This window comes from Toxotes jaculatrix, chromosome 2 (genome assembly GCF_017976425.1).
Source record: "Toxotes jaculatrix isolate fToxJac2 chromosome 2, fToxJac2.pri, whole genome shotgun sequence".
NCBI classification, from domain to species: Eukaryota; Metazoa; Chordata; class Actinopteri; family Toxotidae; genus Toxotes; species Toxotes jaculatrix.
In genome coordinates, this window is record NC_054395.1 from 6,428,443 (window position 1) to 6,673,993 (window position 245,551).

General features: G+C 42.8%; 14 protein-coding genes and 1 non-coding gene across 20 annotated transcripts; 5 read left to right on the forward strand and 10 right to left on the reverse strand.

Moving 5' to 3' along the window:
* Positions 1-4,671: 4,671 nt before the first annotated feature.
* wu:fa11c10 (protein FAM110A) lies at positions 4,672-17,185 on the reverse strand. The gene is made up of 3 exons (XM_041059860.1): positions 17,037-17,185; positions 7,614-8,029; positions 4,672-7,220 (listed from the first exon to the last, which is right to left on the reverse strand). Exon 3 carries the CDS (start codon positions 7,208-7,210, stop codon positions 5,792-5,794), a length of 1,419 nt encoding a protein of 472 aa, XP_040915794.1. The 5' UTR covers positions 7,211-7,220; positions 7,614-8,029; positions 17,037-17,185; the 3' UTR covers positions 4,672-5,791.
* A 30,888-nt stretch (positions 17,186-48,073) lies between these two features.
* On the forward strand, positions 48,074-52,978 carry LOC121200540. Its single transcript, XM_041065915.1, has 5 exons — positions 48,074-48,248; positions 50,401-50,494; positions 51,544-51,708; positions 51,997-52,128; positions 52,545-52,978. The coding sequence occupies exons 2-5, from the start codon at positions 50,401-50,403 to the stop codon at positions 52,676-52,678; spliced, it is 525 nt and encodes a 174-aa protein (XP_040921849.1). The 5' UTR covers positions 48,074-48,248; the 3' UTR covers positions 52,679-52,978.
* Positions 52,979-54,036: 1,058 nt separating this feature from the next.
* bcl2l1 (BCL2 like 1) lies at positions 54,037-85,076 on the reverse strand. 2 transcript variants are annotated; one of them, XM_041048367.1, is made up of 3 exons: positions 84,949-85,076; positions 80,610-81,371; positions 54,037-58,019 (listed from the first exon to the last, which is right to left on the reverse strand). In XM_041048367.1, exons 2-3 carry the CDS (start codon positions 81,162-81,164, stop codon positions 57,876-57,878), a joined length of 699 nt encoding a protein of 232 aa, XP_040904301.1. In that variant the 5' UTR covers positions 81,165-81,371; positions 84,949-85,076; the 3' UTR covers positions 54,037-57,875. The 2 variants fall into 2 exon arrangements, with proteins under 2 accessions (XP_040904301.1, XP_040904293.1); XM_041048359.1 differs by lacking the exon at positions 84,949-85,076 and adding an exon at positions 83,642-83,789.
* Positions 85,077-86,605: 1,529 nt separating this feature from the next.
* arfgef2 (ADP-ribosylation factor guanine nucleotide-exchange factor 2 (brefeldin A-inhibited)) lies at positions 86,606-110,302 on the reverse strand. The gene is made up of 39 exons (XM_041053685.1): positions 109,816-110,302; positions 107,760-107,790; positions 107,154-107,277; positions 106,200-106,346; positions 105,042-105,221; positions 103,806-104,118; positions 103,486-103,638; positions 103,225-103,352; positions 101,900-102,033; positions 101,026-101,260; positions 100,754-100,853; positions 99,858-99,997; positions 99,628-99,736; positions 99,348-99,537; positions 99,116-99,227; positions 98,809-99,014; positions 98,530-98,614; positions 97,462-97,633; positions 97,127-97,278; positions 96,901-97,029; positions 96,558-96,716; positions 96,292-96,439; positions 95,998-96,094; positions 95,845-95,885; positions 95,579-95,748; positions 94,682-94,833; positions 94,293-94,465; positions 93,888-94,048; positions 93,649-93,779; positions 92,931-93,060; positions 92,590-92,725; positions 91,366-91,504; positions 91,096-91,153; positions 90,816-90,924; positions 90,513-90,652; positions 90,045-90,222; positions 89,636-89,774; positions 88,632-88,749; positions 86,606-87,720 (listed from the first exon to the last, which is right to left on the reverse strand). The coding sequence occupies exons 1-39, from the start codon at positions 109,988-109,990 to the stop codon at positions 87,556-87,558; spliced, it is 5,559 nt and encodes a 1,852-aa protein (XP_040909619.1). The 5' UTR covers positions 109,991-110,302; the 3' UTR covers positions 86,606-87,555.
* Positions 110,303-110,557: 255 nt separating this feature from the next.
* Positions 110,558-130,642, reverse strand: pard6b (par-6 partitioning defective 6 homolog beta (C. elegans)). The gene is made up of 3 exons (XM_041059882.1): positions 130,282-130,642; positions 128,528-128,750; positions 110,558-114,728 (listed from the first exon to the last, which is right to left on the reverse strand). The coding sequence occupies exons 1-3, from the start codon at positions 130,342-130,344 to the stop codon at positions 113,812-113,814; spliced, it is 1,203 nt and encodes a 400-aa protein (XP_040915816.1). The 5' UTR covers positions 130,345-130,642; the 3' UTR covers positions 110,558-113,811.
* A 3,626-nt stretch (positions 130,643-134,268) lies between these two features.
* trnal-caa lies at positions 134,269-134,341 on the forward strand. Its single transcript has one exon. It is a non-coding gene; the product is annotated as a tRNA-Leu (tRNA).
* Positions 134,342-141,020: 6,679 nt separating this feature from the next.
* On the reverse strand, positions 141,021-150,964 carry adnpb (activity-dependent neuroprotector homeobox b). Its single transcript, XM_041051816.1, has 4 exons — positions 150,539-150,964; positions 146,473-146,589; positions 145,297-145,389; positions 141,021-145,095 (listed from the first exon to the last, which is right to left on the reverse strand). The coding sequence occupies exons 2-4, from the start codon at positions 146,578-146,580 to the stop codon at positions 142,072-142,074; spliced, it is 3,225 nt and encodes a 1,074-aa protein (XP_040907750.1). The 5' UTR covers positions 146,581-146,589; positions 150,539-150,964; the 3' UTR covers positions 141,021-142,071.
* A 1,568-nt stretch (positions 150,965-152,532) lies between these two features.
* Positions 152,533-155,718, reverse strand: dpm1 (dolichyl-phosphate mannosyltransferase subunit 1, catalytic). Its single transcript, XM_041051853.1, has 9 exons — positions 155,566-155,718; positions 155,092-155,191; positions 154,815-154,848; positions 154,654-154,730; positions 154,118-154,143; positions 153,818-153,913; positions 153,628-153,696; positions 153,390-153,504; positions 152,533-153,038 (listed from the first exon to the last, which is right to left on the reverse strand). The coding sequence occupies exons 1-9, from the start codon at positions 155,694-155,696 to the stop codon at positions 152,934-152,936; spliced, it is 753 nt and encodes a 250-aa protein (XP_040907787.1). The 5' UTR covers positions 155,697-155,718; the 3' UTR covers positions 152,533-152,933.
* A 1,170-nt stretch (positions 155,719-156,888) lies between these two features.
* LOC121190798 (collagen alpha-1(XX) chain) lies at positions 156,889-185,144 on the reverse strand. Its single transcript, XM_041051805.1, has 42 exons — positions 185,036-185,144; positions 181,748-181,867; positions 179,912-180,016; positions 177,020-177,163; positions 175,112-175,288; positions 174,004-174,201; positions 173,182-173,349; positions 172,185-172,304; positions 171,932-172,096; positions 171,476-171,634; positions 171,161-171,333; positions 170,738-170,867; positions 168,991-169,136; positions 168,716-168,845; positions 168,472-168,611; positions 167,876-168,002; positions 167,616-167,755; positions 167,389-167,521; positions 166,873-167,018; positions 166,580-166,709; positions 165,564-165,680; positions 165,334-165,480; positions 164,981-165,037; positions 164,404-164,442; positions 164,128-164,266; positions 163,751-163,893; positions 163,114-163,223; positions 162,531-162,689; positions 162,297-162,374; positions 161,816-161,902; positions 161,663-161,716; positions 161,079-161,174; positions 160,899-160,952; positions 160,733-160,786; positions 160,573-160,626; positions 159,304-159,375; positions 159,175-159,210; positions 158,927-158,993; positions 158,615-158,803; positions 158,384-158,461; positions 158,018-158,179; positions 156,889-157,765 (listed from the first exon to the last, which is right to left on the reverse strand). The coding sequence occupies exons 2-42, from the start codon at positions 181,851-181,853 to the stop codon at positions 157,737-157,739; spliced, it is 4,758 nt and encodes a 1,585-aa protein (XP_040907739.1). The 5' UTR covers positions 181,854-181,867; positions 185,036-185,144; the 3' UTR covers positions 156,889-157,736.
* A 744-nt stretch (positions 185,145-185,888) lies between these two features.
* Positions 185,889-193,259, reverse strand: slc35c2 (solute carrier family 35 member C2). 3 transcript variants are annotated; one of them, XM_041051828.1, is made up of 10 exons: positions 193,155-193,259; positions 191,915-192,121; positions 191,554-191,704; positions 190,969-191,032; positions 190,799-190,871; positions 189,084-189,252; positions 188,804-188,887; positions 188,140-188,315; positions 187,664-187,790; positions 185,889-187,444 (listed from the first exon to the last, which is right to left on the reverse strand). In XM_041051828.1, exons 2-10 carry the CDS (start codon positions 192,023-192,025, stop codon positions 187,302-187,304), a joined length of 1,098 nt encoding a protein of 365 aa, XP_040907762.1. In that variant the 5' UTR covers positions 192,026-192,121; positions 193,155-193,259; the 3' UTR covers positions 185,889-187,301. The 3 variants fall into 3 exon arrangements, with proteins under 3 accessions (XP_040907762.1, XP_040907776.1, XP_040907770.1); XM_041051842.1 differs by having other exon boundaries at positions 191,915-192,124; positions 193,155-193,253; XM_041051836.1 differs by lacking the exon at positions 193,155-193,259 and adding an exon at positions 192,482-193,030.
* A 39-nt stretch (positions 193,260-193,298) lies between these two features.
* taf13 (TATA-box binding protein associated factor 13) lies at positions 193,299-194,144 on the forward strand. Of its 2 annotated transcripts, none has more exons than XM_041051896.1 (2): positions 193,299-193,390; positions 193,544-194,144. In XM_041051896.1, exon 2 carries the CDS (start codon positions 193,545-193,547, stop codon positions 193,917-193,919), a length of 375 nt encoding a protein of 124 aa, XP_040907830.1. In that variant the 5' UTR covers positions 193,299-193,390; position 193,544; the 3' UTR covers positions 193,920-194,144. The 2 variants fall into 2 exon arrangements, with proteins under 2 accessions (XP_040907830.1, XP_040907824.1); XM_041051890.1 differs by having other exon boundaries at positions 193,307-193,390; positions 193,541-194,144.
* Positions 194,145-195,069: 925 nt separating this feature from the next.
* tnnc2 (troponin C type 2 (fast)) lies at positions 195,070-198,019 on the reverse strand. Its single transcript, XM_041051877.1, has 6 exons — positions 197,911-198,019; positions 196,997-197,048; positions 196,655-196,798; positions 196,335-196,449; positions 196,062-196,198; positions 195,070-195,708 (listed from the first exon to the last, which is right to left on the reverse strand). The coding sequence occupies exons 1-6, from the start codon at positions 197,911-197,913 to the stop codon at positions 195,677-195,679; spliced, it is 483 nt and encodes a 160-aa protein (XP_040907811.1). The 5' UTR covers positions 197,914-198,019; the 3' UTR covers positions 195,070-195,676.
* A 1,648-nt stretch (positions 198,020-199,667) lies between these two features.
* LOC121190845 (troponin C, skeletal muscle) lies at positions 199,668-208,675 on the reverse strand. The gene is made up of 6 exons (XM_041051866.1): positions 208,544-208,675; positions 206,508-206,562; positions 206,035-206,178; positions 204,599-204,713; positions 201,426-201,562; positions 199,668-200,124 (listed from the first exon to the last, which is right to left on the reverse strand). The coding sequence occupies exons 1-6, from the start codon at positions 208,544-208,546 to the stop codon at positions 200,093-200,095; spliced, it is 486 nt and encodes a 161-aa protein (XP_040907800.1). The 5' UTR covers positions 208,547-208,675; the 3' UTR covers positions 199,668-200,092.
* A 10,657-nt stretch (positions 208,676-219,332) lies between these two features.
* Positions 219,333-220,499, forward strand: LOC121201004 (olfactory receptor 14I1). The gene has a single exon (XM_041066589.1). The coding sequence runs from the start codon at positions 219,333-219,335 to the stop codon at positions 220,497-220,499; it is 1,167 nt and encodes a 388-aa protein (XP_040922523.1).
* A 7,044-nt stretch (positions 220,500-227,543) lies between these two features.
* si:rp71-17i16.5 (phosphatidylinositol 4,5-bisphosphate 3-kinase catalytic subunit gamma isoform) lies at positions 227,544-240,592 on the forward strand. Of its 2 annotated transcripts, XM_041059946.1 has the most exons (13): positions 227,544-227,614; positions 227,702-227,963; positions 228,715-229,862; positions 230,173-230,842; positions 231,440-231,505; positions 232,030-232,255; positions 233,994-234,088; positions 235,853-235,996; positions 236,149-236,239; positions 236,607-236,737; positions 237,151-237,262; positions 237,539-237,696; positions 238,655-240,592. In XM_041059946.1, the coding sequence occupies exons 2-13, from the start codon at positions 227,784-227,786 to the stop codon at positions 238,910-238,912; spliced, it is 3,279 nt and encodes a 1,092-aa protein (XP_040915880.1). In that variant the 5' UTR covers positions 227,544-227,614; positions 227,702-227,783; the 3' UTR covers positions 238,913-240,592. The 2 variants fall into 2 exon arrangements, with proteins under 2 accessions (XP_040915880.1, XP_040915888.1); XM_041059954.1 differs by lacking the exons at positions 237,151-237,262; positions 237,539-237,696.
* The last annotated feature ends 4,959 nt before the right edge of the window (positions 240,593-245,551 follow it).

The following is a 245,551-nucleotide window of genomic DNA, read 5'->3' on the forward strand; positions in this document are numbered from 1 at the left end:
TTTTCCTGAAACTCTACAACAGAGGTCATGAGTGCAGGGTTAGCATGACACAGTACAACTGGCCACAGTTATGAGAATAAAACACAGGTTGAAAAATACTGGTATTTTCCTTTAGCACTAGCTTTGTTACTTATATCTTACTGCCACTCCTCCTAATCCAGTGAGCGAGACCATGAAACAGAAAACATCCGAAGAATTCATTTTCTTTGGTAAAGTTCCACTCGTCCGTTTGTGGTGCTGCGTGTCTCTTAGGCTTTAACGCACCACTTTATAAGCAAGATAAATTATTGACAATGTCTCTTTGCACTTATCCTCCTTAAAGAGTTATAATGTGGTGCTTGTGAGGATGTGTGTGTTTGTGTGTGTGTGTGTGTGTGTTCAAGTTCAAATGCAGCTCTGCACCTCAGCAGCTCTGTGCTGTCCTGTGTTTGTTTTAATGTGTGCGTGTTAAGAAATGTTCCTCTTTGCTGTGGTTTGTGAGCACGTCAGTGTTGCAGAACATCCACAGTCATTAAAAACTCAAGCGTACACTCATCTTAACGCAACACTCTTAATCACGGTGCCCTCTCATCCTTTCCTGCTTATCACTCCACATCTTCCTGTCTTGTGGGGAAACACAGGACTGATCATCTGTCTGCTGATGGACTGTCCATGCACCAAACATGAGGAATCGCATCTTACACAATGTTTGCTACCCAGTTTTCCTCAGCCTGGATTCACACGTTTCTGCTGTGACTGGCTTCAGTGCAAAAAAACACACAGTAAATTATTTATTCAGAGTAATGAGGAGCAGCAAGTTGGTCTAAATGAAACTGAACTGGTTCCACTGGATCTTCAACAGTTTTTTGACTTCATGGCACTTCTCCAACATATTGTCTCTTTTTTTGTGCTGGATGGTCTGAACCACAGCAGAAACGTAAGCGTCAGCGAAAGCTTGGTTTAGGAGGAATGGAAAAAATCATTTCAGTGTCATTTTTACTGAGATTCATATGCTCTGGTCCTGAAAAAGACAAAATACTGTTTCCCTGCAGGCAAGTTGATAAAGTCCACACACTTGGATCAACACGTCACCAACACAGCCCAGAAATCTCAAAACACCAAAGCGTCGTCTTTACAGGAAATCCAACCTGTCATTAAGTTAGTTTTGATTGCTGTAGATGAGTGTTGACATTCTTTGCATTTTTCACACTATGTAACTACGTTCACTGTCACCAGCTAAATTTAAACGCCTAGAACAAGACTGAGGCTGTTTGCTGTCTGAGGGCAACTGGACGGAAGACGAAAGCTGCGCCAGGTCCAAATGTATAGATGAGAGTAAACAAAACAGAGTTTGCTGTGTGTTTAGGCAGCATGCAGTGACCAGAGCTGAAATGATTTAGATGAACAGATAGAGACAAAGAGAGGAAGATAGAAAGATGGATGTGTAGAGATAAGGCGAGCAACTCATCGCTCTGCAACAACATGTTAAGCTAACACAGACGGCCCCAGTTTTGTTTTCCCACGGGATCTACAGTAGGTCCCAGTGAAAGACACACACACACAAACACACACACACACACACACACACACACACACACACACACACACACACACACACACACACACTCACAAATTCAGTCAAAAACACAGAGATCCCATCTGCCTCGGCGCCTTAATCAGCTTATCACTCGCTGCACTGAGGCCATTCAGAACGACCATATCAAGCTCTGACATACATTAGTAGTACAACTGGGATCAAGCAATATACAGATTCTAACCCAGCATCCCCGTCACACACACACACACACACACACACAAATTCAGACTTAAGCCTCATGCAAAGAAATCACACTGACACACACGTTTTCAAATCCCAAAAAGATTGGAAACATCCTCTGCACGTAAGCACCATAAAAATCATTAAACATGCGCACACACACTGGAAAAACAACATGAGCAAGACACGCAACAGAGCCTGCACAGGCAAACTGTGCGTGTCAGTATGTGTGTGCGTGTTTGTATTCTGACAGGATGCCAAGGCCCAGCTGATCTCTCAGTAAATATGGACATATGGTCAGCCTCTGCAGGGAGAGACAGAGAGAGAGACAGAGTGTGTCAGGATGGTTCTTGGCGTGTTTTCCTCATCTGTCCACAGGGAGACCGCAGCAGGCAGAGACATCTTATCCTCTCAGGACATGTGTTCCTCTCCCAAAGCTGAAGCGTTTAGCCTTTTTGACTCCTCTCATCACCCCAGGGAGCGGGTCAGAGGTGTCCACTCTTAGTTATGTAACCATGAGACTATTACAGGATGAAAACAAGCGAACTGTTGTGCCAGACCGACTAGTTAGTTATGTAAGTTTGACAGAGCAGGTTTGAGGATCGGATGCGATATGCGTGCATGTGATGAGTTGGTCAAAACAAAAACGGCAGCAGCTTGGAACAAAACCTGTCAGCTACAGTCAGTCTGTGATCTCTGTCTTTCTTTTTATATCTGCGTCAAAAGCCCATGATGTTTGCTCCACTGTCCTTTTACTCACTGAGGTTTATTTTTCAGTGTCTCAGCACTGTAGAGAATCCAGCCTTAACATTTTCATGTGGTGTCCAGCAGCCAGGTTATATTTGCTCGTGTAATAAAAGCCGGCACATTTACCCATCCATGTGCATAAAATCACTGCCACTCTTGCAGCATCTATCTCATTTCCCCCAGTATCTCTTTCTGTGTTTCTATATCCATATTTCTGCCTCCCTCCACCTCCAACTTCCTCTCTCGTCCTCTTCCATTTCGGAGCCTTTAAACTTCTGTCAGTCTCTCAGATCTCTGAGTCTCCCTCTCCCCTCGGTGCTGCTGGCTGTTAATCAGAGCTGCCCGGGACATCAGGCGGCTGCTGTCATGATGCCCAGCCTCAGGCTCCAGGCAGCAATATTTATCATTTTCAACAGCGTGCTCCGCTCCACCACACTTCTCCAATCCTCCGGCCACCCACATCCTCAAAACCAGTAAATTGTGAGGGCAGTAAATCAAGGCCACATTCTGGAGGAGATCATGTCATGATGTAAAGGGATTGTGATTTCTGACAAGTGGTGACTGGATGACTCGGAGGGAAACCGCCAGATCAGAAGGGAGCCAGTCTGAGCAGGGAAAACGAGCACAGGAGGGAAATGAATCTGATCCAAGACCGTTCAGACACCTCAGGTGGCTTAGTACCCTTAATTTCATATGATTAGACACATAAAAGAAGTTGCGAAATGTAGGATCCAGTATTTTTGGATGTCTCCGCCTGTGCTGCTTTGATCTACATCATTTTTTTTAATCAACTAAACAGCTGGAGCATCTCTTCGAAGAAACAGCCTGTATGTTCGGGAAATAGCGGCTTTGAAAAGTTAAGATTCACAAAGAGTTCCACAACGATGAGCACAGATGTCCTCTCTTCTCTGCTGTCCTACTTTGCCTATACTTACAGTGCTATGAATGGACACATTAGTGTGAACAGCTTTGCTGGCCAAAGTACCCGTTTCACACCCATTCATTTTACACTCCGTGCCCTCCAACAGTGTTTTAGTGAGCGGAGCAGTTGCTCTCTTAAAGAGGGTCCAGAGCTCTGAAACAGGGTGTGGTGTGGAGGAGAAGGTGGAGGGTGGGGTCATCACACATCACTGTGGCACACAATAATACAACTTGTGCAATTTCATGGGAGAGGCTTAATGAAAGACTACGAGTCCAATAACCAGAGTGAGAGATTGCGTGCGTGCCCACGTTTTGCCGTCTGAATAATGCAGCAGTCGAACACGATCAAAGTAAACAAAAACCATCCGGGGGAGCTCAGTGAAAGTGCCGTGCGTCAATTATTGATGCCGAAATGAGATTTGACGGGCCTAAAACACCTGCCTGTGCTGAACTGGACCCGCACGAGATTTCAGATTATCAGGCGAGGACTTGGCAGCAGCACCCAGCGCACTCCCAGAACACTGAAGAAAGCTGAGGAGGAGTGGCTGTTGGCAGCCATATGTCTGAACCAGCAGGATCCATCGTGGTATTTACAGTCACCTTCAAAGACCAGAAACATAAGAAAAACAGCGGACAGGAACATACTGGAACATTTTTTTTATTAACTGTTTAGAATACACCATAGTAAAGCATTTTGGATCTTCTCTTGTAGACTCTTTGGGCATCCAGTGCCAGATTCAACAGCACGCTTTGTTTTCGCTGTCGTGTTCTCCAGCCCTCTGATCGCTCTTCATCCACCTGTGATAGGCCGAGCTGCTGCTCACACTGAACATCCTGAAAGGTTAAAGGAGCTTGATGCAGAGGGTGGAGAGCTCGCACAGGGCACAGACACACCTCGTCTCTTGCTTCCCACTGCGGCAAACAGGAAGTCAAATAAATACACAACAGTCTCACTTTCTGTAGTGCCCCCCCCCCCACACCACCACAGAGCAGCGGGGCACATGTTACACGTAGCGTTGCCCTGTTTACAACATTCACTCTTGTGACTGGTGCCTGTATCTGCATGTGTTTAAATGTGATCCTACATGTACTGTAGGTGTAGTAGATGCGATCAGATTGCACTCATGAGCAAAAAAAAAAAAAAAAGACTGAATTCTGTACACGGTCATCCAATATTAAAAATACATTAAATTACATTTTCCAAATAAATATTGGTCCATTTTCATTAGTATGCCAAGTACATCTTCCTGAGACACTTTCAGAAAACCAGACACCATAGATTCTTTTTTTTTTTTTGATCCATGAGTATACTCTCTCCAGTCTTCCTTTGATTTTCTCTCCATCTCTCTGGAGGCAAAATAACTGTTCATGCTACACTTACTTCAACCATCCACTTATGAGATCATCTCTTATCATATGACTTGCTCTCTCATCCGTGCCAAGACATACATAGTAAACAGATTTCTCCCGCTGCACCAGTGCAGCGTAATCTAAGACGTGAAATCGTGTTTCTGTTGCAGACGCACACCTTGACAACGTTACAGTCAGATATACAGACACCACCAGACAACTGCAGTTTCCGCCGTATTTTACTGTAACTGACCTGAAGGTCCATCTGTGCCGTGAAGTGATTTACCTGTGTGAGAGTAATACGTGTGCTTCGTTGAGATGACATACTCTAAAGTAAATGCATACAAACGCTCCACTCACATGCTGACAAAATAATTTGTGTAATAACAGTCAAACAGCCCAAAGGTTTTTTTTGTTGTTGTTTTTTTGTTTTTTTTGAAAATACAAATGTGTTTATGGAAGCTTTTTTTTGTGTGTTTCACAGTATCAACGTGATTCTCTTCCTGCTGGCTTGCTCAGCAGTCACCACACTGTAGCTCTCTAGCAGTGTGTAGCCAATTTGGCTTTGTGCTGCCAAGCTCTCTGGTACACACGTACACACGTACACACGTACACACACACACACACACACACACACACACACACTCACTTTAAGTACCTTTACATGAGGAACCACAATAGCAAACATCAGCTGGCTTCATCCTCACCATCATCATTTGTAGTCTGTTATTGCTTTCATATACCAATATTGTTATAAGATCAAGTGAAGGGAAAGAGGAAACGTGTCGTCCATCGTCCATCGTCTTGCAGGGAGTCAGCCCCGACTTGGAGCCCAGATAAAAAAATTTTCCTCTTCACAGGAAACAGAAAAAACAACTACTGGATTATCCATAAATGTGATGTAAGGCAGCAGAAGATGAACAGATGGGCTTCCCTTCTTCAGACGAGTGTATACATACAAAAAGTACTGCTTTCCTGTTTTTTTTTTCTCTCAAGTCCTTTCAAGTTCCCATTAGTCTATACGTTAGAGACAGCGCTGTTAGCATCTCGCGCCTGCCGGATTCCGTACAGCCACTTGATGACTCGAGCGTTCCTCTCGATGACGGAGATGCCGTACGGGACCCGTTCGTTGGCTCTAGATGGCCCGTCCTCGTCGTCCTCATCCTCCCTCGCCCTCTCAGCCTCGTCTCCGCACTCCGAGCTAGGCGTGCTCACGCTGCGGAGCTTGGAGATGGACACAATGTCCGAGTTGGCCCTCGTGAAGCGCTCCACTCCGCCCATCCCCTCCACCTCCTCCGGGTCCAGCCCGCAGTAGTTGAAGAATCGCTCCAGGTCGGCAGTTGCGCGGGAGTAGCGGTCGCTCAGGTCTGATTTGGAGCGGTGCAAGGATGGGTGCTTACGGGAAGACCCCTTGGAGCTGGCGTTTGATATCCGGGTGAAAGCAGGGGAGGCTGGTGGGATCATGCCCGCTCGAACCAGCATGGGACTGGGTGGTAGGTAGGCTGGAGGGGAGGGCAGGGTTTGTGAGGGAGTGCTGAGCTGAGAATGGGCTTGGGGTTGGCTGTGAGTAGGTGGAGGTGGTGGTGGAACCTGGGGGTGTGCAACTTGGCCCTGGGGAGTCTGTCTGGGCCTGAGCTGGGGCTGCAGCTGGGCCCTCTGGGGCTTCCTTATCTCAGCCTGAGGCCGAACATCCACCCTACGCACTGTCACTGAGTTTGGGGAGCTGTAGGGCGCTGGAACCCCAATGCGCGGAGCTCGTGCTGGGATAGGGGGCGGACGTCGGGTGAGTTCTGCTGCAGGGGTCCGGAGGTTGTTGTTGAGTGGAGAGGAAGTGCAGGAAGAGGTGGATGAAGAATTGGTCGTGCCATGAGTCAAAGGTGTCAAAGGTTTGAGGTTGTTGAGAACTCGGTTGCTCCTCTCCTGTTCTGCTGACAGGCTACTGCTGATGCTCTTAGCTCCTGATGAAGGAGACGATGAGGAGGGGGAGGTGGAGGAAGACGACTGGGAACAGGGCAATGGTCCATCACATACATCATTGATCAGATTATTCAGAATATCCAAGTTGAGAGCAGGCCCTCTTCTCCCTCCTGGTCCCTCTCTCCCTCCTCCATTCTCCACTTCAGCTGGGCAGCGGGGAACTTTGCGGGCCGGGGGATTGCTGATCTGGCACTGCAGCATCATCCCTGGAGGAACGAGGGGCTTGCGGATGATTGGTGGCTTGATGGGGGCCTGGCGGGTGAGGGCCACCTGCTGGCTCTTAACATACTTGGCCTTGTCAGCCTCCAGGCGCTCGACGGCGCTCAGTTTACGGGCCCCGGGCTCCGCCTGACGACGGAAGTAGTCTGGACCCTTGTTAAGTATCCTGAAGGGCATGGCAGAGGTGAAGGGAACTCCGGCCAGACGGCCGTCTGACGGCCGCAGGGTCTCCACCGGCATTCTGGAGGAGCTGACGGAGACAAAGAAGGATTTTAGAACAGTTTTTGAAACAGAATTATCAAAGAAGAAAGGACAAAGAGTGAATGATCAAGAGCTGAGAAAGAATAAGAAAACAATTTACCTCTCTGTATTTACTGAGTTAAATATAAAGAACAATGTTTTATAGCTCTAATTTAACAACAACAATGTTGTGAACATGAGGCGCAGGATAAACTGAACTGACAGAGGGAGAGGTGGGTGAGAGTGGGGCTTTAATGGTCAACCAACATCCTTTTAGGGCTCCCACATGTCCTCTCTAAGCTTAAGAAAATAGCTCTTTTGTACTCTCTCTTTTCTTCCCACTCTCCTCCCCCTCCTCCCAGCCTTGCACCCTGGCTCCCAGAGCCCCCTTTAACTTCCTTACCGGTCGCTGCGCTGCTGCTCTCACTTCTCTCTCTTTCTTCCTCCTTTCTTCTCCGTCGCCCCTCTTGCTCTTTTATCCTTCCTTTTTCCCAGTCCGGGCTCAGTGAAAGGCTACTTGTGGGACAGGGTCAGTCGGGGTCAAATTCCACATCAGGCCCGGACGGACCACCTCTATCAGCGCAGCAGTGGCCCAGAAGGGGGTTAGGCTGCGGATCGGGGTCACCAGTCAGCCACAGTGCAGCTGTATCCAAAAAGCAGGTCTGGTGGATCAGCCAGCAAAGATACCGGCAACACGACAGCCTTTATGATCCCCTTAACGATCTCCGTCCAACTCGTCTGTTCGGCCCCCGTCCGCCCGTCCAGCTGTGATCATACACAAAAAGCCGGCCGGTAATTCAGCTGGAGAGCCCCACAGTCCTGGAGGGGGTTAAAAACAGTTGGAAGTCCAAGTCAAATAAAGGTACAACTCGGTGTTTTCTGTCCGTGTCTCATTAACAAAAACATCCACACACACTGATACATACACACACACACTCACACACACACACACTTCTCCGGCTGACAGACAGGGAATCTCTTCAACACTGAAGTGGAGCAGACGGGACAGGCTTTAATACCACGTCTGGCTCCTCCCAGCCGGCCAATCACACGTCAGGCCAGGAGCCTCAGTGGGGCACAGGGGGCGGGGTGGTGGGCGGTAGGCTTGCTCGCATTGGTCCACCTCGAACGGGATTCTGACCAATTGGACCCCTCCCCCCTCCGAGCACAACAAAACACCGAGGCAGGATTTTCATTCAAATGAAAATTCTTTGAAAGGCAGAAAGGGGGGGGGAGAAAGGGAGAGGAGGACAACGGGCAAAACAGCTGCAATTTTTTACATTGACTTGCATCAAGCTCGGTGGGGTGCTATGAAAACACAGTGAAAAACACTGAAAGCCGGCACAACTGTTCCTCTTTGTGTCCATCACAGTGGAGACAAAGTGTGGACAATAGAGCATCATCTCATTCCCAGTCTAATGCTGCTCTAATGCCTCTAACTGGTGTTTGTAGTCTAATGGACTCGCGCAGTGACTGCACTGTTTAAAACTGGCTGAATAAATGCAACACTACTGAAGAGACAAAGAAACGTGAACAAAGACAGAGAAAGTTTTATCCCATTTCTACAACTTAGCCAATTACTCTCAGTGTAAGGAGCTCAAAGCTCTGCTGACGCACACAATGTTCATCTGCTTTCCCTCTGTCTCCAAGCTCTGATTTCCCAGAAAAACAATTCTCTCCATCCCCCCACCGCCACCATCACCACCCTCCCTACGCTCTTCACCACTGCTCATCCCTTCCCCTCCTTATCGTTTACAACATTACACTCCAGGGTTACATCACACCCAGTCTGTGGGCCCGTTTCTCTCCCTCCTCCACCTCCAACATATCTATCCACACATTTTTAATTAGTCTTTTTATAGCAGTCTTCCCGTCCTGTCTCCCTCAACATGTGACCCTGTTTTCCCCACATCTCCTCGTCTTCCTCTCACTCTCATCCCTGAACAGAAGACCAGCAGCAGGCTGAGAGGAAAAGCAACCATGACATCTTACACTTGGACACACACACACACACACACACACGCTTTCAGGTACTTCAAGAGCTTGGAAACTCAGAGTGAGCACACACAGTAGTCACACACTTTACTTTCATCTTAACCATGTGACAGCCCAGAGTTTAAAATAGTGCAGCTTAAATTAAAACACATTTGCATCACAGAAAATAATGATTCACAAACCTCGTGCAACCAGAAGCCTTCAGGCAAATCCCAAGAGAATACATTTAGGCGATAAAGCAAAAAAAAAATTTCTATTATGGAAACAGTAAATGCACAAAAAAGAGGATGCTCTGAGTGAGAAGAAACTTTCACATCTTATAGACAAAGAAAGGAGGGATTGTTTGGTTAGGTCAAGTTAGAGGAAGACAGAAACTCACAGGAGATGATGATGATGATGATGATGACATTATCACAGTTGCAGCTTGAGCTATTCAAAAGGGCTTAATGATGTGATGATGATTAGGAGACACACACACACGCCTGTCTTCAAAACCCTTAAGCTTTAATTAGTTAAACGAGTACTCCGCTGATTTACCACTGCACTTCTATAACACTGTCGGACTCATGATGGACAGAAAAAAGATCAAAATCACTGCACAGAACCAGAGATAACGTCTCTTTTTATTTCATGGATTCTTGTCACAAGCCGGCACCTAAATTACCCACAATGCAACTTGACTGCTGACAGCTTGGTCAGAGATTCAGGGGGTGTTATGCCACTTGTCTCACGAGGAGCAGTCTACAGAGGTCTGCAGTCTGAACAGAACTGGTGGAGTTCCTCTTTAACACACAAAATGAATGTGTGCGGTGTATCAACAAGCCCAGCACATGACACAACACAACACTGGCTGCTTAAAAAAAAACACGTTTGAACCACAGTGCAGTAAACACAGAAAAGACCACAGTAAAAACTGGAGACAAACAGTGACACTTAAAACAGGCCAGCCCAGAGAATATGAATACAGGCAAAACATATGCATGAAAATAAGCCACTACTATTTAATTACATTGTTTTACTTCTTAAACAATATACATCAATTTTTGTTTACAATTTTTTATGATGAAGTACATTCACATCATCGTTCTCCATCCAAAATATTCAATTTCTTTTCTTGAAAATCTCCTCCAGCTTTGAAAGCAGTCTTCTAACAACACACACACGGACAACACCAGCTTCAGTGCAATACCTACATGTAAATATAGAAATGGTTGTATATGAATCCATTCATAAAAACTCATCCTAAAAGAAAGACTTTACCAGAAATGGCAAAGAAAAACGTCTGGTCACAGAAACCTCAGCTGCCTCAGGTTTAGTATGCTGTGGCCTTGTCATTACCCTCGCACAGGCCTCTCCTGAAAAAACATCCTTTTAGTCCACATTTAGACCCTTTTCATGTCCACAAAAAGACCAACGTCTTGAACGGGCCTGTGGCTGGACACAAATACTTTTGACAGAGGTCCCAGTTCAATGTGTAATGGCCTAAAGAGCGTACACATACTAACCCTAACCCTTTCTGCCTTTTCAGCAACATATCATGATGTAACTTAAAAGCTCCATCCCTGCTGGTGCACAACAGGTCTGCCACACACACTTTACTACAGCTGGACCAATCACATAAACACAAAGGGGGGGATCATGGGTTATCTCATGAGTTTAACATTATAAAACACATGGTGTCAACAACCACACAAAAGCTGCGTACATGCAGACACACACACATTGATCCCTGTCACACCCATGCAATCCCATGATCCTCTCATTCAGTGTCTTTGTTACCATATTGGTCCCAACAGTGTGATGGATGGAGGACTGGAGAGAGTTTGAACTACTAACAGTTACTACTGTCGATGCACTAAAGCCTTAAAAAGATCAAATGAAAGCTGCTGAATGAATTCACACCGCATAGAGATCAGGTTTGGAAGTATGTAAATGAAAACCCACTTACTGTTCTTCTTTAAAGCTGCGCACTGAGAAGATCCATCTACATGAAAATACTGACGGCCTGGATAGACCCCAGTCCTAAACACAGCTGCTATTGTCATTTATTTCCTCACTGTACAGGCTCAGACAGCTAAAAAACGTCTGCTGTGAACTAAAGTGTGTGTGTGTGAACAGTGCTGTTATACCTCAAGCTGCTACAGAACAAAGTGAAAAGTGATCAAGCATGGGTCCACGAGCCTGTGTGTGTGTGTGTGTGTGTGTGAGTGAGTTAACAATAACTTCCCAAGGAAACAAAAACCTCCCTCAGCCCGTTTGTCTCGTTTTTCCAACTTTCCATCTTTTACTTTCCATTCATGTTCTGTTCTGCAGTTACACAAACAGCTGATGTCTCCAAAAGCGACGACGAGTGCACCACAGGCACCGACCACAGCAACAGACCGAGGAATGATATTTCTATTCCATGATGGAAACTCGCTCGGTTCAATTATCACAAAACTATGCTAACCGCGGTGTCTTTATGAATCTAAGTGCTTTTACATTCGGCTTTCCAACCACCATATTAGTGGGTAACGATATGGCTTATGATGTCTGCTGTGTGTGTGTGTGTGTGTGTGTGTGTGTGTATGTGTATGGTTGTGTTTCATAGTGACGGAGCGGGCGAGTATATGAGCAAGAGACAGAAAGAACAGAGGGAAAAACTAAAGTGTGAATGTTTTTAACCAGATTTCTATGACCGGAAATGTTGGGCTGGGTGGCAGGGAACACTCCAGCTGAAAGGAGGAGATGACTAGCACTTTACCACAACTGACTGACTATGGTCATCTACCAGCCAGCCTGCATAACACTAATTATAGGGAGAGCCCATGACTGGGAGCAATTTGACTTGCCAATATTTTCTAGCACTTAGTAACTGAGTGACTGAATAAATAGCAAACATCAGCACGTGAGGAAGTGGATTTCAGGAGGAGAGGAAAGAGGAAGGAGAAACACAGGCTGCATCTGATCGTTTTCATACTTTTCTTCCTAGAAAATGTCCTGAGACTGGACAAGAAACAGGAAGATGCAGCACTCTGAGGGTCCAAACACTGTGCGACAGGAACAAGGTGCGTCTATGTGTGCGAGTTGTGTGACGCCAGCTGGCTTGTCATATCTCAGTGGCCTTGGTCTCAGCGGACATTGACCCCAGACTGTCTAGAAAACAAGAGAAACCTCCACCTAAATGGAGGTCACCAGAAATCCCCTCCTGTTCAATACGAAACTCAGGATTAAAAAAACATTTGAACCAAATAAGTGAAAGACACATAGATAAGATGGTTTCACTGAACTCTATCGTCTCAGAAGTCAGAATGTGCTTAACAACAATTTTCCTAATGCTGGAGGGGACTCGGCATCCTGCTCTGAGCAATGTGCAGCTAGATGTCAGAAAATAATATTCACTTCCTTAAATCTTTGAGGAGAATTTCTGTGTCATAAAAACTCATTGGAAGAGTCACCTTCACCCCAAGCAGGGAGAGAAAAGAGAGTGGGAGTGAGTCAGTCGTGATTTCTCAGGTTTATCACCCAGTGTAGGGACGAGCAGGAAGCGATGACGCATCTCACAACAGGAAATGTGTGAGAAAGACACAAAAACAAACAAACATGCTTCGCTGGAATGTTTGCTCCCGACCGCGCGTGTGTGTGTGTGTGTGTGTGTGTGTGTGTGTGTGTGTGTGTGTGTGTGTGTGTGTGTGTGTGTGTGTGTGACCAGCAGGTTGACCCTGTTTTACGGTGACCCTAGGCATCTATTTCTGGGCACTCAGACCTGAAATCGGTACACAATGCCCTGACAGCCACTGTAGAGGAATCACAGAGTGAGGTAAGCTGTAGCACTGACTGTGCAGTCTAACCACTGCTTAACAAAGATGCAACGCCGGACAAAGAAACACAATAAGAACACAACAGTCTTTTGTGAAGGACAGTCACAGTAAATGTTCTTTTATGTTAAGAGTTTATATTTTTATCTGCTCTACCTTTAATACACAAAAATAACAAGAAACAACAGAAAAGATGCACCACTTCTTTCTACAGAGGTCAGAGGTCAGGGTGAAATACAGAACAGACATAACCATGGCAGGGATTCAGTGCCTTGGACTGTTTGGCTGATGTGGGGGTCACTCAAGTTAATCATCTTTAAGTCATGAGATGTTAAGTGCCCAGATGCGGCAATGTAGTCATGTCGTCATGGCACTATTGCTGGAGTGAGGACCAGTGGGACAGTGGATATTAAAGAGACAAGCACTGAAGGTGCTCTCCCTAACATTTCCATTGTTTGACCAACTCTGGTGGCTGCTGCTTGAATACTTTATGCTGAATTGACTCAGCTAAGCATCTTCCTATTGTCTTCTGGCCGAATAATAGTCTAACCTCATGGCAAAAAGGCTTATACCCAGGTTTTGGCCTATCAGGTTATGTGCATGCAACACAAACCCAAGCCCATCACCCCACTGGGACACGCTGGCTTCAATTTTTAAGTCAATAAAAAAGCTTAAAAGAAGGGTTCAAAAGGTTATCAGCCACTCCCCCTCAGGGCTGATTTAGGGACAGCTAATGAAGACAGAGAGACGAGCACCAGGGCACCAACCTTCGCAGGATTCAACCCTTAATGCTTTGGCTTCACCACACAGTGCTGTGCAGCTATCAGCCCTGGCCACGCTGCTCATTTCCTACAGAAAACAGCTCTTGGCCGGCTGGAGAACTCCACTGACATGCATGACTGAAGTGTCTGGACGAGAGGGTTATGCAACCATTATATGCACTGGAGTCTAGTCCACTGCAAAAACAACCATTGAGCCGTAATCAGACAGTTATTACAGCATCCAGCTCCATCTCTGTATTCCACCCCCCACCCGCTCTCTCCATCCATTGCTTCTTCTCTTAAACCCCCTCCTCCATCTCAGCCCATCACTGTCTGTGTCTGTGGCCCCAGGAAACACACACATCCATGCACAATTACACCCGAGGGTGGGACGGGGAGGGGTCCAGTGCAATCCTGTCTCGTGCATATGTGTAGCTGTGCATCCGTGAATGTCGGCATCCTCATTTTCTCTGTGTGTGTTTGTGTCATGAGGAGAGTTTTGACTGAGGAGGTAATCAGTGGAGAGCAGGTGGCCCAGTCCTCCCTCAGGAAAACTAAGCCCAGCTGTGAAGGCAAACATATTGGAACATCTGCCATGTGCCTATGTCAGCCAAATAATAAAAAAAATAATAATAATAAAATAGGATTGTATGCATATGCAACACAAGCAAGAACAACAAAATAAAAAAAGTGTCATCGATTCATCTCTATCTACAGTTTGAAAGGTTGTAAGGGAGACAGCAACCATTCAAAAACAAGTCAGCGACAGACAGTCAGAGACGTTCCCACTCACTCTAGTGATATGTTCATCCTTTACTGTGTTCTTTTTGCAAAAAACAAGCAGAAAACAATTACGTTTTTAAGTTTTTTGGAAGGTTTCTCACCCAAACTAAATGAATCTCCACTCATGTTAAAAATCAGACTTCAAGGTTACTCTTTGTCGGCCTTCAGTTCGCACTTACATCAGCCATAATAGAAAAAAGAACATTTTAGAAGTTGCAGGATGGATGAGCTGATACCTACAGTCTTCAGGTGATTTGCTAAACGTGTTGTATATTTGTTGCCTTGCTTGTTTCACTGTCGTCAGAGATCATCCACGCAAATTTGTTTCTCGACCTTTGTTTCTCGATCTTTCAAGCGTAGTTATAACTTGTAAGCCGGTCACGTGGTCATGTGTTACCCGTGTCAGTACTCGTAACGTGAGATGAGAACTGTGACACACCAAACTATCACTAAGATTAAATGTCCTTGTCTGAGATTGACTAATAATTAATGTTGATGCATAATGAATAATGCTGGGTTAGTATTTCTTGTTTCATAGGCTATTTGGGATTTTTGTGGTAATGTATATAAAAAAAAAAAAAAAATACATTTTAAAAAGCAGCCTTCGCATATTGATTTCGATGTTGATTACCATAGCAACGGTACAAGCCCAGGCATTTGGGTCAGCCCTAACTTTTACAAAATTCAACCTTTTGCTTTATATCCTGAAGGACAGCAGGCCAGCTTTAGGTTTCAGGAGAGGAGTAAGATTCTGCTAAGCCTGTTTTAATTCAGCTATAATATTTATGAGATGTTGGGTGACTATTTTTTCTCCACTGGATAATTAGCATGCAGGATTACAACCACTCAGATTTACAATGCCCGTAGAGATTCTGGCACTGCTGAGCCTCCAGAGAGTGAAATAACTGATCCAGCAAATAACTTCTGCTGATTATAGAAACTGTTATGATACTCCCCAAACTGATCTGCAGATCTGGATTTTGGAAAATCAGTATGTTTAAATGTGTTTGGATCAATGGTTGGAGGCAACTCTCGCTCAGCTGGAGCTAATCTGTTAGGTAACACACACACGCACACACACACACCTGGGGACATATGAGCTCATGCAGACACAAGCGCGCTTATGAACACTAATACAGTTACATGCCAACAGCACACTAAAAGAAACACAACTGCATGAAGCACACAAGTTAACAGTCACATGCACACGTACGCACAGCTCTGTGCTGCGAGAGTGGAGCCTGAAGGCAAACAATAATGTGCGGCGACAGAAGATACCCCCACCTTCAACGTGGTGATGAACACATTCCAGAGACACGCAGGCATGGACGCAATCACATACTGCTGTCCACACACGCACGCACGCACGCACGCACACACACACACACACACACACAGAGAGAGAGAGAGAGAGAGAGAGAGAGAGAGAGAGAGAGAGAGAGAGAGAGAGAGAGAGAGAGAGAGAGAGAGAGAGAGAGAGAGAGAGAGAGAGAGAGAGAGAGAGCTGGGAGGGAGAGTGGTCACTGTGGAGTCGCCTCAATGGCTAGGCCTCAGTGTTGGCTTGGATTCAGGGACTGTTTTACTGACACACTGACACACACACACTGACACACACTGTTGGTTGCACTCACAAGTACAAACACAGTCATACACAGGACTCATTCTTCAAATGTTAACCCTTTATAGTCCCTGATTACCTCTCCACTGACGGAGGTGCTGAGTCTGTTAAAGTGGCCATGAAAAGGTGACTTTCTGTTTGTTTTAGCCAACTGACTGATGTGATAATCCCTCAGCATGTCTTTCTCTCCCAAACACAACACCGCCTTTAAAATGCAAGTAAAACCATGCAAGGTTCATCAAACTGTGTTAGCTCTTTGACCCTTATCAAACGCAGTCGGTGAGATAATCCAAAGACACGATAACGCTCTGAAACGCTGGAAATAAAACATCAGCATCAAACTTGTCAGAGGTACAGTACATGCGCCCTGCCAGCCTGCCACACAGCCTCTCACCCTGTTACAGCTCAGAGGGCTGAGAGAATGAAAATAGTCCTGGAGCAGAGCTGCCAAATGTTATAATCAAGACCAGTATTTTTAGATTTGGCATGCCATCTCAAGGACAAGGAAGCACAGGCAGGGACACAGAAAGAGACAATAGCTTCCTCTATTATAATGGAGGTTTTCAGTTGCTCTGCATTGGTGTCCACAAATGTCACAGCAAACACTCAATGCTTGTGGTCTTGCTGTCATCCTATGTGTCAGATATTAGATGCAACAAAGGACTGGAAGTCTTAACATGTCAATAAATGTCATAAAGTCATCATTAAAGACATACGGAGAAAATAATGAAGTCAAAACATCACTCTCAAAAGTTTGCTGTCGATACTCTCAAACATCTTCCCGCCTTTTAAATACGCAGACACAACCTCATGTCTACACACAGCAGACACACTGATCTGTTCACACAGGACAGACGGTAAAGTTTACTTACATGATGTTTACACGGAGTCAGATCCCGTAACTGGATCTCTGGAATACAGGAGCTGCACTGAAAGAAGCAGGTAGGAGCTCTGAGTGTGTACGGCTGCTTTCAGCTGGCACAAGCACCAGAGTGCCGGTATGTGCGTGGTGTGTTCCTGTGTGTGAGCGAGCCAAGTAAACACTAACCTGAGCGTCTCTCTGCTGCTTAGGCTAATACGCTCTCCTCCTTCTCCTCCCACTGCTGAGCAGGACTCCACCCCCTCTGTCTACAAGCAGGAAGAGAGTTGGGAGAGCAGGAAGCAAGAGCTTTTTCTTTTAATCACATGATCTTCCTGGACTCTCTCATTAGCCTGTCTTTCTTTTGAAGTGCTATTTCCACTACCTATAGCAGTGGTACCAGTAATGCAGGAAATGGAAAATGGAAACTATGATTTATTTATTTTTTTTAATTTCTAATTTTTCAAACCTGCTGATGTAGTGGAACATGAAAAGTGGGTAAAGCATCACCAGTGATCATCATGACGAAAACTATCGATGTAGACACATATCAGAGTTTAACTATCAGTTAAACTGTGTGAACAGTACTGTGAAGATTTTTTTTTCCTGTTGATTCGATCAGTGTTTGAAATTCATTCTTCTCCATGATTTTACAGCCAGGACAGATTTTGCTTTGCATGGCAACTGCAGTGTGTTTTTCTCTTTATACTCCTTATGCACGCTTTCTGTCACATGAGGACTTTTCCTGGGAAAGACTGAGTAGTTTAACACTAATTCCTAAAGTGGATAAATGCTGATAAATGCTGATAAATGCTGATAACTGACTGAGTTTAGGTGGGTTTACCTTCTACTACAAGTTCATTTCTCTTCCTGCACACCATGGCAGAGCCGTCCTTCCTCCTTACAGTCCAAACATACACAGTGGTGCTTATTTAAAGGAGTCAGCAGGGTGGAGTGCACCACACCAGCTTGTGGGACACACACACACACACACACACACACACACAATAAAACACATGTATACAAACCGACACACACAGAATCAAGCACCCACACCCACAGTCTGAAGACAAACACACACACATGAAGTGGTCAGCCGCTCTCCTGAGACAGCAGCAGGGAGCGGGCGTCCACTCAGGCTCCTCACTGTAGAGGAAATGCAAGTGGCTGCTCTGTGTCCAAAACACACAGCGGGAGCTAATGGGTTAGGACAATAAATATTTCAGCTGGGTCAACAAACTCCAACACCTTCTCTACCTCCATTAATATCATCAACCTCCCCCCTCATAAACATATTTATCACCTCTGCTTTTTGTTCCTCCTCTAATATCTCTTCTTCACCTTTTGAGCCATTCCTCTCTTCACCTCTCTTCCTCCTTCTCACATCTTGTCACAGTGACACGGTCTCTGTGCCAGGGGGAAGTATTTTCAACATAATACCCTGTGAGCATCCCTGCCACCCCTCCGGCAGTGGTAACGCACCTCCATGAGAACACACCCCTTCGCTGGGAGACACAGAGGAGACAGGTGGATTAAGAGTATTAGTGTGAGTGAGTGCTGCCTTCTCATTTGGCCAAATACTCTGTGATCCATGATGCACACTCACATGCTCATTCAGCCACACAATGATGACTCTATATTGACGCTCTGCCGGATGTTTACTAAACACACACCATTAGCTCTATTCACAATTCTCATTTTTAAACCATCAGCTGGAGATGTCTTTTTATAGTGGCCTCAGACAGAAGGTGAGGCGTGTAAAGTTACTGCAGCTCTCACACCAAAATCATAAGCTCTGTCACACCCACACACACACATTCCACAAACACACGCACACACCAAGCTAACATCTCACATTACTGCTCACATTACACACCGGCATGCCCAAGCAGGCCCCGTCCCCGTCACCCTGCATCCTGCGGTGGAGCAGATATCAAACTGAACCAAACTGGAATCAATCGGCTGAGAAAATCTGAGTGAGAGGAGTGGGAACAGTCTTGAGACTGGCATATAAAATGAACAAAACACCTCAGAAAGTACCTTTGTGATGACACAGGTGACAGGCAGCAGTTGCGTGCCTGTGGTCTAAAAACCTACCTGCTCAAATTTGCAATTCATGGTTTGAATTTGGCCGTGTGAATGGCATTATTTCATGAATGATAAGACGCGGCAGTTGAAATTCAAATTTCTAGAGGGACTTGTTATCGGGCCGGGCTGCTCTCACACTGACTGTGTGTTGACTTTCAGGTACTGAGTCGTGCTGCAAACAACCAGAGCAAATATTTTGGCCTTGTTTAAACATTAAGAGTTCTTCAGGGCAACACGTGACGTGTTTCAAAGCCCCTGTCCCACTTTAAAAAGAAATACCGGTAAATATAAGAAACAATCAAACCAAATGGCCCCACAGCACAGAAATCTCTGTGTTCATTGCAAATAAGGTGTGTTAATATTTTAAAGAGAGCAGTGACATTTGTTTCCCAGCTGGCCCTCTGAATGAACTCGATACCCTCTTCAAACCATTCAGGGACATCTTATCTTGAACTACCTCAGCAGAGGCTCTTGGCACAGTGAGGTACTCTACATTTATGTCTTCACAAACACAAAGCAACAGGATCATGGATCTTGTATTAGGGTTAGATAATATGATGATACAAACAATGAAACAACAGCACTTGAACAGCAGGTAGAGATTTCAACCGCACCCCCAAAAAACATTCGGCAATTCCCATAATCAGGGCTGCAGTTATTTTCATTATCAATTAATCAGCTATATTCCCAATTAATCACTTTAGTTTATGTGATGTGGAGCATCTTCCACCATTTCCCAGAGCCCAAGGAAAAAAAATTCAAATTGCTCATTTTGTCTGACCAACAAGTCTAAAACCCAAAGATATTGGATTCAGTGTCATATAAGAAAGAAAAGCAGCTAATATTCATATTTGACAACCTGGAATGAGAGGATATGGGCCATAACACTGAAGACAACCTCAAGGTCATTTTTTTCAAACTTCAGAAAGCCGCCTCCAAAGCCACAGAAGACAACTACAATTAACACTGTTTTTACCAGATAAGTACTACTGCTTGTGAAGGGTAAACTGAACTTCATGTGTATATATCATTAAAAATCTTTCTCTAAAAATGTCTTTCTTTCAAACATTCAACAGCAATGTGTAACAACTTAATCATTCTGTTTGTTATTTATTTATATTAAGAACGAATCAGTTGAATCTACAGATAACATGCTTTGACCTTTTCCCCAGAGGGGACTATGATACCCTCACGTGTAACTCTGCAGACAGTCTGCAGCTACATAAAGATAGTATTGTAACAGTGATCCCAACAACAGGGATCTATAACACACAGACATGTTAAAAACTGTTTGTTTGAGCCCTCTGGTTAATAGGTCAGTGGGTCTACTGTGGAGGGGGCAGGGTGAATAATGGTTAACATGAAGCATGCTACTAAACAGCAGGGACGGGTACTTCAAGCAGAACTATTATTCGATATTTCCTGGGAACTATTTGACCATTCTTAAAAAAGATCCCCCTCCACACTGCTGTAATGTCTTATTTTTTAAGGCAAGAATTAGTCACATAAACTATTCAATTTTTTATCATTTAATGACTATTCCAAAATCATGATCCATACCTGCTAAATAGCAACCTCTAAACAGCCGGAGGCGACTAACAACAGGCAAAGGGCAGAGTCTCACTCACGTGTAGTGAGGCAGCATGGCCTTCTGGGAATTAAAAAAAAAAAGGGAAGGAACGATGAAACAACGGTTGGCATCCAGGCTGCTGTCATTTGTCTTGGAGGGATGGGGCAGATGGTTGACAAAGGAGATCCTCCAAAAATACATGAGTAAACACACCCACTTGCAAATGCTCTTCCCAGCTCACACAGTGTGGGTGTGTAGGGATTCATGAAGACAAACTGATGAGCACACACTTTGTGACGTATCAAAGACACACACACACACACACACACACAAACTCATCAGACCAGATACTGTATTTGCTTGGTCACCGTTGATTGAGCTTTAACTGTCTGGTTCCCAGCCTCCGATCCAGTTATGATCAATGACTCAATCTGTGTGTGGGCTGTTGTCATATAAATAGCAGACAGGCAGACATAGACAACAAAACAGTCTACAGTCAGCATTTCAAAATCACATGATGCATTTACAGACATGTTCTCTTCGCGTGGGGGGTCAGGTCGGCTGTCAGCTGCATCAAAAACAAAATGAGAAGGGGTGTTTTGCAGGACACTGATGCATCTATGTTACCTCTCACTGAGAGCACGGCTGCCAGTTCGCCTCTGGCTCATGGCTTCACTCGTTCGCACAAGATGAACCATTTGCATGTGAGGAATCTGCATGTGAGTCTTCAGCTGCTGACCCCCGGAGTCCAGCAGCAGAAACAGAGACACAGACTCCCAGGACAAGGAGTCACACTGACCTCATTCCTCAGGGGGAGATTCGTCCAAACTGGGAGCACCCAAGGGCCAATGACTGAGGGGAACTCCAGCCACATGATTACTACTGACTAGGATATTGGGGCCAGAGAGGGCTTAACAGGACTGTGAAACTAGCAAGAAGGCAAAGGCCTCTCAAGTGAGGCATCGCTCTACAAGTTTGCAATGCTGACCACACTGAAACTATCAATGAAAGCTGGTATTTAATCATGCTACTATAGTTTAGACTATGTTGGTGATCCATTCCTATGCTTTAATACAAGTCCCAGAGTTTCACTCAGTCACTATGGGCAAGAAATGTGCTTTACTCAGCTGCTCTGTCAGAAACACAGCGGGAGAAGACAAGACGCTCAGGTATCTTCACAATCAGCTTCACTCATGCAAAATGACTGACTGCTTGGAACCATGTTGTATAATGCCAGACTGTATCTGTGGCCCAGTGTGTGTGTGTGTGTGTGTGTGTGTGTGTTGTATACTCAGGCCAAGTGGAGCAGATTACTTTGCCTGGTCTGAAAAAGGATGGCAGCATACTATGACCTCATCATCACATGGCAGTGCAGATAAATTGCACACAAAGTTGCATCAGCATCAAGATAAGGACCAAACACAGGTAGCACCACAGAAATGGTGATAGCCAAACAGAGACAGAGGGAGACAGGGAGAGACACAGAGGCAGACAAGCATTTAAGTCACGCAGCGTCTGAGTCAGTCCCTGTAACAAGGTGACTAACACTTATTTGTGCAACAAGGGAAGAGTGTTTTTCCTGTCGCAACACTTCAGACAAACTCTCCCCACGCTGAACCTGGTAAAACTGAAGTGGAACAGACCTACCTCGCTTCTCTTCTCTTCAGAAAAACATGCATTTAGATGTGTAAAACCTAAAAGTGCTAAGTCTGCACTCTGCATAGAAGAACAACAGTCAGAACAAAACCCCGTCCTGTTCTGCAACAATGATGCTGGCTAGAATATTATAGGCCACAGCCAGTGGAGCATAATCTACCCCAGGCCACACTATTATTTGCTGACTATTCATTGTGATGGATGGTATGTAGGTTTGGTAGGAAAAATATATTTTCCTGCTAATCACAGGCTTGCTGTCGTATAGACATTCTGGATGAGCAGAGAGAAAACAGAGAACATCACCAGCATTAGCTACAGTGGTTAGTTAGTCTATTATACATGCCATCACAGCAGGCTGATGTAACAGTAAAGTCGACATTAAATGTTCCAGTCTGTCTGTCTGCCTGTCTGTCTGTCTGTCTGTCTGTCTGTCTGTCTGTCTGTCTGTCTGTCTGTCTGTCTGTCTGTCTGTCTGTCTGTGTGGCAGCTATGTTGAGCTCAAACTGTAATATTACCACCATGGACGTCTACCATCTACCATAGGCCTCAATTAGAGAGGATTCCCTCATTTTTTTCCCCAGGCCAGCTAAATTCACAATGCATCACCACCACTAAGACCAAAATACTGAAAAGTAAACAACAGGATGGACAGAGGAAGAAAAAAAAAAAGTCACTCTGAGAGAGCAAACCTCATGAACCAAACCTCAGACATGGTGACTTTCTGGAGAATAGTTTCACAACCTACAGTACACTGCATACACAACAGTGCAAGCACACATCTCATTATTCTAACTATGTGTTTGTGTTTGCCACAAAATTATTTAAATCTGACTTTCTCCTTTCTGAACATAGACATGTAAAAATATTACCTCATTAGAGTCTTTGGTAGTTGCTAAGAAGTGAACTGTTACATATACTGCACAAGATAAAGTCCACAGCACGCGCTCGGTGTAGGGTTGCAGCAAACAGTTGTTTTCATTTTTGATTGAACTGTCCATTTTCTTAATTAATCAATTAGGACTTTTCATCTATGGAATGCTCACACTGGAAAAGCTGGAACAATCATAACTTTGGCATTTTTGATTGAAAAATGATTCAAATGATTGATGATAATGGATTTTTTTTTTTTTCAGCTTTAGCTCTGTGTGCTCTGAATGAACTGAAAACAGGGTGAACACATCTCAAGAGGTGGAGGCAACTTGAAAAAAAACTGTCAGGAAAAAGGAAAGGATATTGAGTGCTGATTCTGAGAAAGCATCCTTTCTGACATGCACGGTTTCCATAACTGGTGGTTTTACTCAATCAAAAAGAAATTTTAATAAATTCAAAATGAAGAGATTACACTTTATAAGTTTCCATTTCATTAAAATTCTTCTTTCACTTTATGATTTATCGGCAGTATTTCAGCATGACTTTAAAATTATTTTGCCCACCAGCTCTACAAACCTGCTGATCAAGCCAATTTGAGCGCCTGAACAAAAGGCTCTCTTGCAAGTGGAATATAATCAGCCAACATCTTCCAAGTGCATTACATAAGCTAGAGTTCATCTCCTGCTTTGATAGCACTGATGTAAAAGTACGCCCCCTGGACAGGACACGGTTGTGGTAAGCCTCTGTCCTGTGATGGGTACGAACTTAAAACCCCAATAAGCTTCTTTCCAGACACCACAACCCTATACATTTCCTCCCATTTGATGTTTCCCCTTGTCTAAATGATGGAAACAAAGTCACTGCAGATTCTTGAAAAGACAGATGTGAATAGCAGTAGGCAGTTCTGCACCACTGCTAAACGCACCCCATCATGAACTGTTATTAACATCTAAAGAATTGTATGTTTTTTCCATTTAAACATTAGAAACAGAGTCAGAGTACCAGCCACCATCAGCCGACTGTTGTTCTTGTTTTTCCAGAGATTGAATACTCACTCGCAGAGGGGCCCATAAAAGAGGACTCCACGCTGTGTGAACTGACTTTTCTAGACTGCAGGATGCACATTCCTGGCCTGCAAATGATTAAGAATGGAAATTACAAGCTGGTGTGTTCGTTGCTGTTGCCCAAGGTGAACAGTTTTTGCAAGTCAGTTACACTCTTTGGTGAATACGAGCCAGTTATTAAACCACCATACTTTGGCTAGTCTGCTTTTCCCACGTGCCACAGTTTATTATAAAGTAGGTATGTACCAATACAATTCTGATATCAGATATTGATCCGATAATGACACACTTTATCTACGTGTCATAGACCTGTAAATTTTACATTTTACAATTCAAGTACAAAAAATGAGTATTTACAGTCTAAAAAGTTAAGTTAAAAATACAAAAACAATAACAGTATCAATTAATCTCTAATTTTAAGGGGCTAGTGGTTGAACAGAATGTCTTTGAACCAAGTAGGCATGGTGAAACAAAACAAAGACGGAAATTCAGTTGGGAGGCTGACCTTTGACCTCCCAGCAAAAAGGAGAAGAGGACATAAACAATTTCCTACAGCATCCAGTAATTTTGCACACCAGAAATATCACCCTGTGTAGCCATCTGCTCAAAAATCACGATTTTTAAGCTGACTCCAGACTAAACCTGCTGATTCAAAGAGAAGGCAACCACGCCAATACAGGAAAGGACATCTGACTCAACAGCAGCACGTTTAAGGCCTTAACTTCCTGCTCTGATGGAGAAAAAGGAACTGCTCTCCTCCCACCAGCGAAATCCTGGATGTAAATACATCAACAGCCAAGCAGTCGGAAACCTTGCGTGAAAATTAAACAAGACTAGACTCATATCCTCTAGTACTCAAGTGGACTTCCTCTTTTTATGCAACAGGCATCATCTTACCTCACAATTTTCTACACTGTTCTGGGAATCAAGAGACTCCAGCTAAAACAGGCCTGATTTCCCAACATCTCCTTCACAGTAAGATCATCTCTGCAGATAACAAATGAACTGAGGTGGTCTCAGGCAGATTACAGACCCAATACGGGCTAAAAGGGACATGAACAACGATAACACAGATGATGTCCTCAGCTGCTGAATGGAAAGAATACTACCTTTAAAAGCCAAGTTAACACAGTGTCAAAGGAAACGTGAATACATTTTATAAGAAATATTTATGGATTCGTTATAACCAGTTGCAATGGACCGTGAAGTAAAGTTCATTCAGTTAAAGTAACGGCCGCTGTGCAAACAGGTTCTTCACACACAGGTACGCCACATTTACGATTCCACATGATTATTTTCATTAAAAAAAAAAAAGAAAGGAAAAAGACACAAGACCTTCTCACCCGTGTCCACGGCTCTTTCCTACAGTCCAGCGAAGACGGTGTATTCAGGTTTAGTATAAGGTGTGTGGAAGTAGGTATCTCCAGCAGACGTTAGAGTTTGGCTAACTCACGCTAACAACACGCAGATGTCTCTACTTTCACAGAAACTTTCAATGTTGGCGCGGATGATACCATACGCCAACCCCAACAACAGTGTTACAAATAGGTCAGTGTAATGTGCACATTTGAAACATACTACAGCCTTTATAAAGTGACTAGATGAATGTGTTTCCGTAACCGTCGATTCAATGATTTTGAAAATGCTGAATTCCTTTTCCGTTATAGTTTATGTTTGAGAGACATTCCGGGCACCCCTAAAATGATCCCCCATTTTGGTACGGCCAGGGTTCCCCTCATTGGTCAGCCTGGGCCATTTACAGTTTTGGAGGACGCTGCGTGCCCGGTACCTTGGCAACCAGTTCTCGCGAGAATAAAAGAATGGAAACGTGATACAAACTGACAATACCTAACAGCGGACGTTGAACAGACTTTTGTTTAGTGAGACGATCCCTCAGGATTATAACTGCTTACTGTGATAGGCTGTGTGGAGCTGGACCAACACAATTTCTGGAGAAAAAAAAAAGTTTCAAAAAAATGTTGTATCCGAGTCCCACAAGGAAGATAAACTTTATTTAATGGACACAATAAAAAAATCACTGCTTTTTTTTTAATTATTTCTTTTTTTTTTTTTTATTTATATTTGTTTAATTTACTTCTATGTTATATATTGCTAAATGACTAAGGCACTGTGGTGAAGGAAATGTTTTTATTTATCGTTATAATTTTATTCTGCTGTATGTATATTTCTTGTTAAGATGGGATTGTTTGAATCACTTTATTATGAAATGCTCAGTACAACTACAAAACTGCTTTTGTGTGCTGAACATGAAAATAAAGATCTAATTTTAAAAAAAGTTGGAGCTGAGTATTATGGGGAATGACACTATACGTGTGTGTATTTACAGACATTCTGAATGAAGTGAACTGTGTGTAAAGTCTGTTAGGTCTGTTAATCCTATCAGACCCATCCAATCTTCTATGTTACTCCTACAATCTTACACAATTTGTGCCATAATATTCTTATACGTGAAGGGATAATATGCTTAACTTAATAAACCAATAAGGGATCAAACTGACTTATCACAGGATTACTGTAGGCCTTCTAATGAGGAGAAACAGATTAGGATATGCAGCCCACAATAAAACAAACCAAAACCAATAAACCAGAGCTGAATGGTGAGCAGGAAAAGTTGGTAAGGTAATAGCTGCCCTGCATCCGCCTCCTTCATGTTCTCCCTCTCTAAGAGAAGGGGCCAGTGGAGGGGCTTGGGCTCAGCTAATGACAAAACAAGTTGGGGGATGATCTAATGTTTTGGCAACAACCTGCTTTAATTAACTAATTCAGGATGACCTCAGCTCTAAGGAGAGCAGCGTGTTCTTCCCCCCTCTTTCTCCACGTGCATGCAGAGGAGGATGCAACACTTAACGCACTTACTGTTCCCACGAGGATCATCATTGTCCTCTGTTCCTCAGAAACCCAAGTGTTATTTTTCTACACGTTCAGCTCTGAGTTAAAGAGGAGAGGCTAAATGTCTGGATAAGTGTCGATAAGAGTGAGATTGATTTAATGAGCATACTTACCACACATCAAAGAGCTGCTAAGAGCTGTACGTGAGGCGATCCTAGCACAATCATTTTAGAACTGTGAGCGTTTGGCGGTGAATGTTTCTATGGTTTTTATGGATTTAACAGAAATGTGATCATGTAAAAAATAGGATTTTGTTCAGTTTATGTGAAGTGAAAGAAAACTTGCAACCTGTGGCCTATAACCCTGTCCACATCTAAGCATTTATCTTCAGAAAACAAGAACATATAGGGCAGGAAAAACAATGTGGGAGGATAAAAAGAAAGACTATCACACTTGATAGGCAGTATCAGAGGTACAGTATCACCTTTCCTTTCCTGGAGCCCAGTGTACTTGTTAGAATGGAAAGAACATTACACCAAGCTCTGGTAAAAAAAAAAAATGTGGCAATCAAAGTGTGCTCTGGCCTGTCAGCAAATCCAGCCACCAAACATCACTTATTACGATCAAACTGCAAGTTTTAGAGTTGGTTTACATTGCTTGCTGCAGCCCACCACTCTGTGTTTGGTAAAGAGTCAGGGGTCAGGAGGTTGGTAAAAAAAAAAAAAAAAAGACACAGTTTAATGTTCAAAGCACATGCCCTCTCACCACCTTCACTTTCCTGAATGCACAAACACACAGCCCACTTCCCAAACTGCTTGTTCCCCTCCAGTCCTTCAGTGTCAGGCTGTGCTCAGACAGACAACAGAGATGTGTGAAATAAACTCTGCCCCCTCATTCATCTCAATGAGACCACTGCACAGGCACAGTGGGGGTGCCAATGCAGCAGGCTCTACACAACATTCTCTGCCAAAGAAACCTGGTTTGAACCTGGGTCAGTGCAAAGCAGGGTCACTGAAAACCACTGTGCGGTGGTTTGATGTCTGAAAGGCCTTCAGACTCATGGGTCTGTAACTGAAACCAGCCTTCTAAGTTTACTTTCATTCAGCTTTGACTTTGATGAATGTGCACAGTTGACCAATAGAAACACAGATGTTCTATGTTTGAAAATGTAGTAGTTATCATTTTAGTGTGTGTGATCACCTTTTTTAGTACAATATTAGTGTTCCACACAGTTATTGAACACAGCACTGTGTTCAATAACCATTTGTGACCCACACTGAAACAGTGATTTCACATCTTTTTTTAAGGCTGGGATGTAGGGCTGTTTGAAAGTCTAATGTGACGCTACCTTTAATCCAGGTGTCAGCTCCCCACCCAGCCCTCCAACCTTCACCTCCCAGCCCTCCAACCTTCACCTCCCAGCCCTCCAACCTTCACCTCCCAGCCCTGTGATCAGGGCCTGAGGTGGTTGACCTGTTCCCTGCTGTTACCCTGCACACATATAGACAACACCCACGTAAATTACTCACAAATTACTTCTATAAGCTCTAATGACATAAAAACATTACTGCTGTCTCTTTTCTGTATTGAGTTGGCTATGTTATTATTACATATTTTGTACTCTCAACACTGAGATCTTGAGTTATTGTCAGAGGTCTGGAAACACAAAACCTGTATTTAATCCAAATCAGCCATAAAGAGTGAAAGAATGAAAAAACTAGGAAAGCTGGCAAAGCAGACTTGTGTTTAATATGAATGAATATTGTCTGTGGTGAAAAAAAAACTAAAATAAAAATCATCAACTTTCTGAAGCGGCAACAGAACAAGGAGCGTTGAGAGAAAGTTTGAAATCAGACATGGCAAAGGCTTTTTTTTTGACTCTGTACTTGTCACAAAACAAAAGCTGCAGTGTCTGGCTGTGTGATTGTGCCTTTATTTAGCAAGTCTGGAGCAGGGATGTGCACTTCCTTCTAACTTGGGCAGGGTTGGCAGGTCCTCATTTTTCCGGTTACATAACTGTCGCATCTCTTTTATCTGCTACCTGAACCCCGGGCATCAAAACACACACCTTTATGAAGTATTCATAAACCAAACCTGCTCCGAGCATTTTGTTTATTTGCTTATCAATTAATGTTCAGCTTCGTTGCCATAAAGCTCGTAGTTACAGTCATAAACAGAGCTATTTCCCTTCCCCTCTTCCATTCTTCACTAAAAAAGCAGGCTGACTCATAGCTCCACCACTGCGAGATGATTGTCCTTTCAATGACTTCCAGTTAAGGAGAAGAAGGATCAGAGGGGCTCAGACGCTGAACCTTGGTTGAACCACTGGACTTCAGAGAGGAGGAAATCATTCAGGGGGCCCTGGAAGACACAACGTCATCAGTTGCTGTGGCTGTTTTTGGTCACACAGGGCATGACATACAGTAAAACTGGTGGTAGAGCATATGAGAAATTCCTTACGGTATATGATACATCATTCATGCAGGAGAGGTGGTGAGTTATACTTTTTAGACTGGTCTTCCTGTTTCCTCCGAAGCCGACTCTACTTCCTCAGCAATGATGTTTTTCTTCCAGTGGGATTCTGCATTACCTGAGTTCTTGGAAACCTGAGGGCAGTGGAAACAAACTGCGAGTACAATACTGACATATCGTCACTTTATGAAGCTGTTACAGTGAATCTCTCAGCTAACAATTGCCTATTCCCACATTCAGAAACACAAGACATTTGGAGTTTTATTGTCCCTACCCCGGGGCAGGGGCAATAATGAGTTAGAGTCTCTTTATGAAGTCTGGGGAAATCTTCTGCATCATGATACAATAGACCAGAGTCGTGAGGCCATACCAAATATATTGTTCAGATGCTTTAGATTACATTGTATGCATTCAACACTGTGTATAATTTAGTGGTATCTAATGAGGAGGTAGCAGATCGCAACCAAATGAACACCCCTACCCTCACCCTTCACTTTCCAAGCATGTAGGAGAACGTACAGTGGCCTTCAGGTAATGTAAAAATGTGAAAGGCCTTCTCTACAGACAGTGTTTGGTTTGTCCACTCTGGGCTATTGTAGGAACATAATGGTGCAACATGGGCTCTGTAGAAGAGGACCTGCTCCTTATGTATGAAGGGCTCATTCTAAACTGACGACAAACACAAAAATTCTTGGTTTCAGGTGATTGGACACAAGACAACATAATGGAAACATAATCATGAATATTATATTCCATTCTGCTAAAATCCCCCTAAATTCTACACACTGGTCCTTTAACTACGCTGTTTTTGTGGCCCTGTAAATGAAGAACCAGGATGTAGTGGTCTCCTTGCTTTTAGCACAGAGGACACACATTTTTGTGGCTTCTTGGATAAAACACAGATACAGCACTGAGGAGAGGAAGGGAGAAAAACACCATGTAGCACAATTTTAGTAGAAAACATGATTGCTTTAAAATGTAGCCAACTTACTGATGATCATATTAACTCAAATAACATCTATCCATCATCAGCTTTAGTTTAGGGTTGGGTTTTTTTTCTAATGAACCTAGATCCAAGAGCAACTGTGCTGTACTGAGGCACTGATTTAAGCTGAATGCAAACTTGAGTGCAAAAAAAAGAGAAGCCAGTCAAGTAAAGATGCCTTTCACTCTGAGAGTTCTTCTTTACAACATACAAGGTTCCCTGGAAATTCATTTGAATAGTCCACCTGAAATTCCTTACAGCCAATCAACACATGCAACAAGCAGCGGCAGCACTGCTGTGTTATCAGTCATATGAGTCAACAACAAGTTGTTTCATATGACTGATGACCCCCCCCCCCCCCCCCCCCCCCCCCCCCCAACTGTGTGGGCAAATGTTTGTTCCTTGTAATCATGTAATCATAAACGTCATCTACAGACAGGTACTTCCTGTGGAGTTAAAATCAGATCTTATAAGTAAGACAGAATTTCTGTGAAAAAGCAAATAATTCCCACTTCTTCTTGTCACCTTTTCTTTGCCCTCAAGTTCTTTTTTTGTATAATGTAATTTCATGCCTTCCACCATGGGATTTCCCTATCCTCCACACTATCCTCACACACTCATACGTGTACACACATGTACACATCCTCAATCACACACACCCTCACCCACGTTTGTTCTCTACCCTGTGTTGCCCATAGGAATCCCCACTCTCAGCTCTGCCATAAGTTTTTATAGTGCATCGTAAATGTACTTCCTTACCTCTTTGTTTTAGTATCGTCAGACATTGTCTTTTCTGTGGTAAAATAATATTTTGTCAATTCTTTCCATATCTGTAAACCAGGAGCTTCCACCCGCCCCCCGTGTTTTTTGGAATGAGCTTCTTATAAACAAGAGGTGTGGTGGTTTGCACTGTTGCCTCACAGCAAAGAAGGTGCTGGGTTCAAAACCTGCTGGTTGGGGCCTTTCTCCGTGGAGTTTGCATGTTCCTCCTGTGTCTGCATGGGTGACCTCTGGGTACTCTAGCTTCCTCCCACAGTCCAAAGACATGTAGGTTAACTGCTGACTCTAAATTGCCCATAGGGATAAATGTGAGTGTAATTGCTCTATGCTGCCCGGCCTGTCCAGGGTGTACTCTGCCTCTCGCTCAGTGTCAGCTGGGATTGGCCTCAGCCCCAACACCACCCTCACAGGGTGGATGAAAGGACTGGAAAAAAATAATCTACTATACTGTAGGATACCTTATTTTTTCAGCACTCTGAACGATACACAGTTCAGGTGAGAAGTCAGTTTTTGTTTTGCAAGTCCCTAATATCCATTCTTGGATATCGTGAATTCTTTTGTATAAAGAAATGCATAAAGAGCCACCACTCACACACCGATTAAGATCAAGTATTTTTTCCAATTTGAGCTGCTTTCTTTAAAATTGAGGTCTTTATTCCACTTATCATAAAAACGTTTGTAGAGAATAATGTTTGGAATGTTTGGATTTCTACATAGGGAGACTGGTGAATTAAAACAAGCACAGAGTTCAATGTCCAGTTAGTTTCTTTCCTGGCTAAATATCATTTCCTCCTCACCTTGACCATATATGTTGATTTGTGTTGTTTTTATCAGCTCTCTCCATCAGGCATAAGACCATAGAGCTATTTATACAGCTGGTTTCCTGCTATTCAGAGGCTGTGGGGCTTCTGTTGAAATAAGGCCTGGCCTGGATACAGGTAGTCCATCACTGCTGACAGCTCCACTCTCTCAAGTCTTCCGTTTCATTCATCCAACCAGTTGTCTCACTCCTCATCAACACTTCGCACTTTCCTTCACAAAACTATTTATGGAACTTCTTAGGAAGCAGGAGTTCAAAAATAACACAGCATTCAGTTTGTTGACTCCTTATTGGAATTCATGTAATCGCTCTCTCAACTTTTCTGTGAAGGATTTTTTCCTGGATACTGTTCTGTTGTTGTTGTTCGTCTGACACATGATAAATCAAACACAGACGAGAGCGATCGTCAAGATTTATTTCTATTGTTTTGGGAATGTTACTTAACTTTGAGCTAAATATTGATATAACACTTGATATAATAGGGAGGCATTAATATGAAATAAATATTTACACTCAAACAGATTCTCAGTTCCTGTTTTTACTGAGCCCCTTGTTTTTCTTTTACACTGTGATTATTGATGGATTTAGTGTGGATGGATGGAGTGTGTGTGTGTGTGTGTGCACGTGGGTGGGGGTGTGGGGACTATCGGGAGGGGGTTTGTGCTACGATGTATTTGCATGAAAAGTGCTACACAAATTGATTGATTGATTGACTGATCGACTCAAAACAACCGACATGCAAACACGGTCGGGTAAAAAACAAACCAAACCAGTGAACCTAACTAGTGGAATAAATGACGATACCATGTTGCACAACTGACAGAAAAAGGGGGGACAGACAGTGAGAGAAACATGACTGAGTGAGGTCTAGAGCAGCAGGCTGAGTCTGGTTTGCCTTGGCACCCTGCTTGAAACGTGAGTTGCGGACAGAGCAATTGCCCAGGCAGCAGACGAGACTTCCAGCGGAACCAACCACAGCGTTCTTCTTGGTTTTATAATGGTAGTGTACAGCTGTGTTACCTCCACTCACTGGAATGTGAGAAAAACGGAAAAACTGACACATGCATATAAAAAGGCAGTTGCTAAATAACGGCATTCAGCTCCTCCATGAGCTCATAATAAAGTCAACAAATTTCTACTCACATGTGGCAACATCCACTAAAACTTGGACACGCTCACGTGGTTCCTGTTGTTTACTGGGTATAAAACATTTTATTTGAAGCTCAGATCATTACAACTCAATATTCTGTTTGTTAAAGGCAAATTATGGACACAAACCGAACACATGTCTGTCCCTTTCCTTCAACCTTTGTTTTGCAGACAAGCTCTTATTAGGGTCAATTCACCCAAATCACCAAAAAACAGATTCTCTCTTTCTAAGCTGTGTGTGTGTTTGTGTGTGTGTCATCATGGCAAAATGGGGTCTTGGAGACACCCACTGTAACAGGAACTACCACAGAGCGGCTTAGAGTCCTTTGGCAGGTGTTTGTGTCTGTGGCTTTTGTCACGACACAGCTGTGCAAGATGCAGTCACGAAACTGTCCAGGTGTGCAGCTGAGGTGAAAATGAAGGACGAGTATGAACATGGGTGTGGTCTGACCCATGAGTACTGAGGACTCATGTAATAATGAAGTAACGACTACCAGGTACTCATGGGTCAGAACATCAGTGTGTTGATGGGAGCTGCAGTTGGTGTGATCCCATCACACGATGGTCTCTAGTTCTGGTTTCATTAGCCTCCATCCCAGCACCATGGCGACGAAGGCAATATTGTTTGTGCTGCTCCAAACACTGCAAAGAAAATCACATTTGAAAAATAAAAATGTGCTTCTGAAGGGTGTCATTTCAGCTGGACAGTCAGAGGACACTGACTGTCCAGGTGCCAAATTCTAGATGAAAGAAAAAAACCCACCACTCCACCACTGAGCCACCCTACTTCTAAATTATTATTTAAATTATTTATTATTAAGTGTTAGGTCTCAATCCAGGAAACTAAACATGATTATAGCATTAGTGTATTAATAATGCATCAATTTATACAGCATTGTGAATTCTGTTGTTATGCCACAATAACAAAGCACATTAACCAATATGGGTATTTGTTATTTGCTACATTGATATACATGCAGCAGATTTTTCTATTCCATTCACCTCCTTTGCATCAGGATTGTGGAAGAAGTGAAGGATATTTTAAAACCTTTGCAATGCAGGCTAACTGTAAGAAAGACATATTATTTTCTAATTTGGGTGAACCAAACATTTAAACTTACTAAGAAAGGGTTAAAGTTTTTGTTCCAGAAACCAAACAGGCAAAAACAGACCAAACCATATGGCCCAAAGAGAGAAGTTCAACTGACTATGCAGATTAGTCAATTAGTTTTCATGTATGGACCTATATGTTCAATATGGTGTGTTTGTGTGCCTGTGGGTGTGTGTGTTCGCAGGGTAACAGGCACGTGTGGGGGTGGGGGTGGGGGGTAAAGGTCAAGGTAGACAATTTCAGGTCAGGTGATCACAGAGTTGAGACAGATGGTCATTTACCACTGTTTGGCAGCAGCTTCCCTTGGGGACATCACAGACACCCTTGGGCTGCCAGTCACAAGTCAATGGGCAAGAAGACAAGAGAAAAAGAGCAAAATGGTGAAGATGAGGAAGCGATGGGAGCAGAGACACTTAGTAGCAGATAAGAGAAATAGGGAGGTTTTCGTTTTTTTTCTTTTCCTCTTCGTTAAATGATTGATTTGAGTGGACAGGGATACTGGTAGGTCCAGAAACCTACCAGTATCCCAGTACTGGACACCTGTAATGACCCTGTATATCAGTAGTAGTAACAGCATTTTATTTTGTCACATTTAGGAGGGAAGTAATTTGACATTTTGGGAAGTAAATTTATTTGCTTTCCTGTTGAGAGTTGATGAGAAGACTGGTACCACTCTCATATCAGTGGTTGTAAGTATGAAACTACAGCCCAGAGATCATTAGCTTAGCTTAGCATACACACTGGAAGCAGGGGGAAAACAGCTTGGCTCAATTCAAAGATGCACCTTTTAGCAACATTTTCAGACACAAAGTTGATTTGCTGTCGGCCAAATGGATGGATGAGTTTGTAAAGTTGTCACATTTTCCCCTTGGAGTTAATAAACAGTTTGGCACATAACCCCCATAGAACCACATCTTAGTCTTTTTATACTTTGGTTTTTGTAGAAGAATTAAACAAATTAAACAACACAAAGTGCTGATCCAAATTGGTGCAAGTCTGTGTCTTTTTTTGTTTTTGTACCTTTGGACAGAGGCAGACTTGCTGTTTGCCCTCGCGTCCAGTCTTTACACCACGCTAATTAGTCATTGGCTGTTATTTCATATTTAACAGGCTGATATGAGAGTGGTGTCAATCATCTCATCAAATTCTCAGCAAGAAAGTGAAAAAGCATATTTCCCAAAATCAATTCCTTTTTGTAAAATAACAGTAAAGACAAATGTTTTTCTTTCCACTAATTTCAATTTTTCACTCCGATATCAAAACACACACTATAACTTCAGGTGTGAAGTGACTAATTAATCTGTAACTAATTTGCCAAACTGAAAGCTTAAGTCAAAGAAGAAATGATGACAACAATACTAATCTGTGGCAAAGGTCGTAGAAAACTCATAAATAAGATCAATTTTCTTTCTTTCTTTTCCGTGCTTCCCTCCCTCTGCCACCTCCACTTCCCTCCTTTGCAGACAACCAGCTGCTGCTCCACACCTCCATCTGAGCGAGGGATGATCCCCAGAGAGGAAAAGAGGGGATGGAGGTAGACGAGAGGAGAAGGAAGAAGAGCCGGCAGGATGGAGGGAGGGAGCGGATGGGTGCGACTAGACGCTCCGGGTCACAGGTCAGGGCTGCATGTGCTGGGATCCTTTGTGTTGAATCCCCCTCCGTCACCACTACCACTGTTGTTATAACACACGCTCATCGCCAGGGGTGAACTCTGGGGTCTCTCACACACACACACACACACATGCACGTCTAGTGGTCTCTGGAGGTCTCTGTCACACATACACACTCCTCTAACTGCCTTTGGGGGTCCCAGTCCAACAGACCCCCACCCACACACTCATTATGGGCTTTAACCACGGACGTGTGATATAGGGTTTGGGTTTAACGGCAGAGTCAGGGTCAGAGCCCAGGGGAAAGAAAACCTCCCCGACCCCAACCTCCACCCTCAACACACACACACATATACACATCGGCCCATGGGATGATATAAGTCATAATTACTTCATTCTGTCATCTTCTCCCCCTCCAACTGCCATCCACCTGAAATATTCCCCCATCTCTCCACTCTCCTTTATCCTTTTAAAAGCTTTTGTTTAAATTTTAGAAAAGTTCTGCCTCCAACACATTTTAAGCACATACACAGCTCCTCTTTGTTTCTATGAAGTTGCCACGCAGGCAGCTGATATTAGCAAAAAGCAATAATGTAAAACGGTTTAAACACTTAACAGAAAAATAAAAACACAATACTGCTCTTGGATTATGTGAAGAAATGGCCTCAAAAACGTGTCCTTTTGGTGGAACAGAACAAAACAGCTGTTTGTTACAAGTGAAACAGGATTTAGTAGTTTGATAAAAGAGTAGTAGTGTGAGCGCACCCTTTATGAAGTTTATGATAACACTGAGAAGAGGGCAGGGCAGGCGTTCAGTGTCATACACAGAGGAGCATTGACAGTAGGACAAAAAGCTGTTGATGGACACATTGCAAGGATGATTTGGGACAGTAAAGGACAGCTGTTCCACCCACTTCACACCATTCATGCTTCACTCAACCAGTCCAACTGTATCCAACAGTTTGGGAAATAAGTTCACTGGCTTTCTTGTGGGGCACTAAATGAGATGAATGGCACTACTCATGTCTGCATGCTAGACATGAAGCTAAGGCCAGAAACCAATTAGCTTAGCTTAGCATATATTGTGGACTGGATACAGGGGAAACAGCCAGCTTGGCTCTGTCCAAATGTGCATACCAGGACCTCTAAAGCTCATTAACATGTTGTGTTTTGTTTGTTTAATCTGAACAAAAACAACTTGAGATTCTGATGGGCCACATTCACGTCCCGCAGTGTTCAAACTGTAACTATGAGCAGGTCACGTGGGAGATTCAGGAATTTCGGACAGCTGACATCGGCCACTTGGCAAAAAGAACTACAGACATGTCAACAAAGCAGTGACACCATGGCTGCAAAGTCTCAATCGCTGGCAAGTGCATTTCAATAAAATCCAACAATAACACTAATCACTTTGGTGAAACTAAAAGGAGCTGCACACTGTTTTGGTACTTAGTTTAACTTGAGAACAAACCACATTTATTAGGCCTCAGAAACTTAACCTACAAGGCTTTAAGTGGAGTCACCATCTTAGGATAATACAAGAACAAGACAGGATAACAAAAGATTCTCCAGCTCTTCCTATTCTGCCAATATGGTGTCAACTCAAACATTGTGTGTTGGACTATTTCTTGGCCGGACGCAGTCACTTCCTGGACTCTTTGGTTAACTCGCAGTGTCAAAGTGACAAAATGACTCCAGAGGTCAATGTTACCAACCGCAAAATACAACAGACAGGCTTGAGGGTGATATTGATCTTGTCTCTTGCAGGGAAGTGATTAAGCATATTCTCCAAAATTGTTGAACTATTGCTTTAATCTTTTGTTTTTTCAGTTTTTTCTAGGATATCCTGTCTCCTTATGTATCACAGCTGACCCCCTCTCATCCCTACATCAGCACACTCATCACCCACTACTCACCCCCCACCCCATCACTTTCCTGTTTCCTCCATATTACCCCCCTCCAGCCCCCACCCCCAAAGATCCTCACCCTTGATAATCTGGGACACATGATGCAGAGTGTGTGGCACCAGCCAGACTTGCAGCAGCCTGGAACCCCCACAGACTCATAGCTGTACGCACACAGAGGCACTTCAACAAAACATGAATTATGGATGCAGTGATAATGAATAATGAAAGGGAGATGATATACATATCTGGCACTGGAAGCTGCACAACTATGAATAAGAGGCAAGAGTTGAATCATCCCAGAGAGGTGGTCGTTAGATTTGACACAGTGTCCTTGATGTCAGTGTGTTTGCCAACAAATGTATTTACCACACGCAGAAAAAAAGAAAAAATGATAAGAATTTGAGTTTCAATAAGATTATTTTTACTATGTCTCACATGCTTGAGGCCCTGAGTCAAAGAGTGATCATGAATCAAGAGCTGTTGTGGTGACTATGCTATCATTCTCTAATCAAACTGATCCATTTAATCCTCAGCATCAGTTTAAAAAGTCGCCCGAGCTGATGCTTTGCACAGAGGAAGGAAGAGCAGTCTATAGTCTGATCTCTTGCCTTGTCATTATGAACACAATGTAAACAGAGCAAACAGGCCACCAAAACACTGCAAGAAACACGAGAAAGTGCTACGGATGCAAAGTGAACAAAATACTAGCAAAACAGTCAAAGCTTCACATCATGAGAGGCCAATTATCAGAGGTCAAAAATGTAAAGAGACACACAGGGACAGTTAACCTGTTAACAGTGAGACAACAGGACAGAATCATTTCCATAATAAGGAATTCCAAAATGTTCAATAATAAATGTGTATATATATATGGAATTTTCACCAGTGATGCAACTATTTCATGTTGTCATAAGGTCACTTTTCATCACCGTGATATTGCCTCCAGTCACCAGTAATACACACAGATCAGTGCCGGCTGCACCAAATAATAGATTAGTAATTTCATGTCCACATCATCCAGTAGTATTTTAGTATTAAGTGTCTCATCATGGGAGGTTTGATGTGAAGAACACCAACATGTTGGAGGAGGCGAACTGTTCTCACAGAGCTCACACACCCTCAGGCAGCTCCACCCCTCAGCCCTTCGGCTGTCTCCAGGTCACCTGTTTGGAAACCAGGATATGAAGGCATTCCTTTAGAGAATTCCTGGTTCTTTTCCCAGAGCGGGTTTTGAGAGAGTCTGTGTGTATTTGTGTGTGTGTGTGTGTGTGTGTGTGTGTGTGTGTGTGTGTGTGTGTGTGTGTGTGTGTGTGTGTGTGTGTGTGTACATGCTGAATGCCAACACGTGTCTGGCCGTGTTGACAACTGCAGATTAGGAGTTTTATTTAACTCAGTGTTGCTGCATGTGCTGCCATCTTAATGTGATTTGACACTGCAGTGTAAACATGCAAAACATCAAATGTGAAGTCTTTGCATATAGAGTTGTTGTACCGTGTAAATGTGTTTATATAATATTTTAAACTATGTCAACAAAAATCCAGTTAAGTAGGATTTGATCCAGGGACACACAGTGACACATGCCCTGAGGTCCTGCCCTGCAGCAGAGTTTACTCTCAGCTGACACGGCTGTACAGTAACGGTACATGTCCTCTCTCTCTGCTCTGGGCTGTGATAGTGAATCGATCAGCCTTATTGTTCCTGCTGTAACGTGGTGCCTGATACATACCATCACACACCCGTGCTTTACTCTAACTTTCACCTGAAGTAGCTCAAAGTTCTGGTAAACATGTTTCCTTGCTGTAACACTTCAGACAAAATATTTTGTCTATATTTATTCAAACTCTTAAAAGAAAAATACTATGAACTATGGGTCTTAAGTATTTAAAATGTCTTCATCACTGACAGAACAGATGACGGGTACAACCTCAAAAACTATTGTTAATCTAACTGATGAAAATGCAACTTGATATCTGAGTTTGAAGATAACAGAGGCCTGTATCACAAAGCAAGGTCAGCTTAGTCTGGTTCTCTTTGGATTTCATGAATTCACTAAGACCAAGAGAAGTTAACCTGGATAACCAGTATCAAAAAGCTGGTTATCAGTTAAATGAGCAGTCTATGGTGTTCATTTTGTCCATTAATAAAAATGCAAAGAAATTTGGGATTGCCAGGCATTCGACAAAAACTGCAAACCAACATTACTATAATTCCATGAAATGACAAAAAGCTGCAATGGTAAATGTAAAGAAGCATGAGTTTTGTATTGGCTGTCTTTTGGTTTGCAATTTATAGTCTGTTTTTGTTTGTTTGTTTGTTTGTTTGTTTTTTGCAGTCGTCTCAATTTTTCTTGGTGCTCTTAAGTTTTTCTTCGCTCTTATGGGAAAAGTTCAAGTGCCTGATTCCATTGGGTCAATAAGCTGTCAATCATATCCTGCAAGGATCGCTGGGAAGTGACCACACAATAAGCCCCAAAACTTGAACGTAATTTCCACTAGCAGTATTCATCACTTATTTATGAAACCAGACTTTTGACAACAGATAACCTTCAAGCAAATGATGTTAAAACGTTGTTGGTGATCTAAGTTGTTGCCATTAATTGTGAGCTAACGCTAACTACACCTTGTTTGCTTATTAGGTACACAGAGAAAAAACAGGACCCTAACCTTTTGGCTATATAAATCCATAAAAATGAACAGTTAACTGCGGGACACAGGGTTGGAACACAAAAATGTGTCATTAATACCAAACTATAAAGTGTTACTGTTCACACAGATTGTTGTGTTGGTTCCTTCTGAGACACCTCTACCATGTAACTTTAATCAGTTCAGTCTTTGGCTGATCACATTGTGTTGCCATGACGCTCCTCCTCTACCTCTTCAGCCTGGACTGTTCAAAGAAACATCTGTAGCCTGGGTCCAGTCATGAGCTGCTGTGAAACAGCTAATGACAAACCAACATTCCTCTGTTTGTCTGTTGTCTCTAAAAGAAAAATCATTAGCACCAATTATATAGACCAGGAGCTGATTCATTCCTGTCACGTTTGTCTGAGGCCCTGGGCGATTTAGGCCCCACCACAAAAGAGACCAATGGCAGAGCAAAGCAGTTTTGTAGATTAATTGATATTAAGTTAATTAGGGACATAGCTGGGAACCCCATTGGGTTGGGACCCCTGTATTGTGTCCACAGGCGATCCATCATGAGAACTAAACCCTTGCTGACACACAGAGGAAGGCTCACAGCTTTAAGGACATAGACAGGACCGACCCTTCGCTGCCACGGTAACAAACCAACACAAGAAGCTAAAAACAACACCGCAAGAATTCTAACAGAGCAAAGACAAGCCGGGAAAACTACTAGTTTGAATGTGACAGTTTCATAGTTATTACCTTTTTCACCAATGTTCAAGTTCTTTAATAAACTGCTTCCCTTTAATGTGAGTTTTAAAAATCAAGCCAGAAAATTTGATAGAAGTTAAAAACCCGACAGACACGGGATGAATCAAAAGTAAAACTATAATAAATGAGTGGAGAAATAAATGAATACAGGCAATGCAGCACGTGAAGGGTTTACCGAATGGTTCAATGAGTCTGAACGTACTGGTGTGATGCACACCACCATCATCAAAACATCAAATGAGGGACTATGTTTAGAAGAATGGCGTTCATCCCTGCAGAAGCTCAGTGGCTTGTAGAATCAGTGCCAAGGAGCATTAGAGCTTTTCTGCAACTAAGAAACTTTATATGTTGAACATCAAAGTTTACTCCATGACTTTTACTTTAAATATGTTTGGTTTTGGTCGTGTTCACTGGCGTTAGAAGAAACAATCAGAGATTTGTAGTTAGGGTTAAGACTGCCGACATCATCTGTCTGCACAGCTAGCAGGCTGCCCAGCTACATCCGTGTAAAACAGAGGAGAGATGGCCACAAAAATCCCAACATGAGCGGATGACGTCGACTCTTAAACTCTAAGGCTCTGGGGCAAAACAAAACAAAACACACTCCCGACACATTCACACAGTTATGAAAACGTATGTGCTTTCTCATGGTCTTCTTATTGCCCTTATTTTAAAGCTCTTCACTTTACAACATCATTTATCACTAATGCACTTACGGTGAAAGAACACAGCAGACGGAAGAGGAGAAATCTGATTACTGAACAGAGCCATTTAAAAACATTTTACAGTAACCTGGTTATTCACTGCAGTCTCAAATGTCCTCCCTTAACCTGATGTCTCCCAATAATCTGATTGTCTTGTGTGCATATAAACGCAGAAATGATCAACCCTGCCGTTGTCCCTCTTCATCCCAAGGACATAACATTTAACCCTTCTTTCCTGAATGAGAGGAAACTCTAAAACTGCAAGGGTGAGACATCTCACTGGGTGGAAACACGACAGTGCCAAGCCTACAAAAACAGACAATGTTATCACACCTAAACAGACTTCTGCTTTAAAAACTCACTATCAGAAGAGGAACTGAGAGGAGGAGTGACAGGGAGAGAGAAAGTGTGAAGGAGAAAACAAGGAGGAGAAGCCTCAGCCCTGATCAGGCCTTTTTCCAGGTGGATGCACTGGAAAAACAAACAGTGGAAGTCTGTCAGCGTGTGAATGGATGTAATGGAAGATGACCTGATCATAATGTGTGTCACAGCATGTCACTGATCAAACTGCTGATTAACTTGATTTCTAATCTGCAGTTCAAATCTGGAAAGTTGCACAGGATGCAAATGTTTTTCCAAAATAAAGGATTGCATCTCTGCTTTTTGTGGACGGTTCTGCTGGTTTCATCAAAGCGTAATCTCAGTGCAGTGAGCACTGAGAAGCTGTGCAGCTGACTGTGAAGTGGCATGGATGAACAATACCTCCAGGTACTCTGAGGGCTGGTGGGAAATGGGCTGGGAATGAGTCTCTGCCCCCACGTGAAACACCTCATGCATCTTGGGGTCTTGTTCACGAGGCAGGGTGAAATGAAGCGTGAGAGTGTTAGCAGTAATGTGGATACTGTACCGGACTGTCAGGGCTGAAGAGGGGGCTGAGGCTGAAAGCAAAACTCACCAGGCAATGTATGTTCAAATGTTCAAACCCTCACCTATGGACAAGAGTGAGATCAGAAATACAAGCAGCCAAAGCGAATCTCCTTGCAGGATGGCTGGGCTCACTCTTACTGTGTGTTCAGACAGAACAAAAGAATATTTTCAAAGTTAATAGAAAGACACGATTAGGCTCAAACTCTCCCTGGGGCATCGCACATTGATGCAAAGACAGAGTTTTATGAATCTACTTTATAAATGTAGAGAGATGAGAGGAAAAAGGAGAGAGAGTGAAGGGAAAGTGTGTCCATACAGTGGTAATGCTAGATCACTGTACAGTTGGTACAGTGGGTGTCTGGGGTGATTAAGCACAAATGGTCCACTGTGGACGACTGAATGACAAAAGGCAAACCTTTGCTTCGCTTTCTGTCTGAAAACACAAAGATAGAGATATCTGAAGGAAGCACAGAGAACTGCGGCTCCTTTGTGAATAAGGGGGTCAGATAAGGTGATGTGGACGTCTCATTTGGATGCCTCCTGGATGCCTTCGTGTGGAGGTATTCTGGGCATGTCCAACACGCTGGATGGATTACATTATCCTATCTAGCATGGGAGGACGTGGCTAGGGAGAGGTGTGCATGGGCTACTTTGCTTAGCCTACTACCACTGCAACCCCAACCAGCAGAAAACGGATGGATGTGAGATTTATGGAATTATGCATGCTGACGTGTTGAGTACGCACTGCAGTAAATGATCAAATAATGTAATGTAGGCTGTATGTTTGGCTGCTGTCGGGGATTATGCATGCAGAGCGAACACTCGATCACGGCCACTTCCCTGTCCCTTTCATCCTTAGTCATGCTTCGGTGTTCTCTTTGAGGGGATGCCAATAAGGGGGCGAGGGCAGAGGGCCCACCAATACAACACAAAGCAGCAGAGCAGAATATGGCAGAAGTGATTGGGAAGAGGAATAATGAGGAAGAGAGAAGAAGAAGAGGAGGAGGAGCAACATCATTAGCATGGGAGTGATGGCAGTATGACCCAGTTACGCACAATGCCTCAAGGGTGGAAGTGGAGGGGACAGACAATCGTGCAAACTCACGTGCCCACACACACACACACACACACACACACACACACACACAAACACACACACACACACACACACACACACACACACACACACACACACACACACACACATAAAAATCATATTCTGCCAAGGTCAAAACAAGTTCTACAGGAAGGACAAGGCCAAATACAACAAGCCTGGACATGCTGAGGTTAAGCAGTGACAGATAGAGCCAGGCACGAGTCTGAGGCTTTCACACACACACACACACACACACACACACACACACACACACACACGCACACACACAGAGCACGAGGCCGAGCAGCAACAGAAAGATGTGAGGCCACACACCATCACACTGGGTTTTTGTGTGACCTACATTCACCATGTTAGAGGAATTAAGGGTTTCTTGCAGACGTGTTCTCGTGACTGACGAGCAGTCACCCAGTCCTCGGTCCTTCTGTCTCCCTCTGCTCTGCGGTTCCCCTCAGCCGAATAAGCTGTAACACTGTTAAATGTGCTGTGTATGAAGAGATGACAAAAAAACCTGAGAGAGAAAAAAAAAACGCAAGGCACAGTGGAATCACAAGAAGGAAGTCAACCTCAGAATCACTTTCCTGCAGGGTAAAACTGAATTGAATTCATTAAACGATGTGACGAAGCCACAAACGGAGATGATACAGGATGACAGAGCACTCTGGGTGACACCCCTCTCTCAGCTGCCATCAATACCAGGAACCATCAGTGTCACTGTCAGTGAGCGGTGGGGCTGAATCTGACTTTTGTCAGGATGTCAGACAGGAAACATGTTCAAGCAGGGTACTGAGAGATCTGCTGTTAGGACCATTTTAAAAGGAGGGTGTGTGTGCGTGTGTGTGTTTCGTTTGGTTAACGTGCCAGATTGACTCTAAACTGACGGTCCAAGCTGATTACACCCCCCTTCAATCCCCATTTCTGCACTAAACAAAGGGGGAGAGGAGAGATGACGGATGGCAAGTGTTTCCTCAAGAGAGATGGAGAAACATCTCCAATTCTAATGGGACAGGAGACGGTGGGCAGGAGGTCAAAGTGGGGTGAAACCCTACGGGGGATAAAGCACAAAGTCTGTGTGTGGAAGGGGGAAGGGGGCAGAGGGAGAGAGGGGGGAGAGGGGGTTGATTTGGGGTTATTTGCACCGTCACGGTTCTCACCTAATTTCCATAAATGAATCAAGGACGCGTGTCCTACTGTGTTTGTGTTGTACTGGCAGCTGCTGTCTTGTCTTGACAGATGCAATGTCTTCGCTACATGTCGGCGAGGGAGTAGCTTCATCAAATTTATTTCTGTCTGGAGTGATAAACGCTCTTCATCTAGCCTGTCAATTATTTAATCATCTGTGAGGTTGCTGTGGATGATATTTTTGGAAAAACCTGCTGCATGATAATCATGTTTGCGTTTCTTTGCTTCAGATGCTTTTCCAGAAATGAAAACTGAAACCCAGCTGGTTGGGGCTGCATGTGGGTTGATGATACTGAAAGACAACAGCTCTCACAAGAAGTTGGAGAGCTCACCGACGCATCTGAGTTAACCACTAAAATCTATGTAGAAAAACAGGACATGCAATCTGCTCTGAGTGCACAGCATTTCTGAGTCTCAGCAAAGTTCAGGAATCTGCAGAAACAGGTGACGAGTCAACTGTCCAATAAAAACAGATTTACTTTAATGTTAAGTGAATCAATTTAGCTCTTAATCATCGTGCAAACGGTTATTCATACCAGATATACTGTAAGACTAAAAGACCCAGATTGTGTTTCGGTCAGTAACTATTATTCAAAATGAAGTTACTGTTCTGTTTCTGATTTGACTGTAGTTAAGCACTGTTTACACTAAATACCCCTAACTGCTGGTAATGACTCTGCGTGCCTGGGGCCAGTGTTAGAGCCTAAAAAAAAAAAAACAAACAGACATGAAATATGATCTGGACCAGTTCCAGCAAAATAAACATTTGGCCTTCATCAGTTTTAACTGACAAACATTTTACGGTCTTGTTTTTGAAAAGCTTTCACTTTCAAACGTGTTGCATCCAAGGAAACTGCATCCAGTCTGCTGCTGCTGCTCAAAACTTTGCTGCCATCTTGTGGGCATGTGTGGTACTAACAAAAGTTTTGAGATTTCTGTCTCTGAAACATCTGACCCCAGCCCAAACAACAGAAGTGAATAGAAACAGTGTCACTAAAACTGTACATTTAAAAAAAATTAACAATTTCTCTGCAGACACAATGTCACTGTAACTTTAAGTCGCAAAACCACACTTTAAAAATAGTCTTTTAAATTAAAAGTCCTGCACTGAGAGTTTTTCTTAAAGAACCTTTAAGTAATATGTTTACATTCCCAACATATCAGATGACCGTGTGATATAAAGGAGAATTATCGCCTGATTCTGCAGTTCCCCTCAGCTCTATACAGTGTTTTAGAATCATTCATTCTTTTTTTCTCTCTGAGACTCAGAGGCATTGATTTCATTTCATTGTCATCTTGGACGACGTAGTTTGTCGTGCTTTTTAACTGTATAGCATTGCACTGATAGGCGTTTCTAATATGTCTATATCTTCTATGTCTCTATCATCCAGTGTATATTATTTATTAAGCCAGTGAGTTATGTTCACCACTAGCACAACCTGAACATAACCTTCATTCATGCAGGATGTACTGCAGGACTGCTGTATGTGTTTTAGTCAGGTGTACCTGTACCTGCCTCTGAAATGTAGAGAAGCTGAAATGTAAAGTAGCATCAAACAGAGGTGAACTCAGTTGTTTTACCCCACTGTAGTATAAGAAACGCTGCAGTACAACTGTGATAGAAGCTCTATGTGCTTAGATGAAGCATAAAGACTTACAGACGGGATAATAATTTATGAGCACTCTCTTCTTCCTGCCAAATCACATTGCCATTCTAAATGTACTTTGGCCTGTGTTTGTGGAGGGGAAGCAGGTGAATATGCAGACTGTGAGCCCAGGTAGGGTTAGGGAACTATAGCACGTATTCTTAGTGTTATATAACACAGCGTTAGTGTTGAACAATGATACAAAGTGTGGCAAAGCACCTGACTGACTGCCTCACACCACACCACAGCTGTGGTCTGCTCCATTCTCCTCTCCCTAACTGCAACTGTTTGACACAGGAAAGGCCTATTAATAACTATTAAACTCACAAAAACAATATATTAAAAGCATCAGATGACATTTGTTGAGGTTTGTTTGAGTTGTACTACAGTTACCAAATTACGTTTAAACGTCCTAAAAAATTTCAAGCTAAAATAGTTTTATTAACAGGTGTTTTTTCCTCACTATATAATGAATTTACAGCCTAAATGGTATTTTGAGTTAGGGTTGCTTTGGACGGCTCAAACAGTCGGGCAGTGTGGGGTTACTATGAACACGTCTGTCCTTATCTGACCCCTGGGACTCTCCTCCCCTTCTCCTCCCGTCTCCGCTGCGCTGCTGGTGACCGTTGGCTGCCTTATGTGCCACATACCCGCCCACAGTCGGCCAGCCGCTGGGCTTGCTGCCAGACAGCTATGGGATAATAGTGGCCTGTTGCCAACCTGCACCGGTGGAGGTGTTAGTTAGGCTAAAATGTGGCAACTTATCTCTTGTTGTGACTGTCTCTCTTTACTCTTTTCAATCCACAAACCACTCTTTCACTTTCTCATACACATGTGCACACTGTCCCCACTTCCTGCCTACTGTAAAATATAGTCCCATCTGTGTCCTAATGTAACCTCACTTAAAGCGACCCCATCGTCCTGGCTGGATGAGAGCTGTGAGGAGAGTGAGACGGACTTTTGAGAAGGAAATAAAAGAGAAAGTATCTTTGTGTTGTCTTTTGTGATCTGCAAGCTAATCTCACCCCACTCTCTCTCCTTCTGCCTCGGCCAGTCCTATCACATGCTTTGCTAGATTGTTTACTTACACTGGTTTGGTCTCTTTCCTTTCTAAGCTCCCTCCCTTTTCCCTCTCTCTCCCTCTCTCTCTCTTCCTCCCATCCAGCCTTCCTCACCCGCCCACCAGTTGATTCCTGCTTAGTGCTATGTGGCGATAAGAGCAGAGACGAAACGGGACAGAAGGCCTAAACAGCCCTTTCCTCTCAAGATTTGGTCTTTTGTTGTTTCATCTTCTGATTCTGCAGTTTCACTCCGTAACAACTACGGTGAGTATCAGTCTTTGCCGAATCAAATAAACAGACTATAATAGGGTTTGGCAAGCAGTGCATGAGGGGATGAAAGGGGGAGAGACCTCCCCCCCCGACCCCTCACACAGCTGAGGAGAGTGGCGGACGTGCAGAGAAGATAGTAAACCATGACTCCGATCGAGCTGAGACGTTTCTAAAAGTGTATAAATGTGCAGCAGTTGTGTTGGTGTGAGAAGCTAAAAAATGCTCTGCAGACAGAGTGAAGTATGTCAGACTTCATGGTGCTGTATTTATTCTAGAATAAAAGATTAAAAAGATTTCTCTATATAATTCCATGGACTTCTTGTCTCTGCAGAATTAAAACACTTGTCTAAAAAGTAAACATGAAGGCTGAACCATATTTGTTATTACAGGCAGACATTTCTCCCCTCACTACATTTGCTTATTTAAGAATAAGGACCAAAGACTGTATGGAACAAAGGAAGATACTCGATTTCCTTCAAATATGTGTTAGTGAACAGGTCAAATCGTTCTCCCTCTGTCCCCTCTGCGAAGGTCAGCTTGGACTCTTAAATTGACTAAATGCCAATTTCCGCCATTTTCATTCGCTGTGTGCCTGTGTGTGTCTATGGGGAGTGTGTGTGTGTGTGCGTAACAAGCCACAGAAAGACAGGTGAAAGGACAAAAGCAATGTGAGAGGAACTAAATCTTTAAACTTAATTTAAACATTATTCCTCGTTACTGAGGAGCTTAAATCACAGACTGTGAACCTGAACAATTCTCCAAATTCACAGCAAGGTCAACACACCGTTGTACACCATGATCTGATCTGTTGTGTGTCAAATTCGTCTGGTGCTGACGCCAAGGACGCAGTTCTGCAGTTTGTTTTTAATTTGAACGTAACGTTAGCGTCAGCAGAGAGAATCTGTCTGCATCCCTGCAAACATCACCTGATCAATAACACTGTGATTCAGAGCATCTTGTTATTCTTTTACATTCTTTCCTCTTACATTTTTTTGGAAGAACTTTTATTTTGGTTTATTTTCTCAGATCAAATCTCAACTATCAAAGGTCATTAAATTAAATTCTCTTTCAGTGGCTGCCCTTTCCTGTTTATGTTACACTGTGTTTAACAGTACAGGATCATGAGGTGGCCAGACTGGCAAAGTAGGGATTTGGCTTTGATTCAGGCCACCTTTATAAAGCACAGACATAATGGGTCCTGGATATTTACAACTGTTACGTGTAAGTGTGCATGTTTGTGTGTGTACAATAATACAGAAATAGTGTAAGAATCATTTTTCTTTGGTTGGTTGTAGTTAGGACTGCTTTTAAATGCTCGTATGTGTCATAAATATAACTTCTTATACACTGAGCTGTTTCTGTCCTGCTTAACAATACAATTTACAGTTATTTAAAGTTATAGTTGCTCTACATGTAAACAAAACTATTATATAAAAAATGATACGTCAAAGACATATTGAAAAAAATGACAGTACTATAAAAGTCAGTACTTCCACCGTCATTTGCACTATTCAGTCATTCTTCTTTAAAACAGAGAAGTTGTACATATTACTAAACAATGTCTAAAGCAGGCTTTCAGGACCTGCTGTTGAACTTTATTTTAGTTTCACCTCACGATATTACTTTTTACTTCTTATTTCTGACAGCATGTGAAGGCAACACCAGTAACACCCACACTGCACTAACTGCAGCTGATGAATTAGATAGCTAAGTCTAATAATAATAATAATAATAACAATAATAATGAATTAAAAAATTTGTAGCTTAACTCATATCAATATGATTTCACCAGAAGTTTTACTTGTCTCCAGATTTTTGTTTCTGAGCTTACTGAAGACTTCCAAACCTAATTCAGCCACCCACATACAGAAGTAGGTCACCTCTTTGTATCGCTCCTAAATAGGCTCTTCAAGCAGCTGACTCTATGCAGAACAGTTTACTTCCTCCTCTCTGTCTCACATAATCTAAAGACGTAAATTTGCTGTACCTGTACCTGTAACAGTAAACTAACATGATGACTGACCATTAGTCACAGCAGCTGTGAGGAAGGATACGCGGGTACATGCAGCATGATAAATGAAGGAGAGCCTGTTGATTAAATCAGAAATAAACGTGTATATCTGTGTGATTGTTTACCTGTTTTCAGATGCTCCACCTGACCGCAGGGCGCGTGGGAAGCCTCCTTGGTAGGCGCGCGACAGCCACCTTCACCACCAGCAGCGCGAGGATGGCGAGCCACGGTCAGGGTCTGATTTGTGTCCGCCATTTAACTTTCTGACCTGCGAGTAGAACAGTCTGAGCTCCTCATGAAGAGCAGTCATAGTTTTGTGGATGAACTGTGGCAGAAGGAGGGTCAGGATGTTTCCTTGTTACCTGTCTGATGTCCAGGTGCAGGTCTACAGGTGTTTCTGAGGGGCAGTTAGGAACTTCCGCTATTATTATTATTATCACATTTATACAATCTTTGATAGTTACAGCTGCCCAAACTGGTCCCTCCATAGTTTTTAGATATAAAAATAGATCATAGATAGTAGGAACTCTAAAGTCAAGTTCTGTCCGGTCACAAGCTGGTGTAACACCGGCAGAGGCGGAAGGGGTACTCTGATTTTCTTTTTTTTTTATCCAGTCGCAACAGCACTACTACTGTGTGGAATTAAGAGTTTTTCATTACAGATATTAAAAAAATAATTTCAGAATAATTATATAATTGGATATAATTATTATGTGTTATTATTATTGATTATTGGGCAACAGCACTTGATGCATTAACTTACACATCACTTGAATGTTGCACATAGTAAAGCTGAAGCTAATCTGGATACTTTACACTAAATAGACTTATAATAAAGCTGCATCTTATTCAGCCTATAACAATGCATCATCATTTATTTGCTGATCATTTTTGCAGTAATACTATGAATCTGCAAAGTAACAAGTAAATAGTCACTCACTAAAGTAAATTTAGTAAAAAATGAACATTGCTCAGAGGTACTCTCATTGTACTCTGAAATGACAGCTGTCAAAATAAGTGACCCTACCCAAAGACTATGGAAGTACCACTGCTGGTAATGGCTGCTATCAGAGCAAGAGGCCTCTGTCTGTCCCACCAGCAGAGGGCGCTGTCGCACCATCATGACTTGACATCCACATTTACTGATGATCTTTGTGGCTTTTGTGTTACAGTACAGTACAGTTTTCTACACCTGGGCTTTAAAAACCTCTCCCTCTCTTGACTGTACATTATTGCAGCATTTGAAATAAGTGACTCTTCTTACCCCTGTCTCTCCAGATGTGGCAGAGACTGTGGACATGTCTCAGCCTCTGTACTGGGACCGTGTGGACATCCCTCTGCCCGACAAACCCTACAAAACTGCACTCACCGCTACTGACAAGAGCCTGAAACAGAAGGAGAAAGGACCCTGGAATCAGCTGTCCAAAGAGGAGAAGATTGCCCGTAGGTCCTTTACACAGAGGCTTAATATAAGTTTAAATACTCATCTGAAATTATTACAGTACAATAAACATCCACACAGCAGCACAGTTACTATAACAGCACAGGGAAATCACATTTATTCAAATTCTGCTCTTAAGTACAGTTCTGAGGTCCATGTTCTGTACTTGGGTATTTGAATTTTGCAACTGCTTTATATTTGCATATTGTCTTTCTGATCCTGTGCACTTACCTGATGTCTCCTCCTGACCTCTGTCTCAGCTTGACTTCCTCTCTCACACCCCCCTGCAGTGTATCGGCTGACGTTCTGCCAGACCTTCCCTGAGATGACGCAGCCGTCAGACGAGTGGAAGACTGTCCTGGGAGGCGTCTTCATCTTTCTGGGCTTCACTGGCCTGGTGGTGTGGTGGCAGAAAGTCTATGGTAAATCTGTGCTTTTCCACTCTGACTGGACAAACAGTGACTCTTCTTAATTCTGTGACTATAACAGGAAATCTTTTTTCTTTTTTTTTTGCCTCTGCTTCACGCGCTCGGTGCTGCTGGGTTTAACATTTTCACTTGTCATCGCAGAAAAAGCACAGCTGGGACTAATAACATCAATCAGGGCTCTGCTCCTTTTAAGTATCCCAGTAAGCCATGACAATACCAGCTAGCATTCACAGTACCAGAGCCCTGGAACTGACTCATCTGAAGGGACTGCAGGCTTTATTAGTGTTATGAGTCGCAGCTCTTAAGAGGAGCATCATGTCCATGTCCAGACATCTTTATATCTTCATATTAAATGCACGACAGAGTTCACTGATGTGCTGTGTACCTCTCTATACATTCGTTCTCTCCAGTCTACCCTCCGCGCCCCAGGACCTTCGATGACGATTGGCAGGCCAAACAGGTGAAGAGGATGTTGGACATGAGGATCAATCCCGTCCAGGGCTTCTCCTCCAAGTGGGACTATGAGAAGGGCCAGTGGAAGTAAAGAGGCGGCTGGACTGTGGCTGAGGTGGCACCGAGTTTGGACCTGTCACTCCAGAGCACGGCTTTGTTCCACTCTGTGAAGCTGCTGTTGAAGTCAAGCTGACTTTGAATGTTGTGTTATGAATGTTAAAAACCACTAGAAAGATGAAGCTAATCCACTGTTAGCATCTCTGGGGTAATTTTACTCTGTGACTCCTTTGCTCTCAGTCAGTTACCTCGTCTACAACCACTGCAGCCTCCTGTTATGGTGGTGACTGTGTCCGTCCAGGTGTAAACATATAATAATAAAGTTTTGCTTGTGTCTCCGTCCCAGTCTTTTATTACGCGGTGAAGGCTCCGCTCAGCTGCTCAGCTGCTTCCTTCTTGTGTGGCAGAAGCGTCTTCGCCAAGGATTGCACAAAAAGTCATTAAGGCACAGAAATCTGACCACACAACAGGGTCCTGACAAATCATCACATTTCACCGGAGGCAGAATGTAACTAAGTACATTTACTCAAGTACTGGACCTGAGCCGGAGTGGGTCATTTTCCATACATCTCTATCTCCATCACTGTATTTTACCTGCTGTTTGGAGAGGCATCAAAAAACAACAACAACAACAAAAAACATCCACAGAAACAAACACACAAAACAACAAAATCATGACATTAGGTCATGTTGTTATATTACTTATACTATTACTAACATTGCTGTTACATCATTCATCAGTTTTAAAGTAAGAGTAAAAAGGTGGTCATAGATCAGGTGTGTGACAGAACATTGATCCAATCACAATGAATGATCTACCTGTTTCTGTAGCGTGAGCAGAGGCAGAGCTGATCAGTGTCAAATGTAAGCAAAAAACATCCATGTGTGACTAAACTGTTTCAGATAAACTTAAAAAATGTATATGAAGCAGTGAAAGACAGTCAGCTTAAAGCCTGATACATATCACAATGATGGGTATGGAAATAAAAATGGTTAAATTATTGTAAATAACATTTCAAGGTAAAAGATGTGATGTAGCAACATGAAGTGATGTGTAATATCAGGGTAACACAGAACGTGTTTCCTCCTCACATTCTGTTTGTTTGTCTTAATGTCCTGCTTTTTAAATGATGCCAGGCTCCATGAGCGAACTCTCACAGCTCTCACAGCCTCTTTGATGGATTCCCATGAACTTTGTACAGACACTGGTGGTCTGAATCCTAATGACTCTGACTTTTAGTCCAAAGCCACCATGAGGTTCACATTTGTGGTTTTGAGTTAAATGTCTTAACCAACTATTGTTTCTGTTTCTCCTCAGGATGAATTGTAATAGTCTTGCTGATCCTCTGATCCTGTTCAAGACTTGGGAAAAGACAGGACAGACTCAGTACATCTTCCAACATGGGCTTTATTAGGTTCAATGTCATTTAAAGTTTTACAATGCCATTCTAAGACATACAAACAGACTATTGGTTGCGATCTTCGAATCTATAACTCTTATGACCAACAAAAATGCACCATAGACCAAACTTTTTGAAAATATCCTCTTGCTTTGTTTGCATGTTCCTGTCTAGTAGCAGTCCAATAATCCCAAAAACTAAAAACACAACAAATGACAACGCACATCAATGCAAAGATGGAGTTTAAGGCCATTTGAAGGGGCACGGTTATGCTTTTTACACCAAATATAAATAATGTTTAAAAGCCATCAGTTCTGTTTTTCTTAAATATGTTACTAAGCTAACAGACTATTCTAATAAGTTATAATAACTAGCATATATATATATGTGTATACATATATATACATACATATATATATATAGAGTCGTGCCAATGCTGTCACACTTCCTTCATTTGTGCCTCCTTCAGCAACATTTTGTCAGACATAACTTCACACGCATGCATTCACACACACACACAAACACACACTCACACTCACATGATGTGGAGGAAGGGAATGTGTGTGAGTGAGGGCCTGGACAGCAGAGAAAAGCCTATGAGCAGCTTCTTGGTGGGGCACACACTAGAAAAATATATATATATATATATACTGTACTGGAATGTATGAGAGCTGCCAGTTGCCGGTGCGTGAAACACCAGGCGACAAACACTCCTCCAACTCCAGCTTTAAATTAAAGATGGAATGATGTTTAGAAACAAAGACGAGGTCTCCTTGTCCCAGTCTCTTGTGGACTACGTCTGACTGGCAGGTGTGTGTGTGTGTGTGTGCCGAGGTGTGTTTGTGTGAAGCAGCAGGTGGGCCAGCTGTGACTGACACACGTGACTAGGCGCAGTGACAGCTGGGGGACCGCAGAGGAAGGAGGTGGAGATGGATGGAGAGGGAAAGAGGAGGAGAGAAGGATGGAGATTTGACAGACTTGAGGTGTCTGGGGAGGACGAGGCGGAGAAGCGGAGGGGTTGGACTGTGAAAGCAGTGCGTGGATAAGTTGGAGTGAGCGTGTGTGAGATGAGACGTGAAGGTTTGGGTATCTGGTTTTACGCTCGTACAGCCACTGACAGTTGTTACTGATTTGCTTAAGGTGGTAAACAGACACGTTACGACACACTTCTTATCAAATTTAACTCGAATGACTTCTGATGCAGAACTGTATTGTCTCCTCAAAGGCAGCGGCTGCTGCTGGTTGCTACATAAATCTTCAAATCACTGTGAAGTTTACCTCTGGTGCTGAGAAGAAACAGAAGTGTGATGGTGTGATCTGACTGATGGTTAAAAGATACGGACTGATTACCGGATCAGAAAACGGTGGGGGGAAAAAAAAAACCCAAGCAAAGATAGTCTTGTTTGAACGTCGCAGCACATGATTAGGATTTTATTGCAAAATTATCAGTGAAAATGACTCTGATGCTTTATTTTAACCCCCCCACCCTGTGGAGCAGTGCATGTAAACAACTGTGGCTGCAGCTAATGGTTATTTGTGTGATCAATCAATTAATCATTTAGTCTGAAAAACGTGTCAAAACCCAGAGATATTCAGTTTATTATTACATAGAGAAAGAAACTAAAAGAGCAGCTGTGAATCTTCACATCTGAGAAGCTTTGACCAGTGGATTTATTCCCATTTATGCTTGATAATTAAGTTATTCTCCTCTATAATGTAGCTGTAATCAAACAGGATACTTTAAGAGTTTATTTACACATTTTCCAACGATTAGAAATTAGAACTGTGAAGCTTCTATAACTGGAGCATGAATAGATAATGAATGACTAACATTGCAATGCACAATATCACAGTTGCTGACTCATAACATGGCCAGCCCAGAGTAGTGGCTGCTTACAGCAGATGTGTCATACAGGAGATTTAAATATAGATACTGACAGAAAGAAAGGTTTGAGCTAATGTAGAGATAGTGTTGTCAGTTTATACCCTTGGAAATTCCCCACTCTATGTATACCTACATCAAAATGACCAAAAACCTAACACAATCTAGATTATAATCAACAATTTATTATCCAAAAAAGTCCAAAACATTGACTCAGTATCATCCTAAAAAAAACCCTGAAATGGTTGGATTAGAGTTATATTTTAAATAAACATGGAGAATTTATTATTTATTATACTAATTATTGAAGTTTGTATTTCTTTATAAATACTTCTTCTCGCCTATGACAACTGAGCACATCTGGCCTGCTGCTGAAGGCCATGAGCTGCAGCTGAAAGCTAGTACGTGGACCTTGAGTAAAGAATTTACTTTCTGAGGTCCACTAAGAACACAGTCAGAATTTGCTCCTGTGTTACTGAAGCTGTGCTACACACTCAGTCATTCGTTAAATGTTTATGCACCAGTTATGGAGGCTTCACAGGAACCAGAATTTCCAACAAACACATTAATAAACACTTTTAAAATGTCCTTATATCAGCTTACAATTACATTATAGTGTGTGAACCATTTATGAATTGTTTTCATATTGTCTGTACAAGCTAAGTGGAGGAGTGGGGGTTAAAGTAAAGTTGTAACCAAACCATGACAGCTTTACATCCACATGTCCAACCAAGTCTCTCATGCTGCTGACAGATCTTTCAGAGTGGTCTGAGTGTGGCCGTGACCGGTGCCGCTCTATCTATTGTGCGTGTTGCTACAGTATTTGCTGCATCCGCTAGCTACTGTGTGGTGAACATGGAGGGTCAGAGCCACGACGCGCTGCTTGTACGAGCTGCAGTTACACTGACTGTGAGAACTTGCCACACGCACACACACACAGAGGTCTGGCAGTCAGAGGGCTGACTAAACACAAACAGGATCAAATCAAGGCCAAGTATGACCATGAAGCACAGAGCAGCGGGAGCAGTGGGGGTTTTAATGGTTGAGAAGTCCAAAAGAAAACGCACCAACAAACACAAACAAGCAGAGGATTTAGTTTCCTGTTAGGTTTTTAGTTTAAGACTCCCATGTTCTGTTAACTAAAATCTGTTCGACTCCTGTTCATTTACCTTTCATACGAAACCTGTAAGCACTGAGGACGGAGCAGGACAAAACAATCAGTGTGTGGAGTCATGGATCGTGATGTTACACTGTATGTGTCGGTGATCAGGATGGCAGGCAGGAAATGAGAAACTACAGAAGCTGTTCAGGGGCAGGTGCTCCATCCACCCCTGCTTTCACTCTCCATATGGCACATACAAAGCTACTGACGAGCTGTGTGTGGAGAAGGGCAACAAAACGAGCTTCAGGACACGACAGGTAGAGCAGCCCAGGCCGCGCAACACACCAACTCTTTATATCAGACAGGTTTGGGTCAACTGTCAAGCAGTTTTAGCCTATTTCAAGGATGAAAAATGAAAAAAAAAAAAAAAAAAAATTTGTTAAAACTAACACGTACATACATACAAAAAGAAAAACGATACAGGAACAAGTGGAGAAAAAGGAACAGAAAGAACACGTGGCTGAGTGAATGAAATGATAATATGCCTGTCTCTGTTTAACCACGCTTTTCTCATCAGGGTGGAATAAGGTGAAAACATGAATACTAGTAACTCTTCTTCTTGGTCTTTTTCCTCAAGTCCAACAACATGTGAGGGTTTTCAGTCCACTGTGGGATGTGGGACGGAGAAAAAAAAAAAAAAAAAAAGGTAAACATCACCAGCAGTTCTGACGGGACAAAACAGGACCTTCGTTTTAACTTCTGTGGTGAGTACGCTGAGGGTAGTGAAGGAGGCAGGTGGAGAGGGTCACGGGAGAAGAGCGCTTGGAGCTTTGTCGTCTGTCTCCTCTCACAGGCGCTTTTGGGCAATCAGCGAGCCCACCACCACCCCGGTCACCAGGGTCATCCCCGCCAGCAGCCACTTTTTGAAACTCTCCTGAGACCGCCTGCTCTCTGCCGCTGCGTCCTGCCCGAAGATTTCAGCAAAGCGCTCCTGAAAGACAAGACGAAACAAAGAGAGGATGAGAGTAAGAAAAGAGTTAACACCAGGGTATTTGCTGCTGACTATGTGAGATGTATTCAAATATGAAAAAAACCCACACACGAACACTTCCCAGAAATCCCCACTGCAAAATGAGAAGCACAACAACAACAGAAAAAGCCACAGGTAGGTTTAGAGAGTCAGGTACATTCCCTTCTGTAAAGGTCTCTAGGCCTCAAACAAGAACATGGCTGCTGAGACACCCACAGCTGGGTATCTGTATGACCGTCAAAGCCCACATATTCATGTGTGGAAATTTCCATCTACCACAGCAATCACACAGGTAAAGCCATCACAGCCAGCAAAAAACCCCAAAAGTCACCTGCATCCATGCTGTGCACACTAACAACAAGATCTCATCGATTAAAAGGAAAAATCCACATCATTAAACCCAGAGTTAGGACGTGGTCACGGCAGCTCTCGCTTTAAAAAATTTTCCGCCAAACCTCCCCTCCCTCTCCAGGCATCCCATCCGTTCTGCAGCAGATCCCTGCTGAACCGTTGTTGTTGCTGACATTCTTTTCCACCGTTGTCCTCACATTGCCAAGCCTACATTGCCGCCCACTGAAATCATTTCCCGGAAATGAGCGGCAGAGCAGTTTCAGGCCACGGGGTGGCGCCATACAGGCTCAAATCTCAAACACAAACACAACAGCAGATCAGCTGAGGTGCATGACCCGCTGAGTCACTGACGTTCATGCAGACCATACTTTAAAAGTGTCAGTGCTTCACCTCAGTAAAAAGAAATTGTGAGGCTGATGCTTCTTCTTTAGAGCAAATCATGAGAATTTAATCTGAATAAAAAGGCAAATCACTAATACATGACTGAATCAAGGGTGAGATTCTTAGTCTCAGTTAGTCCTCCTCTGAGTCAGAGGGGGGTTCAATAGGTGGGACAAAAAGGTCTTGAGAGGATGGGGGGGTGGGGGGTGGGGGGGGGCTGTTACTGGAAACTCTTCTGACCAAAGCTACAGGAACAGGAAAGTGAAAGAATGATGAAGGAATCAGTGAAACTGGTGGAGTGGGCAGGGACTGGACCATGAACTCTGAATAACTAGACCTGAGACTCTTTTACCCTGAGTTAACCACATTACTGCCACATGATTTGTTGATTAATCGATTGACCAGAAAAATGAATCACTATTTTGATAAGTAATCATTTCAATCATTTATGACAGAAACTGAATGTGAACAAAGAAAGTGAATGCCAACCCTGGGCTGTGGGAAACTGTAATAGGTATTCATCTGGTAACAACACCTTCCGTCACAATACTAACAGTGAGACCAATTGATTAAGTGTTAAGATCATTTTTTGTAGCTCCAAAGCAAAAAACAGTCACTGAAATGCTGGTAAAAACTATACACGCTACACTTAGACTGATAAATGAGCTGGGCTGATATTAGCTTCTCGTATAGCTGTATAGTTTGTACAGATGTAACTGTATAGGTGTAAATGTCGGCCGATGAATAACAAATAAATTATTTTTCTACAATAAAAACGTGTATCTTAATTAAAATAAGTAAAAATAAATCAAAGGGATCTGCATCAAGTGTGTTTATGTTAAAAAAAGCCAACTGTTCAACACTCCATTCTCCATCGGGCTGTGCTGCACACTATACATTCATATCACTCTCACTTTTGAGAGTTTGAAAAGCCTCTTACTCATACTGAAAGATTTCTACAGTAGTGTACAATAAATGTTTGGGACACTCAGAGACTCAGGGAGTTTGGGACCACATGGACGCATGAGTGAAACAATATGAAGAAAGAAAGCATGAGTGACAGTCCCAAATCAGAGGTGGTTTCCAGAGAGACACGGGCTTGAGGGGAAGTAGAGGAGCGAGAAGGCACAGGGGCACAATTCCTGCTTTACGTCATTCTGATTATTGTTTGACAGGAAACATGCTAATAATGACTCTACATAGTTACAGGATGACTTGCACCGTGGTCAGAAAATAAGTAAAGTACTGACCCCTGTTCACATTTTGTGAAAAGGGTTGAAGCCTAATGCTAAAATGGTTTCAGTTCATTTTCCCTCATTGATCTACTCAATACTCCACAATAAAGTCAAGCTTTGTTTCTTCAGAATTTTAGAAATGTTGGCAAATTTATTAAAAAGGAAAAACTTAAATATTACACTGACATGCTGTGAGTATTCAGACCTTTTACTCAGTACTCAGTTGAAGCACCTCTGATCAGCTTCGAGTCTTCTTGGGTAAACGGTTCAGTCTTGGTTTAATGAGAGCAGAGAATCTTGTTTCTCATGGTCTGGGAGTCCTTTAGGTGCTTTGTTTTGCAAAGTCCAAACAGGCTTTCATGCGTCTTTCACTGAGGAGAGGCTTCTGTCCGGCCACTCTGACTCTCAAAAAGCCCAGATCAGTGGACAGCTGCATTGACGGTTGTCCTTCTGCAAGTTTCTCTCATCTCTACACCGGATGTCTGGAGCTCAGGCAGAGTGACCATCAGGTTTTGGTCACCGCTCTTACGATGGCCCTTCTAGCGAGATTGCTTGGTTTGGCTGGGTCGCCACCTCGAGGAAGAGTCCTGGTTGTTTCAAACTTCTTCCACTTAAAAACTGTGGAGGCCACTGTGCTCTTAGGAATCTTCAGTGCAGCAGAAAGTGTTTTGAAACCTTCCCCAGATCTGTGCCTCAACACAATCCAGTCTCAGAGCTCTGGCTTGGTCCTGCTGTGACACCTACTGTAGACAAGTGTGTATCTTTCCAAATCTTCGTCCAATCAATTGAATTTACCGCAGGTGGACTCCAATCAAAGTGTAGAAACATCTCAAAGAGGGTCTAGAGAAATGGGAGGTGCCCGAGCTACATTTCAGTTGGCAGAGCAAAGAGTCCATGAATACTTATGTCACTTATGGGACAATTCAGTTTTTCCTTTTTAATAAATATGCAAACATGTTTAAAATACTTAATACTTGCTTTGCCATTATGGGGTGCTCAGTGTTAGACTGATGAGGGGAAAAAACGAATTTTAGCACAAGGCTGCAACATAACACACTGTGAACTGAGCTAAGGGGTCTGAGTAATGCACTGTTAATAGTATATGTATGAGAAGGGTGTCTGTGCATTCGTTTTACACTTTGTCATGTCTGTATCCATATAATGCTGAGTAGGGCTTCTGAAGAAACAAACCCTGACTTTGAAGCTAATATTTCAAACAATATGCAAGGTGTGAATAATGTGGTGAAAACAGGGGAGGAGATGGTGTGGTGATGACCTCTCCTAAGAAGGGCGTGCCACGATTCACCAGAAAAGGTGACTCAAAGCTTGTGTCATCACAAGAATGACATGCGATAGCAGTGTTAAACGCTAAGTTTGAACTTTAACACCCAAACTTAGGTTTAACAGTAACAGCTGCTGCTTTGATTTCCCGAGCCCTTCATCACAACCGTGGCTTACAGAGATTATCTGGTGATATTCACGCTTTTCTTACTGTAAACAAATTCCACGTAGAGACCAAAACCAACAACACATTGAACCAAGTATTGATTGTATGTCAAAGCCTGATATATCTTATTTATCGCTGTAAAAGCCCACTAAAAACACATCAGTGAGCCACGGTGTTGCATCTGCTGACATGTTCCTCTGTTATGATGAACCGTCTGTTTACTGCCTTGGTTTGTGTCAATATCCAAAAGGTGATAAATAGGTTTTCATTTGACAGCAACATCAATTAAAAGAGACAATATTCGCTTACTGCAAAACTTTTGTTGAGACCACTGCAGAGAGAGAAGGAAGTCACTGCTATTTGGATCTGAAGGGCAGTTTTCTGTGTGCTCTGAGAGCCGAGCTGGTCACACAGTAGCACCTTTCATTCATGGTTTCATACTAAGTAAACATGTACACTTCTACTGTACTACTAAGCTTTCGCAAATGTGTGTAGAGTCAGTGGTCAATGAGTAGCATCTAAGGAATTTATAAATCTGTAACACAAGCAGGAAGCTTGCCAGGAAGCGGCTCTGGCTGCCTCTCATTCAAGGTCTAGGTCAAGGTCTTGTCATTGTGAGGAATCAAAGACACTGTGTGTGTGTGTGTGTGTGTGTGTGTGTGTGTGTGTGTGTGTGTGTGTGTGTGTGTGTGTGTGTGTGTGTGTGTGTGTCTGAGTTGAAAACTGTACTGGAGGAAAGTTGCTTTTAAGCCTGACGATCACTTAGCTGCAATGAAGTAAATTACCCCCAAGAGATTGAGAAATGGTACTCAAGTAAATAATGACGTAGTGTAATTACACCGTAGTGGACACCATGTAGTATGAGTCAGTGTTTGACTGCAGGCCTATCCCTTCCTGTGAAATATTCAACAATGTGTGCACACAGGACAAAAGTGCAACACATTGTGATGATGACAGACGCCTGGAAAACTGACATGTCGAGACACAGACGCAGTCAATAGGCAGGAAATGAATCAGTGCATGGCGTGTATTGATTATGTGGTAGTGTGGAACGATGTAACGGAATGCTGCGACAAATGTGGTCGAAACCTCAGCAGTACCTGTTGAGGTTTCTGTGTATATTCATGTATATTCATATTCTCACACAGTGGGACACAGTGGGTACAGCAGACTGCCAGAGATTTTCCAGTGCTCTTGGCTCTCTTTTAGTTACAGTTAATATTCTACTTATTTTTAGGACACATGCATTGTTGGTTGTATTTTTATCACCAGACTAATCCATTTAACTTCTAACTGAGACTGTTCCAGATCCATTATGTTCCAAGCAAACTGGAAAACTTAAAAATGATCTTACACAATGCAAAACCTTCACAATGGCTTAGGATATTAGTTAGTTACATATTCTAATTGACCTGTCGTGTATGAACATAGTTCTTTTCAAATGTCTTTAGTCTTTTTCTGTTAGCTTTCCTCAATTTTATTTTCCTCAAAATAAAATACCACTTTGTACCTTGCATGTTTGTACAATGTCAAAATGACATTTAACGAGCAGCATGAGAAACTCCTTGTTTATTTTCTGGTTATATCTGGCTTTGGGCGGCACACATGAGTTACCTGTGTCTGCCTTGTTCATCACAGAGGTGAGCTCCGTGGGCTTACAGCCATGGAAAACATGCAAAGTCACACGGTATAGATGATCTTCAGCTTCCATCTGTGTTTCCTGAGCCAGGCTGTTACTCTTCAAGTGTTGGTGGCAGGTGTGGTCGTCAAGTGATTCAAATGAGATGTCGTGCGCAAGCAGGGACACAGGCAAGCTTGCACAAAAAGACACACACCACGTCTCTCCAATTCTGCTCCGCTCGCTCTTCAGGCTGAACTCTCTCATCTCTTTGCAGCTCGGTAAATGGAAGTTAAACCTGCAGTAAGGTGCCTTTACTGTCTCTGTGTGACATTTCTGTAGCACCTGTAAAAACTCCCAGAAACTTGCCCAAACCTGCCTCTATCACACGATCACACAGTAACACAATGAACCAAAGATTGGACACTGCAGTCCAGCCGTTCCTCGGGGGTACAGGTATCATCAGTGGTACCAGGATGCAGTGGTCTCATGTCTAGCCATTATTTAAATTTAAATTTAAATATCAATCATCTGTCACTTTAGCGCCTGCAGCTATATACTGCTGTTCCTGCTCTACACCTTTGCATTTGATCATTCAACATGATAGAAAAGAACCACTTTCCTGTCCGTTATTTCATTACCTTTCTGCCTATGAACTTATGTTATATTATGTTGTACATAATGTACCATCAACTGAATGCTTGAGGGGCCCCTGCTTTATTTCTTCACCAGCATTACCAGTCAGCTCACTATGCACATGTCAAGGCAGCATTGTTGGTTTGATACGCTCAATCTCCCCTAGTCCCACCTGGCAGGTAAACCCTGTCTTTATCTGCTCTCCCTTTCCCTTTCACACGGTCACGCCTTTATTTCTTTATCTCTGCTCCGTTCCCAGAGGAAATCAGGTGCTAGGCAGCGGCCTGCAGAGTGCTTTCAGGCCTCGTCTCTGTTTCTTTTCTGCTTTTCCACATCTCTAACTTTCTCTTTCTTTGTTAGCCAGGGGAAAAAAAAAGGATGAGAGAGGGATTAGCTCATGAAAGCAAAAGGTTGGATATAAGAGGGAGAGAGGGAGAGAAATAGTAAAGGGGCACAGGGAAGGAGATTCTGCAGTTGGTTGCCACGGCTACCAGAGAGCAGCTGATTAGCGTGTGTGATGTGTGTGAGTGTGTTTGGGCCTGTAGGTCCATCTCTGTGGCTGATAAATGGCCCAATACTACATGTGGAGAAAGGAGCGTTTTAAGGATCATTAGCAGTAGCTTCCCATTCATCAGCTCTGACTTGGCGGTTGCTCCAGTGTTACACCATAACAAGCTGCAACACTCAAATCCCCTGATGTTGAAACCCCCTGAACACGACACGCACACACACACACACGACACACACCAGACATCGATTATCACCCAACATCCTCTTCCTTCCTTTTAGGCAAAAAGGGGCTGGAGACAGATTGAAATTCAATAACTTGGGGACACTTTGAAAAAGTGCATTGTGTTAATATTAGCAATAATACGTGCCATCATTATGTCAGGCCGAGCGTGAGAGGACACAGAAAAGTTCGTTTATCTCCTTAACTGTTTCAGAAAATAATAAAATAAAATAAAAATAAATGAATAAACTGACCTTATTAAACAACAATTTTGATAATTGATGACCACTATTCTTATGTCTTGCTGATTTTTATGTCATTGTACATACTTTGGGATTTTGGATTGCTATCTGGACGTCAGAAACAATTGTAAAACTAGAGCCAGAGCCATAAATTGGCCAAGCAGATGTACAGGCCGGTATCATCTTATCACAGTGTAACGTATCAGCATATATGTCAGCAGATAGAAAACAGGAAACTGCACAACAGATATGTCAAACATTTGAGGTCTACTGAGAACTAGTTCCAAATTATTTTAAGCATGTACCAATTCTATCGAAATGTTATCAGTGCCTGAGTGTTTTTCTGACATTTGTGCACTGCAACACAATAATGTCAAACTCGTGCATCTACGCTGCTGGAAACTTGCAACAAGGAGGAGGAGTCATGGTGGAGAAGAAGAAATGGTCCAAAGTGTGGCGAAGATAACTACAGCTCTCGTTGTAATGCAGTGTTTCCCATATCGAGACTCTACCTGACCAGCCTGCTCAGGTAGGTTAAGACCCATCCAGGTGGATAAAAGGTGTTTCAGCTCAGGTGAGGGACTAGAGGTTTCTCTGCCTTCTGCCAATAGCCTGCAGGTGAGGCGTGAGCTGTTTGTGGATCATTGGAAAATTGGAGCATCTAGCAATAATCTGCAATGCATTTAGGGGACATCTGTAAATTGTAGCCACAGAAAATAACCCTGGTTACTCTCTCTCTCTAAATAGCACGAGTCTCTGCATTCACATCGGTCATATGCCACACTAACCCACCACCACATGTAAATTCTCAGCTTGTGGGAAACACTATAATGTCTGTAAAATTTCAAGTAAAGGTGGAAACACCAGCAATACACTGCAATATCTTTCACCGCAGCATGGTCTTAAACTGCAGACATGACATTGCACTTGACACTTTACTCACAGGTGCCACGGGTTCCCAACTAATCAGCACGTCCGTTACACAGGAGAAACATCCCACCATCTGTTATTATACCATTAGTGCAATACAGGCGGGCTTAGCAGATTTTTTTCTTTGACTAAGAAAACCTAAATGAAAACAAATGCTGTACAATTCTCACTCTCTCTCTCATTTCATGCATTTTAGATGATGACAGACAGTTGACAGACTGTTGCTACAGCTAGCTCTCAGGCTACAGCCTGTGTTCAGACTCAGAGATGTCCTGGCCCATGAGCAGTCACAGGGATAATTACATTTTGAAGCACAATATTTGTAAAGATCCAGGCCAGGTTTTGCAGGCTGCTCCCTAAACAAGGAACCTTGGACTGACATAGATGTGAGCTCACTACTAAACTGAATGAATGGGAACCCTCCTAAACACTGATAGCTGAGCAACGGAGGCCTCTAATTAAAAGGGCAGGAGCACATTGGATGAGGGTTCCTGCTGTTTCTGTGTAATACATATTAAACATGGGTTTGAAATATGTGCTTTCTAAGATCTTCACAGTGTAAACGAGCATTAAACCCTCCACAACTTTGTTTTCTTCTTTCCCCCTCTTTCTTATACCTCAAGCGTATTGTTCATTTTATTGTGATAGCTGTGTTGTGTGTTGTTATGATGCAATAAAAATATAATTATAAAAACAGAAATCCGGTCCTGGGGGCTTGAGTGAAGATGCCTCTGTGGCATTATATGCACCGCAAGATGAACTGTTTAATCAAAAAACAATCAGCCAGCGCAAATTATTCATTCTTTCATTTATGTGATTCTTTAATGTGATTAAGTCTGTTGTGAATTTTGAAGCTCAGCTGCATATGCGAGTGCAACACTATACAGCACATGAACAGGTTTCTTTTAAAAGATGAGAGTCTGTGACATCTGATCTACACAGATAGCTCTTTCTAGAAATCTGCAGAGCATGTGACTTTCAGGCCACAAATGGTGGCCGGAAAACGGGCAGAAAGATGAAGCGATGGTGACTGTGACGACACACTGCTGACTGATGGTGCCTTTCACATGCAGTCAGATTCCAGAAAATTCAGTATGACTAACTCACAAAGTGTCTAATCTGAGAGGAAGACTCTTACCCCCTGGACACACATGCACTTCCACACGTAAGGGCCGCTCTGATTGTGTGCGTATGTGTGCAACGCTCCCTCTCAATACCAATGACTTGACAGAAACTGGATCTAAATCTAGATCAACCAGCTTTGAACCAGTCCCTTCAGTCAGGAGGAGGTCATGTTTGTAGGAGGTCATGTTTTGTGTAGAGCTGGGCATCATGGGAATAAATTCATCAATATTGGCTGTATTTGATTAATGATGAGACACTGAGATGTAGGTAGGGTTTGGTGTTTTGAGCTTTTTAAAGACATCTGATTCTTTTTTTTTTTTTTTTGAACCTGGCTGTTAAACTTGTACTGTCAGGTTTTTTTAAAGAACCCCCATCTCTGGTATATGTGGGTTTCAATTCAGAACATGTTCTCAATGCCAAACCTAAACCGCTGACGCAACTCCAAACTACCATGAGAATGTTTTGAATTCCCTATGCATGTGTTATGAAGGATATATCTAAGTATCTGTGTGTGTGTGTGTGTGTGTGAGAGAGAGAGAGAGAGAGTGAATGAGTGGGCAGATTGTTCAGTCACAGTGAAGGACACATCTGAACAGTATGTCAATGAACAGAGGAAAGAATGTAAGCACAGGGAGAGGTTTTATCATCTGTTTCACTTTTAGAATGACTCTACAGCAAACAATCCAACCAGAAACTACTTCACTGTTTTGTAGACAATACATCTATTTCCACAAGAGAGCTGCCTAGAACTGAAGACAGTATTAAAGGACATTGGTTCTAAATAATCCTTCATCTTTGTTCAACCGCCTGTGAGTGGTGGTTACACTGACTCACAAAAATTCAAGAAGGGAAACCATAAATGAAATGGACCAGAAACCCAAAAGTGAGACGGGCAAAGGATGTAAACACACGGGGTGAGGCAGGAAGCCAGTGACCCAAACCCTGACGGTCCCAGAGAGTCACAAGGAGAAGGAGCTGGCTCATTTAAACATGTCATCTGTCCTGCCTGTAGCTGAGCAACACTTCCTGTAAGTTGCAACACTTGGGATGTGTACAGGCCAACATGGCACGGCCTTGTGCACACGCACACACACACACAAACGCACTGCGGTGTCCCTGAGCCAGGAGAACAGCGTGGAACACAACACTTGGTGTATTTTCGTTAATTGAGTAAACTCACTGTTGAATCCATGTGACTGATGAAACACTGTTTACAGAACAACATGCGGAGGTGACACCATGTTCTGGCTGATGAAACATGATGATGTCACAACAGCAGAGTGCGTTTAAAGGTCCACTGAACAGCGAGTGAATGTGACGTGCGTGACTATCTCTGACCTCTGCCTTACACTGTAACAAACAGTCCCTGAGCAGATCACTGGATTGCAGGCAGTGACTCAGCAGGAGAAGAAACAAGCAAATTAACTTAAAGCCTGAGATAAACCACCTGAGGAAATACAGACCGTCACAACATAAATCACATGCTGAATGACATCCTGAGTTTGAGAGGATAAATCCAATCAAACACACGCCCTAACAATCACATTAACGACCTTTGCGGATGATAAATATTGTTATAACATCTATCTATTTACATAAGTGTTCAGACTCCTTGCCCTGGCAGTTCAAATTGAGCTCAGTTGGATCCTATTTGCTTTGATTATTCATAAGATATTTTTAGATCTTGATGTGAGACCATCTGTGGCACAAGCCTGTTGAAAAACACACACACACACCGGTGTGTACAAGTTCCCACAGTTGTGCTTGTGCTAGTGCTTGTCAAAATAAAAACCATAAGCAAAATTTCTACAATCGAAAATTGTGTAATGGTACAGTTTATATCCGGTCATCTGATCTGATCGTTTGCAGGAGCAGAGAACCTGCTGGAAGGAAACATCCAGGTCAGTCAGGTCTTTATGGTGGAGAGGTGACGGAGGACACTCATCAGTAAAAGGTGTATGACGGTGCACTTGGGTTTACAAAAGGAAAAAAAGTTCACCTTTGAGCATAGTAATAACATAAAGCACACAGCCATGATAATGCTGGAGTGACTTCAGGATAAGTCTCTGAATGTCCTCGAATGGCCCGGGCAAAGCCCCGACGTGAACCCTTGGACTAGAACGTCCTCTGTGCAGAGACGTGAGGATGGCAATTCACAGACGGACTGACTGAGCCTGAAAGGAGAAACTATCCAGATCAAGCCCACTGACACAAAAAGACTGGAGAGACTTGATCAAGAAGGCCATCAAGCCTTTAGAGCTGCTTCCACAAGTGCTTCTACAAGGTAATGAATAAAAGCTCTGAATACTTATACTCACATATCTCTGAGAGACTTCAGTTCTTGACTTTTGATAAACTTTAAAACTCTAAAATCTCTGGGTATTCAGACCAAAAACAGAATAGACACTGGCTCGACACAGTGGTCTCTGTGAAACGACACAGTGCTAAATTTGGTTCAGTATCACAACAAAAAAGTACTGATCTCAGTTAAAATGTAAAATAACCTCACAATCTTCATCCTTATCAACACTGCCATCACCATCATGTGATTATAATTCCTGTATTCATTATTACCACCGGCAGTTTTATTATTCTAGTGGCTCAGTGTCTGCATGTCAGTTTCGATCTTTACAGCATCAAATCTGTGTCCAGTCAGAAAAAAACCAACAACAATGCGAGTGCCTGTTCCTCCTTCCTTACTGTATCAGTGTCCTCGTCATCTCCACAAATTCCATCTCTTCCTGCTCCTCCTCAAGGCCTTCCGCTGCTTTTTCATGCTTATCAAAATTGCCAAGGCATGTTCAGGGGCAAGGAAGTCAGGCCGACTGCCAAAGAGCCTGTATGACCAGGATGGGAAGGACATTGCTGTAGCACAGTCTGATCTTACAGCTCAGGGTTTTAGCTGATGCCCTTTTAGCAGCAGCATGCAGGAAAACTCACAGTTCACATATTCTGCTTGAGAAAGTGACAAGAGCAGATGCTGGATAATAGTGAGAGGGGCAGGATCCCGGCAAAATCCAAGGAAAATGGGGGATCAGGTCCAATCCAAAAAGACAGACTGCTCAAGCTAAGAGTCAAACAGTGGAAATGCACACAGTGTGAGAGGAAAATATGAAAAATACATATCACACTTGCTGATCCCTGAATAAGAGAGCATCCTTTTGAATCGTGATGCTTAAAATGTGCATGTTTCATATAGCTGGAGTAATTCTTCCATTGCTCATGTAGCTGTTTTACATTTAAGTCTGAATAAATGAGTTTCTTTTTTTTTTTCTTGAACTGGATGCGGTTCCTCTCCAGTTGTTTTTCTGATGCGCTGCTAGGAGTGAGAAAACGTGGCATTTTAAATGACAAGTTGACAGGTAGCAGCTCTACGTACATCAGAATCACACACACACACACACACACACACACACACACACACACACACACACACACACACACACACACACACACACACACACACACACACACACACACTTTTCTAAACATTACCTGGAGGACCTGTTTGTGAGCACACAAATGTCCAACTCAGCTGAACTGGACATCCTGGACACCCTGCCAGTTCCCTAATACAAAGTCTGATAATGTCCAACGGAGTTAGTGAGTGAATATGTGATGTGTAATGAAGGTCACTTGCCAGTAAAATTCACAGCAAGCGAGTGGGCGAGCGGATGACGTTTAACCAGGCTCGCTCTAACCAGGTGGCACCCCTCACCTCACCTCTCACACAGAAATTCTCTGGCTGTGTGCTACATTTGTGAAAGGGGAACTACAGACGACGCCTGGACCTGTTTCTCCAGATATCGTCCAGAGTTCATTTGCGAAAACGGTTCTTGAAAGAAAGTGGTGTGTACTAACACTTGTTAACTTTCTAAATTCTTCTTCTTTATGACCCTCATGGGAAACTGGACCTCTGCCAGAAAGCAGAACTTTCAAATAAATGCTCCAATTAGTTCCAGGAACCAGGACGAGCAGCTTCACAGGAAGCAGTAACCTGCATGGTAGGCTGTCATCCATCAGCCATTAAGCTGTTTCACACTCTTGTTACATTCTTGGCTTGATCAGAGCCATCCAAAGCATGAGATGAATGAAGGCGCTGAGGGGAGGGTGCAGGAGGATGACAGAATTAGTTTGAAGTATGATGGATCATTTCCAAAAGTAGAAAGGAAACTAGAAAAATGAGGAAAATAAATGATTAAACCTCCCCTCAGTGGTGACACTTGATGGTGTTTGTGCCAGCATCACTGTGTCTGTAAAGTACTCTTTCTTCTCTTTTTGGACCTTGGAGCAGGCTCTATGTGAGTGTGTATCTATGTGTGTGTGTGTGTGTGTGTGTGTGTGTGTGTGTGTGTGTGTGTGTGTGTGTGTGTGTGTGTGTGTATGTACGTGCTGAGCCGGCGGTGAGGCCATGAATTAAAGAGGAGATTAATGAGTCAGGACATGGAGGCTCAGACTCCAATCTGTTCTCTGCCCCACTCTGGGGGGTGTTTCTCTCCACAAAACCCCATTCTGTCAGCAAACGCACACGCGTACACACATATGTATACACCGCTGAGACACAGCAGGAAGGCCAAGGACTCAGGACTGTGTGTGTACGTCTGACAGAGGGAGCACATGCTTAGGAAAGTGTGAAGACAGAGAAGGAGAGCAGAGCAAGGTAGCTGAGGCGAAGAAGACTGGGATTCTCTCAGACTGGAGGTCTTCAGCAGTACAACCCTCCACCCTGTAGGCCATCACCCCGCCCAGACACCTCACCACGACCCTGAGAACCTGCCATCTGTCCGAAAGAGACAGAAACAGACAGACTGGGACAGAACGAAAGACACAAAGACAGGCAGGGAGTAGGACAGAATAAGAAAGAAATATGAGACGAAACTAGAACAAAAGAACAAGAGCAAAACAGGCTGCAGAGGGAAAATAAAAAAAAAAAAAGCTGACGAAAATGACTGGAAACTGAAAAGGGGGAAACCCATGAGGAGAACAGCATACAGAAAGAGGAGCAAGTGGCAGTGGAGAGGCTCTCAGAAGAATTTCCTTGAAACTACACTTCCCATTGCTTACTTTACATTCCCACAAAGTTTAATGGCATGAAAGAAACTAATTCCCCAGAATCACTTCTGCAGCAGATGCATATCTAAAGGCCGTGCACCAGTCGCTTTTTGTTCCCTCTTTCTATTATCCGCTCTCTCTTACTGCAGAGCCTCTGAAGGTATCTTTCGTCTTTATTGCTTTACCCCCTTGGCCATTCAAACACGCCCATGATGAATATTACGATGATGGCCTTGATGCTCTTTATCATCATTTAGTCCTTGTGCTATATGAGATTGGGTGCTGCATTACCATGAAATACTCATCAAGCCTCTCTATCCATCCCTCAGCTCTCCCACTCTAATACATGCCATGAGACCCACTAATCCCATGATATGCCTCATAATCTGATCACAGATATGAGCATAGAGAGAGAAACAGAAAGCAGAGAGCAGGGAAGAGACAGATATAGAAAGAAGGATGGAGAGGAACGCAACATAATCAGAGAGGAGAGGAATGCAGACAGATGCTTAGGCTCTGCACTCGGCTGCATGAAGACAGAAGGCGGAAGAAATAAAAAAAAAGAATCTGTCACAGGAGGAAGCATGGGGATGTGGGCTGGAGTAGAGAGGTAAAAAAAATGAGGGGACAAGCAGACAGAAGGAGAGGGGAGAACGGAGAGGGAGTTGGAAGGAGGGGGGGGGGGGGGGGTAGACTTGCTCGTGACCTGATTTCACCGCTAAGCCTCGGAGAAGTGGAGCAGCACGTAGGCATCCAAACGTAGCGTCTTCACTCTGCTCTTCAAACATACAGCTGTGCTGTTCATGCAACATGTGAGCTGCACATATAGAAATGTATACCACACCATACATGCAGTGTAACCTACTGGCCCGCATACTGCATCCTCAACGAGCTGAGTCACCAACCTCTTCCTCCTCTCTGCCTGCCTTCCCTCCAGCTGCATCTGCCTCTCCACCCCTGTCTTCTTCATTCTCGGCTTCCACGTATTGCCAGACACTTCTTGTTTGTGGGGGGGCACATAATGGTGCACTACACTGAAAGTCTGATGCGTACCAGTCTGTCAAAGCCGCTCTAATAGCTCCACACTCTGTAGTCTGCCGGCAGTATAGACACACACACTTATCTACTACACAGCTGGATATCTGTGCCGTATGCATAAATAGCATCTGGATGTGGAACCTACGGATGTGAGAAGACACAAATAAAGACATTCAGATGCAGTCCTGTACCCATGTCTCACTGCTGTGTGTAAAGCTCCAGGGCTACAGGTCTCATCTTTCACATGACCAACTGATGTACTGACAGAGCCTGTAAACACACACATACACACACACACACACAAACAAACACAGAGGGGAGTTGTTGTCTACAGGGCTGCTCGTCCAGTTATTATTTATACTGAACTGATTAGGGGAGTAGTGATCAATTTACAGTCTCAGACTGGTCTCAGGCACTTTCTCTTTCCCTAATTACTTCTGCCTGCTTCATGAGCTAAAATAAATATGCATCCACATGTATACGCACAAGAACTACAATAATAAATTGCCTGCAAATTTCCAGCGCTCTGTCACATAACTCACTCAAACCTCTCCACGTAAGCAATTTGTTGGTGTTGTCATGCCCTTTGAACCAGGCATGTAGCCGCCGCCTGACACCACACCAGAAGGGTTTGACCGAGTCCTTCTTAAAGGCAAACAAGAGCCTCTGTACAAACAGAGTAGGACACGTGCGCTCACACTCACGTAAACACCATCAGTACACACCTAAAAACACACACACACATCCCTGATGTTTTTGTCACAGAGTTGGAGGCAACTGAATCATACAATCTGCTTGCTGCCATTTTCAAGCTGTGACTCTGACATACACCATTGAATACAAACACACACACACACAGACACACATACATATGCATATGTCTGATGTCACAGATCTTGAAAAAGTAATGCGTGAGCTTAAACATGCATACGAAAACAACAGAGACGCATCCATGGTTGAGCAGCTACATTCATGTGAAAACACGCAGAGATCAATCTGCATAGAGCCGCCCACCACACAGAGGCGTTTATTGACAGTGCTCGAACAAAAGTGCCCGCCATTGATCCAATGCAAAAAGGGTCTGTGGGAGCATTGTCTGTGTGCGGGGGATTTTATGTGCGTCACAAGTTAAAGAATGAGACAAAGACAAAGTTGCTTTTAGATCAGAGCGTCCTTTTCAGCGACGGTTTTACCTGCAAAGCGACGACACACCTGTAGGCACAACTAAAACGCCAGTGAAGCAAATTCCTTTGTGTGTCTATGTGGCCACAGGTCCTTTGTTTGAGGTAGTCACATGACCAGTCTGACTTGCCGCCGTCCCCTCTGCAGCGCGACACCATACAATAAAACGCTCAAATGTATGTAGACAACAACACCCTGCGCCATTTGTGCCATTACAAACACAAACACACAATCAGTTTAAGGAAACTTTGCTTGATGAGCAAAAACACTGTCCTTAAAACAAAACCCAGAAGGCTGCGAAAAAAACACATCTCTTCCCTAATTAGCCACACGTGAGCCATCAGCGATAAAGCGGAGAGGAGGAGGATGGGATGGTGAGAGATGAGAAGGGAGGAAAAGAGAGATGAAGGCAAAGATGAAGGGATGGCGGCAGCTGCACGGGTGGGTGTGCGGGGTGTTGGGGGCGGTGGGGGCGCAGCGAGCAGGGATCAAGTCGGAGGGAATCGATAGCCCCTGACGACTGTGTTACAGCCAAAATGTGAGAGTGTGTGTGTTTCTGATAAACAAACTGACAAACATGGGAAAATCCACTGGAACATGGGTACACGGGGTTAATGGTGAGATTGATGAGGCATGTAGCATGTCTGACCAGTAATATGTTTATCTAATATAATCTGAAGAGTAGTGTAGAATAGAGATAGAAGGACTGAGAGATGGAGGGAAAGCAGAAGGAGGGAAGGCAAGGTGAGAAATAAAGGAGCTCAAAAATGATAAATGGAGGAGGAGCAGGAGGAGGAGGAGGAGGAGGAGGAGGGGAGGCACAGATAGAAAAATACGGGACAAAAAAATCGATTGGCGGCAGGGGGAGGCATGAACGTAGAGGAGACAGAAGGACAAGGGAGAGAAACAGAGGGAGAGACGTATAGAAGATGAAGGGTGTGTGTGTGTGTGTGTGTGTGTGTGTGTGTGTGTGTGTGTGTGTGTGTGTGTGTGTGTGAGCAAAAGAGATGGAGGCGGGCTGGATAGGTCCCAAGGGTGAGATTTCCTGCTCTTCTTCGATAGGGCAGTCTGACAGACGACTCTGTGGATCTAACTGCCTATCCTATGTGCATGTTAATTACAGAGAGAGAGAGAGAGAGAGAGAGAGAGGGAGAGATAGAGACGGTGAGAGAGTGAAAGAGTAAATAAGTCTGCCAAGGAGAACGGCACAAAGGAAGCTCAGGTGTTTCCCTTGTCAAAACAAGTCAATGGACTTACCCTCCACAGGCCTTTAATTACAGCCTCAGTGTCTAACCCACTTTACAATGCAGCCAGCCTGCATGTGTTCACAGTCACACATATACATAAAAACACTGCTAATGTTACAATGGTCTATATTTTCTTTTGTTAGTCTTAACTACTCGCATGGAAAAGGTCAAAACAAACAATATGTTGGGTCAATTTCTCTGACTTTCCCACACTGTCTGTGGCTCTCAGCCCAAAGCCCTTTGGTTCCTATGGAAGCTGTTAATCTTTTGGTCATGAGCCTATAGTTTTATTTGTTTGTTTGTTTGTTTGTAATTTCCAGAAACAGCTGGACACTGTAGTTACTAGTAAACACCACTTATTCTGAGAAAAAGAGGGACTTTGCACTTTGATCCAGCAGCAGGACGGTGTGTGCAGCACTGAATGAATAAAAACTATTGTGTGTGTGTGTTCATGGTAAAGAAGAAACATGCCAGCCAGTGCAACAGTGAGACAGTGTTTTCACAATCGTTGGGCAACAATGGAGCTCACAGACAGATAAGATATATAAGATATATATACTGTTAGTAGGATCGGTTCATTAGTGTTGGTCTCTACGTAGGATTTCCTGACAATAAAAAAAAAATATAGAATATCACCAGATATATCATTTAAGTAATCATTTAGTGCTGAACGTGGCATAACAACCTGCAATGCACACAGCCAGAGGTGATAAAAAAATAAGCCAAGGAAACCAGGCAATATAGACAGACTTTCACTGCTCACAGACATTTTCCTTGTAGTTAACTTTTGCTTGACCTTACAGAGACCATCGACACCACAAAGCAGAACCACTGGACTAATGGTCTCTTTTTTCCCTCGTTTCTGCACTGGAGCGCCCCCCACCCACCACCCCACCCCCCGCCCCGCATCCAGCTCCAGCCAAGCTTCCCCAGACCGTGGCAGTGTGGTTCTTCTAAATGAGTTTAGCCTTTATTAGTCTGTCAGAGGGAAAAAAACATTGTTTCCCCCAGTAGCAGGTCGACATATTATTCATCTATAATTGGTAATAACCCCGTACCCCCACCCTGAGGCGGCTCAATCTCCACTGAGTAATCACTGCCATCGCCTGCTCTGCTGGAAACAGCATTATTAGGTCGATGGCACTGTCTCTACCTCTGCTGTCTGCCAAGGAGCTTTATTATCTGACAATATATGGCTTTACGCCGGCATTTCTTTTAAAAACCACAGGCTGTGGAAGGAGAATCTAGCCGAGCATATTTATCTCACATCCCAAGCTACTATCAAATATCTCAGCATCCTAGACTTTGGAGGCTCCAAAATAAGCTCCAGCGGGATCATTTAGGCTGAGGCTTTATCAGTTTTTATGACAGCAAGATTTGTTCTGCTGCGCAAAACACCTTTCACTTTTCAATATTCAACTGTCACCTCAACTATTTCACCAGCTCAAAAGGCTGTCTCTCTGAGTGTGTTTATGTGTACGAGTACTTACATGGACACAGCACTCTGTGAGTGTTTAAAGACAACAACAGCTTTTCACTAGCATGACCTTCTCTTACTGGTGTTTACATAGACTTATTTAATGGCCATGTTTTCTTAATTGGCATTTTGTAAGGAATATTCTGACATATGAGATTCAACCTCATATGTGGACTGTGAAAAGGTGTGAAGGTGTGTGGTAAATGTTTCTATGTTTCTGTTTCTTGTTTTCTTGGTAATGTATTGAAAACCAAAATGAAGATGCAGCTGAAAGTCTGAAATAATGAGGCTTACAATTAACTACTATTTTGAGTATTGACCACTCAAGGTGATGGTGAGCAGATGAATGGATCAATCATTTTGTCAGAAGTTGGGTGAAGTCAGAAAACAGTGAAAATATCCATTAAAATATCACAGAGCTAAATGTGACATATTAAATCATACGTGCTAAAGAAAAACATGCAGAGTGTTTGCATTTTTGGTTGAATAATAACTGAAACACTTAATTTGATTGCCAAAAAGGTTGCCACGTAATGTTTTATCAGTCCACTAAATGCCTCAGCTTTATACAGAACGGTGCTTTCATCTGCAGGAATATTAGAAAATTTTCTGATTCCCTAATAATAGGATCTTAGGTTGTGAAAGTAATGCTGTTTTGTCAGATTGCAGACCTTTGACGACTACCGTAAATTCCCAACTTCTTGGAAACACCCTTATGTTGCCCTTAATTACACGAACACTGATCAATTTACGTCAACATTAGCTTCAAATTGAATCACAAACAAACTGTCCTGCCCTCTCTACTTTCTCCGTCACAACCTTTCCAAACAGTATATATTTTAAAAAAAGTAAAGACATAATGAGATTCTGTCTCAGAATGTCTTTCTCGCTGAGAGATACAGGGGGAAAGTGACCTTGCTGCTGCTATGAGCAGAGTAGTATTTCATCAGCTAACACTAAGGGCACACCTGCCTCACAGCTATACCCAGGTTCCAACATCTGCCAACGGCTCTGTGCTTCATCCCTGCGAGGAGGCGTCAGGAGAGGGAGGGAAGGAAGAAAGAAAGAGGGAAATAAAAGACAGAAAGAAAGAAAAACAACAAAGTCTCTTGTGGGTTTACTGAGAGACTATGGTAAGTTTCAGAGAAAGTCTAGGTTGGCTTTGAAAAGGCAAACCACAAAAAAGAGAAGCTAAAGATACTGTGACAAAAAGGGGAATGCAACTGAGAGAAATGATATGGCTCTTGGTAAATCACCAGATGAAATGCATATTGTACAGTCAACTCTGAAGCTTGCTGGAACTACCCCTGTGTGGCAGCTTATGAATAACCAACACAGGATACATAACAAGCCAGTTCTCCCCCCAGCACCAGGTGACTGAACCAACAATAGAATAAAACTTAGTTATACCAAGCTCGGTGGTTAAGGAAGTTACATCATGTGCTCAAGAACATGCTGATCATTGGAAGGAGAAGTGAAACCACACCAAAGAATACTGGTCCACACCGATCCATTCAATATTTCTGATGAAGTCATTCACTCCTCTGAGTCTAAGTCTCACTGGCGTGCAAGCCACAAACCATAAGCCGCTACATCATCGGCAGCATCGACTCGTGTTTTCAGCCCAACTCGTTGCCAAGCAAACGCACTTATGTGAGTGTGTAAATGTGTTTGTGTGTTTGTGGGGGAGTGTGTGTGGTTGCCTCGATTATTTTAACTATATGAGATCAGCCGCATGACAGATGTGTTGCTTACGCCGTGGTGATCAAAGTGACGATAAAAATATTTATTAGTAGTCAGGATGAGAAATTAGATTAACCTTTTAGATAAGCCTCATCGTGGATCTAGTTTCACCCTGAACAGTTTTTAAAATTGTATTTACTGTTTCTATACCAGCAGCTGTTATGGTATCAGGACAAAACAATAAAGTAATAATAATCAAATTAAATAATTACTATTATTATCAATTAACTCTGTATTTTTAGCCATCCAGAGGATCTCCTGGGAACCTCTGCATGTGTTGTTTGTTTGAACCTGTTCGCAACACTTGATAATTAGCACAAAACCCAACTCACAGCCGGTCTGGAATCTCAGTAGTTCTGCAGGTTGTTTGGTCAAAAACCAAAGTATTGGATAAATTTATTTTTTTGACCTTATGGTGGCACTAGAGTAAAATTCAGGTGACTACCAAAGCCAGTAAGATTCAACCCCCAGGGGACCAAATTTCATGACACTCCATCCAGTAGTTGTTGAGATATTTCAGTCTGGACCGACAGACTGACAGCACAACATGCCTATCCTCAGAGTCACGCTGCTAGCATGGATAAAAACATCGGCACCAGGAATGGGAGAATGTATTTATGAGTGTATTTATGAGACCAGACCTCCGGGAGCTGGTAAGAAGGATGCCACAACATCCCTTTCTACAAAGGAACAACTAACATCAGTATGTTATCCTGTCACCTTCTTCCATAATGTTATCCTCCCTAGGCCGCTCCGCTCTGTGTTATCTCCAGGTTTCAGTCCAACACTGAAATAAATAAATATATTTGAAGTCTGCAGTACAAACAACAGCAAAGCCACGGTCTGCCCAACTCAGCCAATGGTATGTCAGCTTTCATAGGATCAACCTTCGACCTGGCGTTATACAGCGCTGGAGCGCATATAAACAGCCCCTCCCCTCGCTCTCGCTCCCCTTCATACCATCAAATGGTCGGCACAAAGGAAAAGAGCTGACCTTATCTGTCCTGGATGAGTTCTTGAGCGCACATACAAGCGCACACACACGCATTGTCAGTACGAGGACGGCCCACATTCGAGCTGACCCCAGAAAAAAAAAAAAAAAAAAAAAGGAAAAGAAACAGAGCTTTCATCTGCGTGCAGCTGTCTTGGTGAAGAACATAACAGAAGTGCAGACAGAGCAGAGGAGGAAAAAATGGACAGATAGTGGAGTGAAAAAACAGCAAAGCACGGAGCCAATCAACTGACCGGAGTAAAACAAAGGGCTATCTGTAAAAGCCCTGGACTTCATCCCACCCTGTGATGAGAGGACTTCGATCCCAAGGCAGGCTGCAGAGAGCTACAAAGCCCTGATGTAGCCTGTTAAGCTCCCACTTCGATTCAGCTCATTGAGTTCCATGCTGCTGATCAATTAGAGAACAGCTGAACCAGCTGCTGACCACACAAACAAACATTATGTTTTCACTGTTTTTAAGCACAGATGGCCCTTTTTCTGCTCTATTATATCTAATCTTAAGTTTCTTTTCCCTTGCTAGTTGCAGAGCCAACCCCACCCTGTGCTTTGTCACAACCTCGTGGAGGCTGATACAGTTTACACGTAGGACTAATGGGCTTATCTGCACCCATCTGCATAGGCTAAGTCACAACATGTATGATGAAATAAAAACTATGCTCTGGACTTTCTTTCCCTTGTGAAATATAACTCCCACACAGTGATAGTGAGAGTGTCACTGGAGGTCAGGCCATGCAGATAATCAAGCCTCTCTGCTTGACACATGGCACATGGCTGACCAAGAGGCACATGATGCATACAAGACATCAACAAACGTGAGCAAATCTGGCCTTCAAAGTAACAGTGATAATCTAAAATGGCTCATACAAACAAAAACTCTATCATATTGACAAAAGTCATTAGCATCCATACACATTTCAGGAACTATTTAAAAAAAATGAGGACAGGATTTATCCTTATTTCCCACCTGACTGCTGTTTCCATGCAGGTGACCTCAGTTTACCTTACTTTACCTACATAACTGAACCATGTAACATTGAAGGGTCCTGCTGTGAAAGGGGCTATCTGTGTGTGTATGTGTGTGTGTGTGTAGGTGGCTGAGACTCACCCATCCTCCTTGACTCTGGATCCAGGGCTGAATGTGGTTGTCCAGGTAGACTGTCATCCACTCTACGATTCTGCCCACCAGTGGACTCATCTCCTTCTCCACACACTCGACACACAGCGCCCCGCCGAACGCGAAAAGCCCTATGATGCGACCCCAGTTGACGCCGTCCCGGAACACTTCATCCATCACGTTCTCAAAGCTTTGGTAAGCCGTGGCCGGTGTGATATGAAGCTGGTTGTGCAGATCGCTGAAGGCGCGGGCGTATCGCAGTTCAAACTCGTTGGCCGAGTCCCGGAGGGCCTCTTTCACCGCGTCCAGGCTCGTCGTTGACGGCAACTGTTGCTGTCGGACTGGAGAGGCTGGGGGGGTCCCAGGACTCGTGCCGTTAAATGTTCCGTTGGCGTGTGTCGCTATCCGCTGTTCCTCACCCAACCCTGCCTCCCCCCCATCAGTCCTGTTTGGAGTCTCATTGAGACTCATGTAGTTGAGAGGATAGTTTTTCTGGGTGAGTTTATACGTTATGTAGAAAACCACCAGTTCTCTGTTTTCAGACATTTTGTGTTTAAATTAGCTTCTTCTCTTTGCTCCGGTCCGTCTCTGCTCCTCTCTTGGTTGAGCCTTGCTGCGTTAGAGTGAACACACACTGTGCCACGATGTCTCCCTGTGTTTCTTCTGTTCAGACCACCATGGTCAGCTGATATCCAGAGGACACTTGGGGGTTGAAAACCAAACCTACACAAGGCTGACAAATCAGCTCAGGCCCTGTAGAGAGACAACAATAAAAGGTCAAAGTCTAGATAGCCTATGAGCATGCTGTGATTCTATGTGTGTGTGAGGAAGGGGGAGTGTGCAGGGATGGCCGTAGACTTTCAAATTAAATTTGGACAGGTAGGGTCAAAGTGTATCTCTCTAATTGGGCTGCTACATATGGAGCAGATGGCAATGATATTAATGAGGCAATAGTAAAGCGAATATGTCTGTGGGTGTGTGTGTGTGTGTGTGTGTGTGTGTGTGTGTGTGTGTGTGGGTGTGTGGGTGTGTGGGTGTGTGATAGGGAGAGAGGAGGAGAAACAATCAGAGAGACAAAGGGAGGGGTGGTGTGAGGAAGGTGAGGTTTAGGTGAGGAGAGATCAGAGGGACAGTCTGGCTTGAGGGTCCACGCAGACAGTCACCAGCTCCTAATCAGTGACCTCTGACCTCCAGTTTGAGTTTGTTTATCTCAGCTCCAGGCCGTCTGTGTTACTGTCACACACACACACACACAGACCTGCATACTGTCACACTTTGACATGCCCTTGAGACTACATATAAAACTGACTTTTCTCTGACACTTGCAGCATCCAACAAGTTGTTCTCGTTTTGTGTTGGAGGTTGGTCTGAATGCATTCATTCACATGAATCTTATGGCCTCACATCACTGCTTCCATTCAGGGTTTAATACCTAGATTATATCATTAATAATGTACACATAATAACTGTAAAATGACCATTGTTCAAGGAAAGAGATATTAATTGGTTAATTAGTAGTTATATGAAATTTGTGTCCATCAGCACCTGCTGACACCGTCTAAAATATTGTTAGTGTTGAACCCAATGATACGGCGATTAATAAATAGTGCGCTCATGTTACCTTTGATTAAGAATCACTATAAGGGAAACAGCAGAAATGATTAATCAATTAAAAATAAATCAGTGATTCTGATAATTAATGGTTTAAGTCACTTCTGAGAAAAAAATCCCAAGCATTACTCATCCTTTGTAAACATTTGCTGCCCACCTTTGTCTGATGAGATAATAAACTGAACATGTAATATGTTTGAATTGTTGGTTAGGCTAAACAGGACATATGATGACATCATTGTGGGCATTAGGAAACTATTATAGGATTTTTTCACTGTCTTCTGACCAATTACAGACCAAGTGATTAATCTACTGGTCAGAAAATAATTCCAATTATCCAAAAATTCCAATTATCATAAGTTGCCGCCCTAGAAACAACCATTTTTATCTAATGAAAACACGTTTTCACAACTCTGGCACCAGCTTGACATCATTATTAAGATGTATAGTCAAACTTTACTTCATCAAAGATTTATGAATCCTGCCGCCAGTAAATTGAGTTTAAGTGGGCCCACATCCCTGAAACAAAAACGATATGAAAGGGCATCTGTCTGACAAAGCCTGGTCCTCTGCTGCCTGTCTCTGTCCCTTACTGCTGTATGCAGATACACAGAAAGATGTAGGAGGAACACGACCTGCTGATGATCCCACACCGCCTGCTGGTTATCGTGTGGAAACCTGACCTTTCCTATAACAATATTGACATTTAAGCTGATAAGTGCTTGGAGCTAATAATTAGTGTGTGAGGCAGATTGAAAGAAGCTCCATGCAAATAGCTCTGGTGACATTACATAATACATAGCTGCTCTCCGTAACAGCACAATGGAAGCGTGATTCGGTCCCTGCTGGCTCCTGGCCAAACAAGCAAACTGCTTTAGTTTTTATTAACCCCCCCAAAAAAACTTCCAACGTCTTACAAACCTACGTTCAGTAGATTATTTTAGCTATAATCTCAAGTAAAAGAAACAGAGACGGCCTCTCAGAGCACATAAAGACCCACATGGCAGCAGCAGTGTTCAAAACATGGTCCCAAGCCCCCAACACGTGGCTCGGGCTTTAATAGCCCAGCACGGATGTAAACACCACATACAGCTCCTACAGCGATGCCAGCGAGTCGCAACGAAGCGTAGCACCTGAACGCAACGTTGGTGGTGACAATCGCTGAAAAATGAACTCAAACAGAACAAACTGGAGGCTGAGTTCATGTTTATTATGCTGCAATCTGGACTGTAAACTCACAGATAAACCAGCCAAGGTTACAGCGATACTGTACCATCTCTGACTGTACTGCCTCTGTGTGCTGGCTGTGTCAGCATCGTGTGCGTGTCGATGTAAATCTCCGCATTAAAGCATCACCTCACATTTCCACTTCAATCGTTTTTAGAATACTATTTAAGACATGTGCGTCTTACCAGCTGCAGTGAATAAAATCACATGGAGTACACCCCGGTCCGTTCACCGTTCACCCTCTGTCAAGACGTTCCCAGTCCGTCAGTCAGTCAGTCTGTCGCTCTGTCTGTACAAACGCTGTCACAACCCAAGAATGTAAGATATCCACTTTGTGTGGAGGATTGTGTATTTTTTGCTCATACCCTCCGATGTACCCCACCACCACGGCCCCGCCCCCTCTATCTCTCAGCACGCCCTCCTCTATTACGTAACAGGGTGCCTTCAGTGATACTGGAATATCTGGTTCACGATCATGTCGAGAATATTCGTCTGCACATGGTTTTAAAAATCCAGGACTATATATGTACATGAGAAAACTCACATCATCAAAACATCTGGTAATATAGGGCCGAGACAGAATTATGGCGTTTTCTGTTTCTATAACCTGGAGGCAAACGGTGATAAGAACAGTTATAGAAACCGATGTAAATGATGCCATCTAATTTTTAGATTCACGTGCATGTAACTGGTGCGGGACGTCCGTCTGTACTGTCACTCTTTTGTTCACATTTAATCTGCCACCGAGATTATTCGGATTAGTGCATAAAAATCTAAACGACACGTCTGACACTTCGGGTACTTCTCGTTTCCAGTCTGTCTCTGCGGACAAGCTGTGAACTCTGGGTGTCTTGCCGTTTTATTCAACAAACACTTTTGATATTTCCAATCTAAAGCACCTTTCTCAAATGGAATTTACATGCGGATGAACGGGTTTAGTAGGAGCCCCTGAAGGCAGCACAAGCCTTCCCATTCTCCTGTCATAAACACTGGGCAAAGACCTTTAATCATACCGCATAAAAATTCCACTTTGCGACACCACCCTCGGTTCCAGCTTTAAACAGACTCCACCACATTAGGAATCAGAATCACAAAACTCATTTATAAGCACGCATTACAGACACACACAGCTCCGTCTATATTAACATTACTGTAGGTGTCTGCTGAAGATGGCTGTCACTCACATAACCTACAGAGTCTTGGCTCGGTCGTACATTCGTAGGCTGCAAACCCGGAAAGGTGTATTTACTGTGGCGAAAACCATTTGGTGCAGTGTACGAGTACACTTTGCATCAAGCAGAATGACATTGAACGGGAAATAGCGAGCAAACGAAACAAATCTACGCATTCTTCCAAATCTGTCGACCTCCTTCCTCTAGCTGAATTCTGAGAGGAAAATCCACCATCTGTACCATTACTTCTCGCACAGTTTCACCAATGATATGAACACAAACATCTCAAATACGTTCGCAGACTGACCAGAAGCTCTTACTTGTATGGTGGTCTCCATAAAATCATGTCTGGTGACTCAGAATCCAGAGCCCGGCAGGAATAACCCTACCCGTCATTGCTAGCCTGCCTGGTTAGCTACTGGCTACGACAGATCTGCGCACAGTACCGCCCCCTAATGGCAATTGCAGTGTGCTGTTCAGTCCAGCCAGAGATGGCAGCTTCATGCAGGATGAAAACTACAACAAATGCGTTACGGAAGAAAAAAAAACCCTCTAACCGGAGAATGGTGTTTGCGAGTCACTCCCTGACTTGACCCGAGAACTAGTCGGCTAGCAAGAAGGAGTTATCGTTAGCGCTAACTGGCTAAAAGTGAGCTAGTTAATGTTGCTGGAGCCTCGCGTCTGACCCTGCATTAATTATTAAAGTTGGTAGTTGAGTGCAGCACATTCCTCATTGTTTGTGTACATACTCACTGGTTTATGGATTAACCACATGGCATTTCCTTAACAGGGGTACATGTAGCAGCTGTCAGGCATCATTCCACTTTACTTACCCAAACAAAGGATGTGAGAGGTCTCCATGGTAACCTTTGTTACCCCCAAATCTAGCGCGCTTCACGCCGACTACCAGTTTGAGCACAGTGCCTCCCTCTGGACAGTTTTATATAGAAACACTGGAAACCCATGAGTCAGTCCATCCAGACGTCCAACTCTCACAACTAAATGACTTTGAAACATATTTGAAACACAAATACGAGTCCGTGAGGTTAGAGAGACCACAGCATCACGCATCGGCAGGACTAAAACTGGCTTCAGTGCCCTTGAGCAACTCCCATTTTGACTTCAGGAAAAAGTTCAGGTGTTTCCATTAAGGACTGCCCCATTTTGCTGAGTTGCCCTCGGAAAGCTATGCCAGGCAGCATGCACATCACCACAGCCCTGGAACGTGGGAAACCTTGATTGCAGCAACGGTTAATGTTATTTGTGTCTCCTGTGTTTGACGTGTCAAAATGTTCAACTGTTTTAAAAGTGAATCAAGTCACTGCAGTGGATCAGAATTCAGGTTTATTGATTACTTCACCAAATGCTTGGAAGATTACATCACAATATTATGTATAGAACCGTATAGCACTTTCATTTCTATGTATCTTACATTGAAAACTTTACAGTCTGCATTTTTTCATTTACTGTATATATATATATTTATATGTTCCCTAGCTTTAGGGAAGAAAAGTAGACATCCATAGTTGCGAGGGAAGGAATGCTTCTCAAAAAATATTTAAATGCACTTTAAATAATTACATACATCCTTCTTTAAAAAAAGGCATGGAATAAACTACAAAGGATCCAGGACGCAGAGATTCCAGTATCTCTGAAGATGTGAGTTTTGGTTTTGCTCCGTTCCTAAATCCCTCTGTGGCTGAACTGTTGAATCTGACACAACACTGATGGGCATTCCAACCATCCAGAGCAAGCAGGTCCACTGGATGGTGTTAATACATGAGCAAACTGTCTGCAACAGATGTGCAAGAGCGTGTGGGAAACAGACAACCACTGTGTCACCTTATAGGGCCAAAGTGATGGATTAGTGGAAGGCTTTATGAGCCAGCTGTAATTCTAAAGCCAGGAGGAGTTGACTCCATGTTAAGTCCTTTAGTGTAAGGCTTAGTGGGTCAACACAAGGAGGAATGCATGGCAGAAGGAAGTAGCCAGTCTTTCAACCAACCTTTCATTGTAAACCAGCAAGTATCCTGAAAAACTAATCATAAAACAAATGAAAGAAAATGCACAAAATAAATAAGTAAAATCTCACTGACAGGCAAGAACGATAAAGACGACAGGACGGTTGTGTCACAGAGAGCCACGCAGAGCTGATAGTGTTGATAGTGTTGTAAGAGATGCAGATTGTTGTCAAATGCAGCTGAGAGTTTCAGTCTCTAACAACGGCAATAGCCTGCTACCGAATAACACACACAACTGAGAGAGAACATAAACATTAAAGTGACAAACAATGCTTTGGGATGGGTATTGATATATGAGGGTTCAGATATCAGAACTTATTTTGATTAGATCACCAAAGTCACAATAAGGGCAACACTGATGGTGTCATCATTTTCTGACAGGCACAGGTGGCCAAAAGAGATTTTCGCAAAGGGCAAATGTAAGGTTCATCGAATTCAATGGGGTAGTTCATTTGCTTTCAGCAGCTAGATATACTTTTTTGTTAAGTATTTAAAAAAAAAATCAGGTACAGGATCTGCAACAATATCAATAAATTATCTGTTTACAGTTCTTTTGTAGTCATTAAAGTTTGAGATGAGTCAGGGGGATGATGAATGACAACAGTCAGCAGAAGGGTGCTGGTCACAGTGCTGTTCATCCCCGAGAGAAAGGAGAAAGGAAGGACAGGGTAAAGACCTTTCTACAAGCTGAGCGCAGTAGAAAAGCTGAACACTTTAATGCAGAGTCCTGAACTGAGACAGAATAGCTACAGTTTTCGTCAGCTTCCCCCTAACAACGTAGCCCCTCTGTAATCTGTTCCAGTCCAAGAGAGAGGGGGGGGGGGGTCTCTTATGTGTTACATCCACCTATGATCTGCTCGTCCGCCATCATCTCCATTTCTCCACCCATTCCTGCACCCGCCCAATCTAGGATGCGGGAGTCCGCGCCGGCGCACCCTCGGGAGCAGCGATGTGGAAGACGGAACCAATGCGCAGGAAGAAACGCCTGAGGACGGCCCGCAGTTCGGGGATCAGGTCAAACTGCATCATTTCACACAGATGGGGGTAATAGCAGGAAGCATGAGGCTTGAACTGTACAAGAAGGAGAGAGTGAGAAAGTGTAAATCAGCAGCAAAGTGACGTGTGTATGTGCTTTAACCTCTGCCAACTATTTGCCAAAAGATGTAACCAGTAAATCTGTACACAACGGAAAAAAGGAAGGGCGGCTGCTCTGGGATGTGTGGGCGCTGCTGAGAGGACACAGAGTTCACAGAGGGGAGTTAAATTAATGTGTCCACAGGCCATTTTTGTCTTCACCGACGTATGGTTTTGCTGTATTTTGCTGCTTTTAAGGGCAATTTCACCGAATTACGAAATTACATTCAAAATAAACACAATTTGTAGCACTAAGATTTGTTTTAACAACTTTCCCAAAATTCACAGCAGGCCTTGCACAACAGAATGCTGCTGGCCAGTCCACTTTAACAATGTCCTCATAATTTTTGTTGATGCAGTGGTTTGTGTGGCGATGGCATTTTATTCCAAAGCTGCCCGCACAGCGCCAACATTTCCCACTGCTTCGAGGCTGCGTGCTGGCTTGTTTTCTAGCTGAAAACTGCTAGAGCTTTGGCCTAAAATACCCTGGAAAGAAACCCAGAGTCATGGGCTGCCATGAATCATTCATGAATCACGCACTCTCTGTGTGAGTGCATGATTCATCGGTGACAGCTCACATAATCACAAAAATACAAAATAAAAACAGGAAATATAAAGGGTCGACCTGATTATCACATACAATCCCATCTCATTTTTATCACCTGTCCATGGTATCTTTTATTTCTGATCCTGGTTCAGCTTTAATCACCATGGACACAGTTATGATCCAGAGCTCCATAATGTTTGAAAATGTTTGAATCCCGTGTGTCCTGCTTTGATTAAACTCTTGTCTTTCACTTCTGACTAATGTGTAGCTGGAAATTTACTGTGTGTGTGTGTGTTCCTGCCTTGTCATCGGGCAGCCGTAGCGTCCTGGTAAGCAGCAGCATGAGCAGGCTGTTCCAAGCCTCTCTGTGGCTTTCTGAGGTCAGACTGATGAAGTAGGCCAGAGCTTCACTGCACACCCTGAGACAGATGACAACGCACAAATAGAGCATTACAACCAACACAATACTGACACATCTCCAACACATGCAGGATGAATAGGCAGGAGATGCTGCTTCATTACTATTATTAGTATTATTATTGTTACAGATGAGCGGGCCAAGGCTACACATTGTGAACTAAGGCACCAACACCTTAATGATTAACCCCACACATGCGTATTCTTGATGTAATACATGAGTCAGTGGCTCCAGTGCAGCTGCTCAGCCACAAACACAACAAGGTGATTTGTACCAAGCTCGAGCATGCCAGTATATTCCACAAAATACACACACACACATACAGTGCACAGCTCATAAATATATAATGAGGTATGAGCCATGTGTCAAAACACGGCTCACTCAACACGGAACAAACAGCAGCACTGAACTTTCTGCAAATGACACAGTCGGTGCTTATTTATCTAAGGTTTAATTTTTAACCAAGCAATAACATGCTGGCAATATTCTGAGGTAGAGGAGAGAAGCCACTGTGATAACATCACCATCAGCCACGTCTTTAACACTGCATTTCCTGTTTGTTACATTTGTAAACATTTGCAAACATTTACATTTGTACAGGATAAGCCTGTTTAAGTCTATATTTTTCTTACCATCAACAAATGCCATAAAAACTCCAAAACCAACAATGAATAGTAATAGTAATCATAATAAATATGATATATACTAAGTGTTGTGTAGCCAAAGCCTCATATATCTTATTCCTTTGTTTTCCAAAAACTACTGGAGACACATCAGTGATCCTTTATTACGACACACAAATGTGTATGAATCTGTGACTGCATCTCCACTCAATGCACCATCTCCTCCTGTTTGAGTGATGATTGATAAAAAACTGCTGTACTCACAGCAGCAGGCGAGTCTGGATGTCAGGCCACGAGTCCTGCAGCTTCGGGTCAGAGTACATCCTGAACAAGATCCGCAGGCTGCAGGCAAGACTGCTGGTTTCCTGCTTCAACAAGTTGGGCTTGGATTTCCCTTTAAACCCTGATGGTAAAGAGAGAGACAACTGTTAAACAAAACAACAAAACTGGGTTGTGCATGGCCTGATGGTTGAGCCACATACTGTCTTCAACAATATGGTTTCCAGTTGTTCGACTGGATACAGTTACACTGAAAACAGATTTTAAATGACCTTGTAAACAGTTGCAATTTTAGACCAAGGAGCACATGTCTTATTAAAGACCACTGAAGCCTTTGAGGACAGACAATGTGTTATAAGATATTTGAAGACTTGTTTTTAACCTCTCTATTTACCTGCCCTCCAGAGTGCCGTCCTTTGTTCGTTGTTGGAGTTGAAGTCCTTGGCGAAGGTGTGTGACTCCAGCAGACAGTCCAGCAGCTTGAAGAGGTGTGCAGAGGTCATGTGTCTGTACATACCCTGATCTGAACCCGCCTCGCCTCCCTCAGCCTCCGACTCTTCCAGAGCATCTCGCTGAAGGGAGGAAAGTTTAAGACAACTTTAGCTGGGTATAACTGACCATGTCACATTAACAGGGGTGTTCTTTCAGGATTATTTCAGTGTCCCTCAACCCGATCTGACATTTCATCACAGCACGACTGCCTCCACATACAATCCAGATTATGGGGCAAAGAGCAATTTGGTAGTTTTCAAAGCCCCTTTCTTTTTTCCACCACCTCAACAGCAACACATTTGCCTCAAGTATACACAGAAGAAAAGATGATCACAAATAAATCAAGGACGATTAAGCTGCTGTGATCTACCTGTGCAGCGGCCATGTTGTCAGCATCCTCCTTCTTGCTAGTGGCTGGGAAGAAGACAATGTTGTCTATGGTCTGGATTAGTTCAAGCTGTACCACACATTTAATCAGCAGCCCAGCAAACAGCTTCTGGTCTGAAACTCCTGTTAGCACAGAAAAATTCACACGAGGTGTGGAGACGTGAGCACTTGTCCAATTTTACAGTGACGTCGGTAAATGTTATACAACAGAGTTTAATCCTGGACTCTGAATTTACAGTGGAGACACATTTGAATGTGCGTATGCCTGTGCATGCTGCGTACTCACTGGCATTGGACTTGCCCTTCCAGGTGTCGTCGCTGGACATCTGGCTGTGTCCTCTCTCAGAAAGAGCTCTGTCGTAGCTACTCTGGGACTGACTGTCAAAATCAGCGTCCTGAAGACATACAGTAACAATAACTTCATCAGCATTCACAGCGTTGTATGGCTGATAAGGTGGAGAGACTGATAGGAAATATAGCATTCAAGCGCCATCTGAAACATCTGCAGAGCTGCTGCTTTACATAAATGTTGTTTAGTCTATGAGTGAATGTGTTTGTTTTCTTACAAAATGCTTTCCATCAGCAGTTTCCTCATCCTGTCCAGCCGGTCGCCAAGTCAACAGACTGATGTGAAAAGCAAACAGAATGGCAGATTGGGAATCAGGTGCTGTAGCTTACATCCTGTCACAGCGTTAAAGCACAGTAACTTACATTTTGTCGTAAAACAGATAAAAGTTCCTACGATGGCTCAACTGACTGAATTTCATGCGATCATGGACATTTTATTGCAGCTTTAATTGAAAGTGAATCGACCTGGTCTCTGGTTGAGGACTTACACGTGAGGGCTGGTGTTTTGGAAGATCTCCAGCATACAGGAGCAGGTGATGTTCCAGACCTGGGGGCTGAACTTCTCCCCGTTCAGAATCACCAGGTTTTCCAGACAGTTAGTTCCCGACCGAGCCAGCTGCTCGTTATCTGTGGAAAAAAAGGCGATGACTTCACAGCTGCTACGTACAAACACTGAACTTCGGTTCACGAGGTGCTCGTCAAGGACTGAAATCCACTGACAAAAGATTTCTGTCACAGCTGCTGAATGTTTGGACTGAAGTACTGTGAGATACTTCATAATTTTCACCATTCACATTTCACAGTTCAAAAGGAAAATAATGTTTAAATAATGTAAAATCAAAATTGTTGTTTAGGATTTTCTAAGTAGTAAGAGGTTAGGCTCTCTGTGACATGCATTTATTTATCTACTGAGCATTATTTGCTTTGTGTGGCAACGCCTTGGCCTCCAGTACCACCGTAAGTCAGAATCTCAGAGTTATCTCTTATCAGGAGAACTGTAACACCCATATAAAACAGAATTCATTGACTGCCTTTTCTCACCTACGTAACACTGCAAAAAATCAACCACATCCTGTCTAAAAGAGATGCAGAAAAACCTGTCCATGCTTTTGTTACTTCTAGGTTAGATTATTGCAGCTCCTTATTCTCAGGCTGCCCCAACGAGTTTCTAAAGACTTTCCAGCTGATCCAAAAATGCTGCAGCGTGAGCACTGGGAGGCAGACCCCCTGTGCAGGTTTAAGAGCAGGCTATAAAGCTTACAGTGAGGGCTGGCTCATGCTTTCCTTGAACCATCCTCTCATTATGCTGCTTTAGACCTAGACTGCTGGGGACTTCCCATGATGCACCGAGCTCCTCTCTCCTCCTCCCTCTGTACTCATTCATATCCCATTCTCTCTTGTAGTTGTGTGCTTTCCCGTCCCTCTCCTCTCCTCCTGTCCCTTTCTGCAGGTGTTTCTGCCTGTGGAGCTGCAGAGTCTGGATCTGTGATTGCAAACCTACTGCAAACTGTTGCCAAGCGTTTGCTCATGGGGGAAGGTTGGGTCTCTGTAAATATCATCATCATAAGTACAGTCTACACTGCTCTATGTGAAAAGTGCCCTGAGATAACCTCTGTTATGATCTGACACTATAAAAATAAAACTGACTTGACTTGACAGGTGAGTATTGTGAGTGCTGTGCTTTACCCATCCACATGAATCTGAACACCCACCTTGCCTGACACACCACTGTAGCTGTGTGAAAATGTCAACCAGAAGGATTTCACTGAGGGGCTCATAAAACTGAGTGAACACGTCACAGATGGCGTACAGCGCGTGGTTACATGTTGTCGTCATCCACTCCGTTTTCTGGAAGTAAACCAGAAACAATAACGAGCAGATGTTCACTGATCAGTCACAACGTTAAAACCAAGGTTTGTAAAAAACCTCCCCTTTTCCATTCAGCCTGTGTACAGGAGTGAGTAAGATTTCCTGCCTCTTCAAATCACAGAGGAGGATTTCCTTCAAATACTTAAGTGACTTGTCAAAACACAAACAACCAGTGACCTCTGACCTCTGTCTGCTGCTCAGGGAGCTTCATGTTGTCAAAGATGCGGAAGACGATTCTGAAGAGGTCGTGCCACCAGTGCTTTTCGAAGGTGTGGCCGTAACTCTTCATGATCTCAAACATCACCGTGAGACCTCTGTCAGAAGCAAAGACAAACAGTTCAGACATCAGTTGCATAGATATAATCCTAAAGTTAAAATTCATACAAACTTAGTTAGCTAATCAGATGTGTCATATTCAAAATCTAGTACAATTTTAAAACCAGAAGTGAAAAATGTCCAAATGTCCAAAACCCAAGATCCTCCATTCAAAATGATATAAAATGCAGAAACGCAGAAAACTTCTATTTTAATCAATCCAGACAGGCCACATAAGGCTTAGGGTCATTATTGGACATGAAGAGCTTCCTAAATGCAGGTGATGTATACGGTGCCTGAATGCTGCTGCTGCTACACCATCTGTGCAGACATGGTCTAAGTCTGTAGCGTAGCAGAGGCGTGACCGTCTCAATCCAATGTGCTCCAATATCTTATTTGTGTCACATCCCATTTAGTTGGTTTTATTTTTATTTTTTGTCTTTGCATAAACAGGGGCAGGTACAGCACCACAGGACACAGGACATTTGGAGGACACATCACCGCAGGTCAGAGGTGTAGCAGCTCTAACAGTTTGATTAAAATTGAAACGACAGTTCGAGACACTCCACACTGAGCTGTTTTTCTACCTGGTCCGGACATCCAGCTTGCAGCGGTTGATGATGCAAGAAAGCTCAAACAGAATGGGAAACCAGCCACGGACCCACACCCGATCACCTGGGGCCACATTCATATCATCGCTGGTGTATTCCCTCAGAGCCTGGACAGGGACAAAGTGTGATGTTACATCATTATTTCTGAAGAAACAATCAATAAATACCATTGCCATTTTTTGAAATGTGTACTGTCACAGATCAGCTGTTCCTACCTGTGGCCTTTCAGAAACGTATTTAGCACAGTGCCGTATGAGTCTGATAGCCTCCATGCTGGTGTCAGGAAAAGCTGCATTGCACACAAACTCTGACAAGCACTTCACTGCATCTTGGAACGAGTCTATAGCAGCTGCAAAGTGCCGCTGGAAGGTGTTCGCTGAGGGAAGAGTGATGAAGAGGAGAAAACCAAGTAAGACACCAAGAATAAACCAGCTGCTGGTTTGACTTCTTGTTGGGTTGGTTCAGGAGTTCGTGAATCTCTGTCTTTAATTCTAAAGCAGGACTGAGGATCCATCTCACTGTCAGCTGAGCGGTTTGTCACAACACAAACTCTGTTACTTGGTCTTTGTTATCTGAGCCAAAATGGCTGCTGCAAAGGAAACAGCTCCAATCATACTCACAGACAATGTGCCCAGTGGTCTGGAAGGCCAGCTCCACTATGGTCTCATCATGGTCGGAGGCTGCCTGGTGAAACACTGAGAAGATGTTCTTCCAGCCTGAACGGATGTTGGCTGCTTGGGAGTTCACCATCTGAGCCACACACCTGATCACCATGTCTCTGATAGTGGGGGACCTGTCCACATGGTGTTTAACGTCAAATAAACCTTCCACTTCAACGTTCACAGCATTTAATATTTCACTAAAAAAAAAGCTCTGTTCTATATAAACTGTTTGTTCCACACTATTCTTCACCATTTATTCTCCTATGACCCTGTAACTGTGTTTCTTATGTACTGAGAGGGAACAATCTCTCATCTTACCCAGCGATATAAAATAAAACATTATCTACCTGTTCTTCTTCATGATGTGCTCAAATGGCCTGAGGAAGTCCTTCTGGAAGCGGAAATTGGCCAGCTCTCCTTTCTCCAAGAATTTCATGGACAGCTGTCTCAGTGAGTCCACAGCAAAAATGGCTACATCCTCATTGGGGTTACAGCCCACCTGTTAGAGACACATAAGTCATCAATGGAGCTCAGCTACACATTAAAATAATCATGATGATATTGTTTATTTGGTCGGTTTGTGTGCTGTACACTCATGTTTAAACATGGCCGTGTAGGGACACCATAACAAGCTGTAAGCATAGCACTCATATGGCTAATGTTTTAGGTAACAGTTTACTCGTTTAAACACCCCGCAGTTACAGAGCAACATTAGCATTCGTCTGGAGTTGTGTTTCTGGCAAATATTCACTCTCCTCTGTGTTTCCCCTGAGGTAATATCTGATTCTTCAGCCACTAAATGTTTACAACTTTGTCTGTCTGCTGTTCGGTGCTGGACAGGTAGTGTACTGTGGGTTTATCACAGCTCTGTCCATGAAAACAGCTGCCTGCTGCTACTGAAAACAACACGGATGAAAGTGGTGAGAGTGAACCAATACAGCAAAGCTGCAGGAGGTAAAACCGATGCAAAGAGCTGCTGTGCAGACTAAAACATAAACATACAACTTCAGGCCTAAAACTACTGCCCTACTTAAATACATTCAAATAAACAAGTGTCCCACACAGATACTACAAACATCTGAGTCCTCAAGGGGGCACTACAGAACAACACTGAGTGCACAGAGGAGCAGGGAGCAGCACTGTCTGCCACACCACACCTCCCTAAATCACAGGAGGCTACAGATCATACTTCTGCCTGATAAAGACTTTTCAGGTGATCTGTTTACAAAGTCTGTCCCACTGACCTTGTTGAAGTGGTCTCCTATGACCTGCCAAATCCGAGACCACTGCAGCCTGATGCGGTTCATGTTGTAGTAGGAAATTTCCACAATCTTTTGCAAGCTGAACATCCTGGGCTGGTGGGCTGAGGCCAGCTCGTCCATGGACACCGCGCACAACCACCGCACAAAGTCCACTGGAAACAATGAAACAGCCACACTGTGAAGGACTTCCTTTACCTTTTAAGATGCACAGAGAAACTTTATGTAAGAGCGAAGAATGACACACTCACCAATCGCATTTCCATCTAGTCTGGTGGAACCAGTGAAGATCCTGCAGATACACAAAGCAGCTTTAGTATTTGTAAGGAGCAGAAATCTTCATAATCATCACAAAGGACATACATATAAATGGTCTGGGCACCCTCATGAGTACGTTGTCTCACCTGTCCACAGCTACCACCACACTCTGAGAGCTGGTCTCTCCTACTGACTCCTGGATATGAGCCATCTGTCTCTTGTCCTGACTCCCCACCAGGTTTCCTGCAACACCAAACACATTTACAGTCAGGCGTCTGCAACAAACTCATCTGACATGAAACACGGCTTTAATACACAATGAGTCTTTTTGCTGTAGTCTCTTATTTTCAGAAAGACATTCAAGCCATTGTGTCTGCATAACACAGTGGCTTCCTTTTTTAAAGTTAATATTGGACATCTTGTGTTATTATGTGTCCTACCCAGCCCCAGGGGCATGAACTCCTCTGTGCCCGCAGGTAAACCCCTGATGCCGGCTTCCTTGTCCCGGACCACCCCTGAGATGTAGCGTGTCTTTACCCCTGTGCCGATCAACTGGGCAAGCTCCAGCTGACTGATACACCTCAGGATCTGCAACACACAGACACAAAGCCGAAATTACTGCCAGAGATCGTATGTTGCAAATCATCTGTTCTCTATCATTTACAAAGAAAGTTTTCGTTGTGATTGAATAAAACTTTATTTTCACCTCATGCCAGGAGTTGCCCAGGTAGTTTCCGTCTGTGTGGGCCACAGTGATCAGGGTCTTGATGGTGTCAATGTTCTTCTGCTTCATCTCTGTGATGCTGGAACTGGCCGTCAGTAGAGTGAATCTGGCCAAGGCCTGAACATACGCGTCTCGCTCCAACTACAGACAGACAGGCCAGTTACTACATAATCTGTTGTAATCACTAAGAGCCCAGAGTTCATTTAAAAATGAAACATAGCTGATGTATGATGGAAATAGTTGAGAAACACAGAGTAGCAAGTGCAGCAGCAGCGGGTTAGAGTTCAAATATCAGGCTCATTCTGTGTGTGAAACATCACCACACCTGCATGCTGAAGATGCAGGCGATCCTGATGGCACATCGAATGCCCTCCAGGCACAGCGAGGCCACCTCCGGGTCGTCACAGTCCTGCAGTCCCACGCTGAACGCTGCCAGCAAGGGGGTCCACGCCAACTAGAACACAGAAATTGGAACCACCGTCCTCAGTCCTGCCTCAGGTCTTCTGAACTCCAGCTCTTAACTTAGAAAACAAAGACTTAAAGTTTCATACCTTGAACATGGGCCTGACGTGCTCCAGGTGTGTAGCGCTGAAGAAGGGGGCCTGAGCGTGGCTGACGGCCTCCATTAGAGCTTTAGCAGTCTTCGCCATCTGCTCCATCTCCATGTTGTACAGCAGACGACGCTGCTTCTCACTGGCCACACCTGGAGGGAGGACGTTATTGTGTTTTTTTAGAAAACGGTGAATAATGTCAGGGCGACACTGAACCTAGAGTTCATCACAGGCATATATCAGTAGTATGCTGTCTGTTGCTTTCTTTTTTTTTTTTTTTACCAGCAGATGTGTGACATCCTGTTCAAACAGAAAAAGGTTTCACAAGCACTCACTCTGCTTGGTGGACTTCGGGGTGATTGAAAACTCTTTGCTCTCCTTCATGGCGATCTTCTTGCCTGCGATCTCATCGTATATGGAAGATAGATACTCCTCAGGCAGATCCTTACTGTCGTTAATACCACGGTTCATCTTGATGTACTGCTCCTTTGTCATCTTGTTCTTCACCTACATACATGAACAACATTGAGTAAGACAGTTGGAGTGACCCATAAAAATCGAGGGCACTGGGAGTTTGGGAACGGGACACAATGGAATACGCTTCCTGTCAAGCAAGTCAAGCATTTAATATGTGTGAATTAACAAGCACACATAAGTTGACTAACACTGCCTGACATTACTGGATATCATATTGTCCTGGGGCGGACATGTTGGGCCAATAAAAGTCACAAAATAAGCTTAAAAAATGAAAAGAGAACAGGGGGAGGATTTACTGCCATTTATCCCACTTCTTGACTTCTGTCACTGACGTGTTTCATTGTCTGATGCTGTATTACCATCTCTCACCGTTCCTCCCTGGCTACAGCCTGCGTGTGGCACAGTGTGAAATAGTTCACACCTGCTTTTCCCAGACTTTAAATTTCAAAAGCAATTTCCTCTGTCACAGCCGTCTGTCAGCAGTGATAAATCAGGCACAGCAGCTGTTTGTACAGGGCTGTGTAGAGACAGATACAGGCTCACGCAGCCCCCTCAGCTGTTTGAGTGAAGCCACTGCACCGTCGCAGTCAGGCTGCCGACACAGAAACATAAGGCTGTCCAGCAAAAAAAAGATGAAAGAGGCTCAACTCTGACCGAAATTCACACAATTTCCCAGTAGATTATTTAGTAATGTGAGTATTAGAGTGTTAGAAACTGCTGTGCAGTGTTTTGGCATCTGACAGGTCAAACTCATGGATTTGTTACTCAGACTGGATCTCCAACATCTTTTCTTTTTTTTAAATGCAGGCTTGTTTTTTGTCTGAGAGAGACAGACAAGACACAGTTGCATCCTCGATGATACCATGGCCAACATACGACGACATGATGATGGTAGTGACAGGACATAAATCCATCACAGGTCTCACCTGAGGACTGTGCAGGTCTGTGGTGAGCATGATGATGGAGTACGCCAGCACGTAGGCAGTGTCTGCACTGGCAAACAGAGTCTGTCTGCAAAACAAGACACACATCAGGGCAACAGTTAGCAGCTGCACTGGACTGTTTTGTTTTTAATCAAACCTAAAATCTTGTGACTAAAGAATATAAGACCCAACTCTGGTGCAGTTTGAGAAGCATTAATAAATCTCCGCAAGCCCATTTCTTTTAATAGGAATTATCTTTTAGCAGTAAAGGTCAAGCCTTACCCCTGGTTACACTCCAGGTATCGAGCAGCAAACTTCTCCATCAGCCTGTCAATCTTCTGGGCCTCACCAGGCAGCCTGAAACCTTCCAGGAACGCTCTGAGTGCCGAGACAAAGTCCCGCCCGCAAAAGTCCAGCTGGTCCACGTAGGAGTACATCACTTCTTTGTTGAACTTGATGTTCTCGCCCAGGAACTCTCCCACCTGGGTCTGTGGATGCAGAGAAGAGGCGGTTGGGGGATTACTAACCTGAATGAACTTGTCTGTTGCTTGAGAATACAGCGTTGTGTAATTTAACCCTCTGTAATCACCGTGTCCAGTCTGTCCTCTTGGTGTAGGAACTGGGCGATGTCCTCAGCTGTGGAACCCAGCATGCCCTGGTCCTGCAGGTACTGGATTCCTCGCTTCGGCTTCTTGTTGAAGCTAGGGAAAGAACGGAGAAACAAATCATCTTCTCTAAAGTGCAAATCTTCCATCGATAAAGTCTTATCCTAAATAATCCTGATGGAAATCCTAACCAGGCTGAGAAAAAAAAGGGCTCACAGTTCGATGCCGTGCTCGATGATGTCTTTCTGCTGTTTGATAACTTCATACTGCTCAGGATGGTCCGCCTGGGAAACCGGGATGCTGGAGGAGACGGTGGAGTCCAGCGAGCTGATGCTATCCCGACGTCCAACCAGCTGCTCTGGGAGCTTCAGCTCTCCTCCCTCACTGTCAGACGGATGCTCCTGGCCTGTAAACACATCACACACAATGATTATACGTTCAGACCTTCACATCTCCTGTACACTGTTCACATATTTACTGTCCAATACACACTCACCCAGGTTAGCCTGAAGGTTTGGATTGACGTACATGTCTTTGCTCCACTCCACCATACATTTAAGGATGGACACCAGACACTCCAAACCCTTTTTACGTAGACTCAGCTCCTGTGGATGTTACAGATCCACCCAAGTTCATTTACGGTCACAGACACACACACAAAAGTCAGTGGTGCTATCCTTTCAATATGCACCATGCATGCGTGAGACTGAATCTATGAGTGTGTACCTGCAGAGGAGTCATCCCGAGCTCCTGACCACTCCTGCCCTGAGCAATCTTGGACAGGTCGTTGACAAGACGCTCAAAGATGTTTGCAGCATTCAAGTCACAGTCATAGTTCACATAAATGTCAACCACGCACTGGGCATCTGGAGGAAAGGAATGTGTTACAAAAGCTGGACATTTCTAAATAAATACATTTCTTTAGATACAGCTGGGTGATTAGACAACTGTTGGCTGTACTGAACAGTATTTAAAATGAATGACTTGACTTGCAGCACTTTCCAAATCCATGTTCAGGGTTTTCCTAGATAAGAATTTAAAGGCAACTACTTGAATCCTGTGTCTCGTTTACCAAAACCTGATGTTTGGGCTAAATGCATCACTGTAATGAGGTCTCACAGTGAGGCTTAATTCTTCCAGCCACAACTGGATGAATTAAGCCTCTTTCAGACAAGTACTTTGTTATGTAAATGTGATGGCAATTTTACATGTCAGTCTCATGACTGAATAAGCGCCTGAGTCACTCTTACGTAACAGCTCCAACAGCAATCTTACTAGGACGGACATAGAAACATTTCTCTCTGATCTGCAGTCAGATTAATGTAAAGGCTGCAGAAGCACAAGTTCATACAAAGAGACTCAAACTCATGTCGCTCTGCCGTCGTAAGACCACCTGAATAAAATGCGCATGTAAGTATCATCTCCTTGGCTCAAAGAAATAAATTAGCTTAATAAAGAATGAATTACTGTGGATAAAGTTAGTCAGTTAAAGTCACTGATGTCTGAAAAAAGTCATCACTATAATAAACAGATGTTTACTGTGTGTATGTTTCATTTTTTAGTAGTGCAATTCTTTTTTCAGTCTTAGTACTTGAGGAAAACTTCCATCAGTGGATTTGTACCTGCACAGATGCGAGTTAGTGTCTGGATAACCATCCACTTGTGCTCAAAGGAGCTGGTCGACGTCTCCAGAATGGTCAGAAATATCTCCCGAAAAAACACCTGAGGCACGGCGGACAAAAGGAGATAAATGTCAGGAGATGAGTGTGGCACTAACCCTGCTGTACCAGCCTACATGCTCATTATGTACGATTTTAAAATCTCAAAACTAAGGCTACACATTTCCATATTCAGAATAAGACTCAACACAGAAGACACCGGCCTCATTCTGTACCTCAATCTGCATCTTCAGGTGGACCTTGAAGTGTGAGAGCAGGGTGAGGAAGATGGCCAGGGAGAGCTCAAAGACCTCCGGCACAGAGGAGACACCGTTTTTGGAAAGCGCCACGCACAAATACTGTTTGATTGCGTTGACAAACATCTCGTGAGTGCGAAACACTGGCCCGGCGCCCTGCAGCACAGAGAGCAGCAGCTGCAGGGAGACAATCTTGGACCGCAACTCATGGGACCTGCAGAGGAGAGAAATTGTATGGGCATCAATTATACTGCCTCAAGTCTAAATATAAAGCGATCCACCAAGACATTCAAGAGCTATGTAAAGCCGCATGCTCAGTGGAAATGCATGTGCCTTAATGTCCTATTAATAAATAGTGTTCAACTTTGATAGAGTTGAAGAGAAGAAACAATACTTGGGTGTTGGGTATAATGGTGTTTCAGCCTGGTATCTAAAGTAGGCCAGACTGAGCTTCTTCCTTGGCTCAGTTTACCTTGGCCCATTAACACTGTCTGGCCCAGGGTCTAATGTTACAGTAACTAGAGATGACAGGGCCACACCAGGATGGAAAAGGCCAAGTTAACCTGTGGAGACTGAGGTGAAGCACCGAGTGTGAGCTGAAGGCAGCTATATTTATTTTGGCAAACTTTAGAATGACAAAAAGAGGTTACCATGTAATGGACCAAAGGTGTGTCAAGGCAGGTTTTCAAAGCAGGAGTGTTGATGATTTAGGATTCATGTGTGTGTCCTGTGTTACCACAAAGGTAATCAACCAATGAAATTAATCTACATTAGGATGCTAGTATGATGTAACAGGAAGTGTGCAAGTTACTGTGCAGTTAGAGGTAGGGATCTTCATATGAAGATCACTCACTTTGGGTCTGGAGGTCCATCAGCGAGGGGCTTCATGGAGAGCTTGCACAGCGAGCGGAACACCAGAAAGGCGTCTTTCTGCAGGATGTGGGAGAATCGAGCAGCGTTGTGCGGTCCCTGCAGGGCCTCAGCATCCTGAGACAGATGAAGAAAGACAATCCCAACTTATTTAACTCATCAGTGTAAAAAAAAAAAGAGAAAGAGAGAGAGCAAGACCTCTGAACTTTCAAAGCCCAAAATCTGTTTCTTTGTCAGGACACTTCCATTTTGATGGAAGTTTGAGGCAGAGATCCAGACGTGTTCGTAGGGCCTGAGGTTGGAGTCAGCTGAACAGTCAACAGGGTTAACATGCTCCCTATAAACATTTCTCATCTCTTTCTTTATTTCACTCATCACATCGTGATAGCAGCCACGCATTTCACTACTTACTATTTTTCCATCGTATTCACATGTGGAGTTGGCATTCGTTCTAACTCTTCAGCTCAGTGTGGCTGATGACAGGAACTAAACAGTGCGGATGCTCAGTTTTTCAAGAAGAAAATTCAAAATTCAAGAAGTACAATATTTTTACACAGGGAAGTAAGATTCTGGTCTGACACGTGCAGAACATATTTTCAGAGACGCTGCCTGAATACTAACACGTGCTTGACAGCATACGTACACACAACATGCAAAGAGTAAAACACTCCAAAATCTTGAATGGAACTCCCTAAACTTTAATCTGACGCTCTGGAGATCATTACAGTAGTTGAGCTGAGCAGTTTGGTGAGTGGTAAACCTGCAACAGTCTCAGCTGATGACAGAAAACATGTCATGACTGTTGTGTTTTGTTTCAAATAATGTCAGATGCCCATCCTGTTCACTCTGACTGCCCCACTGTGCTTTCTCTTAGCAAAGCATTTGTTTTTACCTCTTCCTATGTCTGCATGTGTAGACAGTGAGTTAGTTTCTGCTCTGTGGTCACAAGAACACAGAGATTTATTTTCAACACACTAAGTAAACCCAGGATTTACAGGTGGAGTAGGGGGCACACAGCTGAGAGAACACTGCATAAATTCTTCTGTGGAGGGACAGGAACTCCTTTTAACAGTGGAGATTTTGGTTGCTCCAGGAGCATTTACTCTTCTTTCCATCATTACTTTGCCAATTATTGTGGTGAAATATTTGGCTGAGGTGAAGGAATGTCAGTCACATCAGGACACTAAGATGGAACTAAGGTTATTTAGTTCAAACTCAAACCAACAACAGATTTAAGATAAACTGTAAAATACTTTTTTTCCCCCAGCATGCTACTGATTAAAAGCTAATGCCACTGACACTGCTCACCAGCATATCGGTAGAGGAAACAGAGGAGCGGTCCTCAATGATGCCGTTCATCTGCTGACCCTCGGCTCTGACTCTTGGGGGGGGCCCCTCTGTCAGCTCAGTGACGGAGTGGGCTGGGTGCTCGTCTCCTGGAGGAGAGGCCAGAATGGACATTTTCAGGTCACAGCCATTAAAGAAAAACACTGTTGTTGACAAGCGTATGGACATTTAGCAGAACAAGTGAAGATAACTGAAAATGTATGGATGGATGTCAGTTCTGACCAGTTCCACCGTGCGTCTGTGTCGGCTGTTGCTCTGCCTCTTCTCCTTCAGTCGTCGCTGACTCTGCTGGATTTGTATTGCCCTCTGGTTTGTCTCCCTCCTCAGCTGGTTGTGTTGCTGCTGGAGGCACCTCTGAACCTTCATCTTCAAATACTGAGTATGAAGAGTGACAAAGATTAAAGCTAAAAGCTATGCAATCCACCGCTACACCTTCAGACTTTTTTAAACACAGAGGAAAACAAACTGAAAGACTTTCAAGCTTCAATTAGATTGGAACCTAAAATTTAAACTGAATGGTGGAAAGTCAGGTTGGCAGATACCTCTTGATGGTGTGACCTGCTCTGCTCCTTCATTCACTGGAGCGTTGCCGCCCTCGGTGTCTCCATTGATTGATGGTGTGTCTGGCGGTTGGTCCTGGTCCAGGTCAGGGGCTGGCGGTGGGGGTGTGGAGCTGGCGGTATTAGTGGTAGTGAGGTCTGGAGTACTGGCTGCCGGGGATGGGGAGCTCTGAGGCTCCGGGGTGGGAGTACGGTCAGACCAGGGGGAGCCAGACCTCCGATTACCTGGGACCGGAGACGGGTTCTGCTGGGGCGGTCGCAGCCGATCCTTCTCCAGCTCCTGAGCTTCCAGAGCCTGAGGAGGCAGGAGGAGGAGGAGGAGGAGGAAAGGAGCCATTTAGAGGGACTGTTTTGTGTAAATGAATGTTTGGGTCTGCCTCACACAAATCAGGCAGAACTTCATTAAAAACTGAGGGGAAATAAATAAGACTTTTCACATGACTGTGACCACAGCAAAGTGGGCATTGCTGTGGATGTGGTTATGAGGACACTGAAACATAATGTCAGGTAAGAGATTTGCAACACTTTAGCAGATATATCAACCTAACGGTTAATGTACTAAATGTTTATAGTGAGCTAACTAGAGAGCAATGTGTTAGTACTAGTTTTATTTATTAGTTAAAGTTAGCTAAGTTAGTCGGTTTGCTACTGTACGCTGAAAATGATGCTCATATATCATAGTAGTGTTAGAAATAATGTGCTGAGGTGGTGGCTGAAAATATATCACGGTCACAGAAGGCTCTAGACCACAGATCTGTATCTTTGCCGCTGAATAATTAACATAGGCTAATTACTGTGACTGGCTACTGCCATGGCTCTGGCTGTAGTTGTGATCAGGTGGACATGGCATGTCTTTATGGGCACTGTAACATGGCTATTATGATGAGGAAGGCTACGGTTTTAATGTGTGTCACCAACTACATGCAGAGGTTGTGCAGGAGTAATAAACTGAAATGGCTGAGTTGGCCGAGCATTGTGGAGAAGCTGATTCTGTCGTATCGGACAGAAGCACCGGGATGTGTGAGGCTTTATGACGTTTTCCTGGCAGATGTTACTATTGTAGGTGCTATTAGGAGTAGCCACCCTGTCACATTCATATCCACAACATAAAGCATAAAGTCATATTCAGAGCTTGGCCTTCTTCCATGTGTTGTTGCTTTTGTGACATCAATTGAATGGATAGGTGTAATGCAACAATAAAAAATAAGCTAAACTAACAGCCTGGTTTTCCATGCGTGTGAAGATAACGTTGAGCATCTGTGTGAGCGTGGCCTTGGCGGTGGTCTGGTTGATGAGGTTGCGGCTGGCCAAGTATATGTTGTAACAGGTCCTGACAGTGAGGAGCACCGTGCCCTCGTGAATCTCTATGTGTGGGGAGGTCACTGCAGTCAGCAGGGCCTGGACAGAGGGAAAAAAAAAAGGAAGTCAAGAGTTATCGCACAGGATGTATTGTAAAGAAGATGCAGCTGCCGCACCTGCTGAATCACCCCTCCACTTCCCTACTTCTGGGGAACGTTCAAGCCGCAGATACATAGTTCTCACACTCTGCTACTGTTTAGTCTGTTTCCCTTTTGTTGTTAGTAAAGAAGATGATTAACAGGTTCAAACTAAGCTAAATGAAACTAAACTATTTAAATTATTTAAATTATTACAACAACACCTGCAAGGCAGACTCATTGAAATATTATTTTGTGTTCAAACCAATTTGTGCTGGTCAGTATAAACAGACTCCACTGACATTCGTGTCCTTCAGTGGTGAATGTGAGCCAAACTGATGTTGATAATCTGTCCTATAAATCTTTTGTCAACAGTGATAATACTGTGTGATTCTTACAGGCCAGACTTTGCCCTTTCCAACCAACCAGGATGTGTATTTAATTAACTATGGGGAAACTTCAGTAAGCAGCAGTTGTGAATCATACTCACTACATACACAAAAGGAGGTATGAAATGAATCTATGGAGCTTTTCTAGTTTCATAAAGATGTAATAAGTGAAGGTTGTCAGTCAAGTGGCCACAATCACAGAAGTGGTGGTTAGGAAGCAAAGGTAGCTTTGTAACAGAACATACTTCTATTTAAAGCCAGAAGATCTTGTGCGACTGTGGGAATCCGATATTAAACATTGGGTTGAAGTGGCTGATGAGGCATAAAAGTTAATAGTTTAATTTAAATATTTAACATTATATACTTTTATAAACTCCTAACTTAAGAACAGATATAACATTAAGAAACAAATTTTCTCTACAGCCTCAAGTATGGAAGACTGAAGTATCTCAGTCCTGCCTCTTTGACCTAACTGAGTCTTAAATAAACAACAACACTGACAGCTGGAGGATCTGAAGGCTGCCAGATGTGTGGAGAGGTGCTGGGTGTACCTTGATGATCTGTAGCTGGACTCCCTCATCGGTCTGTGGGCCCTGGAAGCAGTTGCAGATGGTTTCCACCAGCCGGTCTATCAGCCTTTTGCCTGGGGTTCTGCTGTCCGGGGCATTGCCTGTGATGTGGCCGTACGCAATCAGTTTCTACCACAGAGAGACACAGGTTAGAGCAGCAGAAGCAGACTTCACTGTACATGTCTGATCCTGTGTTTGTTCTGAGGTGTATGTGTGGGAGTTTTGGGTTTGTTCAGTCCGGACACTCTTGTGTGAGAATGTGAGAAAAAGAGAAATTGATGGTTTGTTTAGCTGTATCTATAGGTGTTATTTAGATCAAAACTGAGCATGTGTTTAAAAAGGCGCTGAGATGGAGATATAAAAAAAAAAACAATAGTGAAGCAGTCAAAAGACAGAGAACCTGAGATGTCCTCACTTTCAGTCTCAAGCATAGATCAAGCCCTAAAACACTGGATCCTACATTTCCCATAATGCAATTCAAAGCGTTGTTCATTTGACCCTGCTTGCCCTGTAGCATAAATGTCCATTTCTTTCAAACTCCAGTTTGGAACATGAAATAATCTTCAAGCCCACATTAAATAAGCTTCAATCCTCTATGATGAGTGAACTTTACTTGGGTAAATCATTATTAAATCATCACAGCACTACAAATTATTAACAATGAGACAAGTTAAATGATGCAATTAGGGTTAGGGTACAAAAATGAGATAACACACATAACATAAATAAGGTGAAAAAACTGTGTTTGTGTGTGTGACTGCGTGCAGAGTGTACTTATTACCAATGTGACCATACAAGTGTAGTTGCTACAAAAAGGTACTACGAGATTAATGCATGGAGTGTGTGTGTGTGTGTGCACATGTGGAATGCAGAGGCATTGTCTGATGTGTATAGCAGGCGTAGCAAGATTGTGAGTGTGTAGCTGTGAATATTAACCTGCAGACAGTCCAAAGAGGTGCTAACTATCCGGGGGGACTTTGACTGACAGGCCAATTCAAAGGGCAGCACATATTTGTCAGCCTCAATGTAGTTGGCTCTGGGTGGGACCACTGTGCCATCCCTGCAGGAACAAGAGGAGGACAAACAGCTGAGTGAACTGGAAAAGCTACAATGAGAGCAGCTTTCTGTAAACACTGTCCAACATTCACATATATATATATATATAAACACTTTCCATTGAAATGTAACACTAATGGAAGATGTCAATAAATCAGGTGCTGTGTAAAACACTTTACTAATCATTTTTATTTTCACAGTGCAGAATTTTACAGAGCGCTGAAGTTTTATTTCTTAACCTCAGAAAAGCACAGCGGCAAATTGTTAAGATAACAGTTTGCCTATAGCAGCAGACATATTACCTGAAGGCTGTTTGAAGTGCTGCTTATTTACTCCAAAGCAGCAGTTATAAAAGTCACAAATCACAGTGAGAAGACTGCTTCGGGGCAAACCTTACATCGGTTTCTTGTCGCACATCACAAGAAAAAGAAGGAAAGCCTGAATCCACTGTTCAGGGCAAAAAGGTGTGCACTTAAGAATACTTACTTTTGTTTTTCAAGCTCTGCCTTGATTTCATCTAGAAAGGGAGACACAGGAGAGATTAAATGTTACTGAGGTTTAAACTTTGACCCTTGCAGCTCACAGCAGTGTGACATGATTTGAGTCTAAATGAGAAGGTTACTGGGCCAAATATAAAATATGGCTATAGTAAGAAAAGTTGTTTGTTTCCCTGCATTTTAGTTGTTAGACAAGCGTTTATTCCGGTTAAACTATCCTACTGTATACTGTGCAGGATTTAACCTGAGACTACCCCTCAGGTTATTTGATTATTTCTAATCACATTTAATTCGACTGAACAACCTCCTTCAGATCTTTAGTCTTTCTCTTATTCCCTGCATTACCCTTCCCTTCTGTTATGCTATCTAAAGTCTTCTCCTAAATCAGTTTCATTTTCTTATTAATTTTTATCCCACATTGATCTGTCGAAAGCTGTACACACACTTCTTAGCTAATTGGTGCAGCAACCTTGGCTACACAGTGAGTAATAGTGAGCATTCAGCCGACCAAACCGATTAGATTCACAAACAATGCGGTAGTAAATGCTACTAAACTCAACTTTCATAAACTCCACATATCACAGGGCTGCACAGAGGAAATGAGTGTGTGCAGTATTCACAGAACTGTCACAGATTCTACAGAACAATAACAACAGTGCTGATATATTTTAAGTAACATCAGAAACGTATGACCTGATATTTAATGTAAAAAAAAACAAAGAACCCATTTTTTCCTCTATGATGTGTAAATTAGCACTGGACCTAAATACAGAAATCCTCTAATAGTACTTGTTCTCTTTTTATTTAGTCACCTGGCTAAGCTCTGGTGTTTCACTGAAAAACAGCCATTAACAACTAATTTATCTGTCCCCTGCATACCTAATGAATCATGGAGGCAACAGAGGAAAAGGTCTGTAGTCCACAGCATAACAGTGGCAGAGGGGAAAATTAGATATCTGTGAAGCTCGCATAGAGTTTACCAAAATACCACACAGACAGTCAGCATGACAACAGAATAAGCACAACGTAGCCTCCACTGTTAGTGTGAGGAGTCCAAAAAGAGTGTTGTGTTCCTCTGGCATCATGAATAATGAGAGAGTGTCACTGGCAGACTGAGAGCAGACAATGCAGCTCAAACACAGCAACCTGTTTGCCTACCTCTCAGTGACAGTTATTGCTTTGTAGTCAGTCCTGTGGCTCAACAGCCCAACTGTACTAATAACAAAGAACAACATCTTGTTTGCCAATTTCCCAACCACCTGCATTAAGACAGAGAGAGGCACTATGCGAAAAGAACACCTTCAAACTACTGATTGTACCTGAACAGGTATCAGACCACAATCAGATGTCAGAAGTGTTTAAAGCCTCTCAACAATACAGACTACTGAGCACCCAATTTGCAGCTGTCACAGAAGTGACACCCCTAAAGTCTGACAGATGCGCAAGAGCAATTTGACAAGGAGGTGGCTGCACACAAATGGGCAGGGCAGGTTCAGCTGAAATATAAACAGCAATACCACAATAAAATGGAGAGCCTGGTGTGTGTGTGTAACACAATCGGTGACTGTGTTGAATGGAAAAGCGAGGACGTCAGAGTATCCTGGAGTTAGATATCCTGTGTGTCTGGGTGCAGAGCAGGACCGGGCTGTCTGGCCGGGTGACAGTGCTACGTACAGCGCTGGGATTGGTCTGTTTAGCTAGCTAACCTAGCTACAACTAACAAGCTAGCGACAGCTACCAATTAGCTTGTTTACCTGCCGACGTTGACAGTGATAATGGTGGTGTGGAGGCAGGATGTTAGTATTTCAGAATTAACACCAAGATGTGAGAGTGATGCCAACACATTATAGCTAACGCTACCTGTAAACGTCAACGGACAGCTGAACAGACGATGGAGGCCATTCAGATGCTAACGCTAACGCTAGCTTAATGGGTAGCTGTCCGCCGTCTCTCTTAACAAGACAGACACGACCGAAATGTTCCAGTGAAACGCTACATAAAAAAAAAACACGGGGCAAACCAGCAAACAAAACAAACCCCCTTACCGAGCGCCACTTGGCAGGCTTTGCGCAGCTGGCTGTGCTGGCTCCTCTTCACCTCCTTATCCGAAAGGATTTTCTCCAGCGCCCTGGACAGAAACATGCTCTTGGTTTTACTGTTTTCTGCCTTCGACTGCGAGTACTGCTGCTGCTGCGGTGGCTGCTGTTGTTGTCGCTGCATCTCTCGGTCTTGTTACCGCTCCGCTCTCAGGCCGTCATCTTCGGCCTGGCCCCGCGAATAAGCAGGTGACAAGGAAAGCTAACGAAAGCCAGGCTATCGGAGTCAGTCTGGTACAGTTGCTATCTCAGCTCAGCGCCGCCATGCTGGTTACACGTCAGGTCACGTGACTCTCAGCTGTCTGGGTTTTCACTACAGCATAGAGCAGCACGTAACCTCCGAAATGGGGTCAAATACACACATAGTTAATTTACAGAGAGCCGTACGTCGTCTGAAGCCGAAGTTGTGAACCTTGCCCGGTTAAATGTAGCACACAGCAGCTTTGAAAGTTTCACTCCTGCCAGCGTTACAGCGGTTGAGCAACAGTTCCCTGTTTTTACCGCTGATGCAAATCAAGGAGCAGAAACGCTGTATCTGAAGTGTCCTGGAGGAGGCACTAAAACACCACAATGAAGTTCAGTCAGTTAGTGGTCAGTTTCACTACTGTGCACTTTACTTATTGTGCTACCTATGGACAGGTACAGTCAGCTGTCTCCACACACTGTCAGACACCAAACAGAGAAGGCTGCTACATATTAGTTTATTTTATCCAGCTCATTCAATCAGAAATTACAGGTGTACGTCTATTTATTCATACATCTCCAGTTGAATCTTTAAACATTTTCATTAAATGTGATAAAAATGTACATCGTATCAATATGAAAATACTGACAATCTTCTTTACAAATCTATACCATAGGATTTATCTGGCAAGCAAAAATCATTGCTCAATCACTTAAAAAAAAAAAAAGTCAGACTCAAAGCAAAACATGTAGCCTGTTTTGAGGTCGTGCTAATACAAGTGTTTTTCTTCCGCAAAATAATAATGAATAATTCACAGTATGGGAAAAATAATAATAGTGTCATGTCTTGCACAGATTCTCCAGAACAGTGAAATCATCTACTGAAATCATCTCCTAATGGGCAATAACAGCTACTGTACCATGAGATTTATAACCAAAACAATTATGAATAAACAAAAACATCTCAGTTATAAAAATAAAGTCATAAAATGTGTACAAAGAAAGACAATATGCAGACATGATTAGAGAATAAATAAAAATGTAGCTGTGGTTACAATCCCAGTGTCCTGCGGTAAAGTTAGAGATAAAGAAAATAAATTAACATTGATTTCTAAAAATATCCCATTCAGAGTACCATTCATCACTGTGTTTAATGTTAGACAAGAAAGAAGACAGAATTCCACCATCACCCGCTGTACCACAGAAGACCAAAAGGACAGTACCTTGTACACAGAGCTTGAGATACAATATTGGACACACATACGTAAAGTGTGTGTTGGTTTCCAGTCATAGATATACACTGTCTGATGGGCTCATCACATATTCAAACAATAAACAGAACTAAAAACGATAAATATTAGTGTGACGGTGATCTGTATGAATGTACTGTGTTCTGTTACAAGTGCACATTGGCTCAGATGAAACCAATAAACATTACTGAAAGTGACTGTGTGTGTGAGTGTGTGAGACAAAGATGTTTTAGTGAGTGAGAAAAAAAAAATCCAAGCTTAACTTAATGTTATCACTTTCGACAGGAAAGGAAATGGTAAAAATCAATAAGAGAAATCACAGACCATCTGCTCTCACTTCAGGGAGGCTGTTAACAGCAGAATGTAATGGTAATGGATATTTAGTTCCAATAAGTGCTATGGATCTGCTTCACAAACAGGAACTAAAACAGAACCAGGATTACTTATTTCTGTGGAGAACGTTTCATGGAATGTGATCAGAAACACAGATTTCTGAGTGAAGTTGCCAAAAAAATCAAAAGCTGCACTATAAATTCTATGTTGTGGGTCAAGTCAATTGAATTTATACAGCACAAACGCACAAATTTGACTTGTAGGGTGAAGGAATTTCTAAAACACAGTGTTTTAAAATGTTTTAAAAACAACAATAAAAGTTGAAGAATTTTTAACCTTAGGCCTAATCTGTCAGTCAAGTTTGTGCTGAGAAGAAGTTCATTACAGCCTTGTTAGGAACTTTTTATGAAAGAAACAGCTCTGGTTGAAATGCAGATCAGGGCTAAGCCATGCTGTACATAAGGGAGACCTACCTCACCTTTAACAAATACAGAAAGTGAGACAGGTTGTGCCCGGTGTGCCTGCATGTGTGTTTGTTTCAATATGACTCAGTCTGACCAGGGTTTATTTTGAGATACTGGCAGAGTCTCATTTCTTCTTTTCTGTGGTTTTACTTTCTAATTGATGTGGCCCAAGTCAATGTTAAGGATGTATTCTGAATACAGCTGCTGTGTTACATTTTCCCATGGTGTGTCATTCATTGCGTTCAATGAAACTGAAGATACAAAGATGAATGGTGCTCTGTGAAATGGTGCACTGGAGAGAAAACTCTTCATATGTGAATGTCTCAGGACACATCCAAGTGAACTCCGGGCCTGGCCAGAAAACAACAGAGATGAATCTACTGTACAGCACTGAGATTAGATATACTGAGTCGTGGTCCAGAAAGAATGGAGAGAGAGAGAGAGAGAGAGAGAGAGAGAGAGAGAGAGAGAGAGACAACAAACAAACAAAAAAAATGAAATCACATTGACATTTTCTCATTTGAACACATGCAGCAGGGGAAATAGCCCTTGTCATGGAAAGGAGAGGGAGTGCAATATGAAGGAAATTCATTCTAAGATGTCCCATTCCCAGGTAGGAGCAATTTTATGGAAAGACTTGCAACTTCCAGTTGGTCAGGTGGAATATGGTCATGCAGTCACCTGTGAGATAGAAGCATTGTATATAAAAGAAAAGAAACAAAAAAAAGAAAATAATATAAAACACAGGCCTTATGTTAAAGGGACTTTCAAAATACAAGTTTCTCCCAAGAATCATTAAAATCATCCACCTTTCAGTCAGTCATTAACACAGCAGGTAAAGGAAAACAGCTAAAAACAGTGGTTAAAAGCACCCGAGCCAACACAAAGAGCCCAGACTTGTTTTTGTTTTTTTGGGGTTTTTTTTAAAGGTGGTTTTTCCTCGAATAAAAACTACAGTTTTATTGCAGATCTCAGCATTTGGTTGATTGTTGTGGTACTGAACTCTGTGGAAAGTACCGCAACTGTTTACCAATCGCATGCTGTGGTCACCTGGGGAAAGGGAGCATGGAAGGCAGGTGGCTGTAGTGTGATGCAGGGATGGGGGCAGGGTGACGAGGCAAAAAAAAAAAAAACAGGCACAGATTGTCAACGAAAGCTTGAGATAAAATGTGTGTGTGTTTTTTATGGGACTGCCTTGTTCACAGGACTTTTACCTTCACCTATTTATGGGACTGATGAGAGGAAATGGGGGAGGATGTGGTGTCTCATCTCTGCCCTCTAGTGGAAACTCTGTAACAACAGTTTTTTGGGGGTTAAAAACAAGTGCTTCTAGTGGTTTAAAAATAAAAGTGGAGGGTAGGGGAGCACCAAACTACACTTTGTCTTCACTTCTTTCTCTGAAAATGTTGTGCCTGCAGAGCTCAGGAGGGAGGTCACCACTATGGCACACATGCATGGACATTGGCATGTAGAGAGAGCAAGGTATGGAGTGCAGTGTTTGACGTGTAAATGTTAGGATGTACAAACATTTAGGTATCAGTGTCGTTAAGATTTAATATGTACACACATCATTGTGCTTCTCAGGTACAGTCACTGTATGGTGGAACAGGATGTTCCTGTATTTGATTTGCCAGTCCATGACTCCAAGTGTGTGTGGAAGTATCTGAGTGTTTGTTTCTCTCTGGTTTCCAGTGTTTAGCGTGTGAAAGCCCAGCCTACAGAGTTATAACAGTGCCATCTTCCTCCAGACTCCGCCTCTCCATTGCTCTCTCTGGCGAAGGCGTGGTCGAAGCGGCATTGGCGTAGCTTAGTGATCCACTGCTGCCGCTGGCTGGTAGGGTCCCATTGGCGTTGATGGAATGGGCGGAGGCAGAGTTGGTGGCAGTGCGGAGGTTGAGGTGAGGCTCATACCGAAGCAGCGAGGGCATGCTGTAGTTGGAAGGGGCGCGTCTGATTGGCTCGGCTTCGCCTCCTGGCTCGATCACCAGGTCCTCGTCGTCCTCGTCGCTCTCCAGCTCCCCAACGGGGAAGTTCTGAATGATGTGCGATGGCATGGAGGCTGCAGCACCGAGCCCACCATAGTAACTGGCACCGCTGTCCGACGAGCGTCCTGAGCTACCAGACGCCGCACCTCCTCCTCCGCTGCGAACAACATTGTTCCGCTGGTTGGCAGGCTTGACGGTGATGATGAGGTTGTGGCTGTTGGCAATCATCATGTCCGTCACCTGGTCCAGAGACTTCCCAGCCACCTCGATACCGTTCACTTCCAGCACCTCGTCATTGACTGCCAGCAGGCCGGTGCTCTCCGCCAGCCCGCCGGGCACCATGCGAGAGATGAATATCCCTGGGACCTTCTCCAGGCCCTGTGGAGTGACCCGTACGCTGGAACCATCACGGATGTAGAAGCCCAGTGGTTTTTCCTGGCCGTGTTTGTACAGGCGAACACGCCGGTGCGTCTCAGGGAGGATGTCCACATCGATGATGGAGGACACAGGGCGAAAGTCCTTAGGGAGGCTGATGATGACCGGTGGTTTTTTCCTGTTGGTGTCAGGCCGCAGAAGAACCGCAGAAAGCACCGTGTTTTTCTTCCTGGTCAGAGAGTCGGTACAAAAAGTTGTGTAATCGGCTTCCTCTGCAAAATAAAAAGTGAGAGGAAGTAGAGAAAGAGAACAGGAAGATGAAAAGAGGAAAGGATGGCATAAAAGGAGAAGAAGAAGAAGAGAGAAACAAAGAGGACATTAACAAAAGCTGGTTAATTTTCCATTAACAACATGCTGGGCTCATTTACCCATGAAGTCGTTATTCAGGCTGACATTCTGTTGCATCATGTAGTTGCAGGAGAATGAATAATGCTCTGCAGCAGAGCAGGTCTCAGCCTGAGGTATCCCTGCAGGGTGTCTGTGCTGAACACACACATGAAGCTGATCCCCAGATCTCCCCTCAGGTCGTACCACGCAAAATGGCACACGAGCCAAACGGGCGCTCAGTCATCAGCACTCTTTAACATGCGGTCACCCACAAATTAGCCTACATATACAGCGTACAGCCTCGCAGGTGCATATGGTGAGTGGGGATGCTGTATTAGAGATTTAATGAGCATATGGCTGGTGTCATAGATTGTCCATGTGAATCCTTTTAAAGGATTAGTTTCACGTTTGGGGAAATATGCTTGTTTATCTCTTGGGTTAGATGATGAGTTAGATGATCATATCTATCTACTAAATATCTCCTTACAATCAGGAGCTAGTTAGCTATACATAGCATAAAGACTAGAAGCAGAGGGAAACAGCTTGCCTGGCTCTGACCAACAGTAAATAAATCTGCATAGCAGAACCTCCAAAGCTCACTAATTAACACATTATATCTCATTTTGTCGTCTTACACTTTGGTACCTATTAAACAGATGAGATATAAGACATAAATCAGTGAGCTGTGAGACAGATTTTGTTACCTTTAGAAAGAAGCAGGTTTCTGGTCTTTAAGCCATCCTATCTGTCTCCTGGCTGTAGCTTTATATTTAACACAAATGTGAGGGTGGTGTCAATCTTCTCACCTGACTCTCAGCAATAAAGCAGAGTCTCCATTTCAGATGAGAGACAGAGACACAGAATATTATGGCCACATTTTAACTGCACGAATCAATGGGACGCCATGAAACTCTGCCCGGTGTTATGTACATTTTGTCAGGGTACTATGGACTTCAACCCAGTGTGGCTCACATTAACACGAGACCAAAGGCGTGCGGGGTAAGGGAGGGAAAACTGGACCTTGGCTCTCTAATAGTTAACCAGCATAATACAAGCAGCTAAACATTAACTTGACTTTCAATTTCTTTTTTGCTGTTCCCAGCCTGATAAAGTTTTTCCTGGTGTTATTTTTAATATCTTTCCTTTCCACAACCCTCACTTCTTGCTGTTTTTACAACACTGTAATCTCTGTTTTTAGATTAAAGGGCTCTATAAATAAAGCTCTGCCAGTCTTACACTGAATACTTCTCCCCTTCCTATTTGTCTCTCCCTCTGAGTGTGTGTGAGTGTGTGTGTGTGTGTGTAATCTGGGAAAATATCCACTCAGGTGGCTGATAAAGATTCCAGCTCTCAGGTTCTGACAGGTACGCACCCCACCACTCCCCTCTCCATCCCTGAGACCAAAACAAAGGATCAATTGTCCCGAGAAAGAGCAGCAGTCTCCCATTTCAGTTCCCATGAGGCACGGGTCTAGTGTATACACATTTACTATCTCTCTGCCTGCCCTGACCTTATGGTCCAACTCCAGATGAGACAAATACATTGACAACAGCCTCAGAAGAGTCCATGAGATCAAAATGCTAAAACACAAGTTTGATCATCTGAACTCTGTTCCTGTTCAAACTGTTCTTTCTCATGCCTTCCCATGCATATAAACACGGCCATAAAAAGAAGCAGAGAGGGTGTACAGGTGGACGTTTCAAAGCACTTACACACACACACACCCCCACACATCTCTCTCCATCACTGACACAAGGGTTGCTCTTGCAGTGCAATCATGCATAGGCGGAGACAACCTTCCACATCTCGTTTCACTCTTTCTAGACTTCTTTTCAGCTAAACCATCCCTCCATCTCCAGCATATGAAAGGCCAGATCTGACAATGGAGTTATAGTTGAGGAAGAAGAATGTGATGGTCCCTCAGGGCCACTCGCAGACACACACACACACACACACACACACACACACACACACACACACACACACACACACACACACACACACAGCAAAGAGATGCTGTTCTGGTGTCAATTGGTATAAGCATGTAGCTCCTTGGCTACAGCGTGTGTAGCTCCACACACACTTGGAAACAACATATGCAAGCATCTGCAAGCCCACACAAGCAGGCGTTCACTTCAACACACACACACACACACACACACACACACACACACACACACACACACACACGGGTATCTATAAGGTATATCTGTGGTTAATGATGATGAGAGAAGCCCAATACCCTCAAAAACCATAGCTACATTATAGCTCATTAGAGTACACAAGCGAAGTTCTCAGTCTAATTAGCTACAAAGGCCTATAGGCAGATTACAACATAAACACAGACACACACAGTGCCTCTTTCTTAAAGTAGAAATTACCGTCTTTTGTTTCAGTTTCTTTTTTATCTAAACAGAAGAGAATAATATTACCCCACTGTCCCACTGATGCTGACATAAAAAGGTCATTTCATATTTTCAAAATGTTGGAACAAAATGTTTTAAGGTGGTCCAGACTGATCGCACAGAAGTTAATGTGGAGGCCTGTTACACAGGAAACAAACAGAGGTAATTTAGTAAAACGAGGAGTCGGACACACGCAAAATAGAAAATTAACCTGCTTGGCTAGTAAGTGTGGAGTTCCACATTTATGGTATCAAAGGTAAATTGGCACATTTCATATGAAGCTTTCAAATCACCATCAGTATGTGTATGATACACGTATTCATCCATCCTCTTAACCACTTCATCCTGTTAAGGCTGTGGTCAAGTATGTCCAGCCATTTATATAGGTTATTCAGAGTTTTTGCTGTTGTGTGAATTTGATTGTAGCACATATACAACAGCACTTTATCCCCTCAGTGTTCAGTAAACACATGAAGCATAACTGAGGTATGCTGCGGCCAGTGTACAGGTATGCGGCCGGTTTGGCTAATGATTAGTTAAAACAATCAGAGGTCAGCTGCGAGTGAGGAAGACAGAAAAGTTGTAAAATGCCCAGATACAAGGCTGTTGCTTAAACTCTTTTAACATTTATGGACCAGTTTGCGACAGATCAGTACAGACATGAATGAAGAGCTTGTGTCAGTCTTCTCCAAAGTTCCCCTTCTTCGAGGTAAACGAGTGCAATTCTGCACAGCTCCAAAAGCTCCCACTAAATGAGCTCATCACTCACCTGTCCATTAAATCCCCACCCCCATCAGTTTCCCTTGCTAACACCTGTCCAGCTTTGTGTCCTGGGACACCACATATGTAATGGGTTAAAACAATGGGTTCCTCATTTCCTCATTTTAGACAGAGGTAGAAAAAGGTGCTTCATTTCTAGCAGACAAACGTTCATTTCCTGGCTGAAATGACAACAGTCGAGTTATATTTTATGAGGACAGCTTCATTTAATCCATCCCTTACACTTCTGCTCTTCTATTTCTGGGTTTGGAGAGGGGAAAAAAAAGGAAAAATAACACCCCTCATGTTTCTATACAGACTAACAAATGCTTCTGCTAACTCTATATCACCACCCCATGTTCAGCACATGTGAAACCAGCTATCTTAGTTACCTTTGCTAAAGCTGCTCTTCTCCTCAGACAATAACCATGACAGAAGATACACCTGCAGTGTATCAGAACCAGTGTTCATACTTCAGGCGTTATTCACAGACCATGAATAGAAAACATAATCTTCAACCCTACACTTGCCATGGCTCTGCGCAGGTTAGGTATTCCAGCTATGCAGGGGCTGCTTTGATTTCCCACACTCTGAATGGAGTCAGTGAGGAGCAAAGGAAGCGAGGCAACGGAGGAGAAAATGACAACCCAGCAACACAGCGTCACAAGTGAGGACACACAAAGCGTTGCTTAGTCATTCTTCTCTGTGCTGTGTGTAACTAGCACGCACACACACACACACACACACACACTCACAGGCTGAACAACTAATGCATCTCCATCCTGACAGTGAAGAGACTAAGACATCTCTGCCTAAGGAGAGGAAACTACTTGTGTGAGCTGGCAATGGGTTGGTTGAACACATCATCTCCCTCAGTGCTCTGTTCCTTACACACTCTGGATGCATCACGCTCAAACTCTGGACTTTGGCTTTAAAAGAGCCAATGTTAATGGCTCAGAATAAGCACAACACGCCACAGCTACTGATACGACTATCTCTGTCCAGGACACCAACTACTTATCTTGGCCCAAAAGAAAAAAAAATACACAAAAGATGTCTTTTTTTGCTCAGAAAATGATTTTTTGTATGCTCTAAAAAAAAGTATTACATGAGTGTACTTCTGTTGAGCCGCACCTTTGTCAGTTGACAGCAATATACTTACTTGTCTAGTGCCATTCATGCTTGCACCTGCTCCAACACTCTCATTACACCCACTTGTTCGGCTACCACTACACTTCTGGTTACACACTATCACAATTATGATGATACAGGATGACGGCTCTGGTTTTCCCTGTAATGTAATGACACCTGACGACAACGGTGACACCAACAATCCATTACTTCCTGTTATTTATGCGTGACGGGAACCTGACACTGTGTCCAGGTGACACAACACGATCAGGAAGGAGCTGTGTGACACTTATAGTACGACTACTGTCACTACTGCTAATACTATTACTACTACAGCTGCTCTAATAGTGATAGGACAAATGTAAAAGTAGAATCTCTTCATTGTATGATACAACAGTTTGTCCCTGCTGTAGCTGCTACTATCCCTGTATAATTACACAGGACCAACAAGGTCACAGAACACAGATGTAATCATCTTTGGAGAAAGTCTAATAAAAATATAAGATCCAGTACTGTACAGATGGATAAGTGGTGCCCCAGCTAAAAGCTAAACATTTGTTCATAATGAATAAGAATTTCTGTCGATGAAACCAGTCTAAAGTATCTACAGTAACATAAAACACGTCTCAAGAATCAGAGAAAGAAAAACACGAAGACAGAGACAGGCAGTTGAAGGTTGTGGTGTTCTGGAAACAGTCAGGTTTGTTGATGACAAGCCTGGATGTTCACCACACAGCCAGTGCCACGGTGTTCCTGACACAGAACGATACAACGGGGGGAGGAGGGGGAGTGTGTGTGTGCATGAGAGAAACCATGAGTGGAGTAAAACAAAAGCTGTGAAACAGACAGGAAAGACACAGATACAGCAAACACACACAGAGGAGAGGGAGAGAGAGACAGAAGAAAGAAAAAGAGAGGAGGAGGAGGAGGAGGTGATAAAAAAAACTTTCAAAGGAGTAAATTCCCAGAGGGTTACTATTCCTGGTGCGGTGAACATACCTCCCTGGCACAGCCCAGATAAAAGTGCCTTAATGCTGCTGATAAGAGAGGGAGAAAGAAATGGAAGGAGGGAGGTCAAAGAGGGAGTGCTGAGAGGAAAGGACAGATTAGAAACAGCAAGAAAACAGACACGGTCTGTACAGTGTGCCAATCTGAGAGAGGTGGCTGGGAAAGGGGGATGCTGTAGAGACCTGCAGAGGCAAGCTGGAGCAAAGACAAAGCCTAGATATGTAACTGAGCTGACAATGAGGAATTACTTATTAAATCCATAATTAAGAAGACTCCAGTCAGGAACATTAGCCTGCTTCTAGGCCTCCTCATATAATCTCACCCATGAATTCTCTATTACACTCATCAGTACTGCTTTATTACTCTGCCCTGACATGAGTCATTAATCAAAAACTACAGAAACTAAAATCCATACTGCAGGGGAACCCAGATTTAATGCAACACTATGTAATGTACAATTAACACAGCTTACTACAGGGCTTCAGGCAGAATTAACACATTTTATTTGCCAGTCTACACTGGTATACAGCACTTTTCTGTGTGTGTGTGTGTGTGTGCATCTCGTCACTGCGGTATGAAGCAATTCCATCAATTTCTTTTGTGCTGACACAGACTCCTCTCTCCCTCCTGCTAACCCTCCTCTCCTCCTCACCCTCAGATTTTTCTCCCCTGCACCTTTCACTCAGTCTGTCCTTCAGTCACTCTGGTCCATCTCTCAGTTGGAGCTTTTTCTGCATCTCCACCTCTGCCTGTCCCTCTTGGCCCTGCAGATTCCCCTCTCTCACTGCCTCCATTATCCTTCTCTTTCCTTGACCTGTTCTCTCTGTCTGTCCTCTCAATGCTCTGGTTTTCAAAGCCGCTACCAGACATAAATCCAGCACAGGACTCGATGGTCCTTTGAGGCCAGTGCTGGGCCAGATGTAGCATTTTGTATGGAAACAAGGGTTTGTCTAGGACAGTAACTCAATGATCAGGACTGGGACAGGTAAGACAAGTATGAAACATGTTGCTATTAGTCAGCATGGGGCATGTAGACTGGACTGGTATAGGAGGGACTACAGATCATGCTTGGACTCAGGGTAGATGTAGGAGCAGGGATGTCCCTGGGACTGAGGCTGGATTTGAGCTTGGGACAGGGCAAGGTAGGGGAGAGGTGCAAGCCATCTGGGGATGTAGACTGTATGGGGTTACATGAAGGAGGCTGAGCCTGGAGGGCGGTGGCTAGATCTGGATCTGATAAACCGAGCCGTCTACGCAGCCCTGTTATACGTAGCCTCCAGGAGGACAAAGGAGAGGAAGGACTAGACGTTGGGGAAGATGGAGGGGAGGAAGGGAGGGAGAAGAAGTCAGGTGGGCTGGGGGAACGGAAGTCTAGCCTCACAAGTCTGTCACTCATGCGCCTGAAGAGGGACTTTACATGGAGGGGACGAGAAGGGGGACTCTGTAGCTCTGGCTCTGCCCTGCCTTCAGCTTCTGGCTCTGGAAGACAACACAGCCACCTGTCGTTAGATCTGACCAATGAGGCAACCGACTGCACATTAGCTGAAGTGATGAAGGACTTAATGGCACTACAGGTACATATTTGAGAAAATACACCACTGCTTTCAAGACTGATATATAGGACTGATTTTTCCATCAGATCTGGGTCCTGAATAGACCTTTTCACACAAGACATTCAAACATGTCTCAGTAGAGAATCACAAGTGTAAAAGATGATGACTGAGCTCCACTTAACTGGTTCAGTTTCAGAGTGGTGGTTCAGTGTCACACTGTCATGGTTTATAGGGACACTTGAAAACAAGGGAGCCATAGTTATACACAGTGTTATTAGCAACACCTGTGTTTTTCCTACTGTCACAAGTCCAAATGTCTCCTGTGAGAAAAAGCCCTATCAGTGCATATTTCAAAGGCCAGTGCAGTTTCACAAGGTTAAGTCTGACTGTAAACTTATCCTGATCTTATCTTAAATGTACCTGATAAATGTTGTGTTGCTGAGTCGTGTAAAGACTCAGAAACTCACTGTATTTACCTTGGTATTTATTTACTAGCTAAACACTTCCACAGGAATTATTAGTAGGGGATCACATTACAGTCAGCATGAACAGTTACAGCGACCACTAAGCCTTTCAATGTACATATGGGCCTGTGAGTGTTGTTTTCACTCTGAATGTAGATAAGGAGCAAATCACGTAAAGACAGTCGCAGTAGTTAAGCAACAGTGTTTGGGAGCAGCATGTCAGAGCCTGCACACTGGTGTGTGGCTAGCCAGGGTAAATATGCTGGAATGGTGTGCTGAAAGAAATTCACAGATAAGCATATCAGTTATCATGCTTCATATCAATATCACTGGAGCACAAAGCCCAAGGGAGAGAAAGAATGTTTTTTAATTAAAAAATCAGAAAGAAATACTGTTTGCCCTCCAAAATAAAAAGATACCACACATTATTTATGTATTCCAGTGCATCATTAGGGAAGGAAAGTGTTTTTTGTCTATAACTGCCAACACTGATATCCTCCTTTGATATGTTTTGACTGGAAACCACCTCCAGTCATTGGTGATTTTCATTTGTTTGAATACCTTTCAGTTTACAGCCATGATTTACATTTTTAAATAAAAACAAGCGACTACACACCCATCTGTGTGTTCACAGAAACCTACCATCCGTTGTCCTGTATAGCGCTCAAAACCAGTGACACAAAATAAAGTGGCCAAAAACAAGGGTCTTTGTTTCAACTCTTGAGACAGTCTGAGGTTTCCTCCAACAACAGCAATATATCAGCTCGTGTTTATGACAGGTATTTGAGCCCTGAGCTGGCAAAGTCCATTTCCTTCCCTCCCTCTGCCCATTCATCTTCTCTAACCAACTCTGAGCTGAGAAATTCGGACAGACTCTATAACAGAGAGCCTGGACTGCCACTGTCTCCCTCTTGTACTTCCTCCATCTAAGCCACCCTCCGTCCATCTTGTTGCACCCTGCATAAAGTCTTATCCAGCCAGGTTTCTAAAGGGTAGAGAGTAAGGTTTTAGTTTGCCAGGCAGTACGCTCCCTCGTCTTAAATGTTCTCTGGCTCTCCGCTTTCTTTCACCCTTTCTCCTTCACTTTCTCGACTGCTCACTCTCTCTTTCTCTGTCCATCTATACCCCTCGTTGATTGAGCCCAGCTCTGTAGTTGAGGGTCCAGTCTGGCCTGCTGTCCTGTCTAATCTAGCCAGCAGATGTGATCAGAGGCTGGCCACATTCCACCCAAAATGCCCCCTCCCTCCTCTCCTTCCTCTCTTCTTCCTTCATCTCTCTCCCTCTCTTTATTTCTTTCTTTCTCCCTCTCTCTCTCTCCCACCCTCCCCAGCTTGGGCCTCACTCTGCATTCCTCCCTCACTAATACTATTCCCACTATCCTCCTCTCTCTCTCTCTCTCTCTCTCTCTCTCTCTCTCTCTCTCTCTCTCTCTCTCTGTCTCTCTCTCTCTCTCTCTCTCTCTCTCTCTCTCTCTCTACTCCCTCTCTCTCTCTACTCCCTCTCCTTTCCCCACATCTCTAATTACATGCCTTGCCTAAACAATGCCTTATACATTACTCCCTCTCTAATACTGTTTATGCTCTCTCCCTTTCATCCTTCCATCTCTCTTATTAGGCCTAAGATGTGTTCCTCCTCCACACATTCCTCCTCCAGTGCTATGAATCCATCGCTCTCTCCCTCATTACACACAGCATCCTGGGGAATAATTCGTGCTCTGTGGAAAACTTGAGATGTGAAGCGGGGCTGGCTGATTTTTATTATTTTTACTGATCGTGCTCCTAAACTTCTCTCCTGCACTCCTTGGGGAAAATGACATTCATTACACCTGCCACCACTTTGTCTCTCTCACTTTAATCCTTTCATCTCAAGCCCGCTGTATAAATCTTCTCCTTCCTTCCATGTTGTGGCGTCCATGCTCATTCTGACTTTTTATGCTTTATCTCTTTCATCAGACTCTTTTTCTCCACCTGGCTGGCTCTCTGCGACGGTCACATTCTCCCCCCGTCTCTGTCACCGTGCACCTACAGCATCTCACTCTTTCACTATTAAAGAAACTCAGTGCATAGCTTATCACACTGGGTAGACTTTGTGTTGTACTTTCACACTGTACATTTCCTTTTCTATGGCAGAATGACTCATGTGCTTGTGACTAATTATTAAGGCAGTCCCTGCTGGGATATGCAAATACAAGCACTCCTGTCCTTCTCCATACCTTTTCCCTCTTCCGTAATGGTTTAGAGTTACGAGCCATTCAGGAGTGAAACTGTGTGAGCAACGAGCAAAGTCACCAAACAAACCCACGCCCTGAGAGAGACTGCTTGAAAAGCTGCTCCCCACACATGGATGACAACCTGGAAACTCTGTATGTTGTGCGTGCGGAAATGCAAAGAATGCTCTGGATGACTGAAACAGGCAAACATGGTGTTACATGAACCCTGGAAAATCTCCTCTGACAACTACGTGTACAGCCAATCAAACAGAAACTTGGGCGTGTCTCACAGTTTCTCTGATGCCAGCCTTGCTTGTATCAGAAACTTCACCTGAAACGAAACATTCAAGCCTGCGTGACCAGATAAAACATCAAGTATACAAAGGTATGTGACGCACATGGATCATACACTGCAGTGATAATCACGACAATGTCAAATATTTGGGGCAGTTACAACATGTCAGCTAAAGCTACAACAGGAAATCGGCCAGGTCACTATATCCAACAATATCAGATAAACGCAGCCGCAGTTAGTCCAAAACAGAAGTGCTACACTGGCTCTGCACTGCACATATAACACCAGTATTGACGAAATGCAGTCTACATTATCTTTGGCTGCCTGTCCAAACCAGACTGCGTCCAAGTGTCCAAGCATCCAAGAAAGACATTTTCTCTGGTAAACCTGAATTCTTTTGGGTTCAGCTTAAATTTACTGACCAAAAACACGAACATTACACTAGGAATGTTGAGAATGGTCAATTATGTCTTCCCAGACCTAAAACTACGAAACTATTTGAAAGATACTGCTCTCTGCAGAGCTTGTGTTTGGTTTTCACTTATCATTTAGAATACAGTTTCACATTTTATTATAATACTGTGACCCAAAGTTTCACGGAGGAGAAGGAGTTAGGACAGACAACAATTGACAGACTTGGGGGGGGGGGGGGGGGGGGGGGGGGGTTGGGGGGGGTGGACTAGCAAAAGGCCATATGTGAAGCAGCCATGTCTCCAACCACAAAAACTGCTCTTTGTCAGCTTTTAAAAACAACGGCCACTGACATCACAACAATGACAAAAAAAATATTATTTTAAAAAGAAACTAACATCAACACTGCTCGACAGCTGACTAACGACCACCATGTTCTCCATTTACACAGAGCTTAGCAGAAACAGCGTTAACCAGAAAATGGCTCTAAACAGCTGTATCAATGAATCATAGAGTGCTGCTTGGACTGGGTATGATTTGGATTTGACTGAGTCTCACTCTGTTTATGGACAAAATAGTTTGTGTAGTGTGTCTGGCACATGCACTGCTCACCACGGCCGCAGCTGCATGAGAATATCAAACACACTGAACTGACAAATGAAGCTGTAAACAGACCGCAGACAATCTGTGTTTTCAAGTCTGAATACTAGTGGTACTGCTCCCAGCATGCTTTGCAGCTCTCATCAGCCTTAAAGAGACTCCAGCGCTGTTAATCCACCTATGAACGGGCCTCTTCAGTGCTGCCATGACAACCGGTAAACAGTGGACACCTCACTGCCAGCTCAATAGTCATCAACACATTGTTCACGGGCGGAAGGCGGGGCGTAGGGGATACCCGGTGCTGCTGGGTTGTATTGGTGTGTGTTGAAGCAATTTTAAAAATGACTGGCAAAGACAAGAGTCCGGTAGTCCACACAGGCACAAACACTTAGCCCATTTTTCAGCAGTGAACAATACGACATTAATGGCTGGTCAGTGATGTAGCGTTGATGCAGCAACAACAACAATGTGGGCATTATTCAAGAACCAGACCACGACAATACAACAACAGACACTCACAGCCCCACATCCATCCCTCTATCCATCCATCAAACCAGCTGCACAACAGTGAAGGAACAAAGCCCACAGAGCACCTATCCTGGGATAAACATGGCCCGGATTTATCCTCCAGACAAATAACCTCCCATGACACACACGGCCTAAACTGTCATGTCAACTGAAACTGTCTGTCAAGAAACTTGTTTATAATCATGGAGACCGCAGACTGAGCCTTGTTTTCATTAGGCCCAAACACATTTCCCAGATATTCGTGCAGTAACTTCACTGCACTATTCCATGTAGGCCAAGCTGGAACAAACTTTGGACCACACTGCTGCCCTGCATCCTGCTCTTATGCAACAATGACAAGTCTCATCACATCTGACTAATGACCATCTAAGACATTTACATAATCAATCACTGACTGTTTCAAAGGACATAACAGTGGTCTAATGTCACTGTAACCCAGCTTGTGATTGTAAGACTGAAACTCTGGACTGATACTCTGTGGTGGACTAAACACAAACTGGTTTAGTGGAATTACTCAGCAGTCAAGAGCCTGGGTTACACAGGAGTGACTAAGAGTGGCCCTCCCATGATGACCCCATGTCCCTCCACTATGACCTTCCTCCTATGCTGCTGATAACATGAACAAGTTTGGAGGTGTCTTGCCTGATTAAACACCATCTCTTTTTGGTGTGGGGCCATTCGTACAGATACCACCATAACAACAAACATGCTCACGAAGAGCTGATTATCACAAAAACAATTTCTCCAGAACAAAATCATTTGTTATTCTGTCAATCTGACATCGTGTTCACAAGAGAGCAGAATTCAAATGTATGAAATACGCTCCAGATAAACAAGCAGTTTAGTGTTCAGTGTTAAAACTGTTGGCCTGACATACTTCACCTGGGCCCAACATAGAGAGCCCATTAACTCACAATAGAGTATCATTAGAGATAACAACTGGTGTCTGCAGATATATAATAAATGATCTATAAGCTGCCAATCTGCTGCATCTGCACACGGGAGAGCCTTTTAAGCTGGGACCAACTGGTGCTTAGCAGTAAGGTGAAGGAGGGGCAGATAAATCAGGAGAGAAACCAGGGTCTGAGGGCAATGGGCTCTGTAGGGGGTTATGGCTGCTTTATTGTTAGTGTGTTTCCTGGCTTTGTTCTATATTTTCTACAAGGCAGAGCATGTGTAAGTGCATGACTGATGTGTGATGCCTGCTTGCCTGCATGACTGTGTTTTTGTTTTGTGTGTGTGTGTGTGTGTGTGTGTGTGTGTGTGTGTGTGTGTGTGTGTGTGAGCAGCAATGAGCCCAGCGTGGGGCTAGTGTCTGGAGCATGTAATTGAAACATGGTCCCATGCAGCGCTCCACAGTGACCCCACTAATCTCCTCCTGACAAAGTGGCTTAGCTTCTATAGGGTCATATGGCACAGCGAGACAGCTTAAACACAACAGAGCGCGTGGTCCGACCTACAACGGCCAGCAGACCCCGGGGTCCTCCCTGCATTCAACAGGTCACACTCTGCAACTCATTAGTTATGGTGCACTTTAGGAAGTTAAAATTTTATATCTGTAGCCTGACAAAAACATGTTTATGCAATCCCTGAGAATGTACAAACAACAAGTTAAAAGCATCAGTAACCAAAAATACTTCTCCCAGCAAGAACAACAGCATAGTAATGATTGGTAATAAGTCAGTGAGGAAGTAAGAAATAACAGGGGTATTGTTTACAGAGAGCGTATGTGTTGAACTTCACTCATTTCCTAAAACTGCCAGTAGTCACAGTAAAAACACACCTCCCATGTGACAGCTGTGCTAAAATAAAATACAGGGCATTTTAATAAATGGCGAAAAGACTGAATTTTACAAAAGCAAGTACTCGTTCACTCTTTTTTTGCTTTTTATGTTAACTTTGTTTCATTTTGTTCAGCCCTTGCAGTGAAATTTTCTTTGTAAGTAAACACTGCTTCTCAGCAAGGTCGCTGACCTTTAGCTATATGGGTCAGAAGGACAAAGGACACCAAAGGGATTTTGTAGTTTGTTTGCAATGACAACTCAATGTGGACAAAATACACAGGAAACACGATGCCTACAAATTAAAAATGTACCTTGATACAGTGGTACATTATAATTTTATCTTTTTTAATTACCTGGACAAAATGAATAAAGCTTAATTACATATTTTCCTGTTCAAGAGCCTGCCCCAGCTTTCTAAAGTGTACCGTTCAAAGCTAACACAAGACCACAATTTGAATTTTCAGAGGAAAACAGATCTGACCTAACAAACAAGTGTAAAACTGGGACTCTTTGTTCAAACACTTCCTCTGTGCTTACCTTTCCTCTGCAGGAACAGCCTGAGTAGAGGGCTGGCAGTGGAGATGGCCTTGTGGTAGTTGTCATCGTTGTTGATGGGCAGCAGGTCGCCGTGCACGTCAGCATAGCCCACCAACAACTCCACGTTGGGGATGCGATGCACGTGCTGCAGGAGGCCGTAGAACTCATCAAATCGGCCCGGCTTTGACCGATCCAGAGAGAACCGACGAAACTCTGCACCAAACTGGGATGGGACAGACACGTGTATACATGTGAGCACGATGGTACAAACAAACAGATGGGTGGATATGTAGGACACTGAGAAGAGTCTAATTTAAATAGTGTGAAATAGTGTGAGATGTGGTAAAAAGCATACACATAGAATGCATGCACACAATACTAAGGAACATCTCTTCAAAGACTCTGAGGTTTGAGGCTGTGACTGATAAGCATCACCTAAACTGCACTAGTAGCCTACATAATTTCAGAACCACTGTAGGCTGAATGTAAGAGTCTGTCATCCATGTGGACGAGCTCTAACACACCACATGTGATGAATTATTAATGTAGACTCTGTGAGGTGTGTGTCTCATATCTTTCTGTGTCTGTGGATGCAGCATGTTGACGGAACACTGCGGTAAGAAAGACAATGTGTTTTCAGCATACATGCATTACCACACAACACGTCGCTGGTTTCTGTAACATCGTAATCAGTGTGGTTTGACTGGATCAATGGCTGCACATGCCTGATCTCTGGCACAACGCTCCATCAGTGGTGTTGATGACAAGTGGCGATTGTTGTGGTTACTGTTGCATAGCACTGACAAAAGATGATCTACAATTCATTGCCAACCTGGACCCTGGTCATCTTTAGCATCAGTAGAAAGCAGACTCATATTAAGTATCGGTTAGGGAACAGAGCAGGTCCCAGGCCTGTTTCTGGTGAGAACCCAAGTTAAAGCATGACAGGACAAAACATTTTAAATGTTTAAAACATTTACCAAGTATGTGGTAACTCTGTGAGAAGTGGTTGGAAAAAAACCTAAACTCTAACAGTAAACTTAAGAGGAAGCGCCACAAACAAACTGGCCACAGTGTGTGTCAACATATAGAACTAGTCCTAAAAACTAGTTTTGAGCAGCAAGCAGCGCCCTGAGGGCCCATTCCTCTGCATGTGCGTGTAAACCGTGCCACAGGCAGGAGGCAGGCAGCCTGTGGTGGATGGAGACGTGAGTCTGTCGCAGGCCTTACGACACCTGCACACACACACACACAGGAGTGTGACATGACAGGCGGCTCTTAACGACACCACCACACCAGGCTAATTAGACATAACCGAAGCTATGTATACCTCCCACTGCTTTACGCTGAAGCGAAAACTTCATTCAAACTTTGAGTCAGTATTTGGTCAAAGAGCAGGGGGAGCGGCGGAGGACGCTGTGACAGGTGACACTGGCTCACAGCGGCGTCAGCTGACGATAACCTCCACCTTCAAACTTACTAGCTAGCTATCAAACTTATCAGCCCAGCTCAGAGTCAAACTACGCCACCGTCTACATCAAAGTTTTAAATATGGCGATTTACCAGCGAGCTGCTCAGAGTAACCACAACCTGTGTGGGCTAGTTAAGCTCTCGCTCGTATCTATGTAATTTGTGCGACATCATAACTTGCTATCAAGCCACTTAGCAGGCTAATTTAGCCAGAGTGGTCATCACGGGGAGAGTTAGGACAACAAATACAGCAAGTAAAATGAGAAAGAAGCCTCCGTATGCACCTTGCTCTTCACCTCCACGGCACTCAGAGAACGGTTGCTCGGCACTCGGTGGTTTTTGTTCATGTTTCGCTAGCAGCGGGACCGCCGCCAAAGCACTCACACACTCGCCCTGTTCCTGCTGCTTCCCCCGCCGCCGCTGTGTATCCAAACACGGTATGTGTAAACCAGTGATTTCTTCAGTAACGCAGGCTGTCCCACGACTTATCGTTGTTATTATTATACCAGCGGGTCGCCTCGTCTCTCCAGGAATGCGCCAACGGCTGCCAACCAGCCCAGCTCAGCCCGTGAACTTCTCTCCTCTCATACTTGTCGATGCCAGCGCAGCTACAACACAACTACTATGTAATGCGTGTGTGGTTTACCTCTGCCTCTGACTCTACCTCTCTGCCTGTGCCTGGAGAGCTGGCGACACCAGCCTTCAAAGTAAAAGACGCAGCCTCTCTGTCTTTCCCTCAACCTTGGCTTCAAAATAAGAGCACTGTAGCTTCCAGCCCCATCAGAGAGACAGATCAACACTATACCTGGAAACCCTCATTTAATTTACTATGTTTGGACTTAATTTATCCAGCACACCTCGCTGGTCAAATCATTATTTTATTTGTTTGTTTGTTCACACAGTAAACAATGTGTGTGTTTTTGTTTGTTTGTTTTACTAAGACAATAAGGGACAGAAAGATTTCTGAAAAAAAAAAAATACAAAGAACAAAACATACACATGTATCACAATTCATTCTCATTCTCAAATGTCCTACATCCAAGATTGTAACTGGGAAGTTTTGTTTAAGATGATTCTTGAAAGTAAACATGGGTGATGAATGATGAACAATATGTCAGTTTTAGTTACACAAAACATTAATCAATAAACTATTCCCTGAACAACTGACATTATTACCTTCTAGCCTGTAAATAACAATTATCAGGAAGAATACGTTTACATGAATTATGTGCCATATCCACCTCTATGATCTCACTCAGAAAGTGGTCTGGGCTTCACAGATCCTCCTTCCAAAATCAAGTAAACTTTACATTAAACATTATCACTTTTATAATGAGGGTATTAACAATCACAGCAGTCTTATTCAGAGAGCTTAAGTCTTTTTTTAATCAAGGCAAAGCATCTGAATAATGAGTCAAACCATAACAGGAAATACATTTGTTATTATCTTATACAATGTATGGTATTATTTGGATTTTTAGTAGGGTTAGTGTGTGTAGTATATACCACGTATTTTGAAGGAATCATTACAATGACAGATATAGCTCTACATACAAAATTTATGAGGGTAATAAATGTAACATTTTATAAATGGCTGCATCTTGTTTCTTATTGTATAGTGACATCTTCTGGCCAAAAGCCATAAAGGCCCACTGCTGCAGCCTTTTTTATATATTGATTTAAAAAAAAGGGAACATGAAAAGCTTTTTGAGCTATTGTCCACAGTCAGTGGTCATCAAAAATATTATTGAAAAAATAGTTCAGTGGATTCGTATTAATTTCTCCTTGAAGAATTTTAAGTCAGATCAGTTTATTTTTTATCTCATTCTATAAATTAGTTTTATGCCAGTCAGTCGAAAGTAGGTGAATGAATAGATGATAAAATATGACTAATATACTGTTGCCCATAAAGTTGGAATTATTTTGTTTTCAGACACATTTCTCTTTTTATTCCTATTTATACGTGTCAGTAATCACATTGGAAGAGACTGATCTGTAAAGTTTTGAGAAGATATACAGTACACTTTATCGAGAATAAATCACATTGTCACAATCATTTCATGAGAAGAGGTAAAGCATATTTTAGTCCAACTTTATGGGCAACAGTGTACATTTTGTTGTGAGGCATAATTAGGTACAGAAAATATGTCAAACAAACAACGTAAGAGAAAAATAATGTTTAAAAGACTCAATACAAACATTTTATTCAAAGAATTAGTTTTTTTTGTAAATATAAATCACATGAAATAACAATACAGTTATAATAATTAAACCCATAAAAAAATCATTAATGAAAATACATTTTTGTAAAATGCTCTTGCAACAGTTAAGAAAAAAGATGAGAAACTGTTTCTTGTGGTCCAAATCATTGTCTAGCAATCTCCACATTTTTTTTTTACAAGAAAACAATTTACAGAGTTAATCCAACACGATATTTTAAAACGTACTGTGCTTTGTTAGATACAGGGTAATTATATGGCAGTAGACCTTTTTAATAGTACACATTCTGATTTGCCATAGCAGGAAAAGTGCAGGTGTTACTAATAACTTAAACAATGGCTCTGTTGTATTCAAATGTCCCGGTTAGTCATGACAGTGTGACAGTGAGTCAGCATCAACAGTGCCAGGACCATGAAACTCGAACAGTTCAATTTAATTCAGCGGTCATTCATCTTATTATTTACACCTGTGATTTTCCTGCTGTGACGCATTTTTAAAATTTATTTATTTATTTATTTTTCATTAAAGAGCAAAGTCGAATGAAACTACAAAGATGGTATTGGACAATAACAATATGACTTAATTTGTGTAGCACTTTTCAAAACAATATTTACAAAGTGATTCACAGAGAGATGGAGCGCTGAAAGATCGTCAGAAATAAAGGATTAAAATGGTCATAAGGTAAAAACACTTTCTTCTTATACTTCTTACTTCTTATAAACTATAAGATAGTAGCATTGTTCCAGAGTGGGGAAAAATGGGAACATGGCATATCCTCAGAGCTCACTGAGCTTTTTCATTTAACAGTGACAGCTTAATAACTTGTCATTTACTTGGCACAAAGCTAAAATCATCAGTTTTATTGAAAAAATGTGACAGTATGAAGTTCCATAGAAGTAGAATCAGGATTGGCCTGTGTCAGATTACCTCAAACATGTAGTTACTTATACCTTTATAACTGTTAGTATTAGTATATTTAGTGTATTAGTGCTATTAGTATCACATGGAGTTTGGCAACATCTCCCCAGCATGGCTCTTCCCAGTTTTAACAATTTGATTAAAACTAGTGTTTTCTGCTCCAAGCGAATGGTCAGGAATCACAGATTTTTTTTTCCAGAGTTTAAACAGAGGATAGGAGGTCCTCAGGCAAAAACTGAAGTTCACATACAGTACCAGTCAAAAGTTTGGACACACCTTCTCATTCAGTGGTTTTTCTTTCTTTTTATTACTTTCTACATTGTAGATTCATACTGAAAACATCATAACTATGAAGGAACACATATGGAAATATGTAGTTAACAAAAAAGTGTTAAACCAACCACAATATGTTTTATATTTTAGATTCTTTGTAGCAGCCACCTTTTGCTTTGATGACAGCTTTGCACACTCTTGGCACTCTCTCAATCAGTTTCATGAGGTAGTCTACATTCAACATTCAACCTCCAATGAATTAGAAAACTAGGAAACAGGTTCTCTTTTACACATCTGGCAGACATGTAGCAGCATTAGCATTTTCTTTTATTCTGGCCCTCGCTGTCTTTTGAGCTGTGTTTTGGTTTCCAGCAACTCCTGAGAAAAATATCTGGCTCTTTAGCTGCTGAATGCTCCACTGTGTTCCTAGCTGGTTGCCGACCTTTCCTCTGTGCTGTGTGGCGCTGAGCAGGGAGCCGCATGCTGCAGAGATGATATGGGAGTGAACCAAAAGAAGTAAAACCAAAACAATGAGCTGAAGGTTGCACCGAAATTCTGAGGAGCTGAGGAGAGTTGGTGACAGAGTTGGTGATAATCCTTTGTGGGCTCATCACTACCGGGGACTCCTTTTGCAAACAAATAGTCACGTAATCCATTCATAGCTGCTGTAATATCAGTTACACAGCATGTCTCTAAAGTTTGTTAACATTAGCCACCATAAGCTAAATGGTCATACCAGACCAAGTAACTCTGAAGCAACAAAAGATAGGATAATCCTTTATTAATCTCACAATTTGCAGTGTTCCAGCAGCAGAAGGGATAGCATCAGTAAAATAAAAAATAAGCAAACACAGGTAGCCGCCTGGTTAGCTCAGTTGGTAGAGCATGAGACTCAACCTCTCAGGGTCGTGGGTTTGAATCCCACTCCGGGTGGCACCACCTCCCATGGGTTCACCACCATAGGCCTCCGGTGCATTGTGAATTGGGTGGGCTGCCCCCACGACCTGGGCCTGGACCCAGACAAGCGGCAGATGATAACATGACAAACACAGGTAACTAACAAAATAAGTAAAACAAATGCAAAAATAAGTCATAAGTAAAGTAGTAAAAGTAAATACAGTATAAAATCCCTTCTGCTGCCACTGCAAACTTTGGGATTAATAGAGGAGTAAACAGACTCAGCGGTCTCAGATATTGATATTGCACAGTATATTTGTCATCCTTAACCCTAAGTGTGATGCAAGGAGCAAGGGTTGGGTGTTTTATTTATTCTGAATTCAAATTTTACACTGTCTGGTTTTAGATCACAAATCATTTCAAGAGTAAATTAAAATTCTTTTGTTCTTCCAACATCAAGTCCGTCACCACCATGTGCTAAATTTCACTGCATTTGATCACTGCCAACAAACTGTGTAAAGCACCATCATGTCTGCTTGCCTGCCCTGAGTCTGCATACAAACTAAGTATATGCTGTTTCCAAGTCTGAGGCCGTGATGCAGAACTCACAGTAAGTCTTAGTGAAAGAGCACAGAAAATAACTCCAAGGATAAAGAACACATTTATTTCCTTTTGCACCTAAATAGCTTTCTTTACAGCGCCAGGGTCATGTGGTGACTCAGGAGACAGTCCATCTGTTGAACAGAACAAGTTCAGGTGCTATGCAAACAAATGTCCACCTGAAATGTTCTTGAACATGACACCACCTGCAGCTGCTGTTTTCTATCAAAACACGACCTCTCACCTCCTGTGAGGCACGAGAAATGAGAATTTTCCTTCAAGAATCATATCATTTCTCAAACACTGTACTTGATAAGTTTAAATATCTTTATGCGCAAACACACTTCAGTCCACAGACACTCACGAGTAGCTTGTTTCCTTACTCCCCTCCTTTTAGACATATCTCTCCCCCGCCTGCTGTGTGCACAGCTCTGAAGATAAAGTGTCTGACCTCCCAGCAGACTTCCTCCCTCCCCTGCTCCCCTCCCAGACATGTGCACGGTGATGCAGCAGACATCCTCTTTCCACCTACGAGGGGCGCCAGCAGCTGCCTCATTGTCACCATGCAAAGCTTCTCTCTGCTCTTCATCCTACTGTAGGGCCCTCACTGCCACACACACACACACACACACACACACACACACACGCACACGCACGCACGCACACACACACTCCCTTTCATCCTTCCACCTTCCACCAGCACTGCTGCAGAGGAGGCCTGCTCAGTCTGCTGGGTCTCTCTCTCTCTCCTGTGAGATGATGATGATGATGGTGATGGTGATGATGATCATGGTGATGTCAGCAGCTGAGTCTCTGTGAACCTATTCATGCAACATCCTGGAAAGTTTGATTCACATTTTGACTGGCAAATTGGAATCTATTTGCAACATGTGTTGGCTGTCATTTTGTCAAGGTGAAGAAAAAAAAAAAAAAAGTCACCCAAACAGGCCCAGCTGCCCACTGCAGAACACCCACTCCATCCCCAATAAGGAAAAAAGGCAAGGTTACAATGAACTGTGTGCTAGCTGGGTGATCTGCAGAGCTGTGTGCAGTTCTGACACAGGACATGTGTGTGACTGTAACTTACCCCCGTGTTTGTTTTTTGTTTTGTTTTTTACTGGAGTTGGAGGATCTAACTGGATCCAACAAAAAAATAGATGGTTAGTCTCTGGGGTTTTCTATTATGGGCAGTGAAGGGTAAACTTTTGGGACATATACCACTGTGCACTGGCTTCATATTTGTAAAATGGTGCCGATCAGTAGTTCCCATCCTAGTGCCATGTTTATGTTTTCTTGTTTTGCTATCATTTTGCTTTTTTTGATCATGAAATACTGGATACTTTCACCTCTTTGAGCTTCTTAATGTCCTTGACCACATTCAGCCCATAACCTGCAGTGAGGTGTCACAAGTAGCCATTGTCTCACGAGTCACGGGTCCAAAGGTTTGGGAACCACTCTGCGCTCTGCTTCTTTTGGATTTCCTGAATACAGAACTTGTTTAAATATCTTGATTTTCTGTGACTTTGATCAAAGTTCCTCTCTCTGCAACTTAAGAGGGTGAGAGTAATCAGTGGAGGCTGACAGTTCCTCGCTGTGCCGACTCTGTCCAGGTCCGTCACAAGTGGATGTTGCCACTGTGCACTCAGGGCGTAAGTGTCCTCCAAAATGGCAGGAACCTGGTTTCTTGTCACCTCTTTCATAACTGGTGGCTTCCTCTCTTGCTTTACATCTCATTCTTATTCTTTTACCATGTCCCATTTACTCTCCCATGGACTCCCTGTCCTCCCTGTCTCACTTCCATGTCAACGGACTTCTCTCTGTTTCCCTCTTCTTCACTTACAATTCACCACAGGTCTCACTCTTTCTCTTTTTCCTCTCTCACTGGCTGCATCACATTTTTCTCTGCCTGCTGAATGATTCAATTCCACCATATTCTTTCCATGAATCATTCGCACTTTGTGTGTGTGTGTGTGTGTGTGTGTGTGTGTGTGTGTGTGTGTGTGTGTGTGTGTGTGTGTGTGTGTGCAACAAGGCCACTCTTACTGCAGGAGGCGCTAGTTGTGGTATAGGTCTGTAACCATCTCTCTCTGTCTCCCTCTCTCAGTCCTCTCCCTCTGCTGTGTCTATGTGTCCCCCCTCAGCCACCCAGTCATAGGCCCTGCCCCCCCCCACTCCCCATCACCCAGCACTGCAGAAGAGGCCTCTTGTCTCCCCCGCAGTCTGCAAGGCCTTTCTTTACCCCACCCCCCTTCTCTCCTCCTCCTCCTCCTCTTTCTCTCTCTCTCTGTCCCTGTGCTGGCGTTATTGTCCCAGTTTGTGTGGCACCCTGATCTAGATGACCTCTAGCAACACGCAATTTTCAGAGGATGTGAAGCACAAGATGAAATGTTGTACCCACCACATCACAAGTGTCCTGTTATTGGCACACACACACACACACACAAATTTGTTATTTATCTTTTACCCCTCTTGCCAAAAGGAATCTCACACTGGCTCCTGTCAGTTTCCTACAGGGGGCGCCATCAGTGACTCCACCACAGCGTTATTACATTACAACCTGCTCACCACCCCCTCTATGTCCCTTCTTCTCTCTTCCTCACCTCACCGCCTCCAGTCTGTCTCCCTTTCACTGCCTCTGTCCTTCCTCCCCTCTCCTCCTCTCTCCCCTCTCTCACCCTGATCATCACAGCTCAGGTGGATGCAGGCTGCAGGTCAGATGGGGGCAAATGCTGAACTGACCTGAGTCCAGTTCAACCAATTAGCCTCCCTCCTGTTAAGTACAAGGGCTGTTTTGTCTGGGCAGCCTGAACCTCTTTGTGTCTGACAGCACACACACACACACACACACACACACACACACACACACACACACACACACACACACACACACACACACCAGGGCCTCTCCGTCCCTCTCCTCCAGCTGCAGGGGGCGCCAGTCTCTACACCACCACCACCACCACCACTGCCGTCACCTCCCCTCCCCCCAATCCTCCTCTCCCTACCTCTTCCTCTCCCCTCCTTTTGACTCCCCTCCTCCTCCTCCTGCTTTTCCCTTCCCCTACACCCCTCCTCCATCTGCCCCTACCACTTCCTCCCCTCTTTCTACCTTGCCATTCTCTCTCCTTCTCCCCCTCGCCTCCTCTCCTCTCCCTCCTCTTTGCTTCTCCTCCTTCATGCTTCTGTCCCTCTCTGACTCCCTTTCCCCCCTCCTCCCCTCCCCCCAGCGCCTCTCCCCACCCCTCCCCTTCGTCTCTCTCTCTCTCTCTCTCTCTCTCTCTCTCTCTCTCCCCTCCCTTCTCCTCCCCTTCCCCCTTTGAAAGGCTGTTAAGCGCTCCTTCTGCACACAGCACTGCAGATGAGGCCTCCGCCTCCCCCACAGTCTGCCAGGCCTCTCTCGCTCTCTCTCACTCTTCTTCAGCCTCCCCCACCACTCCTTCCCTCCCTCCCTCCATCCTTCCCTTCCTCCCTCTCCCTCGCTCCTTACAACAGCATAGCAACACTGACTAGCCAGCCAAGGAGAATCTTGCCTCTCGCTCCCTCTCTCTCCATATTGCACTGGGGTAATTTCCCTCCATTTTAGATTCCTCATCCCCAGGCAGCAAAGGATGGGATTTTAATGAAAGACGTGGAGATAAAAATATACATAGAGAACCTCTCTCCATTTACCTGGGCTGGTAGATGTAACTCAGTCAGATCTGATTGATCCTTACTCTGGGAGAGTACCTTTCATCCAGTGGTCCACCTCAGCAAAGGGTTAATAATGTTGTGTTCAATTTCTAACCAAGGCTTTTCCACATCTAATCATTGCTAACATGTAGCCAGGGTCCATTTGGTGTATCTGTAAAACAAAAACACAAAGGGACATATTGTAGCTCCCTGACACACACATCATATATTCTGTTTGATGTTTTCTTAAAACACCTCACCTGGAAAGGAGGACATTCAAACAGGCTTGGATTTACTGCGGGTGAGGTTTTACACAGGTACTGCATTTTGATCATTCAGAGCTCCGCCATCTGAAGAAGAACCTTTCTCAGTGATTTCACAAACGATCAAAGTTATCGTGATGACAACTGACTCCCTCAGCTGTAATTTCTATGGTCAGAAACATACCGATGATATTTATCCAGCTTCATCACAGCACAGATTCAATAGCACTCTGATCTTGTGAGGCTAAATTGGTGGGTATCTTAATTTTGGTTACCAAGCAATGCTGGATATTCCTGGAACTATTTTTGGCTTCTTACAGACACAACTCCTGCATGACAAACTTCATAAGTGATGAACGAAGGTGTACATCCTTTATAGATAAGGATAAGGACAGGGACAGGATTGTTTTCATTCCAGGTCATCTAGTCAGTTGCTTTACATTTTTTTGCACAACAAAGGAGAACATCATCACACTTTGATATCGCTTAAAAATGATTCTAACCTGCAAAGACATTCAATTCAAAAAATGCTGAAAAGCAGAAAATCAAATGACAGGGATCTTTTAGGCGCTGGATTAAACCATGTTAGATCCCTTTATTCCTGGCTGCTGGCCTGGATTTGGTGTCTGCGTGGTTAAGCTAATTGTAAACAACAAGAATGATTTCTGTAGAAAACCAGTGATAATATAGCTCTTCAACTGATACTGCAGCTGGTTTACTCACACTGGTAACCTCAGTGTATCCAAATGCTCCAAACAGCCACAACATTAAAACCATTTACAGGTTTTAATGTTCACAGCAGTAACGTCAAGCTGTTCAGATATGCTGACGATATGGCGCATTTCGGTTTTCTCCTGAAAGTTAATGCCAGACGTGAGGAGGCCGACTTGCGCCAGGTCACTGTACTGCAGGGCCGGTGTCAGGCAGGTGAAATGGAAATGACCAGACAAAGAGGAACCAGCAACAACCTTCCTGTCACACTCACTGATCACAGCCTTGCATTTAATGAGAACTCAGAGAGCATTTTTAATAAAGCTAACCAGAGATTACTTGAAAAGGCTTACAGGAACCTGGTTGAACAGCTTGGCATCCTGAACAAGCTCTCCAAAACTGTGAACACTGCAGGGAGAGTGATTGGCAAGTCACAAAAACACCCCTGTGATGTATTTGACAGTGCTGTACACAGGATGGCTAAACACATAATTGCAGAGACCTCACACCCACTACACTCGATTCAGGGGCCCCAGGGGCCAAGCAGAACTCATACAAGAAATCTTTTATTCCCTCTGCCATACAGGCACTGAACACAGAATGACTGCATCAGGGAACGTGTTATTTTAGAAGAGTTATCCCTGGTATTTAAACAACCTATCTGCTGCTACCTGCTCCTCTGCACGTTGTATGTTTTTAATGGTGTGCTGTTCTGGTTAGTGGTTTTAATGTTGTGGCTGACCGGTGCAAAATGGTGTACGATCAACTTTTCTTGTGTTTTTGATCCAAAATATTTGCTTTACTTCACAAAGAGGCTGGAAATGAGCTGGTGACCAGGAACTTTTGATCTAGCCAACAGTCGGTGCATCCCTGATGGCCTGTTGTTTTAATGAGCCCTCCCTTCCTACATGCTGCTAACTCAGTGTAAAAAGTTTCTGACTTGTTTGCTGTGTTCTTTTAGTTGAGCAACATGTCACAACAGTGAGGAATGTTTTGCAATAGAGATATTTGTTAACATTTGGTTGGAGGTTTGATTGAGACTGATCTGTGACCTTTCAGATTTGTCTTAGGACTACTTTGGGGGGGTTGAAAACCACTAAACTACACTACTTCAAATAGCTATCAATGCACCATGAAGTGCATTAACCTTCAGCCTCCACTGAGAAGTGCTTCATAGCCCCTTCTCAACCAAAAAGAGGGGCACTTCATTCACTGCTGTTCTAGTTAACAAGTACGAACACTCTGTAACAGGATGTTTAACCACTTGTAGAAGGTTTTGCTGTGGTCCCAGGAGTTTTGAATGTGACACAGTTTTAGAATAAGTACATATCGCAGTTTTAAGAAGCAAGTCTAAGGAGAAGTTTAGACAACTGCAGATTTACAATACTCATAATCTAAAAGAAAGACACATTCAAAGCTTCACTGAACAAAAAAAAAATTAAACAGCACTCATTGCCATGAGTTGTGTGAGAAGCACAATTACAGCACTTTATTGTTCATAAATGCTTAAGTGAAAAACGAAAACATAAAACAAATACACACAATTCAAAGAACACATTCTGAACACAACTCTCTTTTTTGGGAAAAAAAAAAATTGCTTCCACTTCTGTGGATGTCAGTATGGTGGTTACTGTCCAGTCTTATGGGGCAAAGAAAAATAAAGTTAAAATTGTGACAACAGAAAGCAAACACATACAGTCAAGGCTAATGAGCACAAGGCTGCAAAAAGTTGATGAAATGCTCCTTTCATCAGAAAGATCAAATAAAAAAAATAAAATTATAATCAAATTAAAAAGCCAAAAAAAAACCCAAATCAATTGTGTTTTTTCATTTATATATAGATATATTATTTTGCAAAAAAACTAGGTTTTTGTTAAAAAATAAACTTAAACATACAAGAAAATACCAGCCACCAAAGCAACACCTATCGTTAAGCATATCAATATAGAACATATGAGGCTACCTTACACACAGGTAATAGCAAATATTTAAGGGTACATGTACGGCAACATCTGTCCAAATATGTCTAAAAGACTGTACAAATTTACACTACCTATCTCGGTATAACTACATGAAAAATGATGGATTATCTGGTCAGCCTGAAAGCTTTACCTCACAACAACTCAATATTTTAAGCCATACTTCCAAGTTGAGTGGCTAAATCAATGTTAATAACTCCTTATCTCAATGTAATAAAGTATACAGAAGGCAAAAAACGTTTTCTATTTGTTTGGTGTAATTTCACTGTTGTCTTTGCACCTCCCCTCCCACTCACGGGAGAAACATTAAAACTTCACAAATCTTTACATCATTCCTAGCTGCTCGTCGAGTCCTGCCTTTAAATATCACTGAATGGCTTGTTTTGAGTTTTCACTCAAGCAGAGATCTCTCCTTATCACTCCCTCCTTCACAGATGCCCAATGTAACAAGGCAGTGTCCTTCAGTTTAGGCGAGGCAGATTTGTTGGCGTGGATCAAATCTAAAGTGTCTCTCTGACTGTGCGAGTCTTTCTGATTTTTGCAGTCAGACCTGCTGTTTGCCCAGCTGGGCCCCGTCTCTCCTGCTTCTTGCAGATGATGGTACGAACTTGGGAATAATGATGGGTAGCGTGTCTCTTCCTTTAGCAGCCTGTCTTCCTGAGCCCTCTGTGGGCCTGAAGCCGTTCTCTACATGTGCCCCTTCGAACTCGTCGTCGTCCTCATCGTCGTCGTCCTCCTCCTCGTCGTCGTCGTCGTCATCATCATCATCATCATCTGACATATCATCTAGATCTGAAACAATCTTGGCCCCTGTCCTCTGCTCCATTTTCTCCTTAGCTCCAGTATGCTGTTCGTTACCATGGCGATGTACCTCTCCCTCTCGTTCCTTGTTATCTTTCTGCTGCTCGTCCTCATCACTGTCGGAGTCAATGGCAATGGGCTCAGAAAGGTCTAGAGGCATTTTTTGTGGTAAGGTGCTGTTGATTGTCTTGGTTTGGTCTCTGCTGGCACTGTTGGGTTTGGGGGCAGATGGCGTTCCTTTAGAACCTTCCACAGTTCCAGTTGGCTTTCCCTTTGGTGGTGGGGCCACACCGCCATTAGCAGCTACAAGCTCCCTGTGTCTCCGGAGAGCCTGCTCTGACACCCCCATACGTGTCCTAGATGTCCGCCTCTTGCTATGTCGGCCCTCGTACACGCCATCCTGGCTGAACGCCAGCTCGTGGCTCACTTTGCTGAGCTTGTGCATACTGAACCCGAGCAACACGCGGGCATTTTGGGTTTCGCATTCCTGTACGCATTTTCTCCTTCTATTGACAAAGTGGCTGGAGATGTCCGACTTCCACAGCCACAGACTAGCTGCCAGCTTCTCCACCTCCCGTTGTGTGGGATATGGCGCTCGGTTGAAATACTGTGTTAGAAATGCCTTCCTGGACTCGTACGACTCATTTTCGTGTCCTTTGGGGTCAAGAGCCAGAATTACAGGTTTATCCGGATTTTCTACAAAAGTAGATGGACCGTTGCTATCCCGTGGGTGGGCCCTTTCCCCAGGGGGTCCGGGCCTCCTTCGTTTTGGTGCACTAGTGTCTGAGCTGTCAAAGTTGGCCCGTTTGAGAGCACTGCTCTGGGTCTGGTTCACCCGAGAAGAATGAGCAACCCGGCTGTCCTGCCCATTCTGGGATTTCCCTACACCTCGACAGTGCACCAAGTGCAGAGTGATGGTGGAGGCAGTCATGTTACTGGTGTAAACCCCCAAGCAGTGAATACATTTGTAGGTCAGTTTCTTTTCTACGGGATGGACTGTCTGAATCACCTGGTGCCGCTCTCTCAGGTGGTGAGCCAGTGAGTCTGAGATTGGGCCCTTAAGGATAGAGAAGCAAAGAGGACATAGCGTCTTGCCCACATCCCTTTTGTAGGGCACAGATGCCTGTGGGGCACTCTTGGTTAGTGCACTGTCAGCAGCCACTGACGGTGTTTTAGGCGGGTGCTGAGGCATTAACCTCTTGCCTGATATTAGGGAGGCAGACAAGGCTGATGACACAGAGGAGTTGTTGTTTTGAGCGTGAAATGCCACCGACTCCTCTGGAGCATCTCTCATGTTGTAGGTAGTGACAATCAGCTGAACATTCTTGGGATTGCCCTGTTGCAGGGTGAGGTCAAAGGTCAAGGGTGAGTCTGTGCGTGGGCCTACGCTCTCATCTGGGTGCGACAGCCGCATGTGGGCCACCATCTTCTCCACGTCATTAAAGGTCGCACGGCAGTGTGGGCAAGACAGGCCGTGGATCAACATGTGGTTTAAGAGCGTGTCGCTGGGGAGATAGCGGTTGCAGTAGAGACACTTGCTGGTGAAGTTGTGGATCTTCATGATGTAGTTGGCAACAGCAGGCACCTTCTCTGCTTTGTGTTCTTTTTCAAAATGAGAACTGTACACGTTCTCCGGGAAGAGCTCATTGCAGATAGTGCAGATTTTCCACTTCTGGGTGTAGGACGTGCCGAGGACAGAGGAGCCGCTTTTCTTGGCCGTGACAGATGCTACAGTAGTAGCTGCTGCCTGGACACGTGAACCCAGAGGGTTGGATTTGAGTGAGGAAGAGGCACCGACCAAAACTGGACTCCGCAGGCTGCCACCAGAAATAAGCTGCTTTGCTGCATGTGACTGCTGGGGCACAGAAACCTGGGCATTCCCTGGCAAAGTAACCCTCACCTGCTGGCCGCCGACAGAGAACGGCTGGGTGGTCCCCGCCTTTAATCCTATTGCATCATGTTTCATCCCTGATAGAAGACTCTGAGAGGTGAAGCCCGCCTTTGATGCGATAACAACCCGACCCAGCTGCTGTGAGCCAGGAGACCTGGTAGTGGCCATTACTGCACCTTTAGGGCCCATCCCAATGATGGTCTTGTCTCCTTGGGTTTTGGAGGGGATCATGATGATGGGTTTGGGGCGGGGGACTATCACACTGGTGTGTCCAATCATAGCAGTCACCTGGTAGCCAATCCTCTCGTGGTCCTCAATGACGTGCTGAACCAGAGCCTCGTAGGTCCTTGGAACAAACAGACACTTCTTGCAGTGGATCTGGTTACTGTTAACAGTGTTTGTGCTATTGCTCTCTGTATTTCCTGTGGCTCCTGCTGTGCCACCATTCTGAGCGTTTGTCTTCTCCCCCGGTTTCACAATGTAGGGCTGGGCAACTTGCTGGAAGTGTTCCCGGTAGATGTGCTTTCGCACTACATTGTACAAAGGGTCCCTATAGGTGCACTTCTTGCAGTAGTACACCGCCTGCTCCACACTGTCCCCGGTCCTCTTCAGCATCCCGTCCTTCATCATGATCCCACCGGCCCCTGCCACCATTCCACCGGGGCCCTGTCGCACAGTGTTGTTAGGCATGTGGAAAAGTTTGATGTGCGTTTCCAGAGTCTTTTTGTTGCCATTGTAAGTGCAGTAGGGGCAGTTGAGCAGAATGTTGTTCTCAAAGTCCTCGCTGTGGACATTTCGGAAGTGGCTCTTGTATGCAGAGAAGTACTTGGATGAAAAGAGGCAGCCAGAGCAGCAGAAAGGCTTTGATCTGTAGTCCTGGAGACACAGAGGTGGGAAAAAAAGCTTAGACTTCAGAAGTTCTTTGTCTGGGAGAATTAAAATGTATTTATTGTACTGTTATGCATATTATCTGTTACTGTGGTAAACAAAAAAACTATTCTAAACAACAGATTCAAATATCAGTGCTGCAGTAAAACTGAGTATTTATGTAAGAGTGTATCTGTGCGTGTCACACACCTGGACTTTGGTATGTGAAGGCTCCCACATGCACACATCTTCCCAGGTAGTGTGCTTTATATACACCTCTGGAGGGGTAAAGTCTTTATAGTCCTAAACAAGGAAGTATAGATTAATACTTGATGTTGAAACAGATGCACAGTCAGTAAGAATCTGAAACATTGACCAAGCAAAGATGGCCCTGATGGATACATGAAATACACGTATAAATGGTGGAATTATATGTTTTCTTGCTTTTGATGCTTCAGTAATGATACGTGTTTCTGCAAGGACACATGGACAGGGTTTCTGAGTAACTGTAGGCAACACATTTGTTGACATTCATGAATTCAAAATCTCCCTCTGCTGTCCTGTGCATTAAACAAAAGCTGATTGGATAAGCACAAAACTAAAATGCAGAGACGTATTATTTATTTTCTATTATTTAAAAATAGTTCCTTGGGTTGGAATCACACCTCTGTTCTCAGCTTTCTACTGTCCTCTGGGACACATGTTTACTTTATGTTACATCTCTGGTCTCTAAACAATCTTACTGTGGAAAAATCTAATCAATAGGGGTTCGTACTTCATACTACCACACATTTTTCACTGAAATCGGTCAAAAAGTGACATAACTCAAACAGCTCCCTCCAAGACAGTCTAAAGCTCCATCTAATCCCATCTAACCCCACCAATAATTCTACATGTTTGTGTCCAGGCCTCTATGAAATCCGGGGAACTGGATGCTGAATTATGTAAAGTTTTTGGTTTCTGCTTTGAAGTCTGAGGAGCATCTTTCTTGTACATTAAGAGACAAAATAGAATGAGGACATGGTGTCAATCAGGACAATAACATAACACTGTATGCCACACTGTATGCTTGTAAGTCGAGTGCATAGATAACTATCATCTTACAATATCTATATGTATGAAGCAGAGCAAAGCTTCCTACTGCTTAACCCTCATTTCCTGTAGTGAGCCAAACTGTCTCTAAAGTGACCACATTATTAAAATATAATTTCAAGTATGTAAACCAATGCTCAACAAGAGATGAAGATAATGCTTGAAACAAGAATTTGAAGATAATCATATTTGGTGATCTTGGGGAAACTCTGGAGTGTGCATACACTGTACACTTCTTAAGACACAGATATCAACACAAATGTACAGCTCTATATGCTGTGATCATAAAAATACCTCTAGGTGATCTCTACAGAACTCCAAGCCGATGTCTCCCAGAACCTTCTTGACATTTTTCCTCGCTTTCCGCAGACTGCCCAGATTATTGACGGGGAGCTGGAACATGCTGCCCACCTGAACAGAAGAGACACATACAGCCTGTGATCAACAGGTGTAGGGCAGAATATGGATAGGTGACTGTAAACTGAACTATGAGTCATGAAATGAACAGTTCTTTGAAAAAGACCTTTTAAATGACTAATCTTGCCTGGTATAACACCTAAAAGGGGGAGGTCCTGATCAAAACCCCTTTCAGACATGAAATACACAACACTGATGGCTTCAGCTTTCTGCAATGGCTTTTTGGCATTTAGACATATTTGTCTGTTATATAAAGGTTCGTTATGGCTTTACACAGACATGAATAAAGATGTGACAACTTGTCGAGCATCTGCAGCAGGAGTCATTTAACTAAAAGTGACTAAGTTTTTACTCCAATAGATTATCAAGCCAAAGCATGGGGACTGCAAGGATTCAGACTGAAAACAGCACTGCGTTATAATAGTGCAAGCGGCTGTGGTGGTGGGAGCATGATGTTTAAGGTACTGCTGAGACAATGAAAAACAACGCAGGATGTCCAGTATTACTACATTTATTTCATGTTAATTAATCTATCAGAAACGTGTGCTTTCATGTAGGTGACTGGCCAACACAGTGTTGTTGGATGACGTTGAATTGTGGCAAAAACTGTGCCTGGTGCAACTTTTTTGCCGGATGACCCTGCATTGTTTTGCCGGAGCCCTTTGCACTGGCACCCCCGCTGTGCTGACAGATTGGCTCCATTCAAATAAATAAGAGGACTGTGTTTTTCCACGCAAAGCTCAAAATGGTCTGAATGCAGCCTTATTTTGAAAGGCACATTTACAGAGATTTACTGTCACATAAATAGTCTTTTTCACAGCAGACATTCTGCTTGTCATTGTAGGCAAAGCACAAGTGTTGCTAATTACATTTATGATGGCTCTGTTCAATTCAAATGTCCCAGCAGACCATGGCAGTGCGACAGTCAGCCAGAATTACATATTATTTACACCTGTGCTTCTCATTCTGTGACATGTCAAAAGTCCTCTGTGAGAACGTTAAGCAAAGCTTCAGTTCAGGGAGTTTCAGGCTGATGAGGCCTTAGCAAACCTTTAAGACTCTAGCAGATGTGATACACGTTCCTGTCATTTGTTCCACACTATTCCACTGACTGACATCAACCAAGATATACAGCAATGCACCGGCAATGGCAGGGTTTAAGATGACTACTAGCTTGTAAACATGTGAATAAACAATTCATGTTTAAAATAATTTAAAAATAAAAACTTGTTTTACGATCAGAATTGCACTCGATGCGCTTGTTGGACCTTAAGGACACACAGCGCATCTTAGTGAGAAACACAATGTCAACTTTTCTGGTGACAACTCCAGGGCACCCTTAGCTACAAAGTCACAAGCCCGTGCTCACTGATCAGTTTTTGCATTGTGCGTCCATTGCATACTAAAAAAGCTATTAACAAACTGGTAATAACAATAATGATGAAGATTTGATTTGACCTTGCAAAACCTGACTTGGCTCCCTGGCGTAGAAAGAAATGTTGCTAGTACAAAGACAGACCCACTGGTTCCATACAAAATACAGCTAAACCGCCATCCACCCATTAATTAGGTGTTATTATCACTAACAATTAAATTGTCATTAGTGAAGTCACCTTTGCCAGAAGAAGTAAGGGTTGTTTAAATTACTGTCCAAAGTGGCTGGTCAAATATCTGTATTCAAATCAGTCCTAGATATAGTGGGGTCAAAGGTCACTGATGCATGATGACATAAAGGCAGCTCAGTGACAACAAACACCACTGTCCCAAACAATTCCTGTGAACACCTCAGCTTATTTCCCTTCTAGAAAACACAAAACAGAGAGGGGGAACTGTGTGTGTGTCTGGTTGCACCAACTGTTGACCTAGTGAAGAGTCCAGAGAACCAAAGTCAATCCTCCTGTCTGTCTCACTGTCTTGACTTGCCTGCCTGCTGTCTGTCTGTCTTACATCCAGAAATGTGGTGTGAGTGAAAGAAACACACCCCCCTACCCACTTCCCCTCTCAGTCTCTCTCTCTCCTGCTTCCCCCCATTACTTGTAGATGGCGCTAGAGAGGAGCTCCATTATGTAAGCTTCCCTATACTCTGCCTGCCCCCTTTTTCTCCCTGCTTCGCAATACCATCACAGAATGGCGCCTCCTATTGAGTCAGCAGCAGCCTCTACAATATGTCTGCAGTGGAGGGGGAGGGGAGGGGAGGGGAGGGAGGAGAAGAGGGAGGGATGTTGGGAGGGAGGAAGGGGAGGGACAGAAGGAGTGAGAGAGATCAGGGAAGGGGGAGGGTGAGTGTGAGAGAGGATGAGGTTGGGGGGTGAGGGAGCTGGGAGGAAAAGAAGGGAGAGACAGGGGAGGGGGAGTGAGTGAGCAAGGGAGGGTAGAAGGAGTGCGAGGGGAGAGATGAGAGGAAAGGAGAGAGGACAGAGAGTGAGCGACGGAAGTGGAGGGGGGAGGGGAGAGGATGGGGAGGCAGGGAGGTCGGACAGACAGGCTCAGAGGAGAGGGAAGGGAGGGAGGGTGAGGAAAGGAGGGGAAGGGGTTGAGGGGGGAGAGAGAAAATGGGAGAGGGTGAGAGAAAGAGGGGGCGATGGATATGCACGCAGGGGAGGGGGTGGGAGGAAGAAAAGGAGAGAGAAAAAAGCCAAGGAGAGGCTGAGCAGGAGGGAAGGGAGGGAGAGAAGGAAGAGGAGAGTGAGGAAAGGCGATAGGAGGCTGCTCTGCTCTGCTGAGGGCTGCTGGCAGAAAACAGGTTTCCCCCTTCTACTGTGCTGAAAAGAAAAAACAAGAGGCCTACAAACCTTCAACCACAGATTTCCTAACACTCACTCAGTCCTCCACCGGGACATGGTAACAACCTATGCTCAGGCTGACTACTGCTGTTTACACTTCAACACACCTTCAATGTGTACATGTTTACCAAGGGGAAAAGCTAATGCTGACGTCCATATTCACAAAGATCCCAGAAAAGTTTGGGATGCTTAAAAGACGCTGGGGTTAGTTGTGTCAATACGCTCAACATCTGTCTGCTGCACTTAGTATAAAGGTGGAGGGCTGACTGTAAGTGAGACTGTGTGTGTGTGTGTGTGTGTGTGTGTGTGTGTGTGTGTGAGAGAGAGAGAGAGAGAGAGAGAGAGAGAGAGAGAGAGAGAGAGAGAGATTGATGGTAGTGAATGTTCATCATCTGACACTTGTCCTGACCAAGTGACAGCACCACCCCAAACACTGGGTATGAGTGCATCACAAACCCTCGTGTCACCTGGTTGGACCCTGGTCATATTCTGATCACCTCTGAGGGTTTGATTAGTCAAAGGAAAACTTATATAATGAAACAAACAGTAACATGAATTCCCTGCCACCCTCTGTCTGTGGCTGTGAATATGTATCGGGTGTCCCCCCAAACAAAACTCTCTCTGTATATTAATGTAGCTACACTCTCAATAGTCACAACATATCTCACGTTGCAAACGTTAACTCGCAGGATCTGTCGTGGTGCGTTGTTGTAACGTTAGTGTCAGTGAGTCAGTCGTGTGTCTGATCAACATCTGGCAGTATCCAGATCGATGGCTTTGGCAGGGAGCTGCTGCCACTGACAAAGAATGGGGACACACCGCGCTAAGTTAGCATGCTAAGCTAGCAACTCGCACCAACAACATGTAATGTTCAAAAACTAGTGCTGCCATTTTTTCCTGAAAATTTCACAAAGCACATTCGCCTGCATTTTACCGGGGCTGTTATGAGCACACATAGGGGAGAAGTCATTCAACTTGAGGTAACGCTGAGCCCCCCCCCCCACCCCTCACTTATACAAACACAACGTTAGCAATATCTACAGGCAAGTTACCTTAGCTGTAGTTCACCGCCACCCCTCGCATCACCGCAGGTAGCCACAGCTAACAGCAAACTATATCACTTTGAGGGATATGTCCTACATTATGACAGACAAGTTTACCTGCTTTCACATCCAGTGCTCCCGTCCGAGTGAAATGTGTCACCTCAGGATGACTGAGACGATGTACAGACACTTTCACTTTTTGCCAGCTATCTCAGTAATATCCTTTCAGGTGACAACTAGCTTCGCGGGGGGAGCCCGGCCGTCGGTGCACCCTCCAAACCCGACTGTCCCTCGCCGACAAGGGCTATATCCTCTTCCCTCTGGTCGGCAAACGGGAACAGAAAGCCTCCGAGCCTCATTAGACAATTAAAACCTCCATTCCCTGGAGTGGTGAGGGCGGACACATGTCCTGTTGTTAGGAGCAACAAACCGGCGTACACACTCTTTCAAATAAATTGCCCAAAGTCTGCCTGTGATTGCCTGGCAGCCGATAACGTTTTGACCATTCTCCTCTCTGACAGACAATACACATCCAGCCTAGAAACTGCCCTATCCAAAATGGCGCAAATAAAAGGGGCGGAAGTGACATCTACTTGATTAGCATAAATAATCTCATTGTGAGAACCTCGCGACCCCCGGCTCATTAAAACTCTTGATTGGTTCGTCAATCAATTTGGCCAATTAAGAAAATATCTGTTCATGAAAATACCTATCTCGTCCCTCAAAGCCTGCAGCCAGCCTTTGGTTTCTGTGTCCGAGGCTGTGGGGTAAACAACCCGGTGTAGTAGTTGCAGAATCTGGCCGACAGCGGGCGTCCTTCTGGATTGGGGCTCTCCGGTCTGGGCGCATGCGTGGTCTGGCTACATCTGCCCCCCCCCCCCCTGCAGTGGGTCGGGTGTACTCGGTGCCTCAGCACTCAGCTCAGTGCAGGAGTGGTGGAGTGCTATCAGGGTTTGAGCCAACGGTAGGTGGCGCGGTAGCGTGCTGTGTTACTAACTGCCCAGTTCCACCAAAACCGACCGGAACTACTTTCCTGTAAGGTGCCCTATGAAGAGCAGCCCCAAAGACAGCTCTTGTGTCAGCTCTTCACCCACAAGTGACTCTGCGTTTACATGGTTAAAGGGATGGTCAAAGTTGCCCATCAGCAGGGGTTAATTCTGCCCCTCCCACCCCCATCTCCCATCATCATTATCAAAGTGAACAAACCCCCAACCCTCATTCCTTGACAGTTTTTTAATGCTTGCATGGTACCTGCCTGATTCTAGGTTTGCTGTTTTAATTCAGTAATATTCAATATATAAATCCATTTGACACAAACCCCTCTTCAAGACATGGCCTCATAGACAGGGCACACCTTAAGGTGTCAGTTGATGCTGTGAAGGTGCATAGTTCCTAACAAACTTCCACATAAACAGACTCACACCAAAACAAAACACACTGTCAGGGCCTCTGGACTTTCAGGGTCTTGGGAGCAGTCACCTGCCCACTTGCTACTCCAGCCTTGCACAGGACACTTCTGTTGCTGTAAGGAGAACAGTGGGATGTTAACTGTCTTTACCCTCTGACCTTTAAAAAATCAGTCATGTATATTCATCCTCGTGCGACCTCTGGAGTGTATGTGTCAGAGGTGTACAAACTGGGACCTGCCACTGCTACTGCCTCAGCACAAAGTATACAACACTGTGTAAGAGGGAAGAGATGTGGTTCAAAGTCCCAGAAGAAGTTAGTAAGTGGACTCTGTCAAACTTCTCGTTTCAGGAATTATCTTTCACACTCAGCATATCTACGTATCTTTTGTGTTGGGTAAGCCTCTGATGAGCCAGGTCTTTTTTCTTTCATTTAAACACATTTTCATCTTAATCATCCAGGGTGGGCCTGACATCATGTTTGCCCTGTTTTGACTGAAAGCTCTCACCATGTTAAAAACTTCAGATTTTCTTAGGACTGTGTTGCCTGACCTGTCCGTGCTTAGAAAATCAGCAGCCCCTCACACTTGTTTCAGCTTTGACCTTGATCACTGAATATCAATGAGAGAAGCGGGTCACTCTCCGTTTCCCATTTTAGGTTTTGACTCACTGCACAACAAGAGCACAACCAGAGAAAAACAGAGCCAACAATACAAACTGTTTAATTTTATACAAACAATCACAGGTGTAGCAGATCACTGTAAACCCTTCTCATCACTGTGTTAATGCAGAGTTCAGTCAGCTGTCTGGATTGGGAATGATGAGACACCATGTGCTTTGCTCACAATTCATTAAAGAGGATGATGGGAATGTAAAGCACTAGGTTCCTTGAGTATTCTGGACAGCTAAAGACAGGGATTTTATATTTATTGCCAACAGGGGATGTCTCCCTTGTCATAGGCTGTCATGTTACTGTCTAACTGTAGGCAAGTGGAGCGCCCCCCCTCGCATTACAATCCTGATATAACTACAGTACAGTATGTGAGACAGTGACTTTAGAGGAACAATATATGATTTTTGGATGTCCATACTGAGCACGTGACTGATCATGTGGTGGCAAAGAGTGTGAGCAGTCCTTTCACGAATGACACAATCTCATTCCCTCCCAGTTTGGACTCTCCATAAACTCGATCCACAAAGGAAATGGGGACCTGTTGTTTGGGAGAGGAAGAAGAAGAAGAAGAAGAAGAGAATGATGATATATCTTGACAGATTCTCATTGATGTTTCAGCCTAAACAGTGTTTAAAACTTACGTTCAGAAAACAAAACAAAAGGCAGTTTCATTCACATTAGACCATGTCTTTCTGAGCTTCACAGATCTGACACTGGCAGCCTACTTGTTTATCTAGTCTAGGTTTGATATCTCTGCCTATTGTGGTTTTTGAGCTAGACCTGGTCTAATCTGTGAAATTACCCTTTTTGTTTTTTTATGAATAGTTTTCAAAAATCTGAACCTGGCCTTTAAACAGTGAACGAGTGAACAACTGAATCAGGGCCTCACCTCTCCGACTGTGTAGTTGAGCTGTCTGGCGCGGACGATCATCTCCATCTGAAAGACGTACCCTTTGGACACACACCGCTCAACTAGATTCTCCAACACCTTCTTCTTGTACAGCCTGAGACAAGTTTAAAAAAAGAAAAAAAAAATAAAACACAGCAGGAGTGTGAGAAAACACAGCTCCATGCATGCACAATTCAACAGTCAGTGGCACTTATTTCACAGCACTTGCACCACTTACCTGAAGCTGCCTGTGAGGTCTGAAGCACCGGGTCTCAACAACACTTGAGTCAAAAAGTTGGCTCCCCGGCTGTGAATGAGAGAGGGAGTCAGAGGGAAGAAAGGAAAATTCTTGCCTATTGTAGTCAGGGTCAGTGCAAGACGAATGAGTGGAAATTGAAGACGACGTACTGTTGTTGACTTGCACATACCTGATGAGTTTCCTGCGCAAGTCCCAGCCATACACGCCTCCGTTGCCGCGGTATCGAGTACCAGACACCAGGTCATAATCACCCTCCTTCTGCTTTCTGGAAAACAAGACAAAACAGTCTTTTAACTGAAGGATGTGAGCACTGTTTCGCTTCCAGCTGTCATTTGTGGCAGAGTGACTAAAGATTATTATATTTATATTAATAAATATATTAACAGATAGATTTTTCACTGTGTATGTGAACTGAAAAACAATTCAAAGTATAAAATCAAAAGATAAATGGAAATTCAGAAACACTTACTCGATAAATTCTGGGATAAATTTGGGCTGGAAAAAAAACAGAAGAATAAAATATCACTAACTGAACACTGAAAAAAACCCCCAGATCAGGTAAACTCACATCTCAGGGCCAAATAATACTTCTACTGCAATTCAGGAACCAGTTAGAGCTGAAATCAATAGTTGATGAATTGATAAGCCATTCAAAAGAAAATGAATCAACAACTATTTAGATAATAATTATTTTAATCACTGGTTTCAGCTTCTGGAACGTGAAAATTTGTTTCTTTGTCTCATGAATCGCTTTTTAGATCTTTTAGACTGCTGTTCAGACAAAACAAGCAATTTAAGACGTCATCTCACCATTTCCTGACATTTTATAGACCAAGTGAGTCATCGATCAATCAAATACGACAGACTAATAAAAATAACTGTTACAGCTTTAGTTTCAACTTCATGTGTTGTGTGGCCATCTACTGTGATCATGCCAGGAGAAGGCAAACACACCCAGTGGGAGTCAACATACTGCATACACACAATCAAACAAGCACCACTCACATGGTGGGAAAGATCTGCATCCATGATGATGATGAAGTTCCCAGTTGCGTGCTTCATGCCGTGGATGTAGGCAGTGCCTTTGAAAGGAAATGGGAGTTCAACAGCAGCCGGCAAAGGTCACCAGAACAAATACACCAACTCTACCACAGTTTCAAACTCACCTAGGCCTAATTTTTTTGCTCTAGGTCGTAGAAGCTGAAACACAGAACAGCGAGAGTAAGAGTGTGTGTGCATAAAGATCCCATACACCATTCATTTACCAGAGAACTGTTACACAGACTTGGTAGATTGCTAAGAAAATCTAACCCAAACAAGCAGCTGTTGCTGCTACAGTATTTTAGTCTAATCAGTCTAATACAGACTTTACGCGGATTTAAGAAACGCATTATTTGGTTCTTCTCAATAAAAGACAGCGATTAGCACCGACTCTTCACTTACTATCTTGTCCTCTCCATAGATTTTCTGCAACTGCTCTGCCACCTCCAGTGTGCCATCTGGGCTTCCGTCGTCAATGACGATTATCTCGTAATTATATCCACTGTAAATACAAACAAACTAAACTTCAGAATGTAATTTGGTTAGGTCGGTTGCCTGTCTCTAATTAACACACACACACACACACACATTGGTCCAACTATTGTTGTGAGGACACAAATTGACATAATGCATTGCCCAGCCCCTTACCCTAAGCCTAAGACTAAACTTAGCCATCACAACCAAATACCTAACCCAAACCCTTATACTAACCTAAACCTGGTTCTAACCTGAACCCACAAACAGCCCTCTGAAGGTGTGAGGACCAGTTACTCTTCATTCTGGTTTAGTGACAGCTCATCACTGACTTTACCACAGCAGTGATGTTAGCTAACATTAGCACTAGCCGACCAGATTTACTGACTCAGGGAAACTCACCTTTCACCGAAGTATTTCACCAAAAGCCACACTATCAGAGGCAGGTTTTCCCTTTCGTTGTAGGTAGGTAATAAGACTGAATATTTGTCTCCACTGTCTCGGCTTGGATGAGAAGTTTTTCGGCTTGCCATGGCGACGTGAATCTACTTTAACCTGACTTGTACAGTAAAAGAAAAAGCCACACAACATCCGGTTTATTATTTTCAAAATAAAGTGAGTATTGGCGTGACTGTACTCTGCACAGTCCTAATTCAAAATTAGTACACAGCATGAAGTACCAAAAGTAAAAGCTCTCAATATGCAGAATGACCCATTTCAGAACATTTTACTGTATTATAATTACTGATTCACGTGAGAGCATCACTAATCTTGCAACTGAAGAAGCTGCTGAAGTAGGTCCTCAGTTTAACTGCCTTATATTCTGCTGGATAACTTAACATATACTGATATACAATAACTTGTTGATTATTATTATTTTTAATTAAGACTCTGAATCTGCAAAGTAACCAGTAAATGAAATTACCACAAAAGTAGCTCAAAATTGTTGATTAAAAAGGTAGAACAACGGAACTTTGTTACATTCCACTACTTCATTTTAAAATAGCAATTTTCAGCCTGTTTACATCAGCTATACTGATAAATCACGGAAAAATCATGGAAGCATTAAAACATGCAACTGTTCTTGTAGTTAGCACCAGTTTATCCATTATTTGTCATTCTAATACCTGATGTGTAAGGAAGTTAACACATTAATATTGTAATACCTCACAGCCATGACAACAGAAAATACAGTAGACAATACTGCTCAGTAATGTCCTCACGATCTCATTACAACAAGGCTATTAGATGAAGTAACTATGCTCCACTGGTTTTAGAGGCATCGTTCGCCTTTATTTTGAAAAATAGACTAACATTTCTGACAAAACCGGAAAACGAGCGTCCTATTAAAACTACCTTGACAAAGCCACTTGGTTGTGGTTTACAGGTTGGAAGTTCCGCGGTGCTCTTCAAAATAGACACCACTGGAAACTCTCTTTTCAACATGGTTCCGACAGGGACTAAGACATTATCGTCATTGTTTATTCTTCAGTTTATCTTCTCTCGCCCTCCACAGGGATGGTGGAGGGCAAGTTCAGCCAGATTTGATAAATTCATTGTTTTGCTCAAGAGCACTTCAGCAGAAGACAAGCTTGCTGTCATACAGCTTGAACAGGAAAAGAGTTTCACAGCATTACAGCATCCTGTCAGTCAGGACAGTCCAGTTAATTTGAAAAGAAAAAAACAAAACAAAAAACCAGACCTCATTAGACACGTTAATGCAGTTTTATTAACAAATTCAAACACATACATATAAAAAACCCACACAAACAAACATCTCTATGACACTGTTTCACTCTCTCTCTAACACACATACGCACACATCATGTAATGCTTATTAGCCCAAATCCCAGGAAATCATAAAATGTAAACACAAATTTTCAATACAAATACATACAGTGTAAAATATCATAACATGAATAACTGTATACAGTAAATATAATAAACAATATACAAATGATCATAAACACTCGACAACAGACATTCTCACAGTATCATTTCTACCATGGAACAAAAAGAAGCTTTTACGCCATGGATTAAGCATTTTCATTATGCTTGAGGCAGTTAAGGTTAGAATGGCAGATGAAATAGGTAGAAATGTAACACAGATAACTAAACTACTTGGCATTGATACAGTGCATGAATACATATAAAATAGTAACAAAAGGTTTCAGTGCGAATAATGGTGTATAACACAGCACTTTACTGATCCCAGTGGGAAAATATTTTCCGTTATGATGCTCTCTGTTCATCAAAACATTATTCTATATTAAAAAGCTTCCTACTTATTCTTAGTTTCTTCTCAGCTGTTTTATGTCAAAGAATGCAATAACAAAAGGACAGATAGAGAGAGAGAGACAGAAAGAGCCTTCCTCTATTATTTCCTTTTCTCATGTTTGATGAAGCTTCTGCATCAGTACAGTGGCAAGTTCAGCTCACCAAATCACCTCAGTGCTGCTTCTTTCAGCTCCGTTCCCAGTCTGTCACTCAACTCCAGAGGAACCACAGTCATTTCAAACAGATGTCAGTCACTCAGTCACTTTACCATGTGCTGCGTGCTTCTTCATGTCCTCTCAAGGCTCGTAGCCATAATAAGGGTCTTCTAAGTGAAGAGAGCACACACACAAAAAAAGAGTCAACATACAAGAGCACTCCCACACTGTATCTGGCAGTGTTGGAAAATTGTTGCAGCAATAAATGAATGAAATAAAAAATATCCACAAGTGGCAATGAAGCCAACTGTGGGTTTATTTAAATAATGAAAAAGAATGCAGAGCTATAATAGTTTCACATACATCTTTATATTCCCAGGCTGTGTGTTATTTGAGTCTGTGAACCTTTCTCTGTAGCTAACCTGTTTGCTGGGGAACTCTGTGGCAGCCTCCACTGCTGTCACACACACCCGGTGGTCCAATCTCGCCTGCCTGTCCAGGAGGTCCAGGGATCCCTGGGGGTCCTGTCTTTCCATCATCTCCTTTGGAACCTGGGGCTCCCAGCTTTGACTCACCTGGTGGACCTGCAGGTACATGTAACACACAACACACATGCAACACAAACAGAAGAATCAGTACAGAGTTGTTTACTGATGATTTGTTGGACAGTTTATGTATTATATTATCAGACACTATTTATAGCAACTGATGCATTCTACAGTATTACACTGTTAAAAAGAACAGTAGTAAAAATGCTTGGCATGTATTTGAGAGCTTAAACATAGTACCTGCAAATCCTTTGACCCCTGTGGGCCCCTGGACATTGGTCCCTGGATCACCTCTCTCCCCTGGCATACCTCTCCGCCCTGGAGAAATGGAAGATACAAACCAGCAAAATGAAGAATTCATAATTTTTTCATGAGAGACCCTAAAAAGAGAATTTTCAGATCTGTGTGCAACACTTGCTTAACACACATGAGAATTTGGTTGGTTTGTTTTCATTTCAACAACAGTCTTACCCTGTTCTCCTGGATATCCACCCCTGCCAGGTCTCCCCCTTGGGCCAACATGCCCCAAGGCACCCCTGGCACCTGGTGGGCCCTTGGGCCCTGGTATACCAGGTTCCCCTGGGGGCCCAACTGGCTCCTCAATAGGAGCTGGCTTACGACTTATCTCGTTAATGAACATGTCGAGCTTCAACACCTCCTCTAAAAAGCAAGAGAATGTCTTTGAATTGTCTTTGTTTCATTCATAGCCACTGAGCCATATACAAAGATAAATTCATTGCAGGAGTCCTAGTGTTTTTACATGATTGCTAACAGAGTACTTACTGTGCACTAGCTGCTCACAGGCCTGTGTGACCAGCTGGTAGATCATGGCCATGGACTGAGGTTCACCCTGTAAACATCAGCAGATTCACCAACTGTGGCTCCAATAAAAGCCAACACATCATTTTGAAATTAGACTTTAACACAAAAAAAAACAATAAATAAATGTGGCCCAGTGTGATGAGAAGTTATTTTAAAATCTGTGCATTTAAGCGCTGAAATAAGAAAAGGTTTGTAACAATATAACCCACCTTCTCTCCTCGTTCCCCTTTACTCCCTGGCAGACCCTGTAAAAGTGAAAGATACATAAGCATAGATACAAATAAACCCAGTGTGAAAACAAATATGACTAATGTTGTCATTTGTCCCTCGGGTCGTACCGTAGGTCCCACAGGTCCTGAGGGGCCTCTTTCCCCTGTTGGCCCCGGGTATCCTGGCATTCCTTGGAAACCCTGTACAATACACATAGATGGATGAGTGGAACAGCAGATAAATGACAGAACAGAGACAGACTCACAGTCAGATGTCAGATCCTGAGGCAACTGTGAGCAACATGTTTTACACTGTGAGCTCAACCTGTGACACTCACAGACATCATCACGCGCATCAGTTGTGAACTGCAGCCATTTGACCTAACTTGCTCTAACAAGTGCACAAAATAGAGTTTACAATAAAACTGAATCCACCCCTGGTCAATATTATTGAAATGCTTAGTCATTAATACAGTCGGTTTAATACAGTTTTATTTGTTTTTAGCCAAAGCCCAAGAAGAATGAAGCCCATTAATCTGAAACTCAGAAATGTTTGACTAATTAAACTATAATTAAATAACCAACTGCAACAACAGTCAGTGCACCCTTCATTAGTCAGATTCCATTCTTTTATTTTCTTTTTTTAAGATTTTGTGAGTACAGCTTGACCTTTGCTAACACGAACCTGTGGAGAGATGCTCTGCTGTTCTTCACAGACGATTCTTCTTCAGCTGCTCTTAGCTGGAGGGGTTTTGTTGCTCTACCTTTCACTTTAAAATACTTCAAATATGTTCTACTGGATTGAAGTCAGGGGACATACTTGGCCAGGTCACAGTTTTCACTTTTTTCTTCTTGACAAACTCTTGTGTGATTTTTGCAGTGTGTGTTTTGAATCATTGTCATGATCATCATGGCTTCTTGAGACTGCGAATCATCTTTTCAGTCAGTAATTGCATATGAACTTGTATTTATAGTGCCATTTATAAATGCCACCTGAGCCTTCTGTTACTGGTAGTGTGGCTCTGCCTAAACCTCTTGTACCCTCTCCTTATTTATGACGTCATGTGGAGCCTATAATAGGGTGCTATAATATATAATTATATTATATAATGTATATAATACAGACTTCACATAAAGGCTGTGATGTGAAATTTTATGACTAGTAAAAAAACTGTGAACATAGTTAAAACGTTTTTAGCCTGAAGGTGTTGCGAGAGAAAAGCTCATTATACCCCAAATGAAAACTGTTCACTCCTCTTCTAGTTTTCTAGTAGATTCTAGTTTTTGTGGGTTTTTTTGTTTTGTTTTTTAATCCTGGCTCTAAAATGTTAGAAAAGGTGAAATTGTGACCTGATGGTAGCACCAACACACATGAATGAAAATAAAATTCAGTCTTACCCTGGGTCCAGTGATGCCGGGTGCACCGATGTTACCTTCGACCCCCCTAATGCCCTGATGTGAACAGATACAGATGGAGAGAACATTATTGCTTCAACTCATCTAGATGAAGACCTGTTAACATTTACTGTTCTGTATTGGCTGGGATCAAACAGCTCACCTGGGGGCCTGGGATCCCCTCTTCCCCTTTTGCACCTGGAGGTCCTGGTAAACCCTGCAGGGAAAGACAACAGGGAAGTTGGAGAGAGAGCAATGACAGAAAGATGGATGGATTTATATACAACATTGTTTTCTTTGCTTACTCCGCTACTTCAGTTTAAACTCACCTGGACGCCTGGACGCCCAGGATCCCCCTTCTCCCCCCTTGCGCCTGGTGGACCCTAACAGGAAAAATATGAAAACAGAAAACAGGCACATTTTGTACACAACCTGCTACATTCACAATATGTATCATGGTTACAACCACTGTACAGAGGTATGTATTTAAGGATAAGAAGTTTCCCCACCACTTTGCCCTGGACAGTCATGCCTCGAGGTCCAGAGCTGCCAAGGAGTCCAAGGCCTCCCTCCAATCCAGGCTTTCCTGGAGGACCCACCTCCCCCTGAAACACAGAGGAGACTAACATGAAGACATCAATTTGGGGCTCAAGTGCATACTTCAAAATCCAACATGCACTGTAATGTGCAAATGCTAAGCTACATGTTGCCGCCATGTTTGAAAAGGAGCTTAAGGAAGATGTTTGAGACAAATTCTTTGTGCTCGACACCAAATATCATGCAAGCACTGTGGTTCTCTCTGTAACAGTCCTGTCATGTTTGAACAGAATCAATATTCAACCTCAATAATCAATATCATGACGGAACCCTTGTTATTTAGGCACTCTGTTAAAATGGCTGGACCTCCCACACAGTTCTTCATACACTGATGTAAAGTTATTCAAATTAAAGCTGGGATTTGGTATGTTCAGGCAGTATCTCTTTTTTCTTTTTTCAAATTAAATGTGCTGAAGCACAAAAGATGTGTAACCATACAAATACTCACAGTCTGAGCTGAATATACTGTATATGTATATAAATATTCTCATATCACCTTTTGGCCCTGCTCTCCCTTCTCGCCTTTCTCACCACGGGGACCTGGTTTTCCCTGATAAAAAGGAAAAAATAATAATGTCAGCACGTTATTAAACAGCTGGATCCCACAAAAAGTCATTCAAAGAGAACTCTGGGTCTCATGGGGACGTACAGATGGTCCGGGGGAACCAGGAGCTCCAGGGATGTCAGAGGAACAGGTACAAGTGTACGCCGGGGCAGGACAGCTCTCCTCGTCTCTCTGATGTCCACAACAGACGCAACACACATTAACAAAAAAGACATTGAGTCTGTAGTATATTTAGAGTGCTCTCTTAAACGATCTTGCATTACCATCAGGAAAAAGTGGTGACAGCAACAACTGTGTGAAAGGGAAAAAGTGTAGAGGCTGATATTTGAGGTCTGAGTCATTATCACACCTCTTACTGTTCGACCAGCAGCTTATGAAGATATAATCAGTTTAAAAGATCAACCGCAGAATTTCACACAGTCTTTTCATTGTTCAATAGACAGTCAAGATTTAAAAGAAAAGGAGATCTTCAAAGTAAGCACTCAGCTCGTTGTATGTCATGTATCAACTGAGCCTGCACTGAAGAGAGCTGAATAATGGTCAGTGTAAATAGCAGCAGACTGACCACTCCAGGCAGGTCACAGCAGGTGTCCTCTGAAGCCCATGTGGTGTTACAGACAATCTCAAAGGACTGCAGCTGGAACTGGAGACGATGAAGAACACAGGATGTACGCCGAGCACAGGACAGAGGAAGAGACCATCAGGGTTTTTTCAGGTTTAAGTTCAGTGTGTCTAATATTATTGACAGACTGGGCCTGGATTAAGATCAGAGAAATAGAATTGAATAGAATTAAAGTACCGGGGCAGATCCACTATTGGGTCCTCGGGTTTTCACCAGTTTTCCCAGCATCTCAAAACCATCGGTCGGTAGGTTTCCTAGAGGACGGGCTGGTCTCTCACCTACACGCTGGCAGTCCACAGACAGGGACACACTCACCTGGCTGACACACAAGTGAACCTGCCACAAGTGATTAAAAAAAAAAAAAAAAAGAAATGAAAGCTCAGATTATTTTGCCATATTAGGCCAAAGTGTCAGATTTACAAGGCAGGGATTTTTTAAAATTAAGACAATGATGCACCCCCAACCTCCCAGTCCCCCAAAGAAAAACAATCTGACATCTGCAGCTGTACTGTGTGTTTATTTCTAACTTCCTCTTTCACCTTTCCATCATGCTCTTTCCTGTTACAGCATGTTTTGGTGTTTCTGTTTAATTAGAGTACATTATTTTACAAACACAAAGGTGTATGTAAAATGAGAAACGGTCAAGACAGATGAAAACATAACATCAATGTTTTATTATCTGCAAAATTACAGTGAAGCTTTTATTAGTTTTATTAATTAGTAAATTCATCTTAGACTTGCTCTGTGTAAATGATCTCACCTTGTGAAAGCTGCCATAAAACAGTCTGTGGACCTGCGGCTGGTCAAAGGTCAGCTCCTGCACCTCTCCCCTGTAGTCCAGACTGAAGTACACCAGATGCTTTGTGGTAGCTATGTAAAGCACAAACAGAGTGGAAGTGATTCAGTAATAACTTTTCATTTTCACTCTGGGGCTCTGAAGATGGCAAAGCCCTGCTGCAGGGTCAGCTGGTTGCTCTATGCCAGTTTGATCTGGTTGCATGAGGTTTTCACGCTACTGGCTCCGCTGAAGGGAGGTAATTCCAAATAAATTCAGCTAAAGGCAAAGGGAAGGGAAGTAGGTCTGAAAATAAGAAGAGATCAGAGCAAATTCTCAAAATTAAGAAGCTGAGATTAGTCAACGCTCTGTACAGTTGCTTAAAAAAAAAAAAAAACTTTGATGATTGATATCAAATAGTTGATGATTCTTTCTCTGTTGATCTACTTATCAGCTGACCTTCTAATCATGTCAGCTCTAAATAAAACCATGAGACACACTGAAGAGCATGTTAAAATGCGATCCCGATGACAAGATCATATGACAGAATATGACACTAATGAATGAATGTATGAAGCTCCTTGCAGTGTGGGAGACAGACAGGTGCAGTAACGTTACTCACGGTCGAGCACCACTCCCATCTTGGGCTGGAAGTCATTGTCAGTGAGCTGCCAGAGGGCGAAGGGCTCCCTGGGTGTATCCTGCAACATGCGGAAGGCGATGCTAATGGTGTGCTCTGGAGAGAAACCTGCAGGGTGGATAAACCTAGAGGGAGAGTAGGAAAGACCGATCAGCTTACATTAAGGTAATAGAGATACAGTAAGCATGTTTGCAGCTGCTGCACAGAGAGAGATGTGTGTCAGGTGTGTCTCCTGAGCAAAGTTTGTTGTGAAGGTTGCTGAGATTAGAAAATGTGGGGCTGCATTAATGGAAATCATTGTATAGGTCAAAGAAAAATAGTAGAGGGTGAATTAAAATGAGTAAAAGAGAATGTCTGACTTGGTGCTCTGCGTCAGCTGGACGTCTCTGTACAGGGTGTAGGTGGGGAGGGTGTTGAAGACAAAAGGCTCGGCTGCCACGCCTTCCACGGACGAGTGAGCTCTCTGAGTCAGACCAAATGCTTCCATCATGTCAAACCCTGAGACAACAAACACACAATAAATTAAATGAGGCGTCTCTTTAAAGACAACACAGTGGCTGTATCATGTTTGTCTAAACTCTGATGTTTGCAGTCATGTGTGAGGACACCGGGACAGGACATGAGGCTTGTCTCACCTTTAACAATGCTGTTTCTGATGGTGACTTCAGGGCACACTGCAACACAAGAGGGCAGTGTTGACTCATTAAAAGCAAGTTGAGATTTTTGAAGTCTGACAATAGTACGTCACAATAAATTTGATATTTCACCACAGACCATTTGATAAGACGACTTCTCCTGGAACTGTTTATCAGATAAGACACATGAAAGAACAATATGTACGTTTCACAACATGTAGCTGGGGAGAAAGTGTATTTTGATGGTCTCATTCACGTGTGGTTACAGGCAAGTTTCATTCCAACTGACAAATTAAGCATCAAGAATGACTCCAGTCCTCATGATTACTATGAAGTGGAATTCAACCACATCATCAAAAGCAATTTTCACACATTTTCTCATTAATGTCCAGAAGACAGAAGAAATAACAAAGCTGATGAATTCCTTGTTTTGTTAGGGAGTCATCTAAGGAAAAAAATAACATGTCTGCTCAGTTTGGACAGCAATTATGTCCCCAAAAAGCTGACAAAAATAATTCATGCTCTAATCAGACTTATTACTACATAAGAAGATAAGAGAGATCTGCTGATGAGTCACCTTCGTTGTGGATAGGATGCATCCGAGGGTGGATGGGAATTCTGGCTGGAGCTGGAGCTGTAAAAGAAACACACAAGAAAAAAAAACAAAAAAAAAAAACAAAACAAACAAACAATCGTGACACATTTAACCAACAAACATGTCAAGACTTATATTGATTTCTATTCAAGGATCATGCACCATGTATTTCTGTTTGTAGAAACAACTACTGACACAACTAATGAGAGATTTGGTACTTTATGTGGAGGAAAGCGTGAATTATTTATTTACTAAGAAATTCATAAAAAGCTGATGCCAGCCTTCATGGCCAGACAACTGACTTCAGCATCTAACACGGTCGCTACCAATCAGACCTGTTGGATGGAGAATGGAGACAGCAGCGCCCTCTGCTGAGCCCAGGAGTGAGTGCACGCTGATGCGATACAGAGTCTCTGGTTCCAGATCAGTGAAACAGTGGCTGCTGCTGGACTCATCCACAGTTTCTTCCTTTGTGTCCTTATCTATACACACACACACACCGATAGGCAAATTCAGCTTCAAGCACACAGAGCTGTCAGGTAATACTGATTTTACTATAGATTACCTTTGACAGACTGTATGACAATCCGATATCCATCGACTGCAGACACGGGTCTCCAAGAGACACAGATGCTGGAGTGGTCTGACCTGACCACACTCACACTGCTCACCCGCAAACTGGCTGGAGAGAGGGAGGGATGCACACAGACAAACAGGTCAAATGGAAAGCTGTGGAAATAAGATTTACATTCAGAATAGACAGTGGTGAACTGAAAAGCCAAGCAAGCACATGAACAGGCAAACAATAAGTAATGACACAGAGGACTGGACGTTTGAGGTTAAGATATTCAGCATGGCCGCTGTGCATGAAACCTCTAAGAAATGGTCCTAAGCTTTGACTTTAAACTCTTTAAAAAATGAGTACAAAGCAGTACAGTACAGAGGTGATTTGTTTAAAGGTTATAAAAGTAAGTTTTAGCAAAGTTTAAGTGTGAGTCCTCAGTGCCTACAGTGACTCCATGGTGCTAACATTATGCCTACCCACAATACCCTCCGTCAAACACTGAATCAGCCAATGGCAGGCCTCCAGAGCTGATATGTTGTGACTGCATCATATATGTATTATATAGGCATGTGCCTAAATATACTGAAACATACAAGAGGAAAGCTGACATATATTTCTTTTGATGCATGTGATCTGCTGGCGACTCCTGACTGACTCAGGTGACCCTGTGAAATGATGTGGGAGCTGAGACCGATTCTTTACATGCAGGAATGTTTTCTGGATGTTATGGTGTTAGAATAATGATGTGCTTAAGATCAAAACGTTGAGTCTATACATAACAGCCTTGGTTTTTGAGATATTTGCCTGTTTACCAGCTTTACTAATAACTGATGAGGAAATAAATATAAACATCCTTCCTTTGTCTTCTTGTGCCATTCCTGTGTTATTTTTATATTTAACTTTGACCTTCCTTCTGCATAAACCAGTCAGTGTGTTAGCATTTAGCATAAGATTCAAAAATTCAAATTCAAATTTAGCCAAAAGCTGTGTCTATCCTCTCAGGGTGTTGGACTCACTGGTTTTGCCCTGGGCTGAACCGCTGCCTCCTTCTCTGTTGCGGTACTCTGCGGTGACCAGGATGCTGTACCGTGTGTCTGGCTGTAACGACTCCAGCAGCACCCGCTTTTCACCACCTGATACCAACACCTGTTGACAACAAGCTCACCTTTCAAAGCCAAGCTTTCCAGTCAAACATACATCTGCAGATAGTGACAGAGCTAAGTTGGGAGTTTAGAGTAGCAATATGATTTACTGTACAGCAGGAAGAAGGACAAAGCAGATAAAGACATGATGATTACAGCTCACTTACAGTGTTGTCCTGGGTTTCAGCTCCAGTCAGTGCAGTGTAAGACACACGATAATGGAGGACATGAGCGTTGGGAGGTATCCAGCTGACCACCAAGCTGACTGCAGTCTCCTCAGAGACCGATACGCTGGACGGGCCTCCACCAGACACTGCAGGGATACAAAAGATAACGTAAGTATTTTTCCTCCATCCTGATGTTTGATGTGAACATTAACTGAAGCTCCTGAATTGTATCTGCAGGATTTAATGCACTGCACTGCTGCAACACGACCGGCTGATTGGATAATTGGATGAGTAAGCAGATGGACAGGTGTTCCTAATAAACTGCTCAGTGAGTGCACAGTACATGCTACTCATCTCTCTTTCTATGAATCCCAAACAACAAACAGACGTGTAATTTTCACCCTGTTTGCTGGGGGATTTTCTTTCCACGAAAAAGACCAAACATTGCACCATCTTATTAAGTGAGTGAAATTACTCTGCAGTGCAGCTGAAAGTAATTTATTCATTAACACTCACAGGTGCTGTAGCGTATGGCCACAGCTTCACTCTGAGCTCCGTCTCCATAAAGCGCAGACAGAGAGATCTGGTATTCCTTATCGTCCTCCACTCCCTCCAGGATCGCCCCTTCACTCTCACCACTTACTCTCAACTGAAATGTACAACAGGGAGAAAAAGGGCGACATTTCAATCACATTTTAAACAACAGCATAATACACTGCAACCAACCATTAATCCGTCCTCACCTGTCTCAGGTCCCCTCCACTGAGGGAGATCCACTTGATGAGGTAGGACACAACATCGTCAGCAGCTGCCTCCCAGCGCACAGTGATTTCACTGCCTGAGAAATTAGTCACCCTGAGGTCTGATGGGGAAGGCACCTTCACTAGGAGAGAAGGAAAGTATGTAAGGGAGGATAAAAAGAATTGTTTTTTTTTTTATCCACAGTTAATTTAATGTTGCTAACAATGGCTAAACATGGCTTGTAATTGTAAGCTTGTCTTACGTGTGGTGACGTTACTGGTGAGTGCTGCAGAAAGGCCTTGTGGGTAGTAGGACCGGACTGACACCAGGTATCTGGACAAAGAGGACAGGTTCTGCACCAGCACAGAGTTTTGCCCTCTTACCTCCACCTGGAAAGATATTTACTATGAATGCCAGACACAGACTGTCTTATTGAAGAAGTCAAAATAAAAAGAGGGTATTCTAACAGCACAAACTACACTTCTGGAAAAGACACTGACACAAACACTGGTTTCCTCCTTTACGGGCCTTGTTACAGTAGGAAGAGCACAGGTGTAAATACCAAAATGAATGATGTCTAAATTTAAATTTAGTTTCCTCGGTTTCACTGTGCTGCTGTACTGCACATGCTCACTCACTGTCACCCTGCAATGGCTTCACGGGACACATGAACAGAACAGAGATCATTAATGTTGTTTGCAACACCTGTGCTTTTCCTGCTACAACAGGTCAAAACATCTGCTGTGAAAAAGGCAGACAGTGTCTCTGTTTGAAAATAAAGATGCAGTCTCAGTTCAGCGGATGCTTTTAGAGACAGGTGGTTTGGTGATTTGACATCAGTGTATAGTGCCGAGTTACCTGCTTGACGTCACTGCCGTGGTTGGTGCTGTAGGTGATTCTGTGGCCGGGGACGTCCACGGCTCCGGGCACCCAGCTCACCCTCAGCATACTATGGGTGACCATCGGGAACTGAACGCTCACAGGTGATGGGACAGGGACTGAGGGGAGGCAAAAAGTGAGGCAAGAAGAAGATGGCAGACAAATGATCAGTTGGTGCACTGAAGCGACTCATTTTATCAGTGTCATCTTATGAGTGTCTTACATGTGGTGGCGACAGCAGTGACAGGGTCGCTGGGATCCTCATCATAGAGAGCATACATGGTGACAGAGTAGTCTGTTGCTGGCAGTAAACCGGCCAGCTCCACCACTGTCTGGTCTGCACTGAATTTCTCCTGCAGTCATACAGTTAAAAATACAAACGCAGAGTGAGAGGCTTGTTAATGTATCTCAAGAGGTAGAACAACACTTTGTCCTCAGATAACACTGTTTAGTACAGTAATCATGTGATAATTAGCCTGAGAGAAATCCAGTTCCCACCTCCTTGGCATCGTCAGGCTCTCCATGGTTGAGGGCTGAGTACAGGATCATGTACTGCGTCGCACCGGGCGCCGCGTCCCAGCTCACTCGCAGCGCGCTGAAAGAGGAAGGAGCCACTTCCAGGTTGGCAGGCATGGCGAGGGGCACTGAGTGAGGGAGACAGGGAGAGACAGCGGAAAGGGTAAGAAATAAACCAAGAGGAGAGAGGAGAAACATCAGAAGAGGTTTGTAGTATACAAACGCTTTTACAGATGAGTGTGTAACCAGCAGATGGGCATGTGGGGCTAATTCTATGATTTAGTGGTGATTGGAAATGTTTTACAGTTACACTCTGTTCAACATATGCACTGGTAAAGGTCATCTGGTGTTTGATTTATATAGTAAAACATAGTCACAGTGAGTGAGCAGGGCGTCTGTCACATTCTGCTCTGCCCTCTCCTGCCCTGCTGCTCAGTCACACCCCCTCATCAGCGCAACTACCTCCACCTGCTGCTATCACTGTCACATTGCTCAGCCACACCCCCTCATCAGCCCAACTACTTCCACCTGCCCACCAATCAACCCAGTATATATGCAGCCTTATCCCCTCACTCTTTCCCAGATTGTCTTCGCTCACATGCCTGACTCTCCAGCACTTGTTTCCGGACTGTTTACCTGTTATCGACCTGTTTTGCTCCTGACCTCGCTTCACGTCTCTGCCCCGGTAACCCACCAGCCTTCTGTCTTTGACTACGAGTACTGCCTGCCTGTTCTCCATTCTTCGCCTGTCTGTGGCTGCTCGGCTCCCAGCTTCACCTCCCCGGCTCATCCCCTCTGTCCTCAGCTCCTCCGGATCCACGCCAAGCCCTTATTCTCAACCACCTTCCAGCAAGACTTCACCAGCAGTGAGTTAGAGACATTTCTCTTCCCTGAACTCATGGAGCCAGTTAAGAACTGTTGGACTGATTACCTGCTCACGATCCTCCCATACTCCCTGTCTGCCCTGTTGGTCCTGTGGTTAAGTGCTTGCCTAGCACACGGGAGACCCGAGTTCAAATCCTGTTGTACTCACCTGCACTGCATCCTCTGGTTTATAGTGTGCTTGCTGAATAAAGACTGTTTATGCTGATTTGTGCTGCAATTGGGTTCACTCTATACCTGTTACAGTGTCAGTGTTGTGATAAACCATATATAACATACAAGGCTATTAACAGACACAATACAGACCGTTTCTAATCAGAAGCCCCCTTTGCCTCTGCTGAAGTTTTTAAAAAAGAGGGTAAATAATGTCCTTAAACAGTCGGGCACTATAGTTTTTGACAAAAGATTGTTGGTTACTCACACAGGAGGAAATGGTGAATTTGTCTGGAACTATTTTCAGCCACAGATTTTGATGCGATAGTGAGTATTTGTGGCAGCAGGAAGTCAAAATCAAGACTGTGTGTGTTCATGGCAATGAAACTGATATATTTTTAACAGTTTTTGGGATAAGTGAGGAATAAGATACTATATATGGGTCTTTGGCTCTATATACAAAATACTTGTTGGTAGGATGAACTCATTGTTGGTTTTCACAGCATTTGTTGAGAATAACGTAGAAAAGCTTCAGGGTTATCCCTTAAAAGTAGCATCATTTCAAGTTTAATTTCAGTATTGACTGACAAACTGAAAGTGATACACTAACACACACGAACATCTGACACGTGTGATTGATGAACAAACAAAAACAAACAAATCCTTTAAAACAAACCACTGATGTCAGTCTTACATGTCGTGACAGTTCCTCTGAGTGCCAGGCCAACATTGTCTTCATACACAGGGAAGATGGACACATGGTATAGCGTCTGAGAGGAGAGGCCTTCCAGCAGCACAGTGGACTCTGAGCCAGTCAACACGACCTGGACACAAAGCATCACTTACAGTCAGACAGAGAAATGCATTAAAACTAAATTAATTTTATTACTGCTTGTTGAGACAATGGGGTGCTTTACTGAAGAGGCTATATGTTTTGCTTTAGCATTGTCTTAGCTCAAAGACCCGTGTTTCTCTGGTACCAGTGAAGAACATTTCTCCAGAAATTGCAGTACGATATACAACACAATGTGGAGGCTTCTTGGAAGTCTTCAGGATGAAAGTTATTTATGTAACTCTGCTTATGAGGTAATAATATATGTGTTGTAGTGTTTCTGACCTCCTGTGGCCTCTGACCCTCTGCACTGTGGTAAACCACTCTGTACTGTTGGACTGGCTGAGCAGGGTTGGTCCAGTGGAGCTTCACTTCTCTGGGACCCAGGTCAGAGAAGCGCAGATCAGTAGGACTGGGGTAGGACAGGGCTGGGTCTGCTGTGGGTGCAGGCTCCATTCCTGGAGACACAGCAACAAAGGATTCACAGTTTAGGCCTCAGTGACTTATCATCTGAAAAACCAAACGCATGACGTGAAAAAATAAGGTCTAAGGTAGGCTGATAGGAAGACAGACAGATGCGACAGTAGACAGACAGGTTACGTTTTGCAATGCCACGGTCCTCTATCCTCCCACACAGGATGTGGACCAGTCGTGCCACCAGTTTACTGAGCAGAGGGAAGTCATTGACATTGTAGACGTTCAGATCCACAGGCTCCGATGCCACTTGTCTCAACTCGGCTTCATCAGCGTTTTTCACACCTGAACAACACAAAGTTATAAAAGCATTTAGAACTAAACACCTCCAAACAGCCAGCTCTGAGGACAATACAGGAACTGTATTACATAACAAAGATAAAACCAAATTAGGTCATCATTTGTTACACCCATTTCAAGTCCCAGAGGCTGAGTAAACAGACTGCTTACAGTCCCACGGGGCACAGAAATGCAGGGAACGAATGTGACTGGATGAAAGAAAACATGAAGCCTGAGAAGCTGCTAAAAGGTAAAGGTATTTAGCCTCTACACCACATCGCCCTCTCTTCTTTTCAGTCTCACCTACAGCGATGATCTCCACGCCGGCATTCTTTAGCCGGTTGGCCGCGGCAATGGCGTCATCCTGAGATTTCCCATCGGTCAACAAGACCACAAAAAGTGGTGTGTCCGACCTCGCTCCTGCCTCGGCCCTCATGTTCTCCTCCATGACGTGGATCAGCGCCTGGCCTGAGGAACGGATGCATGGTAACACACTGACGGACCTACAAAACAGCGTCAAACAATACCGAAGGAGCAATGTGTGATGTGCGTTTACCTGTAAATGTGTTTCCTCCCTTATATCTAAAATTTCTTACTGCCTCCAGCAGCTGGTCTTTAGTCGTGAAGTTGTTAAGATGCCACTCTGTGCGAGGGTCTCCACTGTACTGAGTCAGACCTGAGACAAAACATTACATCATTACTATGTTTTCTGTGGGACAGGCCATAAGGAAAGGCACATCCATTATCATTTAAGTGTTTCATTTTAATTTTCACAGATATATTTAACAAGTGACTTTTTTTGATAGTGACATTTGGAGGTTGATGAAATATATTGTTGTAAAGCTATGGAAAAGGCTTTCTGTTTAGTTGTTAGGTGGCCACTGTGGAATTCCTGCCAGGAGCTAGATCAGTAAAAGGTGGTTGCTAGTGCATTCCCCCGTGCAGTACTTTACTATGCCCCTGGGAAGAGGCTGCTTGGTAGCTGCTGTGGTGCTGATAGGTTACAATAGGTAACTAAGGTTACTAAGGGGTTTTCACATAAGAACTCCAGACAATGTCCGGACTGGACTTTCTGGACATTTTCTCTTTCACACACACCCTGAGAATGTCCGTGTGAGATACATTCTCACCTGCTGGAAATACTGTGTTTGGTTTAGGGGAGGGGTGGGGCCTGGTGCAGGAGGCAGGACAGAAACATCATCGACACGCCTGCTTGCTTGCTTTGAATTCTGTGTGACTCAACTGGACACTACACAGACTTTGTACTGGAGGCTGGCAGCATAAAGTCCTTTAATGTCCAGTTCAACTGATTTGGACATTTGTGTTCTCACATGGTGATGTTTAGAAAAGTTCAGGGCTGCAGTGCATGTGTGAAATTTGTCAGCACATTGAACTGCTATAGTGACTGATGTTGCAATTTGAAAAAAACAGTTTGCACCTTGGTAACATACAGTATGAATGATGAATGGATGAATGGAACATAAGACACAGGAAACGAAGAAGGGAACAGAGACAGCTTCACCACCACACTCCTCCCACGCTCTGACCCTCACCGATCTGAATGTGGTCCGGCCCGATGTGGAAGGGCGTCACCAGACCCTCCAAGAAGTCTCTGACACGTCTGAAGTTGGTGCGTCCGATGCTCCAGGAGCCATCCACCAACAGCATGATGTCCGCCGCTGCATTGCTGTCGCACTCAAATGGTTTCCTTGGAGACATTCCTTTATAAAAGGAAGCATGAAGCAAATAAAATCTGATCAGAGTCCCAGAAAGTTTATACCAAACAGAACTGAAGCTGTGGTGGAGGGACATCACCTTACTAAGACACTTTATATTGGTTTTTCCTTTCATTTGTCTCCTCTCTGTATATTGTGTGTACATGTCTAAATTAATGGTTTAAAACCAGGAAACAGATGTTTCGGTTTCATTTAGACAGGCAAAATGTGTGTGTGTGTGTGTGTGTGTGCACATGTGTCGACACAGTGCATACATGAACATGGGTGAGTTTCCTTGCATGTGAATGTGTGTTCCCTTGGATTGTGAGGGAGAGGACACATGTGCCCTGCAGCCGAACAGGACGGCCTGTCATTATCCTTTCCTTTACCTGTCCCTCCCTTGTGTAAACACTGTCATCACATTTCAAACTAACACTTACCGCTCTCTTACCGTTTGTTCCTTAACTCATAAAAAGAGCCAAAGTTGATGGTGGCCAGACGTTCCTTAAGACACCCTGCTTAACTTCCTGCTCAGAGGGAGCTGTCCTAATCATTACCATCATGTTTTGGCTCATTAAAATAACAAATGTCATCAAAAGCTGTAGTTTAGGTCTGAGTTTGGCATGTCGTGTTTTTGTAACACTGGGGAGGAGAGGTTACCTGTGACCGGCTGTGTGGGGAAGGGTGTCTTCCGGGATTTCTCCTCAGCCTGTTTACCCTGTGTTGTCCCCTGCTCCTCCTTGTTCTCCACTTTAGACCGATCCCGCTCTTTTTCTTTCTTCTTCTTCCTCTTCTCTTTGGCACTTTTCTCTGGGGCCTCATCAGGGAGCTGAGAGGGGGGCTCTGTAGCTGGGGGCTCTGGAGGAGAGAGGTAATGTCGAGCACATGGGTGGAGTTACAGTAAGATAAGCAAAGATTCTTCAGGGGAGCAGCTGAGGCTGTATGTGACAGGAAATCTACTGCTGACATTAGATCAATCTGACCTCCTCAGTATCAAAGGGAACAGTCAGAGAAAACATTATTTCTTTAACACATAAACATTGTGTTTTAATGATTAATGGTTGACTTTTTTTGCCTTTGCCTGACAGATACAGCACCAGTCTAACAAACTCTCACCTTCCTTTTCCTCTATCATTCTTGTCCCTGCTTTTATTTTCTTGTTCTCTAAAGATGGTCCCTCCACCTGCCATTATTGTGAGTGTGTATTTGTGCCAGAGGTGTTAGGTGGAGCCCTGCATAAATACAGTATACTGTACGAACAGCACACGTGTGTGCTTGCTTGGTTGTAGGTGTGTGTTGGCAACATTCCCGTTGTGTCCCTCCTCTCTGCCAGCCTTATAATGACAGAGACCATGGAAGATCAGAGCAGACAGAGCAGTCAGGCTTCTGACTAAAACAAAAATAATCTTCTCACATCACCCAGGGTTTTTTGGTTCGTTGCACTGATCACTGCCTTCTTTTAAAAATCACTTTGAAATCTAACATTTCATCTGTCTATCTAAATCTAACTCTAACACATTTTACATAGCCAGGCATCTGAGTGGATCAGCGAACTTTGAGCTCCTTACTGTCCCAAAAGGCCTCTTAGATCTGATGGGACCTGTTAGTTCTTCCAGAGTCCAGATTAAAGTCAAAGGATGATCAAGCCAGTATTGTCTCAGCTTTAAAACTGTAACTTAAAATGCATTTTTATTTACTTAGATCTGTTGTGTGCGTGTGTGTGAGTGTGTGTGTGGATGTAGTGTTGTTATCCGCTAGCATGTACTACCTGTAGTAGCAGCAGGAGTGGTGGTGGTGGTGGGGTCCGGATAAAGAACTGTGGGCAGGCCCAGCAGAGCTTCTGTTGCATCGTCCAGGTCTCCTGACCCTGACCCACCTGGTAACATCTTCTTCTTCTGCTCTCGGCTGCCACTGCGGATCATTTCTTCCTCCCGTAGGCCCTCCACTGGAACGGAATCACATATGCATAATATATATAAATTCATATTCATGTCAATAATATATAATACTGTCAGTGGTGCAGGACTGCAGGATTCCCTTCTAGAGAATCCAAATTTGTGTCAAAAAACCCTATAACAAATCATTTTACACAGTTTCATTAATTAATTGTAGGTGTACAATAAAATGACTGGTCATGTTTGTTTTTGACATCCCCCTGCTTTCTGAGTAAACTTACTGCAGGGCTGTCTGTACACTGACGATGCAACACCATGAACATGTCTATTTTCAAACTGGATTCCAACACTATGTTTGAGATCAGAGAGATAAAACTGAATATGCTCCAGGTAAAGAGCTGTGTGGTATGTGATATTACTTTGTTGGCTTAACTGCTTCACCCTTTCCTGCTGGTAAATCCTGGCCTGGAGTGAAGAGACAAGGTCAACAACAGCAAATTGAGGGTGAAATTTCCAAGGAAGAAAGAACTGCCTTAACACAGTAACCTACTATCACTCGCACGGCTCAAAATAAGTACTGGGCCCAGGGCCCAGGGGGCTTAAAGCAAATGGGAAAGGTGAAGACACATCAGGAAGGAATTCCCAGACTGCCATCATTCCAGCAAGACAGCCGGTGTTACGAATTCCCAAGTGGAGATGTTTTTGTGGCCTGCCCGGACACGCTCCACTCGACACAGTAACCTACTATCGCTCGCACGGTTCGCAAGCAACGACAGGCCACATCCACATATTATACAATCTAGCATGAGCCTCAGGAGGGTATTAATCACAGTCAAACAATAAAATGTCAAAAGTAAAAGAGGGTCACAAATCAAGGGGAATCAATAGACAGACAGAGAGCTCTGATGGGATTCACTGTCACTGCTGGAGGAAAGAACAGTGATGGATTCAGAGACAGAGATGCCTGAAATAACCTGAGGGACAACAAGTGTGCAAAATCTGATGCCAATTCCCACGCAGAGCCTAATCCTCCAAACACAGGTCCAACTCCTCATCCCTCCTTTTTTTTCTCAGACATTACTTGTGAACTTAAGACAAACTGGTCTCCTCTCTGCAAGATGCTCATCCCTTCAGGACAGGCACAGTGTGGGTAGAAGTCATTACTGACTGTGTAATTTAATTGGTCAGGCTGCCTTTGTGAGCCACAGGGGAACAAATGTAGGTGGACAGATTTACAACCAAGGGAACACACTTAACTCTACTAATGTAGGTACACACAGTATGCTCAAACTCAACCCTTTATCAGCCAGTAGTCCAGCTAGAGAAGTGCTGTGTGTGTAAGAACGTCAGAAATGCACCACTTGCTGTCTTGCCAATGTCAAAGTACCAACTGAGTCAACAGCAGGGCTGATGGTATTTCTTTCTATCGCTCTCCCTCTCTCTGTGGACTTTATGTCCCTCCCTTTAAATCCACAATGGATTGTTCAACCTCAAAGTTAAGTACTGACACCATAACCTAAGTTTTACCATCATTGTCTGACATAGCTCAGTCTGCTATAAAACTGTCATCATACAAACAGCAAGAATGTATGTCTGTTCCTGCTCACCTGTGACGATAAACCTTAATGATGCATTTTCTTTTAGCACACTTCATCTCAGTGGCCTTCACTTTCAATAACCTCTTTGCAAGCCATTTGTTGCTGATGTGCTCATTTGCCTCTCTCCGTCTCTTCTCAGCCACCCTTTCTAATTTCTCCCATCCACCTCGCTGTGTTTCTTACTAGTGAATCGTCTCTTGGCGAGAAGTTTCTCTGTCGTCCCATTGAGCACAAGGACTTGGAGGGCGTATTCCTGACTGGAGTCTAGTCCTGCCACGGTTGCCCGGCCCCGTGTGGTGGTCAGCATCAGCTCTGGTTGTGGAACCTCTGGAAAAGAAGACGAGCATTTTGGTCGATTATTGACGGCTGTGGTATGAGATGTGAGATTAGGTCTAAAGGGAAAGTCGCAGTTCCTGATATCACCTAAGATCTTTTTTTGCTGGATAAGTATTAACAATAACCAGGAGAGAGCCTGTATTTTAGTTTGGAGCTGAGCTGAGGTTTACTGCAACAAACACTGGTAGGAACTGGCCTTGATGAGCTCATAATGCAGGAAAGAGAAGACAACAATCAACACAGCTTCCTAATCAAATCATCACATACATGAAACATAATAATATACACAGAGCACCATGAAGTGTAGATTAAAGTGCAATAGCCTCAGGGACTGTTCTTGTTTTCCATCATCTTTAATGATGTTCTGAGTGAAACTGCAGAGGGAGATGGGAGGGAGTGGAGAGTAGCTTCAGATCCATCTTGACTACTTTCTTGAATGCATTTGTTTCAGCATTAATCAGACTACTGAGCAAAACTACAGAACAGCACTGATTTCCCCCCTTAATCTCATCAACATCACCTTTTTATCCTCTTACCCCCTCCCAGTCCCTTGACCTGTGGGCAGGTCTTTTGTTGGACTGAAATCTTGGTCTAAGCCCCCCTCTGCCTCTCTCTCAGACCTGCCTGGGCTTAGCTGCACAGTGTGGAATGGGAGATAAGAGGGTGACACAGAGAAAACAATGTTAAGGGAGAAGTTAAGAGGGTAGGAAAAAATCACAGATATGGAGGAGGAGGAGGAGGAGGAGGAGGAGGAGGAGGAGGAGGAGGAGGAGGGGGAGGAGGGGAGGCAGCTGCATTCTTATCCAAACCATCACCTGTGAAGCAAGAGAGCTGGCACATTCATGGCAGTCTGGATTAAAGTGTTATGATTAGATTTTGGCCGATCAAATTTATGATATGCCTCGATAAATGGAAGAAAAATACGGCATTTAATTACGAATGACTTACGCAACTTATCTCTGTTGTAAAGCACACGCAAACATGCAGTGTTATTCTTCTTCAGCATGCAGATTTCTCATGTTTCAGCTCAGGTTTCTTCAGCACATGAAAGGTTAACATGCCTTTTGAAGGGAAATGAGTCACATTTTAATGTTGCAATGCAGCCCTTTTTTTCCGGCCTTATATTTTTTTTTGTTGCTGTCTGCTGAAATAATTTCCTGCATAAAAATAACAACAAAAGTCTTAACTTACCACCAACCTTACTACCAAAGGCAGAGCCAACAATAGAATCAAATATAATACAGACAGCGATCATTCATTTCATCTGAGTGTGGAGGGCGACGTAAAAGGAGAATATTGTCTCTCCTCTGTGAGTGTGTGTGAGAAACTTCATAAAGTATGATTTTATTTGTCAGCGTGCATCTGAGGAATGATTCCTCTACTGCAAGAAAAAAAAAATCCACCTTTGACTTTCAGATCATCATCAGATCGGATCATGGGAGAAAACGTTCATGACGATAGTCACTGTGCATTTGTTCACTTCTGACCAGAAAGGAGGACATTTCAACTGTTCTGGCTGAGGCTCTGTTATTATGCTGTAATTCTACCTTTCCTTCTGCGCAGGTCACTCGAGGACTGAACTGAAGGACTTTGACATAGGTCTATAATTATACACTTTTGATTACTCAGAACCATTATACCATACAGTAAGTAATCATGGAATAGGAGAATGGAGGCATGGGGCACTAAAATATAATAAAAGCACTTAAAAATTCTTCTCATGCACAGCTGCTTTGTCCAATTGCGATCCGTAACTGTGAATGGACAGAAATTGCTACAAATTTTCTCTGTGAAACAAATTATGATAGAGCCTAATAAGGTGGCTAATGAGGTGGCCGTGGGAAGAAGGAGCTGTTTTAGGCTAATTTAGCTTGTTGATGTTTTTAGCAGTGCATCGTTAAAACAGGTTTGTACAGGCCTGTGGGTCTACTCAGTGTTTGAAATAATGAATTCTAGCCCACCAACCGATGAACTGATTGGGGTATGGGTTTGCAGAACTGAACAATCTTAGCAGCGAGTGCAAGCAGTTCCAGTAAACGCTGGAACGAAAACATCGATGAGTCAGTCACTACCTGCACTGTTTAAAAGGAAGCTAAGAGGCTCTGAGAGAACCAGTCAAGGTCCTCCACACAAAACTCAGAAAATCATTTTTTTATTCTCTTGCTTTTCACACAGCGTCACTGCCATGTTGAAACAGGGAATTGTTGCAATAAAGATGGAAGCACATTGCTATCTAAAACATCATTGTTGGGTTTGGTATACAAATTTTTTAAATCCCTAACCTCAGTCCTGTTGTTATATTAACATTATTAACTCGTAAAAAAATGTGCTGAGAGTCTTTGGATGAAAGAAACTGAAGTGAACTTGAAGTTGCTGTGGCAGTATGATTACAAAGGGGCATGGGCCAAATAATGTAAACCAGCCTATAAATGAAAGTACACAAAAGTATGCAGACAAGGGTGAACTATGCCTTTGGCCATATGCTGTATCATACATAAATGTTCACAATTAAAATGCATTACCACTTAAGACAACAGCATTGAAATATGTCAGCATTGAAATGCTGTTGTCTTAAGTTGGTTGTCTTTATTGCAAATGCATGTTTGAGTGTTGATTAACTCAATATACTGCAGGTTATATCACGACTGTGTTGTTAAGATTGTTTATCAAGTAAATTCCTTTACGTGAAAGTTTCACACGATTGTTTTCAGCACTTCAATACAGCCAAGAACGTCTCACCTGAAATGGGTTTCACTCGGACCTTGTAGCCCTGAACGGGTCCATCAGCCTCCTTCCATTTCATCTGCAGTCTGTCCTCAGACAGGACGGTCAACTTCAGACGACCTTGACGTTCACAGAGACAAAGGGGAGAAAACAAAAAAAAATCAGGTTTTAAAACACATGAGTGTCTGAATGTTGCCAAGTCCAGGATTTGGGTCAAGAGAACGGGTAGAGCATGACAGTTGCAGGCTTTTCAGAGATCAAAGAAAAAAGCCCTCGTACTTCCTTCTCCTTAAATCAAATCCATCTCTTGTTTCCACTTCATCTACATAATTTCCAGCAGGGGTTTTCTAACAAGCAGCGTCTTTCATGTTTCTATCCTCTCACCCTCCATCCATCCCTCTTTCCAGCTGCCCGTTCATCCATCAAAGCATGCCCTGTCCTCTCGTCTGGTATAGAAACAGGAACAGGACGCTGGTTGGGGACTGGAAGGTCATAGGTCATGTCAGAGGAACGTCACAGACTTACACTGTGTCAGGGTTTTGTATGTAATGTGGGGGGGGGGGGGGGGGGGGGGGCAATAGATGCAGAAGAAGTTGGGGGGGGGCAGGGGAAAACGGAAGCAAAGAAGACAAAGGAGTGTAGACATGAACATGAATCACAGAACTTTGTCTTCATCGCCTCTGTGGATGTATGACCCTAAGCACTCAACAGATCTTTTTCTGACGGGCATGCATATATGCCTGTGTGTATGTGTGTGTGTGTGTGTGTGTGTGTGTGTGACTGTAAACTAGGGCCAGGGGCCTCTAGAGGGTCCTCATTTTCATGGGTGCCTGGCAGAGGATCAGATAGGGTCTGATGGGGATTTAGAGAGACCGGGGTCAAGGTCTAACAGACCCACTAACAAAAACAACTTTTCCAGGCAGACGGACACATATGCAGACAACCACAGTAGCTGTGTTGTACTTCCTGATTTGTGGGGTATGAGATTTGTGTGGCTGCGGTTGATATTCTTTTTAGTTGAGCGTTAAAGTAGTAAGCCCTTTGCTGATTGTTTTTTAATGTTATTTTTTAATGAAATGTAGAATAAAGCAACCAAAAATAAATAAATACAGAAATTAAAATATTCTCAAAAGCAGGTCAAAATGATGAAACAGAAATTGTATTGTAATGTATTGTTCTTCTAAAATAGAAGAAAATAAATATATTTAAAAAATGAATCAATATGCTGAGCATATTAATTAAATATTTATTATCATATTAGTTAAAATCACATGTTTATGATGATGAAATGTTTTTCAGTTGCTAAGTAGCACAGCCTCTGTATCAGTAGTGATCAGGTCGTGATGGGTTTCAGGAGACTGGCAGCTTGAATGTGCAGCTGACAGATCAGCAGAAATGATGTGATAAATCATGTCAACATGAAGCAGAGTCTCACAGGAAAGTTTCCAACATCTGGTGAAATCAATGCCAACAAAGAACTGGGGCTGTTTTGAGAGCAAAGGGAGGAACTACTCAGAATGTCTGTGGTGTTCCTAATAAAGTGCTCACTGAGTGCACAGTAAAAGGCTTTGCAAATTGTATTTTCCTCACTTGAGATGTGCCACAGTAATGGTGTATCCACACACAGAGCATTTCAGCCACATGTGTCTGATGGACCCTATGCTCAACTTCTAACTTCATCAGTGCACCTGTGTACACAGGCCAAGTGTTAGCATGTGGCTTTGAACGTGACACTGTTATTCAGACCCTGCTGACATGCTGCACTCCTTCAGCCCCATCATCTCCGGCTGTGTATGCAGTGTCCTTTCAGTAGAACTCAAAGGGACATATTGGTTAGGAAAGGCTCTCTACCTTGGCCCCGGACCCCTGGGGACAGCAGCAGGAGGACACTGAGAAGGAAACACAGCATCAGCCGCAAGGATGATGATGATGATGAAGAGAAAAGGTGAGGAGACATGAGACAGATGGAGCCTGGAAACATGAAAAACAAAGTATTTATATTATATCATAAAGTATTGTCACTGTGGTTTGTTTTTATTCATATTTACAACATATTTTATTTATCATATATAAAATGACTTGACTGATGTGTGTAAGCCTAGTATGTCCTATTAATCAGAAGCAACTGATTGACTGAAAACTGATTACTGAAAACTGAAATAAAAAAAGTTCTTTCTTTTTTCTGCCATGAATGTAGTATTTAGCATAGCACCATTTATTTATTTGGGTACTGGACAGCTGGTCACACCAATATGTCAACTTCCAGCTTTACTCTCCATCTTCTGATGCTTTATAGACCAAACAATCATGAAAATAATTTGAAAATGAATCAGTCATGAAAATAATAAAACACTGAGTGATACTTTTATGGAAAGATTCACTGGCCTCTGAACAGCTTTCATAGCAACATAACAGGTGGCAGATAAAATCCTTTTCTAAGATTTCAGAAGAAAAAGCACAATTTTTGCTTCTTAACCCAACAAATCCTGTCACCTTTTCCCACGGGAACTCTTTTACAGCTGACTCAGACTACAGGTGCTTCAGTGCTCGTCCCCATTACAGGCCCTCAGACTTCACACAGCTAATGACATGCACAGGGCTGTAATATGAACAAACATGCAGCACTTCAGGAGGTCATAAAAAAAAACACGCTTCTGTCTCAGACGGTCAAAATTGACGAAATGCCTTCACATATGATGGCACACATTACATTATTAGAATGTTTTGATGCTTATTCTCTCATGAAGAACGATTATTTGCAGCCGTGATATTTTTTCTATAAGCCTTGATATCCATTGTTTTCACTCTGCCTTCATGCATCTGCGTACGAACATCACAACTACACATCATTTGTATTCAGGGACTCTATAATTTTGAAATGCACTGGGAAACTGTAGGAAAATGAATATAAGTTGTGTAGGCAGGTGCTCTTTGGAGAGCAACGGCAAAAGGTCTGACATTGTTCTTTGTGAACAAGAACACTGTTCAGCAGAATGCACGCTGAACAAAGATCCTATTAACTGACTGGTAGCTCAGTTATTATGTCGGCAGTCACAGACCAGTGAGAGAAGTTCAATTAAATTAAGGTGAGTAGGAATACAAGCATGCAAACACTGACAACATAATGAGCAGACCGGAAGAAGCTCAGGTCTATTTCATATCACATTTATCTCATTATAGATTCATTTGTATCTATAATGGTGGTCAAGAAAGACAACAGTATCCTACTGAGGCTTTATTTATTCCTTTCATTCACATTTTCAGGAGTTCCTGTCAGAGCTTTCAGCTTGTATTTTAGATATACATCATGATTAGACAGGCCACCACTGAAGACAGCTCACGAGAAACACCTCCAGTCTGCCTAAGGGCTTTCCAGACCACTTGATATACAGCCATCATGTGCAGTATGTGACGTGACTATATTGCTCTTTTTGCATGTTTTCTCATGTTTCCCATGTGCCTGCATGCTTAAATGTTGCCATGTCTGAGTTTATACTTGAGTCATATGTCATGCATACCTGTCTGCCTGCCTGTCAGACACAGAGGAAAAGATGGGTAATGTTATGCAATGCCGGTGGACATACTTGCCGAGAGAACTGTTGAGCTTCCTGTTTCTCTGACACCCTTTTCAGTTTCTGGGTGCATGTAGTTAAATTATCTAAGCAATAACAATCAAGACAACTGCATTTAACTTTAGACATAACTGACAGTTTTACCGTAACTGACCTCTTGAAGTCTGGTTCTAATCTGACTTTGTTAAAGGAACCCTGAAGTATACGCAGGAGACATTCAGTCCACTTTGACCAAACAGTACAGTCATGGGTCATTATGCTGGTGTTACTGTGCCAAATGAGAGTCCATTTGTAAAGAGTCAGTTTTTTTCCTTTGCATAGGAAAAAAATATCACACTGCAGTTTTACTTCTAACATTTGTGGATCTGTCTATGGAGTTACAATATTCAATGTGAGAGATATTCTATTAATTACTTAATGCTGATATTGATTTGGTTTCCTTTACTGATCATCTGTAGATAACTACACTACAGTGAACCTGAAGTGGTCGCAAGTCAATATAATCATTCATTCATTGATGCCTTTATTGCCCTCGAAGTGATCTCACCAGGAAAAAATGACTGCCTCAGAATAGCCTGAACTCCAGTTAACCCAGTAAGTATCCAGGTGGCCTATTGATGAAAATGTCCAACATTGGACATCAGTGATCATTCAGTGATCTGACTTGATTTTGAGCTCAGTAATGTCATAAATAGGCTTTAGCAGATTACCACATACTGTACACACTAATCTAGTAATATGAAAGTTATATTTTGTAGACACTCACTATTAACTGATTAAGTAACATCACTTTAAGCCCCATATTTAGCAGTTGTAGGCATAAATATTTACTAAATAGTTATAACACACTACAATGAAGTTGTAAGTATATAAGTATTATAAAATATATAAGTATTTATTAATCTATTTTAAAGTTATATGCCCTCCCGTGGGAACCCATAAGTGAGTGCTGGTGTATAAACAGATAAATGAATCACAATAAAAACCCACAGATGTAATGACATCAAATTGTCTTCACAGGAAAAGCTGTAATTGATGAAAAATACCGTACATTAATAAACACTAACAAATGTTCTTACAACTGCATACAACTACATCAGAGTGTGTTATAAACCATGAATTTCATGTGATGTTTAGTTTTTCCTACAGCATATAAACGGTAAATATAAGGACGAACGAGTAGTTGATGGAGGCAGTGTTTACTGAAGCATCCAACAGCGCCAGGCTGTTTTGGTAACTGCGGACACGAGTTTGTTTCTTACACTAACTGCACTGCGCACAATACAAGAACATTTCATTCCACTGATTTTAATCAGTAATAATATGCTGACCGCTGTTTTTAATGCATGTATATTTCATAAGGATTAAAGTTCGCAACATTCACACCTGATTTTTTTTTTTTTTTAAACAGCACTTTCGAACAATAGACGACAACTAAACCTCCAGGATACAGCCCATGTCAGTCTTTTACTCGAGACCTCGGGACTTGGCCTGAACCAAAGTGTGCGTAGTGACAATGTCACAACAAATGTTTTGGCCATCTCAGAGCAGCCAGGTGAGGTCTTACCTGGCTGTTCGGTGAGTCCGGGTTATTCCTTCAGACGGACTCCACACAGCATACCAGAGGTGGGATGTCAGCGCGCGCCAGTTCCGCCAAAACTGTGCAGCCAGCTCCCTGCGCCAGGTCCTATCTGAGCTCCTCGGGGTGAAATCCGAGAAGCAAGGCCCTCCTGCTGCTCCAGCATGGGTGTGGTGCTCGGGAGAAGGCTATAAAAATGCTCTCCAGAGCAAACAAGCCCAGTTTACATATTTCTGTAGGCATGACATTTAGTGACCACATTGTGCTCTGTCAGTGAAATGAAAAACAAGGGCTTACAGAGAACAGAGAGTTTATCTCAGGAGCTTATTTTCTATGAAGACTAGGATTAAATGTGAGATGAAATCATTTCCAAACAGCTGTGCCGCATCCTGACCAGGGTAGTGTAGGCCGGCGGGTCAGCCAGGTGCAGGACAGGTATGTGTGTAACTTCACTGCAGTGAGCAGAACCACGACTGTCCCACTACAGCAGAGATATATCAGCTGTAAGTCACACACACACCTTCAGTTTACAAAAGTACACTGTACAATCACTGTGATATCTCTAATGTGGGGATTTTACAGGGGAAGTAAGGATACACAGGTTTGAGTCCATGGTTAGTACATTAGATTAGACCCAGACTTCTGGACCCGTGCTCCCTGCAGGAGTCTAGTTAACCAAGTTAAGTGTAAATAAAATCAATTACCTCAGTGATAGCACAAGTTAGCATGGCAGCCTGACTCATGAGTAAATGTAATCAAATGGATGGATAGGAATGCAATAAAACCTAAGTTCATAAGGAGGCAGGAGAATATGACATTTTGAAGTGTGCTGCACGTATACTGTTAGTTATCACACAGGTTTATTCTGCATTCACAAAGATGTTGTTTTTTAACCTCTTTTTCTTTTGCAGCAATGCAGCATTTTTACAGAAAATCATGACCAAAAAAAAAAAAAAAAATTCACAGACTTTCTTAAATGGCTTAAAACTGAAGTACTTCAGCTACACAAAGTTTTAATCATAATGGATTTTGAAAATAGCTCTTTAAAGTAGTCTTTTGGAATTCTGTGGTATTAACAAGGCACATTAAGGTGCTGTAATTTCGCATCTCTTCAAATAATGACTCAAACGGCTGGAAACCATTCCTTTTAGCCCCGCTCGTCTCCAACCCTGCAGCTCATGTCTTGAATTCAGTTAATCCTTTATGTTCAGTTAGAGCACGACTTTGAAGTTATTTTATTTTTAAAATGTTTAAAAATCAGAGGGCCTTTATTCCACCAAGCCTGACGTGACTGATCACTGTAACGGTGCATTACGTGTCTACTTTACTCTTAGGACTTCATATCTTTTCAGCCATCTGAGTCATGGCTTGGCATCCGTTACATTTCGATTAATGTTTGACCACACAATTATTTGATTGGTCAAGAAAACAACCTGCAGATTTTGTCTATGGTGATTATAATTGTTGCAGCCCTACAGTTCTCGTTGATGTAGTTGTATTAAATTGTATGTTAGCTTTGATAAATCAGCCCACAAAGAAGAACAGCATATCCATCTGCTAAAATAGGAATCTGAGGAACTATATAATACATGTACTGTTAATCTTTCTTTTACACAAAATAACTTACAGATGGCCCTTTCTTGGTAATCAGGCTACATACTTAAGGGGAAGGAAAAAAAAATGTAATCTGCACTTAGGTTAGCACTGCTCCCACTCTTCATTACCGAGATACCAGAACACTTCAATCAAGCACTTGTAACTGCATGAGGAAGTTTCCACAGTGCTCTGCAGTTTCTCAACTCTGCAGGGACATGTGCACTTTGCAGAACGCTATTAATATATACCTTTATACACATATGCATAGAGGTATATATAATTAAATAAGAATATCTTCCCACAGTGTGACAAGTATCTAAGCAAAGAAAAATGTCCCACTGCAATTCAAGGTGTCAAAGAATCAGTTCTCTTCCTCCATACATCATACTTTGTTGACACTTTCATGTATTAGCTACATTTCTGAGGCACCCTTAAGGCAAAATATCATAACTTGCGTCACGTTCAAAGTCCACAGTGAATGTAGAGCTAATAATGAGGCCCTGGCCTCGCCTGAAGTCCTGATGAGTGGAAGTAAAGAGCGGAAGAGGCTGTTCCCTCTTTCTGTGGCAGTGTGTCCCAGACAGTTTTTGGCCTCACTGTTCAAACCGTCTGATGGAAGAGATGGAAGAGAATGAGCAGCATGACGACAGTCAGTACTTCAGTGCAGAGTGATTTCTTGCTCCTCGTCTTCGTCATTGTAATCAGCGGCTGAGTCCTCGGCTTCGTCTCTGCTCTGCTGCAGTAATGGCAGCTCGAGCTCTGGGCTCTTACTGCTCAGCTGCCTTAAAGACGGGACCTTATCTGATGGAAAGCATCACAAAATTGACATTCTCATCTTTATCGTGGCTTTTTAACGTCCACCTCCACTCAACAATGTGCGTGGTTATTGCTACTTGACTTGTTTGACCTATCCTATATATTTCACACATCATTAAACATATCTGAAGGATATTTGTAAATATCTGACTGACGCTTTACATACCACTACCAATGACCAGTAACAACAAATGTAATACTTACTTTTTGAATAATATGTCTTGAGTCCCACATGCAACGAAATGCCACACAGACACACAGCAAATCCCAGCCAATTAATTGCACTCATTCTGTCTCCCAAAGCTGCTGCCAAAACCAGAGTGCACACCTCCTACAGGAAAACACGACAATAACAAGGAAGAAAAGAAAGGATGTGTTAGATGGGTCTGAGCAACACCAGAACTCTGGGGTCTCATGAGGTTTGACAAAGCTGTAATGCTCATTACACAGCAGGAAACAAAAGTTGTTGCATCAGTGAAAAGTGGAGACCACCCTGATGTGTTCGGATCCTTAGCAACAGCAGAGCTTCTGACATTTCAAAAGCTCGTCCAATTAGATTAAAGCAGACACAGAAACCTTCAGAGATAAAATGCTAGTATAGTTGTAAAAATGGGTGGTGGTGTATTGTCTCAGTAGATCAGTAAGCTCCAGTAAGTTCACATATTAAACTCAGAAAGTACCTTAAAGATCCCTGCTATGGAAAGAGTGAGGCTGGAGGTTCGGGAGACTAGAAGGAACTCTGAGAAGCCTAAACCAAAGGCCAGTGAGCCGCCAATACTGAGCGTGAGGAGTGAATAAAGGAGAGGGGAGAGCTCCGTCACCCGGAACAGTTTCTCTGAGGTACTGAGGCTCAGCCCTGGACAGAGACAAAGAGGACAAGATCAAGACAGAGGTGTGTAACAAAGGCATCGTTTACAAGACACTGATCAAATCTGAGGAAGGCAACTAGGCCCTTAAGGTAAAGCATTTAAGATGAAGTAAGATCACATGAAGAGCGTTACGACTGGATTACTGAGGTACAACATCACTTTTTATCAAAAATCCCTCCTTACTGACGAGTCTGATGCTGTATCTGTCACTGAGCAGAAGCATTAAAGTATTACATATCTTCTTTTTTAACTGATTTGAGAAATTTGTTTCCTAATGAAAATTTAGGACCATTGAAAATAGCATACATGCATATACAGGAGCCAAAGGATGGCCTCATTCACCAGGTGTGTCCCAGTGAAATGGACAGGACTATATAACATCTTTGAAAACGAATGAAATACTATAATTAGGGCTACAGAGCTGAGTTTACTGCTTCCTCACTCTGACAAACTGCAGCTCCAGACTATATCTCACCTTCATTGTACAGGAAGAGGGGGAAGAGGCTAAGGAACATGAGAGGCTGTAGGTGGTACATGGCGTCTATTGGGTTCTGAAGGCCTGGAGAAAGATACAACGTGAAAACAGGATCATAAGCTTGTATGAATTTCAGCTTGTAAAAATCAACGAGCCGAGTTTGTTCATCTATTCACCTGTCTCAGTTAAACTGAGGTAGATTTAATAGAGAAAAGCAACTATAACAGGACTCTTTGACTTTAATTCATCATTTTCAATCTCACAGTGACTCAACACTGACCCAGCTCTGCTTTCTGCATCAGGAGCTGAGTGAGGGTCCAACGGATCCCCCCTATAAACGACGCCAGCAGCACCATGATGAATCCCTCCAGGTTGAACTGGGTCGACTGGAATGTAAACATAAACAGGCCACTGGAGATCAGCAGGACCACCAGGATCAGGAATGGGTTCTGGTCAAAAAGGGACAGAAGAGAAGAGAGAGACGGAAGGTAAGAAATGTGTCAAACACAGCTGGAGAAGACACATTGGAAAATAAAAGAAGAAAATGGAAATAAATAGAAAAGGGACGATGCTGATTGACAGAAAGACGGACCACAAAGTGGAAAATGCTGATGATATGTCAAAATGCATCATTAGCCCCCCCCCCCCCCCCCCCCAGTTTCTGATCTATGTTCACCATGGCAATAATTTGGAGCTTGTCAAAGAGTCTGGCAGCCATGTTGGACTTCCTTAACTCTCTGCTGGTTTTTAATAGCTAGCTGTCCATCGTCTCACTGTCTGCTATTGTAATCTAACATTGCTCACGCTAGCAGCATTGTAAGGCTGCACTTAGGCAGAGCGGTGCTTTCAGCTAAATGCTAATGACGGCATGCTTACAATGACAATGCTAATAAGCAGTTATAACCATTAAATAAAAATAGTTCGGTATGTTACTATTCTAAAATGTACAAGTTTACCAGTCTAACCAAAGTGATTACAATTCACCCTGAGGTTAACATGACATGATGTCAGTCTTATTCCTAGAGCCACACTGGTAGCACTACACGAAACTATAGTGATAATAATTTCACTGTATAAGATGTACACCATCTGCACACAAGAGTACTAATATATTATGTTTAATCTGTGTGGAACTGCAGAAGCAATGCACACAGCATTATTTCAGCTGTATGCTGAAGTTTAGTTTAGTTTATTCATTTATTCACCCAACATAAGAATCTGTTTCAAGCATCCTTCTTTTGTTGTTTAGTCATTAAGAATAGCTGCTCCTCACTGAAGAAACATGCTGATAGTCACTGTGGTTTCTAAGGGATGTGTGACAAAAGCTCCACATTATGTCTTACACTGACTTCCACTGAAAGGTGGAAGTCATGTTAAATACTGGGTGATTAAAACACACAGAACCCTGTCATTTAGAACCATTATTGAGTCCACACAACATGAAATGGTATCAAGAATAAGCTTTTATAATATTATGTATATCGGAGTACACTTCCTGTCTGTGCTCAGTTTGAACGAAGAGTAAGTGGAGTAAAGGTAAACTTAATTTTACTGAGTACAATGAGAACACAGCAAGGTTCTCATTGTACTCAGTGAGAACACAGCGAGGTTCTGGGCTGGGTATTAGCAGGCTGTATGACCGCTGCCTTCCCCTGCTGCTTATGCAGCTGATTTACCTAATTAAAATGTACATTTCTCTGCCTCCATTACAGCCATTGTGCTTTTCCTCAAAGTTGCTGAATTTTCTGATTTTCAGAGAGCTCTTTCTCGTGCTTGCATATGGAGTCTGTATGCTAACTGCACTTAAATCTATAATTCTGTCAGAATGAAAAATGAAAAACATAGAGACAGTCACATAATTCAGCACTGATCCAGCTGATTATTTTATGCTACTGTAAAAACTGGTTTAGTTTTGACACTGTGCAGGCAACACATAATTTCCACAAATGTTTTAGACTGAAAAAAAGACAAAAAAAACAACAACCTGTCACTCACCGGTTCCTCAAGTTTACACACCAGGGAGAAAAAGAGGATAAAGAGCACTGCTGAGGACTTGGTCATGGTGTACCTGTAATGATACAAAATAAAAGCACTCGTAAGCTGAAGTTTGTCACATCATATTGAAGTCCTATCTTCTATTTGAAAAGGCTAAGCCGCAAACGTACAAGCTAATGGTGATGAAGAGGAAGCTCCAGTTGGAAAGTCCAATATCCAGTGCAGTGGCCACGGCTGGGTAAGAGACAGAAATTAGGACTTTCAGAGGACAAATACCCTGCAAAAATATATTTTTGTTATACTATTTTGTAACTATCAATTATGAATAATAAGGTAGGATATCAAAAGTGAAAAAAGATGCTTTGTAAGCTTTCATAATAAACTGAATAACAATGAAAATTGAGCCTCGATCTGGATATTTTGATGCATAAATCGTATACTGGTTTCTGATTTAAGACAAAACAGAATACAATTAAACATAATACAATCCAAACATTAACTTTAATGTATGTATGTAAGATAGTTTGCTTGTTTATGCTGTATTGGTTTATTTAAATGTTCGACTCCCTAAAGTCTTATGTAATGGTTCTATCAATATGGACTTTAGTCAAAGTATTCTTCACTGACAGCTTGGTCAGTCAGTGAACATGATAAGAGCTGACTGTCAGTCCCTCTTCTAATTCTCTGACTCTGAATACTTTGTGCTGCTTTCTGAACATTTAGGTAAAACCCTCAAGGTTTCACCAAAATCTCACCAGTAGGAGCTACTTTAAGGAGGTACTCTGTCCAGCTCAGAATGATGCGGGGCTTCCCTGTCCGGGACTGCATGACCCGTCGCGTCAGAGCCGACAGGCTGAAGTTGATGGCGAGGTGAACTAACGTCATGAAGAGGGGATAGTGAAATCCCTGAGAGAGAGAGAGAAACAAACAAAAAGTGTCATCTCAGACAGGGATGGAAGAAGACACCCCCCCCCCCCCCCCCCCAATCAAATTCAGTTTTGATTATTTTCATTTATCATCTTATAAAAATAAGTTCGTCAAAAACAGCATGCCCTGTATAGAGCAATAGTGTTATTAACAGGAAGCCAGTAGTACTTAATGAACTCCTCCACTTACCTTCATCAGCCATTTGTTGTAGAAGGTGATGCCTATGGAGAAGATATAGTAGAGGAGAACTAATCCAACAGTGCGAAGCACCCGGAAAAAGAACTGGACCGGACACGCCATACAGGGTCGCCGGGATCAGCTGTACAGCCCAGAGAGCTACTGTAGGGAGGTCATCTCCAAACTGCCTCTGCACCCCTGCTTCTTACCCATAGCTGACTGCTTTAGGCGAGGCAGAGCCCCCGTGTGGAAGAAGACAGAGGAGAGATTAGCAAGATTAGAGGTCGCATTTGTGTACAATGAGCAAGAACATAGTTTTTTGAGTTGTAAATGAGCCTGATGCAGTGTTAGCTTAGTGGCAACATTAGTTTTAGCTAAGGTTTGACCACAATGAGCCAGCTGCTGAACCAAGTCTGCTGGCGGTTAAGGCACTATTCACCTAATGTTAACCACAATGTCTACAAATTTCTACTGAAATTATTCACCAGGAGCTGGGTTAGTTTACTATTGTCAATTAGACAGCTTCGGCTAATATTATCTAATGAATTCACCGGTAGCTAACGTAATAATGGCACTCACCTGACCGTTGTTTAGCAAAGTTTGTCAAGACCGATTGTTTTCTGTGCGAACTATCGTTATTCCTCATTAGTTGACATTAGCCTGCCGGCTAAACCGGTATCGTGTTCCTAGTATTGGTTAATTAGCTATCTCTATACAAAAATACAGTTATTTGCTTGGTGTACACCGTTAACTAGCTTGAGCTTTCATGATCATCACTTCCTTTCTGCAACTGGTGAGAGAGTGCACAGTGAGCTCCCGTGGTACGTGTCATTTTCGTATGACGACACCCGCATATTGAACTCCGTTGATCAACCTCTCCATTAATCGCTGCAGTGTTCATTTGTCGCTTACAAGAAACGTGCACTGAGATTCAAGGCCTTCAGCGGATTGTTATGAACCACTCCTCAATTCGGCATCCGCGTAACTCACCAGGAATCAATATGATTTAATAAATATTTAACTTTCCGGCTTCAGTTCCCCACACTGTTCGCTACTGCCACACACAAAACACACACACGTCGCGAAAAAATATCTTAATATATGTAGCTAAATTACAATGTAGCAAGGTGTTAATCCACAGAAACGCGGTCATTTTAAATTTCCATCTTTTTTAATGAAGTCTGGCCTTGTTTGTCTCGAAACATTAAAGCACGTGTCGGGAAAACCAAAATCTGTTATTAAAATGACCTACCGTCCGTCATGTTGACTGTATGGCTGATTAACATGAGCAAACTTTGTGGTCTTACATTACGCGGATCACTGCTCGGGAAACAACGGAGTTTAAAGAAAATGACCGCCAGGGGCAGTATATGGGATAGATAACTTTTTTCTCCGCCTCGAGGAAGCAGAGGCGGAAGCGTAGACTATGTAGGACCGGAAGTCAAAAAACCACCGACTGGTTTGTTGTTATCCCGCCTGAACTAAAAGGTAAAGGTTGCTTTAAATTATGTCTCTGTGTTATGTTCATATGATAACAGCGTTGGTGTTTTGTTAATATATATATTAACGTTACAGCCCAGCGACCAGGTGCGTATAATGCTGTTGTACTTTAACCACATTTATCCGTCTGTTTTTCAGCAGAATGGCGGATGAGGACGAGGAGACTGGCTTCGATGAGGAGCTGGATGACGGCTCCGGCGGCGTCGATGTCGGCCACGGGAAGAGAAAGAGGCTGTTCTCCAAGGAGCTCCGTTGTATGATGTACGGTTTTGGAGACGACCAGAACCCGTACACGGAGTCCGTGGATATTCTGGAGGACTTGGTGATCGAGTTTATCACGGAAATGACCCACAAGGCTATGTCCATCGGACGCCAGGGCCGCGTCCAGGTGGAGGACATCGTTTTTCTAATTCGCAAGGACCCCAGGAAGTTCGCCCGAGTCAAAGACCTACTGACCATGAACGAAGAGCTGAAGAGAGCACGGAAAGCTTTCGACGAAGCAAATTACGGCTCATAAACTCATCCTGAGAAGCTTCTTTACATACGTCTAATTTAGCATTTATTTCTTTTTAATTTCTCTTTGTTCACCTGTGTCCTTTAGGAGCCTGTTCAGACTTCAGGGCCTGTCTAAACTCTGTATTTTTTTTGCTAGGTGATTTGCATTATTTCACGGAGAGTATGACAATGAGTGTTGTCATGCTGTCTGGGACTGATTAAATAAAGTAACATATTATTGTCAGAAGCTCGGTTCATTCATATTAATTACCTTGAAGACACTGTGCTTTAGATCTGGACAGTGACATTTATGGCTCAGCGTCACACACTCAAATCAACTGAAGCATCAAAATGACAGTATGGTAACGCGCTTGCTGTACTCACTGTACATGCATTTACCTCAGCTAACACACATACATCTAAATTATCAAGCCATAGCTCTTTAAATTTAACATCAGTGTGCAGCCACAGCATCTACCTCAGCTTGGTCCTTGTCACTTATCAGAAGTTTAATTACCAACTATTTTGTTAAGTCATTTTAAGAAACCATAGCAAAATTTTCTGGTTCCAGCTTCTGCATTGTAAATATTTGCAGGTTTTCTTAGTCCTCAGTGGCTGTAAGCTGAATATTTGGGGATTTTGGAGGATTGGCTGGATTTCCTGTCGTTTCAAAAAGAAAACTATAAATTAAGTCATCAAAAATAAAATGTTAGGTGCAGCATCAATGACAAATTATTATTTGTGAAAGCAAGTTGTGCCGAGAATTTCACAGGCTTGAACCATTAATTAAACCCTATGATGACATTACTAGAGTCCGGTGCCAAGGCAGGAATTGTAATGTTTGCCCCCACATTAAATAAAGTATCAGATCTATAGCAGGGAAGTTCCTTCCCTCTTACATGACATGTACAGCAAGCAGCGTCCCCTTCACAAGTCCACTTCTTTACAGCTTTGTGCTGTGAACCCCTCTGAACATTCTCAGGGCCATCAGCTGGGCACCGTCTTTCCCACATGTTAGAAGTAATCCTGGGATTTTTGTGGGTCCCCCCCAGCATTTGTGAACAGCACTGATCTGAATCATGATTTTCCCCCGCTTCAAGAGTCTGAGTGTTCAGCACAGAATCAGGTGATAAAGACAAAACGAGCTGTGGTTCAAACACAGTGGACAAAAAGAAGAAACAAACAGATTTTTATTTATACTCCTCAAAACAAAATTTTTACACAGACCATAAATATGACAGACCAACTACAAGTGAGCATGTGTTAGTTCATTTATTCTGTTCAAGCAAATTATTTCTTTGTACAGTGAAGTGGTTGAATGAATTGGTCTAAGCAGCAGGTAACAGGCCGCCGATCCACCTAGACTACATCTAGATCAGAGCTTTACCAGAGGGGTGGGGGGACGGGGGGGTCGCCGATAACATGTTATGCCATGCATACTGCAAAAGGTGTGTGCAGTGAATTTCCCCGTTGTAGCCTTGCGCTCCTGTCACCGTGTACAGTGTCAGCGCAGCATCCATAGGCCGTCAAACGCATTCACAAACTAGTTGGGGAAGAGTGTAGCCCAGCCAGCGACCCCCGCCGGGTGTCCTAGCTGTCTGTTGAGGATGTCTATAAGGATGGAGAAGAGAGGCAGTGAACCATTTGGACAGGAGGGAGGAGGAAGTGGTGTGTGTAGGGGAGGGTAGTTGGAGTGGGTCAGAGGGGGGGTCAGATGTGTTCAGAGTGACGGTTTTCGCAGGGAGGGGGGAGGAGGAATGTCCATGAGTCTTTCTGGTTTTACTGCACATTCTCCATCATCTTGAGGAATTCTGGAAAAGAAAAGAGACATGGGACATGTCATTATTGCCCCAGCTAACAAGACCTGCACCTCGAAGCAGTGCTTTTCAACTTAGCACTGTGTAGTCAACTAAAGCTTGTCTTTCAAGTTTCAGTTTGTATTATCTGGTTGTAAGAGGCAAAAAATATAAGCAAACAATATTAAGGTTATTAAAACCATACTATACTAGTATCCAAGTGCCATTGACAACAAAAATATAGGAATGCTCCAAGGCTATGATAAAATATATTTATTTGTTAAGTCCTTTTTTAGAGGATGGAAAATTAACGTCGCTACACTGAACTAACACGTTCATCCTCATCATCATCCTCATCGTGCACGTACCGTCAAAGTCCAGCATGCCGTCAGAGTTCTTGTCTCCATCCTTCAACAGCTCATCGATCTCGTCCTCTGTGATGGACTCGCCGGTGCTGCGGATGATGAGGGCGAACTCTTCTCTGTCGATGTAGCCGTCGGCGTTCCTGGACAAAACAGATAAATGTGCTGGGGTGTGAACACAAACAAACAATAACGCAAGAAAAAAACGTCGCCTGCAAAAGTGAATCAGCATGTAATATTAAGTGAACCACGCTGTGTGCGGGAACAGCGTGAACGTACTTGTCGAACACACGGAAGCACTCCGCCAACTCTTCCTCGCTCTTGCCGGCCTGGTCCTCCTTTAGCAGCCTCACCATCATGACCAAGAACTCCTCGAAGTCGATGGTACCGCTACCTGATGGGTGAACAAGAGGGTCACATAATTGATTAAGAGTGATCAGCCCAAAGCCCTGCGGCCCTTGAGGGACAAGACAGCGCCATCTTCTTTGCGCGCAATTTTACGCATGAACCACAGTAAAAGCAAACACCGGAGTTCAGTGAGACCAGTTTGTCCACGGCCTCCATAGTTTACTGATTTGTGTAATTTAACCGTTGCTCACCGTCCTCATCGACCTCCTCGATGATCTCATCCAACTCCTCTCTTGTGGGGTTCTGACCCAGCATCCTCATCACGGTACCCAACTCCTTGGTGCTGATATCACCGCCACCGTCGGTGTCGAACATGTCGAAGGCGGCTTTGAACTCTGGATGAAACAAGGAAATAGTTGAGATCCAGAAGGTTTCAGTCGAAAAATCAGAGTTGAAAGAATGTGGCTCGCTACTACTGTCATCTTGACATTTAGATGTGCGATAATTTAAAACAACTAGGCCGCTTATCTGCAGTAATCTGTTTCAGTACTGGTTCCTGGGTAAAGTAACGCGTTACCGTAGCCTTTACTCACCAGCCAACATTTCCTCGCTCAGGTAGGAGCGGGCCTCTTGTTGCGCGTCAGTCTGAAAGAAAACAGGTGTCACTCTGTCAATACAGGCTTCACTGATTATATTATTCTAGTTAAACCTCTGCACGCTGAGCCTCGCGTTTAGGCCCATCTGACACACGTTAACGGCAGCTGGAATCTCCACGACATGTAGGTTCATTTTAAAAAGAATGTGACAAAATCACTGTAAAAATTTCAAAGCGCAAACTATAGTGATTAAACCGGAGAGTAAAACTACCATTACGCACAGTACAAAATGACAGAAAAGAAAAACGTTGAGATATTGTTATGTTGTTTTTGGTTACTGCATGATTAGTGTTTGTGGTAATAATAATTCATAAGTTCTGTAAGATTCTATTGGCTGCGCCTCAACAGGTTTCTTGAGCCTGGTGAAAATTAGTGCAGCTATTTCAGGCTCAACACATTAGGCTGGCTGTATATGGCCTGCAGACATCCAATCCCTGGGAATTTGTCGCCCCAAGCAGAATCCTGACACCCACACTGCTCTCAGTACCCAGTCATAACTTTCTACATGGATTAAGAGTCTTTGCAAAAGATAACTGGCTAAAATGTTTCATTAAAACCCATTTCATTAGAATTCAATTAAAACACAACAAATATATATAAATAGATATTTAGAAATAGTAAAAATGCAGCTATTTTAAGGGAAGACGACAGATGAGGATTTTAACCTCACCAACAAAAGGAAACATGCGTCTCAACAACTTAGTGGACTGATTATTACACATTCAAATGCACTTATTAGTCAGTCATTAAACCTCCAATTAACTCTCATTATTATGAGTTAATAAGCAATGGCTGCTTGGCCTCAACTTGGAATAGTTCAACAGCTCATTTGCACAGCTGACTGGTCTTACCATGTTTGTGGATTAGCTTTTCCCCCCCAAATATCCAAGGATAAAAGAAAAGCCCAAAGGAGTGGTCAATCCGTGTGCACCCCGACAGAGAGACTAGACGTCAAGTGAAGGTTCAGACACACTTTAAACGGGACAGCCAGGTCCCGCCCCCTGCCTCTCACAGGCCTCCAGATTTAGTATCCTGAACTTTTAGGGTTCTGGGGCCAGGGCAAGCCAATCACACTTTGGAGAGGAAAGCTCTTGTTTCTTGAAGTTGCAAGGTTAAGAATGCTAAACAAGTAAAGCAGGAGTTTTTAGCACTGTTGGGCTCTAGGTCAAGGCAGGAAAAAAAAAGAATGGAGATGCAAAATACACAATGCACAGTTTTGGGGAGAATGTAAATATGCACAGGATACTTAATTCTCTTTGTCACCTGGTCTGTTAAAACTGAGGTCACCAGAGGCAGGACGTGGGAAAGAAGAGTGACATACTGTAAATAAATTCATACTGAAAGCAGAGTACTCCTAAAAAACAAAACAGCACAAAAAACCCTAAAGCAAATTATTGCTTTAGGTTACTCCCTTGAAACAGTCCCATAGCATTCAGCTTTCAGTGGTGATCTCCTAAAATAACTAAACTGAAATGTAACTAAAATTTACACAGAAATAGCAGTAAAACCACAGATCTTGCAGGTCATCAGTGCACACAGTTGTTTTCCATTTAGGCCTTGTAAATATAAGACAGTGGACGAGGAGGGGGAGCCAAAGATTTTAAAGTAGGTTATGGGTTTTGTGATGATGGCATTTCAATCTGGGCGTGCAACTCAAAACCAAGAGAAAAATGTTGGGGGCTGGACCTTGCATCTCATCCAACCTTCCAACCTCCACCCCACCTCCACCCCTTCAGCCGTGCCCTGAATAGCAGGCAGATTTTAGGCTGAGAGGAAACAGAGATGTGAGCCGAGTGTCCATACACCTCGGTGCCACTCTGCCTGAAAAACTCAACCTGATGCTCCTTATATGGTGGGCAGTTCCTGAAGGGAGGGCCCAAGGTGAGAGACAGGTTAGGAGGACACGAGGAGAGGAGCAGTTGAGAAGAAAGGGGAGGGATGTTGCATTTGAGAGGTGGTGGGGGGGTTTGCAGGCTATATACTCAGAGGGAGACCTGCATTTTCCAAAGGGAGAATTAACTCATCTGCTCTGTGACTGCCTGTCTCGAGCCTCTAATGCTGGCTGGCTGGCTGCACGGCTTCATCTCTCACACTGGGTCTTAGCCACGGGGGCACTGATTTCTGTGCTGGGAGACCGCTGCGTGAAGATCAATAACAGAGAGTTATGATAGACACAGGCGGAGAACAAATTGCAAGGGATCAATTTAAATTAGATCACTGAAAATGTCTGCAGATATGACAGTTTTCCAGTGTTGAATGACAGGGCCTTTGGGGTTAGGCACTACCTGTTCAAACAGAGGTATTTCAAAGTCCAGCACGGAGGCTAGTTTGAAGTTGGGACTGGAATAGTGAGATAAGACCGGTTGCGGTTGAACAAAGGTGTGTGTTTAAAGGGACGATGTTGCTGGTGGTGTAGGAAATGCATGTGCTTGTGTGTCAGCGTGTATGATCACATTAAGTTGTGTGTATGTGTATGTGTTTCTAAAAATCACAAGGTCAGACAGATAGCAGTAATCACTGAAAATTGAACAAAAGAGTGGAACAGAGGAATCAGATGAGATTAGGCGTGTCAGGCGTGCATGGTAGAATAATTTGCAAAGATCAACAGTGAGGGGAAGGAGAGAGCTGATTTATTTAGAAAGCACAGGAGAGGGTGGAGTACCATGATGGGGAGGAGGGTGGGTGTTAAAGTTAGGTGGTGTAGCATTTCTGAAGGGACGGCAGCTGCCAAATAGACAGCTGGGTGGCCCTCGCAAGGAGGTGGCAGGGAGAAAGTGCCTTCGTCTTAAAAGGTCTGAATGGGTATTTATAGATATCCTCACCAAGCCCCAGGGTTTCATGTGAGAAGGGGAAGGGGGGTGGGGATAAAGGCGTTTCACTTGTATCCAGTTTGATATCTCAGAAACTACATCATTTTCATTATGGCACAGGGTTTTATAGCATCTTGAGTTTGTTCTGAACAGATTTCCATCAGACAGCGTGCTTCATGTTCTCTCCGAGGAAGGGTCACCAAGGAATGTAGAGCTGGTCTCATTACTGGACGTTCTCCATCATTTTCAGAAACTCTGAAGAGAGAAAGAGGGGGCAAAGGTTAATTAACCAACCCACCACTGATCCATAAGACTGATCAATGAATGACTGGATGGATGAACGAATTAGTCAGCTCAAATCTCAGCCCACAGTGGGCAGACACAGTCTTTACATGAGTTTACTGGGTCTAAGTCAAATCGTGGTGAACATGTGACTGATACATTCTTCATGCCTGTCAGTCTGTGGCAGCTTGTTTTAACTGTAATCATTTTAAAATAAGGACTACTATTTCTTTGTCTCCTCCATTCATGCTGACACATTTTATCTTCATCAAAAAGACTTGTGTATTCACTGTGCATTAGGACACTATCCTTGTATGAGAGTATAAGCTATAGTCCTCCTAAAGTCCATATCTTATGAAGAAACTGGTGTTAGTATTGAGTTTGATAAAAGGGAAGGTAAAAATAATCATTCTACCTTTTAACAACACAGCAAGTGGTGAAACTATATAAAGATTCAGGTCACGATATGGTTTGGATTTGATGGGTTTACCCTCCACTCCAACCCTGATTACCTTAAGAGACATGTTATATTTACTTTAAGTAATCTAAGTCAAACAAAAAAAATATTTCATTTACAAGGACATTTGTAAAGGAATAGTTCACCATTTGGGGAAATGTGTTGATTTGCTTTACAAGAGTCAGATGAGAACATGCCTGCAGTAGTATGTCCATGTTTTGGTGTTGCTGCACTGTATCTGTGTAAGTTATTTATTTATTTTTTTGTTCAACTTTCTGAATTCAACTGAAGTTATTTTCTTAAAAATGAGAGAAACTGATTCCATAGAAATTCACAACATCTGAGCGTTAATTACAAAATGAAAAGCAAAAAGCTGGTGAACTTAGCATAAAGACTAGAGATAGGGAGAAACAGGTAGCCTGGCTCTGTTCAAAGTTCACAAAATCTGCCTACCAACACCTCTAAAGATCACAAATTAACACCTTATATTGAGTTTGTTTAATCTAAACAAAAGCCAAAAGTATAAAAATAGGCTGTTTTACTCCTTGTTATATTCTGTTTCTTGGCCAAGCAGAGACACAGGAGACACAGTGAGGTTGTCAGCAGATATCCCAGGAAGTCAGGCTGATAAGTCATTTTTCCTCTTTGGTTTTTGTACAGAAAAAGCCAGGTTAGCTGTTTTTCTTTATTTTGTCTTTGTGCCAAGCTAAAGAGCTGCTGTTACCAGCTTCATGCTGAATGACAAATTTGAAAGCTGTTATGATCCTGAGTATGTTACACAAAAAGTCTTCTCACTCTATAAGGAGCTTAATCTTACCATCAAAATCAATCTTTCCATCTTTGTTTGAGTCCGATTCCCCGAACATCTCATCAATATCTTCCTCTGTAACTGATTCTCCGGTGAGGTGGAGGATTTCTCCAAACTCCTCCCGGTCGATGAAACCATCTCCGTTCCTGTGGGGAAAAAAAAGTAATATTAATTTCACTGTGTGAAAACTAATCTCTCACCTGCCTGCTCTGTTACATTGCCACATAAATGCACTGTGGAGATTCATTACAAAGTCTGCTGTGCCTTCAAAGTTCAGGGCAGCTTTCATTAATACTAATGTGTTCTATACAGAGTCAAACAATACTGGACTTTTGAGGCTGATACTCTGATATGATATTTCAGGGTTCAAAAGTCAGACAACAATGGATCCACATGTAGATTTCATTTTACATAAATGCATAGCATAAACTTTTTTTATGTTTTACAAATGAAAATAAGCATGTCAGTGACAAAATCAGTTCCGGCTCACCAACGAGAAAAGCTTATTCACACATACAGTGGATCCAGAGCAACATTAGGACTCATTCTGAACTCTCATTTCTGGCCACCTGGCAAACGTTAAGTCCAATGTTCACTCACCTTTTAGCTCTGTTTTGGTTTCAACCAGCTTTTGAATAAACTGTCCTGCTCTTTAGCAGTTAAATGTTCCACTATGTCCACCAGCTTGTCACTAACATTGTCTATCTGCAGTGTGCAGTGAATTACCTTGGTGATAATTGTCTTTGGTTTCCTGGCTTTCTATTTTTTTTTTTGTTAAGAATAATTTACAGCATTCAGCATTTTGCCTTTATTTGACAGCTGACAGTCCAGAGAAAGATGGGAAACAAGGGCACATGCAACAGTGGTCTCAAGGACCAGGTGTCAAACCCTGGATGTTGAATTTATGTGTCATGTGCCTTAACCCTTAAGCCACCAGATGGTCCAGATCCGTTGTTAATGTAAAATATTCATTGGTGCAGCTTTAAGCAGCAGTATTCCTTTTGTTTACCACACTTTCTACAGGCAACATATCATATCAAATGAAGAGAGGCTGGTTTGTCCTTGCTTTAAATTTTAAATTGTAACAAATATCCAGCAATGGTGAGAATTATCAGGACAAAGAAAGTAATGTATACAGTGCCCATAATATTTGCTTGTCAATAACAGCAATAAGTTAAACAGTTACAGTGGGTACTGTAACTGTTGTGGGGGTTTTTTTTATGTTATTTTTATCCTTATTTTTATGGTAATTTATTTTCTGTACCTTTCTACTGTGATTTTCAGAGCTGGTGCAAAGTAATCTCGTTCCTAATACGTACCTGAACGTAGAAGGAATGACAATAAAATTCTCTGTATCTGAATCTGAAAGTATTCAGACCCCCTTAAATTTTTCATTTCAATTTTCATTTAAGTTCATTTTTTTCCTCATTAATGTACACACAGCACCCCATATTGACAGAGAAACACAAAATTGTTGAAATTTTTGCAGATTTATTATAAAAGAAAAACTGAAATATCACACAGCCATAAGTATTCAGACCCTTTGCTGCGACCCTCATATATTTAACTCGGGTGCTGTCCATTTCTTCTGATCATCCTTGAGATGGTTCTACACCTTCATTGGAGTCCAGCTGTTTGATTATACTGATTGGACTTGATTAGGAAGGCCACACACCTGTCTATATAAGACCTCACAGCTCACAGTGCATGTCAGAGCAAATGAGAATCATGAGGTCAAAGGAACTGCCTGAAGAGCTGAGAGACAGAATTGTGGCAAGGCACAGATCTGGCCAAGGTTACAAAAACATTTCAGCTGCACTTAAGTTTCCTAAGAGCACAGTGGATTCCATAATCCTTAAATGGAAGACATTTGGGACGACCAGAACCCTTCCTAGAGCTGGCCATCCAGCCAAACTGAACAATCGGGGGAGAAGAGCCTTGGTGAGAGAGGTAAAGAAGAACCCAAAGATCACTGTGGCTGAGCTCCAGAGATGCAGTCGGGAGATGGGAGAAAGTTCTAGAAAGTCAACCATCGCTGCAGCCCTCCACCAGTCGGGGCTTTATGGCAGAGTGGCCCGACGGAGGCCTCTCCTCAGTGGAAGACACATGAAAGCCTGCATGGAGCTAAAAAACACCGGAAGGACTCCAAGATGTTGAGAAATAAGATTCTCTGGTCTGATGAGACCAAGATAGAACTTTTTGGCCTTAATTCTAAGCGGTATGTGTGGAGAAAACCAGGCACTGCTCATCACCTGTCCAATACAGTCCCAACAGTGAAGCATGGTGGTGGCAGCATCATGCTGTGGGGGTGTTTTTCAGCTGCAGGGACAGGATGACTGGTTGCAATCGAAGGAAAGATGAATGCGGCCAAGTACAGGGATATCCTGGACAAAAACCTTCTCCAGAGTGCTCAGGACCTCAGACTGGGCCGAAGGTTCACCTTCCAACAAGACAATGACCCTAAGCACACAGCTAAAATAACAAAGGAGTGGCTTCAGGACAACTCTGTGACTGTTCTTGAATGGCCCAGCCAGAGCCCTGACTTAAACCCAATTGAGCATCTCTGGAGAGACCTGAAAATGGCTGTCCACCAATGTTCACTATCCAACCTGACAGAACTGGAGAGGATCTGCAAGAAGGAATGGCAGAGGATCCCCAAATCCAGGTGTGAAAAACTTGTTGCATCATTCCCAAAAAGACTCATGGCTGTATTAGCTCAAAAGGGTGCTTCTAATAAATACTGAGCAAAGGGTCTGAATACTTATGGCCGTGTGATATTTCAGTTTTTCTTTTTTTAATAAATCTGCAAAAATTTCAACAATTCCGTGTTTCTTTGTCAATATGGGGTGCTGTGTGTACATTGAGGGAAAAAAATGAACTTGATGATTTTAGCAAATGGCTGCAATATAACAGAGTGAAAAATTTAAGGGGTCTGAATACTTTCCTTACCCACTGTAGCTATCCAGTGCACTGTCCATTTTTCCTGTGGGAGAAGAATCAAATAACCTTTATAGATAAATTGGACATGTTCGTGCACTTATGTTATTGTGTCCATTTATAATTAATGTCCTGCAAAGAGCTTTTCAATTTAGCCACAGCACATGCTGTATATGAATCTTAAATGCAGTAACATAATCTGTGGTGTTTGTACTTGACGCTCTGTTAGTTGGTGAGTGTCATACTTGTCAAAAATACGGAAGCATTCTGAAAGTTCCTCTTCACTCTTTCCAGCCTGGTCCTCCTTCAACTGCTGCACCATCATAACCAAGAACTCCTCGAAGTCAATGGTACCGCTGCCTGAGGAGAGGGGAGGTGAATAAATCAGGAGGGAAGGAGGAACCTACCCATGCAGTGCAACCTGAGTTTGATCACCGCTCTGCAAATTCTATATTTTGCTGATTTTTGAAGTGAACATTTATTAATACTCCTTCTGCAGCAATCAGACATTATAATCAGCCTTTCTTCAAATGTCAGAGTACTACTATGATTTTATTTCAAGAACTTAAAATATTGAAAGGCATTTATAGAAGTTTGTATGTCCGGAGTCAGCACATAGTGACGCCCTGCAGATAACACAGCTTGCGTATGCTTTTTGTAGCAGCTAAGAGTTTTTCTATTCTTGATTTAGGATTCTTCATCCGCTCTTCCTGCAGATCACCTCAAGTTCAGAGATATTTTACATCTGCTCACAGAGTTTCAGTGATGTTCAGTTCAGAGGTCAGAGGACTGTGAGGGCCGTCCCATAAGCTTCAGCTTGTGTTTCTTGAAGTGGATTTTGAGGTCTGCTTTGGATCACTGACCTGCTGTAGAAGCCAGACTCTTTTCAGTTTCGTGACTGGCTGCAGAACATTTGCATCCAGAATTTGCAGACATACCCTCTCTCTGTGCTGTGTTTACTGTGCTGGTTTCCTTCTCATCCTGCCTCTCACGTCCTGACACAGGCCTGATGAGTTAATGAACGTTTTGAGACTTTGTGAGTACTTCAGCTTAAACTTTTGCACCTGCCACAATTACTGTTCAATTTTTTCCCCCATATTTTTTGTTCATAAAACATAAAGTAATTTTTGAAGAACTCATTTTTTAATGTCTGTTTGCTGCAAAGGTTGTAGTAACTTCTTTTCACTTCAGAAATAAAATCTTCAATCTTCCAAAGCCTGTCCAAACAACTGATGTATGATGTTCATGATGTTTATTGAATTCTGGAGTCAGATGATTTATTTCTTTATTTCTTGTCTACCTCTACTGATTTTACATAGTTTACAGTTACTCAGTTTATTCATCATGAGGAATCCTGTTCATCTGCAGCTCTGGACAGAGCTTTCTGAAGTCTAAAGATGACCCTGCTGATGGTTCTCCTGTATTAGGCTTACATTAAATTTTTGACAGAAAATCTGTTATAAACTAGTGGTAAGGAAACTCAAAAATGCACAGCCTCTCTGTTGTACCGAATTAAGGCAACAGTCAGAGGAGACCATGACCTCTTCTGTGTAAAAAACAAAACAAAACATGGGAACAAAAAATAAATAAAAAAGTGGGCATTTTTATCCCATCAATCATCCTTAAAGTCTATATAATGAACGTAGCCTTGTAGATTTGTCTGATTGCATCATGATCTCACCGTCCTCATCAACCTCCTCAATGATGGCATCCAACTCCTCCCTTGATGGGTTCTGACCCAGCATCCTCATCACGGTACCCAACTCCTTGGTGCTGATGTCACCACCACCGTCTGTGTCGAACATGTCGAAAGCGGCTTTGAACTCTGGATGAGACAAGGAAATAGTTAGAATTCAGAAAGTTTCAGTTTTGACCGTCAGAATAAAATCAAAGAAATAAAAATAATTTCTGCATCTGGTGCTCAAATGTTTCAACAGTTCAGAAGCTGTTTAATACAGTTTGCAAAAGCAGCACAATGCAATTCATGTATTACATGACAGGAAAGTTCAAAGGGAACAAAACTCAAGAGCTGCCATTCATGGTTCAATCTGAGTACTTAGAAACAACAGGAAGTTTAGGTGACAAACAATGGCAGACCCTCAAATGTAATCTACAAATGGTTTCATGCAGTGGAGGAGATGGAGAGGGACTGACCTGAAATCATCTCCTCCGTCAGGAAGGAGCGAGCATCACTTTGGGCGTCAGTGGGCTTAAGAAAGGGAAATGAAAAACATGGGAAGGGCAGAGGTGGAAGAATGAAAGAGGAGGTGGACAGAAAGAGAGAAGAGTTATCAAATCTCTACAAAATCACTCGCTCAAACTCATATTGTGAACCTGAAGCTGCATTGGTACACTAGCACCACATGAGCAATGATAGTAATTGATTTGTCATTTCCATGTCTATTAGCCCCCTGTGGTGAGGCAACTCATCAGTTTGCTCAGTAACTCGTTTAATAAGAGCGCCTCAGCAAGCTGCCGGTTTCCAGCAAAACTACAACTTTTCTGCAGGTTCTCGTCCATTTTTTACAATTCATGCACTGTCAAGCTGTACCAAGGTGTTTCAGAGAATAGGTTTTGCTTTAAATGTTGTGATTGAAGTTCCATCTATTTCCACAAAGTTCCCAGTTTTTACAAAGTGATTTCCATACTGATTGAAATGAATGGAAATCAACACTTGACGAGAAAGTAAAAAAAACTTTTCAAAAATCTAAAATGCTTCAGCATACATTGATTAGTGGTCAGTGGTAATATAAAGTGTGCCTGAGTTGTGGTAAATACATGATAAAACATGCAGTGAGCTAAACTGTGCAAAAACCCTGGTAGGATCCCTTCTTCTGATAGCTAAGCCACGTTTTTCCATCCAGCCAGAGAAAACCAAAAGAGAAACCTAAAGCCAGGGACAGAACTGTTACGGATGAAGTGACTGCCAAGGACTGGAAATAGTGTTAGGTCAGGTAAGAAGTCATGTTTAATCCCCGGCCAGCTGTCTCCACCTGTTAATGATGCTTCTTAAAGGGGAACGCCACTCAATATAAAACTTAGTATTCACAAATTTAAGACTGTCTAGTCAATATTTCTGAACAGGAGGAGAATAGATGAGGTTTAATGTTTAGGTCTGATCCTGAAACTGGTTTTGATTGACCCTTAAAGCTGCTGGCTTCCCAGTTCTTTCATACAGACAGAATTTAAGCCAAATGACACTGCAACTTTAAATTGTACTGTAGATCATACATCTCATAGTAATCTTTCTTGACGGTGTCAGTTTTCATCTCCACACAGTGAAAAACACCATCAGGTCTTGTTCCAAGTCCTGCTTCAGTTTTCTGGGAGAAATATTAACTGGAGTAATTCAGAACAAAAATAACAAAATAACCCTATAATTCAAAGCCATTCCCCTTCGATACTTAAATAAACTCCTGTTTCTCAGAGGTCAATGAGGACAGTAAATTATTTTTCCTCCTGCACTGTTTGTTTGACAGAACCTCATCTGTACTGTAACATATGGAAGGTCACACAAACCCACTCATTAGTTCCCTTTAAAGCTAATTTTAAGGTGAGACGTGGGAGAGGATTTCAGAGGGATTTTCTCAAGGTGAACGTCCTAAGTTAGGACACTCAGAAAAGGCAGCATGTCTTCTCACTTTACTCAGCTGTGAGCTTTCTATCTTTAGTATCGCCCCCTCCAATCTAAATATCAATCATATTGAGTTTAGACACAAAATGATGCATCACAAAAGCAAGGAAAAATCACACCATTAAATAAATACATGTAAATAAATACAAGTAAATAAGCTGCACTGTGGGGGTTACAGAAGTTGAACATATAAACAGAAGTTTCCCACAGCAGGTTTTCAATCAGGAAAATTCATTTTTCTGTCTGTAGAAAGCCTCATAAAAACATAATCTGCCAAAGTGTTGCCCCAAATTAAATTTCCAGGAATTCCAAGAGATAAAGCATCACTTGAACTGAAATCCAGCTGTGCTGCAGATGAAGACTTGCTGGATGACTGTGTGGGTGAGCAGAAGACAGTTTGTTTTTGCTTCATATGACCGTCTCCATCTTCTGCCACCTGGTTTTTAATCCTCATCAGGGGAAAACGAAATAAAAAATCCTCAAAGAATTATCGAAACTAAATCTCCTTCGCTGTGTGGTTTCCCTTTTACCTCCCTCTCAGTTGCTGGTTTCTTACCATGGTGGCCGGCTGTGCTGAACAACAGACACCAGTAAAAACAACAAACGTCCGGGCAATGAAGTTTCCGTTCTACACAGTTCGGTTAGCACTGTGGCTGTACTAACCCAAACCCTCCCTAAGTACCCTCTTGTCCCACTACACTTTTACTGAAAATGATCAGGATTGGGCAAGAGCCTCCCTCCTCAGGCAGGAACCAGCCAATCAAATCCAACTTTAATTTGTACCCTCTTACAATCTGCTGATGGACATCCCCCTTGTGCTGCACATGCTTCAATCCCCCATATTTAGATAACAGACAAGCTCAGTGACATTTACTGAAAAAAGGAAAACACACTGCAGGCATCTGGCAGCTGGAGGTTATTTTGGCAGAGGATCAACTGGGCATCTCAGTGCAGATGGACACTTGATTTCACATACTGTGGGAGAACCAAAGTGCATGCACGCTTACGCACATCACACACACACACACACACACACACACACACACACACACACACACACACACACACAGATTAACACCTCGCTGCATGCACAGATTCTCTGCCCCTTTTGCAGAGTCTGTTAACCCATCTATCTGCCTGTCTCCCTGTCCTCACTGCTGCTGACTTGCCCTTGCACTTGTGACATCTGTAACTTAAGAGGCGCGTAAATGAACTTGTGATCTCACACAGCTGTACACCATCTTTAACCATTTTAGCTATTGGTTTCTCACTCCATCAACAAGCAAACAAACAATAGCTGTCTGGTATGGCCACAAACAGGCAACCCAGGCAGAGACTACAGCTGGAAAAGAAACCATGGACACATTTAGAGCATGTTTGTGAGTTTTATTGACATGGATGACACCAGGTTATGATGACAAGTATTCATGCTGCGCTGCAAATTTACGTGACAGTTGTAGTTTTTTGTGCTCTTAAATAAATCACTTTGATAAAATCATGACAGCAACTGCAGAAGCAGATGGCAGTTTGTCTTAGTATATATGAAATAACCCCCAAGAACAAGCCTGGATGTGACGTCATGAGTTCAGCTCTCATGTCTAGCCTGCTGCTCATGGTGCAGGTTTCATGTGGCAGTTTAAACACTCTTACTTTACCACAGCAAACTTTCACTTTGGCTGATATTTAGCAGGCATTGTCTACCATTCTAACCATCTTAGTTTACTGTGTTAGCATGCTAAACACAAAGTATAGCTTCACCACATTACAGTTTTGATCTGACGATGATGCTGGATGAAAAGTATCACCCTAAGGAGAAGAGGGACGCCTGTCCCAAAGTTCATGACAATCCATCATGCAGTTGTTGAAATACCTCAGTTTGAACCACAGCGGTGAACTGAGTGACGTTGCCATCCCTGGAGCCACACTGCTAAAAAACAAAAACACTATCAATACGAACAAAGGATGAGGATTTTATTTGTCTAATCAATGCAATCTCGTATCAAATACACAACCCCAAGCTTTCCTTTCCACTTCAGACCACCAAGTCAGCTGATGGAAACATGAGTTAATCTAGGCGTCTCTGCTGATCTTGGTGTACACTCTGGAATTTTAAGCAGTGCGGCTTCGCAGCCTGTCAATTCTCTCTCTGGAAATCTATTTATGCCCACAGTACTGTCTCATTGGCATGGAAACAGGAGCAGCTGCGGTTGCTAATGTCTTATCAGGCCTCTTGAGATCAAAAAACATGCACACAATGTGTTCAATTCAATAAGAGGTGACTCTCATAATTGAAAGGTGACAAATAAACAAACAATGAAGCCACTTTCGAAAGACACGAGAGCTTGAACAAATGCCAGAGAGGCTTTCCCAGTAACCAGGGGCGTAAAAATGAAAGAAAGCTTCACCAGAGTATAAAATAAGCCTTTGGACAGTCGGAAGACCAGGATGAAAACCTGAGTCTGGGTGTTTCATTTCTTGTAACGCTGCTGTCTACTGTGGACAGATTAGGCCTTTCAGAGCATATCAGAGATTTTCATGATCATGACTTAAATGTTGTTGTGTTTCTGGCCACCGTATAAATTTAAGAATTCCAGTTTTCACTGTCACTCTCCACCAGCTCCTGCAAAACTTAAATAATCAGCTAAAAAATTCCATATGACCCTCCACATCACCTGTGGCTCATTGATTCAGTGTTAAACATATTGAGCTTTAGTGTTTAGGGTGAGAACACTGATTTTTAAGAAGCTTCTGTGGCCACAAGTGACAGCTACACCTTAATGGTAAATGCTAAAACACAGTGTAACAGTATTGTGTGTAGATAGAAAAGAAAAGTAATAAAAAAAGAAAAACTGGCTCAGTAATGTCCATAATAGAGCGATACTGTGTTTACCTAACTGGCTGTGTTTGACTGAATTTGAAATAATTCAGAACAATTTAAATTTCTACTTCATCATTAAAGCAGTGTGCTGAAGGTCGTGCAGTCTTGGCACATGTCTGCTGATCGACACATGACCTCTGGCCTTGTGTCTAAACCCAGTCATCAGGCTGGCTGATCAAAGTCTCCTTTGGATGTTTGACGCCACTGTAACAGATTTGTTAAACTTGAGATGTCTTGGCAGCCCTGTGCTCGAAGACACACACCCACTACATCACAGCAATGTCCCTGGTTTGAGTCCAGCTGGGGACCTTTGTTGCTCTCCATGCCCTTTCTCCCTCGCTCTGTCTCTCTCTCCTCAAGTTTCCTGTCTCTCCACTGAGTCCACTGAAGGTGAAATGTTAACATAATAATCTTTGAATTAGTCAAATGTGTAGAAAAGGGATCTGACCTTTGAACCAACTCATACAGCACTTACCACCAAAGTATCTCACACTACACTACTAATCTAAGTGAGAAAGGCTCTCGCTGTCAGTCTACAGTCTATTACTAAAATTAATTCTCAGAAGGAGTCAGTCTGAATCGTGGTCTCTGGATATCTTAAAGGAGACATGATGGCTAACACAAATTTTTAATACAGCTATTGTAATGAGAATGCTGAGACTGAGTCCAACAGTAGAACATTTGCTGTTGGAAAATTAACCATTAACCAATTAATTTTGCTTCAGGAGTAGTGAACAGATCCTGGTGAAGTAGTAGATATGCTGGATGCATTAAAAAATTGTGTTGTAGGAAGTTTTGTATATTACAGAGATACATGTCAAGATAAGACAGTTCCCCCAGGTTGTTTAGGATGGAGGACTTGTTATACATCCAAAACACTTTTGCTCTTAGATTTTCTCCTAAGACCCGTCATGCAAACTAGTTCAGTTCAGGCATACTGAAGCATTAATTCCAAGTGATTCATAACCCTTTTCAATTTTAGCGAGCTGTTCGTCCATAAATTTTAAACCTCTTTTCTATTTCATAAATGTTGTATGAATCACGCACAAGGTGTTGATGTTTTTCAGGTCAAAGTGCTGGATCTTAGATCTGAGCGATATCACTTACTGTGACTTAGACAAATCTTTTCCAAGCTTTTGGTGTAACTTTTCCAAACACACACAGTGTGGCTGCATCAAGCTCAGGGCTGAAATCAGAGGCAAAAACATTAACCAGCTTAGTGTTAAACAGTTGCATATCACTCACTCTTCCTGCTCGAGCCACACCAATTTTCCTCCTCTCCTGTCAGGATGGTGCTTGCATAGGGCAAACATTTGCCTGCACAGCAGTTTGTTCAGATAATGATGTTACTTTTGGATGATTGCTTGCCCGTTGGAAGCTGCCACACATACTGTATATCTAGTTATTGCTCACCCAAAGAATTTCTTCCTTCCAGAGTAAATCATCTATACGTACGTAACACAACCTGCTGTTTACAAGTAATGATGAACGGGATCTCACCTATGATATAATGCAGTGGAATCCACAAGCGAATGGAGTGATTTGGAGAGCTGGAATGAAGGTGTGATATGTGATTTCAAAAAGGAGAGATTCATAGAGAGGGCATGAGAATGTTTATTGAGGTGGACAGCAGAAAAGCGCACAAGGGGGATTTTGCCGTTGATGTGCGCAATTTAGATAGGAGATTGGAAGAATCCCCTCGGGGTCTCGTTGATGGTGGTGGAGTAAAGCCAGGGATGGAAAAGAAGAAGTCTGTGTTTATGCACAGATAGATTGTGTTGTGCATTTGTATACTGTATTTTTGGGTGATGTGGCTCCACAGTGATGGAAATGTCGGTTGGTTGGTCTGTCCGACACAGACTGAAATATCTCAACCACTCCTGAGTGGATAGCTATAAAATTTTGGGTAACGCTTTAGATAATACAGCCTGCAATTTACAGGGTAATTGTGTTGTGTGAATCAGGAGCAATAAAATACTGAGTACCATTTAGACCTTTTAGAGGACAGGAGAAATACATTTTAGAGGAAAGGAGAAATGAGTTTTTGGATACTGAGTACCTACAGGGTACAGTGCTGGGTAACAAAGCTGTAGACAGGAAAATAATGGCTTTAACAACTTTGTTCTGGACTATAATTAAAGCATGAAAAGGGTAGAACAGCCACACATTATGTTACAGATGCCAAACCAATTATATTTCTTATTTGCCATGTTCCAACCACTTACATCTGTAGTGCTACATTACTGTAGATCTATGAGTACTACATTACTGTATTATGTTACAGTGTTTCCTCCTTGGATCACAAGAAAAACCTTCCATCACTGTGCATCAGAAACAGGCATGTTTCTTTTCTACTCCAGCGTACCTGAAATGAGCTGCTTCAGAGTTGGACAAACACGTCTGCTTGGAGAAAATTTTCAGCAGTGTAGACCCATTTATGTACCTGTCTTTATTTTAGACACAGTGAACTAGAAGGCATAAATATGGCATAAGTAAATCTGTGTATTGTGGGTGTTACTGTCTGCTCAATTAGCCACTCTTTTATATTGTATTTCCTTCTACACACATAAACATTTGAATGGTAATAACCTTGGTGATTCCCTGAACTTTCATCAGGTCAAAGGCTCTTTGTGTCCAATGCTTTGCTTTATGACCAAACACCTGCAACGTGAATGACTGTACTTTGCATTTATTGCTAATTCACAAATGTTAGCATGCTAACAGGCTAGACTATCATACCTGCTAAATATCAGCATGCTAGCATTGCCAGTCTGAGTATGTTAGCATAATGACTTTAGCAATTAGCTCAAAGCACCGCTGTGTGTGCACCACTGCAAACCTCATCACTAATCAATATGGTTTCCATTTGCTGTTTATGCTGTATCTCATATAATGTTTATTAAATCTTTTTATTTATATACATTATAAATCTTATTTTACATATAGAATAGCTGAGGTCTCTAGACAAACACACACAGATATAGTTTAGTTTTTTTTTTTTCCAGATTTGATCCATTCCTAATCATATCCACTTCATTTCCCTTCGCTCCCTCACCCCCACTCCCCTTTCCTCCATTGTCCATTTACTCTCTGCACCTTTTCTCCACTCTTTTATCCCTGCCCCTCTGGACAACACTCCTCTTTTTATCACCCTCCTACTGTTCTCCATGTTGTGATCCTCACCATCTCCTCTTACCCTCCTAACCTCCTCTCACCCCTCTCCGTCATCACCCCTGCCTTCCCCTGAGGGCCGCAGAGCGAGCCCAGCTTCCATGCCGTCCGACTTATGTCACCTCCTTCATGCAGTGCCTGTCTGCTGCCTGACTGACAGCACCAGCTGATGCTCTGCCCAGCTCAACATTTTCCAGAAGGGCTTCTCCTCTTGTTGGGTAAGACAGAAAGTTGTGGAGGGGTGAGACAGAAAGAGGAAGAACTAAAGACCCAGAGGAAATTATTTGTCTTCATGTTCTTGTTTTCATTTTTTTCTCTCTTTCTTCTTATCTTTTTCTTTCCACCTCCTTCTCTTCTATCTCCTTCTATTCCTGGACATTCCCCAGGGAAGCAGCTGAGGCCTCTAGACAAACACACCCTATATAAGGCTGGAGGTATGCCATCACTCCTCCCCTACTGGCCCTCTATCCCTCTATCCTGATCCCTCCTTCGCTCATCTTATACCTTTTCTAGCCTTCTTCTGTTCCTTTCCTCACTGTCCCTTCTAGTTGTCCCCTCTCCTCCACTCCTCTCCAGCACTCATTTCTCTCCTTAATGTTTCGTTTATGACCCAAAGCCAGTAAACTAATCACATTCCCATAAACCTCAGCGGTTCTTTTACTAATTAATGTTAGCATGCAAACTTAGACAGGGAATATGGTAAACATGGTGTATACAGCATTTATCTCAAGCATTGTTCTGCCTATATATCCTCACAGAGCCACTAACATGACTGTAGATTCAACCCTAGTCTTGTTTATCATTAAATATATCAGCATGACTCAAAATGTTTTTCAGCTGAAAGAAAATCAGCAAACTCATTTTAATGTTCCAGCTCTAATGTACGTACTGTATTTGGCCCAGAGTTTGTTTTTGACCATGAAGTAAAATGTTTTTCTTCCCTACAGTTGAACAGATATGTTAAATTGTTTCATGGTCATGTTTAGTCACTCACAGCACTCGAGATCAGGGAAAGATCCTGGTCTAAAGAAAAATACCTTGACACACAACTGTGTGTGTGTGTGTGTGTGTGTGTATATATATATATATATATATATATATATATATATATATATATATATATATATATATATATATATATATATATATATATATATATATATACATACATATATATACATATTTTTTTTTTAACATTTAAGCAAATTTCTGACCACCATCCACCCCAACTATTATACCCGTGTATTCACTCAAAATAAAACCGCTCTAAACATTATTCAGCCAGCGATTATAATACCACCACAAAAACATTTTAATAATATAAGAATGCATTTGTTTTTGGACATATTTGTTCATGAGTGCAGCTCTTTTCATTTGGAATAAATAAGCACAACAGTCTGAGACTGAAGCCACAATCAAAAAGCCTCAATGCTACAAAAGGAAGACACAACAGAAAAGATGGGGACAATGAAAACCTTATTAAAACTGTCCAACTGGAAACAAAGAGACAACAATAAGCAATTTGTCAAAGACAAAAAGGAGCAAATTGGGAACACCACAGCGGATCAGCAGGTCAATTACTTTTTCCGTTTTTTTCAAAATGTGCCCTTGAATATTGATCCTTACATCCCATTATGACTTCTTACAAAATCACATCAGTACATGCATGGCTTGGCTTTAGCTCTGTTTTTTATTGGGAATGTTGAAATGTAAAATAAGAAATTACAGGATAATTTGGGGCCTTAGTAAGGGTCAGCATCTTTATGGTCCAAGCATTAAGCAAATTAACATTTATTATACAGCATTTAATCATTAACAAGTTCCTGGTTCTCTTCCTTGCAGTCAGAGGGATTTGCCCCCAGACACTTGTTACGACGCAAATCTCCACAGTGAAGTCAGCAGTGACATTTAAATTATTATGATGGCAAAAGGTGTAAAAATAAGGCATTGGATGAAAATATCCTAAATAAGCCTTTAAACCACATTCAGTAAAACTTGGATTAAAGCAAGGACAGTTTATCGAACACTTTAACATGATTGATTTCTCAGTGCTGGCACAAACACTTCATATTTCTTTTGTATACCTGTTTATGTCCTCAAACAGCCTTTATTAACGTGTCATTTTTTAAAAGTGGAGACTCATTCAAGGCCTGAATGTACATTATTACTGTAGTTATTCACATAGGAACTGTAAACTAAACAGGACCTCTTCAGATACAGAAAAACAATTCTTTCTGCTTCTCTCTTTAATTAACTTCCTTAGGGACAGCCTGAGTGCCAACACTGACCACTGTAACAGAGATCTGTGAGTGTCTAAATAAGACCAGGGCCATGCAACTCAAGATATTCATATCTCACAGAGTCAGTGAGCTCAAGGCAGGTTCTTCATGTCTTAGGTGTAAAATAGAGACTCATAACCTCTGGACCGAAGCAGTTATATGTGCAAAAAGCTATATGTGAATATGTCTCCTGACCTCCTGACATCACATTAAAAAAAAAAAGTTTATTTTCAGCTTTGAGATGCTTTTTAATTTACACTGGACCACCCACTGTCTCCACCCAGATCAGGAGAGCCGTTTAACCTGGGAGGCTTTTGTTTTGTTTCATGTGCATACAAATATGTTTTCATGGGTATTCGTGTATATGTATGTGTGTGCACTTACAATGATTATTTATTTTTTTCTGCTTTAATTTCTTATCTTTAAATTACTGCATTAACTTGTTACCGCCTGTTCTTCTGCTGTTATTTGTTTTTTCTCATGATTGCTGACAGCTGCCACAGACCCTGTTTCTGTTTTGTCATTTATATACACTGTTAACATCTTGAACAATAAAGAATTAAAATCATTACAATAAGTGAAATGCTTTGACTGGTTAAAATGGCAGAGGACAGAATGAATATGAAGATACATGGAGTAAATCACAAAGTTCTCCACTAAAGGTTGTTTGTTTAGCAGAACTCTGGATATTCATCACTATCCGCTGCCTCAGCCTCTGTCTCCAGCTCCTTGTCTCCTCCCATATCCCCTTCACCTGTCTGCCCTGCTTGTCCTCACACCTGTTTCCACTGATCGTCAGCTCTGCAGTCCTTTAAGCTCTCCACACCTGTACCACCTTCACTAATCAGTCTGATGTACACAGATTCCCTGTACATCTGCTCCCTACTTTTGTTTCCTAATGTTTTTCCCCCTTCATATCAGTTACTAGAGTCTTGCTACCTGTTCCCGCTTGTTTTCCTGCCCACTCAGCAGCTCATCTGTCCATTCATCCACCCCTCTGCCTGTAAGTCATTCCTCTTTAATTAAGTCTCCTTCACTGTGTTATGCTGTCCTGTGAGTCTGTGATTGGGTCCAGTCTGCCTGTGCTGCTCACATCAAGATAGACACTACTGAGGCTGGCAGATTAAAAAAACATTGTGTATGGAAGCAGACTGTGGTTTTGGGCAAGTGGAACAAAATGTTCTCTTGTATTGTACTTTTATGATTATTGTAGAATGTAACTTTTCCATGAAATAGCCTGAAATATTCTTGTTTAGAAATGATCAACAGTTGTTGAGATGGTTGTTCATGTTGACATGTTTAAGTTTCAAAGACTTGGCGGGGGGGGGGGGGGGGGGGGTAAACTTGATTATTTAACAGGTATTTCTTCTGGTTTCTCCATACAGCACGTGCTTTGTCACATGCTTTGTGAACAGTTTGATTTGATTTTGAAAATAGTTTTAATTAGTTTTCCTTTTGGACTCCTTTGTTTGAAAATAAATACATGTATGAGTCAGTGGTCCCCTGTGAGCTCATGGAGCCTGGGTATAGCTGACTCATGTATTCACTACCTGCACCAGTGCACTGCATGGATCTTTGGCCTAAAGATCAATAAATACTATAAATTAAGTAACATAACTATGCCATAATGTCTCCTAGTTAAAATATAGAATTGCACCATGTAGCATAAATCATGCCTCAGGTGTAAAGTGCTGACCTCTGTACTGCAGTTACCAGCCTGGAACACCAGGGGTCAGTCTGCCCCTTTTAGGCAGTCAAAAGATGATTTGCTTTCATGAGTCACAAGCTGTTTGGAAAAAAAAAAAAAAAAATAATAATAATAATAATAATAATTTAGAGAGAGGAAATCTTCCTCACAGTTGAATCCGTGTTTGGGATTATGGTTTCAGTCACAGAATTGAAAATGTCAAGTGGCAGCTCTACAACAGTTTCATACTACAGTGCCTGAAAGATAAAAGTTACGGTCACATAGGGCGGGCAACATTTGTGAGAACGTTTCACCAGCTCCATACCTCGCAACTTCACTTAAACAGAATCAAGATGAACTTGTGCTCCTCTTCTTCAAAAGTGACAGTCAGTCACTGGGGATCATGGGAAGAAAGAAATGACTGAGATGATAAAGCCTGTCAGCGAGACCTGTCTGGGTTAGACACAATAGATGTCCTGATGCATGTGAATCAAACTGTAGCTTTGGATATGACTGCTCATTCAACTCCACAAACGCACATTAAATGTTTTTGAAAAGATTTCATCGTATTTTTCTAAGGTATTCTCTCGGAACTGTTTATCGCCATCATTTTTCCTGCAGCTCCTGCCCCGCCCATTTTTTTTTGTGGATTGTGGGACAACAGTGTCCATCAAACACAGGCACGCTACTTTGTTTTGACTGTGCTTTATTTAGCCACTTTCAAAAACCGCTTAGAGTCAGTGTGTGGAGTAGACATAGAACATCTTTGGGAGATCTAAAATGTGCAGGTGTAACAGCAATGATGGCTCCATTCCATTTAGGTGAATCAGTAGGTGGGCAAGAGAGCCGGCATACACAATGCACACAGCAGAAGCCTAGAACTGCAACATTATTGCAACATTACTATTTACACCGGATGTCCACCACGACAAATGTCTACAAGAGACTTGAAATTATCTCTCATACACCCAGAGATGTTTCCTCCTCTTTATATGTAGTGATGTAATCCTCCACAGCAGAACGATATTCAACATTAATCCAATAAAGCACAGGCGCGTAAAAGCGCATTCTGGAGCGCTCCAGATGTGTTAGCATTGTACCACATCTACACTCAGTTAAACACCTCGATCACAGCTTAGATTAAGAGCACAGCAGAGGTTGTGAAAGAGTAGAGTGGCAGTGTGTGTGCACATTGTGTGTGTTGGCGGGGACTGACAGGTCAGGTCATCCGTGGATGGAGATGCTGGAAGATGAGGACCACCTCTCCCCAGGAGGAGGATGAATAGAAGAACACAGGCTGTTCCCATCAGAAATGCCATCAGTGCCTGTGATGACGGCCACGGAGGCGCACAACCTCACCCAGCAGTGCGACTGGCTCCGCGAGGAGAACCGAACTGAGCCGCGCGTAACCGGGAGGCTGGACGCTGCCGGCTGCTTCTTTCTCTACATCATGCCCAATGGACAGGCAGTTCCAGCGCTCATATGCATTTTTGTGTTGCTGACTCTCGTCTCATTTCTGATTAACGGGCTCACTCTGTTCGGGCTCGGACGGTCCGAGGACCTCTCCTGGGAGCCGCGATTTGCTTTCCTTAAAAATCTGATTTTGAGCGACCTCGTGCAGACTGTCACCTTCAGCCCGGCGGTCATCCACTCATTAGTCCAACGTCGGACGATGGAGTTCAACACCTGGTGTCACCTCCAGTACTTTGCGGGGAGCGCCAGCATTTTTGCCAGCCTTGTCACCATCACCTGCATGGCGCTGGAGCGCTACCTGTACGTGTGCCACGCCATCCACTATTTGGTCATCCTCACTCAGGTGCGTCTGCGGATAACCCTGGGCCTTATTTGGGTCTACTCCATCTCCATCGGCACCATCAACATGGTGTTGCTGCACATGGGCACGGGGGAAAAGAATGAACAAGTCACCAAGGGGCTTCTGTGCGAGCCGGACATCGTGGAGCAGCACATGGGGTTCCCCCGTGCCGCAGCCGTTTTTCGCAAACTCGTGGGCTCGTTTACTCTGTTGCTGTGCCTGCTGGTCTACGCGTTCTCCTACGTGAGGATGTACCAGGATGCGCGCAACGCAGTGATACCGTTCAACGCGGTCAACACCACAGCGCGCAAGACTGTGCTGTTTTACTGCGGCATGCTGTTCCTGCAGCTGCTGCCGCTGCTGCTTAAAGTCACCTCGGACGCGCTGTGGGAGTTTGAGGGGACCGTGGCCATGATGGCACTGTCCACTCCGTCTCAGGACGTCAGCATGACTAAGACGACTCCCTCGGCCACAGCGGTTGTGCTCCACATGTCCCTGCTGATAATGCTTGTAGTGCCACCGTGCATTAACCCGCTGGTGTACGGGCTGAGGAACGCGGAGGTGAGGCAGGCGCTGATAAGCCTGTTCAGGTGGTGGCTCGAGAAGAGGGGCACGGGTGCGCGCGGAGTCGAGATGATAAGAGTCAGAGACATTGTGCATCAAAACCGAGCTCAGGCAGGGTAGCCTGAATTTAATTGTCACTGTGTTGTTTTACAATGGTGCAAGTAAGCTGGAACAAAGTCCTTTAATGACTCAGACTCTGTGACACATTTTTAAAATCATTTATTTTCTGAATCTATGTCTACATGACTACATTATCTACATATTATGTGCAGAGCCTGCATTTTCTGAGCTCTATATACACATGACTAACCAGCATATAAATAATAGTTAAATTGAACATTAAATTGATAAAACTGCCATTGCTGCCCATCCGTTTACACTCAATAAGCCTTAATGACAGTATGTGACATGTTTTGGGGTTTTTTTTTTTTTTCTTTTTTAGAAAATTTTGAAATGTATTAAAAATCATAAACTGAAATCTCATTTATATAAGTATTTAGACCCTTCAGTGCTTTGTAGAAGCTCAATTAGCAGCAATTAGAGCTTTGAGCCTTTTTGGGTAAGTCCCAACAAGCTCTGCACACCTGGATTTGGGCAGTTTATCCAATTTTTTCTGGCAGATCCTCTCAAGCTCTGTCAGATTACATGGGAAGCACCTGTGAAGTGCTATGAATCTTTAGGCGTCTCTTTAGGCGTTCTGTGGGGTTTAAGTCTTTTCTTTGGCTGGGCCACTCAAGAACCTCGTGGACCTCTCTGTATTTGGCTGCATTCATCCTTACCTCAGTTCTGCTGGTAAGACTGGTGAATTTTTCTGACCTTTGTGGGAAACCTGTACTAAGACTATAGGTGGCACCCTTTGTTGTAGACACTGTGCATCCTTTTGTGGGGCTCTAATGCTGCACTACTCTATTGTCAAGGGCTTATTTATAGGTCTCTAAACTGTCATTTCAATCACTGTACTTTTCTGTTCTGTTTTCAAAAGCATTGGCTGGACTCCAAAAAGGTTATGTTCTTAAAGCACAGGACGATGACACCTTGAACATTTTAAAAATTTTATCAAAAAAAACTTCTTGTTGCGTTAAGTTTGGGTATTGGGGTTATTTTAAGCTGTAGACTACGAATGTGAGGGTTTAAGGGTTTAAAATAAGCAATTATCATCAAGTATAGATTGTAAGCAGTGAAACCCATAATGAATTAATCTTATTGTCATTTCTCTTTTACCTATTTTTTTCCCCAATAAGCCAGCCCTTTAACCTCTGTGGTGCTTTGGGACACATGTTTTAGTCTACGTAGCAACAAAGAGTGGGACAGATGTATTGAAGCCTGACACCTGAAAATCTTCAGTGAAAATTAAAGATGCATCTAGATGAATAGTTCGATATTTTGGGATATATACTTTTTTTCTTTTTGGAGAGAGTTACATGAAAAAAATGTCATTAATCACGTGTTCAATGTCTTACATACAGAACTAGAGTCAGGAAGTGATTAGCTTTCCTTTGCATAAAGACTGCAAACTGGGGGAAACAGCTAGCCTGGCAGTATTCTAAGGTGAAAAATCTGTTGACTAGCACTGCTAAAGCATGTTCATCAACTTATCATATCTTGTTTAGTATGTACACAGAAAAATGTAAAAAGTCACTCTACTTGCTGCAACAATTTCATGACGGCTACAGTTTTTCTGTCCCACCACCATTTCTGTGTCCATTCGTGCCTCATGCCAACAAGTCAGTGTTCATCAAGAAAAATCTCCAGCATGTAATTGTAAAACAGCAAAGTGATATTTTTAGATTTCTGTTTTTGTACTTTAGTCTCCTGGGCTGGCTGTTTCTTTCTGCTTCCTGTCTCTATGCTAAACTAGTGGCCTCCCACTAGCTCCAGTTCCAGATGAAACAAACAGTGAACATCTCTTCAACTGTTAATGCAGCATGAATTGATTTTGTGGCCACTTGGCGGCAGCACGACAAGCTCTAAACATGACACTGACATACTATTACTTCATAAAACTGATGTGGTGATTGTGTTAGTAAACTGTTGTCTATTTACACAGCCAGCTGACATAAAGCAACATTAGCATTCTTTAGGAGTCCTGTCTCTGTCCACTTGATGAATGTAGGTCAGGTCAGTTCTTGATTTCCCACAGATGCTTTAATTATGTCATGTCATCTTCTGCCGCTTATCTGGGTCCAGGCCCAGGTCACGGGCGCAACTCCTACCCAGTCCACAATGCACCGAAGTCCTACAGCACCTCCCACAGGTGGTGAGCCCATGGGAGGTGGTGCCGTCCACAGTGGGGCTCAAACCCACGACCCCGAGAGATTGAGTCTCATGCTCTACCAACTGAGCTAACCGGGCAGCTGCTTTAGTTATGTATATATAAAATGAATGTTGTTTTGTTGCCTTTGATCTCATGATAAGATGGTGGTATGATGGGTGTCAATTCAGAGTCACTTGTGCTGACAGCCCTGAGTAAATGTAATCTTCATTTCACACGAATCCATCACATTTTAAACCTCTGCTTTTGGCAGTTGTATAGGAAACCAGTCTTCTTGGTATCTGGGCAGCCATTCATAAGTCACTGCTTATTCAACATGTATCACTCATCGCTGCTTATTGTTACCTTTGCCAAGGAGCTTAGGTTTTCACCTGTGCCTGTTATGCAAAAAGTACTATTTGCACCAAACTTGGTGGACCAAAAGCCAGCGAAGAACCCATTACATTTTGATGTGGACCTGATCTAAGGGCAGGTTCAGGAACTTTTTTCATCATTTTCATTTAATATTGTGAGATGGAGCATTTTTCAACATTGTTGTCAGTTCCTCAGGAAATAATGTACATATCTTGATGATTAAAAAATAAGAGATATTTATGGTGTTGAGCTCTATGATAAATGTTTGTACGGTTTTTTTTGTAGATCCTGATAATAATTCAGATCTGGTGGAAGTTAATGCTGAATCCACATTTCACTCAGAGTTGTGCTTACTACATCGTACGACAAATAAACAATTTGTGTTATCAGACTACTTCCTTTTTCCTTTTATTTTTCTATTATAAAAGCCAGAGAGACGTGCAGGATTGTTTGGCCTTGGCTTTCAGTCACCATGCTCCTCTTTTAATTTGTCACATGAGAGCCTCTTCATCTCATACCTCGTGGAGTAAGTGTTTATTTTCTTAAGTATTTGTCTTTAAGGTCAATGTCTGCTTTTAAGCAACAGCCAGACTAACATATGGTGTAAAAAAAGGTTTTCTGTATTAACGGAAGAGTCTAATACACAAAAACTTACAGTCATTTTTGTCTTTACTGAACACACCCATTGAACATTCATGGTACTGGTGGAAAAGTTTCTTACAGAACTGCTTCAGTTCTGCCACGTTCACAGCAGGAAGTCATGCTTCCTGGTGTGAGCGACTCTCTAAGGTCATTCCACAGCATCTCAACAGATGGATTTTCTTTGTCTCATTTTGTTGTAGATTTACTCTGATGTCTCAGCTTGAGCTGGTGGACAGCCACACTGACATTATCCTGAAAGATACCCTGATAAACTTGGGAATTCATTTTCCCTTTGATGATGGCGAGCTGTCAAGGTGCAGAGGCAACAAAGCTGCTACAAATCATGATGTTCCCTCCACTGTACTTCACATTTGGGATGATGTTTTCGTGTTGGTGTACACTTCCCTTTTTAAACCACATGATTTGCTGCCTTCTTTATACATTGTTATTTGCGCTAAACACAACCCACAAAGTAATGAGAGACCTACAAGAGGCAGATTACCTACACCACAATATCCTTTCCAATTTATTTATGTGGATTTCATTGAATTAAATAAATGTGAAGGAAAAAAATATTATTTAGTGACAAAAGCACATTCTAAACAAATACCAAGGCTCAAAATAGCGTATCTATGTAAACTTGGCACGTGGTAAAATGGGTTTGTTTCCTGGTCATGTTTTTATGTCATTTGTGTTTAGTTTTGCACCATGTTTGATCCAAATGTCTTTCTCGTTCTGTGGAGAGTTGTGTTGTACATCCCTCAGGATGTCAGTGTCTAAGTGTTGTGTCTCATAAGTGAACTGACCAATCAATTGTTTATGCGCTGCTCGTTTTGCTTCTGTGTCTGCTTTGCGGTTCCCTACTGAGACTGGATCTGTCCCTGTTGTGTGTGCAGCACATTTGCAGATAGCTACTGTGTGTGGCAGTTGCACTGTGTCGAACAGAGTGACATAATCATGCCCCTGTTTTTCCATTGTTGAGCAAAAATTATTTTCTCAGAATGTTCGTCAGCCAACCAGTTTGTTCCAAGGTGCCAGATCCAGCTCATCCGGCATTAATTTCACCAATAACTACTGTGAGTGATTTGAGCTGGCGTCGTTACCATTTCTGAAGACATTTTATGAAGGATTGTAATAGAACACCTCAGTGAATCAAGGACAACTAGTTCATGCTCAGCTCCCTTAATTCATACCACAAGCAAACTTCAGGAGCATTGAAACACAGGGACAGACCATTCTTAAACTTTCACACTGGGATTAACTTATTAAAGGGAAAGAACATATACAGCCCTGCACCTGTCCTCTGATGAATTTACAAGGTATTTCTATAGAGAATTCAAAAGAGAGCTGCAGGACTTCCTCTTCTAGGTGACACTTCTGAGATACTATACAGTATAGAGCCATCAATTAACGTATTTCCCCACGGGGATTAATAAAGTATCTCTATCTATCTAATAACAAGGTACCTCCTTTTGATTCCACTTACACAAAAAAGGAAAAGATCATTCTGAATGTTCTATCAACCAATAATAAAACCCGCTGACTGAGAGTGGGCAAATTTGAAATGTCACTGTGGGATCGATGCAGGTCTCCTGCTGGAGCTTTGCAATAACACCCAGATTACATTGTTTTAAATACCTTTATTAGTAGAAGGTGACAAAACAAAACAAAGTGGAACAAATTGAGCAAGCACAGACAAGCAGAGCTAATAGAGACAGACTTAAATACTTTGGGGATAACGTGTGTGCATGTACAGCTAAAGTGGATAGTAAAAGTATCTTTGGGGCAAATGTGTTGCTTGGCGCATGTTTATGGTGTGTGTGCTGAGAGAGAGGAGTAGTGTGTGTGTGTGTGTGTGTGTGAGAGAGAGAGAGAGATGGGGGTGTTACGTCTTGCAAGAAATCTAGCCGAGCCTGGGGTCACATCTTTATTTCCATACAGTTGCTCATCAGTGCATCAGTGTCTCTCCATGATTGGACATTCAAAAATATTTTGAGTTGTGCAAATATTAATCATTTTACTGATTTTCTCAGTTTTTGTTGTAGGAGGCCAGAGAAGACGAGACTGTGCTTCATCCTGTGTGCCTGTGAGTGGAGAATGGCCTCTTTCATCTCTCTACTTTCAGACATGATGGAGTGGTGAGGTTGCTTACAGAGAATTGAAGTGTCTTGTTTTCTTTGACTGAAATCGAAACTGTCAAGTGGCACCTGGACCGCCTTGTGTAACACTTCATTCAGAACGATTTTGGCTTCAGATTTATTTATTTTCAGTGGATATGAGAATATTGCTCACCTTTGTGCAGCAGGTTTTATGTCAGGTTTTGGTGTGCAGTTGATTCTATCTTTTGTTTTTATTGTCCCCTCTGCCTTCATGCCTCCTGAGAGTTCATTCATAGTGTCATGCACAGCCAGATTACATTTTTTTAAGAACATACTGATCTGCCAAGTCACATAATATTCATATTTAATGCTTCTCCTAAATGTTCATTCACAACACATCTCTCTTGTTTGCACTTGCCATGGTTAGGATTAGAGATTTTGGTATTGGTTTGAAATCAAAAAAGTGAACAGTGGTTTGAAGCACGGGGTAGGATGGCTTTATTTTTTAATGTAACGAAGTACAAGAATGTAGTACTTTGTTTACTGGAAAAACAATCCCACCAAAAATAATTCTGCAGCAATTAACTGGCAAAATGATTTAATACTATATAATAGTATTTTCTAGGAGACAGGGTGGCCTGCTGCAATAAAAGCATCTAATGCACGTAATGAGGGTGAGTAATTCATGCTGGAAAATGGACCAACATCAGAAAAATAGGTGCTCTACTATAACTACAAATATAACTACTCTGAGATATAAGACGAGGATGTCCTGTCTCCACTAGATTTCACTCTCTCTGTAGTACCAGTGGGTGTTAGTGTCCACCATCAGGTCTGTAAAATCACAGAGACTGAGGATCGCTCATCTCCGATTTATGCTGATAACAATGCTCTTCTTAATTTAAAGTGCATACATCCTTCTTCTTACTTTTTGCAATTTTGGCAGCATTTCTAAAATATAGCACCTCTAGCATAAACTGGACTCAAGTCTGTTCATTTTGTACTTAAGTTCATTTTGTACTGAACCCATATGCTGGACTCTGCTAATGCTAACTACAGTGGCTGGTAGTGAGTAATGGGTCATCTTATTTTTAATCTATTGTTTTTGAATTCTGTTATTCCTTAACATGTAATTTAAATCCGCAAAGCACTTTTCACTGGAAAGTGCTGCATAACTACTGAATATTGTTAAGAAGTGCAAAGAGCAGGGTGGTTAGCTCAGAATTAGAATTACAGAGGCAGCAAAGCGATTGAATAGAATAGCCTTTATTGTTATCGAACAATGTCCAACAAAATTACAGAATTGGCAGTCACAATATATTATGGCACCTAATGAGCTGCACCTTTGTATCAGAGAGGTGCATTTAAGGTGAATCCATATTCTACAGTACCTTCAGAGGGTACCAAGCCTAACAAGCCAAGCGGGTTTAGTGTATTCCTGTAAAACACAGAGTACTGTATGAACTTAAATATACAGACGTTCTCATTTTCCTCTGTTATATCACCACAGTTTTGAGTATGGAACAAGCGTTGACTGGTAAACCAAGGGAAACCCACTTTGTTATGTATTGTATTTGTTTTAAAGTAGAACAGTATCAAAGTACCTATTTACCCAGGCCTGTTGTGAAACTGTGTGAAAATGTCTGAAAAGGTTAAGGCCTGCAATTTGTAACTTCTAATGACAAAAAGGGAACAAGGAAGTCAACAACTTTACAGTGTCAGTAAATGCTTTGTTGTTGGTATTTGAGAACAGGTATAAAAGAATGAGGAAGTCCCAAGTAATCACAAAAAGAGAACTCAGAGTCTCACACTGTCAAACAGGTGCGGACTCCACCTTAGGATCTCAGGAAAGCAGCACCTGCCATAAGGTTTGTTTAGAGTTTTCTGAATGATAGCTATAATAACCAGTTGGCTACATGTGCACTGAGTTTTTAATAATAGTTATTTATGTTCAGGTTTTGCTTTCTTCCGATATCAACGGATCCTGGACTGTTCCTGAACCAGCCTGACAGTCCACGTGCTGTGGACTCTCCAGGGATGTCAACTCAAAGCTGCTCTGAGAACAACCTGAGGTTTATCTGTGAGCTTAGGCCCTGGCCTGGTCCATCACCAGGTAGTGCTGAGGATTGCAATGCCGATATAGATAGTGAGTCAGTGTCAGTCATCCTCCCTGCGCAGTGTAGCATCTACCAGCTGCGGCTACGCATCTGTATACAGGTAGGCAAACTCATATTGGTCGGTGTGTTGTTCAAAAGTGTATTTAATTTTTTTTTTCTTTTGTGAACTTTTTGTACCTTCTTTCAACTCATTCATAGCAGATCATTCCTACTGAGTACACTCTAGAGCACCATACAGATAAACACTTGGCTCCCTCAATATTTACTAAGGCACCTATATTGTCATTTTGTTCAGGTGGTAGTAGTGGTGGTTAAGGTTAGTTAGGAATGGAGAATAAACAGGGTCAGGAAAAGTCCCAGTAAAGCTAGTGGAGGGATGAAAATGTAGGTTGGTCCACGCCTTAAATGTCTCAGCAAAAATTAGATGAATCATCTTGGTACAGATATCATGGAGCCAAGAGTGTGAATCCCAGTGACTTTGTTGATCCCTTTACTTTTCATATAACACTACCCTGAAGTTCACATTTGTGTTTTTAGGGAAATATCGTGACAAGTATTGAATGTATTTTTATGAAATTTGGCACAGATTTGGTGCATGTCCCCTTCAGGGTGAATTGTAATTGTTGTTGTAATGAGTTCTTATTGTCATCAGGTCAAAATGTTATTGTGTCCCATATTTTGGTTTCTCACCCAATACTTGCAAAACTGAAGCCATTCCCATCAGACTTTAGCTTAAAGCACTGCTATGCTATGCTACACCATCTGTATGCTATTTACAGTTCATGTTGCAACCTCGCAGAGCTGCTGATGGGTCGGTAAACATTTGGTCTTGTCGCTCTCTATGCCTTCAGGCCCAGGAAAAAAACTGCCACCCAGATCCACTTGCAATACTTGACCCAGAGAAATACACTCTGTTGTATGCCAGGGGGGATGACTGGTACGAGGCCTACGATGACTGTCAGGTTATCAGGACGTTAGACATTCCATGGTCATGTGACGACAGCGGACGCCTGTCAGCACACATCGTGGTAAAGCCCCTGGTGGCAGTTGATTCAGAAGAGAAGAAGAAGCAGCAGCAGTGTCTGGCTTACCTGATAGGACACAACCTGGAGAAAGAAGCATCCGACAGACTTGGTGAGCTCACATTTACCCGCCGGAAACTGGCATCTCCCAGAAGACTAGAGCTAAAAAATCGGGATGACAAGTTGTATGCCACAGAGCCTTGGATTACATGTGCCCCCATTCCAACTGACCTGCAGGACTGGCTAAACAGAAAGCTTCCCGTCACCCTCCATTACATGAACAAGATCAGCTTCAGCATACAGGTGGATTTAAGTGCAAGGCTAAATGTTCTTCTTAAAGTTTTTGGAAGGGTGATGGCAGACCGAGGGCTTGATTATGACACCTCTGACAGTCTGGTGTTTAAAGTGTCAGGGAGGGAAGAGTTTTTATCCGGAGACCACCCTCTCAGTGACTTCCTCTGCGTTCGACAGTGCTTGAAAACCAATCAGGCCTTCCACCTCTCTGTGGTACCTGTGTCGCAGCTCCCTGACGAGTCTGTCAAATTCGTGGACTGGCCACTCGTTGACGGTTTCAGCGGCCAGTTCAGCTCCCATGATGATCTCCGCCTTGAAGGGAAGGATTTGGATGACATATTCATGATATCCTTATGGGACTGCAATAGAAAACTCAGAGTCAAACTGTTAGGCTTTGACATCCCAGATCTTCCAAGCAAATGCCCTCAGTCTGTTTATGTGGAAGCCTCCATACTTTATGGTAACAAGGTTCTCTCTTCAGTCTCCTCCACTCCAAAAGCCTTCACAGATGAGGTACTGTGGAATGAATGGCTGGATTTTGATGTTCTCCTTAGGGATCTACCACGTGGAGCCAAACTGGGTCTCACTATCAATGCGACTGGTGGTGACATTTCCCAAACTACCAAAGACTCAGGGGAGGGGAAGGTCCTCTACTTTGTTAATCTTCTCCTCATAGATCACAGGTCAGTTTTTTTTAGCATCAAATATGGCTTTGTGTTGTATTCAGGATTGTCAGTTCAGTGTTAAATGTTGAAAACTAGACATTGGACACAAGGGCAGAAATTCAGAAAAAAAAGTGTATACATCTAGTTTCTGCATGATTTTCCCACATTAATTCATGTAAGAGAACAACATAAGAGTTACTCTTAAAGTAAATTTCTCAAATGCAACTAAGTTGTGGTCAGTTAGTGTTATAATAACTAATCACAGAAATTACGTCATATTTTGCATTTTTGTTGTTACGAAACACTCAGCACTTATTTATCCCTGCAGGTCCGTCCTTAGCCAGGGCCCCTACACGCTGCACATGTGGTCCTACCCTGACCTGGAGGAAGAGGTCATCAGCTACCAGGCAGACAAGCTGTCCTCTGCTACTAACCCAAACATAGCTGATTCCATGGCTATCAGCTTCCTTCTTGATCGCTACAGCTTCCCTGTGGTTCTCCCAAACCGCTTTAGTTCCTCTGAATGTTCCAGCAGTCCCACCTCCACCTCCAGCCTCTCCCCAACCAAATGTATTGTCTCCTCTCCTGCACCTTCCTCCCCAGCCACCTCACCCTCTTCCTCCTTATCCAGCACAGATTCTTCCTCTCTGCATGTGAAACCTTTTCAAGGCCCATCAGCTGACACTGTCACTCTCAGATCCCCATCCCCGGTCATCAACACTGACAAGTCTTGCCTAAGAAGGTTTCGGGAGGAGAGTGTCCGCTATGCCTCCAACCTACCCCACTACCTGCGCAAAGTTGATTGGATGAACCGCAGGGTGGTTGAAGATGTCCACTGGCTACTGGGAAACTGGGATCCTGGGGATCTGGATGTAACTGTAGCCCTGGAGCTGTTGAGCATGGACTTTGCTGATGAGGTGGTCAGGAGGCTTGCAGTTCAGAGACTGGAAAGCCTGTCGAATGATGATGTCTTGCTGTATTTGCTGCAACTGGTGCAGGTATGTGTATGTGTAAAAAAAAGTCGTGTAGGGTATGAGTTTAGGAATTGTGAAAATATGTGAATGTACTTTTCTGTTTTCTATGCAGTCCAGTGCAGAAAAAATACACCTACTACATCAAAGATTTGTATAGATCTGATGTATATCCACACCTATAATACCTGATTTAAATGAACAAATAATAATCTAAATCAGTAATTCGTAACATAATTAAATTAGCTCAAAAACACTTGGTCCATAGGTCAAAGGACACAGGCAGTTTTCAGTGACAACAGTGAAAGTATCAGCTGGAAGTAAAATTAGGCCTATATATGTAAAAGTATAGTTTTAAGACCTTTATATCAGAGTGTATTTTCCTAAATAGATCTGAATTAAACTGATTTCTGCAAAATAATTCATCCATGGAAAACTTAGTGCCTGGTAATATTTCAGGACAGGACTACTGTCTGCTTTTGGTGTGTGTGTGTGTGTGTGCGCGCGTGTGTGTGTGTGTTTAGTGAAGGACTCTGTTGGTGTCTGTTGGGATATACTGGGAGGCTGAGACTGTAGACTGGTGTCATTACTTACAGTTTATGTCTGTCCTGTTTATTCATACAGACCCTTAAAGTGGAACCTTACCATGACAGCTTCCTTGCTCGGTACCTCATCCAAAGAGCTCTGCGGGTGAGTCACACAGCATTTAGCAGTTTCTTGGTGGAGGGCTTAATTAGCTTTGGCAATAATAATTTAAGGCACTGTGTCTCTGAAAAGCTGCTAATCTGAATACATTTCATGTTTGCTGTCAGATTAAATTTAACGTGCATTAATGCATAAATAAATCACTTACTGTAATGACTGACTGGTGATTTACATGTTTCAGTAGTTTCTTCATAATAGTTCATGTAAAATGTACAGTTTCAGTGTGCAGTAACTACAAAGAAAAAAAAAACAACAACAGGTAAATCCAGTAATGGATGGACACTGCTCTGCAACTATTTCAAATATTCAAATAGTGTGTAAAGAATGTTTGGAACTTCAAAAGCTCTTTGCAAGTGTTGTTGTTGTGTCAAACCGGGATTTAATATACTCTATAAGTACGATTATTTTTCTTCCAAGAAAAATGTTTAATTATATTTGCATCAGTTTACAGCAGACCAACATTAATAACAAACATTAAAATGTTGACTCACTCACACCTTTAACTGCAGAGCAAGAGAATCGGCCACTTCTTCTTCTGGTACGTCCGCAGTGAGGTGGCAGGGTGTCCGTACTTCCGCCAACGCATGGCTGTGATTCTGGAGGCGTACCTGCTGGGCTGCGGCCAGGCCATGCTCGACAGCTTCACCCGGCAGGTCCACGCTGTAGAGGCACTACAGGAGGCCGCTATAATGATTAAGAAACTCTTCCCAGACAAGACTGACCTCCATCCTACAGGTGGGACATAACTAAGAAAGACACTCTTTTGGATTACCATACTTACCATTACCATACTTCTATACTTTAAACCATATTTTTACAAAATGATGAAATAACGTAGAAATTAGTTGTGTTAGATATTTTTAAAGTACTTTTTTCATCTGTTTGGTTTTGTATTGTGTGCAATTTTTCGGTGCCATCTTGGGAAGGTCTCGCTTGTGAAAGAAGATCCTCAGCAGGACTTGTCAGGTTACATTTTAAAATAATTAAGTGATGCCACAATTTAAAAATCACTTCAGCGCTCGCCTACTTTGCTGTTCATTCCATAAAGGCAGCTCTTCAGTTGCACAATAATAGTCCGTTTATTGTTTCTACAGTGCATCAAGGTGAGTTCATTTCAAAGTAAACTTGTGGCACAACTATCAAAGTTTGCACCAAGGTGGTAAAAAAAATTAAATACCTGACAACAGTAAAGTTGCTACCTGTTTACCTGAGTCATGGCCACAGGTACAGTGACACCCAGTGTATGCACAGTGAATGACAATTAACCTTCTGGTTAATAAGTGCAGCCACGCTCAGGAGCAATATTTTTTGAGTTTGAGTTTGAGTCTTTTCAATATTTTTTGAAAAAAAAGTATTTTTTTTAAACACGGATAAATCCACTAAAAAAGGTGACTGATTTCTTTCCCATCTCCAGAAGACAAGTTTGCCTTTCTGTTTGTTTTTTTTTTTTGTTTTTTTTTTCTAGTGTGTTACAATCAATGTCATGAACACACCGGACAACAAGGTTGGTAAACTGTACAAAGCAGCATGGAGGCCATAGTGAACATGTTACAGCAGTTACTTCAGTATTCTCACCTCACTGTCTTGTTGCGTCTTGCAGTGTTGCAGACAAAGAACTAAATTGCTCCCACAGACTGTAAAAAACAATAACTGTTCTTTACTATTTACATGCCAATGTTGATAGCACTGCACCAGAAAAGGGGCAAACATAGGCATGTCCTCCCACTACTGCTGATTGAATCTGGAGCTGATAAATACTGATAAATACCCATGACTACTGCAGAGTCATTTGAGCTGGGAATGAATGCTGATTTTACGGTTTACCACTGAAGAAGATTTTGATTCATTTGGTGGTAATGACAAGTCATTTTGTTGTGTGGATTCCCATCATCCAGCTTTTTATTTATTTTTTTTTGTTTTTTTCCATGGGGTCTAGAACAGACTCCATATTTCTCTCTTTGCAAAATAGAGTTCATGCCAGTTTGGGATCCTTGAGAAGGACTTTTCAACATAGATTTTGCTTTAAACCATATTTGATAAAAGTTTTTCCCTCCCATCACATGGCAGTAAACCCAACAGAGATTCATGCATATATTGTGCATCACACACGTCTATCAGTTCTTCAAGAGCATTCTGTGCCACTGTTTTTTCACCTTTCTGACTTTCTTATATTGTTTGCCTTGTTTAGCTTTTCTACGAGTTTGTAATCTGTGCAATTTACCAGCAAGCGCTGTAGGAGTGAGCTTCACCACCTATTTTTCAGCTAGTGTTTCAACACCAGTAGTCACAGTACACAGCTTAATAGCAATTCAAACACAAGTCCTGGTAATTATATCCATATCAATAATGAACAGTCTGTCATAAAAATTAGCTTCTGTGCTTGGTACCCCTGTCCCAGAAGAAGCTGTGTGTTGCATCATTAGACTGACTTAATTGTGTTTTTTTTTTTCTTGTGGTTTTTCTGGTGTTTCAGCTCACCTCAGGCTTCAAGAGCTTCTTAGACACTGTAATCTACCAAATGAATTCCTGCTGCCCTTTGATCCCCGCATCAAAGTTGGAAGGATCCTGGTAAGCTCTGCCTTCTGTCTGTTGATGACAAATATATTACAAGTCAGCCTTTGGCCTGGGGATGCAGCCTGTGGATGTTATAAAATCACACTTTTAAACATGATTGTTGAAGTGAAACGAAGTGAATACTGTCCCCACAGGAAACAAACATTTGAATAATCTTCAAATGTGTTGTTCCTTTTTATTTCACGAACCAAAAAAAAAAAGTCAAGACAAGATCTGGAAGACCAAGGAAATGTTCAAATAAAACTGCATGTCATCACAAATGTCAGTGTCTGAGGTATGGATAAAAACAAACATCTGAATAAGGTAGAGTTGTGCTGCTGACAGATGAAGTTAAAACTGAGCTCACCTTTGGTGACTGTGGCATTAAATGAAAAAATAAATCACCACTGGCAGCTGTTAAACATGGGGGTGGAAATATTCTGCTTTGGGGTTGTGTGGCAGCCAGTGGCACAGGAGACAGTGTACTGATAGAGAAAATAATGGGTTCCACTAAATATCAACAAATTCTGGATGCAAAATGATAAAAATAAAAAGTAACAGTGCATTAAGATTGAGTTGGAGGTTCTGATGGAGGACCTGAAGCTAAGCTTAAATACAACAGCTGCTTGAAGCTGGAGTTAGTGAGAACATCATTAGCATTAGAAGCTCAAATAAAAAGAAAATTGAACAGGCACGAGAAAACTGTGTTAGAATATAAACGGGCTGCAGAGAGGAAGAACAGCATGCTCATTTTACCATCTGCTAAATGTCATCTGACTTACCAGCAGAATAAATGTAAAACCAGCAAACCCATTAATGAACAGTTAGACCAGTGTCTCTGTTTGGCCTTCTCTGTCCACATTTAAAGGCTTGTTCACACAATTAATCTAACACACTGTAGTGCTGGAGTCGCTTAATCTAACTTTTCTGGGCCTGTTACAGTGGAAATTTTGAATGTACACCTTTAATACTTCCATTTCAGCACCTACAGATCATTGATGTTGATTCAGATTGAGATGACTCAGTAAACTACACAGGTGCTGCATATCACGTCTGATTGAACTTGAAAAGAGTTTAAGTACAAAACCACCAACTCTGTTGTAACAAAACAAAACAAAAAAAGAACGTTGCACAGGGACGATCTGACTGCAGATGAAGCAGCAGCAGCTTTCAGCCCCTCCCTCCTGCAGTGCACACAGGCTGTTTACAGCTGCCTATTGAGTCTGGAAGTGAGGTTGGTGAGAGCTGTTAGACTGAAACAAAACTGTAAAATTATGGGCCATTAAAACAATGAGTTGAAAGGTGCTTAAACACTGAACAGAGCTGAGCAGAGATGGAGAGCTGAGTGAAAACTCTTGACACTGTGAGCTACGTCCTTCATATAAAAATAATGATAAAAGCGGTTTTTAAGTGAGAATTAATTGGTAGAAAATGATGGCCTGAAATGAAATCACTGCGACAAAACTCAGCAGGGTAAAATATATCTATAGCTGGAATATAACAAAGAAGCTGTTTAAAGCAGTAAAAGCTTATAAGACATTTAGCTGAAGTTCCGACTGACTGTAGCCAGTCTAAATAAGTTGAAATTTAAAAACATTCACAGCACTGTCAAATGCCCCAAACAAAAAACTCAGCTACTCTGCTTCATCAGGCTGTGAAATAGCTGAAACTGTTCTAACGTTGGCAGAAAAATCATCACCAGTGGTAAGAAGTTGATTTCAAGGCTTTTTAAATAAATTACACAAACAAATCAGTTCTTTTTGTGTCCTTCTTTTCCAGCTGGACAAATGCAAGGTGATGGCCTCTAAGAAGAAACCTCTATGGCTGGAGTTCTCTCCCATGCCGTCACCTACCTCTGCTACACCTGTTGGTATCATTTTCAAAGAAGGGGACGACCTCAGACAGGACATGCTGGTCATTCAGGTCAGGGAGGTTTATTTTTTTTCTTTTTTTCTTTTTTGGCCTGAATAATTCAACTTTCTCCTGAGTAATCTTAATTATTGGTGTTTTGTGTTGGTGAATGGATTTTACTTTTGGGTAAAGTGACACCTGATCATGTGTATCTTCCTGTTTAGACATTGGTGGTGATGGACTCCATCTGGCAGGAGAAATCTCTGGACCTTAACCTTGTTCCATATGGCTGCATCTCCACAGGACACAACATAGGTACCAACATCAGTGTGATTCAAACCAGAGCCACAGAAGATATGATACAACCCTATTCACAGGCTGAAAAATGCTGCTTGTGATGAGTAAACAGAATTTCAAGAGTAAAATTGGTGGAATATGTTTCTTTTGTAAGTCACATTAAAGGATGGCAAAGTATGCTTGAATATAACTGAGAAATTAAAGAGGACCTAAGTGGGCAAGGATGCTTCATGTCCAAGCTTCAAAATGTTTTGGTGCTTCACAAATGATGAGCTCCTTTGACCTGGATCATTTTTAGCACCCGGGATATAACCATGATGCTTTGTGTAAAGTGGCATGAAAATAATAAAATCACAGTGAATTTAATTAGGTTTCTCTTCAACAGGTATGATTGAGATTGTGAGGAATGCAGCGACCATCGCTGCAGTCCAGAGGAACCACAGAGGAACAGCTGGAGCCTTCAGAAACGATGCTCTGTTTGAGTGGCTCAAGTCTAAGTGTCCACTGCAGGAAATTGTAAGTAACGTGGAAAACAAAGCTTCAAAACCACTTTTTATACAAGATTTTGAGCCACATTAACTGGTAAAATATCAGACAGTAAATGAAAGTGTGCAGACTGTTCAGCTGCACTCAGGTCAGCAGAGGTGGTGACACACAAACATTGCTTTTTCCAGTGGATACATTTTGTGAATAGATATCCTGTTTTTCACACACTTTCGCTTTTACCTTCCCATGATAAATCTTTGACATTTTGTCTGAAAAACAGACCAGCTGATATGTATTCCTTTCATGAAAATGTACTCCTTATATAAAATGTTATATATGTACATTGTAGTGTAGGCACCATTAGAGCAGCTGCACTAGAGCAGTTGGTGTCTGCCATGGCGACCAACATGTGATTAGGCTGCTGTGATCTCATTTGAACACAGCACTACAAGACTGTGGAGAGGTTTGTGAAGTCCTGTGCTGGTTACTGTGTGGCCACTTATGTACTGGGTATAGGAGATCGACACAATGACAACATCATGATCACAGACCAAGGTATGAATCACAAATCCATGTTCACATCACACTGGCTTTTTTTTTTTTTTAGCTTATTAGCTGAGTAAAAGTATCTGCAAATGTAGATTTGTGCAACTGTAAACGTTCCATTTTTCAGTCATTCACTGAGTAATATGACAGATAATGTTACGTTTCCCGGAGTTTGACTGAATGACGGAAAAGATGATGGAATTTGCAAATTACTGAATTCTGAAAACAGATGGTTTGATGAGGGAGTATAAACTTTAATGCTGTCGTATTTCCTGGGTCTCTTAGGGAACTTGTTTCACATCGACTTCGGTCACATCCTGGGTAACAGGAAGCACTTTCTCGGTGTCAAAAGGGAGCGTGTGCCATTCGTCCTCACACCTGACTTCCTGTTTGTCATGGGCAGGGTCAAAGGTCGCAACAGCCTCTATTTTCAGCGTTTCAGGGTAAGAGGGCCTGATCATGTGTGCGCAGGTGTGATTGTGTTTGTGTTTGGTTTTCTGTGACTGGTAACCATAGCCAGTCGTGTCTGCCCCAAACTGACTGCATTACAACAACAATAAATGGGTTGTTTCATTTTTTAGAAATAGCTAATTAGAGTAATTAGGGTAATTTCCTAAAACAGCGTGACACTGCAGTTTTTAGCAAACTTAACTCAAACAGGAGGAAATAGTGCAGTTGTTGGGGACTATTTTCAGTGGTGGATTAGTACACATTTGGTGTTTCTAGCTGTATCTCAAATAGTGACCAGGTCCTTTATTTACCTCTGTAGAGGTTACCAGAACTTTATTGGAAGCAGTGTTGTATTAGTGGCAGGCCTTTGTCTCTACTTCCCTCTGTCTGATAAGTATTACTGGTCATATTTTAGTACATAGGCTTGTTCAGCTCCAGTTTGCCTTGTTAATGTTACTGCATTATGCTTTTAATACAAACACAACAATTCCAGTAAGCATTTCAAAGTAAAATCCCTCTAGCATTTCCATGGACAGAAACCTTTCATTTCTTAACAAGGCTTTTATTGTGAAACATCTACAGAAGCATGCTGTGGAGAACTCATTCACTTGCAAGGTTCTCATACAGCACAGAAATGTAGCTGCTGGCACCTGTTGGCACTTGTACGTTACTGCAAACCACAGATGGCTGAGACACACATACAGTACAACCACAGTGACCGAAACAGGACAATAACACTTCAGATGTGTAATCCAGACCAACAAAGTGTTGAAAATAGCCTGATTATACTGTTGACTTTATTAAATCAAAGCTGTAGAAATGTTCATTATGCTTAACAGGTGTGCACATTCTGACACAATCTGACAGGCAACAGGAGTTTTGTCTTTATTTCCTTGTGTTTCATCCTTGCTCTCCCTGCTCTCTCTTGCCTGCCTCACCTACCCCTATCAGGACACTTGCACCCAGGCGTACCTCTCCCTGCGCTCCCACTCTCGTCTGCTCATCACTCTTTTCTCCCTCATGCTGCTCACTGGCATCCCAGAGCTGAGCGCTGCAGAGGACATGCGTTACCTGCGGGAGGCTCTCCAGGAAGAACAGGGTGAGGCAGAGGCCAAGGAGCATTTCCTCCAGCAAATCTCTGAGTGTGAGCAGCTGGGCTGGACCGTGCAGGCCAACTGGTGGATCCACATGGTGGCAGGCATCAAGTAGAGTGTTTTGCACTACTTGTGCTTCAGCTCTGGAGGAGGTGAAATGGTGGCTGTCCAAATGTCTAAATGTGGACAGTGACTTTCTTTTATTCATTGTTTATTTTCATGTATTATTGCTATATTCCTGTATCGTATGGCGTCCCTCTCCTCACCAGTGAGCGTGGATTATGTTTATAGGCATCTGACAGCAATGGAGGTCTGCATTTTCCAGCAGGTGAGAGAACAGGCATGTTCAAATAAATGAACTGTGACCTGGAGGGGGATGGAAAATAGTGTCATGGTAAAAAAATAACATTTAAGATTTGTCATATATATGCTGTAAATAGATGTAACGCGCAGCTTATTTTATCCCTGAAATATTCATACCGTGAAATAGAAGCAGCAGTCAAATATCCTCACAGTACCTGCACAGGGGAGAAGAAAAGTAAGTTAATCAGCATCCATTTAGGTTTTAACATTAGTTAGTATGTGTTATTTTAAGAGTCACTGCTCCCTGCTAAAAAGCTTCACTAATTAAATATTAGTAATTAATTACTTCTTTGTTCAATAACACAATAAATCTCTGATGGTCCAAAATCAAACAAATAAAATCCAAATTGGCCTGGCTCATCTTGAAAAAGCCCTCTATTCTTATATTAGCAATAACAAACACAAATATATACATTTTTGTCATGTATTAGATTTTTATAATCCTTTATATTTCTCCAAAAATGTGTTTGTTTTTTTTCAAAGTTCACTATTTTTCAGTATAGCCTGTTATATTTTATCTTACATATCTTACACACAGCCAGCTTTAGCTTCTCAGATTGACACATACCAAACCCAGATCAGTTGACACAGTAGTCACTAACCATAGTCACTTCCTTGTTGTCATAGCAACATGCATGTGTCTTAGCTTTTTGAAGTCATGGCACCTCTTTTCTTTTCACTAGCCATGCACATGGTGGCTGAATGTTATGTTTTCCAGGAGAGTGCTTTCACTAAATCTTTTCACTTCTCAGGTCAGAAAGTTGGCCAGTGAAACTGCTGTACTTCCATGATTATAGCTGCAGGGTCAAGACTGTTGAAGTAACTACAATAAATGAAACAGGATATGAAAATCCACAGAAGAACTGTGGCAATATCTCCAAGATACCTGGAACAGCATACATGAAATGTACCTTGAAAAAAATGTTTGCACAAACATGCATAGGAAAAAAAAAAAAAATGTTAATTTTTTTTTAAATTTACTTTGATACATAAAAGCTTTTCATGGCATTCTTTTTAAAAGCATCTTCATCTTGCTTTTAGTGTCTAAAACATTTGCATAGTGCTGTATATACTGTATGAAGGTACCTGTAAAAAGACAGTGCAGGCAGGCTGACACACGCAGTGCAACTTGTATATTTATTAAGCCCTTGTCCCTGTGCACAATCTAGAATAAAAATGGGAGTTTAATTAATTTTTAGTGTTCAGACTCTGAGGTTCCATTGTAAAAATATGTCAAGACTTATCAGTGATAGAGAGTCACATGGGCTCTGTCGCACATGGACACTCAACACAAATGATGACATTTAGAATCAAACAGTTCTTCTCTTCCACATCCACTTAGTAGGTTTTATGTGAAATCAGTCAGTCAATCAGACTTTATTTGTATAGCATTTTTCATACAAATAGATGATAGCGCAAAGTGCTTTGCATCCCCCCCCCCCCCCCCCCCCCCCAGTAGCCCCCCCCCGCCCCACCCCACTCATGTACAAACACACACAAACACACACCCACACAATCCATCAATAATCACAGTGTAAAAGAAAAATCAGACCACCAGAGGTAGGATAAAAATTCAAAATTCAGAATAGCAAAATAAAATAAAATAAATAAACACATAAATAACATTAAAAATTCATAACAGAATAAAGCAAATAATATAAACGAGATCAAAGTGAAGTGTGAAAAAAGGTAAGAAAAATGCTAAAAGATAAATAAAGGAACTGTTGAACTGCTGAAGTGAGTAAAACCAGAAATCCAGAAAAGACAAATAAACTTTAGTTAAAAGCCAGACTAAAGAGGTAGGTCTTGAGTTTGCTTTTAAAATGATCACAGTTCTCTGCTGCCCTCAGGTCTTCAAGGACGCTGCTCCAGACCATAGATATAAATAGGAGGCCTCGTCGTGGGTTTGTGTTCTGACTGGTTTAATTAAAAGGCCACTACCAGCAGACCTGAGGGTTCTAAGGGGTACATAGGGTTAAAGAAAATCTGATAAATAGGCAGGACCAAGACCATTAAGAGCTTTATAAACCAATAAAAGAATGCTGAAATCAATTCTGAAGCCAACAGAAGACTTGATGTAATGTGTGCTCCTCGTCATTTCACGTGCAGCTCATCTGCTACGCACATTTTGTAGCAGATGTAGCTAAGACGTCCTAAATGTGACAAGGAGACCATCTTGCACATCTATATGTTGTATAAAATTGCCAGTAATAAGTAGCTCAGATTGAACTGCAGTGGTTGTCATGGCAGTTGTCACACAGCTTGAAACCACTTTGCCGAATGACTTGAGCGGCAGGAAGCAATTTTTTGACGTATAACTCAAAAAAATAAATAAATAAAGAAAAATAATATTAATAATTTTTCACCCAAAATTTGTTCTCTATGAGGTGGTTTTCAAGTTTAAAGCGGCAGTCTACCAATTTTACATGTCAAGTCATTTTACTTGTCATTAAAACTACATAGCTGCTTAGCTCGTGAACACAATTGTGGTGCCTTGTGTCTTGTGGGCTTGATGAGCTTTTTCCAAGTCTGAGAAATTATCCCTTATGATTTCATAGTGGTGTTTTCAGGGTTGTCTGGCCTTGGAGATTATGGAGTGTTAAAAACTGGAAAGATGGAAAGATGCAGGCATTTACAATGCAAAGAGTGCCTAATGAAAACATAGAGCAGTTTTGTGGGGAATGTGGGTTCAAGTTTTTAGAGCTTGTCCCATACCAGGGTCTAAAAGTCAGGATATGACTTTAACCATTCCTTTTTTAAATTCTGTCTCATCACTGATATCTCAACTATGGCAGCACAGTACTAAATCACTGCAGCTGGACTTCATTACTGTTCATATCCTCAAAAGGTGTCCTGTTTTTTCCATTGAATAAAAACCTATATGTCTTTTCTTATTCTGCAACTAGAGACCTCATGGTCACAGAACAACTCTCATTGTGATGCAATTAAGGCCACAGGGAGGGGAGGAGTGTGTGTGTGTGTGTGGGGGGGGGGGGGGGGGGGGGGGGGGGTCAAACACACATACTACACATCTATGCATGCACAGTATTAGAGCAGAAAGGGGACAGTGTAGGGGGAGAAATGTAGGGAGGAGGGCAGGGGTTTTAGGGTGAGTGTGGGGGGTGCATCAGGGAGGGGTTGGGATGGGCTTCAGAGCACAGGAAGGGGGTACAGGAGACAGCGCCCTACACTGTATCTGAGACTGCCAGACAGACAGCTTTATCACCACATGGTCCAGGACCACATGGACTGCTTTGTTTAATCATTTTCACCCACGTATTCTGTCTCCCAGTTTTTCTTCTACCTGTAACCTTATTCTGTCTCCCAGTTTTTCTTCTACCTGTAACCTTGTTCTGTCTTTCATTGCCTATTTGCTCTCATGGTCTTTGTTTCCCTCTTAACAACTCTTTCCTTTTGTTTCACCCTCTTTTTGCCTGTGCCCTTTACCTTGTCTCAGGTTAGCATTTTGTGTAGCTGGTCTAAAGATCCAAAGACATGGCATTACTCACAGGAACCAACCTGGACATGAAAGCTCATTGGTTCAACTTCCTGGACATGGTAAGTCCATCCTGTCTCTGTCTCTAAAAATAATTTTCAGATCTATTTGTGCATTTTGAGTGTGTTCATCATTCTCCTCTCTGAAAACAAGAGCTTGTTGCTAAGGCCAGAAAAACCATGAGCAATCCCATTAGTCCCATGTTGCTTGGTTACAAATTGAAAATAAGGACCATCACTTTGAAATGATGTTACAAGGACAGACAGGTTTAGAACTGAAAGGAAGTTAAGAACATGACTTTTTGGTTGCATGTTGCATCAACTCTGAACATTTTGCATCTGGCAGCAGCCGTTTATAAGAAGACAGCATGTCACTCTTTCTTCAAACAAACTAACTAATCAAATTCACAGGAGCTGGAAAGTTTTGTTTTCACATTTCAGACTTTTGCACTGAAAACTACTTTTGAACCACAGATACTAGCATTTTTTTCTTATTCTGTCCACCCCAGCTGGGCTACAACCTGTGTGACAATGCGGTTTTACATATGGTTTCTGTCATCTGCCTGAACAAGACCTAATGCATAACAAGGAAGAGTGAATATGTACCAGGTTGATTGCTATGCTTACTCTGGCAGCTCATCAGGATTTCTTTAATGGATTTTCAGATTAAAAAAAAAAAATGGTGCATCAGCCTGCTATATTCCATCTCACAGTTGAATTGTCTCCTAGATGTAAATGCTGCTGGAGGCAGTGCACCCAGCTGTAAACACAACAACACAACAATAACATTTAGCATTATCACTTAAAGCTGATACTGCAAATACATTAGCAAATAATTGGCATTTACACATGTGCAGATATGGGGAAAGCATTTATTTGGAATCATGTTTCCAAGTGAAGAGCACTCACTGTTTCTTCACGCAGAACCACATGGTGCTGCTTAATGCTCCAACATGTTCTCCAACAGGCTGCTAACATTGTCCTTCTTTGGTTTGGCATTGGACAGGTGGCGTACTGTGGGTTTATCAGAGACTCCTCACTGAAAACAGCTGCCTGCTGAGGGTGATGATGTTGGGGAGAATGAACCAAAACAGTAAAGGTACGGGTAATTTGTCCAGTACTTTGGTTTATGACACACCTGAAAAACTAATGAGATTTATATTTTGACAGACCTGCTAAATATCAGCATGTTAATATTGTTATTGTGTGTTTGTTGAGGTTAGCATTTAGCATTTAGTGGTGCGTCAGTACAGCCTAGCAGGTGATGAACTGTTGATGAATCTTGTTTTATGTCTTTATATGTATTTAGTGCTTATTTGCAAACATCCCAGATGACAGTGTCCTCACTCTGTGCTCACATGACCTTATTGCAATCCCCCAACAAATGAACTCCAGAGGAGGGCCATGAGATGAGAGAGGTCCTTCTCCCTCACCATGTTTCTTGTCTACCTCTTCGGTGTTACCTATCAACTAAAGGCACAGACCCCCAAAATAGTAATAATGAAAGAAAGCATCCCAAATATTTGCAAATGCAAAAAAGTGTTTGTATTTTTCTGAATTTCAAAAAAAAAAAAAATGGTGAGATACACACCTACACACCATGCAGGCTGTTTTCATTTACTTCTATTTAATAAAGACTGCTCAGCAACTGCTATATTTTATCATGTCCAGATTATGGACGACAATACAAGAACAACAAATACAGACTTTCCCTTTCAAAGAAACAGCTGCATGTTGTGTTAAGTAACTATTTTTTGTGGATAAACAGGAACTTGTCTTTCCACACCCACTGCTGGTTTTATCCAGCTTGAATCCTGGAAGCAAGGGCCAATGACAGCTCAGCAGGTGGTGCATGTGTCCAGGTGTTGGAAAGGATCATGTACATATACATGTTATATAATACTGATGTCTTTTTCAAGTTACATGATCCATGGCCTAGACATCACTATCACCAAGGCAAAAACTGTATCCGACCAGTTCTGCACACCATCACTACTGTGGCCTCCAACCTGTCCCCCACCTACCTATGGACCCCACCAGGTGAGCAGTTTTATACTGAAGCACTTTCATGCTCCTGGCCTTCCGCGAACATTGGTCCCTCACAGTGTCACTGATTTCCTTTGGTGTTCAGAGTGGATTGGGCTTTTCTAGCACCAATCAAAATCAGTTGTGCTGGAGGGGGTTTTCAGCTACACTCCCTGACCACCAGAGATAATTCTCTTTGCTTTCAAGTAACCATCAGCTGCTGTGAGTCATAAAGTCAAAAGGAAATGTGGTTTTAAAATTATCATTTGGCCTCATTTCAAATGAGAATAATAGAAATGTCAAGTGTCAAGTGTAGTTAGTACTTGCCCACATTGTCCATATAAGAGGTCTAATTGCTCTTTAATAGATGCTAAAGAGTCCACTCCATGATGGGCAGTAATTTGAGATTGTGGACACTTATGATTTCTCATTTAGCGGTGATTGGTGCATCAGCTAATAAGCTTGCCCCCAGGAAAATCCATTTTTAAAATGCTGCAAGTCCATGACGCCTTAATCAGTTAGTTCTGGCTTCACTTAGGTAATTTTCAGTTGATGCAGCCGGAAGAGAGCAACTGATTTCTGCGAGGTTTTAATGTCATGTGACATGGTGAAGTTCTGCAGTGCCAGAGAAAATCTGACAAAATGTTTAATTTCTAATCCACATGCATTGTTTTAAGTCCAGCATGCATTGTCAAGTCAGCGCTGCACAGCATCACATTATGTCAAAAGAGCTTATCGTCAGGTTGATGTGACCCCCTCCCAATTCTGTCACAGCTCAATAAAATAGGTTAAACTAAAACACAGGAAACAGTTTGCAGTGGTTCACTTTTACTTGAAGCTTTAGCCAGAAGAAAAAGCAAAATGGGAAAAT

What these genes read in the sequence shown, in the direction of transcription:
- LOC121190845 (XM_041051866.1), bottom strand. An exon ending in GACGGAGGAGATGATTTCAG is followed by an intron (nt 206,179 to 206,507) that starts GTCAGTCCCTCT and finishes TGTCTCATCCAG; the next exon opens with AGTTCAAAGCCGCTTTCGAC. An exon ending in TGAGGAGGTTGATGAGGACG is followed by an intron (nt 204,714 to 206,034) that starts GTGAGATCATGA and finishes CCCTCTCCTCAG; the next exon opens with GCAGCGGTACCATTGACTTC.
- adnpb (XM_041051816.1), bottom strand. Translation starts at nt 146,580, where the DNA reads ATGTTCCAGCTCCCCGTCAATAATCTGGGCAGTCTGCGGAAAGCGAGG. An exon ending in TCTGTAGAGATCACCTAGAG is followed by an intron (nt 145,390 to 146,472) that starts GTATTTTTATGA and finishes TTCCTTGTTTAG; the next exon opens with GACTATAAAGACTTTACCCC. An exon ending in CTTCACATACCAAAGTCCAG is followed by an intron (nt 145,096 to 145,296) that starts GTGTGTGACACG and finishes CTGTGTCTCCAG; the next exon opens with GACTACAGATCAAAGCCTTT.
- LOC121201004 (XM_041066589.1), top strand. Translation starts at nt 219,333, where the DNA reads ATGACGGCCACGGAGGCGCACAACCTCACCCAGCAGTGCGACTGGCTC.
- LOC121190798 (XM_041051805.1), bottom strand. Translation starts at nt 181,853, where the DNA reads ATGTCTCCTCACCTTTTCTCTTCATCATCATCATCATCCTTGCGGCTG. An exon ending in GCATCCTATCCACAACGAAG is followed by an intron (nt 164,443 to 164,980) that starts GTGACTCATCAG and finishes CTTGTGTTGCAG; the next exon opens with TGTGCCCTGAAGTCACCATC. An exon ending in CCAATAGTGGATCTGCCCCG is followed by an intron (nt 162,375 to 162,530) that starts GTACTTTAATTC and finishes CATCGTCTCCAG; the next exon opens with TTCCAGCTGCAGTCCTTTGA.
- si:rp71-17i16.5 (XM_041059946.1), top strand. Translation starts at nt 227,784, where the DNA reads ATGTCAACTCAAAGCTGCTCTGAGAACAACCTGAGGTTTATCTGTGAG. An exon ending in CTTCTCCTCATAGATCACAG is followed by an intron (nt 229,863 to 230,172) that starts GTCAGTTTTTTT and finishes TTATCCCTGCAG; the next exon opens with GTCCGTCCTTAGCCAGGGCC. An exon ending in AGTGTCCACTGCAGGAAATT is followed by an intron (nt 236,738 to 237,150) that starts GTAAGTAACGTG and finishes ATTTGAACACAG; the next exon opens with CACTACAAGACTGTGGAGAG.
- dpm1 (XM_041051853.1), bottom strand. Translation starts at nt 155,696, where the DNA reads ATGGCAAGCCGAAAAACTTCTCATCCAAGCCGAGACAGTGGAGACAAA. An exon ending in TCTATGGAGAGGACAAGATA is followed by an intron (nt 154,849 to 155,091) that starts GTAAGTGAAGAG and finishes TCTGTGTTTCAG; the next exon opens with CTTCTACGACCTAGAGCAAA. An exon ending in AGCAAAAAAATTAGGCCTAG is followed by an intron (nt 154,731 to 154,814) that starts GTGAGTTTGAAA and finishes TTCCTTTCAAAG; the next exon opens with GCACTGCCTACATCCACGGC.
- bcl2l1 (XM_041048367.1), bottom strand. Translation starts at nt 81,164, where the DNA reads ATGTCTGAAAACAGAGAACTGGTGGTTTTCTACATAACGTATAAACTC. An exon ending in TCCAGAGTCAAGGAGGATGG is followed by an intron (nt 58,020 to 80,609) that starts GTGAGTCTCAGC and finishes CTTGTCTTTCAG; the next exon opens with GAGCGCTTTGCTGAAATCTT.
- pard6b (XM_041059882.1), bottom strand. Translation starts at nt 130,344, where the DNA reads ATGAACAAAAACCACCGAGTGCCGAGCAACCGTTCTCTGAGTGCCGTG. An exon ending in CCGTGGAGGTGAAGAGCAAG is followed by an intron (nt 128,751 to 130,281) that starts GTGCATACGGAG and finishes GTCCCATCCCAG; the next exon opens with TTTGGTGCAGAGTTTCGTCG. An exon ending in GCTGTTCCTGCAGAGGAAAG is followed by an intron (nt 114,729 to 128,527) that starts GTAAGCACAGAG and finishes TTTATTTTGCAG; the next exon opens with AGGAAGCCGATTACACAACT.
- tnnc2 (XM_041051877.1), bottom strand. An exon ending in TGCTTCCGTGTGTTCGACAA is followed by an intron (nt 196,199 to 196,334) that starts GTACGTTCACGC and finishes TGTTTTGTCCAG; the next exon opens with GAACGCCGACGGCTACATCG. An exon ending in CGGCATGCTGGACTTTGACG is followed by an intron (nt 195,709 to 196,061) that starts GTACGTGCACGA and finishes TTTCTTTTCCAG; the next exon opens with AATTCCTCAAGATGATGGAG.
- taf13 (XM_041051896.1), top strand. Translation starts at nt 193,545, where the DNA reads ATGGCGGATGAGGACGAGGAGACTGGCTTCGATGAGGAGCTGGATGAC.
- slc35c2 (XM_041051828.1), bottom strand. Translation starts at nt 192,025, where the DNA reads ATGGCGTGTCCGGTCCAGTTCTTTTTCCGGGTGCTTCGCACTGTTGGA. An exon ending in GATGCAGAAAGCAGAGCTGG is followed by an intron (nt 188,888 to 189,083) that starts GTCAGTGTTGAG and finishes ATCTTTCTCCAG; the next exon opens with GCCTTCAGAACCCAATAGAC. An exon ending in CCATAGCAGGGATCTTTAAG is followed by an intron (nt 187,791 to 188,139) that starts GTACTTTCTGAG and finishes GTTTTCCTGTAG; the next exon opens with GAGGTGTGCACTCTGGTTTT.
- wu:fa11c10 (XM_041059860.1), bottom strand. Translation starts at nt 7,210, where the DNA reads ATGCCGGTGGAGACCCTGCGGCCGTCAGACGGCCGTCTGGCCGGAGTT.
- LOC121200540 (XM_041065915.1), top strand. Translation starts at nt 50,401, where the DNA reads ATGCTCCACCTGACCGCAGGGCGCGTGGGAAGCCTCCTTGGTAGGCGC. An exon ending in CAAAGAGGAGAAGATTGCCC is followed by an intron (nt 51,709 to 51,996) that starts GTAGGTCCTTTA and finishes ACCCCCCTGCAG; the next exon opens with TGTATCGGCTGACGTTCTGC. An exon ending in GTGGTGGCAGAAAGTCTATG is followed by an intron (nt 52,129 to 52,544) that starts GTAAATCTGTGC and finishes CGTTCTCTCCAG; the next exon opens with TCTACCCTCCGCGCCCCAGG.
- arfgef2 (XM_041053685.1), bottom strand. Translation starts at nt 109,990, where the DNA reads ATGCAGCGACAACAACAGCAGCCACCGCAGCAGCAGCAGTACTCGCAG. An exon ending in GTTCATGCCCCTGGGGCTGG is followed by an intron (nt 96,095 to 96,291) that starts GTAGGACACATA and finishes TTGGTGTTGCAG; the next exon opens with GAAACCTGGTGGGGAGTCAG. An exon ending in TAGGAGACCACTTCAACAAG is followed by an intron (nt 94,834 to 95,578) that starts GTCAGTGGGACA and finishes TGTCTCTAACAG; the next exon opens with GTGGGCTGTAACCCCAATGA.